Source organism: Prionailurus bengalensis, chromosome B4 (assembly GCF_016509475.1).
Source record: "Prionailurus bengalensis isolate Pbe53 chromosome B4, Fcat_Pben_1.1_paternal_pri, whole genome shotgun sequence".
NCBI lineage: Eukaryota > Metazoa > Chordata > Mammalia > Carnivora > Felidae > Prionailurus > Prionailurus bengalensis.
The window spans coordinates 94,772,780-95,016,572 of record NC_057358.1 but is presented as its reverse complement, the minus strand read 5'-3'; the positions used below and the strand labels follow the sequence as shown (position 1 = coordinate 95,016,572).

General features: G+C 37.4%; 2 protein-coding genes across 6 annotated transcripts; both read right to left on the bottom strand.

Moving 5' to 3' along the window:
- Positions 1 to 12,884: 12,884 nt before the first annotated feature.
- Positions 12,885 to 75,805, bottom strand: KCNMB4 (potassium calcium-activated channel subfamily M regulatory beta subunit 4). The gene is made up of 3 exons (XM_043565024.1): positions 75,261 to 75,805; positions 46,924 to 47,051; positions 12,885 to 13,412 (listed from the first exon to the last, which is right to left on the bottom strand). Exons 1-3 carry the CDS (start codon positions 75,594 to 75,596, stop codon positions 13,244 to 13,246), a joined length of 633 nt encoding a protein of 210 aa, XP_043420959.1. The 5' UTR covers positions 75,597 to 75,805; the 3' UTR covers positions 12,885 to 13,243.
- A 12,979-nt stretch (positions 75,806 to 88,784) lies between these two features.
- CNOT2 (CCR4-NOT transcription complex subunit 2) lies at positions 88,785 to 224,041 on the bottom strand. Of its 5 annotated transcripts, none has more exons than XM_043565019.1 (16): positions 223,943 to 224,041; positions 170,212 to 170,354; positions 135,112 to 135,234; positions 123,889 to 123,955; positions 113,167 to 113,314; positions 112,251 to 112,433; positions 109,858 to 109,937; positions 106,891 to 107,016; positions 104,963 to 105,087; positions 103,893 to 104,013; positions 103,645 to 103,801; positions 101,040 to 101,101; positions 100,901 to 100,950; positions 98,894 to 98,994; positions 96,898 to 97,042; positions 88,785 to 89,930 (listed from the first exon to the last, which is right to left on the bottom strand). In XM_043565019.1, the coding sequence occupies exons 2-16, from the start codon at positions 170,257 to 170,259 to the stop codon at positions 89,844 to 89,846; spliced, it is 1,623 nt and encodes a 540-aa protein (XP_043420954.1). In that variant the 5' UTR covers positions 170,260 to 170,354; positions 223,943 to 224,041; the 3' UTR covers positions 88,785 to 89,843. The 5 variants fall into 5 exon arrangements, with proteins under 5 accessions (XP_043420954.1, XP_043420953.1, XP_043420956.1 ...); XM_043565018.1 differs by having other exon boundaries at positions 170,212 to 170,284; positions 223,943 to 224,036; XM_043565021.1 differs by lacking the exon at positions 112,251 to 112,433.
- Positions 224,042 to 243,793: the final 19,752 nt, after the last annotated feature.

Below are 243,793 nucleotides of genomic sequence, written 5' to 3'. Positions count from 1 at the left end.
CATGACCTGAGCCGAAGTCAGACACTTAACTGACTGAGCATCTAGACACCTCCAGTGGGAAACAAATATACCCCCATTTTTCCAGATAAGGGATCCAAGGTCTAGAGAGTTTATATAATTTGTCCAAGGTCATACAAGTAGTACACGATGAAGCCAAAATTGGAACTCAAGTCTCTATAATATAGAGCCTCTATTCCTACTAACCATAATAATTTGTAAAACAAGTTCTAGTCCCTCTTCTACATGACAGTGATTCACATATTTGTAAGTAGATATCATGTCCTATAGTCTTGCCTGGTAAAAGCAGTTTCATTAGCGAATCCTCAGGTGACAGTTTCAAGTCCTCTAACTATCTTGGAAAATATGGCAACCATCTTGGAAAATATGGCAGCCAAGTTGAACACAGTGCTACTAATGCTCCCACACCACCTTTGTTCATTTCAATCCACCTTTGCCAAAATGGGATTTATAAAGCACAAAATTTAAGCAATACTTTTCGAGTTTTTAAAAACATGAAGTGATAGTTTTTCTTATATCGACAAATTGGCCGTGAACCTAATGTTCCTTCAAAATGAGTCATTTGAATTGGAACATTAATTTATGAGCAGCCGGGTCCACGTTAGTCTGAGAAAAGTGCCACTGCTCTGGCCTTGCACAGATCATCTCTAAAAAGTCCCTACACTTGGCTATAGTACTAATAGCTCAGGCTTCTTTCTTGCCTTCCCACCCCAGCTCTCAGATCCTGGAGGTGATCATGCCCCTTTGGAAAAGTGTGCAGTGTGACAGGTACCTGGCCAGCCTTGCCCTGCCTGGAGAGAGAAACCATTGCCCTAAACTGAGATTTAATGGGATCACATGCTTTGTTTTGGAGACAGGGTCTTCAAAGTAAGCTGGGCAGGAGGTTACATCTTCAGGTGTGAAATAACCACATGACCCACAAGAACTACAGATCCATCATAATTAGGGAAGCAGAAGTGAAAGTATACACTCAGGTCTCACAGCGTTTTGGTCCTGGCCAATGAGAGCCAAATGTTAACTCTTCTGGACCGGTTGTCAAACACAGCCATTATTGCAAAGTAAATTATATAAACTTACAACTTCATCGATTATATTTTGAAAAAGGCATTCAATACCCAGCATTCATCACTTCCTAATTATTTCCCCACATTTGACTATTATCTCTGCCCTTGAAGTTATTTTTGTCTACTATATCTGTGTGACCTGAATACGGTACAATGGCCTGCCACTGCACATCTCTTCCCAACTCCGAGTTTAGCAATGTCACGTTGACAGTTCGCCATCAACCAGGTGGGTAGATTGAATCAGCAAACTCTATGAACGAGGGCATCCCTCTCACCCCCGGCTGGGTGTGAAACATTTACCTGTGCACCACTTCCCATCAGTAAGCCTCCCCACCTCGTGTCCCCAAACACACACAAACGCTACACCCCGCTCCCCGAATCCAGGAGTGAAGTCGTCAACCTCATCATTTCATCCAATAATTATAAAGGGCAAAGTAAACATCTCTGCAGGGTTTTTTTTTTTTTTTTCTTTTAAACATTTTTTTTCTGGCTTGGAAGATTTTATTCACACATTTATACTTCATCCGTTTCCCCTTTAAATTTCAGAGTAGATTTGAATTTTATAATAACAGAGAGTTGGCATTTAGGATATGCTGTCTCAGAAAGGAGAATTTTAAGAACTAATGCAAATACTGCAGTGTTTTTAGTGTCTTCTGGTCTCCGATGTACAGGACATTATGGAAAACTTCCCTGGGCACCCCTCTTCCTAGGTGACCTTTTATGTTCATGGTCCGGAAGCTCTGTAAGGAAAGATATACCAAGGTTTCCTCTAGACTCCTAATTTCGTTAACCGTATAACTTCATCAAGATTCCCCTCGTTAGCCACGACCCCATCCAGCATGCTTTTGAGAAATTGTTGGGTTTCTTCATTTATTTGGGGAAAGTGCGAGAAAAGGAAATGGGCTCAATTATCAGGGGCAAGATAGTTTTCACGTTTCATTGTTAAAATTGAATGTCACTGAGCAGAAACCCAGCACTCAGTCCCCCCCAAGAGAGTTGCCTTAAGGGATAAGGAGGGCAAACAAATTGAATTCCTCCCTCAGCTTGCTGGTGGGACTGAAGTGGAATGGAGTCAAAATAACGGAAGGAAGGAAGGAGGAAGAACATGTGGTCCCCGCCAATCACGCCAGATGAGAAACCTGTGTTGACCCATGAATCAGAACTCTGAATTCAGAGACAATTAACCTGGAGTTTGCAGTGTGCTCAGAGGTCCCAGTAAGGAAGGACTGGGGAATTAGGGGATTATGAAGTAGCTAATGTTCATTGAACACCCATGTTGTGCCAGGAACTCAATTTGGCATTAAGCATTTTGTATATATTATCTTTCCATACATTTTCTTACCAATGACCTTAACTAAATGCCCCAGAAGAGTAAATACTCCTAGTGCCTTTACACACTTCCAGTGAAGAGATTTAAACAATATGGTTAATAATGGAAAACAAGCTTTAAAGAAACCAAATACTGCTTAATGGTTCCAACAAGATGAATTTTTCTACTCCACAGAAAAAGCTGTGAAGCAAACAGAGCTGAATTTATTAAACTTACACCAGCAAGGGAGACTCCCTGACAAAGCCTTGGTCGTACTAAAAAAGAGAAAGAAAGGCAAGTGTATTTATAGGAACTCAGGTGGTTTAAGGCAGTTCTTTTAAGGTTTTTTAAGGATTTATTGGTACCGAGGCAAGTTCGTATGGTAATAGTTGAGGATTGATGAGGCAATGAGATGAGGGCCGTGAGATAAGTCTTGATGTAACTATTGTCCTTAATGGGTGAACTTTTTTTTTTTTTTTTTCTGATTTTGGAGGGAATCCCTCATATTTTTAAATAGGTTTGGCCTTCTAGGACATTATGGAAACAGGTTCTTGGAAGGAGTTGCCTTTCTGTCATAATGGCCAGGTAGGGCATTTCCTTTAACCTTCACATAATCCCCCTTCCCCCTTTTTTTTAATGGAACCCACATCCTTAAGAACCATCAGAACACTTAAAGAGTTCCTTAATCATTAGACCATTTTCCTTTACTTTTCTTTCATGCAGAGATCTACCTCTTTAGTTACTTCCAAAACATTCCCTACTTCTTGCCATAGATATTAACTTCCTTGTATCTAGTCAGTTGACAAGTTCTGGTCCTGGTGAATACAATGCATACAGCCTTTAGGTTACTTTGCCTCCAGTAAAGGGTCATTGTTCTAAGAGTGAATTTGTAACCAAACTAATAGGAGTTCTCTCCTTGGTAAGTCACAGATAGAAACTACATCAGGTAGAGTTGTCGCACAAAGTAAACTTTATCTGTAGCAAATAAGGAGATCATGAGGAATAATTCCCAAAGCTGTGACCCCCCAAGCAAGGATGAATGGATTCCTTTTATTTAGGGTTAGGATGAATATTTAGATAGGGAAGGCAAAAAAAATGTGTGTGTGGGGGGGGGGGTAGATTTGTCATCGTATGTAGAGGTGGGCACAAGATCGCGCATGAGCCTGAAGGAAACGTGCCTGTACATGTATTGTATGTTATGTAAATGAGGCTTGTGCTCCTCCTTGGCAGAAATTTTAGTATTCTAATGAGGTAAAAGTAACTATCAGTCACTCCATGGTCCATCTGAGCAGGCCAGAGTCAGGTGTTGAGTTCAAACTGGTCTGGGTGGCCTGGGCCACTGGAGTTATTGCTTGAGGGGTAGTTTACATTTCCATCACAGAATATTATGCCCATTGGGTCTTTTGCCTGAGTTAAGAAATGAACTGGAAAGAAGAGCTTAGGCAAAAATATACTCAGTGAGTACAAGTAAGTGGGCAGCAGAGGTCAGGTCTTAGGGTCTAGATGGTGACAAACTGAGGTCTTTTTTGACATTTCCAGCCTGATAATTTATTGTTTTTGTCTTATGATATGACCTGGTAACAAACAAGGTTAACTCTAGATTTTCTAGAGGAGTTTCTAACATATTTGTTCAGGGCATGGACTGTTCTCAGACAGAGGTTAGGCAGTCATGAGTTACCCGTCTGGTAAAAGAGGAAAGGAAAAAAAAAAAAAAAGGGGGAAAGCAGTATTATTACCAGGGAAGGAAATGTGCGAAGGAGAAAGTAATAGAATTTCATGACAGGTAAGCCTACCTGCTAAGAAATATAGTGTCTTTTTAGTAAGCAACAAAGATTGTACACCATGAGGGTCCACAAGACTGAGGGAGACCCTAGTTAGCAGTTAGCAGTTAGTTTTCACTAACGTATTTGCTGGTACTGTTACCCTGAGACTAGTGTGATGGGAGAAGATAGGATTCAGTAGGCAGAGAGGAAAAGATTAGGACCTGAGGTCTGAGGGTGGGGAAAAACACCTATTTTGGAAAAATGCTGGGAGTGTCTGACCACAGTAGACCTAAGGTTCCTCTTAAGAGTGTGACAGACCCCACCTACTCCCCTCAGGAATTTGACAGAAGACTTAAGTATGGCCATAGACCACCCCTCATACAATAGGAACTAGACAAGCAGGAATGGTCAACCCGGCACCTAGAGCTATCAAGCCAATAAGGGTAGAACCTGAGAAGGAACAAGGGGGAAGGCAAGACGGGGGTAACCAGAACCTTACAAAACAAGGACCCTTGCCTATAGTCCTCAGGCATTCACTTTCACATGCCCTCTTTCTGTAAAGAGAACTTTCCTCCTACTCTTCCTTTCTAATCTTATATTCTAATAAACTTTTGCCTGCTGCTCATTTTGTGTCCACTTCTTCATTCTTCAAAGCAGTGAGACAATGAATCCCAGGAAATGTGGTAAAAAATCCTGCCACACTAGGAAGGTGGGCTCTTGCCACTGGGTCAAGAGAAAAGCCGTAGCAAGCTTTTCTCTGATAAATACGGAAAGAGGACTTCAACTACCTCCATTTTGACCTCAGCCTGTACTTTCTAATTGATTAGGTTCTTTCCAGCTTATCTCTTAACTCAGGCAAAAGATCTGCCCAGACGGCAAAACATCTCAAGAGGGGAACTGAAACTATCCCTCAAGCAATAGGGGATGCCCTGACACCGGCAAGACCCTGCGTGATTGAACCCAAGATGATGATTGACTTGACCTTTCTGGCCCCCCTGCATGTACCTACAGATTTGTCTCATATTTTCCTTATAGAAGCCTGCAAGTATTGTCAGCACTTTGGAGACAGTCTCTGAAGATGCTAGTCCTCTGTCTTCCTGGTGTTGGCTTCACAGAAATAAATCCCTTTCTGGTTTCCCCACTGCTCCTCCCTCTGCCTTTGGATTTTATCAGTGGCAGGAGTGGCCCAATCTGGTCTGTTTGGGACCCCAGAGCCAGGTGCTCTCACACCCTTGGACCCAGTTACAATACCATACAAGTGAGTTAAAAAAACAAAGCTTTGTCCAGATTGTTTATTCATTAATATGTAGACAGGTTGAAGACACTTAAATTGACCTAGGGTAAGAAGATGTTAAAAAGCTAGTTTTAAAACACAAAATGTCAGGGCGCCTGGGTGGCTTAGTCAGTTAAGTGTCTGACTCGGGTTCAGCTCAGGTCATGATCTCACATCTCGTGAGATCTGAGGTGGAGCCCAGTGTTAACAGTGCTGAGCACGCTTGGGATTTTCTCTCTGCCTGCCCCTCACCCGTTCGCTCCCTCTCAAAAAAATAATAAATGAACTTTAAAAAAAATCACAAAATGTCAGCTCAAGTGTAGGTTCCCAAGGAAGAGTTTTGACTACTAATAACTTGGTTAAATCACAGAGGTGTGCTAATTCTAAAACAGCTTGAAACTAATTGCCCACAGTAGCTCTAAGACCCAGGCACCCTCTCAACAGACTGAGTTAAGTATGAATGACTGGCCCGGGAAAGTTTTGAATGACTTTGAGTCTGTATAAAGTGAGATTTACCTCCTTGGCAATAATCTTGTTCTAGGTGATATAATTTGTTTTGACAAAATTATAACATTCTTTCTAACATAAAATCTTTTCTGAGTTAAAACTGTTAAGATGGTAAAACAAGAATTGCAGGGAAACTTAAGGCCCACAATTCCTTGTGAGAAAAAAGTAGGAGGGGGGTATCTGGCTGGCTCAGTCAGTGGAGCATGTGACTCTTGATCTCCGGGTTGTGAGTTCAAGTCCTGCATTGGGTGTAGAGATTACTTAAAAATAAAATCTTTAAAAAAAAAGAAAAGAAAAAAAGTAGAAGGGCACCTCGTTAAATTACTGAAGGGTAACTGACATGGCATATTGTTGACTCGCAGGAAAGCTTGAGCAAGTTTACCTACCCCAATCTCACTTAAGGAACTACTAAAGAAAGGATAGCACAGATGGAAGAGTCTAGACTATATAACCCCATAAAATAGTATTTGGGCTTACTACCACAGGGAAGTAAGGAATGGCTATTTTATTTATGATCCTGAAGTCCCGAACAAATCTAATCTTTACCCATTGAGTTTCTTGACAAGGAGGACACATTGTACAAGGACCAATACAATTTATGATGAGTCTTTTGGTAGGTTTCAACTCTTGGTTTCAGTCCTTTGCTTATTGTTTTTTTTTAGAAGCTATTATGCAAGTGTGGATAACATTTGAATATTGAATCTTGATAGATTCAGCCCTCAAAATTCTATCAGTTTAGGTAGAATTTTTAATGCATAAGGAGTCCAGAACTTCACGAAGACCTTCAATTTGGATTTGATTTAGACAGAAGGATACCAGTAAGTTAGTTTCCAAATTAGCTTTGACTTGAGTCTGAATAGGGAAGGGCTTGTGGATCTCAAGGAAGAGGTCTTCAGAGGAACACTTAATTCTGCAGATCCTTTTGCATAATGGAGTCTTACTTAATTAGCAGGTTAGTGTCACAAAGGATAACGGAATGTTCCTTGATTGAAGTCCAAGGGTAAAAGTTATGGGCTGGGACATAGAGTGCCCAGGATCATTCGGGCTACCCACTACTGGAGAAGTTTGTTGACCCTGAGGGAGTGGTGATATAATAATGCCAGGGTTTAAGGTTGGTATTGTAGCACCCACTACGAAAGAAAGAAAGAAGGAAAGAAAGAAAGAAAGGAAGGAAGGAAGAAAGAAAGAAAGAAAGAAAGAAAGAAAGAAAGAAAGAAAGAAAAAGAAAACATTTGCAAAGTTGTCATTTAACATTTAAAGAAATTTCAATGGAGAATTCAAGAGTAAATTGCTGATTACTTGGCTCTCCCTCAGAGCACCTTTATTGTTCACTCACTGTATTCTTTTTTCCTTCAGTTTGTTCACTGGCACAATTGTTTCCCAATACTTTTTCTCCTAACAACACCTACAGGCATCTCTATCCAGAGTTTCTCTCCCATGATGTGTCTAGGAGTTTAATCTGTAAAGACATTAGTTTATTCCAATTCCTAGGTCTCTAGGGCTCTTTCAAACATTTCCCTGAGGTATTAAAGATCTGGCAATGGGACTATTCCCAATTTCAGTCTTTGTTTGCAAGTTAACTCCCCCGTGTCTGACTTAAGGTTATTCACAAAAAGTGAGGAAGGAGCAAGAGTCACATATGCTTCACTGTCTACTCTTGAAAGTGATCTAAAGTTACTGTAAAGTCTATTCCTCAAGCCTTCAAAGACTCTTTTGGAAGCCTCTTCATGTCTGTCAAAAAAGACAGACAATTGGACTTTGCTCACTTTCTATTTTAAAATGGTTATCAAATGAATAATGTGTTCTTATCAAAATTTCCCTACTATAGGGGCATCTGGGTGGCTCAGTCTGTTAAGACACCAACTCTTGATTTCGGCTTGGGTCATGGTTTCACGGTTCGAAAGATCGAGCTCTGCGCTGACAGTGCAGAGCCTTCTTGGGATTCTCTCTCTTCCTCTCTCTCTCTCTCTGCCCTCCCCCTGCCCCCACACTCTCCTTCTCTCTCTCTCAAATAAATAAACATTTAAAAAAAATTTTCCTTACTGTAATTCTACTGGACTCTTGCTTCTTATGTTTATTCCATATAACTCCTCTAACTCATGCACTTATCTTCCTAATTGGCAATATTTCACTAAGAATAATTTAGAATTACAGCTAAGCCACTTCCTGATACCTGATGTTCAGAAACAGTATGAAAGAATAAACGTTTGCAGTTAATAAGTGTTAGTTGGAGGTCATTATTATTATCATTATGGACAAAATAAATCAATATGTTTCTCATCTCAAAAGGTGAGGAGGTAAGGAAGAGTCAGAGATTAATAGCCATACAATACATGATAAAATATTACAATACATGCTAAAGTCTTAGAATAATAGAGGTATGTACAAACTGGTATGGGATCACAGAGAGGGAAGTGATTAATTTTGTAGGTAAGATGCACGGAAGAGGTTGGGCCTTGACGGTAAGGTAATACTTCCCAAGACAGGAAAGGATATAAGAAACAATATGTACAAAGAACATAATGGATCCTGGGAGCAGTCATTCATTCATTCATTCATTCATTCATTCATCCATCTAATAAATATTTATTGAGCACCTTATTGTGTTGGGCACCATGCAGTGATGAAAAAAAAAATCCTATCATTATTCTACCTTCTTGTGGAGCTTATCATCTAATGGGAGAGATAACAGACAAGTAAACAAATAAATATATAAACAAAAACAATAGGAACTACAAAGGAAGAAAGCAAGAGGAAGAGGATGACCAGAGAAGCCTACTTACATAGGGTGGTTAGGGAAGGCATCTAGGAAGGGCCAATATTTAAGCTCAGACCTAATGGATGAGAAGAAACAGATATGCAAATATGGTGAGAAGAGGGGTTCAGGCCACAGCACAGGACCCCATATGTACAGACCCTGAGAGGACCACAGTGCATCTGGACTGTAGGCTATGTGATGCCAATGCTGAGCTATTAGGAAAAGGATTTTATATGGTTTGATATATTTCAGTTCATTTTTCAAAAGGATAAATTATCTGAGCCAGGTAAATGATTCTCCACCCATGTTGTCTGATCGTATTTTGTCCCATTATTCATTCTGTCATTGTATTGTCTGCCCATCACTGAGCTTGTGACAAAGACCTAAGAATGCATCAGACCTATTGCAATGTCCATTCAGACCCCGGGACAGGTGAGGGCAGGAGGTAATAGATGAGGACGTCTCGCCAGATGAGACCATTTAGAGAAAAGCAAGGTGAATTATCTCCCATCATAACAAAATTCGAAAATACGTGGCTTTGGCATTGTTGCCAGGCAGCTGGCAGCGAGGAAACAGACTGCAGGGTGGAAAACTGGAGATTCTTGTTATGCTCTGACCAATCATTAAGTACAAAATCATCACCAGCACCAACTCAGAAGGCAGGCCGGTAGCAAAGGGGAGAGCGATTAGGAAAAAGCGGTGATGATGCGGATTGGCTGCTCTTTGCTGTTTTTTAGTAAAATACCATGGAAAATAGTTGAGTGAGACAAGAACTAGTCTATAAATAGGGTAACACAGCTCTGTTACAGGACTTGTGCCTTTGCCCTGCAGCCCACTGCTTCTTTACCCCAAACAGCGGGAAATTATGCAGAATCTTTCTCCAGAGTCTCCATTAAGTAATGCTGGCCAGACAACGGGAGTAGCTCAGCAGAAAAAATCAGATAAATGTTGTTGCATTCCCACTTAAACTTGTTCCAGAAAGCTTCCAGGTGCCTGCCATTAAGTTGAGGATTGGAGGTACAAGCAGAGACTGAGTAAAATGCTGCTGGTTTAACAACTATAACAAAAGGAGACTTTTGGCAGTGGTCACTTTGACACGAACTAACTGGAAGCAAATAGAAACCTTTTGGATGAAATTTTATCACCTATGTTGTGGGCACCCCTCAGATGCACTCCCTAACCCCAAATTTGGTTTGGATGTCAATACTATTAACCACTCACACATCAAGAGGGTACAAAGTTTGTTATTCACATCATGAGACTTTATGGGGAGAGCAGGACAGTTCCCACACAGGTCCAAAAATGAGTAGACTGGTCTGGCTTTTTTTTGTTCTTAGCGTATAATCCTGCTTGCAGGCCAGCCTTGTGTGGTTTGAATTTCCCACTTGGAAGGAGGCACCCAGCCTTTCTAACCAGTTTGCCCAGATGTCAAGCATAGGGGGAAAGGGGAATAGGGAGGAGGCATGAAAGCTGTCAGCAGTCAAATACAAAAAATGGAGTCAGCCTCTTTATCACAGCCAAATAAACTATAATCTTGGCCTACAAAAGCCTGTTTGTTCAATCCCTAAAGAAATCTAGGTCTACAAATGTGCACTAGGAACATGCAAAAGCTGTGATAAACCCCAAAAGTTTCTGATGTGTCTATGGGTTTAATGAGCAAGAATTTCCTAGAGATCAAACCAGGGGTCACATAGAACAATGGACAAGTTTCTCCAAGACAGCAGATTGAAGGTTTAACCAAGAATCTTATTTCCTGGGGGGCAGAGGATCTTTGTAATTGTTCAGAATTTCATCATGGCATAGGGCATTGACAGCTATCCATCATTCCCATCCTTTAGTGGTCTTTCTCTCCCCTTTCCTTTTAGAACTAGAACCCTTCCCCTGGAGTTTTAGTAGAACATAGGTCCATCTAGCTGAAGAAAACATGTTCCAGCCTTCCTTGAAGCTAGGCATAGCTAGGTAGGTAGTAAGTATTTACAAATAACTGTGAGCAAAAGTGATGGGTAAAATTTCCTTTAAAAGAAAGAGCTAGCTCCTAACTTCCTTGCTTTTCCAGGTTGCAAAGCAGGTGTGATTCTTTGAGTCAATTTTGACCATGGAATGAACACTGTTCTTGGTAATGAAAGAACAACAAGGTAGAGGAATCCTGGGTCCTTCCATTACCATATGAATCAGAACTGCCCTGGACTTCTCTGCTACCTCTGAACTGCTGTGTGAGGAAGAAATAACTTCTCATGTGGGCCATGGTATTTTGGGTTCTCTGTTATAGCAGCTTTGACCATTTTCTCACTTCTATTAAGAAGCTAAGCTTCTCTACCTTTTGATAATCGTAAAAACGCACCCCCCCTTTCTCTGGATTTTAGTTTTAACAACAAGTGTAAGGAGCCTCAAATTTAACTGGCTATAAGCAAGTAAGACCTTAAAACTACATGTGACTTCATGAATTCAGTGTGCTCCTCCTCTTTTCAAAAAATCGACCTACAGGGGCGCCTGGGTGGCTCAATCAGTTGAGCATCTGACTTCAACTCAGGTCATGATCTCACAGTTCGTGAGTTCAAGCCCCGCATCAGGCTCTCTGCTGTCAGTACAGAGCCTGCTTCAGCTCCTCTGTCTCCCTCTCCCTCTCCCCCTCACTCACTTGCTCTCTCTCAAAAATAAATAAACATTAAAAAAATATTTTAAAAATCAACCTATAGAATACAGTCATGTATACTCTTTGGGTCTAAATGGAGGCATTAACACAAATGTATGAGTATCAAACTGATAAATGAAAACTCAGGTCAATAAATATCAATTTTCCTTTTTCCCTACACATCACATATGTCCATGTGCTATTTTTATCTATTCTCTGTAATTGATTAATCATAGATTATTGCATTAAGATTAAATGGATAAAGCAGACTTCCTCTCCCACTATGTAACACAAAGATGGTGATTTTCTCGGCTTTCCACTCGAGTAACTGTGTTTCAGATCGGTTCACGCTGTTGCTAAGACAACAGGGATGCTGTAACAGAAAACTGGCTCTGAAGTCTCAAAGGATGGAGCTGCCTCAAAGGATATCATCGATGGTGTGTTCAAGGCCTTTTTCACAATGAAACTTGTAACACTGGATTCGAAAAAGGTGGTCACACTCATCCAACACCCTTCCATAGAAGACTATGGCTCTGTCAATGACTTGTATTCTAAGATTAAGGAAAGAGCAGTCTGTGAACTAAAACTCAGAGGCCTATCATTTCACTAACATGTATCTTTCTTAGAACCCTAAGCGAGTACTGTCCTTAAATTCCAGTTTGCCTTTATTCTCATAGAAGCATGTTTGAAGAATAATGGAAGAGAGCAAGAAGGAACCATATCATCCGATTGTTCCTTCACTAAAAATGTACATCTCATCGACACAAAGGTTTGATTCTGTCTGGTAACTACCTGGGTAAATAGGATATTCACCGATACCTGTGACTGGTATTTGGAATCTGCATTTGTCAACAGATGCAAAGAAGCACAGTCTCCTCAATGCCCTCGTGATAAAGGCCCAGGAAGCTCAGCGGCAGCAGTGATGAACCCTGGGTTGCATCTCCAGGTTTGTCCAAGCAAACACCTGCAGCGGCATTCGTGTAGTACTGAAAACATCAAGGCAAAGACAAAGAAAATAAAAACAAAATACTTGAGCTGATTCTGAATATTTTTTTTTTTCTGAGCTAAAAGAGAAAAGGAACGAAAACAGCAGTTAACTAAGCTGACACGTGTCCTTCACATCATGTCCATTCTATTGCACAGAGATGAAATCCGTCGAATGTAACATGGACGCGTGAATGAAGGAGCTCAGTGCTCTTAGAGCTAGGACACACCTTGTTCAGAACCGTCTCCCTCTCTTAAGAGATAATCTGGTGAAAAATAGTGGAGAGGCAAAGGGAAGTGTTGGAGGATATGTTTTCCCAATCTTTGAGGGTCCCTTGATGAAGAGTCACAGAAATGACTGAAGACTGAGGGAACAGTGCAGTTTTCCTTTTTCAAGCAGGAGTCAAAAGGTATTCTTCAATAATGGAAACTGGGGATCATACTGTGAGGTCAAGACTTGTGCAGGGGTCCTTATCTCTAAGTGCAAGTTTCATCTCGCGGAATCAAATGAAACCAAGACCCTTTTTTAAAACCGTGGTGTTCTAAACGTAAAAAAAAAAAAGAAATAGAAAAGAACACAGACCACTCTCTTTTAATGTTTTTAAGTAGCAGAAATCATAATGGTTTGTATACTACACTGTACAATTATATACTGTTACTTTCCAAAGAAAATTAACTTCTTATAGGATTTTCTGAAATGGTTACTCCATACGGTTAAGAGCTTGACCCTTCAGCCATCGCTACGACACATGGCATACAATCTATGAGGTTCCAAGTCTTCCAGTTGTGCCGGTCTCTGCTGCCATTGAGGGAGGAGCCTCTCAGAGACCTCTCATAGCCCCTTCCATCTCCTGCACCAGGAAACAGCCTCCGCAGGTAGATGTGTGCCGATGAGCGCAGTTTCTGTGCTTTGCTTGCCACAAGCCTACTCCCCTTTAAGAGAACTTGCGCTTCTTCATGGCTTCTGCTTTGACTGCCAGGCTCTTGGCACAGATGGTCAGGACCACAATGAGAACGCCCACCACAAATGTCACCAGGGGCCAGAGAAAGCAATGCAGGAGGACAATCTCATCATGCGTGCGATGAAGGAGCACATCATCTGGTCTGCAAGACAGTGGAGATGGGAAAGAAAGAGTGGTCAACTGCCTTGGCATGGCATAAATCTACACCCTGGAGCTCAGCTTGCTTTCTAGCCCAAAGGGAATAATCATTGAAAGTGAAGACCATGCTCTGGCTATAAATACTATATTTTGAGGTTCAAATCCATTACCAAAAGTTCTGAGGTCTTGAATCAAGTAATTGGTACAAATTTGCATATTATCTATAATATAATTTACACGTTGCGAAATGTCAAAGTGTAGCCATCTTTTACATTACTATTTTCCTGCATTTTAAGTTGTCTAACATATTCCATTTTCTCACTCACCCTTTAATGAATGCTGGTCAAAGTGGCATGAATCAGTCTAAAAAATTACTTGTAGGTTGACATTCTCAAACCCAAAGTAGACCTCAGCACTTAGGTGGGACCCAAATGATCTTAATTCATAAAAATAATAAAGTCGCTGTTTGAATTTAGTCAGAAAGATCTGTGGTGTAGTCTTCAGGTCAACTCAGCTCCATTATGTGAAGGTTTTTTATTAATGAACAGATGAGTGAAATGGTTAGATTTAGTGCATTTTTCCATGCTTCTGGGTGGGATCAGTCATCAGTTTAAACTACTGACTACTTTCTTGATAAATTTTGCAAAGTCTTAGCAATATATTTCTATCTTACCAACACAGGACCCCGCTTTCAATTCCAGCACTGGTCTCATTCTCAAGAAGTAAAAATGAGATGTGTTCCACAAGCCATGATTTCTCATCTCTGGCCATTAGAGAGAGAGCTTGGGACTTTAGCTTTCATACAAGAGGTTTACATTTTGTGAGATATTTCCATTTCATCCCCAGGAAGGTTTGTTCTATTTAAAAAATTTTTTTTAAATGTTTATTTATTTTTGAGAGAGAGAGAGAGAGAGAGAGAGAGAGGGAGAGAGCGCACACACAGGTGGGGGAGGGGCAGAGAGAGATGGGGTGACATAGGATCTGAAGCGGGCTCCATGTCAACAGCAGCGAGCCTGATGCAGGGCTCAAACTCATGAATTGTAAGATCATGACCTCAGTTAAAGTCAGATGCTCAACAGACAGAGCCACCCGGGCGCCCCAGGTTTGTTCTATTATCCTAGAGTAGCAGTGCTTCCTCCAGACAAGGAAGAAAATGATGCAGAACAATTAATTCAATTGCCCTCAAGAACATCAGAAGCTTTAGAGTACAAGGGCAGTGCATTTAACAAAGAAATGCCTTCTTGAGGAGCTCTCACTGATCACAGCTTTCATAATTCAAGATCAATTTTTCTAGAAGATTGACAAAGAATGTTGGGTATTTCTCTTCTACCTATAATGCAACCATCATGCAGCATTAACAGTTTTGCAGCTTAGCTTTGAAATTACATAATCCTTGCCCCTTTTTTGTGCATAATATCATTTAAGATTTTGCACATTGAGATTTTTATTGACATTTTATTTCATATTATTTCAGTTAAAATTTGTACTAGATAAATGCAGAGTCATTGTAACAATTAAGCAAAAAGCATTCCAGCTTGCAGAAGTTACTCTTTTTTCTGAATTCCTGTAGCAACACATTGTCTTCAAGACTTGTGCTATCATTAACTTATGATACATGTTAATGTACATATCCTTTTCTCCTGGAAGGCCCTTGACTTTGTCATTGTCTGTTACTCTACACATAGATGTTGCTAAATAACCACTTGCTACTGATGACCGGGAAACTGTCTCTGTTTCAACATGTTATCCATGCAAAATTTCAAGAACCTTAAGCCTTGAGTGTAGACAGTAGAGGCCTAGGTCCAAATACAGTCAGGGCACAATATAATTAAGTCCTATGTTACAGTCTTTAAAACCCCAACCCCCAGCACTGCCACCATTATTTTCCCAGCCACAAGAACTCACAGCTGTCAGCTACCCCCACCAGAGTGTGCAAAGGAAGTAAAAGCTCTCTCGGTTTCAGATCTCACATTGAGGTCTTTAATCCGTCTTGGGTTTATTTTTGTGTATGGTGTGAGAAAGTGGTCCAGTTTCATTCTTTTGCATGTAGCTGTCCAGGTTTCCCAGAACCATTAATTGAAGATACTGTCTTTTTCTCATTGTATATTCTTGCCTCCTTTGTCATAGATTGACCATATAAGCATGGGTTTACTTCTAGGTTCTCAATTCTCTTTCGTTGATCTATGTGTCTATTTTTGTGCCAGTACCATACTGTTTTGATTGCTACAGCTTTGTAGTATAGTGCATCTTGAAATCTGGAATTGTGATACCTCCAGCTTTATTCTTTTTCTCAAGATTGCCTTGGCCATATCACAATAAAAAGCTTTTGCAAAGCAAAGGAAACCATCAACAAAACAAAAAAAGCAAATTACTAAATAGGAGAAGATATTTGCAAATGACATATTCAATAAGGGATTAATATCCAAAATATAAAGAGAACTTATACAACTCAACACCAAAAAAATTAAATTAATTACATAATCTGACTAAAAATGGGCAGAAGACCCAAACATTTTTCCAAAAAAGAAATAACACGGCCAACAGACACCTGAAAAGATGCTCAACATCACTCCTCATCAGGGAAATGCAAACCAGAACCTCAATGAAATATCACTTTACACCTGTAAAAATGGCTAAAATCAAAAAGACAAGAAATAACAATGATTGGCAAGGATGTGGAGAAAAAGGAACCCTTGTGAACTGCCGGTAGGAATGTATATTGGTGCAGCCATTGTGGAAAATAGTATGGAGGTTCCTCAAATAATTAAAAGTAGAGATATTATATGATCCAATATGGGTATTTACCCAATGGGGGGAAAAACACTAATTGAAAAAGATATATGCACTCTTATGTTTACTGCAACTTTATTTACAGTAGCCACGATATGGAAGCAGCCTAAGTGTCCACTGATAGACAAATGGATAAGGAAGATGTGGTGGAAATATATAAATTATTATACAGCCATAAAAAAAGAATGAGACCTTACCACTTGCAACAACATGGATGGACCTAGAGGGTTTTATGCTAAGTGAAATAAGTAGGACAGAGAAAGACGAATACCACATGATTTCACTTATATGTGGAATCTAAAAAACAAAACAAAAGCATAAACAACCATAAAGTAGAGTCAGACTTATAAATATAGAAAGCAAACTGATGGTTGCCAGGGAGAAGGTGTTTGGGGCAGGGGGGATGGGCAGAATGGGTAGAGGGAAGTAGGAGGTATAGGCTTGCAGTTATGGAATGAAGAAGTCATGGGAATGAAAGGCAGAGCCTAGGCAATATAGTCAATGGTACTGTAATAGTGTTGTACGGTGGCAAATGGTAGCTATATGTGTGGTGAGCATAGCAGAACATATAGACTTTGAATCACTGTGTTGTACACCTGAAGTTAATGTAACATTGTATGTCAATTATACTCAAAAAATAAAATAAGATAAACTGCAGTATTACTGATTTTTTTTTTTTTTTTAATCTGTCTTGGGATGGCCTTCCTCCCTCACTTCCTTCCCACCTTCTTTTCCCCTTCGCTCTCTTCCCCTTCTTTCTTGGACAGTTCTATTCCTCCAGAATCTATTGGTGCAAAGATGAACTATATTCTTCACCAAAAGGGTGAGAGTGCATAAAAATGTAAATGCACTTAATACACAGAACTGTATGCTTACAAACGGTGAAAATGGCAAAAAAGGGGGGGGGTAAGGACTTGTATTTTTAACACTATTTTAAGTAATTTGCATGTAATTTCCATAAGTGTTTTGCGGTTAATTTTTCAGTAAAATGCTTCATTGAGTATCGTCTTTTGTGTTCCTTCTCGAATCACTATTAATGATACTAAATCCTTTACCACAATATTGTACAATTGAACCAGGAAAATAGCCACAGATGAAGGTGGTTGGAACCACTATACATATTTCCTGGAACATTTAATAAAAAAAGAATGTGAGTAAAAAGGAAAGGAGGAGTGAAAATAAGAACTGAAAATGCTGGACCCGGATATTTGTTTTATTTAGAAACTTCTTGGCATTCCAACTGCTATAAGAGCCCTTGGGGCAAAATTTTATTTTAATATTTCAAGTGACAAAACATCATTCACTGGAGATAGCTATGTTGAATCCGTAGCAGCTTCAAAGCAGTCTTTGAGGCAGAAATATTATATAAAAATGTTCATATTTCTTTAAAAATAATTAATGTCTGTTTCCATTTCATACAGTTCTAAGATGCCCCATAGTATCCTTCAACGGGAAGGAAGGGTAGCAGAATATGCCACTTTGGCATAAGGTTATTTTGAGCTGGAGCTAATTGAAAAGAGACAGAGATAAGAAAAGCTCTCTGCCCTCCTCTTATTTGCCTAAAAGCAAGACATACATTTATAAAGGTGCCTTTCTTCCTCTCTCTTCCAGGAAGGACAAAAGTTAATCATTGGAGACAATTCTAGACCTTTATCAGCCCAAAAATGGCACCAGAGTAAATTATATAACAAATTTTCCTAACTAGCTCTTACTTTCCATCAGTTTCCCCATATATTTACCTTTCTACATTTTGCTGCCCTAGAAATTCAAAGTCCTTTTCCTTTGTCATATCACTTCTCTAAATATGTATTGCCTTTTTCTTTAAAAAAATTTTTTTTTAATGTTTATTTATTTTTGAGAGAGAGAGAGAGAGAGAGAGAGAGAGCACAAGCAGGGGAGAGGCAGAGAGAGAGGGAGACACAGAATCCAAAGCAGGCTCCAGGCTCCAAGCTGTCAGCATACAGCCCCATGTGGGGCCTGAACCCACAGACTGTGAGATCATGACCTGAGCTGAAGTCAGACGCTTAGCTGACTGAGCCACCCAGGCGCCCCTGTATTGCCTTTTACTTAAAGATGCTATATAAGCCCAAGTTCTAACCACCTCTTTGAGCTATGCACCACTGAGTGCTTCCACATGTACACATGATGCACATGTTAATAAACTTCTGTTTTTCTCTTCTTAATCTGTCTTTTGTCAGTCTAATTTACAGAGCCCTAGCCTATGAATCTAAGAAGGGTAGAGGGAAAAGTTTTTCCTCCCCTATAGGAAAAAATGATTTCTCAGCACAGTAATGCTTAAGTTCATCATTCAGTTAATAGGATTTACTGAAATTATCTTTAAATTGATCCTGTGATGTAATTAAAGTCTGGTTCATTTAACTGGGACTTTAGTGTCTTAATCTAAAGCACTCCACTACCTCAGTTCCCTCCAATTTTAGGAGGCAGCTTTGGGTTTAGAATTCAGTTTTCCATAAATCTATAATGGTAGGACTGAAGGGGAACTTTTTTTAAAAAAATTACCATTTTCAATATTTGGCAAACTGGATAAATGGCCTGATGAGATCTGAATACGATGTAGTATAATCAGGATAGTGATGAGGATGTAGGCAATATGAAAAAAAAAAAAAAAGGGATGATTACTCTGAATTTGAGGACTTCAAAAAAGTAAACAAGGTATTTTGTTTCGGGTGTGTAAAAATACTAATAGCAAGCACTTTTAGATCGTAAGAGGGGGTGGGTACAAGTGTCATAAAACAAGAGAAGTGCTACCGAGTACCCTTAGAAATACCTTCCTAAAGGTTGGACTTACCCTGAATAGAGCCTTGAAAGTATATTGTGAGTACATTCTTAAATAGTTAGCATTTGTTAAGTATTTACTACCCTTCAGGTGCTCGGATAGAGTGTTTAATCTCACTTGATCCTTAAAATAACCCTGTGATGGCCAAATTTTTCATTGTCATTTTAAAATAAGAGAAACTAAGGCAAAGAAAGATTAGTTTACTCAAGATTACACAACTTAAAATAATGACACAGTGATTCGGAAACCCTATCTGTATGACTTTCAAACCTGTACTATTTATTTACCCCTCAGCCGGCTTTTCTCGAATTCAAGCCACCTCTGGTATTTGCTGAAATGCAACTTCCTGAATCTCAACTCCTGGCTGACTACATCAGAATAGGGGTTGTAGGACCCAGATACCTGCATTTTTGAGAAGCTCCTGGGTGATTCTAATACATAATCAAGTTTAGGAAGCGCTGTGTAAAGCTCTAATAGTTTAAAAGAAAAAAAAATTGGTGTGAAACATAGAGCTACTTATCTGGCTGTTTCTGAAACTGTCTTAACTGATTCTTATGTCCGGGTTATTGTCATGGCCGTCACATGCTCTTGTGCAGAGTGTTTGGTGCATGAAGATGTCCTGGAATGAGACTGGAGGAGAGAAGGGGTGAGGTGAGGGATAATGGAGGTAACATGGGAGGCAGAAATCCAGCCCTGATACTAGATTTGCTCGGAGGGAGCTTTTGTCCTAATTGGCAAAAAGGTACCCTATCAGCTAGCAGTAGACCTAGTTGTACCAGATAAAAAAGACAAAAATTTGGTATACGTCATCCTAAATATAAAAAATATATTCTCTTTGACTTTGCCTCACCAAATGAGATTTCTTCTAATTCTCAATACCTGTTCTGTTCACTGACAGTGAGAGAAAATGGTGACCTCTTTTTTTTTTTTTTTAGGCTGGAAAATTAAACTTTAACTTATCTCAACCAGTTCATGTAAAAATCTGAACTGCATAATAAGTTACTAGTGTCCCGTGATGGCAACTGTACCAGTGAAGAGAAAAGATGATGATCCATGAGATCCTACAGGAAGTAGAAATCTTTTTAGATTTATTACTTAAGAACTTTCCTTTTCATGTTCATGTAGACTGCTAGAAAGTTCAAGTTTTGGCCTGCCTTAGCAAGATCATACAACTTTTTTTTTGCCAGTCAGACCCCTCATGCTTTGTCTTATTTTCTGCACATGTTGCTAATTTATTTTATCTTGCTAAATTCTGTCAATCTTTAGAGCACTCATTAAACCCTTCTTAGAGTAGGTATATATCAATGATCTACATTTGCATATCAGGTACTCAATAAACCTTAAAAACTTTTTTAGTTGTCAGCTTTATCCATATTTCCATGAGAAACAATACACTACATCATTACAGGAACTTGCACTTATGTATGTATTTTGTTGCAATCTTAAAGTCAATAAATGCTTCATTATATCACAACCATAACATAATTCTTTAGGCATAATGTCAGTCCAACATGCCAGGCCTCTGGCATAGAAGCACAGCCAAATGACATGAAAAATGTAATGATTTCATCCTCCAAATCTTCTGAATAGGTCCTCTCTATTCTTGCTCTAAGCCTTGCTTATTATTTATAACATGACCTACTTTTTGAAAGAATCTTAAAGAGGTAACAATAAAAACAAGACCTAAGTACAATAAAACCCTTAAACTGACAGTAAAGAGCAAATACAATGTAATTAGGATGAGAGAAAGAAAAAAAAAAAAAAAAAAAGGAAGTCCAGGCTAAGAAAAGCTCCTGCTTTAAGCATAAGTGGAACTTAACCTCTGAGCATCCCAGTACCCAAGGGAAAAAGAACAGAGATGAATTACACAGCTGCCATTAGATTGAAAAAAAAAAAAAAGGAAGCATGACAATTCATCAGAACAAACGCTTTGCTAGGGCTACACTTAATAAATGAGATGGTGTGTATTTTTACATAAAGTAATCTGTGTAACACATTTGAAAGGCTAAGACCAGCTTTGCAAAGCTAGCTAATGAAATTATGTGAGGAATTTTTGCAATACTAATTCCAAGGTCTCAGATCTACTGAATCAGATTGAGGTTTTAAACAGCTTTCCAGGTGATGCCAATGATTACTCACATCTGGAAATAAGTGACTTAATGCTTTTTAAATATCAAATGTATCAGCTTGGTTTTTGACAATAACTTAAGAGCAAATCGTTCAAGACTGGAATCACTGACAAGCATTCTATGTGGCTGGTTGAAGGGAGCGTCTTCTGTCAGGTTAGAGTCCTGACATGGAAGTGACAAAATGATACTTTATAACAAAAACCGAAAACCTGACATGCATTCATTCCCAGATTATTTTGTCTATTGGAGCTAGGTTTCAGACAGCCTTTGAAAGTTTTCTCTAAAGTCTCAAATGTATCAACAGATATTTTTTTTCAATATATGATGTTTATTGTCAAATTGGTTTCCATACAACACCCAGTGCTCATCCCAAAAGGTGTCCTCCTCAATACCCATCACCCACCCTCCCCTCCCTCCCACCCCCCATCAACCCTCAGTTTGTTCTCAGTTTTTAAGAGTCTCTTATGCTTTGGCTCTCTCCCACTCTAACCTCTTTTTTTTTTTTTCCTTCCCCTCCCCCATGGGTTTCTGTTAAGTTTCTCAGGATCCACATAAGACTGAAAACATATGGTATCTTTCTCTGTATGGCTTATTTCACCTAGCATAACACTCTCCAGTTCCATCCATGTTGCTACAAAGGGCCATATTTCATTCTTTCTCATTGCCACGTAGTACTCCGTTGTGTATATAAACCACAATTTCTTTATCCATTCATCAGTTGATGGACATTTAGGCTCTTTCCATAATTTGGCTATTGTTGAGAGTGCTGCTATAAACATTGAGGTACAAGTGCCCCTATGCATCAACACTCCTGTATCCCTTGGGTAAATTCCTAGCAGTGCTATTGCTGGGTCATAGGGTAGGTCTATTTTTAATTTTTTGAGGAACCTCCACACTGTTTTCCAGAGTGGCTGCACCAATTTGCATTCCCACCAACAGTGCAAGAGGGTTCCCGTTTCTCCACATCCTCTCCAGCATCTATAGTCTCCTGATTTGTTCATTTTGGCTACTCTGACTGGTGTGAGGTGATATCTGAGTGTGGTTTTGATTTGTATTTCAAATCAAAATGATGATGAGGAGTGACGTTGAGCATCTTTTCATGTGCCTGTATCAACAGATATTTAATTGAGATGCCACAAGAGGAGACTATGTCATAGAAGGTTTTCAGGCAGGAATTGCTGACCACTGATTTCTAAGCTGGAAAACCTTGATGTGGGTATGAATAAATGTTTTCAATTTTAGCAATACTCTATGCTATGAGCTTTCTAGGAGACTGAATTAAAATGCATCCCATGAAAATACTGACTTGACCTATTGATTGTTGATTTTTAAAAGACCTCAAAAGATATTTTTTCTACCAAAAGACATTGAAGATTAAATGATAAAAACATTGAATTTGGTTTTGGCATAAAGCTGTCCTTATTGAGAGTAATTAGCCAATATGTTTAGTTGCTGTTTGAAGCAATTATAAAACCTTGGCAACAGAAAAGTATGCTTGTCTTCTTAAATGACCACAGGAAGGCACTTGAACAGCTAATCTGAAAGCTGTATCAAGTTATGGTATAAATTACAGTGGGAATACGGAGACCGGAACACGGAGATCCTTTGCAGTATTCTTTACGATGATTTGTTCTATCATGAGTGCATTTTTGCCAACTTGATTTCAGCAATGATATTGTGATAAGGGCTTTTAAAAGTTTGAGAAGTATTATATCAACATCACAGCTTTGGTCTGCAGATGGTTCTTATCAATGGATGAAAGGCTGTTTATAGATGTAAAAATGTTATAAATATTTACATTTTCTTAACTATCTTCTCCAATTAGGTGAACTTACAGCTGTAATATTTAATTGTATAATATTTAATTGTATAATATTTAATTTAATAGGTCAAGCCTGACTATTCTTCATGGAGGAAATTAAATCAAGCCCCAGAACTGCAGTTTCTAGAAAGAAAAATTTACATTTGCCTTTGGCCAGATATACAGCAAACTGGCAGGTGTGTTATTTTGGAGCAATGAAGGGTTGAATTAATTTTAAATAGGAAAGATTGTGCCTTAAGTCCACCCTGATGGTAAGTCCTAAGTAGCCTTGCAAGTGTAGGGGAGTATTTCAGAACATGATCTTTAGTTAAACCTGGGTTTAAATATGGGCTTTACAACTTGTTAACATGATTTTAGGAAAAATACTGAAGGAAGGAAGGAAGGAGGGAAGGAAGGAAGGAAGGAAGGAAAGAAAGAAAGAAAGAAAGAGAAAGGGAAAGAAATACTTAATCCCTCCCTGTCTTAATTCTGTCATCTATAAAGTGGGAATAATAATATCTACCTTCCAGGATAGTCCTGAAGAGTAAATGAGACAATGTCTGCCAAGTGTTTAAGCAGATGACTGCCTAATAGTGAGTATTTAATATTCAGTAAGGGGTGGTAATAATGATTATCATTACAAATTTGGGGCTCACAACTCAGAAGATGATTTTAAAATGTTGCCAGTAATGTATCATTTGCAAATATCTTCTACAGTCTACGACTGTCTGGTTGAAGTCACAGGAAATTCCTTTAATCAAATTATAATTTCTTTTGGTATAGATGTCTTCATTCCCCCTGGGCCTCCTATACCTTTGTAGTCTGCTTTCTGGTTCTATAACAGGCGGCTTAAAGGAAGAAACAGAATAGGTCTAACCAGCAAATGATTCCTTTCAATTCTAATACGTGCATCAGGAAAAAAATTCAACAACACTAATCTCTTGATTAGAACCACAAATAGAAGTTACCCCTAAATTTTTCTCTCAAGCCATCATTTAACATCATTAAATTACCCAATTGGAGATTGGGTTTAGCAACTGTTTTCCGATGGTTAAGATGGCTGTCCTTACAAGTACAAGGTCTTAGGTCTTATAAAGCAGAGGCCCGGCGAAACCATTGAAGCCCTGAGCTCCCAGAGGAACACACTTCTTTTAAAGTTTTATTCACACTGTGTGGTAATTACTTTTTATATCTGTCTGTTTTCCCAACCTAATTCGAAGAACCCTGAGGTAAGGAGCCTATTAGGGATATTGCCTGCCTGAGAAGACGTCTCCTGAGTGCTCAGAAAGAAAGAGGGGTTACTGGCAAGGCCTGCAAACCAAGAAGATGCTTATGACTTGTTGTCTTAAAAAAAAAAAAAAAAAAAAAAAAAAGCAAACCAATGATCCATCTTATTCTGAGGCAGAGCAGGTTGGTATAAGAAGGTTTTAATTAGACAACATTTGTTGTTCTTCTATCAGGAAAAAAAAATGGAAAGAGAATTTTTAAATTATCTAGATATTCTCGGAGATGAGGCAAGAAATGGCATTAAATTTATATTAAATCCCCTTCCTCTCCCACCTGCCCCCGCAAGCTGCTTAGGAAGAGTCACCTGCGTCAGTGACCGGGAATGCTGGATGGAGAGCATGACTTTCAGTTGGCTGATTTCATCAGAGAAGTGAAGGATTTTGTAAACCAGATGACGGTTTTGGTCCAGCAATTCCTGTGAGCTTTTCTTAAGAAATGTATTACTGTTCTTCATGGCAGCTTGGTCTGTGGCGTCTCTGAGTTACCAGGTAAATTATTTATTTCACATAGGGCCACAGGTATTCTTTGGCCAAACTGCTTAAATTTAGAGTTTAAGCAGATATACTGGAGAAAAGAAGAAACCTACATTCTTCTATTTGAGACAAAGATAATTCTTATAATAGTTCTCACCTTGTGTATGTACTTTGTAGTTTCAATTTTATTTATTTAAAAAAAATTTTTTTAAATTTATTTTTGAAAGAGAGAGATACAGAGCATGAGCAGGGAGGGGCAGAGAGAGAGGGAGACACAGAATCCAAAGCAGGCTCCAGGCTCCGAGCTGTCAGCACAGAGCACAACACGGGGCTCCAACTCACAAACCATGAGATTACAACCTGAGCCAAAGTCTGATGCTTCACCGACTGAACCACCCAGGTGTCCCTGTGGTTTCAATTTTAAAGTGAAAATCCAATACTATTTTAAATCAGTGTGAAAAAGATGGATTATTCAATACATTGTGTTGGGACAATACTGGTCATTTGAAGAAAAAAACACATTTGCTCCCCATCTTCTTCTTTCCAAAAAAACCAGAGAAAGAAAAAAAAAAAAAAAGAAAGAAAATCCAGACATATCAAAAACTTAGTTGTACAAAACATACCATGAATGCTCTAGAAGAACACCTGAGTTATAGAAAATAACTTTGGAATGAGAAAAAAAATGGGTTTCGATTTTTTTTTTTGTATTAGTACGTTCCAAGTATTCTATTGTACTTACTTATACTAAGAAATTATTCACTGTTAATCAGAAATTAAAATTTCACTGGTGTCTTATATTTTAATTTGCTAAATTTGGCAAATTTCTGATTACCCTACTTTCTAAGTAAGACATAAAATGCAAAAGCCATTAAGAAAAGACAGATGATCCAACAAGAGAAACGTAAACATTTCTGTAAGCCAAAAACACTCCAGGGGCGCCTGGGTGGCTCAGTCGGTTGAGTGTCTGACACTTGATTTCAGCTCAGATCACAATCTCACAGTTCATGGGTTCGAGCCCCATGTCAGGCTCTGTGCTGACAGCGTGGAGCCTGCTTGGGATTCTCTCTCTCCCTCTCTCTGGCCCTAAACATTAAAAAAATTAAAGAGAGATGGAAGGGAGGGTGCAGAACCAAGGGTGAATAAACAACAGTGACACGAAGCTACAGGCACACAGCCAGGAAGACAAAATCGGAACAAGAGGAAGCCAGGGAGAAATGCTGCAGACAATGAAAAAGGTAATTAGAGCTGGGTTTAAAGGAAGAATCAGAACAAAAACAGACAGGCTCCCTTCTTAGGACAAATGACACAGTGTTCACAGAGAGAACCCACAACTAATCAGCTCTCATTTTTCTTCTCTTCTCCATGGACGACAAATACTTTTCTATTCTATTTCATCTTTAAAATATTATTAGTCAAAATAAAACATTTTATTTTAATAACAAATTTTGTTATTATTAAAATACATTATGACCCAAACCAGGACAGCTGAAACCCAGGACAGCCGGGAGATGGTAAGAGATGACACGTCTAAGGGACTTCTACTGGCTACAGGGGAACCACAGGCAAGAGTGTTTCTACTTCCAAAACAGGACTGATTTCCCACCTTTCCTTTTCTCATTAAAGTGGAAAGAATAGGGCTCTATGAAATTTTCATCACATCATCACTGCTTCCTCAACACAATGAGGTCTCCAGACAGAGACGCACAGGTCTAATGGGGGAGCTGCGGGTCCCCAGAGATAACACTAGATTTGGATTTTCCTAACACAGCGGGTAGGAGTTCTGAGTCTCCACTGACTTAGGGCCCATCACTCATCTCTCTCTACACCTCAGCTGCCTCATTTGTAAAATGGGAAATAAAACCCTTCTCAGGAGAGAAAATGAGGGTATTTCCGTGGAAAGCATTTTTCTATAAAACCATGTACAACATAGACAGCCTCTGTGAGATGTAAGACACATATGAATTGGTCTTGGCCGCTGGTTCCTGAACTCAGCTCCTAAAACCCTACAAAATTCCTAAGTGATAAGAGAATTAGGAACATCTTTTGTTCTAATGAGGAGACTTTAGGAGGGCACCTGAAGGGCTGCTGGATTGCGGCTGGGCTGGTCTCCACAAAGACCAAGCCATGGTTAGAAGCTTGTAACTTTCAGCCCCACTGCCCTCCCTCTATCTCCCATCTCTCTAGAGAGGTGTTGGAAACAGAGTTCATAATTGATCATGGCTTCATGATAAAGCCTCCATAAGTATCCCAACAGTACAGGGTTCAGTGAGCTCGTCTGGTGAACACATGCACACCAGAAGGGTGACGCACACCATCTCCACAAAGACATAAGCTCTTACACTGGGAGCCCTCCCAGCCCTCACTCTATCTCTTTATCTGGCTATTCATAGGTATCCTTTGTCATGTCTTTCAACAAACTAGTAAATGTGCGTGTTTCCCGAATTCTGTGAGCCACTCTAGAAAATTAATCCAAACTGAGGAGGAAGTCATGGGAACCTCTAATCTATAGCCACGTTGGACAAAAGTTGTGGGCAACCTAGGGACCCGATACTTACAACTGGAGTTTGAAGTCGGGGGGCAGTCTTGTGGGACTGAACCGTTTACCTGTGGGATCTGATTACTATCTTCCTGTAGATAGGGTCAGAACTGATTTACATTGTAGAACACCCGGCTGGTTATTATGGAGAATCCCTTGGTATGGGGGAAAAAAAATCCTACACATTTGGTGATGAGAAGTGTTAGAAGTGAAGTGTTCTCTGCTAGGAATTGGCCCAAGGGATACAGGAGTGCTGATGCAGAGGGGCACTTGTACCCCAATGTTTATAGCAGCACTCTCAACAATAGCCAAATTATGGAAAGAGCCTAAATGTCCATCAACTGATGAATGGATAAAGAAATTGTGGTTTATATACACAATGGAGTACTACGTGGCAATGAGAAAGAATGAAATATGGCCCTTTGTAGCAACGTGATGGAACTGGTGCTAAGTGAAATAAGTCATACAGAGAAAGACAGATACCATATGTTTTCAGTCTTATGTGGATCCTGAGAAACTTAACAGAAGTTTATGGGGGAGGGGAAGAAAAAAAAAAAAAAAGAGGTTAGAGAGGGAGAGAGCCAAAGCATAAGAGACTCTTAAAAACTGAGAACAAACTGAGGGTTGATGGGGGGTGGGAGGGAGGGGACGGTGAGTGATGGGTATTGAGGAGGGCACCTTTTGGGATGAGCACCGGGTGTTGTATGGAAACCAATTTGACAATAAATTTCATGGTAAAAAAAAAAGTGAAGTGTTCTGTATGAGGAGTAAAGACACACAGTGGGGAGAGAAATGAGTTTTTTTCATTATAGCCTTAAATAAAGCCCATATCCAAGTTTCCTAACCTGGGAGAGATGAATTTGTCTACCCACAGAATGTAACACGGAACCAGAGATTTTGAAAATTTGTGGCATTTTCAAAGCTTAAGAGTTGAAGGAAAGCTCACATTCATTGTAAAAGTCAGCTACGCTGAGACCTCTCTATAAATTACTACCTGTTAGACCTCTCTATAAATTACTGCCTGTATATTTTCACTCCTGCTGTAACAAATTTAGTGGCTTAAACCAATGCAAATTTCTTCTCTTACTTTTCTGGAGGTCAGAAGTCTGAAATCTGAAGCTATTGGCAGGACTGTTCTTTCTGGATGCTCTAGAAGAGAATCTATTTCCTTGCCTTTTCCAGTTTCTAGAAGTTTCCTATATTCCTTGGTTCATGGCCCCTTCTTGGAATCACTCTTGCTACCATCATCACATCCACTAGCCCTCCTCTCTTCCTCTTATAAAGACCTTGAGATTACATTTAGGGTGTAACTTTCCATAACAAGACTCTTTACTTAATCACATCTGCAGTCTTTTTTTACCATATATAGTGTTGTAAGGTAATAAGGTATGTTGACACAAATCCATGGGGATTAGGATGTGGACATCTTCGGGAGCTAGTATTTAGACAACCACACTACCATAACCTGCTATCTTATATTATAAATAGTTTTTTACTAACACAAGTCTTCTACCCCTGGCGCTAATTGGTCATTCACAATTAAATCATCAACAGAAACATCCCCCCAAAAAAGCACTAGATGATAAACTCCTTTCTATTATCCCCACCTGAGTTATAAAAAAAAATACTAAGAGGTCCAAACTCCCAGTTATGCAATAAATAAGTCACAAGGATGAGAAAGCACAGCACAAGAAATACAGTCAATAATGTCGTAATAACTTTGTATGGCAACGAATGGTAAGGACACTTACTGTGCTGAGCATTTCAATACGTATAGAATTGTGGGAACACTATGTTGTGCCCTGAAAGTAATATAATATTGTGTGTCAACTCTACTTCAATTAAAGACACAAATCAAGGCTAAAGAGTGTTTACCTTTTTGATCTTTTCCCAACATCTGTCCTTTTATTATGATAAAGGCATTCACTATAAAACACACCTGCCCAGAGATATTAACACTTTTCTTTTTTTCATCTGCAGCATTTTCCTTCCGTTGTGCCTTTGCCTGCTTAGAGCTCCACTACTTCCTTTACCACCTGCTGCCCCTGATCGAATCAGTCATGGAACTTTGAAACTTTTAATACAATACATCACTGGAATCCTCCCTAAGGAATGGACACCCTGTTTACTACAGGATTTACTTTTTGTCTTAGTAGTACATCTTTGCAATTCCCTTTTAAATTTTATTCCTTACCAAGTGTTCAAAGATTCTTGATTCTTTTTTACTCAGATCTTTCACGAAACAATATGTGACTAATGGTTCTCCGTATTAACTTTAACCACAATCATATGCTACGTCGTAAGTTTGACCTTCCCAAACTTTCTCTCCATTAGCTATCCTTCAGATCTTTTTTTTTTAATTCTGAATTTAAAAAGTGAGGTAGAATTTCCACATGTGGAAAGAGAAGTAATAAGTATATAGTTTAGCCAGATCTTCATGTCATTTTAATACTGTTGATTCCTGATCTTTTTATTTCTATTTTATAAAAACAGTTTTATAATTTCTTTAATCCATTTTACTATTTAAAAACTCACATTATCCCGTACAATTATTTTTTCTCATATTTGAAGATTGAAAATGTATTATTAAATCAGATTTTAGCAAGAAGTGGGGAAGCTTAAGGGTGGGCCATTATGTTCCCAAAGGAAGTCTTTCAGAGCCCATTTTCCATCTCAGCAATACCTATTCCTGGAGAAACATCCTCAGAAAATGGAAAATGTTTGATTCATGACGTTAATGCTCAAAATGCCCTTCTGTTTTTCAATTCCTTATTTAGAGGAACTAATTCTTAAACATCAAGGAAACACACTGTAATCTAGCATGTCTGAGAATATGGTGATACAGAAGGGACTTCCTCAACAAGCTAGGGCTGAAAGAGACTGGAAACAACAGCACTAATTAAATCATGACATCCCAACATTCTCCTCACTGTTCAAGACAAAACAACAGGGCCTCTTATTCACTTTGTGAAGCCAAAACCAAAGTAGAAGAGAGAAGCTCTAATTATAGAAAAGCCTGCACACAATGAAAGGCTAGTCACCGAGCAAAGTAATTATGTGTTTTTTTCTCAAAATCTTCAAACAGGGTAGAGGCTCCCCTTTGAAATTACATAAGATGATACCCAAGGGCTCAAAATGTTGAGCCAGTGTCTTCTATATCCATTCAATAACCATGATCCTAAGATCCTGATGTTCAAAGCTACTCCACTGTTTCAGGAGAAGGAAGTCATGGGTTGCACCCAACATAGTAACTGCACACATATAAAAAGACTTGTCTGAAAGATCACTTTAACAGCCACATTTTCTATCATCTCTCTAAGCTAAATCATGTTCTCAGCCCTTGCTCCAGGCAAAGAGGACACTGCAAACTAGCAGAGGATATAATCACAGATCACACACTTGCAACGTGGGCGTGAGAAACCGTTTCCAGGGAGAAATGACAAACATACTGATGCACCCAAAATATGCATATGAGCAGGGATTCCATTGGGTGTTTGTAAAGTTGGCAAGAGCTTCAGAATTTGGTTCTCAAGGAAATAAGGCGGGTAAGGAATCCCCCCAAATGTCAACGTGTCTTCTTACCATCTGAACAATACTGGGCACATTGTGTGCAGTTGAAATGTGGCATTTAAAAAAGGAGGTTGAGAAACATGTTCCCCGTGATTTTGACGTAAAATCAAGATGGCAGGCCCTCCTTAACTAGTAAAATATCAGTAGGGTCGGAACAATAAGGGCCCCCTCACCCACTCATGACTCAAATGCAAATACCCCCACAAAGAATCGTGGTCTCAGTGGGTCTGCCCAACTCCACAAAGCCTGGATTTTTTACCCAGTGGTTCCCCACACCTAGAAGAGCAGCACACTGTGCTAAGCTCAAAGTGAAAACTCCATAAATGTTAGTGTAACAAGAAGGGAATGGGGCGCCTGGGTGGCTTGGTTGGTTGAGAGTCTGACTTTGGCTCAGGTCATGATCTTACAGTTTTTGGGTTTGAGCCCCGCATCAGGCTCTGCACTCGCAGTGCAGAACCTGCTTGGGATTCTCCCTCTCCCTCTCTCTCTGCTCCTCCCCCTCTCTCTTTCAAAATAAATAAAGAAACTTTAAAAGAAAATAAGAAGGGAATGAAAATCCAAAGCCACAGAGTTTTAGTTAAGCAAATCTGGGGGAGGAGGGGGGGGGGGAAAGGAAGATCTTAGACTTCATAGGAATTCTTTCAAAGTCTACATATACTTGTTTGAAATTGTAAACACCATAGAGTTATTTGCATCAACAGTCATATGTATCTGCTTGTATTCTTACAGATCGTGACAACTATTTTCAGAACATTTCTAAGAGAAAGTGACCATGTTCACTATTCTTTGTCATTTTAAACTTTCTTTTCTTCCTGCTTAGTTATTTAAATATCTATCGCTAGCCTGTCCAATCAGCTCCTGTGCACCTAACTACTGTCACTGGTGGTTCCTCCTTCAATTCACCTGCCCCACCCCCACTTAGATGCTTTTCCCTGCTGCTCCCACACATAGCGCTGTCCCATATTGAGCACACTAGCAAAGGTAGCCAGTGCCTAGTGAAGTCAATACCAAACAGCCCAGGCAGGTGAAGAGACCTTCTGTATTCCCCAAACCTCTGAAAAAGATCTTGTATCCCATCCCACAACATAGTCCTAGGATATCATCATTAATGTCTGATTTGGTGAAGACCAATTCCTTATAATTAGATCTTCAATGAAGAAAATTAGCCAGTTACCACAATCTATTTTCTTTCATACACCTCTCCTAGCAGCATGGCTCCATTATTTTGGCAGCTCCGAAGAGAAGATCTGAAAAATGTATCCTGGGTGGCGGAAAAGTGAATTGCGTTTCTTCTTTATTTATATAAAGCTCAAAGGAAAGCTCAAGGGAAAAGCTCAAAGGAAACAGGGCTACCTCCTAGTACAATATCATCATTCTATAAGTTTCCCAATTGTTAAGAACCCACTTTATTAAAATGTATTATGCACCAAATTATTGGTTTTTAATTAGAAAATTAGCATATATATACTTTGTTGCTGCATGTAGGAAGATAGAAATATGTTAGCAATGAATCATCCATCCTAACTCCTAAAATGTATAGTAAAGAGTACATGAAAAATAGCTCTATATTCTTTTTTGTTATAATCTGTTAAGCAGTTATTTCTCTTGGTAAAAGCACATTGAACATATACTGAAATACGTCTACACAGTAAAAGTAGTCAAATTAATTGCGAAGTTCTTTTCCTAATTGATAAATCACTATTTAGGAAACAGAAGTTGTATGGAGAAATATGTGTAACACAATGATGACTTACAGTACAATTGAATTTTTAAAATTTGAGTAATTAAAAAGACCCTGTCAGTCAATGTCAAAGTTTCGCTTGGATGTGCCAGTAACTTGACTTTACTGTGGTAACATGCAATATTCAAAACTCAAGAAAATACATGTAAATAGCCATCAGATTGTTGGACTAAACATGATAAATAGTTTGAAAATCACTAAAAATTATAGGCATGGGTATTCCTATGGAAATTTGTTTTCTTTTCCTCTCCCATGAGACTAATATTAATGTCCCAGAGAGGGGCCAATCCTTTAGGCCTTCAAGGTCCTGAAGCATGGAGCAAAGCTGCTAATAACCCAAGACAGACAGATAGCTCGTTGTTATGAGCTACACACATTTTCATGTTGTTACCACAGCATAATTTAGCCTAAGCTGACCAAAACACCAAGATAAAGGCCAGAGACCCTACAATTTCATTAAGTAAACAGCCATGATGGTCGAAATGAGTCCTCTCTTGGTGTGCCTGGGTGGCTCAGTCGGTTGAGCGTTTGACTCTTGATTTTGGCTCAGGTCATGATCTTACGAGGTTCTTGAGTTCAAGCCCTGGGTCAGCCTCTGCGCTGATAGCACAGAGCCTGCTTGGGATTCTCTCTCTTCCTCTTTCTCTGCTCCTCCCCTGATGTACTCTATCCCTCTCAAAATAAAATAAAATAAAATAAAATAAAATAAAATAAACATTTAAAAAAAAAAGTCCTCTCTTAATCTAAAGCACAAGAGCAGTTTAAAGATGCACATTTGAGCATCTTACAAGATCTTCCTGGTTCTTATTCTCTTCCAGTTAGCCATTCCACAACACTTGCAGAACACCTACAACGTGGCAGGCACCAGGGCTATGCTTATGCGGTGGCTCTCGCTGGCTGGCTATAGGCTGGACGGCAGGAACACTGTCTGCTAATGTCTGAAGTCCCATTACCCAGCACAACGTCAGGCACGCATGCTAGGTGCTCTGTAAACGTTTGTCGTTTGCTTATCGTTGAAACGCACTTCAAAATGTAATGAACATTTGTACATAAGGCACAGGTAATAAAAGGGGAGTACTTAAGCGTGCCTGGGAAATAAAAAGACCTATCTTTTGAGAAGACATGAAAGAACAGGAGTTTAGAATCTAAGTTTCTTGGGAGAAGACAGTGTATACAAAGGCCCAAATCCTTTGGCATTGGGTATTATTTTGCCACCAACGGTACATTCAAAGAATCTTATAGTAGTTTCATTGATCAGAATTGATCGAGTCCCTTATATTTTCCTATCCCATATGGACTGGAATGCTGGGCTGATATCGGCAGCAGTACAGCAGAGTGTTTAAGAATATGGACTCTGGAAGTACAGTGCATAGGTCTGAATCTTGCTTCTGCCTCTTGCCAGCCATGTGACTTGGGCAAGTTGATTAACAACTCTGTGCTTCATTCCCTCATGTTTAAAGTGAGGATTATGGCAGTAATGTCTTTTAGGGGTGTTGTATGGACTCAACGAGATTCAGTGTATAAAGCATTTAAACAGTTTCTGGAACAGAGTAAACACTCTATGAAGGTGTTGGTCACTACTGAGTAAAGCCAGGGGAAGACTAGCAGCTAAACAGTCAGGTGTCTGTCTGTGACCCAGTCTTTTCCGGTATTTTTACCAGTAACTTGGATAAGGGACTCGAAGTCATTTTGATTTACAATTACGATAACACTTTATGATGAAAGAAATAATAAATATGGTATGTGCCAGAATCAAGATTCAAAATAACCACAAGAGAGTGAGTGGAACAATCAGAAAAAGCAACAATATATATTTAAATAGGGATAGATTTTAAATTCTTGCATTTAAATCCACAACACCATTCTCACAAGTTTAGAAATGGCAGGGGTAGGGGGAACCTGTTTTAAGAACAGCATGTATAGGGGCGCCTAGGTGGCTCAGTCAGTTGAGCGTCCGACTTCAACTCAGGTCATGATCTCATCGTTCGTGAGTTCAAGCCCCGTGATTGGCTCTGTGCTGACAGCTCAGAGCCTGGAGTCTGCTTCGGATTCTGTCTCTCCCTCTCTTTCTGCCCCTCCTCTGCTCATGCTCTATCTCTCAAACATAAATAAACATTCAACATTAAAAAAAAAAAAGAATAGCATATATAAAACAGATGTGGGAGGAGTAAGTTTGATTAATTATAAGCTCTGCATGAATCAACAATGTGTTGTGGCTGCCAAAACAATGCTATGTCAGGCCCCATTAACTGACTTTAGTCTCTAGATTTAACAATCGTAGCAAAAATGTTCTAGCCTCCCCTGTATAGGCCAGCTTCAAACACAGTAAGAAGAGCATCGTAAACAATGACAACAGTGATGGCAGTGTAGACCGGAGAGTATCTACTGTCTGAGGGTCAGGGTCTCGGTTCAGATCTTAGCCTGCTCCTCCCTGGCCATGTGACCTTAAAGACTGTTTCTTCTGCTGTAAAACTCAGATAATATGCTCTATGTTCCAACTGAGACCGTAGCACTACCCAAGATGAAATTTTTTTCATCTTGGTAATGTGGTAAAATATATATGATATAAAATTTGCCATTTTAAATATATAATTTAGTAGCATTAATTACATTCATGATGTTGTGCAACTGTCACCATTAATGATTTCCAAAACTTTTTCATCCTTCCAAAAGGAAATTCTATGGCCATTAGTCAGTAACTCCCATTTCCCCCTTCCCCCAGTCCCTGACAACCTCTAATCTGTTTTCTGTCGCTGTGAAGGTGCCTATGCTAGATATTTCCCAAATGAGTTGTTGACAATTAAAATTGTTTGCAGGGCTTCCTGGGTGGCTCAGTTGGTAAAGCATCCAACTCTTGATTTTGGCTCAGGTCATGATCTCACGGTTTGTGAGTTCAAGCCCCACATTGAATGCTGACAGTGGACCCTGCTTGGGATTCTCTCGCCCTCTCCCCCCACTCTCTCTCTCTCTCTCTCACTCTCTCTCATGAAAAATAAATACATAAACTTAAAAAAAATAAAAATGTTTGGAATTAGAATGGGCTTCTTTAGGGAGAGGTGATGTCCATGGTCACCATGTTCAAGTAGAAAATGGAAAATCCTTTCAAAAAAATGTTGTGGCAGGGATTCACTTTGAGTTGGAGCGAATGACTAGATTGTCACCCAGGTTTGGATACCCTCTACCTGTGCTAGAAGCTAGTTCTGGCCCCATCTTATCTTAGACGAAACTGAGGCACAAGCTTTGTCAGTAAGTAGCCCAAGGTCACACACACGGTCACGAAGAGAGCTATGGTTAGAACTGAAGTCTCCTGACGCACAGCCCTGCCCTGCATTCCACCCTCTGACGGCACTGCGCTCTGTGACCTACTTGTCCTACGGTTCTTGTAGTTTTCCTGCTAGATTCCCCCGGAGCTTTGTTTGATGGCTGCATCCACAGTCTTAAATGAAGAGTGACTTAATAACATCAGATTCTTCGCTTTATTGCCACATGATAAAAGCTGTTAGAAGATTAATCTGCAAGTATAAAAATACTTTGAATGACCATCGGAAAACAGACCCTCAGGTTTATAAGTCATGGACAGCCTCTGGGATGTCAGACTTTGAAAAAATTCTGCGATGAATTCTATGCGTATCCCGTGGCGTACTTGGAGAAGCCACAGCAATCACTGCTTTTTTTTTAAAAAAGTACAAATTTTGAGACTAGAGAGAGTTTTCAATTCTGATGTAATCCCCCTTAATATGTAACTAGACACAAATGTATATGGAAAAGATTCAATTTGGGTAAGATTCCAGATTCACTGTTTTGTTCTTTAAGACTCAAGCTATATCACTGGATTCAATGTCTAAAGAGAAAGCCAATATGTTCTTTTAAAATTTTACTACAGAACCAGTCTCTTCTTTAATGGTACATTATAAGAAATACTTTTCAGAGTAAGTAGTAACCCAAAGTAAAAAGCTCTATTAAAAATTGCATTTTTACCAAATATCAAGTCTAGTATTTAGTAATTCATCCACAACTCAATAAAATTTCCCTATGGAATTTGTTCAAATTATCAGTTCCTATCTTTATATACACATTTTCCCCCCCATCTGTATCCCAAGAGATCTGCCAGTAAAGACGAGGCTTTTTCTTTTAGTAATTTGTCCTATAAAAAACCAAAGGAAAACTTAGAAGCCAATGAAACAAATTCGTCATATAAATATATTAAAAGAAATCTGGTTTTAGGGCCTCAGAAGTCAAAAACAAATGCAAAGACATTGCAAGACTCACTTACAATTGACCAATTGTTTTTTACCATATTGGTTATAAATATACGTAGAGGCATGTATACATGCATGTAAGTGGTGTCTGTCTCACGTAACAAGAAATCCAGAGGTCAGCAGGCCAGGGAAGGGGCAGCTGCTCAATGATGGTGCCGGAAGGCTGACTCTTTCTATCTTTTTGCTCTACTCTCCTCAACACATGGACGTCCTTCCTCATGCTTATCACCTCAAAGCTGCCCAATGGTTTCTGCACTCCTGGCATCAAGCCACGTCTCTCTACTTTTCTGCCAGAACAAAGGGAGTGGAAAAAGGAGGCAGTAGTACTTATATCAGGAAAGAAGAAGCTTTCCCAGAAACCCCCAGTTGATGTTGCCTCCAACAGTCACCCAGGACAGAAAGCCAGAGTCATCCAATTCCCTCCTCTTCTTAACCTGCAGCCCTACCATGCATCATGCGCATCTGTAAGTTGGTGGATTCCACTTCCTTAAAGTCTTGTGTCCATTCCCTCCCTTCTTTCCTCCGTTAATTTCACCTTTGCCCAAGCTCTTTTCACCCCTTGTCCAGGCTGGTACAAAACCATCTTCCACACAGCCACCAAATTGGTCTTTCTGAAACACAAATGCGATTGTCCACATTCTTCCACCACACATCAAGTCTCAAACCCTTAGCATATATGATTCAACCTCTTCAGGTTCATCTATACTTTTCCCCTAAATGTACTTTCCAAGCATATGAAGCTCCTTATATACTCTTCCAGTTGCCCGTGGTACTGTAAATCTTAATGCTTTTGAACATGCTATCATTTTCCCTGAAATTGCTTTCCCTGGTCTTCATTCATCTCGAAAAGTTTTACTCATTCTTTAAAATTCAACCCAAACTTTTCATAAGATAGATGATAGAGATAGAGATAGATATCTCCCCATTATTATAGAACTTACTACACTGTATTCCAATGACTTATTTACATAAATGTCTTTCCTACTAGTCAGTGAGTTCCTATAAAGTATTATTATCTTATCTTCGACCACCTCTGCCTGGTACATAGCAGGTGATTAATAAATGCCTGTTGAATAAATGAAAGAGTAAATGACTGAAGTGGTGGTAATTTGATGGATGAAATCTAGGACACTGAAAAGGGTAAAATCATGATATAAGAATGATGAACTATTTTGTAGCAAGAAGATCTTTGTTGCCCCTAAAATGATATTGTTTATTTCTACGGGAGAGAAAGTAAATACTCACGTAAGTGAGTTTTCCAAATAACTGAAGTTTAACCTTTTAAGTTGAATAAAAACTAACAACAGTGCTAAAATATTATTGGTAAAAATATTTCCAAAAATGCATTACACATTTCCTTACCTTTTAAGGAGAGTACACTGAACCAAATTTAACCTTTTTCAATGACTCAGTGTCATAATTATGAAACTCAATTATTGTGGAGGTAGGAAGACGGTCTCCTCCCCCATTAAATGGCTCCAGACAGTTAACCACTTAGTCCTTTGCTAATTTTCTTTCTCTTTCACCATTTGGATTCTATCTAGCATCTTAAACTGTTGTAATTGTACAAGCCCTCAAAATCAGAGAATCACAAAACCATAAAATTCAAGAGCTTAAGGGAATCTTAGAGATCATTTAATCTATCAGTCTATCAAATTTTATAGATAAGAACACGAAGCCCTAAGTAAGTGAGCAGTCCTAGTCTAATTGGTTGCTTTTAATCTTCTATATTAATGGCTTTCAAACTGTGTTCTAAAGAGCACTCTCCTCAATTTCAGGTCAGGCCATAATGTCCATCTTCCTCTAAAATGCTAAGGGTAAACTTAATTTAAACATATATACTATAGGATGAACATACTTTCAATGATCTCTTAAAAATTAGGATCTATCTGTCCAGTATCAGAAGTTCGAGATATTTATTTTATTTAACAATAAAATCTCTTCTTGTGAGTTGTTTTGTGTGTGTGTTCTATACTGCTTTACTCATTAATAAAATCCTTATTGTTTATTCATTCCATGCCTCACAGCTGAATGCAGTGAATAACCAGACAACTCACTGAATAGTTGCTTCTACCCTGGTAGTTAGAAATTTGCAGGGCAAGGAAAAAGAAACACATACATTTACTAAGTACTCACTGTTGTGCAGACATGACCTTGACCCCCCAAAATCCTTCAGATGGATAATGTTGTCCTCACTTCATAGATAAGGAAACTAAGATCAAAAAGTTGTACAATTTACCCAAGGTCACACAGGTAATAACTGGTAGAGGAGAAATGTAAACCCAGATGCCTGATGCCACATCATGGCTGTCCTTAAGGGATTAGTAATCTATAGAGGGAGAAAGGCACATATTCAACTAAGTCCATAACAGTGCGATAAAAGCCACCATAGTGGTGTGGAAGCACAGAAGAGGAAGTAATTAATTAGACTCGAAAAGGTAAGAGAAGGTTACACAGTGACATTTGAGGAAAATCTTATTTATAGCAGTGAAAATAATGATAGCAAATGCTCTTACAGGAAAGGCCCATGGCCTTTCATTACTAACCTCACAGTAACTTTATTATTTCCTCCTTCTACAAAGGGAAGTGAGGCACAGATAGGTTAAAGTAACATAGTCAAGACCACACACACTAGGAAGTGGCTAAGTCCAGGGTTCCTTCCACATAGCTGCGCTCTGCTGAATCCTAGAAATGGAAAAAATGATGAAGGTGTCCCCAGGTGAGGGAAGAGGGAAGGGACTGGGGCAGAGGCATTAGCGTGCATGGGAAACAAAAAGTTCTCTGAGGTAAATGGAGCAGCTGAATAGAAGTGGAAACATTTAAATCAGATCACATCACCACTTCCCTCCAAACCCATCACTGGCTACTCACTGCATTTAAGAGAAACCTAAACTCTGTCTACTCTCTCTCCAGTGTCAACACTCACCACGCTCCCTCTCACTCACAGCCTCCCTGCCATGATGGCTTTCAGTTCCTAAAACTCACCAACCTCTTTCTTGCCTCAGAACCTTTACAAATGGTGGTGTCTCATTCTGAAATAGTGTTCCCCCCACTTTTACCTAGCTAACTCTTGAACATCCGCTGGTCTCCAACTAGCTATGGGTTAATCATACAGGCCTCGGAAACTCCCCACCTTGTGACAATATCTCACAGTAGCACCTTCACTTTTCCTTTGGAGCATCTACCCTACTTTGTCATTATCTGTCTGATGCTGTGGCCACAGACTCTAAGCTCCATGAAGGTATGGCTCGTGGCTGGCTTTTCTTCCCCTTGCTGTTCTGTTTTTGTTTCCCCACAACTGGCATATAATTAAATAGCAGAAGTTGAAGCTGTAATGGGGAGGGCACAATCTTTATCCTATGACAATAAGAAGGCAGACAAATATAATCGAGAATTATGACAAGAGCCAACAGAGGTTTAAATAAAGCAAAACAAAACTTTGTGAAGTGTGGGTGAGGATGTGAGAAAGGCCAAGAGCTGAAAGGATAGTTGAGGATCACTTCAGCAATCCGGATGAGAAAGAGTGAGGGCCTGAACCAAGAGAATGAATTCAAGACTTTGAGGTGGTGTGGCTGGACGGGTTTGATGTGTGTGTGTGTGTGTGTGTGTGTGTGTGTGTGTGTGTGCCTCCTCTGTGCACTCTGTAAATACTATCCGCTTAGGAGGGTAAAGTAAAATATCAAAAAGTAAACTGGCAAGAAAAAGAAACCATTCTGCTCCCCCTAAAAGGAAAAGTTCAAAAAATAAAGACCGATCACTCCTCCTGGCCCTTTGACCCAGAGGAAATTGAGGAAAGAGTAACGGTTTTCCAAGGACAGGCTCTCTTCAACGTGAAGCCAATCAAGCGAAGATGAAGTAAGAGAATTCTATGGCAAGACTGGGACTGCAGAGAAGTTTCCAGTCAATGGAATGAGGATTTCAAAGCATACTCGGTAAGAGGGTGTGAGTTGGGTTCCCCTGAGAAAGGATAAACCAGGGAAAGACTGAGAGTCCAAAAAAAAGGTATAAGCAGGGTAAATGTGACCTTATCTATGTAAAAATGGTGTAAAAAGAAAATCCACACACTGGAATGAGATCATGAGCCCCAAGACTGAGGGAAGCAATGGGCTGAAAGATTATATGGGAAGACCATGAATGGAAGCAGCCAGTGCCATCCCCCAAGCGCCTCTATGGCCTCCTTCCTGGGGGGAAGAAGAGAGGTGAGCCTGGGCCTGGCCTCCCATTACAGGCAGGGTTCCTGGTGGCTGCTCTGGCCACTGCAGATTCTACTCCTGAGTGGAACTCTCCTAACTAAGACAAACAGTGAAAGCTGAGACTCCAATCATCTTTGTCTTCGATTTTTAAAATACTGTACCATCCTTTTCTTAAAAATGGAAACTTCTTGGTAACTATTCTCCCTAATTTCCTGCATTCGAGCGAAATCTAAAGGTTACTTTAAATATAAAGTTCATCTTATCGACAGCATCTGGGAGTCTCTACAGTAAATCTATTTTTATTTCATGTTGAGCAGTAGTAAAAAGTGTACTGAGAGTAGACGGCACCGGGGAGCTGCCATTTTCACACCTCCAACCATCGCTCGTTTCCTCTTGCATATGTCGTGGTGCAAGAGCCAAACTCCCAACTTCTGATTTCCCAGAGTCGTTTAAAATCATGTCTCGAGTGCTTCTGGGTTGTGATAGACTGCCCCCACTTCTATCGACACCCTGACAGCTTGGGAATGGGACAGGGAGGCGAGGATAGGGAATGGGTACCGTTCCAGAGGAGGTATGAAGGGCTAAGCTAACATTTCCTGTTGCTCAAGTTAACAGTTAGCATAGGATGTAAGGCTGGGTCCCTCGGGTAGTTCTCAACATTCCGGAAGATAGTCCTTCCTGGTGGGGACTTGAAGATATTCAGAATTCATGCCCACAGGAGGCAACTGTGTTTGGGGGAGGCAGCCTTTAGAGATACCTGAGAGGAGGGGCACCTGGGTGGCTCAGTCGGTTAAGAACCCAACTCTTGGTTTCGGCTCGGGTCATGATCTCCCTGCTTCATGGGTTCAAGCCACATCGGGCTCCATGCTGATAGTGCAGAGCCTGCTTGGGATTCTCTCTCTCTCCCTCTCTCTCTACCCCTCCCCTGCTCTCTCTCTCTCTCTCTCTCTCTCAAAATAAATAAACTTTAAAAAAAATTTTAGAAATGCCTGAGAAGGGAAGTTTGTTAAGACAACCACCAGCTGCTCAAGACAGCCATGGGAGGGGCCACCCCTGCCCACCTCCAACTTCAGGCACAAGCTCCTGACCTCTGAGACTACTTCCTCACCCAGGGCAGGAAGCTTAAAGGATCACTTGATTCATTCAGTAGTGGGTTCAGAATCAAACCATCTTGACTGCTGGTGCCTATTCTCTGTTACAGGGCCTCAACCTCACAGAAAAAAATACCACTACTCCCTTAATCTTTTCTATTTCATCCTGTCTCATTTTCTTCAGGGTGCGTTCCACTTTCACCTCATTACTATGTTCAACAGGACAGCGTCTCTTTCTCAGTTTTAGTCTATAGCGGTCTCATTTCTCTGAATCCATTCCTGCTTCCCTTGAATCACTTCTTCACCAAACTCTTTGTACAGACATGGCAAACTTCTGGAAAGAGGACTGTGCACTTATTAATGCCTTTACATTCTTCCCTCAGGCCAATATAAAATGATGTCTAACCTGGTGCTCTGAAACGACACCTAAACTATTTTCACAAAGATCACCAACAGACTTAAAAAAAATTTTTTTTTAATGTTTATTTATTTTTGAGACAGAGTGTGAGCAGGGGAGGGGCAGAGAGAGAGAGAGGGAGACACAGAATCTGAAACAGGCTCCAGGCTCTGAGCTGTCAGCACAGAGCCCGATGCGGGGCTCGAACCCACGAACCGCGAGATCATGACCTGAGCCAAACTCGAAGCTTAACTGACTGAACCAGCCAGGTGCTCCCCCAACAGGCTTGTGATTGCCAAAAACAGTGAGTTCTCAGTGGTCCTTTTTTTTTGGAAATGTTTATTTTTGAGAGAGGGAGAGAGGAAGAGAGAGAGAGAGAGAGAGAGAGAGAGAGAGAGAGAGAGACTGCACGTCAAAGAGAGAGAGAGAGAAAGGGAGACAAGAATCTGCAGCAGGCTCCAAGCTGTCAGCACAGAGCCTGACATGAGGCTCAAACTCACAAACTGTGAGATCATGACCTGGGCCAAAGTCAACTGCCTAACCGACTGAGCCACCCAGGTGCTCCACTCAGTAGTCCTTTTTGATTACCTCTTCCAAGACAGTGTGCTCTTTTGACTCTCCTCTCACCATCTGGCCATTGCCTCCACCTTCCTTCTCCCTACAGCTTCAGTGTAGATGATCTCAAGACTGTCAACCTTCCTCTTCTCTATGTGCCCCTATTATGTGCATTCTCTCACTTGGCTTCCACTAATAGCTTTTGTGCCAGTGACTCCCAAACCTAACACTGGCTCTGACCTCCTACTCCTGAACTAAAAGTCTGCATTTCTAACTCTTTCAAGCACCTTCTGGATATATGAGTCCCTCAAATTCAGCACAAAGCTGGACTGTCCTTTCTCACACCCAGGCAAATGTGACACCTTCCTGTTCCTCAGCACTTACATTAAGTTCTATTGCTTGTAACTATCACACATCTTCCTGATGTACCCTTCTGTGAGCTGTTTCCATGTCCACTGCCCTTATCTGGGCCCTCCAGAATCTTCATGAGGACCAGCAGAAAGATAATAGGAGGAGCTTTGGAAATCAGACGAACTGGATTCCAGTTTTTTGGGTTTTTTTTTTTCACTTAATAGCTGTGTACATCGGACAAGTTATTTAACTTCTTTAAGTCTTAGTTCCCTCATATGTTAAATGGAGCTAGTACTTAGAACTATTATAAGAAATTTGGTGAGGTAAATGCAATGCTATTCACAGTGGCTGGCACGCAGTAGCCACTCATAAAGGTTATTTTTTTTCATTCACTATTCTCTTTACTTCCCCAACCCCCTGCCTGTCTCTGAGCTAGAGTACTCTGCCTTTAACTCTCCATCATTCTCTTCCGATACACATTCAACACTCAAACCGGTTTCTTTCTTTTTCTTTCTTTCTTTCTTTCTTTCTTTCTTTCTTTCTTTCTTTCTTTCTTTCAACTTTCTAAATCAGATTACTTTCTAAATCAGGTTACTTTCTAAATCAGATATCCACTCAAGTCAATCTCTGATTAAAAAAAGAAAAAAAAAGTCACAAATTGTCATTGCCCATATAACAGACGACCTCCTTAGTATGGGATTTATGACCCTTTAGAAATCTAACTTCAAGCTACCTGTCCACCTTACAAATTCACCACTCCTTATTTTTTTAAGTTTTTATTTCTTTTGAGGGAGGGTGAGCAGGGGAGGAGCAGAGAGAAAGAGGAAGAGAGAGGATCCCAAGCACGCTCAGTGCAGAGCCTGACACGGGACTTACACCCCATTTGTTAGAACTGCTCACCACTACTTATTATATAACCTACACACCTTATGTATCTATATTGTCAAGCCTTGGTTTCTTTAGTGTAGCCATCCCATCTTCAAGGTCGTCCCCGCTTTCATTTCTAGCTGATGAAATCAAATTTCTATTTGCATAAGAACAAGTTTCTCCCCCCAAAATTCCTTCTTATTAATCTGGCACATTGCATTCATTCATTCATTAATTCACCAAACTTTTATTAACTGAGAGCCAGGCATTGCGCTAAGTCCCGGGGATATGAAGCCAAAGAGGATGTGCTACACCATTAACCAGTATACAGTCTCGTGGGGGAGATGGGTATATAGACGATTCCAGTAGAGAGTGATAAGTGAAAGGATAATGCAGTGGCTCTCAATCTAGTGGTATATTAGAATCCCTAAAGTCAATTTTTTTAAAATGCTAATGCCTAGGTTCAACCACCAGATATTCTAATTTCATTGGTTTGTGGTGCCTTTTTTTTTTTTTTCTAAGCTCCTCTGACATAGTCGTGTGAAATGAGGGTTGCAAACCCCAGGATAGAGCTGTGTAAACAGAACATGGAAAACACACCTTGTAACTGGCACTTTTGGCTGCTCCACAACACATGGTCCCTTCTTCTTCATTCCTGTCTGCTCAGGCATGCACCCTTTCTCCATCCAGCTTGGGAGATATTGCCCGGTCCCCAACTCAGTGGTACATTCTGATTGTTCTTTCTTGTGACTGGTTTATGAGTAGGCAAGAGAACTCATTCTAAACAAGGATACCTAAGGGGAGGTCGGCTATTGGAAATTGAGAAAAGCTTTCCTAATTCCAAGAAAAACATACCAAAAGAGATAGTCTTCTTTTGGCCTTTGGACACTGCTATGCCTGCATATCGTAAACATGAGTGGATCTGAGATCCAGAAAGGACCTGGGTTCTTGAGGCCACTGTTAGGTTACTGCATCAAACAACCCTAATGTTGATCTACCTGTGCATTTCTTAATGTATGCAATAATAAATCTCCCAATTGTTTATGATACTTTGAGTCCGTTTTCTGTCTGCATGCAGTAGATGGCATCCTAAGTCTATACAACCAAACCAAACTTGGAGATCACGGAAAACAGCTCAGAAAAGGGGTCTTCATCAAGGCAGTCGGGAAGCAGGAGAAACAAATAAAGAGACATGGATATAAACACATAAGATATTCTGGGAACTGCACATAGTTCAGAGTGGCATAAAGATGAGGCTGGAAAGATGGTATTCTGGGGCAAGAACTTGAGGAGCCTATGCTGTGGTGGATTAAATATGGCCACAAAATCTTTGCAGCTTCTTTCAAGAAGCAGAGTTGATTTTCACACCTCATGAATCTGGCTGGCCTCATACTTGCTTTGACCAATAGAATGTGTCAGAAGTGATGCTCTGTAAGTTCCAGAGCCGGGGCCTGGCTCTCTTGAAATGCTGCCCTGAAGCTACCATACTGTAAGGAAGGCGACCTAACCTACTGAAGGATGAGAAGCCAGTGGAAGAGAAGTGAGGCACGTCAGCCACACCGGTACCAAGTGCTGGGCCTGCGAGGCCATCTTGGCCCACGCAGCTATTCCAGCCATCATCTGACTGCACGTGAACCTCCCAGCCAACCCACAGAATTGTAAGAAATAGTAAGTCATTGTGGTAGGGAGCCACTAGATTTTGGGTGGCTTGTTATGCAACCATAGGTACCTGATGCATGTGCCATGCCAAGATGTTCGGACTTTACTTTGAAAACCATGAGGAGTAACCGGATTAAATTCACGTTTTAGAAAAATTGCCTTGGCAGCAGCATGAGGAATGGGCTTGGAGTGGGGGCAGGTGGGAGGTGGAAGGACTGGTTAAAAGACTTTTGTGTTGTTGGAGCTGAGAAATCATGTGGACCTGAAGTAAGACAGTGGCAGAGGGAAGGCAGACAAGAGTCACTGTGCATGACGGCAAATAAAAGTTATAGTGTGTAAAAGAGAAATGCAAATTAGGAATTACTCACCGTTCTCAGGACTAAGTAAACAAGTCGATGGGAGTGCCCTTCACTAAGAGGGACTCTGGGAGGAAAAGAAAGCTTAATGTAACTGCGGAACATCTAAGAGGAGAGTACTGCAAGGAGCTGTGAACATTCAATGTTTAATGAATAAATTAGTATGATTAATCGGGGTGGGTACCATAGTGTTCTAGTCCAGCGATCTGTGGTCATATGGCATAATGTGAGTTGTCTCTAAGTCAAGTAAGTTTTCATGGTGTGAACTCATTTTCGTGATACTTCATCGGAATAGAAAGGAAAAGGAAAGGTAAGATTTGATGCGCCCCCAAATGCTCGCAAATCCACATGTGGTTCAGTTGATGTGCATTAATCTGTAATTCTCAGGAAATACCACTAGTATCTAGTGTTCCAATCTGAAAGCGCATTCTGAGGGTATCCAGAGGGTAGCGCCATGACACAAGTTCTCTCTCTTTGTCCTGCAGATTCTTCACTTACCTCCCCACCTGTAGAGTAAGGGGCTTCCCTAACTCCATGCTAGAAAGAGTTGAGACTATCTCCAGGCCAGATATTTTGTCAAGTGAGCACAATCCACGATTTATTTTGTAATAAACTACAAAGGCTACAAACCATTTTAATATGCACATGTAAATACCGGCTTACCTTTGAAATTGATTAAAATAGCAAGTAAATGGCTGGGAACCAATCTCATCTTTCCAGTACTGTTGCCAATTCATGACACTTTCCAAGTTCTTCTGATTTTCTCTCTTACAGGGAGGAATATAGGAGCACTAACAAAACAGAACACAGAAAATAAAACTATTAGTCTACAAAATGTTGAGAGGTAGTCCTTTTTTTTAATAGAGAGATGGTATTATGCACATGGTAAATCTAATTCTGATCCACCTAATTTTTAATACAACCAAAGTGAAATTGTTAAACCATGTATCAAATTTTCAATTTGGAACAATTACAGAAAATATTCCAATAACAAAAATGTAGCAAAAAATAATCTTCAGTAATTACAGTATGAGAATAGATTACAAATAATTAGATACAATGTAATAGCAAATTAAAAGCATAATATACTCTCTTTTTTCTGTGGGCCTGCCAAGCAAAAAAAAAGAAAAAAAAAAAAGAAAAAGTTAATTTTTATCCCAAGTTGCTATCTATGGACCTTGATATTTTCCTCTTCCACTTTTAACTCCCAAATCAAGCACTTGGCTCTCCTCAGATGCTGCTCTCAACTGCTGAAACTCAAGTTTTCTTTTCTTACATTCTCTTGGACAATAAAATCAGCAGAAAAGTTCCTCCCCCAAGTACATAATCAATGCATTTTGCTAACCAATGCCTTTTCCTAGCGCTGCCTCTAACAAAGTAGTTCTCTCTGAAGGGACCCAATTACTCTAAGCAATTCAGAATCAGCAGATTTGGAAAATTATTCTTAACTCTAGATGTTAAAATTAACCATTAGCATTCTAATCCATTTTCTCTGATTCAGGTTTTTTTTAAGTTTTTGTTTTTGTTTTTGTTTTTTTTAAGTAATCTCCACACCCAGCATGGGACAAAAACTCATGACCCTGAAATCAAGAATTGGACTCTCCACTGACTAAGCAAGCTAGATGCCCCTCCAATTCAGATTTTTATAATAATGATGATCACAGTGCAAATTTACCCTTATCGAGTGTTTACAATATGCCAGCCACTGTAATAAATACTTAGCGGGCTTTAACCATGTGCTTCTTACAACAACCCTAAAATGATCTCTTATTTTACAGATGAGGAAACTGAGACTTCTGTCCGCTCTACAGCTGGATGCTGGTGATTTTATCACATTCAACTCCCAGATGTTCTATCAAAGTTTCAGATGTTGAGAAGAAGAAAAACAAAACAAAACAAAACCAGTGACTTTATAGTAGAATTTGATTCGCATTATTTTACAGCATATAACTTGTCAACACCTTCCCACTATTTTCTGGTTAAAATAAAAACTTTTCAGTATGATGTACAACCCTCTTCAAGATCTGCCCTCCCCCTCCTGTGGGATGCAGCCATTTAGAAGCACACAGTCCCCAGATCTTCCACGTGCTGTCACACCTACTGGCTGGTACATGCTCTTCTCTCTTCTTTTAATGCCCTTTTCCTTTTAGTCCCCTTCTTTCAAGATGCAACTCTGGGGCTTCTGTCTGGAGGAACCTTCTCTTCCTCACGTGACAGTTAAGTCCACCTCATTTGTCCTGCCACAGGCATCATACCCCATGCAGCCACAGCTGTAATCACCGGATCCCACTGGTTTGTTTTCTATCAGCTTCCTCAATTTGCTGGCAAGTTGGAAGAGGGCTTTTTTTTTTCCCCCTGCATCTTCACACTTAGGGCCATGCATGGTAATAGTGAAATCTCAAAAATGCTGGTAGAATTAATAATAACACACTTACATAAGTTTTTTTTTTTATTCAAGATGTTGAAGCCATTTTCATAGTAGTTAAATTTCTTTAAATTAATACAGAAATATTTTCAAATTTTAGTAAATTTGGTTACTTTCTGTTATATGTAACAAATCCACAACATGTTATGCAAATCTTATTTTAATGATTGGATAACTGGATATTTACCTTCTGTACATACAGTTAGTGTTCTCTTAATAACAGTGTACGGATTTCAAGCGGTATTACAAAGCTGTAATCATCAAGACAGTATGGTACTGGCACAAGAACAGACACTCAGATCAATGGAACAGAATAGAGAACCCAGAAATGGACCCACAAACGTATGGCCAACTAATCTTTGACAAAGCAGGAAAGAATATCCAATGGAATAAAGACAGTCTCTTCAGCACATGGTGCTGGGAAAACTGGACAATGACATGCAGAAGAATGAACCTGGACCACTTTTTTATACCATACACAAAAATAAACTCAAAATGGATGAAAGACTTAAATGTAAGACAGGAAGCCATCAAAATCCTTGAGGAGAAAGCAGCCAAAAAGCTTTTTGAACTTGGCCATAGCAACTTCTTACTCAACACGTCTCTGGCGGCAAGGGAAACAAAAGCAAAAATGAACTACTGGGACCTCATCAAAGTAAAAAGCTTCTGCACAGCAGAGGAAACAATCAGCAAAACTAAAAGGCAACCAACAGAATGAGAGAAGATATTTGCAAATGACGTATCAGATAAAGGGTTAGTATCCAAAATCTACAAAGAACTTATCAAACTCAACACCCAAAAAACAAATAATCCAGTGAAGAAATGGGCAGAAGACATGAATAGACACTTCTCCAAAGAAGATATCCAGATGGCCAACCGACACATGAAAAAATGCTCAACATCACCCATCATCAGGGAAATACAAATCAAAACCACACTGAGATACCACCTCGCGCCTGTGAGAATGGCTAACATTAACTCAGGCAACAACAGATGTTGGTGAGGATGTGGAGAAAGAGGATCTCTTTTGCACTGTTGGTAGGAATGCAAGCTGGTGCAGCCACACTGGAAAACAGTATGGAGGTTCCTCAAAAAAATTAAAAATAGAGGGGCGCCTGGGTGGCTCAGTCAGTTAGTGTCCAACTTCAGCTCAGGTCATGATCTCATGATTCATGGGTTCGAGCCCCGTGTCGGGCTCTGTGCTGACAGCTCAGAGCCTGGAGCCTGCTTCAGATTCTGTGTCTCCCTCTTTCTCTGCCCCTGCCCACTCACTCTGTCTCTCTCTGTCTCTCACAAATGAATAAACATTAAAAAAAAAATTAAAAATAGAACTACCCTACAACCCACCAATTGCACTACTAGGTATTTATCCAAGGGATACAGGTATGCTGTTTCGAAGGGGCACACGTACCCCAATGTTTATAGCAGTACTATCAACTATAGCCAAAGTATGGAAAGAGCCCAAATGTCCATCGACGGATGAATGGATAAAGATGTGGTATATACATACAATGGGGTATTACTCAGCAATGAAAAACAATGAAATCTGGCCATTTGCAACTATGTGGATGGAACTAGAGGGTATTACGCTAAGCGAAAGTAGTCAATCAGAGAAAAACAAATACATGACTTCACTCATATGAGGACTTTAAAACACAAATGAACACAAGGGAAGAGAAGCAAAAATAATATAAAAACAGGGAGGGGGACAAAACAGAAGAGACTCTTAAATATGGAGAACAAACTGAGGGTTACTGGAGGGCTTGTGGGAGGGGGGATGGGCTAAATGGGTAAGGGGAATCAAGAAATCTACTCCTGAAATCATTGTTGCACTATGTGCTAACTAACTCGGATGTAAATTTAAAAATAAGTAAGTAAATAACAATGTGACATATAAAGCTAAAGCTTTCTGTGAAAGCCTGAATTTTGAGTTCTGCCAAAGCAGCTGTTAGGCTTAGAAGCCACGGAGGCCAGTAGATAGGGCTCCAGTCCTACTATCTCTTGGGTGTTTGGACTGGAACAAATTACTTCTGTTCTCTGGACTTCATTTTTTCTCATCTGTAAAATCTCCCAAATAATGTCTAGTTCTATATTTCTTTCTATGATTCTCTTCTTGGAAGTACATCAAGATAGGACCCAGCAGAAGACAGGACTACACTGTTGCAGTATTTTTCCCAGAAGAGATCCTGAGCACTGGGGAAGTGGCTGGGAAGCCTGACTGAGCCAACCATTCCAGCCAGCAAAATGGACAGTTGTGGTAGGTCCTTTCTTGGAGACCTGTACTTAGCTTAGTGTTCATAAGCAGCCTCTGCCATGTTTTTATTACTTCCCACAATGTGCTGGACATTTCCTTGACTTCTATTAAAACATTTTTTTTTTCTATACCATGGTCAGTGACTGTATCAAGTGAGAGTAGGTGGCACCTGATTGTGCTCTTTGAAGGGAAGAAGTGTGAAACAAAAATCCACTGGAGTGTTTTTTGCAATGGCTACGCTCAACACAAGGGGTTTACTAAACATTTTAGGGACTAACAACAAGCACCAAATGTAATTAAGGCAGATTTTTAAATTTTGCAAATTAACTCAGTTTGAAGCCTTGCTATTTTTTTTTTTTTTCGGGGGTGGGGGGGGGTGGGGGTGGGATGGGTTTAAAAGAAATACCTCCACCAAATGACAATTCTATGATTTGACCAGAAGTCACATCCACATGTTTCTGGAAAGGTCAGATAAAAACTTTCAGTGAGTGAGTAGAGTGTGTATTAGGTATGTTGTGGTTTCATATGGGAAAAAAGAAATATTCCTTGCCTTTAGGATACTTTTCTAAGTTTATTTATTTTTAAGAGAGAGAGAGCACGCATGTGCGGGGAAGGGGCAGAGAGTTCCAGGCAGGCTCCAGGCTATCAGTGAGGAGCCCACCTTGGGGCTCAATCCCACAAACTGTGAGATCATGACCTGAGCTGAAATCAAGAGTCAGACGCTTAACCTACTGGGCCACCCAGGCATCCTGCCTTTAGGATACTTTGAGACAGTGTTGGTGGATTTTTAGAAGCAAAGTCTTTTTTTTTTTTTTTTTTTACATTGGGAAAAATGCCTGTAATCAAAATTCAAGTATTTTTTTTTTCATGCATCACATTCTTTCCAGGAGTATCATAGATGAAATAATGAGCTTAGGGGTGCCTAAGTGACTCAGTTGGTTAAGCAATTGATTCTTGGTTTCAGCTTAGGTCATGATCTCATGGTTCATGAGTTTGAGCCCCATGTTGGTCTCTGTGCTGACAGCATGGAGACTGCTTAGGATTCTCTCCTTCTTTCTCTGCCCTTCCCCTGCATGTGCTTTCTCTCTCTCTCTCTCTCTCTCTTTCTCTCTCTCTCTCTCTCAAAGTAAACAAACATTAAAAAAAAACCCAAAACTATTAAAATATGAGTTTATAATACTCTAGTAACTTCTAAAGCTCACATCGCCTTAAAAGGAAAATTTTTACTTTTTTTATATAGAGAGAGACTGTGAGAGGGGTAGGAGAGCAGAGGGAGAGAGTGAGAATCTTAAGCAGGCTCCATGCTCAACAGCGAGCCTGACTCAGGACTCTTGATTTCAGCTCAGGTCATGATCTCATGGTTGGATCTCATGCAGGATCGAGCCCTGCACCAGCTATTAGCAAGGAGCCTGTTTGAGATTCTCTCTCTCCTCTCTCTCTCTCCCCCTCCCCCACTCATGCTGCCTCTCTCTCTCTCTCTCTGTCAAAACAAACAATCATTCAAAAACAACAATATCAAAAAAGTGACACAAACCTTAAGTTCTTAAAACTCATTATTGTTCATTTTCTTGTACTTTGATTCTCCCATTAATTTGTCTTTTAAAATTTCTGTGAAGCCTAACTCAGATTCTCCCTAGATCCCTTCTCAATTCAGGTGGATCAGCATAGATTAAGAATTTTAAAGTAAGTAATAAATACCAATCCAAAGCAGTGTTCCAGGGGGGGGGAAATTGGAAATTCAGTCAGAGACTCCTTTCCTCTCTGGACTGTTCAGACCTGATGGGTTTCCAGGCACTATAACAGCTCCACCATGAATAGCTCACCATTGGGGGAGGGGCACAAATGATAATGTAGACCACCATATCATCAGCAACATCACTTTCATCATCATGACTAACATTTATTGATTATATGTGAAGCATCTCATCATGGCAAATCTACTTTAATCCAAGTGAGCAAATATTATAATCACCTATGTTTTACAGAAGAAAATGAGGTTTAAGAAAACTTTCCCTCAGTCACAATGGCAAATGGGAAAGCTGGGATTCAGATTGCAGAGTGTCCTTAACCACTGCCCCACACTGCGCCGTGTCTCTATCTCTAGGGCTTCCCACTTTTCTCTCTTTGGAGCTCCCTGCTTTGGGGGGAAGGAAGATGCCTTGACTTTTGCCTCCCTCTCTCAGAGAACCAGTGTAATGATTCTCTGGGAATGGAATTGGTGTAGCCCTCCCGAAGACTGATGGGTCAAGGCAGGCTGGGGCAAAGCTTTGTTTTCCCGGTATCTTCTCAGAGAAGTGCATTGTAAGTCTTTGCCTGTTCCCTCCTCTCTCCATTTGGCTCCAGGGGTGGTTTTTGGTGCCATGGATGTAATTTCACTTAGGTGAATTTACAGACACGATGTCTTTGGTCATAGAGGACAATGAGCGTTCCCTGGGAGAAACTTCTTCATTCAATTCTGACCTTTTTTGTTTCTCATTTGCAAAGGCAGCATTTCCCAATTTCTAATATTATCACCCAAATAACCTTCACTATTGTCTGTGTCATTTGCTGCCTAAACTTGCATGAAATCATTTTCTTTAAAAAGTGAAGACAAAAAGAAGAATGTGATAAAATATATTTGTTTGATGCCTACCTGGTAGAAAAAAATTTTTTGACTTTTGCATTTACGCACCAAGTTGACAGAATCGAGTGGGCTAAGACTTCAGTGAGTTTATTAAGGGAAGATACAATCATCATTTGATGTGGAATATTTGATTATGTACTTATTATGACTTATTTTTCCATTATCTTATTTTAGGGTTTATCAAGATTTATAATAGCATTCTTTGCAGCCTATCACAATGGATTTATATTTTAATAGTACCCTCTTGAGTGTGTTCTTTTGTGTCTTCAGGATTGCATTTCAATCATGTGGGCAGAGTAGGCAGAATTCACTTTCTTCCTTTACTGAATCATTTAAAAAACCATTGCACAATACATGTGATCCATTTAAACATCGGGGAGCGAGTCTATGTTAGACATTATCTAAGAAACAGAAATGGAGAAACTTTTTTTCTTCCAGTTTCTTTACTGACTTCAGTTGGTTAGGGAGGGTAGTATTGAAAGACATAATACTAGAATGGATTTAGCTGATTAAATAATTTCTGAAGTAAACTTGATTAGAAAATGAATTCTTGGGGCTCCTGGCTGGCTCAGTCAGTAGAGCCTACAACATTTTCCTTTTTTTTTTTTTTTTACATTTTTTTTAAACGTGTTTTATTTATTTTTGAGACAGGGAGAGACAGAGCATGAACAGGGGAGGGTCAGAGAGAGGGAGACACAGAATCTGAAACAGGCTCCAGGCTCTGAGCTCTCAGCACAGAGCCCGACGCGGGGCTCAAACTCACGGACTGCAAGATCATGACCTGAGCTGAAGTCGGCTGCTTAACTGACTGAGCTACCCAGGCGCCCCCCCCACCTTTTTTTTTTTTTTTTTTTTTTTGAGAGAGAGGGCAAAAGTGAGCAAGGGGCAGAGACAGAGAGAGAGAGAGAGAGAGAGAGAGAGAGAGAGAAGTGGGGCTCATCCGAAGCAGGGCTCAAGCACATAGGATGCAGGGCTTGAGTTCACAAACCACAAGATCATGACCTAAGCAAAAGTCAGATGCTTAACCAACTAAGCCACTCAGGTGCCCCTAGAGTATGCAACTTTTCTGATCTTGGGGTCGTGAGTTTGAGCCCCACGTTGGAGAGATTCCTTTAAAAAAATTTTTTTAATTAAAAAAAAAAAGAAAATGAATTATTGAAACATTATCTACTGGAACACGGGTCTAATTATATTTTATCCTATAATTCCCCATTTTCTGAAATCCTGTAAGATATATGTGTCAGCTATGATGTGTAACTTGAATGACAGCTTTGGACAATATAAATGTATAATCAGGAAAACACTGTGGAATAAAAAGTGTAACTGAGCCATTTATAAACTCCATAATGTTTCATATGCCTCGACTTCATTAATTGTGTATACGCACACACCTTATGAATGCACGTTAACTTAACAAACACATACAAAATTACATGTCAGCTAAAAAAAAAAAATTAAATTCTAGGGCAGGTGGCTCCAGAATCTGTATCCATACCTGAAAGCTAAATGAAAATAATCTTGTGGAAGAACTTGAAGATCAAACAAATGGCTTAGAAAACAAAAAGCAAGGCTGACTAAGAATAGGAGAAGCTACAGTAAGTTCTTCGGAGAGAACATGGTGCCCAGCCTACAGCATGTTTGTCAAAGTCTGTTCCAAAGACCACCTGGATTGTTCATCAAAAAGGGCCACCCTCCCGAGAGTCTGATTCAGTCAGACCAGGAATCTGTATTATTAACAGCTCTCCTTCACCCTTGGAATGACACATTTTTAGGACTGATAATTTAAGCAACAAGCCATTCTTGACTGCTGAGTACAGGACAGTGTGCAAAGAGGAGATATTACTCACCCTTTATTTGTCTCTTCCCTTCCTTCCCAGGAGGGTGCCTTGTAGTAGTAGCATGAGTAGTAGCTTATTCACAAAGTGCTTTGTGATTACAAAAGAGGAAGTGGAGATCTTGGCTTTGGGGGTATGACAGAGGCTTCGCAAAAGAGATGGTTTTGATTTGTGTTTTTTAGGTTGAACAGGAGTTTGCTTCTCAGAGAATGGGTGGGGAAGGTGATATTCTGAGAAGAAAAAATGGAATGTGCAATGACTTTGTGTATAAATGTTCCAGAAAGACTGAGTCATCTAATGTGCTTGGAGGATAGAGGGCATGGGGGATGGCGTTGAGAAATGCCCAATTATCTGAACTACTACTCACTAAAAATTGCTTCTCTCTCCTTAAATGCTTCAATGAGAAACTGCTTGCTACCTCCTGCAGAGTATTCCCACCCACCCACAAATTTATTGTCATGTGTTGATACTATCTGCATTCTGTAATTCAGTAATATTCATTTAACTTTCAGATTCAAGCAGACTGTTAAGGTTGGTGGTACTATTAAAACCGAGAAAAGTTTCAAATAACACTCCACTTTCAAGAGAAAATAGTTCATTCATCTTTAGAGTTAGAAAATAAAAATACCGTGTCTACTAAAAATAGAGGTTAAGTCTAAATAGAAAAAGTCAAACCAAAACAAGAAGTTTTAACCCGGAAAAAGCTCAATAGTTACTATTTATAACAAGCATGACAGTACATGTAAAAATGTGTTCAATGGCATATGACTGTAACTTAAAATCTTTGAGATGACCAATCCTCATGACCATACAGAACACTGAAATGAAATAAAACTTTCTTAAATTTCATGCACGCATTCAGATATGCTCATCGATGGCATTATTTATGTATTGTATGTATGCTGTAAAGAGCACACATTTTAATGTGTGTATACATATTTAATGAAATATGACAACCACCATTTGTTTGAAAAAGACCAGCAAGCCCTATCCATGCTAAGTCCCCTTTAACCAGGATTGATTGTGTTGATAAGAACTTGATGTTTCTGGGGCGCCTGGGTGGCACAGTCGGTTAAACATCTGACTCTTGATCTTGGCTCAGGTCATGATCTCACAGTTTCTGAATTTGAGTCCCACATACAGCTCTGCACTGATAGTATGGAGCCTGCTTGGGATTCTGTCTCTCCTTTTCTGTGCCCCTTCCCCACTTGTGTGCGTGTTCTCTCTCTCTCTCTCTTAAAATAAATAAAGTTAATTAAAAAATAAAAAATAAAAAAAACTTGATGTTTCCTACTTGTGGCAGAACGAGTTTTCCAAAGATGGCTGCACCAATATGTATCCCATTTCCTAAGCCATTTCATAAGTCAATGTGACATTGACACTATTCTCAGTGTACAGCTTTATCTTTCCTTCTTTAGAACATGATGAGTCTATGATCCTGTGTGACTTCCAAGGCTAACTCAGAAAAGGTGACATAGCTTCTGCCCGTAACTCTCTCTTGGGAATGTCTGCCTTTGGAATCCAGACACTATTCTGTGAGGAAGCCAAAACTGCCCTGTGCAGAGAGATCACACTATAGGCTGGTGTGGAGAGGAACCGAGACCCCCCACCCAATAGCCAGCATCAACTACCTGATATATGAGTAAATGAACCTTCAGATGATTCCAGTGTCCAGCCTTTGGGTATTCCACTGGGACCTCAGACGTCATGAAGCATAGATAAGCTGTCCCCTTTGTGTCCTAAATCTCTGACCCACAGAATTTGTGAGCATAGTAGAAATGATTTAATCCACAGGAATCTTTGACAGTGGCTAACAGATCATAGGACCCCTAGGACTAAAAAGGTGAACACCCTTTAAGGTTCTCCTTGATCTACATACCCGAAAACACCTGAGGTTTGGTGAAATGTAGTTTAATGGGTCACTGTGACATAAGACAGGGCTCCTCATCCAATCCTCAGGCCAAAAGTTCCTTGAATGAAGGGAAGGCTGGGAAGGCCCTGGGAAGGCCCTCTGAAGTAGCACCTACCGAAAATCTAACCTTTCCCCAGAGAACATGCAGACATTTACCAGAGTAGCCGTGCAGTGAGGAAAGGGTAGACACTTATTTTATTTTTCAAGATTTTAATTCCAGTGTAGTTAACATACAGGTGTCCAATATAGTGATTGAGCAATCACCTGGCAACCATCGTTTGTCTTCCCTAGTTCAATGTTTGGTTTTTGGCTTGTCTACAAGGGGCAGACATTTAGAGTGTTATAGGACTAGCTCTGCACTAACCTTAATGCCTGAGGGCCCTAGTCTGACTGTGCTCCCAATGGGGGCTCATAGCATCAAGAGAAAAGGGAGGATGAGCGCTGGGTGTTGTATGGAAACTAATTTGACAATAAATTTCATATGATAAAAAAAATAAAAATAAAAAATAAAAATGGACAGATAGAAAAAAAAAAAAAAGAGAGAGAGAAAAGGGAGTTTTGGCCCAGGTATCACAATGGGCCCAGTGAGTCCATGAACTCTCTTATGGTTATTCCTACAGATCCCAAAGGTATAGATATAATACACATACTTAACTCTAGTCCTAAATTCCTCCCTTGACCCCCTTACTCATAGACAGAACTCTGAAACTACCTGTTCTTTCTCCAAATAGTAAACTGATAAGCCAAGACTGTCACCCTAGGAAGTCACAGAGATCACAGGAGTGAGGATTCCTACCACGTCCCTATTTAACTTGCTTATTTGGCTCCTGAAGAAGGCAGATGAGTCTTGGAGAATGGCTGTACTGCTAAATGAATCAGTGGTGGCCCCAATTTCAGCTGCCATTTCAGATATAGTCTATTTACTGCAGCAAATAAACTTACCACTGGAACCTATCCTCTGGTGACTGATCTGGCAAATGCTATTTTCTCCATTTTTGTGGACAAAGAACACCAGAGACCGCTACACTTTTACCTGGTCGAGATGGTGTAGACTTTCCAGACTTATTCAGGATTGTCCTACTCAGCACTACCTCAACTTTCTTTGGTTCTTATGCTCTGCTCTGCAGTAGAACAGAACAGAACAGTATACATTGATGATACCAGGCTGATGACTGGACCTGGAAGCAGGGAGAACATGGTGCCCTAGATTCCTTGGTAGAGAACAGATGTGCCAGTGATTGGGAAGTTCGGGACCTGCCACCTCAGCTATGCTTCCGGGAGGCTAGTGGTCTAGGGAATGTCTGGATACCCCTTCCAAAGTAAAAGACAAACTGCTGCATCTTTCACTCCTTAAAAATAAGAGTCACAATGTTTGGTGGACTTCCTTATATTTTGGTGGACACATATATATCCACTTTAGAGATCGCTACTCTGACCCCTTTACTGAGTAACCCCCAATACCACCAGCTTTCCGTGGCAGCCAGGGCAGGAGAACCCACTCCAGCTGCTCCAGGCTACAGAAAGCCCTGTCAATTCACCTCTTTGGCCCAGGGCCTCCAACAGTCTATGAGGTCTCTGCCAGATTGGGGGGTACATGGAGCCTACCAAGAGCCCTGATAACATAAAGCAAACCTATGCTTTCTTTGGAGAATATTTCCTTCTAAGAGACCACTGACTTACTGCTGAGTGCCAGTAGGATCTGGATGCCTGAACACGGAACATCATTACCATGCTACCCACTGGACACTGGGCTTTTTGACCCACTGAAACATAACGGTGGGGTTTACAGGGCTGAGGCAGGTAGTGCTGGGAAACAAGTTTCATAAGCAAATGGCTCACACTCCCAATGCACCCTCTCTTTTTTCTACTATCACCTTTCCCAACCTGTCCTAATAAACAGTTAATTACGAGGCCTGTTTTTCTACTACTGGGATATACGTACCCCCAGGAGTACTCTGCAGTGTGCTGGTGGGTATTTAAAGCCTTTGACCAGTTTGGGCAGATGAAGAAATCTGGCCTCAGGGAGCATAACTCTGAGGAGAACTTCCGATTGTTTCTCTCATGAGAAATGAAGTTGAAGGTACAGACCTACACTGATTTATGCACACTGCCAAATAAATCACAAACTGCGTTTTGATTAAAGGAATGAGACTGCGTTTAAATCATCAGAAACAGAACTCTGATCAAAACATGAAATCTAGAAGTTGTATTTCCCATGCCTTCCTTCTCAGGAAGCTGCTTGAGGACGTATCCACCAAAACAACAGTATAAACCAAGAAAAGAGGACCACACTGGGTCAAGGAAACAGAGTACTCAACATGGGAGAAACACAGCAGGCCTAAGGCGTAACCAGTTCAATTTGGGGCAGTAGTAGGCTGAAGGAATCCAGAATGGTATCCCAGGAAATTTCTTTAAAAAGAAAAACGTGTAACTAAATGGTCACCTATTATGAATAACCATATGAAAAACGGTGTACAAAGTGGCTTTACAATTCTTTGGGAAAATTAAGAGAAAGGGTCATAGGAAAGTAAGAAATTACGAGAAGAGGATTATCAGCTCAAGGAAAATAAACAGTTATAGAAATGAGCAATAATTTACAGTTAAAATATGTTAATGCCCAATATTAATGTAGCCAAAAATTAGGATAGAACCGTATTTAAAGAATGAAGGGCAGAAAACTAGGGTGGGATGGGATGGTGTAAGAAAGCTAAATCCTCACATTCCATCATAGGGTCAATAGTATCTAAAATATACACATCAGAGACTACTATTGGGAAACATGGAGATAAATATGAGAGAAAAAACAAACTAAAACTATTTAGTTGTGTCTGCATTGCAAAAGGGATCGAGACAAAGGAATCTCAATAAAGAAATACCCCGTACTAACAAAGTTATAGCACAATTTGATTTTTAAACCTATGTTCATAATAATAATAGCAAATTTTCATCAAAGGCTTACCATGTGTGAAGCACTATTCTAGATGTTTCACACATATTAACTTACCTAATCCTGATAACTTGATGAGATAGGTACTATTATAGTCTTCATTTTATAGATGAAAACACTGAGGCAGACATGTTAAGTAATTTCCAAGGTCATACTGCTATTTTGATTAAGATTTAATTTTAAAAAAGCATAATAGATACACAAGGTAAAAATGCAAATACTGGGAAAGGGTACAAGCTGAAATGTCTTTCTCTGACTTTGATCCTGACCCCCAGACAAACATGCTTAACAGTTGTACATTCTTCCGATGTTTCCTACATTTTATTTTAACATAAATGTGAGCACACTCTTCTCTGTTTTGCCCTTTGTCTTTCATTTAACAATGTATCTTGGTGCTGCCATATCTGCATATAGAGATCTATCTCATTCTTTTTTGAATTTTACTACATGGATATGCAAGAATTATTAATTAAAGGTGTTTCCAGTCTTTTGCAATTCCAAAAAAAGCAACAAACTTCCTTTTACAGGCATCTACACATACATGAGAACAGGAAAAATCAAAGTGTGTCTACATTCAAAACTTATGACTACAGGGGCGCCTGGGTGGCTCAGTCGGTTAAGTGTCTGACCTCAAGTCTTGATCTCACAGTTCCTGAGTTACAGCCCCACTTTGGGCTCTGTACTGACAGCTCAGAGCCTGGAGCCAGCCTTGGATTCGGTGTCTCCTTCCACCCTGCACCCCCCTCGCTCTATCAGGAATAAACATTTAAAAATTAACAAAACAAAAACAAAAACAAAAACAGGGGCGTCTGGGTGGTTCAGTCGGTTGAGCGCCTGACTTCGGCTCAGGTCATGATTTCACAGTCTGTGGGTTCGAGCCCCACGTCGGCCTCTGTGCTGACAGCTCAGAGCCTGGAGCCTGCTTCCAACCCTGTGTTTCCCTCTCTCTCTGCCTCTCCCTCACTCTCACTTTGACTCACTCTGTCTCTCAAAAATAAATAAATGTAAAAAAAAATTTTTTTTAATTAAAAAAACAAAAACAAAAACAAAGAACACTTATGACTATAGTGTTGCAAAGCGATTGTGCCAACTGCATTTCTGCTAGCAGTTTATGAGAGTACCTATTCCCATGTCCTTAAAAAAATAAAAAATAATCTGGTACAATTAAACATTCTGATAGGTGAAATATGGGACTTCTTGTGTGAATTTGCATTTTTTTTTCAACTTTTTTTTTTTTTTTTTTTTTTTTTTTTTTTTTGGGACAGAGAGAGACAGAGCATGAACGGGGGAGGGGCAGAGAGAGAGGGAGACACAGAATCGGAAGCAGGCTCCAGGCTCTGAGCCATCAGCCCAGAGCCCGACGCGGGGCTCGAACTCACGGACCGCGAGATCGTGACCTGGCTGAAGTCGGATGCTTAACCGACTGCGCCACCCAGGCGCCCCTGAATTTGCATTTTTAAATAGAGGTAATGATTTTTCCATATTTTTAAAACTATTTGTATTTATTTTCTGCAAACTGACTATCCATGACTTCTGCCCATTTTGGTTATTTTCTAAGAGTCTTTACATGGAAGAAAATTAATCTTCATCACACATTGCCAATTTCCTTCCTCGTTTTGTCTCTTTTGACCTAATTTGTGGTATGTTTGCTATATAGCCATATGTAACTTTTAAGAGCGCAATCTGTGAAAATTGATGCAATTAGACCCACATCAATGACAAACTCATTACCACTGTTATCTCACTTAGGATTTTACATAAATATTCTTAAGCAAAGCTGTCCCATAATTTCCATCTGTACATGTATGTTATCATAGGTGGGTTTTTTTTTAAGTTTATTCATCTATTCTGAGAAAGACAGAAAGCGCAAGCAGGGGAGGGGCAGAGAGAGAGAGAGAGAGAGAGACAGGGAGAGAGAGAATCCCAAGCAGCCTCCACACTGTCAGCTGTCAGCGAAGAGCCTGATGCGAGAGGCTTGAACTCACGAAGCATGAGATCATGACCTGAGCTGCAGTCAGTCGCTCAACCGAGTCACCCAGGCACTCCCGTAGGTGTTTGTTTCAATGTAATCCTAAAATTATTTTAAAAATTTCAGAAGTTTTCCTTGTTTCTGTGTGCTTTGGCAGAGTTTAAAATAGGATTAACGTTATCTGTTTTCATACAATTGAACTGGAAGCATTTGCAATTGGGAGTTTCTTTGTAAGATTAGTGAGATTACACTAATTACAACTAAATTGTAATTCTTCACTGAACTGCTTGCTCATGCTTGCCTTGTGTGTTAGTCAGGGCTCTCTAGAAAAACAGGACCAATAGAATATATGTTGACATATAATAAGAGATTTACTATGAGGCATTGGCTCATGTGATAAGGGAAGCTGAGAAGTGCCACAATCTACTGCCCACAAGATGGAGACCCAGGAAAGTGGGTGGTGTAATTCAGTGGAAGTCCAAAGGCCCCAGGTCACAGCAATACCAATGTCATGTTCCAGCTCCAGCAGAGAGCAAATTTGCCCTTGCTCTGCTTTTTTTGTTCTATTTAAGCCCTCAACAGATCAGATGATTGATGTCCACTTGCATTGGTGAGGATGAATCTTCCTTATGGAGACTACTGATTCAAATGCTCTTCTCTTCCAGAAACACGCTCACAGATGCACCTAGAAACAATATTTTACCAGCTCTCTGGGCATTCTATTAGCCCAGTGAAGTTGGCACATAAAATCAACTATCAAACCTTGTGTTCTACTGAAGAGATGGTCATTTATTGCTAAAAGCTCTTCACTTGTTGTTTTGAATCATTTCTCGACCAGTGTGAATATTCTCTCAAATCTGTCATTTTTCTTTAGATTGTTATGTTGATTTTTTTGGGTTTCACGCTGAGCACGGAACCTGCTTAGGATTCTCTCTCCCTCTTTCTCTGCCCCTCTCCTTGCCAGTACTCTCTCTCTCTCTCAAAATAAATAAATAAACATGCATTTAAAAAAATAAATTGTAATGTTGGTTTATTTAAAGCTTTTCTTTATTATGTCATTAAACAAATCAGTGCATTCCTGCAGAAATTTATGATTTCTGCCCTTAGTGTCATGTTTAGAAAGGTCTGTACTGCCCCCCCAAATTATGTAAATATTTACCTATATTTATTATAATTACCTATTACCTATATTTATTATAACAATAATATGTATTTATTATATATTATTTTCAAAGACCAAAATTTTGTTCCATCAAAATTATGTTATTTAAATTAAATTTATATTTTATTTTTATTAAGCATTTTTCCATATAACTTTTGAGTTGGGAGTTTCTTTGTAAGATTAGTGAGATTACACTAATTACAACTAAATTGTAATTCTTCACTGAACTGCCTGCTCATGCTTGCCTTGTGTGTTAGCCAGGGTTCTCTAGAAAATTTATTTGGAAAATTAGTATTTTTAAATATATATTTTTCTAAATAATAGGGAAGCTTTAACATCATTTATTGAAGATGTCCCTTTATGAGTTACTTGAAATGCCAAAATTTGCAAAGCAAATCTCCTTTTAACATTCTTTTCTGGTAACAGCTTTATTGAAATATAATTCACATACCAGTCAATTCACCCATCTAAAATGTATAACTCAAAAAAACTTAAAAGAATAAAATGTATAATTCAGTGGTTTTTAGTAGAGTCACAGAAGTGTGCAATCACTGCCACAAAAGTTTTAGAATGCTTTCATCACCCCAAGAAGACACCCTGTACACATCTGAACATATTTTTATGTGCTTATTGGCCATCTGTATACTTCTTTAGAAAAATATCTACTCACACCTCTTGCCTATCTTTCAATTGGGTTATCTGCTTCCCTCTTTTTAAAAAAATTTTTTGAACGTTTATTTATGTTTGAGAGACAGAGAGAGATACAGCAAGAGTGGGGGAGGAGGAGAGAGAGGGAAACACAGAATCCAAAGCAGGCTCCAGGCTCTGAGCTGTCAGCACAGAGCCTGACATGGGGCTCGAACCCACGAACTGCGAGATCATGACCTGAGCTGAAGTTGGATGCTTAACCAACTGAACCATCCAGGCACCCCTAGTTATCTGCCTTTTTAATTGTTATTGTTGAGTTATAGAAGTTCTTTATACATTCTGGATATTCAATCTTTATCAGATATGTGATGGGCAAATATTTTCTCTCATTCTGTGGTTGTCTTTTTACCTTTTTGATGTTGTCCTCTGAAACTCAAGTGTTTAATTGTGTTTGAGTCCAATTATCAATTTTTCCTTTGGTTGCTTGTGTTATTCATGTCATATTTAAAAAAATGCCTAATTCAAAGTCATAAAGATTTACACTTACATTTTCCTCTAAGAGCTTTACAGTTTTAGCTCTTACATTTAGGTTTCTGATCCATTTTAAGTTAGTTTTTATAAATGGTGTGAGGTAGGAGTCCAGCTTCATTCTTTTGCACGCATACAGTTGTTCCAGTGCCATTGGTTGAAAAGACTGTTCTTTCCTTGTTGAATGCTCTTGACACAATTTCCAAAAATCAATTACTCTTAAATGTACTCATTTACTTCTGGACTTTCAATTCTACTCCATAGATTGGTATGTCTATCCTTATGCCAATACCATATGTCTTGATTATTGTAGATTTCTAGTAAGTTTTAAAATTGGAAAGTATGAGTCTTCCACCATTAGTCTCTCTCTTTTTTTTTTTTAAGATCATTTTGGCTACCCTGAATCCCTTAAATTTCCATATGAACTTTAGGATCAGTTGGTCAATTTCTGCAAACAAAAATCCAGTTGAATTTTTGATAGGGATTATAATCAATCTGTAGATGAATTTGGGAAGTGTTGCCATATTTACAATATTAAGTCTTCCAATCCACAAAAGATATCTTTCCATTTATTTAGGTCTTCTTTAATTTCTCTTGATAGTGTTTTATAGCTTTCAAGGTACAAGTCTTTTGCTCTTTTGTTAGAAATACTCTTTTGTGAAATAAATTCCTAAGTAATTTATCACTTTAATAATATTGTAAATAGAATTGTGTTCTTAATTTCATTTTTAGATTGTTCATTGTTAGTGTATAAAAATACAATTGATTTTTGTATATTGATCTTGTATTCTGTAACCTTGCTGAATTTATTATGTCTGACAGATGGGTTTTTTGTTTGCTTTGTTTTTGGTGGATTCTTTAGGAGTTTCTTTATACAAGATCACATGATTTGTAAAGAGTTTTATGTCTTCTTTTCCAATCTGGCTGTCTTTTTACATTTTTTCCTTACCTAACCGTCCTAGATAGAACTTCCAACATCAAACAGGGGTGGCAAGAGCAGACATCCTTGTCTTATTTCTGATCTTAGGGGGAAAGCTTTCAGTCTTTCACCATTTATTAGCTATTCGTAGTAGCCCTTTATCAAGTTGAGGAAGTTCTCAGCTATTCCTAGTTTTTTTTTTTTTAATCATGAGAAGATTTTGTTAAATTTTTTTTTCTGCGTATACTGTAATAATCATGTGATTTCCATCCTTTAGTCTATTTAATATGATGTATTAATTACATTAGTTGATTTTAGCATGTTGAACCAACCTTCATTCCTGGAATAAATCCCAATTGATCATGGTATATAATCACAAACTCTTTCAAACAATAGAAGAGGGAATACTTCCCAACTAATTCTATTACCATGATACCAAAGTCAGACAAAGACATCACAAGAAAACTACAGACCAATATACCTGATAAATACAGATGCAAAAATCCTCAACTAAATGCTAGTAAACCAAATAAATCTAGGAACATATAAAAAAAGGATTAAATACCATGACCAAGTTAGGAGAAAGGCGAATGAGTACTAATGTGTACGGGATTCCTTATGGGAGTGATGAAAATATTCTAAAAAAGATAGTGATAATGATTGCACAGTTTTGTGAATATACTAAAAACTGTACCTGTTGAAAGGGCAAATATCATTTTATGTGAATTACATGCCATTAAAAAAAAAGAAAGAAAGCTGCTTTCCATCTATTTTCTCTTTTTCCCCTTTCCTACTGCCTAAAAGACAGACATGATCAAGCTAGTAAAAGCATCCTAAGAGATTGTAGAGCAACAAGACAGTAGGAACCTGGGTCTTTGGATGACCTTCCACATCCAAAGTCTGGCACAGCCCCTTGGATTATATACAGGCTCAGACATTTACAACAGAAGAAAAGAAAAGAAAAGAAAAAAAAGAAAAAAAAGAAAAGAAAAGAAAAGAAAAGAAAAGAAAAGAAAAGAAAAGAAAAGAAAAGAAAAGAAAACTAGTACTTACTTTGTTTAGGTCACTGTGATTAGGTTCCTGTTAAAGCATCCCATCCAATATCCTAATTCTATTAGGTTGTTTCTACATTGCACTACTGCACACAATTCTGCAATGAAATACCCCATATATATACATTTCCTTGGATATGTGTTAGAGTTCTTTAGAGTAAATACCCTGAAGTGAAATTGTCGGGTTTTCAGATATGCACAGCTTCAGTTACACTTAATATGTTTGATTATTTCCCTAAGTGGTTGAACCAATTTCCTAGCAATGGGTAAAACTTACCATTTTCTTCAATCCTCACCAACATTTGGTCATATGAAGCATATTAAGTTTTTCCAAAATGATGGGTGTGAAATGGTGTCCTGTTATTGTTGTCATCTGAATTTCCCTGAGATTAGTGGAATTGAGCATCTTTTCACATTTATTGATCTTTGAGTTTCTTTTATGGATTGCTTATACATATCTTTTGCTCATTTTCCCATTATATCATACACCATTGTCTTAATGATTTGTAGACATTTTCATTTTTGTTTATTACTGTTTTGCCATTATCTTGCACTAATATTTAGCTTTACTTCTGCTTAGTTTACAATAATTTTAGTCATATAGAAATTGTTATTTTAATGTGCTCAAATGTGTCACTCTTTTCCTCTTATTTGTTTAGTCTCATTTAAGAAAATATTTAAGCCTCTGTCATAAAGATATTTTCCCAAGCTTCCTCCTGAAAGTTTTATAGTTTTCTTTTCATATTTAGTTTTTCTTCCATTTGGAACTGGATTTTATGAGTGTGAAGTATGTGTCAGATTGTCTTTTTCATGTACAGCTAATTGACTCATTCTTTCCCTGAAGAATTTTCCACATCTTCTATGTTTTTCAGTAAAATTTAATAATTGCTAATTTAATTTCTCTAAGGATACACTCTTTACCATTTCACTTTTAAAATTTGTCAAGGTTTATTTTATGACCCTGAATATAACGTTTTTGTAAATATTACATGAGCACTTAAAATAGTGTACACCTTGCTACAACTTAATATACTATTCTATATATCAGTTGTCAGTCGTTAAACATGTTATTTAAATCTATCATATATGGGTCAATATTACTTTTGTCTGATTGTTTATTAGTCACAGAGGTGTGTTAAAATCTCTCACTCTCATGATAGACTTGTGTATTTCTCCATTGAGGTGTTTTATTTTTTTTAAGTATTTTGAGGCTGTATTTTTAGGTATATCCCAATATAGAATTGCTATATTACATTGATTTTTTTTTATAATTACAAAGTGTCCCTCCTTTTTATCTAGTAACAAATTTTTGCCTCAAAGTCTACTATGTTTCATATAATACAGATACTCCAGCTTTTCTTTTCCTGTTTTGGTTGATGTTTGCATGTATATTTTCCCATCTTTTAACTTTCAACCTTTCTGTGTCCTTATATTCTATGTGTGACTCTTGAAAACAGCATATATTTGGGTTTGTTTGTTTTTTTCCAGTCTACAACCTCTGTCTTTTAAATGGAAGTTAATCCACTTACATTTAATATAATTACTTATAAATTGGCATTTAAATCTATCTTATTATTTTTTTGTTGGTGTTCTACTTGTCTACATTTTTTTTTTCTCTTTCTCCTTGCCTTCTTTTGGACTGTTTGCTGTATATTATTTCATCTTCCCCACCTATTTATACATTCTTTTACTTTACAAATTCTTGAACTTCAACATAGAACTACTAAGTCAGAAACTGGGGTGGAGTTTATGATTCAGTGGGCCTAAGATGAGACTTGAGAATGTGAATTTCTAGCAAATTCACAGTGCTCAGCATGGAGCCCGATGCAAGGCTTGAGATCATGACCTGAGCCAAAATCAAGAGTCAGATGTTCAACCAACTGAGCCACCCAAGCACCCCAAAATACTGAATCGTGATTACTCACCTACTCAAAAACTTTCCTTGGCTTCTGTGTTAGATTTCTGTTGTTGTAACACAAACTTAATGGCTTAAACAACACAAATTTATTATCTTAAAATTCTAGTGGTCAGAATTCTCAAATGGGTCTCACCAAACTGGGCCTGTATTCTCTTCTAGATTCTCTAAGGGATAATCTATTTTCTTGCCTTTCCCCGCTTCCTTGGAAAAGAAGGCTGCCTACATTCCTTGACTCCACTTCTGTACTCAAAGTTAGCAATGCCTGGTTGAGTCTTTCTCATATTGCATCACTCTGACTGCCTCTTTCACATTAAAGGAGGCTTGTGATTACCCTAGGCCCACCAGAATAATCTCCATATATTAATGTCAACTGATAAACTACCTTATTTCCATCTGGAGCTTTAATTCCCCCTTGCCAGGTAACATAAGATACTCACAGATTCTGGGGATTAAGATGTGGACATCTTGGGGGCACCTGGGTGGCTCAGTTGGTTTAGCATTTGACTTCGGCTCAGGTCATGATCTCATGGGTTCATGAGTTTGAGACCCAGGTTGGGCTCTGTGCTGACAGCTCAGAGCCTGGAACCTGCTTCATGTCTGTGTCTCCCTCTCTCTCTGCTCCTTCCTCACTCACCCTCTGTCTCCCTCAAAGATAAATAAACATTAAAAAAAATATATTAAAAAAAAAAGATGTGGATATCTTGGTGGGGGGAGGGGAGCATTATTCTTCCTATCATGGTTTCCCAATGTCACCAAACCCAATTCCACATTATTGATCCCAGTTTACTCTCCCACCTTAGCCCTAAGACTCTCTTCTTTGTAACTGTGTTCCAACCACATGATCTATCTGATGATTCCCCAACATAGCCTGCACTCACACAGCTTTGCTTCTGGCATTTTCTCTTCCTTGATGTTCTCTTCATTCCTCCCTACTTTTTCTCCCAAGATGAAAATCCTATTCATTCTCAAATTTTCATAGCAAATGTTTCGTTTCCCATGAAGCTTTTCTCCTAATCTTTCCTCTCTTGTGTTTGTACTTTCCTGTAGAACTTACATTACACTTCCTTTGATAGTTATTTGTGTTATTTCCTCTGCTGGAGAATGAACTCATTGAGGGCAGAAACGTATGGATTCATCCTCACTTGTATGTCTGTTAGACATATCTAAGACTAAACCCTTGTTTTCCATTCACACTCCTCCCAAACTACTCTTCTCTAGTTTTCCCATCTAGTAAAATCACCTCCCTTCACCCAGTTGGGCTTACCACAAACTGCTGAGTCATCTTTGACCAGTCCATCAGTGAACTTCACCAATGCTCACCCCTGATCTAAGTCACCATCATCATTTGCCTGCCCTACTAGACTCCTCGTTTTCAATCCTGCCCTTGCATCTCTCACCTTGCACAAGTGAGCATGTGCACATGCATGTACACACACAAATACACACAAATTCTATTCTCAATCCAGCATCCAGAAGGATCATCTACATTTTTTAGAAGTTTAAGTCTGATTATATCTCAGTCCTGCTTAATGTCAGACAGCTTACCATCATACACAGAACAGAATCCAAAGGTCTAACAGTGTTCTGTAAGGTCTAACTTCACCTCCCACTGTTTCACGTCTTGCTCACTGTAGTCTGGCCTTATTGTCATCCTTACTGTTCCTCACATTAGCCTGGCAGCCACTTGCCCTGGGGCCTCTGCACTTACTGTGCCCTCAGCCTGTGAAACACTGTTTCTCAAGACAGCTATATGATTGACTCTTTTCTGTCCTCTATGCCTCTATTCATCCCCTCATGCTCTTTGGTCTCTGTACAAATGTCACTTAACCACTGTGTGCAAAAGGGCAGCCCTTCATTTCTTCCACCACTCTGTACCCTTATGCTGCCTGAATTTTCTTTACACCTTTACCATTACATGACATTACATTATAAGTCTATTTCTTGTCTGTCAGCATCTACCAAAACATAAACTTCAGACTTTATTTTGATCTCTATTCTAGTCTCAGAACCTGGAAGCATGCATTGCACAGAGGAGGCATTTAACAAATATTTGTTAAATGAATAAACTTATCTTTGTATGTCCTTGTTTCTTCTTTTTTTTTTTTTAGTTTATTTATTTATTTTTGAGAGAGAGAGGTGAGTGTGTGTGTGCAAGCATTGGAGCAGGGCAGTAAGAGAGGACAAAGAGAATCCCAAGCACAGAGCCTGATATGGGGCTCAAACTCTCAAATCATAAGATTACAACGTGAGGTGAAACCAAGAGTTGGACGCTTAACCAACTGAGCCACTCAGGCGCCCCTGTATGTCCTTATTTCCTGCCCAGTCCTTTGATCATAAGATGCTAAGACGTACTCCTGTTTCTTGCTCCATCCTTTGATCACAGAGGCTAAGCAAGTATTGGAGGAATTGGATTTTACGTACTTGCCAAGTTATTTAATATAATCACCAGAGGAAAAAAACCACAGCAAGCCATCCTTATCATAGAGAAATAAAGATTGTAGAGAAATCGTCACAATCCAGTTTAGCCCTTGATTACTTAGTTTTGATGTGATGGACCTCCCTAGAGCACAAAGTGTATCATACTGAACATTTATTTCTAGGATGCAGTTCAGAAATCAACCCCAGGAGACCACACTGTCTACACAGGATGTGTGACTGGGGGGCAGGGGACGGGGCTTTGGGACATACCAGTGTGGTTGTGAAGGATACCAAGGGAACCGTAAGCTGCGAGGAACACAGTTAGGGACATTCAGTTTCAGAGGATACACTCAAAAGTCTAAAGTTTTGGGGCGCCTAGGTGGCGCAGTCGGTTAAGCGTCCGACTTCAGCCAGGTCACGATCTCGCGGTCCGGGAGTTCAAGCCCCGCGTCAGGCTCTGGGCTGATGGCTCAGAGCCTGGAGCCTGTTTCCAATTCTGTGTCTCCCTCTCTCTCTGCCCCTCCCCCGTTCATGCTCTGTCTCTCTCTGTCCCAAAAATAAATAAACGTTGAAAAAAAAAATTAAAAAAAAAAAAAAAAAGTCTAAAGTTTTTCTTCTCTTCAGTGAATTTCTCTCACTTTCACAGTACTATTCTTAGGAATAGACTTTTTCCCTTTGTGTCTAGGTTTTTCAGACCAGAGAACAACAACAACAACAAAAAACCTCAAGACAAAAATAAAACACATAGCTTCTAATCACTCACTCTCTCTTATTGCACAAACAAGAGATAGTTTTTAAAATTCATCTTTTCTCTGCCATCCGATGTATATATTGATGTGAGAGCAAATGTCTGGAACTGCATTAAGTTCATTTAAGCTAAACCAATTTTAAATGACCATTTCGACACTAATGTTAAATGATCCTCTTCTTTTCCTTCAGAATTTCCTTGAGTCCGTCCTTTTATGCCAGTTCCCTATATTCAGTAGGATCAGTAACATCTTTTAACCTAAAAACACAAGTATTAATCACAATGGATCCTTTCTGTTCTTATTTTACTTTTTTTGCACAACAGATGAGTATGTTTTCTAACCAGTAATTTTTGACTCTGTCTACACATTAGAGTCACTTGCAGAACTTTTTAAAAAACACCAACTCTCAGGACTCTCCCAAGACCAAGTCCAAATCTCTAAGGGTGGGACCCAAGCATAAGAATTTCTTTGTAAAGTTTCCCTAGTGATTTTTTTTTTTTTTTGAGAAAGAGAGACAGAGAGAGAGAGAGAGAGAGAGAGAGAGAGAGAGAGCCCACGATCAGGGCTGGGGCAGAGGGAGAGAGAGAGAATCTTAAGCAGGTTACATGCCCAGCGCAGAACCCAATGTGGGGCTTGATCTCGAGACTGTGAGATCATGACCTGAGCTTAAATCAAGAGTCCAATGCTTAAGGGACTGAGCTACCCTGGAGCCCCTCCCCCAGTGATTTTAATGTGCAGCCAAGGTTAAGAACCAAAGCTCTTAGCACACACAACTGGTAGCCCTTCAGAAACAATGCAGTGATGGGAATAGCACCCAGAGGGAGCATATCCCACATTTAGATTTCACTATGGTTAAATCACAGAGCAGGTCATTGCCCTATGTGTAACTAGTAGACTTGAATACTATATTATATGACCGGATAGAGTGATTACCCTTGACAATATGGATATGATTCAAACCATAAATAAGCTGAAGAACACTTAAAGATATCTTAGACAGGACTAGTCAAAGGTCACATGTGTTCATACTATCTTCTTTGGTAGTCTATGGCTAAAGAAGTTATACATGTGCAATATTCTTTCCCTTTCCCTGCCTTTTACTATAATTAATGCAGCAAACTCAAGGGAGGGGTGGGGGAAAGTCCTTGTTCTTTTTCTTTCTAAGAAGTGATTTCCTAAAAATGGTTTCTTGTGGGGAGTGGGTCCTGAAGAAGAGAAGGTTGAAGGTGATTAGGATCCTTGGCACTGAAGGGAATCCAGACATTCTACAGAGGGAATGGGTGGGGAACCCAGGCCTTCGATAATCAGGTGATGCAAGGCAAAGAAAAGACCTAGGCACCCAAGAGGCGTCAGGAATGAGCAAAGGGGCCTGCCTACTTCTAAGGGCACTGTGGACACATTCTGCTTAGGTACCGGGTTCTGGCACAATATCAGTTATGTTGAATTTTTCCATCACTAATCACTTACAAGAATTGTACTTTAATTGTCCAAAAGTAGAAAGGTGACTGCAAAAGAACAAACTTATGTTCTATAAATGCCATAATGTAATCATAATTTGGATAAAGATGTGTACTGGTCTGGCTAAGGAAGCCTTGACTAAATTCACTGGGCTGTTGCTCATCATTTGTGTGTGTGTGTGTGTGTGTGTGTGTGACATAAATATCTTTCTCCAGTTCTGTCATTTCTTGAATACTTTATAAAACGTCATTTTGTTCAGACACTTCTTCAAAACAATTGTTGCTGGAATCTGAACTGGCACTGGAAGAAAAGAGATTATTTGCAACAAAGAGAGAGAGAGAGAGAGATAAAATTGTAGTATTACATAAAGCATTATGACTGCTTCCAACTGATTTAAAAATCTATGTCCTAATGATCCCAATTTACTTTTTCTGCCAGGTCCTTCAAAATTGCCTGGAAATTACAAGCAGGCTTTTTGCAGTAAATTCTAACTTCTCAATGTCTTGATCAGATATTAGCCATTTATTGGTATATGTGTATATAATTTATTATTAGTGCCTGAACCACTATCTTAAACTAATTAGCAGTGTTTCACCAATTATAGCAATGCCTCCTAAATGGTGAACTACCATATAATTTCTAAATCACTATTACTGCTTGGCACCTTCTTTTATATTAATGGTTTAATCCTGAAGAAAAAAAAAAAAGTGATGTTTCTAAAACCCTAAGGTTTCTTTTGAAGTTACTGAGCTTTAAGCAGATTAACTTATATTTGTTTTCCAGAGTGTGCTTCTTCAGGACACTGATTATACCTTATCTAAATCTGTACTTTTATATTTATTTATATTCACTTCTTATATATTATCTTCATTTTTAAGGTAAATGAATACACGTTTGTCAGCAGGAGCATCTTTTTTAAAGAGAAGTCATTTTGTAAAGGAATTCCTTTTTTTTTTAATTTCCCCAATTCAAGAATTTACTGTTCGTTTAAGGAAACAAGACCCTGAGTTTTACTGCAGAGATAATGGTACGTTTGTTTTAAGTACTCTTAAAATGCTAATATAATTGTTTTTCCCTTTCGGATTAATATATCTTGTCACATTTAACAGAAAGTTTTCCTGTGTACACAAGACTCATTCCCTTTTGTTTTTCTGCTGGATTTTCGAGCAGAGCCCTTACCAAGAGGGAAAATGACAGTAACGTTAAAGAAGAAACACACTTTCACTCGATAGTTAAGCGACAAGCATGGTAAAAACAGACCAAGAGAAGATAAGAAAGAAAATCCTTCTTGCAGAACCAGGCGCACTACAAAGCTCAATTAGTTCACAGACTGAGGACACTGCTTTTTATAAGTTTTTTCTCTCCACTGGGAACAGTTTTCTGAGTCTCCCTCTCTCGGCTATCCATCCCTCGAGTCCTAACCAGGTTTTTTCTTTATTGCTTGAGAGAAAGTTGCCAGGGAAGGAATATTCGGTACATATCACGAAGGGTTTTCTATTTTCAGTAAGTTTTACCGTTCTCCAGATGGCTCCCGATCGTCCCTAGACACACAGAGTCACTAGGCTTCCTCCCGACCCTTTTGAGAATCTGTTTCGTGAAAACCAGGAGCTCTCTGTAAACCCCGGAAACAGACTTGTTCGGAATTTCGCATGTGATTTCCACGTCGTCTGTTGACCCTCATCTTTGCAGCCCAAGTTAAAAACGTCTGTTTAGAGTTAAAGGGCAAGGAACCCTCTAACATCTCCCAAGGGGCCCAAAGATCTCGAGCTCCCAAAGCCAGTGCTTGACGCGGCCCGTGGGAGCTCAGACCTTGACCGAGCGCCCGAGTAGGTGGATCCCTGCTACCCACTGGCTTTAACAGGAGGAAAAGTAACTTTCCGCTCCTTGCACGTCTCCAAAGTCCGACCTGTAGGCGCCGGACTGAGCTGGGCCAAGGTCTCAAAATCTGAGACGAGACAAGAGAGATGTGTAAAGAAAGCCTCAGGGCATTACCGGTCGCCGCGCACGAACCCCGGGCCCCGGGATTCCCGGCTGTGCTCACTGCGGGTCCAACGCCCCGTCGCCTCCTAGGGACGCGAGCAAAAAGACACTCCGAGCCCGCCCCGCGCGGCGTCTGACACCGAGGCTCCCCCAAGCTTCAAGACCTCCGCAGGAGCCAGGCATCCCTCGCGGGGCGTCCTTACCTTGGGGTTGGTCAGGAGCTGGTGCTCGTCGCTGTGCAGCAGCGCCCTGGAGTTGGACTCGGAGTTGTTCACGTAGACCTGGACGCAGGGGTACTGCGAGGTGCCCCTGCAGTCGGCGCCACAGGTGAAGGTGCACTCAAAGACCTCGCCGATCTGCTGCACCGACAGCACCGTGCAGTTGGCCGCCGTGGCTTGCAGATCCTGCAGCGCGGGACTGAGCCAGCAGAAGCCGAAGATAAAGAGCGACACGACGCCAGAGATGATGAGAAACAAGCCGAGCCGGATGCTCTTGTCCTCGGCTTCCGTGTACTCGTAAGCCACCCGGAGCTTCGCCATCGCCCCCCACTCCCGGCGGCTGGCGCGCTCCCCCCGCCCCCTCCCGCCCCCGGCGCCCAGCCCGACTGCCTCGGGCGGGAGGAGCCGCCGCCGCCGCCGCCGCCGCGCGACAGCAGGGGAGTGGGCGGCGAGGGGGAGCGCGCGAGAACAAAGGGGCCGAGGCCGGCGACGCCCCCGGCGGCGGCAGCGCCCCCCGCCCCACCCCCCCCAGCCCCGCCGCCAGCCGGGCCCCAGAGGCTCGCGGAGCGACCGCTGCTTCAGAGCCTCCTGCACCCTCGGGCGCGAGGAGCGCACGGGCGGCTCCTGCCTCCAGCGCCCCCTGCCAGCCTCCGCCCCCGCGCTCTCCCCGCCTCCCCCACCCCGCCTCCTCTCGCCCGGTGTCTCCCCGTCTCCATCGCCTGCTGGCCGCCGCCCCGCCGGCTCTCCGGGCAGCTGCCCCGAGGGCAGGCGCGGCTGGGCTGGGCCGAGCCCCGGGGCTCCCCCGAGCGGGAGGCGGCTCCGCCCGGCCCCACCCGCCGCCGACCCTGGCCTTCCCGCCCCGCCCGCCGCGGGGGCGTCTCCCGTGGGCGAGGGGCGGGCGAGCACCGCGGTGGGGGGCGGCGGCGGGCGCTTGAGATCCTCTTTAAATCCCCCTTGGAGGGACGTCTGAGATGAAAGCTGAGGATCGATCGAGCTTCACCCGAGTGAAAGTTAAAAACAGAAACGGAAAACAGGGAGCGAGGGCGTAGTGCAAGTGGAGCGGCGGGAATCTTGAACTCCGAACGGGGATTGGTCAGCCAGCAGGGAGAGCGAGCCAGCGACCAGGCGGCCGGCGCTCCGGGGAAACGCGCAGCCCGGCCAGGCTGGTGGGGAGGAGGTCCCCGGGCGAGGGGCGTGCGCTGGGTGCCCCCCGGGGAGACCGGGCCACACGTTCCCGGGCCGGGGCGGGCGCGCGGACCCGCAGTCGGCGGGGCGGGGGACGCCCTCCCCTTCCACGCCCAGCGAGCGCTGAAACTGTCCGGCCGAAGAGTCCTAGCTCTCCCAACCGCCTCGGCGCGGGCCCGCGCACCCCCCGCCCCCCAGCACGCCCCGAGGGCGCCAGGATAGGAGTGGAACGGGCAAATTCAGGGGTTTGCTGTGGAGGCATCGCGCGTGGGACAGCAGCCTGCGACTGGCGAGGCCAAGGAAACTCGCTGCCGGGGTCCTGGCTGGACCTAGCGGAAACTTAGGTCTGCGGCAGCCAGGTGAACCCCAACTCGATTTGCCCCGAGGCTGGGGCTGAGTAGGGACCGAAGGAAACAGCCTTGCAGCCCTGGATGGAGACACCACTTTCCCCATCAGGACGGTCCCCTCGCTCCCGGACTCCCGAGAACAGAATCCTTTCTGTTGTTTCCTTCCTTAGGAACCTTGCCACCCTTGGCCCACCCCGGAATTTGTAGAGGAACTAACTACCCAGGAGCGGTGTATGAGGCGACAGCGGCGTGCAGACCCGCTTTGGGACAGGTACCGTTTCTAGAGCTGCATTCTGCTGTCTTCATTCTTGCAGTTGCTCCTTCTACCCCCTCCTCTTCTGTGCATACTTTCGGCTTCTATTCTTTTCATGACCTTTTTTTTTTTTTTAAAGATTATCTTTTTCCAAGCCACGCTTCTATCATATCAAACTTGAGAACTATCTCGACCTAATTTTGAAGAATCAAAATGTTCACTTCTTTGCAAAGCATGTAAACATATCTTTCTCTTGATTTGCAAGTCCCAAATGGGTATACTCTTAATTAAATTCAGTTATGTTTCTGATGAATGTGGAAACACCAAATCATGGAATTCTTGACTTCTCTTTCTTGGATTTCAAATGTTAGCTACTTAACTGGTATTAAGTATCTTTCAACTGCAGTTCTGATATGTTACTTTGAAGTACTCATTCCTTTATGTGGTGGGTAACAGTATTTCCAAGCAAGGAGAAAAACAAGCTTAAATTACAGGAAGACCCTGAGTGTTTTTCTGAAAAAATTAAGACGATACAGGGTTTGGAAGATTTCCAAATCAGGAAGACACCTTGTACTTAATACCTTTCAAGTTTTGAGAGAATAGGTTTCCTTCTTTCTTACCTAAGAAGTATGTGATTTTCTGCCCTTTCTGTTGGCATGAAGACAATTGTTGGTGATTACATTATCCGAAAGGGAAAATGAGTTTAATCATTGAAGCAACTTAACCTGAGATCACAGATCTTTGGCCTCAATCTTTTTCCTACTGCAGGTTATAAACATCTTCCTTTTCAAGAACGCTCAAGCCAGTCTAAGATCTGAGGCACCGGTGAGGAGATAACAACAGCCAATTATCCTACCTTGGTATGCTGAGCAACTTAACCTTGAAGCAGAATTAACTCTTATCAGTGGTCTTATTAGTGGCCTTAAAACACAGGGATGGGAATGCCCAAAGATAATTTAGTAAGTATGATTAATTTTTCAATGATTCCAGAGCTCAAAGAGTTCTGTAAGTGAACCCTCTGCCCCAAAACTGAAGTAAGATGGTTTTCATGTATCAGAAAATTCTGCCTTAATTTAACCTAAATTCTTAAGGGCTTTTAAACCCATTTTCCTCCCAAGTTCTGCATTAAGTCACTCTCCTTCCTTATAATTAAAATGTTTGAAGAAACTGTTGCCATCTAGCCTTCTGTTCTTTAAACATTTACTTTTCTCCCTTATTTCCTATTTTTAAGTCAGCTTTGCTGTTCTTCTGAACCCTTTCATTATCTTCATGTCTTTCTTACTGAAAGTCAAACATATCAAAAGACTTCCCACATTAAATAAATTTCTGTTTTATCCTTAATGGAACACTGTGTTTGTTATTAGTTTCATTGACTTGGAGCTGCCGCATCTCATTTCTAACATTCAGTAAGGCAGGCCCTCAGTTTCAGAAAATGAGTCACCATCGACTCTCTAAGTTAGAGTAGTGGTAACAACCCTTGGGAAAAAGATGCTAAGCTCTGAAGTGACTTGGCATCTTGTTTCTGTGGAGGGCAGAGGCAGCACAGATTTTAATAAAAGCTAGTTCTTTGCCTGGTTCGCCACCAATTAAAAGACTACAAATGTGACACACAGAACCAGACCAACTTATTTGCTGTACATCATTGTCTGCAGCAATGTTTTCAGGAGAATCATGGTCAAGCCTTGATGTTCTTTTCAAAAGAAAAATAAAACCTATTTAAGCAAGAACATTAAAACCATTGTTATTCATAATTTGTTCTCTTCAGTATTCACAGAAGAAGTCCTGTGACTAATGTTAAAGCTGCAATATACAATTCCACATGTATACATACCTTTATTAAAAGATTTCAAAAAGAATTATCATAAGGAGAGCTTTGGTATCCTAGAGTAGAGAGGAATTTAGAGCATGTTGGGAAAATGTTTATACACTGTTTTAAAAATTGGCACATTGTGAAGTTTTTCAACAACAAACTGCTACAATACATTTCTTAAATAACTAAAGTACATAGAACAGAAAATTAATATTGTATCATCACCTTTCTTCATTAAAATTCACCTTTTGGATGGGTTTTAGATGTTTGCAACTAGAATAATTAGGTAAGTAATAAACAAATGAAAGCATGAATGATCCAACAAAGAACACTATATAGAAAATTTTATCTTTTCATTCAGTTTATGCAATTGACAATTTTGTTGTAGAAAACTGTTTCTGCTTTATTTAGTCTTGACTTAAATGACTTACAGTTGAACTAAGTAAGTCATTTTCAGCTTGCCGATATCAAGAAACTAACTTTCTTGCCATGCTTCATGGTGAATGTTAAATATTAGTCTCAGAATTTTGAATTCAAAATTTCCTGGGAAGCCACTATTTTTCTAATTATTGTTTTTTCCTGTCCATAAATTTTACTTATTATATTGAACATATAATTTTTGAGAACACTACTTACTATTTTCTATATTTATAATCATATTAAAACAGGAAGGGATCTTAAGTATCACCTAATTCAACATTAAGCAGGAAAGGATGCTCCCAAAGACTGTATTTTGTTTGAAGTAGCAGAGAATGATTATTAAAGTATTTTTTAAGTTCAGATTTGTTTGCATATAGCCTTTATGTTTGCCATTGAGAAAGGGAAGCAAAAAGCACAATCACTTCATATTAGTACATTCGTAACACAGAAGTGTAGCTAGATTTCCTAAATTCTTATCATCTGTTATCTTTCATGTTAATGGGAGTGAACTTCTATGGGAGATAATATATACACATATGTAGTAAAAAGGAAAGAAGCTTTGGAACTAGAAAGCAAGAAGCTAAGCGGTTTTGGTCCCAACATTTAATAGTAAATAATTTGACATAAATAATTCATGTCCTTAGATTGTTTCCTCCTCCTCTTGTGAAAGGGTTGGACTAGAAGATTCTTGATTTTGATTTTTATTCCAAATTGACTTTGTTCTTGCCTTGTTCTTCAGAAACTTGGCTATTGCTATCTAACAGTACATAGTCAAGTCAAAAGGTCTTTTAATAATTCCAAAACATGGAGAGCATCTCCTAGCACAGTGGCTAACAGAGACAGCATTTGTCTTCGGAAAAATGGGCCTACATCTACTGAGTACCTAATATAAACAAATGCCCTAATTTAATCTTCCCATGAGATGAAGAGGGAACGAGGGATCCAGTAAAGCTACACATATACTGACAGTGCCAGATTACAAGGCCCATTTTCTGCTATCCTCTGAAACATCTAAGAAATTTCTGTATTTAGTAAAAAATGTAGGTAATACCAATGGATTTAAAATGTGCATACTTACATTTGAGTAGAGTTAGGCTTGATCAAATCCCTCCTGTGAAACCTATGAAGGGAGACGTGGGTAGCGGATGGAGGATCTAGTGATTTAACCAGCTCCTCCAATTTAATCTCGCTCTGAATCACTTGCGTTGAAAATAGCTCTTTTTTAGATGCATAGCAAATATAAGTAGTACGGCTTTATGTGGAAGAGGAAGATTAAGTGTAATATTTAGGTTTCAGATAAGCTTGTTAGTAATTGAAGCTAGATTCAAAGTGGAAGTAAAACACAAGGAACAACTGGATGTTAATAAAACACTAGTTCTAGGGTAGAAGAGCCTGCCCTCCTCTTACTGCAGGAAATCATCTAATATTTCCAATAGCTTTCTTGCCTTTGCTTGGACATTTCCAGTGATGAAACATTCATGAACTCCTAATGCTGCCCATTTGATCTTTGGACCTTTAAAAATATATATGAAGTAGCACTTTCTTGCAAATTGAAATCTGCCTTGCCATAATATCCATGTAAAGGTTTTATATTTGCCCTCGGGTGTTATGTAAGTAAGATAAAGATAATCTGCTTTATTTTTTTAATTTTTTTTAACGTTTATTTTATTTTTGAGACAGAGAGAGAGAGAGCATGAACAGGGGAGGGTCAGAGAAAGAGGGAGACACAGAATCTGAAACAGGCTCCAGGCTCTGAGCAGTCAGCACAGATCCCGACGCGGGACTCAAACTCACGGACCGCGAGATCATGACCTGAGCCAAAGTCGGACGCTTAACCGACTGAGCCACCCAGGCGCCCCAAAGATAATCTGCTTTATGAAAAATTTCATTCAGAGGCACCTGGCTGGTTCAGTTGGTAGAGCATGCTACTTCTGATCTCAGGATCAGGATCCTGAGTTCAGGCCCCACTACTGGGCATAGAGTTTACTTTAAAACCAAAACAAAAAAACCCAAATGATCTCACTTCAGATGTGGGAAGACAACTATCCTCTTTCCTTCTAGGCCTTTTCTTCTTTGCTAATCTTCAGTTTCTTCGGTATTTCCTTTGGTTAATGGTTTAGAAGACTAGGACTGTGTCCTTACCTCAAATGCTAAAGAAAGGGAAAAAAAAAAATTCAAAGTTGGAAAGGATACCTAGTTTTAACATTCTCTAAAACAAAAGTCTACATCTTTCTTTTCCATGCTATCCAACCTACAAACACTTCTAGGATGATAGATTTTGTTGTTCGTTAATTAACAACATCATTGCAAATGCAGAGAGAAGCTGGGAAAATGATTTTGGTTCATCTTAATTAGACAGAATCTGGATTCCCAATAGTGATGTGCAAGTCAACTAATATTCAAATGTTAAATCATTTAGAGTAAAATGAAAAATATTATATAAATTATACAAAATATATATAAAATTATATACAATTATATAAATTTTATATAATTTTTCCATTCCTTTTCCCATTTAAAAAGGAAATCTGGAAATAACTTTTTTTAAGAGAGAGACTGCATGCAAGCTGGGGAGGGGCAAAGGGAGAGAGGGAATGTTAAGCAGTCTCCACACTAAACACAGAGCCCAGTGGGGGTGCTTGATCTCACCACCTAGAGATCATGACCTGACCTGAAATCAAGAGTGGGATGCTCAACAGACTAAGCCACCCAGGCACCCCAGGAAATAACACTTTTTTGAGCAGAAGAGTGACATGTGATCTGCATTTTAAAAACAGGTATATTTTGGGGCACCCGGGTGGCTCAGTTGGTTAAGCAATGGACTCAATTTAGGCTCAGATCATGATCTCATGGTTCATGGGATCCAGCCCCATCATCGGGCTCTGCACGGACAGCTCCCGCTCTGCTTGGGATTCTCTCTCTCCCTCTCTGCCCCTCCCCTGCTTTCTCAAAATAAATAAATTAGTAAATAAAAACAGGCATATTCTCATTCGACCGGTTTTATATTTAAAGAATATTAACCATTTGAAGACAATAAGTTACTTAAAACATTTAAAATAAAACATCAAAACATGTCTGACTCTCTTAAGAGGGAAATATTTAATAGCTCACATTTTCTTCTAAAATAGCCCAGTTTTGGGGTACCTGGCTGGCTCAGTCTGTATAGCATGTGACTCTTGACCTTGGGGTTGTAAGTTCGAGCCCCACACTCTGTGTAGAGATTACTTAAAAATAGAATCTTAAAAAAAAAAAAAGACAGCCCAGTTTTCATGCAACTGCTACATATGATAATTAAAACTACATCTTAAAATAGATGTTCAGTATGTAACAGATTTAAAGGTAGCTTCCAAACATTCTGGCTGCCCCAAATCTTTATTTTTATACAAAAGATGAAACTATTCATGGCATTCCCACATGTAACTTCTCATTGAGCTGTATATTTTTGAAGAATAATCAATGTTTACTCTTTAAAATGTATTTTCATTATAAATGAGTATCCATAGAGATGATCCTAAGAAGAATCAAGCAAATCAGCCATTTGTTGACATCATACCACTCTTGAAACTTGGTAGCTTTCTTCCAAAATGTTTAGAGGAACCTCATGTGTTACAACAACAATTACCTTTGGTATATACTAGAGAATTGATTGGCTTGGTGGAAAAAAAAAAAAAAAATCACCTGTTCAAAGTTTTGTAAATTATGTGGTTAAAATGTTACTTAGGCAAATACAAATTACTAGACTATTACTTTTCAGGATATGCTTATGAAAATTAGAGACTAGCTGATTCAGTGAAAAATTGTTTTTCTTACCTACTTTTCTCTATTGTGTGAAGGAACTACCTACCACTTTTTGGCGTAAGTAGGGCCAGTTTTATTTCACCTTCTCTTAACAAAATGTCAAAACACATCTGTAAGTGTGGTAGAGGCCTATCAGGCCTTGGAAATAAAAACTAAGATAAATCACATCATGAATGAAAAATGAGTTTTGCTATATAGAAGTAGTCTTAGAGGTGCTTGGCTGGCTCAGTTGGTACAGCATGTGACTCTTGATCTTGGGGTCATGAGTTTAAACCCCACACTGGGTGAAAGATTACCAAAAATAAAATGCTTTTTAAAAAGGTAAATAGTAGCTAAACTATTTTGGCATGTGTCAAATGGTGAGCATAAACTATGAGACTATGCAGTGTGAGTTTTCAACAGAGACAGGAAATTTATTACAATGAAGAAGACTTACCATTGTGAATTTTATTAATTTCATGAATTCATTTAAGTGACTGGACTAAAGAAAAAACTTTCAGTTGATGGACACAGAACTGATAATGCATAGTTGCCCTTAGCAGTTTTTATGCATACAAACTGAAGCTGAAACCCAACATCTAGCAAAAATATCCCCAGGAAATAGTAACGGTTTTTAAAAGAAAAAAAAAAAAAAAACAAAACCACACAATCCTTGCTGTTTTATACTCAGGAACAGACTTAGTTTTCCTTGTATTCTGCTCTATTACTACTGTAATAATGTGGTTTCTGCACTAGAACTTGAATGATACAGGGAAAAATGAATGGCCCCACAACAGAGGAATACATTATCCCAGTTATTAACTTAGTTGGATTTCACCTAAACTTTAAGATTTTAGATTTTATTCCAGTTAGTACCTGCACAATAGGCAAAGTATAGCTGAAGTGTAAATTCTAGTTCATTAGCTTCGGAAATGACTTGTATTTACTACAGTATGTATTTCTGGCCTCTCCCTAGATATCTGAGTCAGAGTATCTAAATAGGAGACCTAGGAGCACCTGGGTGTTTCCTCAGTCAGTTAAATGTCCAACTCTTGATTTCATCTCAGGTCATGTGTAGGCTCCATGAGTGTGGAGCCTGCTTGATATCCTCTCCCTCTGCCCCTCCCCTGCTCTGAATGAATGAATGAATGAATGAATGAATGAATGAATGAATGAAGTAGGAGGCCTATAACTAATATTTTGAACATGCTCCTCAGGTGCACATAAAGTTTGAAAATTACCTAGAGGATAACTTTGCCTCTGCTGAGCTCCTGGAGCTAACTCCATCCAAACTGAGATTTTTTTACAAATCAAATTTAATGATCGGTTTTCTCTTTACATAAGAAACAGGATTACTACTTAAGTTTTGTGATCACTACTGTAGCAGAAAATATGAGATTGAACACTAATGCAATGTACAATTTCAGACTAAATATTTACCTCAAAACTTATCAAAAAAATGGTCTCTTCCCTCCTTTAATGTAGCACTAGAATATATAAGTAAATCTGGTGAACATACACATGCATATGATTTACTATTTGTGTGCTTTTACAACTGTTTCATACATAGCCTTATTCCTAAAGTAAAAACAAAAAAAGTTGAATAAAGTTGCACTCTGTAATTCTTTATTATTATTATTATTATTATTATTATTATTTAAATCTTTCCAAAGATATAGCAGTAATGTAAGTAAACCTTCTCTAGGACTCACAAAAGAGCACATTTGGACTAGGTCAATGCTTTAAGTATTTAGCACTTCAATACTAAGTATTTAACTTTCCAGCCCTTGAATACATCATATTCCTCAAATTCAGGTCAAAACACGGTATCAGCATCTTCTAAAGAGCTGAAAGAGGCCTAGAAATTGTCAAATTCAAATTTTTACTCAAAAAAGGCAGTCCTCTCAATAGCAATTGACAGTCATCCAGTTTGTTTGGACATTTTTGTTGATGGAGTCCTTCATGTAACAGTATTGTGGGCCAGCACCTTGTTATACAGAACCCAAATGTGACTCATCCAACTTCCACCTGCTGGGTTGAGACTTGCCCTCTTAGGTCCCTCCTACATTTGAGGCAGCTGTCATGTCTCCCCTTAAGTTGTCCAGTAATTATCTCTTCTTCGAGGTCCACATCTCATCAATTCTAAGATGCACATTCTTCCCATGTATGACATCCTTGAAATTGGTATGCCATTTATGTAATGCATGGTTTATCATAGTTTAATTGAGCTCCTTCTTTCTTCCTTAGTAGTACGCAGAATGGTGTACTTTACAATGGTTGGCAATTAGTTTTGCTAAAATACAGTAATTATCCCACTTCAACACTTTTTCAGTAAACGGAACATTCATGGTTATCCGGTCCAACTCCTTACCTTATGCACAGAACACTGTCCAGAGTCTCTTCTTGGTTATGTTCTGAGGTTGAATCTAATGCCTTACAAAGCACCTCATTCCCAAATCTTAATTACCTCACTTCTAATACTATACCAAAATCTTTTTCTCTCATCAGTCTGAGTTCTGTTCTTCAGTCACACAGGATCTTTACTTACAACTCTTGAATTTGAAACCTGAAGACAGATACCATGTTTCTAGAGTTTATTCTCTAATGTAAACATTCTTACTTCATGGTTTTGGTTTTTGGTTTTTTTTTTTTTTTTTTTTGGTACATTTTAAATTTAATGTAAAATGAAGTACTTCATGACGCTATGCTAAAGACCAGATACAATAATGCATGTCAAACATGTAGTATATTGCTTGGCGGCTAGACGGCATGCCACATTCTATTCTCCTGCCTTCCTCACTGATAGCAGCTCTTAAAATACAGCAGACTTCCTACCTTGTTCTGAGCACTACACTTTAAAAAATTTTTTTAATGTTTTATTTTAGAGAGAGAGAGAGAGAGAGGGAGGGAGGGAAGGAGGGAGGGAGGGAGAGAGAAGCAGAGAGAGAGGGTGACACAGAATCCAAAGCAGGCTCCACGCTCTGAGCTATCAGCCCAGAGCCCGACACGGGGCTCAAACTCGAACTCCGAGATCATGACCTGAGTTGAAGCTGGATGCTTAAGGGATGGAGCCACCCAGGCACCCTATGAGCACTATTCTTAAAGTAGCTGAAAATTGCATCAGTATTTTTGGAACCAGTTACAATTTACATTGATCTACATACATATGAACCACTTTTAAGATATGTTGCATTCCGCCATCCTTTACTTTTTTTTAGCAACCAAAGTGCAAAAGCAATTATCTTGACTCAATGTATCCTATTTTACGCAATTTAACACACAAAATTACTGGGTTAGATTTAGATCCCAATTTTGACTTGCATTGTGTTTATTTGCTTCATCTCCTAGATCTGTCATGTATTCATAATGTGATCCAATTCACTGGCAATGCTAGTGGCAAGGAAACAGCCTTTTCACATGCTATTAGGACCTAGCTTTTAAAAAGGCATTGAGAGAAGTCTGGCTTTTTATCCACAGACTGTCTTAATGGAACCAATTAGGCAGTATTTCTAGGTCTTCTTTTTTAACTACACAAACTTAGTTAAGAGAACATTAAATATGAACATACCTTTTATGTATGTATGTGCACATTTAGGTTTTTAGCAACTTTCTGCAAAATTGATACTAATAAGCCAATCTAAGTTAAATACATGTGCCCTTCTTTGCAGGCATGCTCAGATGCCACATATTTTACAAACACGAGGTGTAACAGGATGCAAGATCTGCTTCTGAATGAAGGATTGAGAGGAAGGGTCAATTAGAAAGAGTGCAGAGGGAAAAATTTGAAAGTTTTGGAAGTTAATTGAAAATGCTTTAAAAAGAATTCTTTTGAAAATGAAATTACAGCAAAAAGATAGTAAATTATTTCAAAGCCCAATGCTTTAATTTGTACATTTTATTTTCAAACTGAAATATCAATTTATACCATTCAACCAACATGTATTTATCAAGCACCTGTGGTGTCCCAAGTTCAGTGGCAAAACGGAAAAGACAAGTAAGTGGTTGGCTTAATCTTATACTGTAAGAATTCAAATATACTTTCAGTTCTTAAAATTTTTTATATCTAAGGAAAACTTTCTGCAGTGAAAAAAGTCCCTGAAAATGGAGTTTTGTCATATAAATTATAGTAGGACCACAAGAAGCATAGAATAGATATATGAAACTAAATAGGTGAAAGAATTTTCTTTTGCAACTAAATAGCTTTTTTCTCCCAGAGCCAATTATAGTATAATTACAAAAATGATTTAACAACGTACACATCTATGTCACTAGTTATATAGGGAAAATTTAACAGAATTAAACCTATGAAAGAAAATGTGAAATATTAGTTCAGGCCAACTTCTGTACATGTATAACCACAAGTTATAAAACCAAAGAATGTAACAGTGTGTTATGTTAAAGAGTTTAATATAGTACTTTAAAGATTTCAAATAGATTTTTAAAACTTGGATTTGAAGTCAAGAGCACGGTAATTTCAGATATTAACAAGTTATAAAAAGTTGGTTTACATGCAAGAGTTTTCTTATTTTGATGATTTAGGGTAAAAAGAGCTTAGAAAACTGGCAAAGTGCGCACGTAAAACTTTCTATACGGCCAAGACAACAAACCACTTGATAGGAGCGGTCTTGCTTTTCTGAGGCATTCACAAAAGTCCCAATCATGATCACAGGGACACGCTACACTGTTATGTTTATACTCACAGAAATAAAGATCCCCTACCCTCCACTCCCCCCCACCCTTTGTTTTTAACCTGTTTCTCATGGTTATGTAGGAAAAGTTACATTTTACAAAGTCAATTATTATGAAAAAATGTAATGCCTTTTTGAAATAAGAAATCAATTTCTAGGATTTGACTCCGGTTTATGTCAAATATGATTTGAGAAGGTTTTGTGCACAACAGTTAAAACTACAGTGATGTAAGTGCCGTCTTTCCTACAGAGGAGATGCTTTGGTTTAAATCTGAAAGATTAAAAAATCCTGGTATTTTTACGTCAGTTTCTCCATATCTCAAAATACATAGAAAAAGGTAAATCTTAAGTCATTTTATATTCCTGATACACAAACACAGCAATGTCATAAATGTTTCATTTTCAAACATGATTTGGTAAATGACAATAAACTTTCACTCTTCATAGAAAAATAGGTTAAAAATGAAAATTTAGAGAATCAAAATTCACTGCCTTTTTTACTATCTCTAGTGTCTGTAGCTGCAGTCTTCAGACATTTTTAAAAACAGTATTTGTCTTTAGATGGAAAAGAATCCATCAATTTGTAAATGTGAAATATCCAAACTGAAGGTAAAGTCTACCTCACTCCCTTTTGGCTTACCTTAATTTGCATATTACTTCTTAAAGGTAAATCTCAAAGGCCTATCAAGACATTTCTCCTAAATTTCTCCCAAAAGTATTTTGCCTGGTCCCACAAGTGTCCAGGAAACTTTATCTCTAATGCAGCCGTTAACTCTTTTAAAAAATAGTTTCTGTTTTGAACTTGGTTAATAACTACAAATACATCTGCATTTTTAAGCTACAAGTAAAATGGTATATGGTGCCATCAAATTACTTGTCAAAAGCTGAAAAAAAAAGACTACATTTTAAATTGTTTAGTCACGCCATTCAGTTAGATATTTGTAAAACTTGAGGGTTTTGGGGGCAGGGGGTCTATTTTTCATGTTGAAGAAATAATTTCACAATTTCAAATCAAAGTCAACACTGCAGTGAGGAGAGCTTTTCTACTTTATTACAAAGAGAAGAAGCCTTTATGTGGTCAGAAAATACAAGATTGATCTTTTTTTCTCTTCCTATGAAACGCTGCTGTTCAAACAGCCAGAGTGAATTGTCTCAGTTCACTTCGTTAAGTCCCATCACATTCACTTGGGTATGGATGTCCTTGGCTGCTGAAAATCTGGCCCTTTAGTGCACAGGGCGACAAAGTCCCCTGACCAGCAGTTCCAGAATGTCCCATTTTCATATATTGCATCCATGCACACCTCCTAAAAATGAGGTACAGCAGGGCAAACATTTTCCAAAATAGATGTCATATATATAATATATACACATTCGTACATACATACCTTTATTCATGTGATGTCCAAAAATTTAAAAAAAATGTACACATTTATTACAAAATCGTAACAAAGACTGGACAGTGTTTTGCTCATTCTGGAAAGATGAAGCTCAGTAATAACACAACCCTGGAAACCATCCAGAGATTGTGGCAATATCTTTCTTCTAAACAGTCAGATATTCTTGCGTTAAGCTTGGCGAAACTGCCTTTCAAAAACAGAAGGGGAAGTAAAATGAAGGAAGCAGACCTTGCTCATCTTTCCAAATGAAATACGAGAAGGATCTTCACATAAAAATGCACAAACATTTGTTATTTTATTACCAATAGTGCTACAATGAACAATGCAAATTTTGTGGTCTAATTTTGTGGAGTCTTTTGTGGGTTTTTTTTTTTTACATTTTAGAAACTAAATGGTAAACTTCTGTCAGTGTACTTGCTTGTCTTTACAGACCCAAGTCTGTCTGCTGGCAAAAAAGAAAATAAATGAAAAAAATTCAGACCCTGCTCGAACTAGAGAAAAACAAAGTATAAATTTAGTTGTTGGGCAGCACATAATTAGTAAGGCAGGACCTCAAATGGTGACCCTTTGCATAAGCCAATTGCCAGATCCTCAAGGAATTAAAACCAGGGTGCCTGAGCCACATCAGTTCTGCAGTTATGTCGAGTATTGTGCTGAGACAGCCATACCCCAAGAAAAGGGAAGTCTTTGTTTAGAAGGCTTGCTGAGCAGGGTTGTAGTTGAAGGTGGATGGCAGGTGAGGCCGCTCTTCTAATTTGTCGTATTCCAGATGAAACTCCTATAAAACCAAATTCAAGAATTTAGATGATTTCCTCTCCCTCTGATCTCAGATTTTTGTCAAAATATATTTTACTAGATAAAATACCTACATGTATGAGAATGAACACAGACACAGATGTGCCAACTCTTTTTTCCTACTGAGTAAAATAGAGCTTGAAGAAAAAGTAATGTGCTGTAGTTTCTATCTGATAAGTACAAAAATACAGCCTTTCTGTGTGAAAGGCTACTCATGAACATCTATTTTATAACCACTGAAACTCCAAGCATTTTTTTGTTGAAAAATAAAAGCTTGAGCAGCAATTACTGTGTGGCCAATAAAAAGCACTGAAAATTACTGGATATTTAAAATAAAGCCAACCTTCAATGAAGTATAAAACTGAAAAATTTGTTTTTCCTTGAGAAAAGAAATGATTTTCCAATTTGTAATTATTATACTTTAGGAAAAAAAAAAACAAACATAAAGTTATTCTAACCTCATTAAAATCTGGGGAAAACAATGAACTTGTAACTTGCACATCTCTAGACTTCCCATTTCAAACCCAAAGCACTGATAAGATGTAGGTGCCATTGAAAACTATACCACGATTTTGATGTAGGCACATCTCAAGACAAACTATATAGCTCATTTTAATTAAACTTTCTTTTTATTTTATTTTATTTTATTTTATTTTATTATTTTTTAATTAAACTTTCAAAATACATTAACTTCATGAATTTTAAAATTTAAGAATGATGAAGTAATTCCATGACACTTCCTAAGATTAAGAGAGATGCAGAAAATAATTGTGTATATTAAAAAAAACAAAACATACCTTTGCAAATCCAAAAAGCAAGAGGTTCTAAAAGTACTAATTCTATAATTTGAGTTCAATTATAGCACAAACTAAATCAATCCCATTTTAAAAATTATGAACCTTAATATATCTTATGTATTAAAGAAAGCCAGCGAGTAAAGTTAGCACTATGGGTTAACATATTTTACCATACCTATCTTGTTTCAAATGGATTCTAAAATGGATGTTTCCATTATTAAATTAAAATGAAAACCTAGACCATAATGATTAAACTCTAAGATACCAAACCATGTATTTACAATTTAAGAATATTAAATTAACAATTGAAAGCTTAGTATGTGCCCAAACCAGAGACACAGCTAAGTTTACTGTAATCTTTCTGATAACTCTATAAATATCATTATCTTCACTTTGCACCCTGAAGAAATGAGGCTCACAAGCAACCTGACCAAATCACATAGGAAGTGGCAGATCTAGGATTCTAATCCAGACCATGACTTTCTGGTGTTAACACATTATTTTTAATAGTTTTAGCCCAAGATCCAAATAGATTTACTTCATTACACCCCCCAGTGCAGAAATGTTGAAAACATTCAGCCTACTGACAGAAGTTTATAAAGAAGGGACCCTGCAATGACTTTAAACTAAAATGGTTCACCTATAAATAATAGGTGACCTGTAATAAATACGTAGGTTTATGGTAAACCTATAAATAGGGACTGACAGAGTAACTAAGACACACAGGCTGCCTGCTTATCATTAAAACTAGCAAACTTCAGAGCCACCATTGCAATCACCACAGCCCCCTGATGTGTAAGCACCTCTCCCTCCCTCCCCCTCTCTCTCCCTCTCCGGATGTTTTAAAAACAAATTTACTGGGGCGCCTGGGTGGCGCAGTCGGTTAAGCGTCCGACTTCAGCCAGGTCACCAGCCAGGTCACGATCTCGCGGTCCGTGAGTTCGAGCCCTGAGTCAGGCTCTGGGCTGATGGCTCAGAGCCTGGCGCCTGTTTCCGATTCTGTGTCTCCCTCTCTCTCTGCCCCTCCCCCGTTCATGCTCTGTCTCTCTCTGTCCCAAAAATAAATAAACGTTGGAAAAAAAATTTAAAAAAAAAAAAACAAAAAAAAAACAAAAAAAAACCAAATTTACTGCCTGGCTTAAGAAGAATACCAAATTAGTGAAGAAAATGTCTTCTTGTATCATTCTTTAGAAATTAAAATCGGCAATTTAGTTCCAAAATACACGTAGTTGCAGGGTAAAAAGTCTATTTGTAACTGTAACAAATCATAAAGTTACAGAAGTTAAACCTCGTTCAGTCGTCCTGTCCTTGTCATTGTACACTGGTGAACTACAAAGTATTATTAGAATTTAAGCTGTAACTTCCACCAATGCACCTATTTTCCACCCTATGTATTAAAAGGTCAGTTTAAACTCAGGGAGCACAAACACTTTAATGGAATTTAAAAACTCATATAGCAGAGATTCAGAAATTAAACAGGTCAAATTTTGCCTTTTTTTTTTTTAATCTTTGTTTTGGTCTTCTATGTATTTTTATTCCGAAAATACAAGTCTTACAATATATACTGGTGTCTCTTTGTTCCCCAACTTTAATTGTTGGTAACATCTCTTTCATACTGTTGCTCCATGTACACACACAACACATACCCACGTGGGTGTCTAACCAGCAGGGACAGGGCTGTTGTGCACACCACCACCTACCGCCTAGGATGCCCCTGGCAGGTGTGTAATGAATGGCTGATATGAAAACACAAGTTTTTTTTCATTTGTTTTAGGAATAAAACACTTAATTTTTGACATATTCAAAGATTATGTATTATTAGAACTATGTATTTGCCTTAAACGAAAAGAAGGTGTTTAAATTAGTTTAATGATTTAAAAAGCTAGACAGACTTATCTAGATACTTTAAAACAACTTAGTTAAATCTGAGTTTTTCTATTAATAAAATCAGGCTACATATTCTCAAAAGGTTATTGTAAAGTAGAATGGAAATATATGCACTGGATTCAGACCATCAAATGAAATTATTACAAACGCATTAATGTCATCACTGATCGAATTACATAGAGAAACATACACTGCAGGAATGTTTTCTCAAATTCTCAAAAATGTCAGCTTGTCTTAACTAAGATAAATCCTCTACTTAAATTTAGGAAGTTGCCAACTATCTTAAGTACACATATTAGAAATAATCTTTACTACTTTGAAGGAAAAGTATGTATTTCCGATTAAAATATAAAGATGATATACTAATACTAATGTGTACCAGTGAAGTTAATGAAAAAAAAAATCACATGTTATATCAGGCTATGGTATGATAACTTCTAGGCATTAGAATCCTATTCAGTGTTGGACCCACAAGGTGAAGTCAGGCTGAAAGAATCCTTCAATTAAAAAAAAATTTTTTTTAATGTTTATTCATTTTTGAGAGAGACAGAGCACAAGTGGGTGAGGGGCAGAGAGAGGGAGACACAGAATCTGAGGCAGGCTCCAGGCTCTGAGCTGTCAGCACAGAGCCCAATGTGGGGCTCGAACTCACGAAACAAGAGATCATGACCTGAGCCAAAGTTGGATGCCCAACCGACTGAGCCACCGAGGCACCCCTTCAATTTTTAAATCTTTAGTTTGAGAAAGGTGTTAATAATGGAGCAGCCTCTATCACCTAAAGATTCAGTGGATGAAATTATTTAAAAAATTCTACTCATTTAGATTATATATACTATCTGAATGACCACTATTTTTAAATTAGTGAGATACTAAATAATTCTAGTTAAATTACATAGGACAAACCACAAAGCCTGCTGTCAAGATTACTTAAAAGGGGAGAATATACACAGTATCAAAAATTTGTATGTAACATTATTGACATACAACAAATACTTTAAATAAATAATGGGTTGGATCCTAGAACTCAGAGTCACAGAATTTTTAGGGGTAAGAAATACTTCTGATTTAAATCATCAATTCTTTCAATTCTTACAATTCTTCAATTCCCTGGAAATATGATTTGCAAAAAGAGAAAGAACTGCATACAAGACCTATCAATACTTTTCAAAATATGGTAACATCAAGCTATCACTTATAATACTAATTCATACTGCAGGTTTCTTAACAATGAGTTGAAGTTGTTTAATAATGCATGTTCTTTACCTGTTAGTAGTAAACCATACCCACGTTTATAGGTGGCGACTTTGAGGTTAACTTGGGATATGGCATTTTAAGAGATTTTCTATGGTTGATAAACTCTCATAAATGGAACTAAATGTCTTAATTCCTAAACATTTTCTGAGAAAACATTGAAAGCTTCTTTAAAACAAAAAACCAAAAGCCATTGTGAAAAGTTTATTCTGTGAATACAACTTAAAACTGTTTTAAGTTCATGATTCTGTATTTTATTTTTTATTTAAATTTTTTTTTTCAACGTTTATTTTTATTTTTGGGACAGAGAGAGACAGAGCATGAACGGGGGAGGGGCAGAGAGAGAGGGAGACACAGAATCGGAAACAGGCTCCAGGCTCTGAGCCATCAGCCCAGAGCCCGACGCGGGGCTCGAACTCACGGACCGCGAGATCGTGACCTGGCTGAAGTCGGACGCTTAACCGACTGCGCCACCCAGGCGCCCCCATGATTCTGTATTTTAATATGACAGAAGAAGTGAGCTATGTATTAATACTTAGTAGAAACCAGTATTTCTGCTTGCTTTCATCACTATGGAAATAGTTTTGTTGAAAAGTGTCCATGCCAGTGGCCAGCAATCACCTCAAGAGAGATTTTTTAAAGGAAGTTTAATGATACTTCTCAAATTTTATTTTCCAACTTCAGAGCTAAAATTTTTAAAGGTAAAGGTTAAGACTAAAGCTCAACTGTAGAAGTCAGATAAAGCTGGGTAAAATTGTTATTTTATATAGGCACACTACACACGTCTCTCTCTCTCTCTCTCTCTCTCTCTCTCTCTCACACACACACACACACACACACACACACACACACACTTTCTTTAAAATGGCATTTACCTGACTGGGGAATTAATTGTTTTATGGGAAAATAAAAGGGGCCTGTTAATGTTTAAGTTGCTTCTGACTAATTTTGTGGAAAGTGCTTAGTTCTGCAAGCTGAACTTTTACACATAAGTTGATCTGTCATATATACTGAACTAAAATTTAAGTAAAATGACATATCCATCTACTGCAAACATCCATTCCTTTTTGTATATTTGTCTGGAATAACTTACAATGGTACTGAACAAAAAGCTTCAAATGGAATAGAGAAAACTTCAGGTATTTACTAATGGAATCTTTCCCCCCTCTAAAGATACATTTCTCTCTTCTGTAGAATCAACTGACAGAGAAGTTCTCAAAGTACAGCTTCAGACAAAGACCAGCAAAATCATGGGCATCACCTGGGAACTTGTTAGAAATGCAAATCCTCAGGTCCCATCTACAGACTTACCAAATCGGAAACAATGGAGGTATTGGCTCAGTAACTTGTGAATAAGGCTGCCAAGTAATTGTGATGCAAGCTAAAGTTTGAGAATCACTTACCTGACCTAACAACAGTTACTATTTTTCCATCTTTGGAAGAATAGTAATAAGCTGTAAGAACAATGATGATAAAAACTGTAACAAACTACCACAGGTAGTCCCATATATCTCATGTCCAATATACGCCAAGCATTGTCCTTAGTGTGTGTGTGTGTGTGTGTGTGTGTGTGTGTGTGCGCGCGCGCGTAATCTCATTTAATCTTCATGACACTCTAGAAGCAAATATGATTTCAATTTAAAAGATAAGGAATCAGGCATGGAAAAGAAACTTGTATATGGTCAAAGCATAACTAGCAGAAATAGGAGTCAAATTCAAATCTATGATACAAAGGATCTAGCTTTCTACTATACTGTACTTCTTAACAAGTAACATATACAATGTCTCTTGTATTTTGTAATGAAGGTCATTATTGCTACTTAAAAGGTTAGGTCACGGATCTTCCTTTTGAATCAAGATATGCATATCAATTAGAACTGTTAAAATAACTTGAATACAGTGTATGGTGATATATGGACTTGGTCTGAGAAGTAATAACACTCACCACTGACAAACACCCAAAATTAATAATAATAAAAAAAGATTTAACCTCTCATATGTGTGTCTTGTTTGGTGTTTTAAGTTGGGCTCATCTTGTTTCTTTTGTCAAGATTTGTATGAAATCTTGCGAAGTAAAACTCTTGTGATAAATATCTGGTAAGCATTTTACACTGTCTTCTTAAAATGTCTTACCTTCTTATCAATTTAGTGAGGCTGACTCAAAAGAAAAAAAAGCCCAAACCAACAACTAAAGAATCCTCCAATGAACTGTCAAGAAATACTTTTCTTCTGTTTAAATTTATTGAGAAAAAACAAAACTAAAGAGTTAGTTTTTAATCCTATGAATCATCAGTGGAAAAGGCATTCAAGAAATCCTGGAGTTATGAAATCAGATAATGTCAGTTATATTCTCTACTAGGTAGACTAAGTACATACATGAGACACTCCATACATGTGAAATATGCTATGACACTGATGAAAATTTTGCACATGGAACAGTCAGAAAGGTGTTTTTGTGAGGAAAAGTTGCAAACCAAAACAACCAACTTTTTCCACAGCCCTCTTCCCTCCAACACTCAGCACTCTAGTCATAGGAACAATCTGGTTAATGCTTACAATTTTCTTTCTTTATATCATTTGTAAATAAAAACTCAAGCATCTTTCCTGCAATGAGTGTAAGTGTTTTAAAAAGCCTATTATCTGTTTATAGACCAGTTTTAGGAAAATCTCCTACCTGCTCAAAGTAATAATAATATAAGAATACATGACTGGGACTGCAAGAGGGTTATCTTTATTTTACAACTGAGTAGACACAAAAATATCTCAAATGTTATCACGGCTTGTGAAAAATTACAAAATTGTAAAGCAATCCTTTTCCTAACTATGGGTGAAAGGAGTTGTTTCCAGACACTTGCCTAGTTTAAATCAAGCCAAGAAGGTGAAGATGACAAAGACTTATTTAGCAAGCATGTGGCACATTATTGGAATGGATGTCTTGGTACATATAAACAGATAAAAGAGGATACTTCTTTTTAAAATCTAGATTTATACATTTACACATGGAAAAAAATATACCTTAGCTACTTTCCTCCAGTTAAGACAGTCAAAGAAGTAATATGTTCCCCTCTCATATGTATTGGTTTTCATTGTTGGCTCCATGCCTGGTGCCCTGGTAATCCATACTCGTTCTTCTTTGTGGTATCTCCAATCACGGTTAAAACTTCAATTTTTAAGAGAAAAAGACAATTAATTCTTTCCTGTGGCTCACATCAAACATTTTCTACATTTTGTAAAATTTTGCTCAGAAAATAGTTTCACCTAAAATACATAAATATAGATGCTTCTTTATCCTGACTTTGTTATTAAATACAACCCTAGTGAAATATAGGAAAATAATTTTAATTTGTCCAGAAAACACACTCTTTAATTAACATACACATCTTTATTTAACTAAAGAAATTTTTTCATGCAAACAAAATGAGATCTTAAAAGCTCTATGAGCAATGTGATAAAAACTTAGACCAAATAAAGATACATTGTGTTCCAGGAACTTCACTCCTTTCTTGTTCTTCTTAACATTCAACAGAACTTAAGACATCCATTAAAACAAAGAAAAATCCCAACTACTGTATTATTTTGTAAGGAACTAAATACAGTCTATTTAACTATCCAAATTCACATAATTTTGTAACTATGTTGGAAACAGAATATCCATTCAAAAAACTCTTCATGAATGTATTACTTTTATTTTTTATTTAAATTTCATTGATCCTAAATTCTCAAAAGCCAAAAGGATATCCACTAGAATTCATGCAAGAATCAATGAGGATTTATATCACTTGTAAACTGGGGAAGTAACATCCAAAGGAGGTAAATGAGCCACAAAAAACATCTCTGGTAGAACAAACCTCCATATAAACAAATACCTTCCTACTAATACAGTGAGGTAATTTTTCAACATAAAAGAGGTATGAGACAGAACTGCCAGTAATGGATATATGAATGACTAAATGAATTTATTTACTTATGAATAAATTAAAAGGTAACAGGTAACAATTTCTATGTTACAAAAAATGAGGGGAAAACATGGGAGAAAACAAATTCTCAATAGAAAAATAAAAAAACAATTTATTATCAACACAGTGAATTTTACATTTTAAGTATCTGATCCAAGGTCATTTATAGAAATGTTATTAGGAATATTATAAAATACTTAAATCTGTAAAAAATTAGGTCTCTCAATCACAACATCCTGATTTTCTTTTTGTAATCTCTATCCCCAACGTGGGGCTTGAACTCAGGACCCTGAGATCAAGAGTCACTTGCTCCATCGACTGAGCCAGCCAGGTGCCCCATAACATCATGAATTTTAACTAACAATTCACTCAAGTAAACATGATTATTATAATAGTCCATTGGTAACAAAATGTTACCAATTGGACATATGAGAAATGACACAAAATTTTTATTCTTAGAGCATCGGGCAAAAACAGAAATGCTCAGGAAAAAAGATGTATCCAATGGGCCAACTACTTAACATTAATTTATTTAAGTTGGCCAACAAGCTTCTGATAATGAATGTGGACTTTATCAATACTTCAGAACACACAAGAAATATGCACAGTGCCTTGCCCATATTATACTCAACAGATAAATGATGAAATTCATTGTCAAATGAAATTCCATTGTCATTCAATTCATTGTCTTATGTGGTTCCATAAGAAGATGAGCCACAGTTAGGAAGCGACCAGATCTTATACTTCACATATTTATAAAAATCAGATTCACCAAATTCATGAATGAAGTCAATCCTGTCTTCTTACAAATTTAGGATTATTTAAATCTGAAATAATTCCTTTTATGTATACAATGACTATGAAACCATAGCAATATAAACTTTCAATCTAAATTAACTTTATTTTACTAAATGTAAAAACAAATTATTTCTTGATGGAAATATTTCTGCTTTAAAAACAAAAGACAGACTATAGCCATCATTAAAAAAAAAAAGTTTTCAGAATAAACAAGATCCACTATAATACAAAAGTGTTTGAAAATACTTTGAACATACAGCTCTACTGCAGCTAAAAGTTGTAATACGTCTCCTCCATTCATGTAATAGAGATAGAAGAGAAGGTCTTCTCCGTATCGGCCAAGTTTTATTGCAGCCAGCTGGAAAACAGAAATCAATTATTCTGAAGTGTAAAATAAGTTTGAAAACCCTAACATTGCTATCACGATAGTAAAAATAACAAGATAAACAAACCCTCTTCTCTGTAGTAGATAACTGTTATTACGTGATTTCATAGGTAGTTATAACCCTAAGGGGGAGTTTTATCATTTAAATAACTAGAGTCATTTAACAACTATTTCTGGTACATCTGTTTATATAATAATAAAATAAAAACCTATATAAAAACTTCTCAGCAAGACCAAATGCTGTTTTACACGAGGGTTTATTAATACCCAACACAGTAACAATAGTGGAACATGATGCTCAGAGATGCAGGAGTTATATTCAAGTCCTGGTTCCACTATTTACTAATATGACCCATGTCCAAGTTATTTAAGGTCTCTGAACTTCCACATAAAATGGAGAAATGAGACCTACAAGGTTACTAAGAATGTAAGTAAAAATTGATAAAGTGCCTGTATACGAATGCACCTTAAAGAGGACCTGATACATAGGAAACCTGTAAGAAATGTTAGCTCAGTCTGTATCTGACAGTGATTCACAAATTGGTTATGTATTTTTACCAAATCCCATATGGTAAATACAAAAATCATAAAGTGATAGCTCTTTATTTTGTTTAAATGGATGACTAAAAGATGACTGCTTCACATGTCCCTCCATAAAGCAGAAACATTAACCACCAACCAAACTCTAATAAAACACTGAGTTTAATAGACTCCAACTCTTGTGTTAGGAAAAGCCTTTATTCTCACCAAAATGAAAAAACTTTCCTCTCTTCACCTAATCCTGCATCTAAATGTTTATTTAACTGTTATACATTCTTAAAATATAATTTTTCTCTCCATATTATCCCTATTCAAGCAGCAGTTTTTAATGTGACAAATTCTCTCAAATCAGTATTTCTTAAATTGCTGTAAGAAAAGGCTTTGGAACCCTTAGGTAATTGGAGCAAAAAAGCCCTATGATAGATGTAGCAGAAAAATCACACGATCCACAAACAGAAAAAATAAGCTCTATCCCATACTTCTTGTCTTCCATCTATTCAAGTATTGAGACATATTGAGAAATATCTCTTTACTTGCCTGTCCACAAAATCAACATCCATTTGACCATGCAATTGCATGGTACAGACACAGAACACCTGTGTGTGTGTGTGTGTGTGTGTGTGTGTGTGTGTGTGTACACACACACATATATAATATTTTATATTTATGTATAAATATATAATGCAATACATATTTATATACATATGTGTAACACGTAAGTTTTAATAAATCGTATCTTTCCTCAACGCCAAAATCTAGGGATACAATTTCTAACAGAAACGAACATTTTAGTTCTTTCCCCTCAACAAGAGTATCTACCATTTTCTTTTTTTGATTAAAAAAAAAGTTAAAACTTCAATCTGTTAATAGTTATTTTATAGCTAGAATTTTAGGTAATTAAAAAAAATTTTAAAGCCAATGCCATAGCTTTTAAATGTACACACTGTTCCACTGAAAACACTGTAATATTTGTAAAAATATATTTCTTATTGATACAAGGGCATAAAATGAGAATATCAGAAAGAAATTCATCAAATTTTCCAAAATAGTTGATTCTCATCAACCATGGTTATAACCTGTTATTAAGAACTCTGAGCAATATTTGACCAGACCTACCACTGTTTTGTTTTTAAAACATATTCTTTAAATATAACCCAGGATTCTCATCAAAACATTAAAATAGAAATAAAACTGTTATAATTGAATTGGCAACATGAAAGCATACCCCTGAGACCACTGCTAATTATTTCAAAAGACTTTATGCTGTCTAAACTGAAAAACAGTGCCTGGAAAATAGATACATTCATGCTGACTGAGGAGAATAATAAACTACACTCACCTTATCCCTAATGTGAATGTTCGTTAAGTACTCAGATGGAACATGGAAGTCTGGATAATAAAATGAAAAAAGCCTTATTAACTGATTCTCAGTTTAAAAAATATTTTTAAAAGGTCTGAACACAAATAGATTCTCCTACCTATGTCTTGAGGTCGACAAGGTGAAGATGCCCAGGGTGATGCAAATTTGGGGTAAAGATTTCTGAATAAGAGGGAAAAAAAAAAACCACTCTGAAATCCAAAGTAGAATCAAAGATTTCTAATTTTATTCAGGAAATCAAGAAAAATGACTTCAAAAGTAAAATGAGTATCTTTACTTCTAATTTCGTTTCATGTGTTTACTACAACTTACACAGCAGAAAAATGAAACACGGTTAAATAGCTGTATATATACTCAGTGTCTATATTAAGTTACAAGTTATATATTCACATATATACGTAACTTCAACTCAGAATGCTTTAAATTCATTAATACCATGCCCCCAGTAAAATTACTTTCCCATTTACATGGCCAGAAAAAATCAGTAATTATTAAAAGCAAAAGTTCAAATTCACCAAATATTTACTAAGTGCCTATTACATGCCTGACACTGTTGCAGGTGCTTGAGATACATCAGCGAACAAAACAAAGATAACTGACAACATAAAATTTACTTTCTGGTTAGGATGGTGGATTAGGAGGAGGCGCATAATAAATAATATTCCGTGTTGGTGGAGGGGTAAGGAGGGGTATCAGTTGCATTAAATTAGGTAGCCAGCTTAGGTTCCATTTGGAAGACAGGATAGGATTTGAACAAAAATTCGAAAGATGTGAGGGGGGTCAGCCATATTCATGACCTGGCAGAAGACTATTCTAGTCTGAGGGAACTGCTAGAGCAAATTAAGCAACTTAGCAAAACTAAGGTGGGCATATGACTGACATGTCTGAGGTACAGCCAAGCCAGTGAAGGCCAATGAAACTGGAACAGAGTGAACAAAGGGAGAAGCTGTTGAGGTGGTGGCAGGAGAGAGACAGATCATGCCTGTGGAGATGAGTAGGCCTGTAAAGATTTTAGGTTTTTAATCATAAGGAAACCACAGACCTTTACCGGGCACTGAGCAAAGGATTAACTTATTCAGAAAGGATTGTCCTGGCTGCTACATAAAGAAGAGATTGTGAGGGGCACAACAGAGCATCAGGGACACCTGGGGACTGTCTGATGGTATAATCTAGGAAAGAAAGGATGGTGATTCAAACCAGGGTGCTGGCAGTTAAAAGCAATGAGAAGCATGAAGCAATGAATCCATTATGTCAAACGTTGCTGACAGGTCAAGTTTCTACAAGAGACCACTGAATTTGATGACCTCAATGAGAGCAGGTTTAGTGAAGGGGTGAGGGAGCAAAATCCTAAGTGAAATGGGTTTAACAGAGAATGGGAGAAGACAAATGGAAGATAAAAAATGGCTTTTTAAAAGAGTTTTGCTCTTCAAAAAGTAAGAATAAAGAAATAAAGGCAGTAATTCATGGAAGAGATTAGACAAAAAGAATGTACTTTATTAACATAGAGGAAGTAATAGCATTACTTGTACGCTGACGGAAATGATCCAACAATGTGCAAAAATTGTTAGAGCTATGTCCTTGAGTTTTCAAGAGAGACTTTAAGTAGAAAGCATGGATCAGCAGGGTGAAAGACAAGAATAAGGTGGGTGCAGATAGTAGCAGATAGTTAGATCTGGTGGAAGGACTATGCTGACATTCTCTTCTGATTACTTCCAGCTTTCTTAGGAAAGTAGAAATTAAAAAAGCAAGGTCTTACTATTACACCTGAAACTAGTATTACACTGTAAGTTAACTAACTGGAATTTAAATAAAAACTCAGAAAAGAAAAAAAAAAAGCAAGGTCTCCATCTGAGAGTAAGGACTGGGAAAAAGGTAATTAGATGTTAGGAGAAACGAGTGTGGAATAGTTGCATAGGAGAGCAAAAGAATGAAGGGACCAGGCATGCCACTTATAATTATGGGTGGCAGAATTATGAGCCCACTTTTGAGGTTCCTAGAAGTGAGGACTAGGCAGTGAAGTTGTGTGCTTTTCTTTAACCAGTTCAATAGCACAGATCAAGAATGGAATAACTGAAGTATAACCAGGGTTGTAGTTTTTGCCATGAAATCATGACAAAGTAAGAGAGGGGCAAAGTAGTCAAGCGTGTATGTAAAAAGCCATTACAAAAGACTAAAGAATTTAACTGGGTAAGAAGAAAGTGAAATCTTCTCAGGAGAAGAGAAGGATGTTGAAGAACAGTAAAAGGTAGAAGAATCAGTAGACTGAAGATCCCAAGGAGTCAAATGATTATTGGAGTCAGTGCTAGAGGGAGAAAGACGGAAAACCAGAAGTGGCATGGGAGCAGAGACTTAAAATTACAGGGAAACTGAAGTTACTGATAATGCCAAGGTCAAAGGGATAACTTTGTAAGTAGCTGAGATATGGTGGAGGGTTAAGACTTTTGGAGGTGAGAAACTCAAGGAGCCAAGATCTCAGGATTCTGGAAGGATCAAATATGTGTATTTTGAAACTGCCAAATTATAAGGGAATGATACTGTCAAATGACAGTGATCCAGGAGCTAACATGAGAGGGAATGACCCAAACAGTCAAGAGAGAACAGCAACGAGTGGCTGCAGGTAATACACTGTGATCACATGAAATTAAAAACTGGAAATCCACAAGGAAGTATTATGCACAAATGTGGAAGAAAAGAAAAAAACTTACTCAGGAGAGTTCAGATTGAGGCCTAATGTTGTTAAGTCACTTCCTAATGCAAGATGTACCATTCCTGGGTCTGTCTCTGCTGCCCTGATAAATGTTAACAGGCCAATCATTCCAAATTGGTCCGTCACCATCCCTTGAGGAATGTTAGTAACCCGACCTGGATAAGAAGAACATAGTAATTTTATCTTTAAGGAAAAAGTAAAGAAACGAATTCTGTAATATCTTTGACATATTTTATAGAGTCCCACCATCAGGTAACACCTGGATCCCTTTTTTCTGCTGGTTATTATTTTGCGTTGTTGAACTTTTATCTCCAGGGAATTTGGGTCCATCTGTACTTGAAGTTGTCTTGCCAGATGTATTCAAATTCTAACATGGAAAAAATTAAATGTGACATTAAAATTTGTTAAGTGCAAAAATTGAGTACACGTATTAGTTACCTTTCTATTCATTCTTTATTATATTTAAATTGGTAGTATATTATTACCTGTTTTTCAAGTTCTACATGAAACTTTTTGTTTCCACAACTGTCCCATGGTTTACAAATAAATCCTGTATTTTACACATTTGGGTATTTAAAGGACAAAAATATATGAAAGATATTCTTATTATATCTCAGATCTTCAGTCACAGAAAAATAATCTTTATCTCAGAACTATATGCTTTGGGATATACTTCAAGTTTCACTCTTCAACATTTTAATTTAGAAGAGAAATATTACAGTACATTGCCTATGATATCACCATAAAAACCTCCAGGATAAGTTAGAATATATAAACTTTTAAAATTCATATTTAATTCTTACCCAGTAATCTTCTTTATCAACTATTTTAACAATACATACAAACTCCCATCACAAAAAAAAAAAGCTATTTTCAGTGAAATGTGGAAGAAATAAAACACATTCGTTAAGTCAGAAAGAGGAAGCTGAGTTGGCTGAATCAACACAGGAATAAAAATGTGTATAAAGATTCTTCAAGGAGAAAACTTACTCAAGAAAAACACAGCTCCTTAGAAGGCTATAATATCAAACTTCATGGGATCCAGCTGACAGGGACTACAATAAAAGTCTAAATTAACTCTGAGAAGTTCAACAGAAATTTGCAAACCTATACGAAATAGGAAAAAAATAGGCTATCTTCTAAGTTATAAAGGTTTTCCACATTCTTCAGAAGTTAGATTATTACAGATATTCAAGATAAACAACTTTGTAACAGTACTTAGTAAGTCCTTAATACAGTCTATAAAACTGTTAATACAAGAGAAGTCTGAAGGGAAAAAACTACATTACTCACACACATCATTCTCAGTTACTTACAGATTTACTGTCATCATTACTTGACGTTGGATCTTTATAGCTGGAACCAGGTAATGCTGGAAAATCTTCATTGTGTATTGAGAAGTCCTGGGATTGCTCATTTGCTGGTTTTGTTACCATTCCCACTATGTAATGAAAATAATCCAGAAAATTCTAATTCATATTTATGCTATTTTACTACAAATTATAAAAAAACTAAAGTTTCCTCATACTAACATACCAAAAGGATTTTTTATTACACTATGAAAGCACACTTCAAAAAATTAGTATTCAGGATAATAATGAAGAACTATATTTTTATATACTTGATTAATAACTCAATATACAAAATAATACAAGGGAAGTAAGTGGTAATCCTATAATTCTAAATCTAATGTCATATATAGATGCTTAAAAACAATTTGATATTGGTAATAGTTATTAAAATTTTTGGTTTAAAGCTTGACTTAAATATTTGACTAGCTATTATAAACACCAGTTAATTGTCAAATACAAATGAACAAAATAAATTTTAAAAGAACATGTCAGTATTCTACTTGAAAGTGACTTACAGAGTGAGCAAATTGCAATCAATTATAAAACAACTCCATATTATTTCAGATTTTCTTGGACTCCATGTAATAGATGTAAAACATGCAAGAACTGGGAAGTAATCCTCCCACTATACTTGGCATTAGTCAGGCCCTTATTGGAGAACAATATCCAGTTTGGGGCTCCACAATTCAAGAACGATATGGAGAAACTAGAGTTGGTCCAAGGAGAGCAACGGGAATGATTAAAGGGATGAAAAAATGGACCTATGAGGAAAGGTTAAAAACATTAGAGTCTGAACTGAGAATCAAGTAGCTAGGTACTCAACTTCCAGGGCAGATCATTTTTTTTGTTATTTTTGGAAGACTAATTTGGAAACTTTAGAATACTAACAATATATACTCTCCCTTCTCCACACACTGTTATTTATATTCATATTCTGAAAGGTACAGAAATCCTTCTTGGATGAAAATGGGAGAAACCATTATCTTAAAAAAGTTATGAACTGATGCTTCTAAGTTCATTGTTTCTGCTACTGATCTCTATCAGATTCTCCCAAAAGGAAACAACTATGTGCAATGGGTAAAGAGAATATGGCTACATTGTTGTTACATAATTTTCACGTCTAAGTTGTTATTGCACACATTTCATGCCCTTCCTTTTCATTTAGCCAAATCTCTTAATTATTAGAGACAGTGAGAAAGGACTTTAATTGTGACCAAGAGTCTACATGAACTATCCATGACCCTATGAGCAGTTTTCAACAGAAGGCAATTGTTTCTCCCATGGGACATGTGTCAATGTCTAGAGACACCTATGGTTGTCAAAACGATGGTGGGGAGAGGTACTATTGGCATCAAGTTGGCAGAGGCCAGGGATGTTGCTATAACATTCTCTAATGCACAGAACAGCCCTCCACCACCCCCCATTTACAAAGAATTATCTGACCCAAATGTCAGTAGTGTGGAGGTTGAGAAACTGGCTTAGGAAAAATATTCCATGTAAGGTCAGTCATTACTAATCACCAGGAATGTAGGAATGTATTCTTCAAAAATGTGTGATGAATTAAGAAGAGAAAAGGCACCTTAATTCATTATGGTACACTTAAGGCAGAAATGCCAGAAGAAAACCTCTGAATACCAATGAACATTTCCTTTCGGGTTTCTGTACAAACTGTTTCCCATCTAACTTTGCTATCATGGTATTCTGGAAGGAAAATGCACTTTGCATATATCAGCTTTGACAAAATTATGCTTCTCTGATTAGAAAACATATTGTGTGTGTGTGTGTGTGTGTGTGTACAGACATGAACATGCATATGTACACAAATGTGTATGTCTGTGTGTGTGTGCACAATGGAAAAGTTTCCATTAGCCATTATTAGAAAGCTTAATTACCATAAGGAGCTCTTCCAGCCAAGGGGTTTATTAATGGAGTTGGGTTACCACTTCCTTCTCTTCTGTTTCGGTCTGCTAACGCTGGAAAATCTGAAAGGTCCAATCCTGTCACATTTTCGCTTCCATCTAAATAATGAGAAAGAACATTATTGGTTCTACAAACATTTTATTTTATTTTAAATAAGCTCTCGGCCCAATATGGGGCTTGCACTCACAACCCAGAGATCAAGAGCCACATACTCTGACTGAGCCAGCCAGGCATTCTGTACAAACATTTTAAAGGGATTATTAAACACCAACCATCGTATAATTTGAAATGACAGTACCTTCTTCCTAAAGACACAGCACTGTACTAAGTATGTATAAGTGTACATTAAACACTTGTGGACTTATTTCATGCAAAAGAATTTCATGAATAATTCAGCAAACAATATGTAGCTAGCATAATAAAAACCCCAAATCCTAGAGACTTAAGATAGACAATAAGGAGTTAATGTGGTACATTATTTCCCCTGTGAAGGAGGGTACTCTAAAGTTATAGCTCTCTTGTTAGCTAACAAGAGAGAGACCGTTGTGATGTAACTGTTCTTTTCATTATATCCAAAAGCAGAGGTAGTATCTGGATGCTTGGAGCTTTAGTTACACACAGGTGTGATAATGACAGTGCCTCTTGCAAATGACCAGAATCATATCTGAAACACAGGCAGTGGGAGCAGAAACTCTAAGGACTTCTGTCCTGTGATCTACTTGTCCCATACACACGTATGTGTGTGCAAGTGTGTGTGTGTCTGTTTCTGCAGTTGGGGTAGACACAATATAAATAGGGTTCCCATGTCTGGCAAGAGTTTGGGAAGCATGGAATATGATGCAAAGCCCAGAAGATTATATTACCTATTGCACAGTAGGCGCTCAATAAATATATTAAATGAATAAAATTAATTTTTGTCCATTTTAAATGAAAAAGATCAGCCTGAAATTTAACCTAATATTTCTACTTTGCCTATTTTTTAAAGATTTTATTTTTAAGTAATCTCTACACCCAACATGGGGCTCAAACTCATAACCCCAAGATCAAGACTTGCATGCTCTACTAACTGAGCCAGGCAGGGGCCCCTCTATGTTGCCAATTTTAATCATCCCCTTAATTTCTTCTCAACTTTTATTATTCTATTATTCTTACAATCTTATATGCTTAATTTTTGAAGAATTTAATTTTCTACCTTAGTTTTAGCCTGAACTATAGGGTTTTTTTAAAAACTTTGTTTCATCTGATGTTTTCATGTTTTATAGCATTTTTAATTTATGTGGCCTTTCAGTTAATTTTGAATTTTTCTCCAAGTTTCATAATTAGAAAAATCTCAGAAACTAATTACCTCAAGATTACTTTGTTGACAGAAAAACAACACACTCTCATAACCCACTCAGGTTATAATTTAAAATTATGAAGAGTAAATGATAAAATCATATCTACTGTTTCTAAACAAACAGCAATTTATTAATTTTTAATTTAAAAAAGATACTACTACATAAAAAGACCAACAGGACAAATTAATAGTGTTTTCAATCTACAAAAGTTATCTTTCTTGAATTATTCTTTATAGTTAGTTATATAGTTATAAATTAACCAAAAACTTTGAATATGTATTAACTTTCAATACACATCTTCAGGTCCTCTAAGATGGAATTTAAAATTGCCATGCTATCTGAGGATTTTAACCTAAAAAATACTTAATAAACCCCCAAATTTGAATTTTTAGGTAAAGACTTGGAGACAATTTTCCTAAAAATAGTTAAAGTTTAGTTAAAACGGAATTTTAAAAATAATTTTAAAATTTATGGAAGTGTGGAAAAGCGTAATTCAGAATATAAGATGGCATTGTCAGACACACTGTTACTTTATGGTCCATTTAGGAAAAAAAAATAACTTGCCAATTAAACTATGATACATAGTCTGATTTCAGAGATAATAAAATATGAAAAAATTGGAACATTTCAGAAACAGTGGGAATATGGTACTTCATATCATTTTTAACACCTTGAACATAAAACTATAAGTTTTAAATGCTACAATTTGGAATTTTAAAGTCTAATTTGATCAATCTACGCTGCTACACATATAATACCACATAAAATTAAAAGTTCATAGTCACAAATGACATTTCATTACTAAATCTTGTCTGATGCTTCCACATATGCTTCATTTCACTGATCATTCTTTCCCTTCCACTTCCTTCACATATATTTCTCTCTGAATGATCAATTCGTTTTTGCTCCTATGACCGTAACAACGTCCTTTATTTCTTTTCTCTGGAAAGGGTCTGGAGGCAAGGATGGAAGAGGGTGAAATCTGAAGCAAAATAGCAATTAAGCCTCCTGTTCTCTTCTCTCTGAAGCAGTTGATAAAAGAAAGAAACCAATGGACTGCAGGAATTCAAAATCAGATTTCTCTGTAATTAAATTCTGAACTTTACATATAAAACTGGATAAAAAATCCAAGGGTTAAATGTCAAAATTAGTATTATTAAAATTATTAAGAAAAAGTTAAGTGCTCCAATAAAATTTTAAAGGTTTCTTCAATCTGGCTCCCTATAAGCAGAATGCTGTAACACTCAACCTAAATTAGACTGTAGTGACAGGACTGAGGATAGGAAACGCTCTTGAAGCAAAAAAAATTCTGAAGCATAAATACAGACTAGGGTAATGTTCAGGGGCTTTCTCTAGGTATTAAGGAAATAATTCTGAAGTAATAACACTATGCTTTTACCACATCAAGTGAAAAAATATATTTAAATATCTCTCAACTATTCACTTGAATTAAACCCTATTCCTGTCAAATTCTCACTAAATTAAATTCTACCAGTTTAACACAAAAATCTAGTAATATTTTAAGACCAGTATGTTGAATTGCTTCATATTTCAAAGATCTACCATATTTTTTATAGGGTACTACCTCCAGAATAAGCTTACCTGTTCCATTAAAAATGTTACTTGATAAGGAGTTATTCATTCCAAATGCCTGATTCCTGTTCATTCCAAATCCAGACATACTGGGTACATAGAAAATAATTTTAGATATACAGTAAGAGAACACTAACTTCCAGATGAAGAAAAACAGAAGCGTATACTTTTGACCTCCTCATATAAAACAACAATATGTTTAAAAACACACACTACTTTCATTTTTCTGAGTTTAACCTTTATTTGAAAATGTTCCTGAAGTCCCTCCATGAATAACTGAGAACCATAATGTCTTAAACAGATGAATTAAAAAACAAAAAGCAAAGAATGTACACATAAGTCTGGAGGAAAACAGAGATTAAGGGCACTATTTGATGTGCTTGGAGAACCAACTTACTGGATACACTGGTAGAAGTAACTGATCTCAAAAACATGTAGTTTAGTGTAAAACTATTGTTCCTGAACACTTGTTCTCCTTCCACTACTGGTAAAGTGTGCCATTACTGCTTTCCATAAAAGATCTTCTTTCATACAACACAGTCTTTCCCAACTAGAATATAAACTCCTCAGATACAGGGTCTGTGTCATAGTCATCTTCGCATCCTCTGCCTTTAGTCTTCAGGAGGATACACAACAGGCACTCAATAAAGGTTTAGTTTACCTGAATTAAGCGATGTTTTTCTTTAACTGAATTTAGTGCTCTAAAACACATCATTCTTATCTAAATATAGTTTATCTTTCAGCTACTTAAAAGAAAAACCAAATCTCTCCATAGTGCCCTCCATTCTAAAGCAGTGCACAATTGGTACGTGGTAAATAGTTACAAACGCCTCCCTTTTTTGCACAAGCCTAAACATGAGAAAACAAAAACAAGTCTGAACTTAAGGCAAGGCCAGAAGTAATTAAGAATGTCAAAAAGAGCTGTTAATGCAAATTCTACAATGAAAGTAGGCATCTTTACCATCAAATAATCTGATAAAAGAGTGTATCAGTGTTATGAGTAGGGTTAAAGTGTTTGAAGATGACAGGGTTTTTTGTTTTTGTTTTTTCACCTAAATCTGTAAAACTAACTATGGCCAGTGTTTTCACAAAATCTGGAGCTGATCAAACAATACTCTAGAGAAGAGAAGGAAAGCCATTAAAAATACTTGTTCCATAGCAAGTGAGCAATGTTGGTGACCTAAGTACCTTCACACATTGAAAAAGTACTAAGGGATGAAAACATTCTGTAACAAATACAATTTACCAAAACTAGTAAGCAGGGTTTTAGAAACCCATGTTTCATTGACAATTTATAAGCAATGTATTTTTAAAAAACAATTAAAATGTGAAAAAATATGGAAAGGCAAAAATATAAACATACATTCAATGAACAATACCGTAAGAAAAGATGTGATAAAGCCCAAGAAGTGTATGATTAGGAAGCTATCAAGGAGATAAGAATTTTGATAACCCTTTATGATAATAATTTTTTTAAAAAAGTAAAAGCAGTAAAATTATTAAGAGAAATACTCATAAATCTAAATAAAAGAACTGGAGTTTATGGGATGAAGATCAAACAGGAAATGTGTTAATAACCTATTTGAATCCAGATTTTACAAGTAACAGATAAAGTGAATTAAATGGGTAAGATGATAGCAAATAGGTCAAGATCCTTTTTCCTCCCACAGTTCCCCATTTTTTTAAAAAAACGGCAGACTTAAATGCTATTTTTGCAAGATACAAAGCCTTGTACTGTAGTCATCACTCTCATATAAATTATCTGAACAGCTTAAAAATCTTAACAAGATGGACAACTGGTCTTCATAATGTCATTATTATCTGCATAGTAAACATGCAAATGGACAGTACAAAAAGGTGTATAAAGCACACAGCTCATCTTGTTTTAAACCCCAGGACATGACACTATTTTCAAATATTGTAGATGTAGTCTTAAAAAGTCTCTGGTTACTAAGTCTCCAAACCACCAAACTGAGTTTTAGTTGAAAAGGTACTGAACCAAAGCATAAGTGAAGCAAGGCAGTAATAGTCAAACATATCCCTGGTACTATTCATAAGTCTGGAACTCTTACCACATTAAGTGGCCAGCCTCATTTAACAGAGGAAGGACCTATCAATAAAAATTTGCCTGGTGGCAACTTAAGAACAATTCTTTTCTAACAACAACAAAAAGCTTTAATGTGCTTTCTACAATCAAACTGATTTTCAAAAGAACATGCCTTTAGTTTGGGGAGGTTAAAGTTGTAATGTGTAACAGAAAGAGAATCTTTGGTCATAAAAATACGATGAAACATACTTATGAGACAGAAGCCAAGACTCAAGAAACAGAATGTTGAATACGAAAAGGCAAATCTGAAAACACCCAGAAAGACAATTATACACATTATCAATAAACATCTTACCTGTTCACAGTAAAAGGCTGTCGAGAAGGCTGCTGCTTTGGCATACATATTATGCTTGGCGAGCTTCTGTTGGGGCTACCTAACCCTGAACTGCTCATGCTATTTGTCCTGCTAGGAATTCCAATGCCCTGACCAACCTGGGAGTGGTTCATCATATTCCTAGGATTCATAGGCAAAATACCCCTGAAAAAGAAGTCCATTATACTAAATAAGCTCTCTACAATCACTCATTAAAATTCTCTGTAAATAATCAATCAGCCTGACCCCAGAACCTCAAATACACTTTCAAATTACACTGCTAATTTTCATTACTTATTTTGTCTGGTCATTCTAGCTCTTTGAAAAGAAAAGTAAAACCAACAAGAAATTGGGTAAATTACGGCAGAACTAATGTAAGGTGATATTTAAGAGGAGAAAATTATTGCTGTGACTATGATATAAAATAATACAAATGTATTTCACACATATATTTAAAATAAGTTCATTCGAAATGTATGCCATTCTATCTTCTTCATGCTAATATGCATCATCTATGTAATCTTGTTTTGTTTTACTCACTAGAACAATGAATGTGTGTTGAGGGAGCAATAATCAGAATTATCTGAGGAATGATTTTAAATTACACATCCTCTTTTGAGGAAGAGAGCTGGCTTCTGATAAAGGTCCCCAGGTGGTGATTAACCCTTGATACCCACCCAGCTGACAAGCAGTATGCTAGATGCAGGATAAGAACATCTTACACTATACTTATCAATTTGCAATGAAATAAAAGGAGCATAGGGTACTAACTTTCTTTTCCTCAGTGAAAGGCACTGAACCAGAAAAATCAAATAATTAGTTATCTTATTAAAAACTAGAAAGTTGCTTACTCTACAAAGATACATTTTGAGAAATATTCTGGTCCATCAATAAATACCTGCTTGGAGATGGAGGCGTGTGAAGTGACATTGTTGGTACCCCTGTTGTTGGCGTGACGTGGCTCGGTAACTGAGTGCCTTGTGATAAGCTGCGATTTAACTGAGGGGTATTGTTGCTCATCCCCCTCATTGGAAGGCCTAGTGCACCTATTAAAAAAATTCAGAAGAAGGAAATTCATTGCCATCAGGAATGAAATTGTTATCCATCTTCTGGAGTTGGCAATTTAAAACATTTTTAAATGACCTAACATGTAATATAATATGCAAGTTTTAAATGGATATATTCAATTCACTCCAAATGGAATCTGATTTTAACAAAAAGGTTCTAGTCTGAAATTTAATATTATGAATGGATATCGCCTTCATATTTGTATCTTTCATATTTCTATTTTACAATAGACTATGTCTGCCAAAGGTTTTAACAAATTAGATGACTTATGTCTCAATAAAAACATTTTGTACAAATATGGCTTTAAGAAATTTGCAGTTTTATGTTTTTATGTTTTAAATCAAAACTGAGGAACACAGACATTTAACCCCACCTTGCTGATGTAGCTTTAATTTTTATATGAGCCTTTTAAAACACATTTAAGAAATCTCTACTATTTATACATACATACTTCTCAACATTACAATTTTTACAAATCTAACATAAAATGTCAGCAACTGTTAAAAAAAAAAAAAACTCAAGCTGATATAAGAGACAAGAATTTAAAACATTTAAAAGTTTCCAAAGTACAATGACCCTGTATATAATTATCTCGTACTTCTGGGGCCAGATGCAAGGATGCATGTATTCCAACAGATACATTTTACAGACTACTGAAGTTTTAGCATTCAGCTACAAAACAGAAAAAATTAACTGGGATAAACTTATTTCAGAAACGTCTGACAGGTTTCCTAACTTCTGTTAATGTGAAATATAAATTATTAATTTCTTAATGATTCAGAAGTTATCAGGGATATCTGATATTCTAGGTGTTTAGATTCTCTGCCCTTTCCCCATTCAGATTAAGGATGTCCTGCTGTCACCAGTTATCACATCTGCCTATGAATGCTTCCATCTTCCTGACCCACACTTTTTGGTGCTTTCTATTTCTAGTCAGCTGTGAAATTGCCTGTCAGTCAACTAAACTTACTCTGAACTGGAAGTTAAATAAAAGTGATAAGATGGAGAGAGCTAATGAATACACAGATTGCTTTAGTGCTAGGGATTTAAAGTGACTCTTTTCTTCCCTTTTTGGTCTAACTTCAGGAGCCAGAATTTCAAGGACCTGAATATTTTGAAACTATAACCTCCAAAAAATTAGAGTAAATATATTTTCTGAATGTTTTACCTCAAGAACTTTTGCAAAATTTATCTTTGGCATAACAACGTACTATCTTCTATCCCAAGGATACCAGTGGATCACAAAGATTTCACGGGAATCTGGGGGCCTCAGTACTTGGCTTCCCAAGTGAATGAAGCCAATAAACCAACTCAATATATTCTATGTGTACTCTTTTCAGACAGGTTCCATGAGGAACAGAGGCTGGTTCTGTTTTTCTTTAGGTGACATGAAGGGAACTAACTGGCTTAGATTATATGTTGGTGTAGTTCACCATATGTATGTATGGTCACTAAAAGTTTTGTGACCATTAATATACCGCTAGCTGCAGACACTTTCTCTGAATCAGGACAAAATAAGGAAAAACAAGAGATTAAAAATCAGCCATATAAGATTTCTTCAGAAGAAATCAGTCTTTTCCTTCTCTTCATCCACTCTAGTTTCCCTCTAGGCCCTCTAGATGCTCCCATAAGGAACCACCAAAGTGATACTTTTCATATCACTCATTCAACAAACATTTATTGAGTGCCTCCTATGTGCCAACTACTGTGCTAGCTGCTGGGGATACAGCAGTGAACAAGACAGAAAAGGCTCCTACCCTTAGGGAGTTTACATCCTTCTCCCCAAATATGCTGTCCTAAAATCAGCAATAGCTGTGAATTAACAACAGGAATGTGTTTCACACAATTACTGACCACCAAGAAATATTACACAATTTTAGAGCCAGAAGGGACCTTAAAGATCACCTAGTCCAATGTTCGCATTTTACAGGTGAGGAATCTGAGCTCAGATGAGTTAACTGACTTTTCCAAGGTGACACAAAGAACCAAGACTAGAATTTAGATCTCTTAACTCCTAGTGTTCTTCATGGAAACCCTATGCAAGCCCAATATAACACTAAGTGAACACTCTTTGTGAGTGTCTACCAATTTGAGACACCTCTATTTTTTTTTCTTTTGCCTTACCCCCCCCAAATATTTACCTCTCTTCAAAATTTTTCTAAACCTCCATCCCTTCATCTTTTCCCTCCATCTTCTTTCTTCCTGTCTTTATACCTGTCAAGTTTTAGTTCTAATTTTACTTTCCCTTTCTTTTTCACTCTTATACTTTCAGCACTATAAATAAACATACACTTTCTAAAAAAATCAAGTATCCTTTGGCTCTTTTCTAATAATCAGTATACCTTACTAAAGACTTATTAAGATTTGTTTACTTCAATCCTTCATATACATATTCTATGCTGTATTATGAAAATTTAGAATTCAGAAATATCTTAGAGACTACAGATTATCTGAACATTAGCAAAAAACTTTTGGAGACAGAAACAAGAATGGCTATGGTTATTTATTTAGTCGACTGGCTACTGGCACACGAGTTGATTTATAGTGCTGAGAATGGAGGAAGACAGTATGACATAAACTCAAAGATCAGTGTTTACTTTTATTTTTCCTTTAACACTCTTGAATTTCATAAAACAGGTAAGTTCAATCAGTCTGAGTTGCATTTTTTTGAACGAGGTAGTTATGAAAAATAAGAGGAGTGCATCATTTTCAAACTGGATCATCAAGCTTTGAATAACTTACTAATCAAGCTATTTCAAATTCAATTAAAAACTGAATTCTTTTAAAATAGAGAGAGTATCACTGAATAAGAACATACAAAGACTTATTTTTAGGAAACAAAATATACTAAATCATTAAATTTGAGTAACATGAGTCAATTATAACTGGGTAAGGTCAAAGAGGGAAAACTACTCTTTTAATGATATAATTAGAAACAATCACACACACAAAAAAACTTCTCCAAAATACTATACCAAGAAGAAGATGTGTAATCTAAAAGAAAAAGTGGGGGAAAAAAGATCTCATAAAAAATTTGGCATAAAATAACTACAACAGGTAAAAAATATTATGAGGTATAAAAGAATGAACAAAAAGTTAAAAAGTAGTTAAAAACTTTATAGTTCTGAATCAAATTTTTCTTTCAATGTGACAAATTGCTAATAAAGAATAATACAGTATTAGTAGAAATATATGAACATACTCCAAGTAGATTCCTACCTCTAATTTGGCAGGGTGCTAAACAGAGAATGAATTCAATTTTTTATTGATCATTTTTCAGAAATCCAAGAGAATATGATCTAAGAAATGTTTCTATGAATTATTTCCACTGCACAACTGGTTAAGAGCACATCCGTTAAGTACTTTATGGCAAAATATGCCATCCTTTATTCAATATTTTGCTAAAAACAAATATTAATAATACAAGTTACAAGAAAAAAAAACTAGTCATAGCAACCAAACCCTTGAACACTCACACTTAAATGAAGTCTCCTGAAATCTTTATTAAGGAAGGGGTAGAAAATCTATGAATTGGTGCAAGAGGGCTTAATGTGCCCCCTTTTCCATTTCCAAAGCAACTAGCTTCTCCTAGGAACTCACTGTCCTGCCCACACTAACAATGAATAACCACCTTCTAACCTCCAATTTGTCCTCATATCTTCTTACCTCCAATCTGCCCTGCACTTAGCTGATTAATCTTCCCTGCAACATAATTTTGTTATACATTTTCCTTCATTAAAATCAAAGGATTTTAGAAATAGGAAAGTCTCCACAGAGATCATCCAACAAAGTTACAGATAAAGAACATTAGGAATTAAGTTACCTACCCAAGATCACAAATAATGAAGAATATAATGATTCAATTTCTTGACTTTTACTTTCAACCAATTATTTTCCACTTCTTATAGTAGTTGCTAACGCTTACATCACCTGGGGAACTTTAAAATCTGGATCCCCTACCCAGAAATTGTCACTTAGTCTGAATCCAGGCAATTCATGGCCAGTGGGATTTTAAAAATTCTCGAGGTGTTTTTAGGGGTACAGCCAGAGTTGAGAATCACTGTCCTATAGTATTAAATCCAATCACAGTTTAGTCTTTTAAAATTCTCTGTCATGACCCAAAAGATTCTTCTAATCTTTGCTTCCCCCCACAGCTTCATTGAACAATTTTCCTTTTTTCCCTGGTCCTCTCTCCAAATCTGTCCCTGATCTTTTATTCATATCCATCTCCCAACCTAGAATACTTTCCCTTCTCTTATTCTGTTGAAGTATAGATTTTTTTTTTAAATGCCACAAAACAGGTGTTTACACTATACACAGTGTGCCCTGATGTATATGGGAGGGACCACTAACTCAGATATGAAAGTAAAATGGATTTGGAATCAGAAAATATTTCTGGAGGAGATAGAACATGAATTAAAATAATGAAAGAGATCTAGTCAGGTATTTGATGGTGGCGATGATGAGTCAGGTGGGTAAAAACATTGTAACAATTCAGTATGAGAAAACAATAAGATGTATGAAAATGAGAACAAGTGATATATAGTGTGGAGGAGGAATGGGCTTGCTTCTGGGTACTAAGGATGTATGGAACAAGAAAGAAACACGGATGGAGTTAACTGGCTTCGCCATTCTCAACTATGAAAAGCTGCTGCTATATTGGAACCAGCTGAGAGTACCTGACAACATTTGGCTTACTCCTCCTCAACCTAAGTTCCCACTCTAGATTCATGACACCCATTCACAAAGTAATGCGGGTCTCAAACTTTAGAAATCTTTGGTCTGTCTCTTTCACATCCTACATCACCAAATCATATTAGCTCTATCTCCAAAATATCCCAAATCTGACCGCTTCCTAACACCTCCATCCCCGGCCCAAGCCTATTTTCCTGCCTGGAATGCTGCAGCAGTAGCACTGTCTTTCTCTTCTTATCATTTGGCCCTCACCACTCAGTCCCTTTGCTACAGAGCAAAGTGATCTTTTAAAAATGAAACTGTATCTTAAAATCCTTCCATTAAACTTAGAATAAATCCAAAGTCTTTATAAAATCTCTATAAGACTCCATGATCTGACACCTGCTACCCCATTAATCTTCTACTTTCTTTGTTCATTACACTGGCCCTCTCACTCTTCCTTTAACTCATTAAGTTCATTCTTACATTCTGATGAGGATCCATTTGCTGTCGTCTGTACCTGATCTTTCCAAAGATCCCCCAGATCTTTCCAAAGATGTCCCTTTTTCAACATTCAAGTTTCCATTCAAATATCACCTCCTCAGAGATAACTTCTTTGACTGCTCCATGTGAAATACTAATTCCATCCACTCATCCCTTAACCTGACTTAATTATTATAGTGCTTACTACCAGAATCATGTTATTTCCTAGTTGTCTGCACAATTATTTTTTCCCCATTAAAATATAAGCTCCATGAAAACAAGATCTTTATTATTTGCCATACTCTTACATCCTGGAATAATATTTCACCCATGGTAGAAGTGGCCAACTAAATACTACCACCATGCCCTGGTCAGAAAACTCTTTAATTCTGTGGATTTAACATTTGTTGTTTCTATTATGTGCTAACAGCCCACTATCTAGGGTCATGACATTCAGTAAGTAATATGTAACGTCCAGGATTCAAAGAAACTTCTGTTCTCAACTGATGTTCACACAGTTACACTTACTAAGTAATAGAATCCTGGCTCTAGTACTTACTGCCTGTAAAACCTTGGGCAAATCCCTTAACCTCTCTTGGGACAGTTGTGAAGATGAAATGAGTTAATTCCTATAAAGTACTTAAAATAGCACCATACACATAGTAAATATGCAGTAAGTATTAACTTTCTGGGGGTGGGTGAGGTGGGATGTGAAACACACCTATGCAAAAAAAAAAAAAAAAAAAAAAAAAAAAAAAAAAGTCAACAGGTGGTCCTAAAGGTGAAAATAAACTTACAGTCTAATGAAGTAATGGTTTTCACAAAATCGTTGTTTTCTGCAGGAAAACTGTATGCTTGTGTTCTTGACCTTGAAAAATGGTAAAGATCTTGAGATATATCCCACAGAACTATAAAGATCATACTTCTTGAATGAAACCAATGTAATAGCCTAAGAGGTTTCCCTTGCCTTGATAAACTAGACTGCCCCCAAATTACCCCATGCTGTAGGTGTTACTCCCACCACTAGAACAACCTTACCCCACAGTCTGTTTAAGGCCAATGTTAAACATGACTTCATTTGTAAATGCTTTCCTGATCATTCTCCAAGATACGTGATTACTCCCACCTCTGAAATAGCCAGAAAACTCAGTCCTTCCTCCTCTGCTTTGTAATAAAATACCTTGTGTACTTATCTACCAGATTAACTATAGCTTGCTCAACATGCATTCTATAAACATTTACTGAGTGCCTGAGATGTACAGAATACAGAGGATACAAAGGCAGTAAAGACATGTAATAAATAAAGGCAGTAACATCACAGCAGTAGGTACACTGTACATACAGTGTATACACAGCAGAATGACCTCTTCTACCACACATCTGCACTAGGCAACATTATGCCATTCATTTTATGGTAGGCACTCAGTAAGTTCCAATTAAACTCAATTCCTATCTTCTTTTTGAAGCTTACTGTGCTTTTTTCTCTCTAAACCCTAAATCTGTCCATACCATTCAACACAATACTTTTTAACCTATGTATTAGCATTGTAGGCTGTTATGTAACATTTTACATATAAATGTCTTGACCTCCCCAACTATAACATGTGCTTGAGAACAAGAACTCCCAGAGCATTCAGTATTAATTCAAGTATCTGTTAAATGGTCCTATAATTTTCTGAAACGTGTCATCTGCCTAAATACACTGTCAACAGCACCCACCTGTGCTCTGGTTCTCCACAAAACAAAACAGCCTTCATCTAGGTGTTCTTAAAACAGGAGGATATTGTTCAAAGCATGAGAATGTGCCAACTGCTCTCAAGTTAGGAGTCCAGATCCCAGAAAGACAAATTTATTTCTTTCCCCAGCAAATGACCCAGGTCCTCAGAGAATTCAGATACAAATATTTATCATGGATTCATCCTGAGAGCTAGTTAACCTATGTGCCTATAAGATAATAGGCATATAGGAAGCACTCAGTAAATAGTAGTTTCCCTTCTGTCCAATTCTCCAAAGCTCTAAATCTTTTTGGTAAGAAAGAAGAAGTCACTCCAATTTTACTACCATTTAATTTCAATGCACTGAATATTGCGGAGAGATTAATTCCTGTCCTTGTTAATTCCAAACTAGTTGGTAGCTTTGGGAAGCCCAAGGGGGTCTCTAAACCTACAAGGCATACCCAAAATCTTACACATGCAAAGATGACAAGTAGAGAACATTATGCAACTTGAACACAAGATTCCATTCAATAGCTTCTATAGCTATCATTTAATGCACAGTATTCACATGAACTCGTAGATGAAAAGTAAGTTACATATTTGGATACAGTCAGACTATACCGGAACCTGTGATCATACAAGCCCCTAGTCCAGCATCTTCTAGGTACCCTTATGTACTACACAATTACTTCCACACAAATCAGGCAAAATGTAGGCTTCACCAGGCCCATATCCATTCCAAGAGGAACGTCCTCCCTTGTTTAATCTCTGTGAGTGTCAGTTTTGGAGGCTACTCTTCCTTCTCCACCTCTAACCTCTGTAATCATCAAGAACACAAAACACGGGGTGCCTGGGTAGCTCAGTCAGTTAAATGTCCGACTTCAGCTCAGGTCATGATCTCATGGCTCATGAGTTCAAGCCCCACATTGGGCTTTCTGCTGACAGCCCAGAATCTGGAGCCTGCTTCAGATTCTGCATCTCCCTCTCTCTCTGCTCTTCCCCTGCTCACGCTCTGTCTCTGTCAGAAATGAATAAATGTTAAAGAAATAAAAATTAAAAAAAGAACACAAAACAGATGGTAGACCTCCATTTTAATGGTACAAATTCCTGCTGAACTTTGCCAATCTGAATACAGAGTGAATGGTAGTATTTAATACACTTTGGAGGCAAGTTATATCAAGCCTAATGCACAATTAGAATTAGTTACCATAAGAAGAACGTCACTAATCTATCCCACCTACTATTCCTTCTATCTCACTATCCTTTATTGAGGTTAGCTTCTCAAGTATTAACATTCTGACTAATTTATACTACTGAAACCCAGAGCCTCAAGTCCCACAGGGTAGCTGGTGTTCTCTCTGACAAGGTGTGTGTTCAGACTACTTAGCAGCTAAATGACATATTTGGCCCTTTCGGGTCTATCCTAATGAACAGAGACTGGGAATCTAGCCCCTGTCTTTTTTTCACTAGTTGTACCTTCTAGATCTGTACCCTGGAAAGGAATAACTGTACCCTGACTTGAGACATTTCAGTTCCAGTTGACCTAAGGGTCAATTTTTCTGTAGACTAATACCTACAACGTCTTAGTTAAAAGACTGAGCCATGCATTGAAAATGCTGGTTCGCCAATGCTACAGGAGGAATACAGCCATTTACTATACTAAATTCCAACAGGAAATATCTGTCATATGTGATTTCTTTTTAAATGACCAAGTACAAAATACTTTATCTAATGAAAACAACTTTGTTCATTCATTAATCTTTGTATACTCTTAATAATTAACACAACCATTTTACACACATAAAGAAGTTAATTAAGTGTCTGATACCAATAAAAAACTGTATTTCAAACATTAACCCATTCCATATCTTAACCCAATTACAATTTCACATTTGCAGGGTAAAAAATTACAGCAGATTTTAAAAGTCCATATAGCTGATTATACTGTAAAATAATTGCCATTCTCCTTCATAAATAACCTTAGCTTCTCAAGTATCATTTTTCTCCATTCCATATCTACTTTCTGCTGTGATAAATTGTGGGCTTTAAAAAGAAAACAAAGTAAGTTCTTTGCAGTTACTCTATAGAGATAAGGTTCGCTTTAAAATAACTAGATATTTTCACGGTAAAGACTGCCAGAACAGTGAAAGTTGTAGGTTTCATACTAAAACACAGGCTAAATGAAACAAATTACTAGCTAGTAACATCCCTTCAACAATTAGAATGAACATTTGTGGATCAATAAGCAACACCTCTTTTATGCAATGTAAAGCTTTTTAAAAAATATTTTCTACATGACTACAGGAAAAGTGCTAATATCTATATGCAATTAATAATTTTATTTACTAATTCTGTATTAACAAAATTGCACCCCACAGCAAAAGAGGAAGGAAGAATAAAGTAGATGGAAACTATATTTGTCTAACAAAGTAAGTTCCTCCCTCTGCTAACCTTCAAAATAAATTTGAACAATAAAGTGGTCTGACGAACTATTCTGATACCTATCAAAATTTTGCTTTTTATTATACTGGGAAAGGGTCCCAAATCAAATAACTGATTTTTTAAAAAAAAAAATTTTTTTTTCAATGTTTATTTATTTTTGGGACAGAGAGAGACAGAGCATGAACGGGGTAGGGGCAGAGAGAGAGGGAGACACAGAATCGGAAACAGGCTCCAGGCTCTGAGCCATCAGCCCAGAGCCCGACGCGGGGCTCGAACTCACGGACCGCGAGATCGTGACCTGGCTGAAGTCGGACACCTAACCGACTGCGCCACCCAGGCACCCCTCAAATAACTGATTTTTATTTGAAGCTGCTTAAGATCCTCAGTGAGCATACTGTCTCCTCCAGTTACTTTATTTCTGTAATCTTTGGTGGGAATTTATATCCCTTTTAACACTCCCCTTCTATTAACAGAGATGAGACATCAGTCTCTGACATTAATCAGATAATAAAATCTTAGAAAATTAGAGATAATAAAATCTTATTAATATTTAACAGTGTGGACAATTAATTTGAAAAAAATTGGAAGATTTTATTACTTAGTTTTATAAAAATTTCATGTGATAATCATAGCTAACATTTATTGAGCGCTTACTATGCGCCAGGCACTGTGCTAAGTGCTATAAAAGCATTACCGTACTTAAAAAGAAATTCAATCTTATATTTGGAAAAAGCATTGAACTGTGAGTCAAAAACATATGTTCTATATCCAGACTGAGCTAAAGTGAAAGAAGAAATACGTGCTAAACAAAGAGAACATTTCACAAATTGTTATGGTCTTTCATTAATAAAAAAGCCAAAAAACACAAACAAAACAATCCACTCAACTGACCAAACAAAAAATGTTTTAACTTCCTCTAACTGAAAACACAGAGAATGTCTATTATTTATTTGCTCAGCAAATTTTTCTTCAAAAAACACTGTACTAACAAAGGAATGTACAGATACAAAAGATGTAAAAATAAATTTCAATCTATCCTATATCCAGATAACAACAAATTTTGAATTAGGTCTGAAATAATAAGTTTTGCTATGTGAGTGAAATAAGGAAAACTGAAAACTAAAAATCTTTTCTTTTAAATCCTAGAACTGACCCACAAGGGCAGCACTGATTGTTCTTTACTTGGTAGTTATTTTTGTGTTAAATCAAGTATCCCAGAATAAATACAAAATTCTTACTTTGTTGCCCGTATAAACTTGCCCCAAACTGAGACAGCTGACCTGACGTAGATGGTGATGCCAGCATCTAGAAACAAATTAATTATATTAGAGCGTAAAGAAAGTACACAGAGCAATGCATTTACACTTTACAAATCTGTACAATATATCATAATGGGAGAGTCAACACACATTTCTCATTCTTCAAAACATCACAAAACAAGTATTACATAATGAATTCCATGTTTCTAGAGGAAATATCACAATTGGATGAAATCAAAATGTACCTATAAAACTAATTTCTGATTACTACAAGTTTTGTTTCAAGTTACTCCAAATAAAACTACAGCAGCATCATTATTTCACTTAAAACAAAAACAAAAAACTAGGCTAACAAAACCATGAAGGCAGCATCTCAAAAAGTCAGCCTCTATACATGTGTCAGTGAAATTACTTGATTCTTAGATAATATACTAAGCTAAATTCTAAATTCAGTTTATTAAAAGTTGAAAGTAAAATTACCTAAGTAGGAAAGTTTTATATTTTGTAAGAATATTTCCTAACATTTATATTTGCAAATAGTTGATGTGTATCAAATGGGTAGAAAAATGTAACAAACATGCATACAATCATATAGTAAGTGGGCAGAGGGCCCAATACCAAAGGACAAGTCAAAATTACTTACATATACTTGTAAGTATATGTAACTTGTAAGTTACATATACAAAATACTTACATATACATATACATATACATATACATATACATATACATATACTACATATACTATATATAGACATAGCATATAATGTATACGGTGAGTGAGTGATGTGACTTGGGCACTTATCAACGTCTTTCAATTTATTGCATCAGTGTCTTTTTTTCTTAGTAGAATATAAATTCTTTGAAGGCATGTTATATTCATGGAACATGTTATATATATTCATATTTTACTTCCTCACAGAGACTGGGCACTGCATGTGGCAGTGTTATACACAAAGTAGATAAAATAAGTAAATAAAAATGTGTACAGTTAAGTGTATGTTTGTGTATTCTCTTATATTAAGCAACCACCAAAATAATTTAACTATATAAGCCTTGGGCCATATCATCTTAAGAGTTACACTCTAGTAGAAGAGAATGAATTATACACCTAATTATACTCTAAGGTACAATGCAGTAAATGCTCTGAAGTATCACCAGAGGAAGATAACTCTAAATGAGGGTGAGGTAACAGGAATATTTTATAGAGCAGTAACATCTGATGTGGGTACAGATGAAGGATCTTCCAGGCTGAGAATACGCAGTGAGCAAAAGTATGATGAAAGTTAGTGACAGGATTAGAATACAAACAAAATAAAAAACACCAGTGATTTCATAACATGTAATTAGTGAAGGGAGGTGGGGCTTATACGCCTATGCACATTTGGGCATACACAAAAGAATGGAAAATAAAAGAATATGCTGGGGCCAGATGACTACCACCTATGGCAACAAAGAGAAAAAATAATATTAAACAAGGAAGTGACTTGATCAAACTGTGCCCTAGGATGATAATTCCAACAGCAAAAATGTATGCAGACATAAGTTACTAAGCCAGAACAGCAGAAGTGGGACTATAAAAGAGAGGCACTCTGGGGGCAGAAGCAACTTTCTTTGATGTCCTGCTGAAATGGTTGAGGTTTAGAGAAAAGGAAGAGGGTAAAGAGTCACCAGACAGGGAACTATCAGGCCACTCTGGTATCCAGTGAAGAACTGTGCTGATATCGACTACATTAGGGAAATCAGAAGTAGCAATACTTACATAGAGAATTTACAATGCACATTTCATGCTATTTTCATGTCAAAATTCTGAGGTGTTCAAATTATTCAAAAATTCACAAAAACTTTCATACAATAGTTTTAAACTAATGATATACACTCTCCTGAGGTAGGGCTGAGTAACACACTACTCAGAAAATAGTATTTAAATATAGAAAAAAATTTTTTTAAAAAGCCTCAAACCTTATAAATATTCCTTCTCAAATCCAGAGGGTACACCATCTAACCAATCAAACTAAAAGAATACGCATTTTATGCCTGATCAAGTTCTTTTGTTAGATACAATCATCATTACTGTTGCCAACTAACTGGAAATATTTTAAGCACCTTAAAAGGCTCATTTCCAAATTACAAAAAAAAAAAAAATCAAAGAAAATGTGTAACATATAATAAAGCTTTAGTTGGTGACAGAAGATAAAAGGCTTATATAAAATACTTAAAATCATGATTTTGTTATCAATGTACAAATAAAAGTAAAAGAGTAAAAGTAAAAAAGTAAAAGCTTCAAATATAAGAGATCGGAAAATATGAATACATGTCTCAGAATGATCCACAATGTGAACATTTTAGAAGGACCTCTTAAAAATTTTACTTTTCCCAGAAATTTATGTTTACTAAATATAAAAGTATGTTTACTAAATACATAACTCCAAAGAGATATTTTCGTCCACTTTCTCACAAAATTTACATACCCACAGAAATTACAGATGTGCCAAGATATCAGCCCTCACAACAGCAGGAGGCTGAGGGAGGGAGGCACAGCATGAAGGTAGAGAGGGGCATGGCTCCCTGAGTCAAGTACTGGAGACCAAGAGCAGTAGGGTGACCCATTTACCAGTGTGACATAATAAATATTACCATTTTCTCTATGTGTGAGAGAACATGAAGAAAGTTAGTACTAACGATACTCTACAGGAATAGGAAAGTAGTTTTATTAAACTTAAGAGTTTATAACCTTCAAAACATCCATGTAAAATAAGCATTAATTAGCTATGCAAACAGATATTAAAATGACTGCCTCAAAACGTCAAAAATACAAATGTATGATTTCTTATAAAACTAGTCCCTAATGGTATGTATTTTTAAACTCTGAGAGCATGCTTCATGAAATATGTCAGTGCTAAAAATGTATTAACACACATTAAAGGAACGTGAATGGATAGAAATGCTATTTATTAGGGCAAAGAAAATGTGTAAGAAATGTACCATGGCACAGCAAGAACTACAATTAACAGACAACAGAAAACTTACATATATTTTAAATGCTGAAAGTTAATAATATAAATTTCTTAGAAAAATGTGAAACTTTAGATCAATAGGCACATTACAGTAGGGAATGCAACATAAGCCCAGCTTTGGAGTCAGAAAAAAAAATCTAGGTTTGAATCCTGGTTCTGCCACTTACCTACGGGAGAGCCGGGCCTTTGTTTCTTTCCTGTAAGATGGAAGTAACACTACCTACCTCATAGAGTTGAAGTGAAGATTAAATGAGATAAGATATGGCACATAGTAAGTGCTCAGTAAATGGTAGCAACTGATGCTAATAATCTAATTTTCCTCCCAATGCAGGACTCCCTTTAACAGCAGGCAGAGGGTCATTCAGCCTTTGGGGAACTTATTGAAAAGTACCCTACATTTATATTAATTTTTGTCTAAGAAGCTAAAGAAAGAAGTTCATCATCACAAATTCCAGGCAAAATAAGAACTTATGTTCACAGATGGGGGAAATGGTAGAAAAAAATTAAATGTCACACAATCAGTAGAATGCTGAAACCAACAAGGTTACCATGTTCCCAGTCCAAAACCATTTCAATCAGTCTTTCTCATTTTTCGAACAGTCTATAAAACACACTGCAGTCAACCAACAACAAAAACCAGGAAGCAGCTAGAAGAAATAGTAATGTGATTTAATTATTTCTGTGACCCAACAAAAAGCCCATTTAATCCTTTATTATATACAGTGTTAAGAAAATCGATAAATTAGACACTGTATTTAAAAGATACAGTTGTATTTACTAGATACAACTCTGAAATCCATGACCAAAAAAAGTCTAAAAATTTTTTGTTTTAAAAATATATATGAAAATAGATAGATAGTTAAAAATTTAATAATAAACAAATGTGGCTCCTGCCAGCAATCCATAACAACACAAAGGTGTTAATTATTCTCTGCTTGTCAACAGTGACCACCTCTCCATTATTCCCTTCAATAAATGTACCTTCACTCACAAAACATTTTAAACACTAAAATCAGTTTTGTCAAGAATTTATTTTCTAATAACAAATGTCTTCAAAATGCAAGAAATTTTGGTTAAATAAAAATTCCCTGATCACAAAAGCAATTAAAAATTGAAACAAGTTTTTAAATATCCTTAAAAAAAATTCACTGTATAATATACGTAAAGGTATGGACAGAACAGTTCCTAACATGCTATTAATCCAGCACAAAAGTAACAAAGAAGTATAACTTTGACTATATATCTACAAACAGGAAAAAAACATAACAGAAAAGAAGTTCTCAACCTATGACAGAATCTGAAGAACATTTTAAAATTAAAAACAGTACAGTTTAAAAAATGAAACCACTGAAGTCAGAACGAAATCTAGCAAACAGACACAAAAACTGTAAGATAACACAAAAGACCAAAATAAGAAGGAAGAAGAGAGGGAATAATCAGAAAAACTTAAAATAGCCAATAAGTCACAGGACCTTGTACCTTATGAATCAGATAAAAACAAGTTATGGGTTTACTGGTTATTTCAAATAATTTTGACTAAAACATTAAGTTTTACAAAGCACTGTTGGGGGTGCCCGGGTGGCTCAGTTGGTTGAGTGTCCGACTCTTGACTGCAGCTCAGTTCATGATCCCAGGGTCATGGGATCGAGCCCTACATTGGGCTCTGTGCTGAGTGTGGAGCCTACTTTGGATTCTCTCTCTCACTCCCTTTGCCTGTCCCCTGCTTGCATGCTCTTTCTCAAATAAAAAAAATATTAAAAAGAGCATTTACAAAAAGTATAATGCATGCTACAAGAGTCAATGTAAATTCCTACAGAACATTTAATATTCAAATTCAAAGTATGGCAATGAACATCTTAATATTATCTGAATTTTAGCCAAATATATAGGAAGGCATATGACTAATTCAAAAAACGTTCACATTTCTAAAAGGTTTTTTTTAATATCCATTTCTAAATAGTTTTCTATGAAGTTTGAATTAATTATATAGTTCTACAGCAATTACTTCAATACTCCCTCAGAGACTGGCTATTCTTCCATGAAAAACAAAGCTTCCTTACTAGTATGTAGAAATAAAATATCATTTTCTAACTATGAATTTTTTTAATATTAAAAAAATATTTTTTAATGTTTATTTATTTTTGAGAGAGAGAAAGAGAGCACAAGCAGGGGAGGGGCAGAGAGAGAGGGAGATATAGGGTCTGGAGCAGGCCTGAAGCAGGCTGATAGCACAGAGCCTGATGCAGGGCTCAAATCCATAAACTGTGAGATCATGACCTGAGCTGAAGTCAGATGCCTAACAAACTGAGCCATCCAGACACCCCTCCATGAATTTTTATTATTATTATTTCAACGTTTATTTATTTTTGGGACAGAGAGAGACAGAGCATGAACGGGGGAGGGGCAGAGAGAGAGGGAGACACAGAATCGGAAACAGGCTCCAGGCTCTGAGCCATCAGCCCAGAGCCTGACGCGGGGCTCGAACTCACGGACTGCGAGATCGTGACCTGGCTGAAGTCGGACGCTTAACCGACTGCGCCACCCAGGCGCCCCATATTATTATTGAGATGAAACATTTTGTGATTCTTTTTGTACATATATCACAATTTGATATATCTTATATCATTTTAACCCCCCCCTTAATAATAAGCTTTTATCTTTAAAATATGGAGTTTGAAGATTATGTGACTGCCCATGAATGTAAAGGGTTTTAGAGCGTTCCCTTCAAATGGTTTGATATTTAATTCCAGTTTCTTTAGAGTACAGTCTGATTTATTTATTATTTACATTTAACTCTATCAGGTTATCACTGTCATAAAAATTTCACACATTTATACACATTCACATTTTCAATTAAAGTTTTAAAGGCGATTTTTGAGTTTTTTTAGGTAATAATATCTGCAAATAATCTTAACTGTTATTTTTCAATATCAACTCCTTTCCCTCCCTTTCTTTAACAAAAACTCACTGACAGCCTACTAACTCATATGCATTATTACATATGTGTTTTAAGAACACAGCAGTAAACTAGACCTAAATTCTAACGGAGTAGAGAGGATAATAAACAATTAATGAAGATGTATTTCAGATACAGAGATGCTATGATTATGAAAGTGCAAGAAAGAATCTTGAAGGATACAGTGGGAGTAGTACTGATAGTATACACAAAGCTACTTAGGCAAAGAGAGACGGCTTCTTCTCAGGGAAGGCATTTTAGTAGATATAGTGAGAGATAATAGTGAGAACCATGTGAAGATCCGAAAAACAAACAAAACAAAACAAAAAAAAGGACACCAAGGTCTTCAGGTAGAAAGGAATGTGAGTGTAATTAATGAACTGGACAGTCAGCCAAGCAGGACTCCAACATGTAGTTAATACTAATGATGATGATAACAATAATTTATTTTATAATAATACAAGTTTATAAATAGGTTTTAATGAAATACTTGTTATTAATTGGTCTGAAAGAAATCCTAGCAGCCATAATTACTGTAGGCTAACACAAGTACAAAAGCTAGGTATGAGTTCAAAATGGTTGCTGTTTGTCAAAATAAGAAAGTGGCCTACTCTTATCAGTTTTAACAGCTTTTTAAAAAGGAACAGGTGTCACATTTCGTGTCTTTACAGCATATATTAAAGCAAGGGAAAAGGAGTTCCCGTGAGTTTGTGTTTCTAAAATGATTATGCTTAAGAATTATCAATTGAGTGCACAGACTCACATGACTAGAAAATAGACTAGCAATATACAAATATATTTAAATACAATACAAATATATTTACAAATACAAATATATTTAAACAACAATAACTCTAAGCTGTTTAGATTATATTATCCCCAAAGAGCTGTCTATTGACATCTTATATGAATGTTTTTCATCTTCCATAATGTCCCCAAATAGAAAATAATTTAAAAAAAAAGAAAATAATTATAATAAAAAAGAAATCAAGCCCATATCTACCTCTGATTTATTTAATCTTGCGAAAACGCTTAAATAACATATCTGTAATATTTATAAAATGGTGTTTATACATCAAAATAGCAAATTCAGCATTCTATACAAAGACATATCCATACACAAGCATCTCTTGAAATAAAAGGCCTTGGAAAATAAGTAGTCCTGAAGAACTACTTAGCAATTAGTACACAATCACATAAAGAACAGCTTCCCAAATACTTCTACAACCATGCATATGATACTTACATTTTATACTATATGGATAGGGTACATTAGGACTTTTTAAAAAAAAAAAATTTTAACATTTATTTATTCCCGAGAGACAGAGCATGAGCAGGGGAGGGGCAGAGAGAGAGGGAGACACAGAATCTGAAGCAGGCCCCAGGTTCCAAGCCATCAGCACAGAGCCCTACACGAGGCTCGAACTCACAAACCGTGAGATCGTGACCTGAGCTGAAGTCGGCACTGGATCAACTTAGCCACCCAGCCGCCCCAGGACTTTTTTAAATAAATGGCATACAGATTCACTCAATCACTGGTCAGTTTTTCTTTATCATAAATAAGAATTTGAAATTATTTTCTCACTGTTCCCAGACAGAAAAAAATTACAAAATTATCTCATCTATTTGTTACGTTTCAAAGCTTTCTCCTCAATAGTTTTATAGTAAAATAATTGTTATTTGCAGATGATATACATAACTATGTAAAAAACCCAAGACAATCAAATGGAATAATAATATTATTATTGTTCATATTAGTAGCAAAATTTATTTAATATTTACTATCTGGTCTTCTGAAAGTTTTGCATATGTTTATTCATTCAATCCTTATAACCACCTATGAATCATATACTGTTATCTTATAGATGAAAAAACTGAGACACAAAGAGACTAACTTGCCCAAGGACACCTGGTTAGTAAATCACGTGAGTGAGATATAAAATCATACAGTAGGACTTGCAGAGCCCCTGTTCCCAATCAACAAAAACTAGTAAGAGTTTTGTAAGGTAGTTGGTTATAAAATAAATACAAACTATTCTATCAGTAAAAACCAATGAGAAAAATGTAACAAAAATGGCAACCATAAAACCCTACTTATTAAAAAATGGCATCAGAACAACAGAAGACAGACACCAGACTTCTAAAAGAAGGTAACCATAGGTATAAATGTGCAATAGTCAAAAATATTTTATAAAGAAGGATGTGAAAGACCTTACCTGACTAAGATGTGAAAATTGTCTATAAAGCTACAGCAATTCAACTATGTTGCAGTTCTGCCACAGAATCAGCATGAGAAACAGAACAAGAGTTTAGAAACAGGCCCAATCAGACATTAATACATATGCAGGGAGGATTTCAATTAGCCTTAAATGAATGGTCTAACTCAGGGCTGGGCAGATTCCTGCCTGCAGGCCAAATCCAGCACAAAGCTTATATCTGTAGGGTGTGTGAACTAAAAAAAAAATTTTTTTTTACTTTTTAAATGGTTATACAAATACCTACATAATATTCTTTATTTAGCCTCTTGGCCTATAAACCCTAAAATATTTACTATCTGGTCCTTTATGGGAAAGTTTTCTAACCTGTGATCTAAATTATAAATGGTGCTGGGACAACTGGATATTGGATAACCTGAAAGGGTGGGAGGAGTGCCGGGTGGAGATCCAGGCACCACTATTCGCACTTCAAACTAAAATATATTTCTAAGGGAGCTAAGTTACATGTGAATAATGAAGCACAAAAATGCCAGAAAAAAAATAGCTGGAAAAAGTCTAAGTATGATCTCAAAAACATAAAAGCATAAAAAATAAAACACTGAGGAGTCAAATTCAGTAAGAATGATAGGTATTTTTACATTTAAAAACCATTCCCTAAACTGTAAGCAAAAAAAACTGGGAAAGTATTTGTAATGGAGCACAAGGGTCTATTAATCTTAATTTATGGAGAACACTAACAAATAAACAAGACTTACCATCTCAATAGAGAAATAGAAAATGGGACAAAAATAGGTAATCCACAAAGGAAGAAATACAAATGGCCAGTAACTACATGGAAAAGACATGTGTGTTTGAGTGTGTGCATGCCTATGTGTGTAAATTTAACAATGTCTTAATATATTTTAAGACAGTAAGTTTCTTCTGTATACTGCAAAGACTTAGAGGTAACTAACAGCTGGTATTTTTGAGGGCATGGAAAGTGTTGCTCAGAGTAAAAACTGGTACAAACTTTCTAGTGGAAAATATGTTAATATGTTCTAGATTTACATAACATTTTTAAAGTAAAAATATTTAATGTATTAAATCAAAATTTTAGCAGAAAATTATTCCTGATCAGCAAAATTATGGGTAATTTTTCTTCTCCCTTCTCATGCATGTTTTTAAAAATCTGTATAATACCTCTGGTACTATTTTGTTATTTAAAAAAGTACCAGCAACAGTAGAAATTTGTCCCAGCTTAAAGGAGAAAAAAACAGAGGCTTGGAGAAGTCCTTGGTAACAGGCAAAGCCAAGATCCAAACACATATAAGTGTTAGGCTTTAGAGCCTAATTTCTTATGTCTTATTACTTTCTTAATTAAAAAAAAAAGTTTTCTAAAGCAAACATTGTGTTATTTTTGTGACAAACGACTGAACAGGAATGGTAACCAACATATGTGAGTGTATTTAATAATGGTGACTAAAAACCTCGGATATATAGCATTTCTGTTCTCTAGAAGACCTACATCTCTGTCATTCTCTGTACGTATTTTATTCCAGATTTGTTTGAAAGCTTCATATCTTCCTAATCAGAATGAGTGCTTTTCTTCAATAAGTAATATTCTACTACCATTTTTTTTTCATCACTTAACTTTCCCTATACAATCATAGTAATATACACGTGGATTAGTGTTACAGTTTTTGCAACCAACATTAGCCAGAAGATATTCCAAATTCTTCAACTACAAGACCAAGACGTAAACATAGAAACTTAAGTAAAACGTAACTCAATTATAATTTATATCCAAGAGCAAACAGTTAGAAGAGCAGTAAGGTAACAGAAAATTAATGAGATCACACTATTCTATCAGCTGTTAAACTGCACACTAATTATGAAGTCACCACATATTTTGAAAAGAGTCCTAATAACACAACTGACACACTGTTGCCAAAATGACACAATTTTCAAACAAAAATAAAGGGGACGCATCAAAATAGGAGGAGGTAAAAACTGATTGTAAGACACAGGAATTAATTTACTAATGGTCGACTTTAATGAAAAATGAGAGCATTTCTTACAGATCTTAGAATTTTATCAGTGCTTTAAATATCAGTAACAATCCCATTAGGTTATTAACTAGAATAGATTGTTATATAGATAGGGAAATTAGGAATAGCCAAGTTTATAAAGGGTTGAAAAGAGAAAAAGGGTGGGTGGGTACAAATACAAAAATGCAACTGGTTTGACTACTGTAGTGTATAGTGTATAATTTAAAGAGGCTTACTAGAATTTGAAAACAACAATTAATTGATTTAAAAATATTTTATCAATTTGCTAATTATGACTTGGCTGTGTAAAATCCTTTCATTCCAAACAGGATTACTGAACTACTAGCCTTCCAAAGCACTTAATTCACACCTCTATAACATAACATCTATGTTTGAATACAGTTCTTCCAAAATTTTTCTGTAGTAGCATCTCTACAGATGAACAGAGGAGATACTCTTACTAACTGAAGCTTAGGGTTACACCCTGAAGATTAAAGAGCAAAGGTAAGGTTTCACTAAATCTTGCCATTACATCTTTAAATCTGTGCAAATCTGCTTTCTACTCTATGTGTATATTTTAATATTAAAACAAGTTACTTCACAAGTTAAAAAACTGATAATCTAGAATACCATGTTTACCAGAGGATTTTGAGTACTTCCTACCACAGTATTACCATATCCCAACTTAAGAATTATAGGACACTTTATCTCCCATTAGAATGTAAGCTCCCAGTCTACGGCCATACCACCCTGAACGCGCCCGATCTCGTCTGATCTCGGAAGCTAAGCAGGGTCGGGCCTGGTTAGTACTTGGATGGGAGAATGTAAGCTCCCATAGGCCATTGTATCCCCAGGGTGTAGCACTGGGCCTAAAATACAGTCACTCGATTAAAGACGGTATTTTGCAATTCATATACTATTTTTCAGGAAGCAGAAGGACACAGACATACACTGCTAAGTAAACACAATATAACTGATTAACTTACATCTTTTTCTGACCGATGTGGAAACATAGAAGACTGGCTGTAGTACATGTTTTCATCATGGTAGTCACTGTCGACCCCCTCTACAAACTTCTTTCTTGAAGCACCAAACATGCTGTTTGTCACCTAAACAAAAATATTGCTTTTATCAAGAGTAATATTTTAGAAAATGTCATGCTTTACCAAACTCCTATAAGGAAAAAAGAAAATGAAGGAAGCAATGCTAAGATAAAGAAACAGATTGACTACGGAAGGGCTAACAGGGCATATGAAAAAGTCAGAAATCTGACTATAAAATTACAGTATTAAATTTTTGCTTCCAGGCACATAAAATAAGAGGAGAAATTTAATAAAGCCAATCTTATGCAATAATTCCACTTACTTTAAAAGAAATAAACATCACTTATTCTTGAAAAATTACAACCCAATATATACTTTCCCATACAAAGATTGTTTTTAAATTCAACTTTGGGCTTAGTTATTAAAAATCTTCACATCCATCTTCAATATTATTGTCTCTGTCATCACTGTATCCACTGTGTAAATGATCTGTTTTCCAGAGCATATTATCTTCACTCACAATCTAAATTTATTGAGATACAGCACTATTTAAGTCAGTATGTAATGGCAAACTGGAAACTTTATCTCAAGCCACAAGTACCCACTCTTGTAACAGTAAGATAATTGTTTCAGTCATCATCCTGGTGTAAATTTATGATTTTTGTTATATAATCTGATTATTATTATATTATTACTCTTTTGCTTTTTAAATCTTGATCACCTCCAACGCTAGTAATTTTGAGCCCATGCCAATATAAATAATTACTAAATCTGTGCTAATTCTTTTTTTTTTTTAAGTTTTGTAATCTCTATACCCAACACAGGGCTCAAACTCACGAACCTAATATCAAGACCCACATGCTCTACTGACTGAGCAAGGCAGGCACCCTTGTGTTAATTCTTTTTTTGAAGGCAGCACTAGACAATAGTCTTCACAATTCATTCTTTTTGTTACTATTATTATTTTTAAAAAAATTTTTGATGTTCATTCATTTTTGAGAGACAGAGAGCCAGAACGTGTGCAGGGGAGGGGCAGAGAGAGAGGGAGACACAGAATCTGAAGCAGGTTCCAGGCTCTGAGCTGTCAGCACAGAGCCTGACGTGGGGTTTGAACTCATAAGCCAGGAGATCATGACCTAAGCTGAAGGTGGACACTCAACCAACTGAGCTACCCCGGCGCCCCCATTCTTTATTTTTTAAGTTATCTCTCCACCCAACATAGGGCTTAAAATCACAATTCTGAGATCAAGCATCAATTCCCATGCTCTACTGACTGAGCCAGGCAGACGCCCCCCATGCTAATTTTGTTTCCTTAGGATGACCTCTATGGAGTTTCCACAGCTATCAACTAACTAGGTTATTTAAGGTCAATGTGTCTTCCCCCAGTGGTACTTTGTAGTCCAAAGTAAACTGAAATGTCATGATGGAAGACATTTGTGAAGACTTGAATACATGGTGACTACATCTTTTTGCAAAAATTTTGGGGAAAGACATCAAATTTGACATCTGTCTTGTATACTCATTACAAATAAGGGTATTTTCTTCAATTATAAATAAGAAATAAACAATTTCTTTTACTTCTCATTTCAAACTGAAATACTGTAGTTACTACTGTTTATCAGCAGACAAAGAGTAAACTGATATGCTGCAATCTTTAATAACCAAATTTATTTAATAATTGCTTTATATCTGAGGTTCCCTGTTAAATTTTTAAGAAACTCAACTATTTAACCATTCTTCCTTTTGAGGTCTGAGAAAAAGCTATTTAGTTAAAAACGAACAACACTCTGATGACAGCTTTACTGTTTTGCTATATGTTTTGGGACTATTCATCTCTGTAGGTGTGAAATACAGAAAGATATTTTTTTTTTTTTTAAATTTTTTTTTCAACGTTTTTATTTATTTTTGGGACAGAGAGAGACAGAGCATGAACGGGGAGGGGCAGAGAGAGAGGGAGACACAGAATCGGAAACAGGCTCCAGGCTCCGAGCCATCAGCCCAGAGCCCGATGCGGGGCTCGAACTCACGGACCGCGAGATCGTGACCTGGCTGAAGTCGGACGCTTAACCGACTACGCCACCCAGGCGCTCCCAGAAAGATATTTTTAAAGGTTTATTATTTTGTTAGAACATAGTTAATCTTCTTTAGTAATGTACTCCCTGGTGGATCTCATAAAAGCTATTCTGTAATTCTGAATGTAATTTCAGGGACTAGAACCTCACATGCCTATCCACCAAACCCCTAAGTAGTCTTTAACAGGAAGAAGTGGTTTTTTGGGGGGGAGTTTTATAATAGAAAAGTAATTGTGGAAGAAAGCACTTTAGTCTGCAAATTATGACTCCACAGATGAAATTTTTAAAGTTTGTTTTACAAAAGTTAAGAAGAATACATTTAATTCTCTTTAAAGGACCATTACTACTGAATTCCAACTCTAAGAAAGGATAAACATGGGCAAATGGCATGAAACCTAGACAATACAATAAAATTTCAGGAGAAAATAATCAGATAACCAGACACAACCAGGGTTACCTCTCATCGAATTACACACAAATAAATCAACTCAATGGATACAAAGCGAAGTCTAATTTTGACATGTTTTGTATAACATTTATCATTAAAACCAATTACAAACTCCTAAAATTCCAAAACTGAAATTAGCTGTACAGAATAAAAAATATGCTAATATTGTTTAAGAGGCTTTACTGTTTGAAAGCAAAACTAAATATATGAAATGCCTCAAAGGAAAACAGAAATGCACTCATTAATACAAGATTTTCCCACACTCAATGTGTGTGTGTGTGTGTGTGTGTGTGTGTGTGTGTGTCAGTCAGAGAAAGAGAGGAGAAAACATGAATATGTAGAATTTCATTTTTGTTTTGTGTGCTTCAACACAGAAATTACACATCAGTGAAAATACTAATTATTCTTACATGACTTAAGCAAAAGAAGAAAGGTAAGAGTGTTAATAGTCTGCTCTCCAAATGCAGCACCAGTCTGGGAATGGGTACTATGATGAAACAAAAAATTATCTGATCCAGGGCAGGAGAAAAGCAAAAGCAAACGCAAACACAAATGCAAAAGCAAAAGGGACAGGGTCAGGGTCAGGGAAAGAAAAGGAAGGGAAGGGAAGGAAAGGAAAAGGAAGGGAAGGGAAGGGACAGGAAGGAAAAGGAAAGGAAAGGAAAGGAAAGGAAAGGAAAGGAAAGGAAAGGAAAGGAAAGGAAAGGAAAGGAAAGGAAAGGAAAGGAAAGGAAAGGGAAAGGAGGGAGGAGGAAAGAAAGAAAAAGAGGAAAGGAAAGAATAACATAGTAACTTTCTCATAAAAGCTAGTTTTATTTCATTTTTAAGGGCCTGTCCTTTATTCCACATAGAATGATGCAATAGGGTAGGAAAACTATTTTAGAATAGCCAGGAAAGATGAAACTAGGAAGATTACAATCAGGCATAGAAATAAGAGAACCATCTAGGCAAAGACCTGTAGAAAGAGCATTCAACAGAGGGAACAGCAAGATCCTCAGTAGTGTGACTCAAGCAGTAGGAACACAGAAGAGAACACAGAAACCAAAGTCCAAGATACCAGTGGACCCAAATCATGCTGTGCCTTGCAGGCTCTGAGGGACTTTGGATTTTATTCCATGTGAGACAGAAGTCAAAAGGGCTTGGGAGTAATTTAAGAGTAACATAATTTGGCATATATATTTTTCAATTACAGTTATTTTGTAAGGCATAAACAAAAGAGGAAACAGAAGTGAAGAAGGGAAGCAGGTGGGGAGAGAGGACGGTGGCTCCCACTACAGGCGTAGTGGCAGAAGTGGAGAGGCATGGTCAGATAAAGGATATATTTTGAGAGAAACCTGACACTAATGGATGAATGAATGGATGATATCAAAGGGTAAGGTATTCACATTATCTCCTGGAAGAGAGTAAGTATCAATCAAAGTAATCCAGAAACCAATTTTTATCAATTTCAAAGAGGATATGTTAACACTCCATTGCAGTTATTAGTAATCAATATTAGAGTTGATTTGGCAAATGGAAATAAAAACATAATGTAAAATAAAATCATACTACAATTTACATTATATAACATTTGTTAGAATCTTTGGTATATACAATTTGTCAGTTTTGAAGTAAACATATCGCAGACTTACATCTACTTTCTTTTCTCCTGACTTTCATACCAGATGTTACAGCAAAGGAGAAGTAAAAAGTGAGATTTTACCAACAAAGAATATGATATGACATATGTATTCAGCAAAAGCAGTTTATTAAGCCTTTTTTGAACACACATCTAAAACATTTAATTATTTTATCTTTTCCTTTGATTCCACAAGAACTAATCAGAAAGTATATACAGAATAGCTTACACTAATCCTTTCTATCAGCCTAACACCCCCCCTCCCACCCACCCCCACCCCTCAAAAGAGTTGGTCTCAAAATGCAGGAGTAGAGAGAGGGGGATTAAAGTGACAGGCAAAATGGAAGCACCAGGTTGGCTAGATTTTCCCAGTATACTTCATAATTTACTTTGGACTAGCTCTGAAGTCCTAAGGTATGACACTCTCAACATTTAAATACGGTACTTCAAAGTCAAATGCAGTAAAAATCAGAATAATCACAAAAAAGGAATTCACAAAACCCCAAACTTGAGATAATCTAAAACAGTAACTTTAAAGGCTAGGAAAGTGGACCCAGGTGGGATGAATGACAATTAAAGATAGAAGGAATAAGAAGAAAGGCCTGTAGCTTCTTTAAAAGTCAGGGAAACAAAACTAGGACACTTTATAAATGAAAACTTGAAAATAAATGTGTGTATGTATGTGTATATGCATATACAAGAAAAAAACATTGGAAAGGGTGAAAAATAGACTCTGATCATATCCCAGGCAGGATGGTATTTAATCTTACACAAATTTCCTTCAGCAAGGCCTCTGGAGAGGAACTTACTCTGAAATCATTTATTGTTTCTATAATGGTGGGAAATGTTGGCCCAGGCATGAAATCCTATTCCCAGGGACAGAAACCCATTCATGGCAGAGCGGTCCTTTTCTTGACAGCAAACAAATGTAGGTTGATTTCAAAATCTATCTTCAGGATTAACTCAAGGTTCTAGCAGCCAATTTTAAAGTAACCCTAGACATTTCTCCCTGAGTACAATTAATCAACTAAATCAGTAATACTTAAAACTGATTTTCCAAGTCAGTTTCTCTTGCTTTGTTCTGTACATCCAAATTCTAGCCTTCCTTCAGAGTGGATTTCACATTCTTCCTATCAGCATCTTGGTTTAAGTTCCAGACTAGTTCATTTTAACCTCCTGACTGGTCTGCTTTCACATTTCAACAAACACGCTGAGGGAATACTATACGAATTATACCAAAAATTGTGCAAATGAACACAAAAGCTGAATAAGTAATAGTTCCAAATCTTAAACAAGCTCATAGTCTAGATGGGAGACATACCTGTAAATAAACAATTACAATATGAAAATCTGCACAGGTACTTTGGGAACACAAGGGGATATCTAACTGTCTGAGGGAAACAAAGATTTCATTATAGAAGAACTAATGTTGGAACAAAGACTTGATTAAAAAATTTTTAAAGTTGAAGTGTGTGGAGTGGGAGGTAGAAGCAAACTTTGGCATAGGAGACAGCATGTGCAAGTGCTCAGAAGTGAGACAAAGCCCAGGAAACAAAATTTTCAATATAGCCAACACAGAAGAGGTCTGGAAGGATAGTGATAGGTAGCAACAAAAAGTAGGCTGGACTTCAATGCCAGGTTAAGAGGGCAAGAGCGTGGGGCACCTTGGTGGCTCAGTCGGTGAAGCGGCCGACTTCGGCTTAGGTCATGATCTCGCGGTCCGTGAGTTCGAGCCCCGCGTCGGGCCCTGTGCTGACAGCTCAGAGCCTGGAGCCTGTTTCGGATTCTGTGTCTCCCTTTCTCTGACCCTCCCCCGTTCATGCTCTGTCTCTCTCGGTCTCAAAAATAAACATTAAAAAAAAAATTAAAAAAAAAAAAAAAAGAGGGCAAGAGCGTACACAGGAAAACCAGGTATAAAAATCTAAGTGATGAACTAAGCTAGACTTCTCTAGACTAACACTTTATTATGGTATCATACTAATAACCAGTATGTTGACTGCCACTCTCCTGTTCTCATCTCTCATTAATTTCCCCTACCTAGAGGACAGAGACCAAGATTCCTGAGATCATGATCTTAACGTAACTTTGCAGCAGTAATGATCTCAAAAGCCTAAACTAAACTTACACCTCAGGCTAATTTGAGTCATTCAGTTGTTCCCACTCATGTTCACCTCTGAAAACTACCATCTGTAACTTCTATGATCCTCAACAATTAAAACTCAAGCTGATTAGACTAACTTTATTTTTTTCTAATTTTTTTTTAATGTTTGTTTATTTTTGAGAGACAGAGAGAGAGACAGACAGACAGAGCATGAGTAGGGAACAGGGGTGCAGAGAGAGGGGGAGATACAGAATCTGAAGCAGGCTCCAGGCTCTGAGCTGTCAGCACAGATCCTGACGCGGGGCTTGAACCCACGAGCTGTGAGATCACGACCTGAGCCAAAGTCAGACACTTAACCGACTGAGCCACCCAGGCGCCCCATGATTAGACTAACTTTTAAATATTTATTAAAATTATCCATATCTTTCCTAGCACAAGCATCTCTAATGTCCTCCAAACAGATCTTTATTAATCCACTTATTTCCTCTAATCTAGTCTCCCACGTCAGCCAAAGTGAATTTTTATTTATTTTTCCAAGTGGGGTTTTAAAATAAAAACTTAATTGTTGTAGCCCTACTAACTGAAATGTCTCAACAGCTTCCTAAAATAATAACAGTAAGGTCTTATGTAACCTCCCTGACATTAACTCTCTCTACAGGTCCCGGTCACCACTAAACTGCTGCCACACCTTCACTTACTCAAACACAAGATGTTTTCCAACTCAGCATCTTTGTATATGCTGATACCTCTATTTAGAACGTTTTTCTCCCGTCTGAAACTTTCACACTAAGTTAGATCTAACTCCTGATATGCGGTCATTGAAAACACTTTACCATAACTATAATCATACAATAATAAAAAGAACTTTTATTGACTGCTTACTATGTGCCAGGCAATATATTCTAAATGCTATAAAATGTATCTACTTATGTAATCAAGTATTTACTTGAGTAGTCCTCATTTTTAGATGAGAAAAGTGACAAGTGGAGAAGTTGGATAATATGCCCAAGGTCACATATCTGATGTTCCTGAGGTTCCATTTCTGATAAGTGACAGAGATGGGATATGAATCCAGGCATTCTCCTAGAGTTTCCTCTTTTAACCACTATAGTACAATGATATTCACATATACAACTAATAGTTTAATGTGAGTATTCTCCTCAAACTGTAAGCTTCATCACGGGGAAAGGAGTAAGGGGCAAAAAGGGGAGGGTGCTTATTTTGCAGAGAACAATATAAGTGGAGGATGCCACAATTAAATATTTGTGCATGTCAAAAAGATCTCTTTAGCAGAAAAATGAGGATGAACTGACTGGGGGTACATGAAACAAAAGCCAGTCACTACCAAACTGACTGCACCTATTTTAGAGAAAAGTTCAATTAATTTTAAAATAAAATTATGCTTAAAAGAACACTATTACACCAATTAAAAAGTAATCAGTTTCCATATTCCAAATGAACCAATATTTTTAAGTACTTTCTAAATCAGTGAACCCTTCAAGGAAATAGGATTATATCTCTAAATTTCACTATAAACTACTGAAATAGATACTGTAGCATTAAATGTGTAGAAAACATGTATAAAATGGGTTAAAATAAAAATAAATCCCTAAGGGCAACTTTTTCTTGTGGATTCTCTCTCTAATGTAGCCAGGAGTTTTGCTTAACATGCTGATCCATGTGTCTCATCACAGAATCAACTATTTCACAACATTAAAGTCTGGTGACTTTTCCATAGCCATGAATTTTTTTTTTTTTTTTATTTCTAGCAACAGAATTTGTTCCTACCTTGTATTATAAAGGATAATGAGTGCCAAATGTAAGTCATACAGTGCCGTGGTGGGGAGGGTTGGGGAGAGAGTGGGACAGACTGTTCCTTTCTTATAGTTTCCCTAATGGAGATTTTACTAATTCACTGATTGCTGAATACAGAATTTGACTTCTTTACATTTCCCTCCCAATTCTGTATTCACTAGCATCAAACACTTCACATACATATACACACAAATTCTCTGTTGTCTACAAAGTGAGCAGAAATTAATGAAAATCACAATTTCCATTAATATTTACCTACTTTATCAAGATGTAGTCAATCAATATTTGAAACCAATCATGAGGGGCGCCTGGGTGGCGCAGTCGGTTAAGCGTCCAGGTCACGATCTCGCGGTCCGGGAGTTCGAGCCCCGCGTCAGGCTCTGGGCTGATGGCTCAGAGCCTGGAGCCTGTTTCCAATTCTGTGTCTCCCTCTCTCTCTGCCCCTCCCCCGTTCATGCTCTGTCTCTATCTGTCCCAAAAATAAATAAATAAACGTTGAAAAAAAAATTAAAAAAAAAAAAAAAAAGAAACCAATCATGAGAAGCCATAATATCTGAAAATAATCTGGTATTTTTACTATCACCCATTTGAGAGAAAAGCTTATTAGTCAAATCTCACTGAGAGACTGCTTAAATTTTATGAAATTAGAATATTCCTATATCAAATATTACAGGTGAAAACCTACAAATATTTATAACCCAAGGAATTTTCATTTTAGGAATATTTTTTGGTAACAGGATTGTGAGCTTCCAATCCTGCTTCACAACTACTATAAATAATCTTTATTTCATTCCTGAAAGACACTAAAAAAAGAAATGGGCTTAAATAAAGGAGAAAAGGATATACACTGGAAAAAAAATCTATCTTCTCAAGAAACAAAGACATTAGTATCTGAATATCTTTAGGAAAAGAACAAATATCTTTTTCTTCTCATATAAGAAACATTATTCGGGACACCTGGGTGGCTCAGTTGAGCATCAGACTTCAGCTCAGGTCATGATCTCACAGTTTGTGAATTCGAGCCTCATGTTGGCTCTGTGCTGACAGCTCAGAACCTGGAGCCTGCTTCAGATTCTGTGTCTCATTTTCTCTCTCTCAAAAGTAAACATTAAAAAAAATAATAAAAATAAAGAAACATATTACTCATGAATTCCTACTAGTTTTAGAAAACTGTGGCTTGGGGTGCCTGGGTGGCTCAGTCGGTTAAGCAACGACATCAGCTTAGGTCATGATCTCACGGTTCACAAGTTCGAGCCCTGCGTTGGGCTCTGAGCTGTCAGCACAGAGCCTGGAGCCTGCTTCGGATACTGTGTCTTCATCTGTCTCTGACCACTGCCCCCTCACCCCCCACTCACACTCTGTCTCTCTCAAAAATAAATAAACATTAAAAAATTAAAAAAAAACTTTTTTAGAATGCTGTGGCTTGGTATTTACAATATGACAAATATATAATGAATAGTTTATGAATCTGCTTAGGATGGATCTAAGTAAAGGCTTAGATACATTTCAAAGGTAGAATTTCTAAATTCATCAACTTGAACCAAGAACATGGAAATAAATAAAAGCAATTCATTTGTTTCAGCAAATGCAGAATGCCCAATAAATGAACAGTAAGAGTCTTAACGAATACTGAAAAGGCAGTTCACAGGTAGATGCACAGGGTACATATGACCCTGGCTGGAAATGTGATACAGCAAAAAACCAGGGGCCTATATGAATGTATCCACAATCATTATTTTGGAGACTAAGTAAATATTCTGGCACAGAGTCCTTCCAGGGTTTACAGGAATATTTTGTAAGAGGTCTCATCCAAAAAAGGAAAGAAAAAAACACGATTAAAAAAAAAACAAAAAACAGGGTAAGCTCATATCCAAAAAAACAATGGAGAGGGCATGCAAAGAGAGAGAAAAGAACACATCACTCTTCTTAAACCAAAACCTATCTAATGAAATCTGGAGTCTGAAGCTGCTTTACTCAGGTATTACCAAAACCCATGTTAACACCATCTCCTACAATGTACCCCCCAAATCCTACAAATTCTCTAAAGAGTGTTACCAAAAGTCTATAAATGCTTCTATCAGTTTGACTTTGATCTAGGGAGAATATGTTGTGCATGCATCAAACTGAAAAAACAGATTTTGTGGTTTTCCAAAATCTTAAAATCACCTATTATCAATATGCCTTATACAGACTGAAAACTGAACCACTAACATAAAGTGCATCATCGTAAAACAAAACTTTAATAACTCAAAAAGTGCTAATCCACAGAAGAAACAATAGGTCCTAAAATTAAAATAAGCAGTATTTTATCCTCAAATATTAGGATGTAAATTTATCATGTACAAGTGAAAGGGCATACAACAGTAAAAATCTTTACATTTAGGATACAAAACAAATCCTCTAAGCATAAAGGAAACTTTTGAATGAGAATGATTATCTTAAACCAATCTTAAACCTTAAGAGGGAGGATCAGTCAAATAAAGAAGGTAGGAAGGGAAATCAGGAAGTAACTGGATGTATGGTCAGCTCTGCTAAGGGACTCTATTTCTACAAGGTTCCCAATAAATTTAAGAAAAAACCAAAACAAACAACTCTAGAATTTAAGGAAAGAAAAGAGGAGATAAATTGCTGGGGGTTCTGTATTTTGAGGACCTGAAGTACCAAATAGTTGGGTGTCTCAATCTCTGTAAGCCTGACACACTTTCTCTGAAGAACTGTTAGTAACCATAGGCCATATTAAGTCTCTTTTTCCTGGATATAATTTTGAATATCTTGTTTACGTGCAAAAGAATGTACAAATCACTTGAATAAGACTTATACAGGACTGATCTGGGGGAATAAAAGAAACAATTTTTGTAAGCTTTCTGAGAAGAGCCTAAAAGGATATAAGTATTAATAAGCAGAGTAGTATAGACCTAGGGTTACATTGCTATAACATTATTTCTAATAATCATACATTAAGAGGAAAAAATCTGTAATGTTAGATCATTATTTTCAGTACAATGCAGGCAGAAAAAGTGTTAGAATTTCACACACACACACACATACACACACACACACACAAAATATGGTGAACTTATTCATTCAACAAATCTTTGCTGAACTTTTGTAGCATACTATGCCTTTAATGCTCCTATACTCATTTGTGTTAATCTCAAACTTATAGATAGTAGAAATGTTCCAGTCTTCCTGTCTAAATTTCAGAGAATAAGATATTTGAAGTTTCTATTCCTACAGATATTAAAAATACAGCTACTTGCCTAAAATCTTGACAATCAGAAGAACAGCATGTCTAAAGCTAGGGAAAGGAAACTAAAACCTGCCTTATTCTGAGACCAAATTACATGTAGCAAAAATTTAAGTCTATGAATTTATGCCTCCCCCACTTAGCTTCTTTTCTGAAAATAAATTTTCTGGTTCTACTATACACTATGGAAATTATGAAGTTTCTAAAAAAAAATCTAATAACTTCCTCTATATTATCATATTAATAGTTTATTCAATCTAAGGTTTTCTCTATTTCACATGTAACTAGCAAAAAGCAAACTCATTTCTTAGGATATTAGACTTTTAATAATTTATAAAAACATCAAATTTTTAAACTAACAAAAATGATTCACTGGTGAAATGGCCCAATCTCTACCCTCAAAATACTGATGACAGTACCATTTTCCCTCCAGACTTGCTCACCACATACTTACCTGTGCAACTTCTTTCAACATTTGCTACTCTGGGCATTGGAAAGCTCAGAGCTGAAGTGAAGAAGGAAAGGTTGGAGGGTGAACCATGACACCAGCCCCACACTAGGAGCTCCCCTGAGATACTACAGCAGGGTTGACACCATAGCTCTGAAGTTCAATCTCCAGCAAACGATAAGAAAGGAGTCCAACCAGAACATGATAAACAATGGGATTCTTCTGCTCTTTGAAAAATTAGGAAATCCTGCTATAAGTATCTGAATGTCCAGTTTCAACATTATGACTCCCTGGTTCACATCTTCATTATTCCCAACCCCAGAATCATCTCTGAGACTGATTCAAAGTATGAATCAACAAAAGGACAGGGGGCAAAAAAGCTTTCTATAAATTTACACACATTTTCAGAAAATGAAAGGACAGGGCTCACCTGATGATCATGAAACCATCTAAGACACTATGTGAAAATACTTTGCCTATTCATTCCTCGTACACTTTTTCTTGTTCTCCTAAGCACTCAACATTAAATCTTAGACTATCATACACATTAACACCATCAACCAGCAGAATGACAGCTAGATTACATGAACGTATTTAAATTCCTAAAAGTGGATCAGTGAACTTTTTAAAAACCAGAGATACCTTTTGGTAGAAGTATATTCCTTGGGAAGAAATGATTCAGAACATTCCATCCTAAAACACCAGAATACACATTCTTTTCAAATGTACATGGAACATTCTCCAGAAGAGAGCACATATATTAGGCCACAAAATAAGTCTCAACAAATTCAAATTTCTTAAAAATGCCCCCCTCTGATAAAAACAAGTAAGGAAACTTCAACCTGAAACAAACTAGACAAAGAGAAAAACTTAAAGACTTAAAGAAATCAATCTAAATAGAGGACTTAAAAGAAATATGATTTATTCACAATAAATAAACTCATTTATTCACATTAAAAATGTGAATCTTTGTTTTATAATAAGTGAATTATTGATTCAGAAAAGGCTAGATTCTATTATGAATACTAAGGCTAATAAAAATAGATGCTTAAGTTATTTAAAGATAACACCTATTCAATAATATTACTGAAGATGACAAATATTTTGAAATTGTAAGCTAACTATAAAGAAGTATCAGAAAAATGATGTTATATGAAGCAGTTAAAAATGAAAAAGTATTCCTTCAGCAAGGGAACATAAGACCTTTAAAATACTTCTAAAATACCTTGCCCTATAAATTAATTCAATAAACATGCAGTAAGCATCTACTATGTGCTAGATATCACATTTCTACTCTTATATACTTTATCCATTTGATGCTCAGAATAAAGGAACATCAGAAATCAAAGGGAATGGAGGTGGAAAGACATTTAAAATGGCTTTCTGCACCATTACTATGGTTTCCAAAGCCTTAGTTAACTCATCCTTACTTCTAAATCTATTATCATTTCCCCTTCTCTTGTGGTGTTCCTGCCACACTACTCCCCACTCCTGTCTCCAGCCCTTTGCATTTCTATCCTCTAGCAATGCTTTTCCCCTAGATATGTATCTATATGGTTTCCTACCCACCCCAACTTCAGGTATTGAGTCATCTAGTGAGGACTTCCCTGTCTATTTAAAATTGTACTACCGGGGCACCTGGGTGGTTCAGTCGGTTGGGTGTCTGACTTCAGCTCAGGTCATGATCTCATAGCTTGTGAGTTCGAACCCGCGTCGGGCTTTGTGCTGACAGCTCGGAGACTGGAGCCTGCTTCGGATTCTGTGTCTCCTTCCCTCTCTCTCTCTGCCCCTCCCCTACTCGCTCGCTCTCTCGCTCTCTCTCTCTCTCAAAAATAAATAAAAACATTAAAAAAAAAAAAAACCTCTGGGGTGCCTGGGTGGCTCAGTCGGTTGGGCGTCCAACTTCAACTCAGGTCACAATCTCACGGTCCGTGAGTTAGAGCCCCGCGTCGGGCTCTGGGCTGATGGCTCGGAGCCTGGAGCCTGCTTCCGATTCTGTGTCTCCCTCTCTCTCCACCCCTCCCCTGTTCATGCTCGATCTCTCTCAGTCTCAAAAATAAATAAACGTTACAAAAATTTTTGAAAAAAGAAAAAAAAAAACCTCTAAGTAAAAAAAAATTGCACTACCCTTTTCCCCAACTTAAGCACTCTCTATCTCCCTTCTTATTCTTTCTCCATAACATTATCAACAAATAATATATAACGTATTTTATTTATTTTGTTTAATGTCTTCCTATGTTCTAAAACGTCAGCTCCATCAGAACAGAAATTTTTGTCTGTTCATTTGTCTCAAGATCTGGAATTGTGCCTTACACATGAATACAAAGAACATGAAGATGTCCTCATCTTATTCCATGCATGCCATTACCTGAGTGTTATTTGACACTAACAGACCAATGTAGTGCTTACAGCACAGGGCAAAAATTTTATGAACACAACAATTACTTTTAAAAGTAACAGGATTATGTTGAAAAACTGTTAAAACTTACATTTATGAAACATGAATGAAATTGTTTTTATGGCTTTTCACAATGAAATTGACAACTACCTCCAAAATATCTAACAGACTACCAGAAACCTTCAGTGGTTAGAGTGCCATACGATGAGAAGTACTAGATAAGGACTGGGAGATTAAAAACACTTTTTTTCCATTTCCTCATTTTTTTTTCTCAAGTTAGATTACCTTTTTTTAAAAGCTGTTTTGAGAGTATTTGAGACTTACAGTTTAGTATCAAGAGATAAGGCATGTCTCTTTTGTATCACAGAATCGCACTGGAAGAATTATACTACTTAGAGCCACTGGGTTGCACTGTAGTCCGTGGGAATATAACTCCTTGGAGTCAGCCAAACAGTGCATTGCCTGAACAGTCTACTACAGTGGACTGTTATCGCAGTTATCATGAAGAGTACCCAGGCCTTGCAACTCCAATAAGCTACCAAAGGTTTGTTCTCCCGAAAAAACCCAAGTGGATAGGCTCTAAATTTTGATACTTAGCCAAAGTGCAGGTAAAAGGTGAGACATGGACCTGAAAATTGAAGGATGAAGTAAAGACTTACGTTTTGTAACTGTAAGTTTAATCCTCAGCTTTCTTTCCTTAACCTGTTTACAGAACACTACCAATCAAATGTAAGAACAGCCCTCTACCCCACCTTCAAACTTGTATTTTCTGTGGAAAAATGAAACTGCTCAACAGAAAAGAATGTCACACACTATCAAAATGAGGTCCCCACCTATCAACAAAAAGACTAACAACTACATGTTAACGAGCTCTGTTCACAAACACTGTCACCATTTTTTATTTTTATTTTTATTTTATTTTATTTAAAAAAAAATTTTTTTTTTCAACGTTTATTTATTTTTGGGACAGAGAGAGACAGAGCATGAACGGGGGAGGGGCAGAGAGAGAGGGAGACACAGAATCGGAAACAGGCTCCAGGCTCTGAGCCATCAGCCCAGAGCCCGACGCGGGGCTCGAACTCCCGGACCGCGAGATCGTGACCTGGCTGAAGTCGGACGCTTAACCGACTGCGCCACCCAGGCGCCCCAGTCACCATTTTTTAAAAACCTGTTATTTGGAAATAATTTTAGACTTACACATCAGTTGCAAAAATAGTACCAAGTTCCCATATGCCCCACTCTCCCCAGTGGCAACATCTTATTTGACCACAGTATCAAAACTAAGAAATTAACTATTAACTAAACAACTTTATACAGATTTCACCAGTTTTTCCACTGATGTCTTTTCTTCTATCCCAGGATCCACATTACATTTAGGTTTCCTCAGTCTTCAACCTTGGACTTTACCTCAGTTTTTCCTTGCCTTTCACTACACTGATGTCATTAGTTACATTAATGTTAATTAAGTACATCATAGAGTGTTCTGCATTGTGGGTATGTCTTGTTTTCTCATGACTAGATAGAGGTTATACATATTTAAAGCCACCTCACTGCAGAGATAATGTGTCCTTCTCAAGTGTATCCTATATGATGGATATATACATGAGTGCATATGATGGTAATATGTTTTATTATAGGTGATTAACTCTGATCTTGATTAAGCTGGTGCATCCACCAGTCTTCTCATCTGTAAATTACTATTTTCCCATTTTAAACAATGAATGTTTTGAAAGAAATTCTTTGAGAGCATGCAAGTATCTGTTCATCCTTAAATTTCTGCCTACTAATTATACCATTCATCCATGGATATTGCTCGCATCTATTATTGTGATGCTCTAATGGTGATTTGTTATTTTCATTCTTCTATACTGTTTGTTAACTGAAATGTTTCTATAAGGAAACCATTCAACTTTTAAAGATTTCACTCTTAAATATCAAGAGTGTCAAAGACTTTACCTAACTGGTTGAAAGTAATACAGGTAGAAAGTGAAGAACAATGTCTCAAAATTGTTCCTCTAACAATCACATTCTTTCAGCTTTATTACATTGCCTTTATTCCACTAGAAAAGGTTTAAAATTTCATATGTCCCAGTCTCTCTTGGCATCTCTGGCCCTAAATGAGAAAGATCTTTTTTTTCTTTTATCTTTGAAAAAATAATTTCCTAGTTTTCACTAGCATATGTATGTACTATTTTGTCTTTAGTTTACTGAGCCAGGTTAAACAATAAAGAGATAATACTACAGAACACATATTTTACTAGAAATACCAGTGAAATTATTACCTCACCTGAGAAGAGAAATGGCTGCTGTATTTACGGGTCTATCAGATTCTAGGAAATCTTCAGTAAGGGAATTCAAGAGAAATCATGCAATTGTTTGCTTCAGGTTAAAGAGAATCACAGCTATGATGACTCCATATGTGAGCTGTAATATATTTACTGACATGTCATGTTTTATGTGTCTTTCCAAGTGGCCTTAACTGCTGAGAAAAGGTCTAGTTTTTCTGTGTATATACTACACAGTACTTACACAACAGAAAGTATTCAATCCTTAACTAAACACTGACACAGAAGCTTGTTCTCTTTGTCAGAAAAGACTTCGCATCTGTCTTTTCAACGAAAATATAATTTTTAAATATGAAATCTTGGGGGCGCCTGGGTGGCTCAGCCGGTTAAGCGGCCGACTTTAGCTCAGGTCATGATTTCGCGCTCCGTGACTTTGAGCCCCGCGTCGGGCTCTGTGCTGACAGCTCAGAGCCTGGAGCCTGTTTCCGATTCTGTGTCTCCCTCTCTCTCTGCCCCTCCCCCGTTCATGCTCTGTCTCTCTCTGTCTCAAAAATAAATAAATGTTAAAAAAATACAAGGATAAATAGAAAATTCTGAAAGCAGCAAGGGATAAACGTGCCCTCACATAAAAAGGGAGACCTATAAGACTCGTGACTGATCTCTCTTTTGAAACTTGGCAGGCCAGAAAGGATTGGCACGAGATCTTCAATGTGCTGAACAGGAAAAATATGCAGCCGAGAATCCTTTATCCAGCAAGTCTGTCATTTAGGATAGAAGGAGAGATAAAGGTCTTCCCAAACAAACAAAAACTGAAGGAATTTGTCACCACTAAACCAGCCCTACAAGAGATCCTAAGGGGGACCCTGTGAGACAAAGTACCAGAGACATTGCTACAAGCATAAAACACACAGACATCACAATGACTCTAAACCCGTATCTTTCTATAATAACACTGAATGTAAATGGATTAAGTGCGCCAACCAAAAGACATAGGGTATCAGAATGGATAAAAAAACAAGACCCATCTATTTGCTGTCTACAAGAGACTCATTTTAGATCTGAGGACACCTTTAGATTGAGAGTGAGGGGATGGAGAACTATTTATCATGCGACTGGAAGCCAAAAGAAAGCTGGAGTAGCCATACTTATATCAGACAAACTAGACTTTAAATTAAAGGCTGTAACAAGAGATGAAGAAGGGCATTATACAATAATTACAGGGTCTATCCATCAGGAAGAGCTAACAATTATAAATGTCTATGCGCCGAATATCGGAGCCCCCAAATATATAAAACAATTACTCATAAACATAAGCAACCTTATTGATAAGAATGTGGTAATTGCAGGGGACTTTAACACTCTACTTACAGAAATGGATAGATCATCTAGACACACGGTCAATAAAGAAACAAGGGCCCTGAATGAGACATTGGATCAGATGGACTTGGCAGATATATTTAGAACTCTGCATCCCAAAGCAACAGAATATACTTTCTTCTCGAATGCACTGGAACATTCTCCAAGATAGATCATATACTGGATCACAAAACAGCCCTTCATAAGTATACAAGAATTGAAATTATATCATGCATACTTTCAGACCACAATGCTATGAAGCTTGAAATCAACCACAGGAAAAAGTCTGGAAAACCTCCAAAAGCATGGAGGTTAAAGAACACCCTACTAAAGAATGAGTGGGTCAACCAGGCAATTAGAGAAGAAATTAAAAAATATATGGAAACAAACGAAAATGAAAATACAACAATCCAAACGCTTTGGGACGCAGCAAAGGCAGTCCTGAGAGGAAAATACATTGCAATCCAGGCCTATCTCAAGAAACAAGAAAAATCCCAAATACAAAATCTAACAGCACACCTAAAGGAAATAGAAGCAGAACGGCAAAGGCAGCCTAAACCCAACAGAAGAAGAGAAATAATAAAGATCAGAGCAGAAATAAACAATATAGAATCTAAAAAAAAAACTGTAGAGCAGATCAATGAAACCAAGAGTTGGTTTTTTGAAAAAATAAACAAAATTGACAAATCTCTAGCCAGGCTTCTCAAAAAGAAAAGGGAGATGACCCAAATAGATAAAATCATGAATGAAAATGGAATTATTACAACCAATCCCTCAGAGATACAAACAATTATCAGGGAATACTATGAAAAATTATATGCCAACAAACTGGATAACCTGGAAGAAATGGACAAATTCCTAAACACCCACACTCTTCCAAAACTCAATCAGGAGGAAACAGAAAGCTTGAACAGACCCATAACCAGCGAAGAAATTGAATCGGTTATCAAAAATCTCCCAACAAATAAGATTCCAGGACCAGATGGCTTCCCAGGGGAGTTCTACCAGATGTTTAAAGCAGAGATAATACCTATCCTTCTCAAGCTATTCCAAGAAATAGAAAGGGAAGGAAAACTTCCAGACTCATTCTATGAAGCCAGGATTACTTTGATTCCTAAACCAGACAGAGACCCAGTAAAAAAAGAGAACTACAGGCCAATATCTCTGATGAATATGGATGCAAAAATTCTCAGTAAGATACTAGCAAAACGAATTCAACAGCATATACAAAGAATTATTCACCATGATCAAGTGGGATTCATTCCTGGGATGCAGGGCTGGTTCAACATTCGCAAATCAATCAACGTGATACATCACATTAATAAAAGAAAAGATAAGAACCATATGATCTTGTCAATCGATGCAGAAAAGGCCTTTGACAAAATCCAGCACCCTTTCTTAAAAACCCTTGAGAAAGTCGGGATAGAAGGAACATACTTAAACATCATAAAAGCCATTTATGAAAAGCCCACAGCTAACATCATCCTCAATGGGGAAAAATTGAGAGCTTCTTCCCTGAGATCAGGAACACGACAGGGATGCCCACTCTCACCGCTGTTGTTTAACACAGTGTTGGAAGTTCTAGCATCAGCAATCAGACAACAAAAGGAAATCAAAGGCATCAAAATTGGCAAAGATGAAGTCAAGCTTTCGCTTTTTGCAGATGACATATTATACATGGAAAATCTGATAGACTCCACCAAAGTCTGCTAGAAATGATACAGGAATTCAGCAAAGTTGCAGGATACAAAATCAATGTACAGAAATCAGTTGCATTCTTATACACTAACAATGAAGCAACAGAAAGACAAATAAAGAAACTGATCCCATTCACAATTGCACCAAGAAGCATAAAATACCTAGGAATAAATCTAACCAAAGATGTAAAAGATCTGTATGCTGAAAACTATAGAAAACTTATGAAGGTAATTGAAGAACATTTAAAGAAATGGAAAGACATTCCCTGCTCATGGATTGGAAGAATAGATATTGTCAAAATGTCAATACTACCCAAAGCTATCTACACATTCGATGCAATCCCAATCAAAATTGCACCAGCATTCTTCTCGGAACTAGAACAAGCAATCCTAAAATTCATATGAAACCACAAAAGGCCCCGAATAGCCAAAGTAATTTTGAAGAAGAAGACCAAAGTAGGAGGCATCACAATCCCAGACTTTAGCCTCTACTACAAAGCTGTCATCATCAAGACAGCATGGTATTGGCACAAAAACAGACACATAGACCAATAGAATAGAATAGAAACACCAGAACTAGACCCACAAACGTATGGCCAACTCATCTTTGACAAAGCAGGAAAGAACATCCAATGGAAAAAAGTCTCTTTAACAAACGGTGCTGGGAGAACTGGACAGCAACATGCAGAAGGTTGAAACTAGACCACTTTATCACACCATTCACAAAAATAAACTCAAAATGGATAAAGGACCTGAATGTGAGACAGGAAACCATCAAAACCTTAGAGGAGAAAGCAGGAAAAGACCTCTCTGACCTCAGACCTCTCTGACCTCAGTCGTAGCAATCTCTTACTCGACACATCCCCAAAGGCAAGGGAATTAAAAGCAAAAATGAATTACTGGGACCTTATGAAGATAAAAAGCTTCTGCACAGCAAAGGAAACAACCAACAAAACTAAAAGGCAACCAACGGAATGGGAAAAGATATCTGCAAATGACATATCGGACAAAGGGCTAGTATCCAAAATCTATAAAGAGCTCACCAAACTCCACACCCGAAAAACAAATAACCCAGTGAAGAAATGGGCAGAAAACATGAATAGACACTTCTCTAAAGAAGACATCCGGATGGCCAACAGGCACATGAAAAAGATGTTCAACGTCGCTCCTTATCAGGGAAATACAAATCAAAACCACACTCAGATATCACCTCACGCCAGTCAGAGTGGCCAAAATGAACAAATCAGGAGACTATAGATGCTGGAGAGGATGTGGAGAAACGGGAACCCTCTTGCACTATTGGTGGGAATGCAAATTGGTGCAGCCACTCTGGAAAACAGTGTGGAGGTTCCTCAGAAAATTAAAAACAGACCTACCCTATGACCCAGCAATAGCACTGCTAGGAATTTACCCAAGGGATACAGGAGTGTTGATGCATAGGGGCACTTGTACCCCAATGTTTATAGCAGCACTCTCAACAATAGCCAAATTATGGAAAGAGCCTAAATGTCCATCAACTGATGAATGGATAAAGAAATTGTCGTTTATATACATAATGGAGTACTACATGGCATTGAGAAAGAACGAAATATGGCCCTTTGTAGCAACATGGATGGAACTGGAGAGTGTGATGCTAAGTGAAATAAGCCATACAGAGAAAGACAGATACCATATGTTTTCACTTTTATGTGGATCCTGAGAAACTTAACAGAAACCCATGGGGGAAGGGAAGAAAAAAAAAAAAAAAAGAGGTCAGAGTGGGAGAGAGCCAAAGCATAAGAGACTCTTAAAAACTGAGAACAAACTGAGGGTTGATGGGGGGTGGGAGGGAGGGGAGGGTGGGTGATGGGTATTGAGGAGGGCACCTTTTGGGATGAGCACTGGGTGTTGTATGGAAACAAATTTGACAATAAATTTCATATATTGAAAAAAAAAATTTTTTTAAGTAAAAAAAAAAAAAAAATGAAATCTTGTAATCTGTACTTCTAACCAAAATGTAGTAGTAGGAACATGGTCTTCTCCTGCCTCACCTGAAACAAATTTTAAAAAAGGATAAAATATATTAACCAATGGTTTTTAGACATAGAACATAAGGCAGCTCAAGACAACCCCTGAAAGAAGAGAAAAGAGTAAATTGAGGCTTACAAACAGCCTTGCTTATAGACTGGAGGAGTTTCTGGGCTCCAGTGCAGTGAGAGGGAGCCCTGGTGGAACTCAGAAATGTCCACCGCGAATTGAGTAAGTGTAGCTGAGTCTAGGTGGGTCAAGGCAGCTGGTGTGAAAAGGCTAGAGAGTACCAGACAGAAGAGAGCTGCAAAGAAAATGAGTTCTAAAGACCCAAACAAGGTGTCTCTGGAAGCTTCAGCTAAGCACTGATCAACATATGCATGGAGCAAAGAGGCTAGAAAAAGAGTGGTAACAACCTCCAGGGCTCACACAGGGCTGTTCCCACAGGTCAGAGTATTAAAATATAATTCACAAGGCATTGTACAGTATACTCAGAAGAGTACAGTTGGGAAAAATTAGACCTAGACTAAAGGCTACTGGGTTTCTGTGTAAAACACCTTAAAATTAAAAGAAAAAAAAAAGGAAGTATCAAAGAGCCCAAACAGCTTCTAAGTAACTACATTCTGTCATCAAGAAAGCTCAAGAATATTAGCAAAAATACAAATATATAGCACCAAAAAGGTAAAATTTCCAAGGGCTGGCATCCAAACAAAAACTACCAGGCAACAGCGCACCTGGGTAGCTCAGTCAGTTGAATGTCCAACTTCAGCTCAGGTCATGATCTCGCGGTTCACGAATTCAAGCCCCTCATCAGGCCCTCTGCTGTCAGAGTGAAGCCTGCTTCGGATCTCTGTCCACCTCTCTCTGCCCCTCCCCTACTTGTGCTCTCTCAAAATTAGATAAAACACTAAAAAAAAAACACACAGAGGAAAGAAAAAATTTAAAACATCAGTAAGCTGTGGGACAACTTCAAGTTATCTACTATACGTATAATCGGAGTCGCCAAAGTAAAACAGGGAGAGAACATTTAAAGAAATGATGGATAAAAAATTCCCAAATTTGATAAAATCTCTAAGCACAAATTCAAGGGGCTCAATAAATTTCAAACACATGAGTCATGAAGAAAATTATACCAAGACACAGCATAATCAAAATCTGTAAAACCGGTGATAAAAAAAAAAAAATTAATACTGGGGCACCTGGGTGGCTCAGTCAGTTAAGCATCCAACTCTTGATGGCTGACAGCATTGAGCCTGCTTGGGATTTTCTCTCCCTCTCTTGCTGTCCTCCCCAGCAACCTCCCTCTCTCTCTCTCTCTCAAAATAAATAAACATTAAAAAAAAAACTTAATACTAACCAGAAAGAAAAAGTTATGTTATGTAAAGAGGATTATGTAAAAGCCCCCCCACAAGGGGGTGAGTGGCTCAGTTGGTTAAAAGCATCTGACCCTTGATTTCAGTGCAGGTCCTGATCTCACAGTTCCTGGGTTCAAGCCCTGCATCAGGCTCTGTGCTGACAGTGTGGAGCCTGCTTGGGATTCTCTCTCTCCCTCCTCTCTGCCCTTCTGCTACTTGCACATACACTCTCTCTCTCTCAAAATAAATAAATAAACTTAAAACAAAATGACAGATTTTTTTTTGTCAGAAATTATCTAAGCCAGAAAACATTAGAGCAAAATCTTTAAAATACTAAAAACAAAACAAAAAACCTGTCAATCTTTAATTCCATACCCAGCAAAAAATCCTTCAAAAATGAAGATCAAATAAAGACTATTACAGACATAAAAAATGTGAAAGAATCCATCACTATCAGAAAGGCATCACAAAAATGTTAAAAAAAAAATTTTTTTTAACGTTTATTTATTTTTGAGGCAGAGAGAGACAGAGCATGAACGGGGGAGGGTGAGAGAGAGAGGGAGACACAGAATCTGAAACGGGCTCCAGGCTCTGAGCGGTCAGCACAGAGCCCAACGGGGGGCTCAAACTCATGGACCGTGAGATCATGACCTGAGCCGAAGTCGGACGCTTAACCGACTGAGCCACCCTGGCGCCCCACAAAAATGTTTTTTAGTTAAGGTCTTTCCTGATAGCTCTTTATCCTGTAGACTCACATTGTCAGAAATAATTCAAAGAGTAAAAATGCGGTTTGCTATAAGCACAGAACTAACTACTTGTTAGATATGTAGGAAAGAGGTACTTGACAGAGATACTATAAAAGACCTAACAGTCAATTTTAAAAAATTGTTTTCTTTAATGTTTATTCATTTTTGAGAGACAGAGACAAAACATGAGAGGGAAAGGGGCAGAGAGAGAGAGAGACAGACAGACAGACAGACACAGAATCCGAAGCAGGCTCCAGGCTCTGAGCTGTAAGCACAGACCCCGATGCAGGGCTTGAACCCACAAACTGTGAAATCAGGACCTAAGCCAAAGTCGTACGCTTAACCGACTTAGCCACCCAGGTCCCCCAATTTTTTTTTTAATCTTAGTAATTGGTATATCTAGAAAGATGTAAGATCTTTATATCTATATCTAGAAAGATATAAAGATCTGTACTATTCTAGGGTGTGATAGTTTAGGAGTAAATACAATTTGAACTTATGCATGTGTACAGGATGTCTGAAATTGAGAACCAGAAATATCCATTTACTCTGACTCTAAATGTGGCCCTAAAATAAACTGCTTGATGAAATTGGGTCCCAACGATTATAGGTTGGAAGTTTTTGTAGTATGTCATGCGGATATTCATATTCAAGTAGCGATCAAAGAAGCCCAACTAAAAGAACTGTGGACTAACGGACATGACAATTGTGGGTTAAGCAAAAGTTCTTTTTAAAAGAGCTATCTTTAAGATTATAAACTTTGGAAGAATCAAGATGATAGGCTGTGTAGGGAACCACAACATGTGTCATTCCTTAAATAAAAATTTAATTACTTTCAATAATTTTGCCTAGGTTACACATAATAAAAAAAAAACTTTAAAAGTTCTCCAAGTGAAAGGAAAATGACAATATAAAGAAAGGTAAGGAGGGGGGCGCCTGGGTGGCTCAGTCGGCTAAGCGTCCGAGCTCGCGGTCCGTGAGTTCGAGCCCCGCATCGGGCTCTGGGCTGATGGCTCAGAGCCTGGAGCCTGCTTCCGATTCTGTGCCTCCCTCTCTCTTTGCCCCTCCCCCGTTCATGCTCTGTCTCTCTCTGTCTCAAAAATAAACATTAAAAAAAAAGAAAAAAAAAAAGAAAGGTAAGGAGGGAAAAGGAAAGGGAACTGAAGGAGGCAGGCAAGAAAGGGAAGAAAAAAAGTTGTAAGAGGAGAAAAAAGGGAAAAGATAGGATGGAAAGAGAAAAGAAAGAATGGGAAGGGATGTTTTCAATTATGGATGATGATAAAAAGCAGAAATAATAAGCCCCCTCAAATTACAATGAACAATGAGAATATATAATAGAAGCAAGAAATGCTTCCCGTAAGAAGTGAAATTTCACTTGAGACCTAGAAAATGATTAAGATCATGTTTCTGGTACTAGGATATACTATACACAAAAACCAAAATGCTCCACTCAAAACCAACTTAAAAATGTTCCATGAAGTATTGGTTCAGCCAATCAACAAATATTCACTAAGCATATGCCAGACCTTATTCACAAATGCAGATACAGTGTGAACAAAATATCAGTGAAAACTAACACAGAGATTACATCTTTATTTTTAAATGAATTGTTAAGGGAGAAAGGGAAATTCAGCACCTCAAAACAAAGTAAAAGCTAGAGTTCAGAGAAGACACAAGCTTATATCCCCAAAGGAGAATTTGCCCAAGGTAGGAAAGCTGTTAAAAGACCTTCTCAAAAAGCAAGTACCTTAAAAGGGTATACCATAATTGTAATAACCTCTTAGTGAAGAAAGCACTTGAATGTCATGATTTTGATGCTAGGCAGAAAGAGGTAAAGGAAAGCTCTTCTGAGAATCAACAGCCATAAACCAGCCTGAATTCACACTACCTATATGGACTGCAACCTAAGGTAACATTTTATTTTTAACCGGTCCTGGACTGGTAGACTCTTAGGCACCGGCAAAAGCAAATGCAAATCAAATCCCCTTGGGGGATGTCCTTCCACCTAGTCCTCAACAAATTCCCACAGCTAAGAAACATGAAATGGTGCAACACACACACAAGGAAACAAGGTACCACAAGTGAAAACCAGCAGAAACAAAAGACATTAAGAATGATCTGCCAGATGGGCGCCTGGGTGGTTCAATTGGCTGGACAACCGACTTCGGCTCAGGTCATGACCTCACAAGTTCATGAGTTTATGAGTTCAGGCCCCACATCAGGCTCTGTGTTGACAATTCAGAGCCTAGAGCCTGGAGCCTGCTTCAGATTCTGTGTCTCCTGCTTGCTCTCTGCCCCTCCCCCACTCATGCACGCACACTCTTTTTCTCTCAGAAATAAACATTAAAAATAAATTAAAAAAAAAAGAATGATCTGTAGCAATTTCCAATTGCTGGATTTATCACACATGAAACACAAGAATGTATATAATAATTAAAGAAAAAATATGATAGAATCCAGATCTAAACAAAGGAATGAATAACGATAATATGTGAATAATAATGGGCAAATATGTGGGTAAAGAAGACACAGACACCAAGATTAACAGATATGATCTAATGGGAAAAACAGCAATACACCCACCAATCGATCAATACACATTTTGTTCCAAGTTCATAAACAGGTAAGTGGTATCATACTAACTACACTCTCTAGCTACAGTTAAACTGCATGAGAAATCAGCAACAGCTAGAAAACTAGAAAAATCTCATAGGTTTGAAAAATTTTAAATGACAAATCTGTAGCAAGGCTGACAAAGAGAAAAGGGACATAGTCAACAATCTTAAATATGAAAAAGGGGCTACAGAAAAAAATCTCTTTATCCTGATAGAGTATATCCACGCCAAAAAATTACTGCAGAAAATATCATACTGGTGACAACTTAAAGCTTTTAAGACAAGAAATAAGACAAAAGATTTCTATTAACACTTCAACAATGTATCAGAAATATTAGTGAGTTCAGAAATCAAGTTATAAATAATAAAAGTATCAAAACTGCAATTTCCAGATGATATGCTTATCCACATGAAAACTCCTTAGGAACCTGCAGATAAATTATAAGAATAAAAAGTTTAGCAACATTAATGGATACAATAATCAATCTAAAAAAAATTGAGTGTAGGGGCACCAGGGTCGCTCAGCCCATCTGGTGAGTGTCAACTTCGGCTCAGGTTATGATCTCACCATTAGTGAGTTCAGGCCCTCCTGACAGTTCAGAGCCTAGAGTCTGGAGCCTGCTTCGGATTATGTGTCTCCCTCTCTCTCTGTCCCTCCCCTGCTCAGGGTCTGTCTGTCTCTCTCTCTCAAAAATTAAAAAAAAAAAAAATTAAAAAATTTTTTAAAGATATGGGAAAATATCTTCACTTACTTGATTTCAATATGGAAATGTCTTACACAGCCTCCATAAATTCTTTAAAAAAACTTTGACGTCGGGACGCCTGGGTGGCGCAGTCGGTTAAGCGTCCGACTTCAGCCAGGTCACAATCTCACGGTCCGGGAGTTCGAGCCCCGCGTCAGGCTCTGGGCTGATGGCTCGGAGCCTGGAGCCTGTTTCTGATTCTGTGTCTCCCCCTCTCTCTGCCCCTCCCCCGTTCATGCTCTGTCTCTCTCTGTCCCAAAAATAAATAAACGTTGAAAAAAAAAATTAAAAAAAAAAACAAAAACAAAAAAACTTTGACGTCAAATGTCGTTATCAGTATGAACACTGTCGAGGTACTCAAAATTATTAAAAACACTCCTAAAAATATTCTTGAAAGGGCTTTTGTGAATTTAAGTTTCCTGAATTTTGAGAACATGGCTTGGTTCAAAATACTCTTCTAACTTCATCAAGCTCCCTCTTCGGTTGCTTTTTTTTTTTTTTTTTTTTTTTTAATTTTTTTAACGTTTTATTTTTGAGACAGAGAGAGACAAAGCATGAACGGGGGAGGGTCAGAGAGAGGGAGACACAGAATCCGAAACAGGCTCCAGGCTCTGAGCTGTCAGCACAGAGCCCGACGCGGGGCTTGAATCCACGGACCGCAAGATCATGACCTGAGCCGAACTCGGCCGCTCAACCGACCGAGCCACCCAGGCGCCCCTCTCTTCGGTTGTTTTCATGTAACGTTTAAAAATACTGGGTTGAGGGGCGCTTGGGTGGCGCAGTCGGTTAAGCGTCCGACTTCAGCCAGGTCACGATCTCACGGTCCGGGAGTTCGAGCCCCGCGTCGGGCTCTGGGCTGATGGCTCAGAGCCTGGAGCCTGTTTCCGATTCTGTGTCTCCCTCTCTCTGCCCCTCCCCCGTTCATGCTCTGTCTCTCTCTGTCCCAAAAATAAATAAACGTTGAAAAAAAAAATTAAAAAAAAAAAATACTGGGTTGAGCATCAGACTCCTGATTTTGACTCAGGTCATGATCTCAGGGTCATGGGATGGAGCCCCACGCTGGGGTCCGTGCTCAGCATGGAGCCTGCTTAGGATGCTCTCTCTCTGTCTCTCTCTCCCTTCTCCCACTGCCCCTCTCCCCTGTTCAAGATCTCTTAAATATATACATATATACCCACGTATATACACATATATATACATATACACACGTGTGTGTGTGTATGTGTGTGTGTGTGTGTGTGTGTGTGTGTGTTTATCTGGCTGTTTTCTGAGATTTTCTGGCTCTGTCCTCCTCTCTCATTTTTATCTAGAGGTTCTCTTTCCTCTGTCTCTGTTGTCTCTATCCTGCTCAATCATGATTCTATTCCCAGAAACTTCTCAGCAGAATCCTGGAAGGGAGCACTGGTAGGCCAATCTTGAGAGATGACAGAGCAAGGCTGCTCACATTAGGCCTCACTACAGGTCCTTTACACAGATCTAATATACAGGTGGGCAACATCTCTCCCAGTTTCAAACTGGATAATCACTTTCAAATTGGTTGTTCACCACTCCGAGGTGCTTCTATTCTCAGGCAAGATACCCCAATGCTTTTCTCTACCTTCTTATGTACTGAAACAGATACACGTAGGTTTTTTGGTTATTTCTCATCTGCTTACATTTGGGAGGGCTCATGGGGATACCTCATCACCAAGTTTTGTTATAAATGTTTTCACGGTTTGGGTTTTGCTACCCAGTTGATCTATTTTTATGTGGGAATTCAGAAAGATTTTAAAAACTAAGCTGCCCTCATCCCAGAATCTAAGCAAGGCCTTAGAGTATATTTTGAAAATTAATTTTGCTTACTTCTGTATTTTTTCTGATTCATAGAATTATCTGCACTCATGTTTTAATTTTCCTAATGATGAATAACTTAATATGAACACATACTAATATTTATGAATGAAGCAAATTACTTAAATGAAGATTTTTTTTTTTTCCCAAAAGAGAATATATTTCCCAACAGGAGCACTACAGTGAATACAGATACTGCCAGATATTTTAAATGTTGGGGAAACACAGCAGTTATCTGTCAAGATACTATGCTAACTACTGTTAAGTGGCTTAGACCTAATTACTCAACAGAGCTGTTCAGTTACTTCTTTTGGCCTAGGGGCACTGTGAAAACATTATCAAGACACTAACGGTACCCTATACCATGTATCTTGATGAAACTTGCTTTCTGGAAAAAATCACCTCATTTGATGATTTCAGAAGATGGAAAAGAAGTATCAGAAGATATAATGCAATGAAAGTAGGCTAACATTGTTAGCGTCCTGTAATTATGAGCCAACGATGAGTGCCTTGGGAATTCATTTAACTTTATGTTCTTGGCCAGGGGAAGAAAAATAAGGAGGAAATAAAAATTAAAAAAATAAATGTCAAACTTTATTAAAAAAATATTCAAGTCATGGAGTCAACAGGATTTCTGTTGTTGATAATGTGATCATGACATAAGCAGAAGCATCACATTCAAAAGTGTAATTATAGGCACTAACCTCATTGTGTAACTGCAAGTGAATTTAATAGTCATCCATTTTGAATGTCTTCTATACCCTTGCTTCATCTCTGGCCACAAACAATAGGGTACAGCCATTTGTTCACAAGAGTTTCAAAAGAAAGGAAGAATAAACTGTGAACCAGCTCATTGGTTTCAGACATCGATTTCTGAACCAATTCCTTCCTCAGCTAACTCCTGTTTACCTTAATGCAGTGCCAAACAGCAACATTGATGAAAGCCTCCATCTTTCTGCTCTAGGTACCAGATCTACTCTGACGACTCTTGAATTGCTACGTACCCATTTGAAAGAAAATTTTTGTTCACTTTATTAAGTGTTCTTTATATTCATTATGCATTTTTAACATACTTTAACATATTACAGATTCTTTTTTTTTTTTTTCAATGTTTATTTATTTTTGGGACAGAGAGAGACAGAGCATGAACGGGGGAGGGGCAGAGAGAGAGGGAGACACAGAATCAGAAACAGGCTCCAGGCTCTGAGCCATCAGCCCAGAGCCCCACGCGGGGCTCGAACTCACGGACCGCGAGATCGTGACCTGGCTGAAGTCGGACGCTTAACCGACTGCGCCACCCAGGCGCCCCCATATTACAGATTCTAAGATGCTTTGATGTTGGTGCTGTTTTCAATCATACTAGAAGGTATCAATGAATGGTTACAAGCTACTATGTTACAACTATGATTCTAAGATACCATGTTGTAAGATGTATCCTGACAGCAGAAAAATATAAATTTTCAATAAAATGTAACTCAGAATAAAAGAAACAGGGTACATCATTCCTTATTTACATTACATTTTTATTGCAGTATAAAAAATAAAAATGTAATTTGTATATTGTGCTGTATAACTGTCTTGCACCCCAAAAGGAAACATATCTACTGATGTATTTGTGTTAAAATAATTAAGCAACTAGTATTTTAAATGCTTTCTATTATGCAGAAATACTTGAGTGAATAGTCAGATAAGTATTTAGTGTTTCGGCCATATCTGGGAAATTGTTCTGGTTGGGCTAGAAATACGTTTTTCCTATTTGAAGTAATGAAATATATGGGCAAAGTCACCTCACAATACATAAAGATGCACCTGTACACACCGAAACACACATGTTACAAAACTGTAAAAACAAAAAGAATGAAACAGAAAATTCAAACTAGTGATTACTTCTGAGAAGGAGGCAAGGGATGGGTGCCACACGGAAACTTCTCCATTAAGTGTAATATGCAAGCTGCAGAAAAATGCTAATTTGTTAGAAACAAAGACAACAAATTACATTTGCACTTACATCGTTATTTGAAAAGATCTGAAAAGATATACACTAAACAGTTAAGGTAAACTTTCAGTCTATTTTATATTTCCATTATTCTTCAAAGTTTTTGCAATGCATACCTGTAACTTCTGTGATTTAAAATATAAAAAGGAAATAAAATATTTAATGATGGGGGAGGGAGAAGGAAATGACAATACAATCACTGCCATAATTCTGTGGCATGTTATATCCCACAAAGTTAATGCAGCAGTTTCAACTGTGAGGTATTCTTCAGGAACATACGGATTAGGATGCATTAGATTCAGTTTATAGGTAACATTGAACTAACCAACATGACATTATCAATGACCTCATATTATAAAAAGTTCCATTCAGAGTAACATCTAAAAATCTTGGAAATATCAGTAGTTATGTTACCCAGCACACTCTACAATTTCTTTCTTTCACTTAATTCGTTTTATTTAACGTTACTGAAACATTCATTAAACAACTATTATTTACCCAAAACCATGGTAGGTATTGGCAGTTCCAAGATGAACAAATATAGCTCTAGCTCATACAGTAGTACCATCCAAGACAATATTCTGAAATGACCTAAAATTTCTACATCTGCACCGTCTGATATGGTAGCCATTAAAGGAAAGTAGCTGTTAGGCATTTGAAATGTGGCTAATACAACTGGAAAACTAAAATTTTTAAATTTTAATTCAAATACATTTAAATCTAAATAGCCACTTGTGGTTAGTGCCTACAGTATTAGCACAGGTCTACAGGAAGACAAGGACAAATAGATAGCTTACAATGTATTTGGTCAACACTAAACTATAAGTATCTACAAAGGTTATGAGAGCAAAGAAAAGGCACACTGAGCTTATGTAAGTGTACTTCTGGAAGTACTAATAATACCTAATTCTTGAACCATGTGAAACAAAGGTGCGGCATTACATGAAGAGGAAACAAGTAAAGGCTTAAGTGTAAAAGCGTATGGTAGGGAGATTAAAATCAGTTTTGTATTCCTAACTGAAAAAAATGCATACTAGGAAGTCAGAGGAGAGACAATGGAAGGGTAAATAAATGCAGATTGGGGTCAGAATATGGAAATACTGTATAAAGTTTAAGAGTTTGGTTTTATTACATACGAGATGGAAAGCCAGTGATGAGTTAAATTAGTAATTAGCATGGTTGGATTTGTACATACTTATCATTGAAATAAATTAGTAGAAATTAAAGGAAGATAAGTAAATACTGGCAAAACTGGGGGATTATATTTTCCTGAAAAAAGCTTGGCAATCCTTTCAAAACTGAATGAACTATGAACCATTTAAATAATTAAATTCTCACATGAACTAATAATATAGCAGTCTAAGCAAATAAAATTCAACTACTTGATTCAAACTCCAAAAACTTAACTGGGTTTAAATTTATAGAAAGAAATGAAACAAAGTAAATACCAGTATAAAAATCAGTACTTCAACCAACACCCATTTGAAAGTCATTAGTTTTTAGCACAAAGGTGAAGGAATACATTTTCTTAAGCTAAATTCCTAAGGCTTTTTATCAGGTCTACAAGGAAATGAGAATTAGAGATCTTTCTTATTAAACTCTGGAATATTAGCCTACTATTATCAGGATGCCTAAATATCACTATAAATCATCAAGTGCCCTTCAAAAACAAAACCCCACGAAAGATGAACTGAGTGCAAACACTGGTACAAAGAAATCCTATTTTATCCATGAAAAAAACAAAATTCCTCAAAATGGAATTTTAAAAAAAATCCAAATCATTTCGTGTCAGCATATATAAACTTTTAGTGCTACCCATACAAATACAAGTGATTTATTTGATATTATTTTGAATTTCCCATGTGCTTTTAATATATTCATCATCACATCAGAAAGGGAAATTATATTTCTATATATGTCCTTTCCAAGAGAGGCTTCAAAAATAAAATAATTATGCAATGGAGATTTAAACAATTGTTTCCAACAATATTTCAACATGTATTAAGTGTTACTAAGTAACAATAAAAAAGGAGAAATATTTTCAGACAGAAAAACTCTAACGAAGAATTTTTTCAAAGAAGCTAAAGAACCTGGATTATTGGTAAATAATGTAACTGGAACAATATAGTATTTTTAGAGTAGAGTGAGCAGGAATTAGAAAATCTCTTCAATACAATGTCATTTTGTTCCTTTCTTAATGAAAATTTTGGAATTCTATATTAAAATGATTCCATGAAGTAAATTACCATACTGTATAACCATACAAAAGTTCTATACTTACACTTTACCAACCTGATTATGAGCACCAAAAAGCCACATAGCCTAGAATCACAATACTCTTAAAATAATTTAGGGGCGCCTGGGTGGCGTAGTCGGTTAAGCGTCCGACTTCAGCCAGGTCACGATCTCGCGGTCCGTGAGTTCGAGCCCCGCGTCGGGCTCTGGGCTGATGGCTCAGAGCCTGGAGCCTGTTTCCGATTCTGTGTCTCCCTCTCTCTCTGCCCCTCCCCCGTTCATGCTCTGTCTCTCTCTGTCCCAAAAATAAATAAACGTTGAAAAAAAAAAATTAAAAAAAAAAAAATAATAATTTAGCAGAACCTATCAAAAGATGCAACAGCCCAAGCAGTGTGACCACTTAAACTCTTATGAGTCAAGGTACTTGGAAGTGGTTGTGAGGCCGGAGGAGCTAGAGCAAGCAGGAAAATGAGCAAAGGCCATGTTGGTCAAGTCTGTAAGAACCCTGAATAGATAGAAAAGGTTACAGGGAGAACTGTGTCTGCAGAGCCACAACTACGGCTTATTAAAATCATAAAGATCTGGCAAGAAACTTCAGACAGCAAGTGAAAGGAAGAACAACTGGACACTATTTTTATTAGGCACAGTGCCCAAATGAGAACCTAAAACAAGTAAATCTAAATCTTGTAATCAAAGGATCTTTGCTATAAACACCATGAAGACCCATTCACAATTTTTTCCACTATTTACCTTTCCAATTTGAGGGAAGAAAAGATTAACTGAGCTAAAATAAATGATTAGCAGAGAAATGGTTAGTGAATCAAAGCTGCTGCTATAACACTAAGTTGCCTTCAACAGCCTAGAGGGAACAAAACTGGTAGGTGGCAGGGTGTGAGGGAAGCTGAACATGTATGTATCCATGCAGAAAGCCTACAGCTTATCCTTACCTGAGCTTTGAACTATTCTGTACTCTGAATTACTGCATAATTTGGTAATGTTATTATTAAAAAAGGAGAGTTTCTTTGAAAAATGAAATTCAAAAAAAATTTTTTAATCACTATTTCATACCACTATCTTTAAAATTCACCTTCCTTTGAAACCTCAGAAAGAGGAATATTACACTTCAACCACCTTTTAGCATCTTTACATGCTACATGTAGGGAATGGATACTATTAACCAGCTTAATAAATGACAAAACAAGGGGCGCCTGAGTGGCTCAGTTGGTTAAGCGACCGACTTCGGCTCAGATCATGATCTTGCGGTTTGTGAGTTCGAGCCCCGCATCGGGCTCTGTGCTGACAGCTCAGAGCCTGGAGCCTGCTTCGGATTCTATGTCTCCCCACCCCCTCTCCTGCTCCCTCAAGCTTCGGATTCTATGTCTCCCTCCCCTGCTCACACTCTGTGTCTCTCTGTATCTCAATAATAAATAAATGTTAAAAAAAAAATAAAAAAAAAATAAATGACAAAACAAGAATCTAGCATTATAAGGATAGCAAGCTAATGAGAAATTCAATAGAATTTGGGTCTCTGAGCACCCTGGGATGTTGCATTTCTATTTCTTTTATATTCTAACCAATTTTGTCTACACATCTGTGATGCTCTATTAACCCTGAATATAGCCTAAGAATTCAGGTTTATTCCTCCAGGAATAATAATATGTACATATGTGTGTGTGTGTGTGTACATATATATGTACACACACACACACACACTCAGCACTTTGTTTTACGGAATACTAGCTCTGAACCCAGCCATGGAGTCATAAATTGTGTACCAGATAATCTAAGATTTGACATATACATAAAGAATTACGTTGACACTAACAAAATATACATTTATCATAAGCATGATTTAAATGTTCCCAACTATTTCAGCTGTCAAAGCCAACACATGCATTTTAAATTACAAGCCAAAGTTTTCATATTGGAGTATATCCAATTTGCTGGTTTCAATTAAATGTAACATATTAAACAGTTCAATGTAACAATATGATCAAAAGAAAAAAGGGGGGAAAAAAAAACTGATCTTACCTGGTAGTTTCTTTTCTCAGATAATGTATGTCCATCAGTCCTCACCATAGAGTCGTGTCCTTTCCTCACAGTACTGGAGGCAATCAAATAGAACTGTCACTCAAGGGTCGTGTCACAGGAAGGACCGCCCACCAGTTCTCCCTCTAGAGTGGAATTATCCAAAAGCCGTCAAAATTACTAACATGTAAACATATGAACAGCAGCAAAAATATCCAATATGATACATATAAAACAGAAACAAAAAGTACTATTTTAATATCATAATGCATCTTTCTCTTAACCATCTAGGGAGGGCTAGACTGGTAGATACTTTAAAAAATTATTAAATATAAAAAACTCTTATACTCTCTCCAATTAAAACTGTACACCAGACCTCACACACAAAGAGGACACTTATGGTCAATAAAACAGTGGACAAAAAAAGTTCAGCCCTCAACTGATATATTTTTTCTTTTAAATACTCTATTAGTGGGGTGCCTGGGTGGCGCAGTCGGTTAAGCGTCCGACTTCAGCCAGGTCACGATCTCGCGGTCTGTGATTTCGAGCCCGCGTCAGGCTCTGGGCTGATGGCTCAGAGCCTGGAGCCTGTTTCCGATTCTGTGTCTCCCTCTCTCTCTGCCCCTCCCCCGTTCATGCTCTGTCTCTCTGTCCCAAAAATAAAATAAACGTTGAAAAAAAAATTTTTAAAAATAAATACTCTATTAGTCTCAGAAATACCCAATTAATTCAGATTCAGTTGTGTAATTTCAAATCATTCTCCTCCTAAGGCTTGTTTATCAGAACTGTTATTCATTCAGTTTATGAGGTTTATTTCTATGCCGTAAGACTGGAATATATCATATATTCTCAGGATGATTAATAGATGCAAACTTAACTCAATATTCTATTTAAAATTTACTCCAAGGAAGAGTAGCAACATATGCCAACTTTCTGGATGCCTTTGTCCTTCAATACTCTAATTTCATAATGCTCTATTTATTTATTTTTTACATTAAAGCAGAGAAATAATAGAGCTTATTTCTTAACTTGGACAGAGATAAATAAATCCAAAATGATGAGGCACTATGCACCTCAGGTACCCCCCCTCCCCAAAAAAAGTCACTGAAGCAGAGGTGAGAGTCCCTAGAGATGTAAACTCAAAAATGTAAACTGTAAACTGAAAACTGAAAGACCAAAAACTCAAAAGTGGAATCTACAAAGAAGTTGTAAACATTATCTTTTCAAGACAAATGTCTCTCACCTGTTTCAGTAAAATGTTTACCCTAGGGAAATGGTAAATATCCTACTGAATTAATATATAATAGTTGCTAACCACTAAAAGTTCAAATTTAGAACAATTATTTAACATCACACGAAATATGCTTTGGGATAGGCTAATAAAAACCTTTAATTTAAATTCATAGTAAGCATGAATCAATTTTATTAAAACCAACCAACACACACAAACACCCCCCTATGGATTACCTCCAAAAAGCAATCTAATAAGGACAGAAAACATTTTCAAGGAAAATAAATCACTAAAAATTAGTATTATTACATAAAAGAATTCACATAATGAAAACCTACATTCCATCTTTGGTTTTATGTCTAATCACAAATACAAAGCTAGTGGGTGCTATACTTTTACTTAATGTGGACTACCTTACATTGTATGTTTGGCTGAAATACTTTAAGACGCCTGACTCTAGGCCAAAAATGTTAATTGCTCATTACCAATTTATATGTACCAGTGATATTAAGTATGTCTCTCAAACATAACAAATGAGAAAGATTTTTTAAACTGTAGGTATATTTACTGCCATAAATGTAATCCTTATCATCTAGCAAGGAATTAGGTTAATCATAAAATAAAATTGTCAAGTGAACTGATGCACAAGAATAGTTAAGTGACACACATTCAGCTCCAATTTAAATGTTCATGATTGTTACAAAATGGGAGCAAAACTATTTATTATGTATTTTTACCCCCCCACCAAAAAAAAACCTAATCCTGTTTTAATGTGTTCTTTAATATTTATTTATTTTTGAGAGAGGGAGAGCAGGCATGAGTGAGGGAGGGGCAGAGAGAGGGGGAGACAGAGGATCTGAAGCGGGCTCTGTGCTGACAGCAGAGAGCCAGCTGAAGGGCTCAAACCCACTAACTGTGAGATCATGACCTGAGACGAAGCTGAATGCTCAACCAACTGAGCCACCCAGGAGCACCTAATGTTAGTGTTTTATAAAAATAATAATTTAAAACAGCACTTGCCAAAACTATTAATCTACTCATGGCAACTCTGAATTCAATGGATAATAATGTAAAATTTCAGTTTTTTCTTACAAGGCAAATTTTATTTTTCCTTATTAAATTAGCTATGTTTACATTAAAGCCCATACATTACCATCACATTATACTAGTTTCATCAAAAGATGTTAGCAATCTAAAATCAGGCAAGGCAATTTTCAAAGTAATGTAATGTACGTTAACATAACCTAACTATGTAAAAAACTATTATGAGAACTTTATATGCTAAATAAATAAACCTTAATTAAAGGTAAAAGTTATTATTTAATCTGTAAACTTACCAGTTAAAAGACAAATATTAACTTTGGAATACTATGGATTTTAGCACAAAGGGAAAACTTGTTTCTGTTCATTTCTTTTGTTTCTCCCTCTTGGGATAACTTCAAATATTTCATGTCTTAGGGTTTCAGTCAACAGCCACTATCTGCTCTAAGCAATGTATGAATCAATATTCTATATTGATCAATAACTAACAATCATCATCTCCTTTTGACAAACAAAGGGAAAAAGGAACGAAGGCACTCTATTTTCTTCTGGGTAACCACGAAAAAGCAAACATTTGTCACCATTATCTTATATTAAGCAAAAATGTTCACTAATAGATTGTGTTGATACTCACTGGGAATGAAAAGATGCATAATAGATGAAAAAGAATGTAAGTATATATGTAAGACAGAGTATGTGAAAAGGAGAAAGTATAAGAAAACATGCACTCTAGCTGCCTATATATATAAAAAGTTTATACACTGGTTTTCCTACAAAGTCCTAAACATTCAAAAAGTCAGAAAAGACAAATATTTATAAAACTACCATGAAATTTTCTATAAGGCAGAATGCCTTCCAAGATGGGAACACAGAGACTATACTTACTCTCCTACCTTAAATAACTAGAAAGTTAGATAAAATATATAAAACAATGATTTTCATCTCAGGACAGAGATCATCAAGAAAAAAGAACAAATGAAGTAAGCCCTACTGCAGCCTGTAGAGGTATGAGGCTAAAACATGGGAGGGGGAGGCGGAACCCAATCAAAACCTAATGGTCTCAGTGAGCTAAGGGAAACGAAAAGAATCCAAAGTTAGGGGAGACACCAAGCCAGCTACAATTTGTAGGGCAAATGAAAAGAAGGAAGCTGCAGAGAAAAAGAGCTTCAAAGATCTGAAGACAGATCACCCTCAGGGTTTAGCTGAGTAATTATCTGTGCACACATGTGAAAAACTACTTATTCTAGAGACAAAGCCTCTAAAAAGTAATCAACCCAATCCCCAGAACTTATGTTCCCATCAACTACAGTAGGATGGCTTTAACACAGCGCGGTATTGAATAGAGTTCAGAAGGTAATGAACGCCTAAACAATGAAACCAAAGAAGCCTTAGACTAAGGATGTTATGGACCAGCACTAACAAAGTTAAAACCAAGCCTCAAAAGGATGAAGCTATTTCTGCCATAACTGAAACCCAAAACAAAACCCAACAATATTTAAAATAATACAACACACTCCAGTATTAAATAATATAAAATTAAATATCTGGCATCCAATTGAAAATTACCAGTCATGCAAAGATGCAAGAAATACACCCCAAACAAAGTAAAATAGAACATAGAAGGATCCAGCAATGATCCAGGCGATACAATCATTAGACAAGGAGGTTAAAACAGGTATCGTAAACATATCCCCCAAATTCAAGAAGATAAAGAAAACTATGAATATGGTAACAGAAATGCAAGGGCATGGAAAAGACGTTAAGTTGGCAACACAGAGGAATTTATGGTGACAGAAAAGTTCTGTATCTTGCTTGTGGTGGTGGTTATATGATTCTACATGTTTGATACAACATCACAGAATGATAAAGACATACCAAAAAAAAGTGAGAGCTTGTGCCAATTTCTGGTTTCGATAATGTGCTGTAGTTATGTTAAGATGACGTCATTGGAGGAAGATAGGTGATGTGTATATGGGACTTCTCTGTACTATTTTTGCATCTTCTTACAAGTTTATAATTAGTTGAAAGTTAAAAAGCTTTTTTAAAAGGCTCAAACTGGGGGCACCTGGGTGGCTCAGTCCGTTAAGCTCATGTGGGATCCAGCCACTCACTGGGCTCCATGCTGGGCATGGAGCATACCTGAGATTCATTCATTTCCTTCCTTCCTTCCTTCCTTCCTTCCTTCCTTCCTTCCTTCCTTCCTTCCTTCCTCCCTCCCTCCCTCCCTCCCTCCCTCCCTCCCTCCCTCTTTCTTTCTTTCTTTCTTTCTTTCTTTCTTTCTTTCTTTCTTTCTTTCTTTCTTTCTTTCTCTTTCTTTCTTTCTTTCTTCCTCCTTTCCTTCCCTTTCCTTTCTCTCCCTCCACCGCCCCCCCCCAGGCTCATGCACACATACACTCTCTCAAAATAAAATAAAAGACTCAAACTGATCTTCCAGAAATAAAAATTCAACATCTGTAATTAAACATGCATTGGATAAGATTAACAGCAGTCTTTTCTAAACTTCGAAGAAAAGTTTAGTGAATTGAAGACACAGCTGGCAATTAAAAAAATAAAAAATTAAACAGTGAGAAAACAGACGAGAAAAAAAAGAACTGTGAGACCGTACCAAGTGAGACAGTGAACTACTGGGCAATATCAAACAGCTAACTTTAATGTAGTTAGTGTCCCAGAAAGAGTGAAAGAGCGAGAAGGAAAGAAAATGGTCAAATTTTTCCTAAATTTTATGAAAACTATACAGAGTCAATAACTCAACCACCAAAGATAACAACAACAAAAACCTCACGATGATTTTAAAATCAAGTTGATGAAAAACAGCAAAACAGAATCTTAAAGGAGATGGAAGAGGGAAAGTATATATAAATTGAAACAGAGGGGGAAAAAAACCAGGAATGACAGTCGACTTCTCATTGAGAAACAGTGCAAAACAGGTTCAACATTTTTAAACTACAGAAGGAAAAAAACCCATCAACTGAGAGTTCCAAATCCAGCAAAAATACCTTTCAAAAATGAAGATAAATACAGCCACTTTGGAAGAGTTCAGTTTCTCATAAAGTTAAACATACACTTAAGCATACAACCCAGCAACTGTGCCCCTGGGTATTTACCAAAGCAAACTAAAAACATGTTCATTTGAAAACCTGTTCACGAATGTTTATACCAATGAAGATGTCCTTTCAAACAGATGAAGGGATGAACAAAATGGTACATCTATATAGTAGGATTTCACTCAACAATAAAAAAAGATCAAGCTATTATTCCATGCAACACAAAGAAAAGAATATAGATCAAAAAGGCTATATATTACATGTTTCTAGTCATATGACATTCTGGAAAGACAAAACTACAGGGAAATAAAATAAATGAGTGGCTTCCAGGGGCCTGGAAAGGGGTGGAATAAGTGACTGACTACAAAGGAGGACACATGGAAACTTTTAGAGAGATGGAACTATTCCATATCGCACTGGAGTGGTGGATACATGATGCTATTATGCATGTGTTAAAATCCACAGAACTTCACAACACAGAGAGTGAACAGGAATGGATGCAAATTTTAAAAATCAACCAAGCGGTTAGAAATACAGACCTGGAAAAAGACTAATAGTATTTTAAATGTATGATCCAGCCACGCTGAAAGGAGTATGGGAAATGTGCTGACCTAAGTAACTTTGGAAAGTGATGTTTTAACTGCTAACTGTAAGAAGGGAGAAAAACTCTACATAAATAATGTATTCTAGTTGGCAAAATGATTCATCACAGAGCTATGGGTTAATAATTCTGAAATTGCTATGTATGTATAGTGGAGATAAACAATAAGTAAAATAGATGATGGTTGGCAGGAGCCAGGTTTCTCCCTATGAGAAACTATGTAGTACTGGATTAAAGTCAGAGCCATCTTCTATTGATATCAATTTGTTCTTTATTATAAAACACTTTAAATATTAATCATTCAGATTTTTACAGAATAGATCATTTCACTGGTATATGTCAATTGAAAATAAAAGTTGATAAAATGTCAAGTGATTAACAGGTATGTCAAAATTATACTTTGAAAGATAAGCTTGATATAAGGGTATTTAAAAGATTTTTTCAACAAGGTAAACAAAGCTAATTTCTAAAAGGCTCAAAATTTTATTTAATATTTAAGTTAAATAAGTTTATCTCTAATATCTCTTAATTTGCAATTAAGCTAAATAAGTTTATCTCTTTTTAACAGACTGGTAACACTCAAATGTCAGGAATCTAGAGAAAAATCTCTAGAAAATACTTTATTGGAGAGTGAAAATAGTTATTAGCTTTATTCTGAGTGCTATTAAATTTTGGATGCGACATCATCATATAAAAATATATATCCTGAATGGACCAAGAACCAGAAAATCTGAATTCTAGTACTAGCTTAATCAATTTCTCTCTGGCTTCAGCTTCCTAAGGAGTTTGGCAATTGTATCTAAAACATCTGTAATTTGGCAGTCATTACCAACTCAACTTCTAAGCTACAATGTGAATTTGGCCAAGTTAAGACAGTTGAACCAGTTGGATAAGCTTTACTCTTTTTTTTTTTTTTTTTAAAGAGGACATTACAAGGAGGGCACCTGTTGGGAGGAGCACTGGGTGTTGTATGGAAACCAATTTGATAATAAATAAATAAAATAAATAGAAAGAAAGAAAGAAAGAAAGAAAGAAAGAAAGAAAGAAAGAAAGAAAGAAAGAAAGGAAAGGAAGGAAAGAAAGAAAAGGGAAGAAAGAAAGAAAGAAAGAAAGAAAGAAAGAAAGAAAGAAAGAAAGAAAGAGAAAGAAAAAGGAGGACATTACATTCCAGGTTGAGTATTAGAACAGACTACCAGATAGGACCAATTTCACTGGAGCTTAATAAAAGCTGAAGTAAGTGCACTTAGCCATTATCTTTAAAACTCAAGGTTACTCAAATTCCAGAACTATGTCAAGCAACTTCTTGTAAATAGGTAGATTGTAGTTACAAAACGTTATGAACTTATTTTCTTTATTATTTATTTATTTATTTATTTATTTATTTATTTATTTATTTGAGAGAGAGAAAGAGACAGACAGAGCATGAGAGGGGAAGGGGAAGAGAGAGGGAGACAGACTGAAGCAGACTCCAGGCTCTGAGCTGTCAGCACAGAGCCCAACGCAGGGCTCAAACCCACAAACTGTAAGATCGTGACCTGAACCAAAGTCAGATGCTTAGCCAACTGAGTCACCCAGGCGCCCCCGAACCTATTTTCTGAACAATTTTTGGTTCAATCACATGGATAAATGTTTCAAAATGTCTGAGTTGATGACTTGTACATACAAGAAATGTGAGCAGATGAAACAGATGTAAGTAAAACTCAGAGGAGTTTCAGTTTCATAACAAATGGAATGTGGGAAAATTGCCACATTAATTAAAATAGTGTTTCTGAATGTTTTAATATTCCATGCTTCATGGGTCTAGAATTACCATGTAAAGTGAAAAGCTGCCCATATTTACAAAGGAAAACAAATAAAAATAAATTGACATATTCTCTTTAAATCAATATATTCTATGGTTGTCATCATTTCATATTTTGTAACTTAATTTGGTGTATCTCCTATTTTCTGTAGTGGTAGCCTTCCTGATGCACTACTTCTAATATACCTGTGTAGTTCCTCTCACATATATGCCAAAGAGGATTCTGGGTAACAGATACATAGAACTTACTAAGAGTAGAAAACCAGTACAACTGTCTAAAACATCCAGCATCTCAACACAGAAATATCCTACTACCAAGTCTTAAAAGTCCCAAATAAAATGAAATACAATAAAGACAGCCCCAATGAATTTATTAAATGACAGAAGTTCAATAATTTCTGAACCACAGGCTTGGGAATTAAAATCTGTTATTTTAGGCTTAAATGAAATTAAAATTCCAACTCAGGACAATCAAGGGCGTTCTAAGCTTCCTGCTACCTAAAAACTTACATATGTCTATACAAGTTGTTAGCCTCCACGTGATTCAATTTCTTCATACAAGATCAATGCAATGTAGCTCATGACTAGGATCAACTAAATTTATAAACCAGATTTATGATACATAAACTTCATTTAAGTAACTGTGTTGTTTGAATTAACTGATCAACAAAATGTGTCAAAGGCCAAATTTTTAGTACTTACTAATTTTATGTTAATTAAGAGCTAAAGAAAGTATTAAAATTAATAAATGTTTTAGAACGTTTAGCTAAAAATACACAAAGGCTTCCAAGGACTGAAGTAGCTATTGCCAAAGCAGTCCCTCTAAAACAAGACCATATCAGGGCACCTCGGTGGCTCAGTCAGTTAAGCGCCCAACTCCGGCTAGGTCAAGATCTTGGATTCACAAGTTCAAGCCCTGTGTCAGGCTCTGTGCTGACAGCTCATTTGGATTCTGTGTCTTCCTCCTCTGTGCCCCTCCCCAGCTTGCTTGCTCTCTCTCGAAAATAAACAAACATTTTAAAAGAATGTTTTTTAAATAAGACCAAGTCATATTAGCCTCATAATCTACTGTGGAATGGACAGTTCTATTAATTTAACAAAAGAACTTGCTAAAATTATAATCTCTAATTAAAACTCCTTAAAATATGTAACAACTCCCTTGTTACTCTCCTTGCAGAATGGCTGTAAGGTCATTAAATATTGTTATTTCATATCAGCAATTAAAAAATACCACACATGAACCAGAAATCTGAAAAAATATAAAAATTTTTATAGGCAATATGTTTTTTTCTCATAATAATTTATACAAGCTGTTGATACTAGTGATAAGGTGATAACAAAAACTGACTAGTCCATACCCACTGTCATAACTGATTAGGCTTACCAAAATTATCTCTGAAAAAATGATAATCAAGTGATAAAGGGAAATTATGTGGCTTCTTACTAAAAGTAATTAAAAAGTTGCTTTTGACATAAATCTAACAAGTCAATTATATATATATTTTTAACTTAAAATTAATTATTTTTCCAATTTTCATAACAGTATTAAATACAGCTTAAGTAAAAAAAAAAAAAGGCAGAAAATAATTACAGCTGCCCTTTAAAGAAGATAACATAAGAGTGGGTTATCGTGGGTGAACACTAAAAATGAACATTTTCCAAACCCCTCAAAGTTTTGTCTTCATATGAAAGAGTTAAATGTTACATTATTTTTTGTATGATGGACAAGGGAATGGCCAGAGGTACTAGGCAGAGCCCTGGTACAAGACTGTCTAGGACACCATCAGAAAAAGAAGCGGGCATATTTAGAGAGGACAGAGATAGGCTAAAGGATTTATAGTTTTTTATCACAGGATGCAAACAGAATCATCTAGGGATTTTTTTTAAAAACACTGATGTCCCTTCCCTTGCCCCTACTTTCATTAACTGGGCAGGCATGGAACCCCCTCATCAGGTGCTTTTTAAAGTGCTCCAGATGATTCTAATGTGCAGCCAAGGTTAATAAGACTTTTGGGGCTAAGACTGTACAGGAAAGTGAAAATCAAAAGTTTTCATTTCAGCCTAAGTATTGAGCAAAAACAAACACTATAAACTGAAGGTAATGTAAGAGCATTATTTGTTTCTTTTGCATGCCCACGTGCCCTTTCCTTGCCAGGTCTTATTCCTACCTCTGAAAACTAATGCTAGGTCTTAAACATTACTTCTTAAAATGTTTTACAAGCACAAGATTTCTTTGGTTGAAATACATGGATTATTAAGTTCAGAAGTGGGTAATACAAAAAAGTAGATGCAAACATTACAATAAACCTTGTTAGAAGAAATTTTTAATAAAGTTCCTCTTTACATGGATTATTAAGTTCAGAAGTGGGTAATACAAAAAAGTAGATGCAAACATTACAATAAACCTTGTTAGAAGAAATTTTTAATAAAGTTCCTCTTATACAGTCAGTACAGGTTTCCCCCATATCTGAAAGTTTGCATTACACCACTTCACTTTTACAAAACACCTACATTAGTATCTGTTTTCCTAACTGAAAGAAATCCAAAGAGGATTTTTATTTTTAGGAAAAGGTAACTGTTTCTTCACTTTATGTCATTGTGGCTTAAGTAAGGTTCCATAGGAATGCTCTACTTCAGACAGCAGGGAAAACCTGCGCTTTTGTTGTTTGTTTTGTTTTGGGGAAAGTGTAAGCAGGGGAGGGGCAAAGAGGGACAAAGGATCTGAAAGTGGGCTCTGCCCTAACAGCAAGCCCTATGTGGGGCTTGAACCACACAGGTGCCTCTGTACTTAGGTTTTAAAAATATGTCCACAATCTTAACATTCCTCCCTAGAAATGTAATATTATCTATAATTTGCCAAGTATTAGGTACTGTGCACTAAATACCTTACTTGTGCAATTTCCTTCAATCCCCCAAATAATTCAATAAGGTAAATATTACTATCACTTTCATCCAGATGAGAAAACAACTGAGAATAAGGAAATTACACAAGGTCAAGAGCTAGGAGTAAGTTAACTTGAAGTAGCAAGGCCAAAATTTGAGCTCATGTCCACTTGACTTGAATCCAAGTCTTAGCTACTATGCTTTACTACTTCTCATATATATTTTCGTGAAAAAGTATTTTTTTCCATGAAACCATTCCAAGAAAGTCTAGCTGTTAAATAATACTTCCATTCAAAAGTCTCAGTCTTCTGCTACAATAAAGAAATTAGCAATGGGGGGGGGGGGGGGCGGAAGTAACAGACATTAGTCAACTGGAGATTCAAAGTTCAGGAAGACTCTGATCAGGAAGTACCCGCAATACCATTTCAGATACAACTTCAGAACCTAAGCAGAGAAAAAACAGGCCCTGTACCAAAAGACAAACAGCTAAATTGTTTTAAGACTGGCAGATTATTTTTGTCAACTAAGGTCTTTGTGTCTGTCTCAGTCATAGAAATGAATACATCCAATGTAGCTTACCTTTACACAATTCTTTTTGAAGGGGACTTCAAAATTCCTCCAGAAATCCTTTTTTTTTTAATTTTTAAAAATGTTTGTTTATTTTTGAGAGAGAGAAGAGAAGAGAAGAGAAGAGAAGAGAAGAGAAGAGAAGAGAAGAGAAGAGAAAAGGGGGGAGGGACAGAGAGCAGGAGACACAGAATCGGAAGCAGGCTCCAGGCTCTGAGCTGTCAGCACAGAGCCTGCCATGAGGCTAGAACTAACAAACCAGGAGATCATGACCTGAGCAGAAGTCAGACGCTTAATCAACTGAGCTACCCAGGCACCCTCAGAAATCCACTGTCTTACATCTCTATTACCACCACTATAGTTCAAGCCACAATTGTATCTTGCCTAATTGGTCTCCCTCGATTATTTCCTCTAAGAACCATCTAACAGCCAATTTGGTCTAGGTATCACTGCATTTTGACATCCAGCAGTCAGATGAGATGCAACAAGCAAAGGAAATGGAGAAGCAGCAGTGAGGGAGATGAAAACCAAGGAGTATGTATAAATATGCTGGAAGTTTACAGGGGAAAAGTGGTTCAAGGAAGAGCATAGAGAATTGTTTCAAACTCTACTTGATAAAAATAAAATAAGATGGAAATTAATCTTTGGATTTAACTGCATGAAAGTCACTGGGTAATCACAAGAATAATTCTGGTGGAATGGTGGAAATAAAAGCACTGACTGGATCAGGTTCAGAAAGAATAGAAAAACTGGAAACAAAATACAGACATCTTTTTCAAGGAGTTATGCCATAAAAGTGATGAGGGAAGTGGGAACTAGCTGAAGGAAAACGTGGAGGCAAGAGAAGCCTTTTGTAACATAGGAAAACTTACAACACAAGATAGAGGGAGTAGTCCTACTAGACTAATGACTAGAATGACAGGTATGGTATGGATGGAATCTGTAAGAGATACTGACCTTAGATAGGCAAAAGAACATAACATCAATATCATCAGAGTGAAGATAGTAAATGGGTACAGATTCAGGTCTGTGGTAAACCTCTCACTAAGCATGGAATTTCTCATCTGGTGGCTTTTGTTTTCCATTTTCTTAGTAAAATAAGAAAGGTCATCAACTCAACGTGAGGATATAGAAAGAAGTATTACATGCTTGAGGAAGGAGAAAAAGGTATGAAATAGTCTTCTAAGAAAGTGGGAGAGTGAAGAGATCAGAGGTAACACTGCCGAGCAGAACCACCAAGTAGCACTAAGGGCCCACTTGACATGGGCGTCCCTCGCTGTGCTCTTCTCCAGCCACATGCAGCTGCAGAGAGTGCACGAAGAGTGGTTGGTAGAGGTTAATTTAACCAAAGCTAGGGAGTACAATGAAGCATAAGAAAAGAAAGGAGATTAAGGGTACAGGGAAAACAGTGATCATAATGATAGGTAAAAAAAAGAGGTGAGGGTATATCTTACCATTTGCCTAAATTCTAGCCATACAGACTTTCTTTGTGATTCTCAACACACCAAGTCAGTTCTCATCTTAGGGCCTTAACTTTTGTTGCTCCTTTTCAGTGATCTTCCCCCTAAATCTTCACACGCCAGTTTCTTGACACTCACATCTCTGCTTAACTTTCTTCAGAGAGACCTTCTCTGAGCATTCACTATCTGAATTTTGTTCTCATTTGTCTCCACACTTTAGAATGTAAGTAAGCGCCTTAAACAGAAGAACCCTGTCTATTCTGCTTACTATTTAGTACCTAAAATAGTGTCACTTTTTCATAGATACTTTACCGAATAAATAGATACTTTATATCTATAAGTAAATATAGATATATCTATATTTATAAGTAAATATATCTATAAAATAAATATATCTATAAGTAAATATATCTATAAAATAGATACTTTACCGAATAAATCAACCACAAAAATATACTAAATCCTTTAGTAAGTTTAATTTTATGAAGACATTTTTCCTTAAAAGAACTACAGTAAAAGCATCACAAGACCAGTAACCAGAGATGAATTTTAAGTTAGTTGCTACAAATATCACCCAAAAAATTACATACTTTTCAAATATAATATATATTTATTCCCCTTAATATTCTGATGCAGGACTAGGTCTTTTAAGTTTAGGATTACTAATTAGATTGTCATATGATCTTTTTGTATAAACTACATCTATAACGCATGTCTTAAGATTTCCAGTTTTTAATCTGGTGTAAAGTTGAACAAGATCTTAGAGGTTCTTAAGTAACAGAATCTTTCTGAATTTTTATAATATTTTCTAGTTTCTTAGTAATTGTCTCACTATAGCACTCCTGCTTGACTCCCTAACAGTCCTCCTCCCTTGTGACAGCCATACTTGTTTAAATGTCCAACCTTTCCCATTTGTATTAGGGGAAAATGCTGATTAGTCTAAGCCAATATAACAAGGCTACCCATGTCTCAGTAAATGATTTATGGAAGATATTATGAACCAATTCTGGCCACAGAGACAAGAAGGGTAGGATGTTAAGAAGGCGGGGGGGGGGGGGGGTGTCCTTCTTTTCCTCCTGGATGTTGTCATGTCAGAATACCACCTCTAAAACTACTTATTATAGCCATCTTGTAAACATGATTAGAGTTAGCTCAAGGAGAAGGCATTTTAACAATAGCGAACAGTAAGATGGAAAGAAATTGGCCCAGGTGTTAATCACATAGCTGCTGCATTAACCAATACAAAAACTGCCATTCCTCCAAAGAGGAGAAAAAGTTAATTTTCTTTCCTGTTTAGGTAGTTGAACCAAAAGCTTCCTAAACCTTTAGGCTTACCTAAACCTAATCCTTTAGTAATTTTTAAAGCACTAAAAAGTAAAAAGTCTTTCCAAAGCACCCACCTTACTTTTCATTAAAACAATTCTTTCTACACTTACGTTTTCAGCAGCTTAGATCATATTTAAACTAAAAATTACATTAACATGGGCATAAAATCAACAGATTCTTAGGCATATAACTAACCCGACAAGAGATAAAGGTACAAGAATAAACTAGAGTAGATCAATTGCTGTAAGTGCTCAGAATACTCTGGACTAGAGGAATTAGAAGCAATGGTTTTAAAAGAATATGCCAGGGGTGCCTGGGTGGCTTGGGCAGTTAAGCGTCCAACTCCTAATTTTGGCTTAGGTCATGATCCTACAGTTGTGGGATCGAGCCCCATGTCAGGCTCCATGTGGAGCATGAAGCCTGCTTAGGATATTCTCTCCCTCTCTCCCTAACCCTCTCCCCAACTTGTGCTCTCTCGCAAATTAAATAAACATTTTTAAAAAATAGTAATAAAATAAAAGAGCATACCAGTTAAGTGGAGTTTTGTTAAAGACATTGGACACAAACACATTTCTGTATATAAAGGAACGGTATGTAGCAAACAGATATTCTCTCTGGGGAGGGGAACAGCTAAGAAATCCTATAAAAACTTGGGACATATGTTTCCAGGAGAGAAATTAAAAGTAGAGTAAATCTAGAGTCAAAGAAGAATATGAGTCTATTTATTGTCAACTCCATCAACCAGCACAGTAGTAAGAGAACACAGAAACTATACAGAACCTTTACCCCAATACATAGTTTTACTGCTAATGAATCGAGCATACTGACAAAATACTGCAACTCAAATCTTTCGGGCAATACAGACAAAATGTTCTATTTGCTTTATGTGCTTAAGAGCCAAGTTCATTTTATCATGTATTATGTTAAGAATAACTATAGCAGTTTGCCATTTATAAGGGATATGTGTATTCCCTTTTAAGACATACTAACCAAACTATTTCAAATAGAAATTTACTACTTTGAAACAATTATTCAGCATTATAACAGTCAAGATCCTTGATACTGATAATAATCATACTCAGAATTCTAACTTCCTTCCAAAAATAATTACTGAGTTCTATAATATGCCAGGTAGTAAACAAACAGCAACAGTAAAAAAGAACTGAATGAGAAATACCCATAAGAAATACGAATACTAGAGAATTTATTTCTGTAATAAAACTCCACTTGTAAATATCCTGGGGTCAGAAACCATGTTTCCAAATTATTCTCCATGGAGTAATAAAGCAATGAGTAACACAAAGTTACAACTGGCAATAATATTCACGTCTTAGTAGTAATATTCCTTGATTAAGTAATATACTTAATATGTATTAAACATAATTTGTGTTTACCTAACACAGTAAAAAATAACTTAAATGTCCTGGTAGCTAATAGCAGGAATTCTTTTTTTTTTTTTTTTAAATATATGGAATTTATTGTCAAATTGGTTTCCATACAACACCCAGTGCTCATCCCAAAAGGTGCCCTCCTCAATACCCATCACCCATCCTCTCCTCCCTCCCACCCCCCATTAACCCTCAGTTTGTTCTCAGTTTTTAACAGTCTCTTATAATAGCAGGAATTCTTAACCTGGGTTCTACAAATCCTCAGAGTTCGCTGATGAAATGTAGAGGGTGCATAAACTTGAATGAGAAAAAAAATTACATCTTTATTTTACTAACGTCTAACTGCAAGGCAGTATTTCCTTTATTAAAAATATAAGCAACAAGCTGTAACAGTATTAGTTACACCTTTGTTACCATCAGAAACGACAGATATTTTCCCATTACTTTGTTTCAAATCTCAGGTTATCATTTATACTCATTAGGTTAAAATTTATTGCATACCACTAGAATTTGTTGATAAGCACATTACTGAATTTCTTTGATATTAAAAAGACATACTCTAATACATAATTGGTATCCTCATAAGCATACACATTTAATTTTGCATGATTAAGCTATTACTCTGGGAAGGGGTCCACATGTATCACAGAGAGCAAAGGGGTTCATGGCCCAAAATGGGAAAATAACACCTAGATTAGAATATCAGAATATGGATTAGATTGCAGAGAGTAACGCCAAAGAACTTTAAGAAATGAAAAAAGCCTCATGAGCATATTTAATTGAACTCCTCATTTCAGAGATCAAGAAATTATGACCTGGTGAAACTTAAGTGCCTTCTTCTGGTCACACATACAGCTATTTTGTGACAGAGCCAGAGAAAACAGAATCTATGTTTTCTGGTTCACAAACTAAGGTTAAACCAACTTTGATGTGACTGGGCTATAAGTAAGCAAGACAAGGTAAAGACAACTCTGTAAATACATGACAAAAAGTTTTAGGAAAGAAATGAATTATATAGGAATAAAAGCTAGTGTGAAAAAGAAAATGATGGTATGAGGTACTAAAGCATTTTACTTATTTAATTTTTTTTAATGTTTATTTTTGGGAGGGGGAGGGGGAGGGGGGAGGGGGGAGGGGGAGGGGGGAGGGGGGAGGGGGAGGGGGGAGGGGGAGGGGGAGGGGGAGGGGGAGGGGGAGAGCAAGCTGGGGAGGGGCAGAGAGGGAGATACAGAATCTGAAGCAGCCTCCAGGCTCTGAGCTGTCAGCAGGCTCGAAGAACTCATGAACCTAACTGTGAGATCATGACCTGAGCTGAAGTCGGACGCTTAACTGACTGAGCCACCCCGGTGTCCCAGTACTAAAGCATTTTAAAAATAATTCTACAGCATGACATGCCTTGACTCGAATGTTGAAAAAAAGTAGTCAGAAAATAAATAGGTAAGACCCCCTCTGCATACTGAATGCATAGAAATATTCTGAACACCTGACTATTCTAAACATTAAAATACACTGTCTCTCCCACTTTTCCTGAGACAGGAACTTCTCATTCTGTTTTGCCACTTTATAGAGAGAGCTGGGTAGAGTGAAAATTTTACTTCCTTTCTGATCTATGGTAAAAATTACAACAGCAAAAGCACAACAGCAAATATCAACTAACAGTTGGAATCAGTGTCAGAGAAACAGAAAGCAGGAACTATAGCAAACAGGGGTCTATAAACCTGCCTAAAGAAGGTAGTCACTACTGCTCAACTCTAGCTAAATGCTACAAAAACTGCCAACCCAGAATTCTAAATGGAACAAAGTTTCCTTCAAATATGAAAGTGAAATACATTTTCAGATGAAAGAAAACAAAGATAATTCATCATAATCAGACCTGCGAGAAATAACGCCAGAATTTCATGAACAACAAAAATGGCAAATATGTGAGTATATAAAATAGACCAAGAGTTGCTGGCAAACTTTTTCTGTAAAAGGGTCAGCCAGAGAGTAACTATTTTAGGATTTGCAGGCCAAATGTCTCTGTTGTAACTAATCAATTCTGCATTGTAGAGCAAGAAAAACCAAAGACAATACATTAACAGGTATGGCAGTATCCCAATACAATTTACAGAAGCAGGTAGCAGGCTGGATTTGGCCTGCAGTAACAGTCTGCTAATCCCAGTGATATACTATGCTCTTCTTCTCCTCAAATTCTTTTTTTTTTTTTTTCAACGTTTATTTATTTTTGGGACAGAGAGAGACAGAGCATGAACGGGAGAGGGCAGAGAGAGAGGGAGACACAGAATCCGAAACAGGCTCCAGGCTCTGAGCCATCAGCCCAGAGCCTGACGCGGGGCTCGAACTCCCGGACCGTGAGATTGTGACCTGGCTGAAGTCGGACGCTTAACCGACTGCGCCACCCAGGCGCCCCTCCTCAAATTCTTTAAAATATAAGAGATAATTGAAAACAAAATTTACATCACTGTCTGAAGGGGTATTTGAACCACACAGATGTAATACAACACAGAAGGGCAAGGAAAGGAAACTACACGGTGACAAAATTTCCACATTCTAATTAAAGTACTAAAATACTACTTTTAAATGTAGTGAGTTAACTGTGTACCTAGTTAAGATATATTCAACACCTAACCCCTGGTACCCCTAAAATATAACCATATTTGACATAAGGTCTTTCTGGATGCAATCATGTTAAAAAGAGGTCATACTAGGGGTGCCTGGGTGGCTCAGTAGGTTAAGCATCTGACTCTTGATTTCAGCTCAGGTCATGATCTCACAGCTGTGAGACTAAGCCCCGCATAACCTGCTTGGTCTCTCTTCCTCTCTCTTTCTCTCTCAAAATAAACATTAAGAAAAAAAAAAAAAAAAAAAGAGGTCCTACTAGATTTGGATGGGCCCAAATCTGATGACTGGTATCTTCAGAAGAAAAGGGAGGTAGACACAAAGACAAACACAGAGGAAAATGTGTAAGTGAAGACAAGGCAGAAATTGACAGAGTTATAAGCCAAAAAATACCAACGACTGGTGACAGCCACCAGAAGCTAGAAGAGGCAACAAAGGATTCTTCTCTAGAGCCAGCAAAAGGAACATGATCCTCTTAATTTCAGACTTCTAACCTCCAAAATTAACACACAATAGAATTATATTCACTGAAAAAACCTGAATTCACAGTTAAAATCCTCCAGGCCCAGATAGTTTAACCAGTGAATTCTATCAAACATTTAAAGAATACCAATTCAAGACAACATCTTCCAGAAAACTGAATATGAGGGATTACTTCCAAAGTCATTTTTACGAGGCTAACATTACAACTGATACCAAAATCAAAGATAATACAAGCAAAGAAAAACCTTAAACACCAATATTCTTCACGATCATAGATGCAAAAATCCCAAAATATTATCCAATTAAATTTTAAAAATATTCAAATATGAATAAGTAAAGCTTATTCTAGGAATATACTTGCTCTCCTTTATTCTGTTTCTTTAAATAACAGGAAATCATATGAAACAATAACAATATATTGTTGGGCTTGTAAAATATAGATCTGTAATATGTATAACAACAGCACGAAAAAAGAGAAGAAAAAAAGTAAGCTACACAGGAACAAGATATCTACACTTCACCAGACTTAAATTAGTGTCAGTCTAAGGTAGATTCTGATAAGGTAAGATGTATATGGTAAGCCCTAGTGCAACAACTAAGAAAACAAAAGAATATAGTGACAATACTATAAAAGGAATTAAAGGTTACACTAAGTGGAAAACACAACCAACACATGACAAAAGAAAGCAGTAAAGGAGAGATACAAAAGACATGAAAACAAAACAAAATAGCAGATACACGTTACACTACATCAATAACAATATTAAATATAAAGAATCTAATGAAAGGCAGTGTCAGACTGCAACAAATCAGAAAAAACCTACATGCTATCTACAAGAGACATGCTTTACATTTAAAAGTGCAAATAGGGGCGCCTGGGTGGCGCAGTCGGTTAAGCGTCCGACTTCAGCCAGGTCACGATCTCGCGGTCCGTGAGTTCGAGCCCCGCGTCGGGCTCTGGGCTGATGGCTCAGAGCCTGGAGCCTGTTTCGGATTCTGTGTCTCCCTCTCTCTCTGTCCCTCCCCGTTCATGCTCTGTCTCTCTCTGTCCCAAAAATAAATAAACGTTGAAAAAAAAAAATTTAAAAAAAAAAGTGCAAATAAACTGAAAGTATAGGGGTAGAAAAGATATACCATGAAACGTTTCCACAGCCGACGTCAAAGAAATCGCTGCCTGTTTTCTTCTAGGAGTTTTGGGGTTTCAGACCTCACATTTAAATAGGTCTTTAAGGGGCACCTGGGTGGCTCAGTCGGTTAAGCGTCCAACTTCGGCTCAGGTCATGATCTCGCAGTCCGTGAGTTTGAGCCCCACGTTGGGCTCTGTGCAGACAGCCCAGAGCCTGGAGCTTGTTTCAGATTGTCTCCCTCTCTCTCTGACCCTCCCCCGTTCATGCTCTGTCTCTCCCTGTCTCAAAAATAAATAAACGTTAAAAAAAAATTTTTTTAATAAATAAATAGGTCTTTAATACATTTTGAGTTTATTTTTGTGTCTGGTGTAAGAAAGTGGTCTATTTTCTTTCTTTTGCACATAGCTGTCCAATTTCCCCAACATATTTGCTGAAGAAACAGTCTTTTTCTACACTACATATTCTTGCCTTTGTCATAGATTAATTGACCATGGAAGTGTGGGTCTATTTCTGGACTTTCTATTCTGTCCCGCTGATCTATGTGTTTACTTTCATGCCACTACCATACTGTTTTGATCACTACACATTTGTAATATCTCTTGAAACCTGGGATTGTGATACCTCCAGCTTTATCCTTCTTTCTCGAGATATATTGTATACATAGTGTATATTACACTATACACTTTATTAGTGTATAGAATTGCAACAGCTTTCTGTATATTAATTTTGGGTCCTGCAACTGTACTGAAATCATTTATCAGTTCTAAGTGTTTTCTGGTGCAATGTTTAGGGTTTCCATTTACAGTATCAAGTCACCTGCTGATAATTAAAGTTTTATTTCTTTCTTACTGATTTGGATGCTTTTTATTCCTTTTTTTAAAATTTTTTTGTCTGATTGTTGTAGCTAGGATTTCCAGTATTGTGTTGCACAAAAGTGGTGTGAATAGACATCCTCATGTCTATTTCATTTACTTATGCTCCAATCTTTATGACTTCCTTCCTTCTACTGACTTTGGGCTTTGTTTTTTGTGTTCTGTTTTATTTTGGTTTTTAGCTCCTTTATGTGTAAGATTAGGTTATTTTTTCTTGTTTCTTGAGGTAGGCCTATGACTATAATCTTCCCTCCTAGCACAGCTTCTGCTGTGTCTCAAAGATTCTGGACCATTTTGTTTTCATCTTCACTTGTCTCCATGATTTTTTGATTTTCTCAATGATTTTTTGGTTGACCCATTCATTCTTTAGTAACATGTTATTTGGCCTCCATGCATTGTGTTCTTTCCAGATTTTTGGTGGTGTTATTTCTAGTTCCACTGTGGTTGGAAAAGATGTTACGATTTCAACCTTTTTGAACTCACTGAGACTTGTTTTGTGGCCTATCATGTGATCTATTGTACAGAATGTTCCCTGTGTATTTAAAAATAACGTATATTCTGCTGTTTTGGATGGAATATACTGAATGAATATATCTGTTAAGTACACCTGGTCTAAGAGGTCATTCAAAGCCACTATTTTCTGGTTGACTTTGTTTGGATGATCCATTGATGTAACTAAAACATTAAAGTTCCCTACAATTACTATATTACTGTCAATTTCTTCCTTTATGTCTGTTAATGGCTGCTTTATGAATTTAGGTGTTCCCACATTGGGTGCAAAGATATTTACAACTGTTACATCCAAGAGGATTGCTGGATTGTTCCTTTTATCATTAGGTAGTGCCTTTATCTCTTGTTATAGTTTTTACTTCAAAGTCTATTTTGTCCAATATGAGTATTGCTACCCCAGCTCTCTTTTCACTTACATTTGCATGATAAATGATTTTCCATCCCTTAACTTCATTTTTTTAAACTGTTTTTTAAAGTTTATTTATTTCGAGAGAGAGAGCATGTGGCAAGTGGGTAGCGTGTGGAGAGGGAAAGAGAATGCCAAGCAGGCTCTGCACCCATAAGTGCAGAGTCCAATGCAGGGCTTGAACCCATGAACCATGAGATCATGACCTGAGCCAAAGTCATGTTTAACCGACTGAGTCACCCAGGCACCCCACCATCCCTTTACTTTCAATCTGCATGTGTCTTTTGGTCTAAATAGAGTCTCCTGTAGGCAGCATATGGATGGGTCCTACTTTTTTATCCATTCAGTCATCCAGTGTCTTTTGATTGGAACATTTAGTCCTTTGATATTCAAAGTAATTACTGTTACATATGTACTTATTGCCATTCTGTTACTTGTACAATTGTTTTTGTGGCTCTTCTCTGTTCTTACTCTCTTTCCTTGTGGTTAGAAACATTTCTTCTTCTAGGTATCTCTCCTCATGCAAGGAATATAAAATAGAAATAAAAGCAGAATTAAACTACTGGGACTAAGCCAAATTAAAGTTTTCACACAGCAAAGGAAATCATCAAGAAAACCAAAAAGCAACCCACTGAATGGGAGAAGATACTTGCAAATGATATATCTGATAAGAAGTTAATATCCAAAATACATTAAAAAATTTATACAACTCAACACCAAAATAACACAAATAACCTGATTAAAAAATGGGCAGAGAACCTGAATAATCATACAGGTTTCAACTAGTCAAAGAAATGCAAATCAAAACAACAATGAAATATTACCTCACACCTGTTAGAGTGGTTAAAATAAAAAACACAGTAACAAGTGTTGGAGAGGATGTGAAAAAGGAACTCTCCTGCACCGCCAGTGGGAATGTAAATTGGTACAGCTACTGTGGGATACAGTATGGAGTTTCCTCAAAAACAGAATTACCGTATGATCCAATAATTCCAGTATGTACCCAAAGAAAACAAAAACATTACTTCAAAAAGATATATACACCCCTATGTTTATTGCAGCATTATTTACAACAGCCAAGATATGGAAGCAACCCAAGTGTCCAGTGACAGATAAATGTATAAAGATGTGGTGTATATATACACAATGGAATACCACTCAGCTATAAAAAAAGAACACCAGGGGGGCGCCTGGGTGGCGCAGTCGGTTAAGCGTCCGACTTCAGCCAGGTCACGATCTCGCGGTCCGTGAGTTCGAGCCCCACATCGGGCTCTGGGCTGATGGCTCAGAGCCTGGAGCCTGTTTCCGATTCTGTGTCTCCCTCTCTCTCTGCCCCTCCCCCGTTCATGCTCTGTCTCTCTCTGTCCCAAAAATAAATAAACGTTGAAAAAAAAAATTAAAAAAAAAAAAAAAAAAAAAAGAACACCATACCATTTGCAACAACATGGATGGATCTAGAGAGTACAATGCTAAGTGAAATAAGTCACAGAAAGACAAACACCATAGGATTTCACGCGTGTAATTTAAGAAACAAATGAACAGAGAAAAAAGAGACCAAAAAAAATCAGACTCTTAAATACAGAAAACTGGTGGTGGTTGCCAGTGGGGAGACTGGTGGAGAAATAGGTGAAATAGAGGAAATTAAGAGTACACTTAACCTGATGAGCAGTGAGTAACATAAGAAAAAAGTATTTTTGTCTTCAAAAACTTTTAACCCCTTTTCTATGGTTACAGGCCAACAAAATCTGCAGGATTTTAAGGGATTTAAGATTTCTCTAGTTAATTCTCTTACCACATTTGAGTCTGCAAGAAAGGACTCTAGAAAATGATGACTCTTCATTAAGCAATTATAGAAAAAAATTTTCTAGAGTTCCCCAATTAACCAATCTGGGAAAACATAGTTACCGTCAATAAACTCTTACTCCTGTGTATCTAAAAGACAGAGGCTCTTTTTTAGTATTCACTGAAAAAAAATATTACTATATTTTATGTCTCTAAAATTACTTTAACCGTATTCATTAGCTATTGCCCAAAATATGCTGCCTGATAAACAATTCTAAATCTCAGTGAGTGATATAACAAAAGTATTAGTTTCTTGCTTTGGCACTTGTGAGTTGTTAGACTGACCTCAGCTAGAATGGCATCAAGTTGCCGATTGGATTAGAGCTATTCCATTTGTGTCTCATTCTCTTCAAATCAGCGGTTTCCTAATGGTCTTCTGGTGGGAAAAAGTGAGAGCACAAAAAACATGCCCACCTCTATCCCAATGGATTTAAATAAAGTCTATGCTCACTCTGTGGGTGAACTGTTTTTGTTTTCTGTTTTTAAAGACTTATTTTAAATGAAAAAATAAAAGCCATGTTCACTTGCCATCCACTAGCATTCCTTTCGTCAAAGCAAATCACATGGCCAAACTCAACACCAAGAGAGCCAAAAAATAAACTCTATCTTTCATGGTAGGTACTGTACACTCACACGTCAAAAGGTGTGGAATGGAGGGCAGGTGGAAAAATAATGTGATCTATCAACCTACTCTTCTCTCTTTTGAACTAAAGCAATAGTCCAAAGCTCTCTTAGAAACCTTAGAAGACCCCAAAGAATCTGACAAAACTTTTAGATTTGAATGCTGGCTTTTCCACTAGCTGGGGAAATTGGGGGAGATTATTCATCTTCTCCAGACCCCAGTTCCTGAATCTATAGACTAGGAGAGTAAATAAATAACTTCCTATGACTGTTGAGACAACTAAATGAGATAGTACTCATATAATGCTTAGCATAATGTATTGCTCACAGTAAACTAAGCTCAGTAAATAGCAGCTGTCACTATGGGGTCATTCAATAGACATTAAAAAAAAAATCTATCATGAAATAGCATAAGGTTGCTATTTCATATATGAATTCTGGAGTAACTACTCCAGAATTCACAAAATATGTCACATATAACAGACTTAATAAACTGTATCACATAAAATAGACCTAAAAATATTTTAGAGATAAAGAGAAATATTTTCCTATCATAAATGGGTCAATCACCAAGAAAATATAAACATATGAGCCTAACAGGACCCCCAAATAAATGAAGCAAAAACTGAAAGAACAAAAGACAAGTAGTCGATTCAACAACAGTAGCTGGGAGACTTTAATACCCTACTTTCAGTAATGAAGAAATGAAGCAAGGTCAACAACCCAGTAACAGACTTGAAAACTAGATATAACAAATACAGATAGAATACGGAGCAACAGCAAAATAGATGTTCTTCTCAAGTACTGATGGACCATTCTCCAGGATAACCATATACCAGATATAAAACAAATCTTAATAGATATTCAAAGATTGAAATTATGCATCTAAAATATGTTCCCCACCCAAAATGTAATGCATTAGAAATAACGACAAAATGAGGGGCGCCTGGGTGGCTCAGTCAGTTAAGCGTCCAACTTCGGCTCACGTCATGATCTCATGGTTCTTGAATTCAAGCCCCGCATCAGGCTCTGTGCTGACAGCTCAGGGCCTGGAGCCTGCTTCTGATTCTATGTCTCCCTCTCTCTCAGCTCCTCCCCTGCTCACACTCTGTCTCTCTCTCAAAATAAATAAAGACTAAAAAAAATTTTTTTTAAAAATTGCGACAAAATGAAATTTGGGAAATTTACAACATGTGGAAATTAATTTTTTTAAATTAGGTTTCACACCCAGTACAGAGCCCAACAAGGGGCTTGAACTCACAACCCTGAGATCAAGACCTGAGCTGAGATCAAGAGTCAGACACTTAACCAATAGAGCCACCCAGCAACCCTAAACAACACTTTAAGTAAACAGTGAGCATAGAATAAAAAAAAAAAAAAAAAAAAAAAAAAAAATCACAAGGAAAACTAGAAAATATTTTGGGAAGAATGAGAACAAAAGTAAGAGATACCAAAATTTATAGAGTGGACTGAAAGCAATAAAGGGAAATTTATAGCTCTGATATAAAAACACCTACATTTAAAAAGAGGTTAAATCAATAACTTAACCTTCTACTTTAACAAATTTTTAGCAAGTGAATAAACTAAACCAAAAGCAAACAGAAGAAAGAAAAAAATACAGATGGGTTGAGAAATAAGTGAAATAGAGAAAAGAAAGACAAAAGAGAAAAACCGGAAGAACCAAAGTTGATTTTCTAAAAAGATAAACAAAACTGACAAACAGCTAAACCGAGCAAGAAAAAGAGAAGTACTAAACTCAAGAATGGAAAAGGGCACAATACTAAACTCCCAGATATAGAAAAGATTATAAAGGTAAACATCAACTATGTGCTAACAAATTAAATAACTAGAGGAAATGGACATAGTTCTAGAAAGTCACAAACTACCAAAATCGTCTCAAGAAATCTGAATAGACCTATAAGAAGTGAAGAGACTGAATTAGTAATTTTAAAACTTCCCACAGAGAAAACCCCAGGCCCAAATGGCTTGTAAATTCTACCAAACATTTAAAGAAAAATTAACAACAATTCTTCACAAAATCCTCTAAAGCATAAAATAAAAGCACATCAGAAGACTTCCCAATTCATCCTATAGGACTATTATTTATTCTGTTAATACCAAAAACATCACAAGAAATGAAAACTACGTACTAATATCTCTTATGGAAAAAATACACCGACAGAATACTAGGAAATCAAATCCAGCAATATATAAAAGGAATTACACACAATGACCAAGGAGGATTTATCCCAGGAATTTAAGATTTGTTCAACATCATACATCAAATGATGCGATGATGTGATACACTATATTATTAGAAGATAAAAAACACATGATCACTTCAATAGATGTAGAAAAATCATTGGAAAAAAACCCCAATAACCTTTCATGATAAAAATACTCAACTAAAACTAGAAAGAAACTTCCTCAAACTAGTATGTAAGAAAAACTACAGTAAGGCTGTCGACTCTTGATACTTCTCTTCAACACTGTATTTACTAAAGGTTGTAGCCAGAGTAATTAGGTAAGAAAATGAAATAAAAAGCATCCAGTCAGAAAGGAAGAAAACTATTTCTACCTGCAGATGTCATGATCTTGTACATAGAAAATCCTAAAAAGGCTACTAAAAAAACTATTTTACACTAAATAATAAGTTAGATTTTAATAACATTTTATATTAGCTTAATAACAGTTTAGCAAGGTTGCAGGGCACAAAATAAATATGCAAAAAAAATTGCACTTCTATATACTAACAATGAACAATCAAAAATGAAATCAAGACCTCTGGGACACAGCAAGGGCAGTCATAAGAGTAAGTATACAGCAATCCAGGCCTTCCTAAAGGAAGAAAGGTCTCAGATACACAACTAACCTTACACCTTAAAGAGCTAGAAAAGAACAGCAAATAAAACCCAAAACCAGCAGAAGACAAGAAATAATAAAGATTAGAGCAGAAATCAAAGCTATCGAAACCAAAAAAAACAGTACAACAGATCACTGAAACCAGTAGCTGGTTCTTTGAAAGAATTTAAAGAATTGATAAACCACTAGCCAGTATGACCAAAAAGAAAAAGGAAAGGGCCCAAATAAATAAAACCAAGAATGAACAAGGACAGATCACAACCAACACAGCAGAAATAAAAATAATAAGAGAATAGTATGAGCAATTACACGCCAAGAAAATGGGCAATCTGGAAGGAATGGACAAATTCCTAGAAACATATAAACTACCAAAACTGAAACAGGAGGAAATAGAAAATTTGAACAGACCCATAAACAGTAAAGAAATCGAATTAGTAATCAAAAATCTCCCAACAAACAAGAGCCCAGGGCCAGATGACTTTCCAGGGTAATTCTACGAAACATTTAAGGAAGAGTTAACACCTATCCTCTTGAAGCTGTTCCCAAAAAACAGAAATGGAAGGAAAACTTTCAAATTCTTTCTATCAAGCCAGCATTACCCTTGATTCCAAAACCAGACAAAGACCCCACTAAAAAGGAGAACTACAGACCAATTTCCCTGATGAACACGGACACAAAAATCCTCAACAAGACATTAGCCAACTGGATCCAACAATACATTAAAATATTCACCACGACCATGTGGGATTTATACCTGGAATGCAGGGCTGGTTCAATATCCGCAAAACAATGTGATTCACCACATCAATAAAAAGACAAGAAACACATGATCCTCTCAAGTAGATGCAGAGAAAGGATTTGACAAAATATAGCATCCTTTCTTGATAAAAACCCTCAAGAAAGCAGGGACAGGAGGATCATACCTCGAGATCATAAAAGCCATATATGAAAGACCCAACACTAATACCATCCTCAATGGGGAAAAACTGAGACCTTTCCCCCTTAGGTCAGGAACAAGACAGGGATGTCCACTCTCTCCACTGTTATTCAACATAGTATTGGAAGTCTTAGCCTCAGCAATCAGACAACACATAGAAATAAAAGGCATCCAAATCGGTGAGGCGGAGGTCAAACTTTCACTCTTCGCAGATGACATGATACTCTGTCTGGAAACCCCAAAAGATACCACCAAAAAACTGCTAGAAGTGATCCATGAATTCAGCAAAGTTGCAGGATATAAAATCAATGCACAGAAATTGGTTGCATTCCTATACATCAATAATGAAGGAACAGAAAGAGAAATCAAGGAATTGATCCCATTTACAATTGCACCAAAACCATAAAATACCTAAGAATAAATCTAACCAAAGAGGTGAAAAATCTAATCACTGAAAACTACAGCAAGTTTATGAAAGAAATTGAAGACACCAAAAAAATGGAAAAATATTCCATGCTCCTGGATACGAAGAACAAATATTGTTAAAATGCCGATACTCCCCAAAGCAATCTACATATTCAATGTAATACCTATCAAAATAGCACAAGCATTCTTCATAGAACTAGAACAAACAATCCTAAAATCTGTATGGAACCAAGAAAGACCCCGAATAGCCACAGCAATCATGAAAGAGAAAACCAAAGCATCACAATCCTGGACTTCAAGCTGCATTACAAAGCTATCATCAAGACAGTAATGATACTGGCACAAAAACAGACACTCAGATCAATGGAACAGAATAGAGAACCCTCAAACGTATGGCCAACTAATCTTTGACAAAGCAGGAAAGAATATCCAATGGAATAGACAGTCTCTTCAGCAAGTGGTGCTGGGAAAACTGGACAGCGACACGCAGAAGAATGAACCTGGGCCACTTTCTTACTTACAACATACACAAAAATGAACTCAAAATGGATGAAAGACCTAAATATGACAGAAAGCCATCAAAATGCTCGAGGAGAAAGCAAGCAAAATCCTTTTTGACCTCAGCCGCAGCAACTTCTTATTCAACACATCTCCAGAGGCAAGGGAAATAAAAGCAAAAATGAACTATTGTGACCTCATCAAAATAAAAAGCTTGTGCATGGCAAAGGAAACAATCAGCAAAACTAAAAGGCACCCAATGAATGGGAGGAGATATCTGTAAATGACATATCAGATAAAGGGTTAGTATCCAAAGTCTATAAAGACCTTACCAAACTCAACACCCAAAAAAACAAATAATCCACTAAAGAAATGGGCAAAAGACATGAATAGAAGCTTTTCCAAAGAAGACATCCAGGTGGCTAACAGATACATGAAAAAAATGCTCAACATCACTCATCATCAGGGAAATACAAATCAAAACCACAATGAGATACCACCTCACACCTGTCAGAATGGCTAACATTAACAACTCAGGCAACAACAGATGTTGGCGAGGATGCAGAGAAAGAGGAACCCTTTTACACTGCTGGTGAGAAAGCAAACTGGTGCAGTCACTCTGTAAAACAGTATGAAGTTCCTCAAAAAATTAAAAATAGAACTACACTACAACCCAGCAATTGCACTACTAGGTATTTATCCAAGGGATACAGGTGTGTTGTTTCAAAGGGACTCTTAAATACAGAGAACAAACTGAGGGTTGCCAGAGGGGTTGTGGGTGAGGGGATGGGCTAAATGGGTAAGGGGCATTAAGAAAGACACTTGTTGGGATAAGCACTGGGTGTAATACTTAGGGGATGGATCACTGGAATCTACTCCTGGGATCATTACTGCATTATATGCTAACTTGGATGTAAATTTAAAAATAAATGATAAACAAGAATTGGCATCTAAAATATATTAAAAAATCTTAGAACTCATTAATAAAAAGACAAACTAAAAACAGACACAGGATAAGGATCTGATCAGGTTACTTCTCCAAAGAAGTGACCAAATATGTACACTCAAAAAATGTTAAGGGGGGTGCCTGAGTGGCTCAGTCGGTTAGGCGTCCAACTTCGGCTCAGGTCATGATCTCACAGTTCGTGAGTTCAAGTCCCGCATCGGGCTCTGGGCTGACAGTGAGGAGCCTGGAGCCCGCTTCAGATTCTGTGTGTCCCTCTATCTGCCCCTCTGCTGCTTTCACTCTCTCACCTGGTCTCAAATAAACATTAAAAATATTTTTTAAATGTTAAGGTAATTAACCACCAGGATAATGTAAATGAAAACCACAATGAGATACCACATCATACACAACATGATGGCTATAATAAAAACAACAAAACAAGAACAACAGTTGGCCAGGATCTGGAGAAACTGAAATTCTCATATTCTGCTGGTGAAGATGTAAAATGGTAGGGCTGCTCTCCACAACAGTGAACAATTCAAGAGGTTAAATAAACCTAGTGTTATCATATGACCACACAATTACACAATGTATGTAACCAAGGGAAATGAAAATATACAGCCACACAAAAAGTTGTACAGAAATGTTCATAGCATCATATTCAAAACAGCCAAAAAGTAGAAACAACCCAGATGTCCATCAACTCATAAATGCATATAAATAAAATGTATATCCACACGATGGAATATTCCTCAGCAATAGGAATAAAATACAGATAAATGCTTCAACTTGTACAATTTTTTTTTAAATTTTTTTTTTCAACGTTTATTTATTTTTGGGACAGAGAGACACAGAGCATGAACGGGGGAGGGGCAGAGAGAGAGGGAGACACAGAATCAGAAACAGGCTCCAGGCTCTGAGCCATCAGCCCAGAGCCTGACGTGGGGCTCGAACTCACAGACCGCGAGATCGTGACCTGGCTGAAGTCGGACGCTTAACCGACTGCGCCACCCAGGCGCCCCCAACTTGTACAATTTTTAAAAACATTATGCCAAGTGAAAGAAGCCACTCATGAAAAAGCACATATTCCACTTACATGAAATGTTCAGGACAAACAAAAGTAAAGAAAGAGTAGATCCATGGTTGCTTAAGGCTGGGTGAGGGTGGGGATCGGAAGGAAATAAGAAAGCCTGCTAAAGGGTGTAATATTTTTTTCTGGGGTGATAAAAAATTTTCTCAAATTGACTTGGTAATGGTTGTGAAGCTCTGTGAATATACCAAGAACCACTGAATTTCACATCTTAAATGGGTGAGTTTATACAGTATGGTATGTGAATTTTAACAATAAAGCTATTACAATATTAAAGAGTTTCAACCAATAAAATCTACCATAGAACCAAGTGATCATATCAACTGACAGAAAAATTATTTTGCAAAATTGAACATCCATTCGTCCTGAAAACTTTCTGTGAACCAGGAACAGAACAGAATTTCCTTAATTTGACAAACTTACATCATTATACTTAATGGTGAAAAACTGAATTCTTGCTAATAAGGCAACTGAATTCTTGCTAATAATATCCTTGCTAATAAGGCAAGGATAACCCAGGCAATGCAATGATGCAAGAAAACAAACAAAAGGCATAGATTGGAAAGACAAGAAATCTTCCCTATTTGAGGAATGGATTACCTGAGTAAAATATGCAAAACAATCTACAAAAAAGCACTACTATACTTTACAAGGTCACAAACAAGATCAATGTATGAAAAAAAAAAATCCCACTACTATATGCTCGTAAGAGACATTATAGCTCCAAGTAATTCCTCCAAATGTGATATTAAGTATAAATATGAGATATGTTATTTATAAATCTAACAAAATATGTGCAGGATCTGTACACTAAAACAAAAACACTGATGAGTCAAATCAAAGATAAATGGGGAGACATACTGTGTCTAAGGATTGGAAAACCCAATATAATTAAGATGTTAACTCTCCTCAAATTTATTGTATTGATCAATTAATACAATGCCAATCAAAATCCCAATGGGATTTTTTTTAACAATGAGAAACATTTCCATTAGTCATTAGGGAAACCCAAATTAAAACCACAATGAGATCAAACTCACTAGAACTGGCAACATTCACAAAAAACATAGTAATAAGTATTGGAGAGGAAGCAGAAAAACTAGATCATACCTGGCTGGTGCAAATGTTAACACTTCTAGGTAGACAGATACACAGACAAGATACTACAAAAAAAATAAGGCAGGCAAAGTACCTGCTCTCATGGAATTTTCACCTACCTAACAAATAATTAACACAAATGATCTGTGATACTGAAAAATGCTAAGCCAGATGGTAATATGATACTGCAGTGAAGAATGGCAAAATGTATAGAACCAGATAAAAGTAATCGGGAATGACGTTTCTGAGATTAAAATTGATATGCCAGTGGAAGGATGAGATGTTATTTCAGTTATATATTCATATATATAAAGGTTTACATGTTCAACAAGAGCTCAAAAATATTTTTCTATTTATGCTTTTATTAAATAAAATGGGGTTTCTACCTTTATAGACACATGTAACTACCAACAAGGGATTCTACAGATGATTGCTATTACCAAAAATTGATGTTTTTTTATGAAAATCCAAAAACAGTAATTATAATTAGACTATTCAGTCTCAAAGTAAATTAAAGTGTTTCATTGGATTTGCTTTCTTTGAAATACTGAAATAACAAATGCACCCCTATCTTCAATGACCCCTTGGGGTGTAAAGCGCTCAGGATTAAGAACCACAAGCCTAAACGAAATGTTTCTAGGGGCACCTGGGTGGCTCACATGATTCTTGGTTTTGACTTGGGTCATGGTCCCAGGGTGGTGGGATCAAACCCCATGTCAGGGCTGAGTGTGGAACTTGCATAAGATTCTCTCTCCCTCTGACCCTCTCATCTGTTCACACAGGCATGAGTGGTCCCTCTCTCTCTCTCTTTAAAATATAAATCAATCAATCAATCTTAGAAAAATGTTTCTAGTCTGTCTGCCTAAAAACTGAGTATCAGTTTTTAAGTGTACTTATTGTGAGACAGAGACAGCGCAAGTGGGGGGTGGGACAGAGAGAGAGAGAGAGACTGATTGAGAAAGGGGGAGGGAAAGAGAGAGAGAGACTGATTGAGAAAGGGGGAGGGAAAGAGAGAGAGAGAGAGAGAGAGAGAGAGAGTGTGTGTGTGTGTGTGTGTGTGAGAGAGAGAGAGAGAGAGAGAGAGAGAAAATATCCCCAGCAGGCTCAATACAGTCAGCACAGAGCCCGATATAGGGCTCAAACCCGCAAAACTGCAAAATCATGACCTGAGCAGAAACCAAGAGTCAGATGCTCAACCAACTGAGTCACCCAGGTGCCCCTAAATACTAGTTTTTAAGGATCTTATTCAACTCATTTTTTTTAACTTCAAAAGCACAATTTACTACCTGTCTCACTTTATCATCACTTACAATGTCATTTAATCACCCCTTTCTACTTGTCCTACTAAGTTCTATCTTCCTTTTCTTCTATATTATAAATTTTCAGAATAAGCCATTCTTTCTTCTGTTTTCATCTAGTAACTTTTCTTACTGAATGTGTGGTTACAACAGCATGTTTGGTTTAACCAGCTATCAATAAGACAATAAATCAATTAGACTTAACCTGTAAAATTTAAGAAAAAATGTAACACACTGGCATACAGTAAGTTTCTGTAGTGAAAAATAAACTGCCAAAAGATACCCTTAAAAATTTATTATCCTTATTCTAAATTTTCTGTATATACCATACACAAGCATAAAGCCTACTATTGTTCCCCCAGCATTTAATTTTTTCTTTCAAGTCTAATTTGAAAGTCAAGTCTAATTTGATACAAGCATAATCAGAAGTCACTTAAGCCGTATCAGTATTTATGGTCAAAATATAAACTTTAATAACCTTTTAGTTATTTAGGTAAGTTAAAAATCTCCTGGTCGCAAGCACACATTACGGATTTAATCTCCTAAAAACCACATTAATTCTCTTCTACTCCAAGGCCAAATAAAAGTATTAATGCATTCAACAAATATACAAACATTTATGTAGTACTTAAATACCAGTCACAGCCTGACTAGGGGATTAAAAAAAAAAAAGCATTAATTTTAAAAGCCCACAATGAGGCTTGTCCTAATACCTAGTAGGCATTAAATTAAAGTTTGCTGAATCAATAAATGGTATGTGGAAAACAACTACTACAGAACCTGACTCAAAAAGATGTTAGTTTCCTGGTTGCTTTCTCCCCATCATTCTACTCTTTGAAATAATTAGCCACCAATAATGAAGAATTAGAATTACTGCTGTCTTTTCACCTTTATATTTCACTTAGGCCTTTCAATCTGTAAAAAAAGTTTATGAATTATCTTTTTTTTTTTAATTTTTTTTTTCAACATTTATTTATTTTTGGGACAGAGAGAGACAGAGCATGAATGGGGGAGGGGCAGAGAGAGAGGGAGACACAGAATCGGAAACAGGCTCCAGGCTCCGAGCCATCAGCCCAGAGCCTGACGCGGGGCTCGAACTCACGGACCGCGAGATCGTGACCTGGCTGAAGTCGGACGCTTAACTGACTGCGCCACCCAGGCGCCCCATGAATTATCTTTAATTATAATTTTAATTAGCTGAAACCTACAATTTTGTGACCTAAAAGTAAACTAATCAAGACCTAAAAGTGATCAATTTTACTAGATGAGATTTTTAATAGGCATAAACATGTGTTTCTTCAAACCACTAATGAATATTAATAAATAACTGCAACCCTACAGGTAGGCATGATTTTGTCAGTAGATAAAAAGCAGACACTAGCCACTAGCACTCAAAAAAAATCACTATTAAATTACATTACCATTTTTATAGGCCTAATATATTTGCTTTACACACAATATTTACATACTTCTTTAATACTTCAACAACTACATGTAAATATAATTGCTTTCATTTTAGAAAAGAGAAAACTAAGCTTCATAAAAATTAAGTAACTTGCCCATAACATACAGGGTGACAAAACAAGGACTCATGCCAGCGTCATTTAGCTCTAAATCTTGAATATTTTTCACTATTAAATCATCCCTTTACATATGTACACACAAAGTTAAGTCTAGCAACATATGCACACAGTCTAGAAGAGATTTTAACATCCTCATTATAAAGAAAAGCAGCAAAATTCTGGAGGGAGGGATATTACTGTGCCAAACATGCATTTATTCAACAAACATGTTTTAGGCACCTGTTACAATAGCACAACAAAATACTACCCAAAAGAAATGAATGATTGACACATGAAACAATATTGATTAATTTAAAATGTTATGCTGAGCGAAAGATGTCAGACACAAAAAAATGCACACTGTATAATTCCATTTGTTTGAACCTCTAAAAAAATAATTCTAAGCTCTAGTGATAGCAGACTGGTGGTTGCCTATGGCCATGAATGAGGACTGCCTGGAACAGTGAACTTTGGATGTGATGCGAATGTCTGTATTTGAATTGTGGTGATTGATTTTTACTCAGGTATATAAATTTGTCAAAACTCATTGCAAAGGACACTTAAATGGATGTCTTGTTTAATATGTAAGTTTCCTTAACAAAGTTGACTTAAAAATTAAAATAGTAATAAGGCACTTAAAAAACGGTACTTATTCCTGTAGATATCAAATGATCATGGGCCTTGCTCAGAGAAAATCTTAATAGAAGATATACGTATTTTTAAAAACTTCCTAAAAAATTTGAGTAACATATGAAATTGCTTTAAAAAAAAAAGTATTGGGGCACCTGGCTGGTTCAGTCAGTAGAGCATGAGACTCCTGATCTTGGGGTTGTGAGTTTCAAGCCCCACGTTGGGTATAGAAATTACTTTAAAATTTTTTTAATTTTTTTCAACGTTTATTTATTTTTTGGGACAGAGAGAGACAGAGCATGAACGGGGGAGGGGCAGAGAGAGAGGGAGACACAGAATCGGAAACAGGCTCCAGGCTCCGAGCCATCAGCCCAGAGCCTGACGTGGGGCTCGAACTCACGGACCGCGAGATCGTGACCTGGCTGAAGTCGGACGCTTAACCGACTGTGCCACCCAGGCGCCCTAGAAATTACTTTAAAAATAAATAAATAAAAATCTCAAGCATAAATAAGTAAACAAGTAAAGAAACTTAGTATAATAAACATTCAACAGAAATCAGTAATAATAGTAATAGCAGCATTAGCTTGTTAGTCTTAATTGCCCTGTCTTCATAATACAAGATTTATTAATTCAGTCGTAAGTTTCCTAAATTGTAGTTTTTTCAGCAAGAAAATTTAAATCATACATGAATTTTCCAATGTTACACATGTTTTTACAATATACTAATTGCAGTACATCTTGCTTCCTAACCCAAGAGCTACTTCTATGGATATAAGGATTTTTCTTAAGGGATCAAAGCAGCCACTCAGCATAATTCAGAGCCTTGGATAAATCTGGAACTTCTGGCATTTTAAGAAAACAGTGTGGTGATTTTCAGACTATGGACTCCCAACAGTGGGCCATGAAATCAATACAGAGCATTTTAAAACTAGCATGTTTAAAGTCATCGTTTACAACATAATACAAAGAATCTGAATATATTTTGCAGTAAGGGAACTGTTTTCTGAGTCACACATGCATGGACACTCACCCTGGTTTCACTATAAATCCTGGCTTAAGGGGAAAAAAAAAGTGAAAGCGTCTAGAAGTATGCTAGGGCAAGAATGATAGTGTAATGAAATAGCCATAAACTTTGAAGTCAAAGACCTAAGTTCGTATCTTAGTTCTGCCACTCATTAGCTATAAAACCTTGAAGAAGTTAACTACAGGCTACCCTACAGAACCTTTATTTATTCAACTGTACAATGGGTAGAATTCAATCAACTGTGTAATAATTATGAAGATTATACAGAGGATCATTTTACTCAGAGTAAAAGCCAAAGTCCTTTTGATGGCTTACAAAATCTTTCCTGACTTGCCTCTCTCCCCCTATCTTCTCTGCACCCACCTGCCTACCATTCTCCCCCTTTCCCACTGTATTCCAGCCACACAGACTTCCTTGCAACTTTTCAATCATAAGACATCCCTTCTAGGGGCGCCTGGGTGGCTCAGGTCATGATCTCACATTTCGTGGGTGTGAGCCCTGCATCAGACTCTGCGCTAACAGCTCAGAGCCTGGAGTTTGCTTAGGATTCTGTGTCTCCCTCTCTCTCTGCCCCTTCCCAACTCATGCTCTGTCTCTCTCGCTTTCAAATACAAATACACATTTAAAAAAATTTTTTTTAAATAAGACATCCTTTCTCAGGGCATTTGCTCTTGGTTGTTGTCCCTTCTGGAACTTCTTTCTCTTGGATATGCAGAGAACTGCTCCCTCACCACAGGGTTGTCACCTTCTAGGGGAGGATTTCTGTGACCTGACAATTTAAATCTGCATCCCATACAAACTTCATACTCCCTTGGTCTCTTTTTCTCCACACCCCTACCACCATCTGGCACATCATGCTTTATCTCTTATTTTGTACCCTGTATCTTTTTTGTTTTCAGTTTATTTATTTTGAGAGAGAAAGAGTGTGTGAGCGGGGGAGGGGCAAAGAGAGAGGGAGAGAGAATCCCAAGCAGTCTCCGTACTGTCAACACAGAGCACGGAGCTCAATCCCATGAACCATGAGACCATGACCGGAGCCAAAATCAAGAGGCAGACGCTAACAGACTGAGCCACCCAGGCACCCTTCTCTCATTCTTTTTTTAAGGAGGCTTCATTGCCAGCACAGAGCCCAACATGGAACTTGAACTCAGACCCTGAGATCTTAACTGAATAAGCCACCCAGGCGCTTCCACTCTATATTCTCTTAGAACAGCGCCTGGTACATAAGAGATAAATAAATATTTGCCAGATGAATAAATAGAATGAGTAGCATACAGAAAATATCTAATGCAGTACTTAAATGTTACTTTGCCTAACCCCCACTACCAAACCACTTGTTCTTTTCAAATTCACCCATGGATATCAAATTGAAGCCCTCCGGACAAAATAAGCTTAATGGTAAAAACACAATCTTATTTTTTGCATTTAACATAACATCTTAGCCACATTTTTACTGTTGATACAGCATATTAAATTAGGCAAAACTCCTCTTAAACTTTTACATTATTAGTATATCCAGTTTAATAAACCACTTTGTGGTCAATTTTGGTACAGAACTTCAATACGTTAACTTCTCTTCATATTTGTGTGGTATTAAATATGATTTGCTTTTCTCCCAGGATATATAAAATGATGCTTGGGAGAGGACCAAAAACAGGATTATAACCCTTTATTATTTTACTCTTATTTTTATTCTTAGTATTGAGAATGAAAGTTATGTAAAGCACTTTGGAAAAAAAATACAAATTTCTAAAACTCTAAGTTTATACCTTCAAATTTTAGGACAATATTTTTTTTCACAACCACACTCAGTGTCATTAACAAAAAAATAAAGAAGACAATTCACACATAGCTGGTAAGAATGTAAACTGACACAAGGTTGTTCTAAGAAAAAAAGTAAATATTAAAAGCTTTGGAAAATAGCTTCTCAAACATTCAACAATTTATCTGTCAGGCCCTACGCAAGGTTTCAAATACACATCAGAGAGCAAAGCTGACTCAATCCTTACTCAAGATCTAGTGGTAGAATGAAAGACAAAATTGTTAAAATAATGACTATATGGTAAATGCTACAGGAAGAGGAGTCTACATATGAAAGTCGTACTGTCATTCACTCCTAACAATTCTATAAGGTTAAGTATCAATATTACACCTACTTCACAGGAGAGGATAATGAAGCTTAAAAAGTAAATTTCAAGTATTGGAGCTACCTCTAATACTTTAAAAATAATAATTGTACTTCTATAAACATTTTCTAAAGAAATATTAAAATGTGCAAACAGGGGTGCCTGGCTGGCTCAACTGGTTAAGTGTCCAAATCTTGATTTTAGCTCAGGTCATGACCTCACAGTTCCTGGGTTTGAGCTGCTCCTCAGGCTCTGCACTAACAGGGAACCTGTTTGGGATTCTCTCTCTCTCAAAATAAGTAAACATTTTAAAAACTGCAATAAAATGTACAAACAAAAATTCAGGTAAAAAAATGTTCACCACAGTGCTATTTATAAAAGTGAAAAATCAAAATAAAATTAAATGTTCAATAATAAGGAATTAAGTCAGTTACGCTCTGGCCATAAGGAATCATGTTGTTGTTGTTTTTTTAATTTTTTAATGTTTATTCATTTTTGAGAGAGAGAGAGAAGAGAGAGAGAGAGAGAGAGAGACAGAGAGCATGATGGGGGAGGGAGGGGCAGAGAGAGAGGGAGACACAGAATCTGAAGCCGACTCCAGGCTCTGAGCTGTCAGCACAGAGCCCGATGTGGGGCTTGAAACCACAAACCATGAGATCATGACCTGAGCCGAAGTTGGACACTTAACCGACTGAGCCACTCAGGCACCCCAGGAATCATGTTTTGGATAAATACTGAATGATGCTGAAAAATGCTTTTTCAGCTTTTGTTTTTAAAGACACGAGTTATAAATCAGTAAGTATAGCCCAATTTCTCTATTCCAAAAAAAGAACAGTGGTTGTCCCTAGACATTCTTCTTCTTTCATACTTTCCAGCATTTTCTACATTTTCCACATCACCCTGTATCACTTTGGTAATCAAAGTGATTACATACACATACTCTGCCCCGGTTAACAGTTCTCTGGTGTGCAAGATTACCAACTTTTGTTTTCTTCTTTTTCTCATCTTTATTTTCCACTTTCCTGTAAGTATTGCTATTTTAGTTTTTACCACAGGCCTTAGCACATGACCTCATATTCTATTTGCTTCACATCAAAATTTAAAATAATAGTATTACTTCCTGGGTATGCTGCAATAATGAACACCTATATTCAAGAATCCAAACTTATAAAACAAGTAAGTTATAAGGAAATCATTTTGGGCACTTGGATGGCTCAGTCGGTTGAGCATCTGACTTCGGCTCAGACAGGATCTCACTGTTTTTGAGTTCGAGCCCTGCAGGGGCTCGCTGCTGTCAGCCTGCCAGAGCAGAGCCCACTTCAGATCCTCTGTCCCCCATCTCTTTCTGTCTCTCCCTGCTCACACTCTCTCAAAACTAAACATTAAAAACTTTAAGGAAAGTCATTTCTATTACAAAAGGCTTCTCTTTAAAAACCGTTCAACTTCTCAAAGGTGCCTGGGTGGCTCAGTCGCCAAGCATCTGACTTCAGTGCAGGTCATGATCTCAGTTTGTGAGTTCCACTCCCACACAGGGTGAGCTTGAGCCCCGCTTTGGGTGAGCCTGAGCCCCGCTTTGGGTGAGCCTGCTTCTCTCTCTCCCCTCCCCTCCCCTCCCCTCTGTCCCTCCTGGGATTCCCTCTCTCTCTCTGCCCCTTGCTCACCTGCACCTTCTCTCTCTCAAAATAAAATTAAATAAAGTTCAATTTCTTAATATGTTAATTGGAATAATGTTAGAAATCAAGAGAATTTAACTGCTCTTTTTCTGAGCAAATTGATAAATCAGAAGTAAAGATAACTATTTCTGAAATAGTGTTAAAACTGAAAGTTTAATTTTGTAGAATCAAAAACACGTATCTTTGCCATATCTTGAAATTTCAGCATGTACTGTTTGCCAAGGCTGGCATATATGATTAAAAATAAAAGCCATTTAACTATACACTTTAGGATATAGACTATTGTGAAAAATGAATTTTCTAGCTACTCTTAGTTAACTCCAATTTTACAAGGGTGACAGTAAAAGCAATGCCTTTCCCTTCAATGAACAACAATCATTTTCCAAATTTCATTACTCTGTGATTCACTTTCCTTACTCTGCTACTGCAACTACTTAGTACTGCTTTCCTTATATGGTATTTAATGCTTCAAAGGGCTCAGTACCCAAGAGATCTTACAGATTTAAGGATTAAAAAAAAAAAAACAGTAAAAGTTATTCATATACATTACATAAAGAATATACAATAGTTTCAAACTATTGCACTGACATTCTCAATTCTCTAACTGTAAATTACAAATGAATTTCATTTGCAAGGAAAATAGGCACGATGATCATAAAAATGTTTGACTAACAATAATAAAGGACACAAATACAGTTACAAACAATGGGAATAACCCAAAGAACATTCACCATCTTTCATCTTTAATGAAGAGGAAATGAACATGAGGTAGACTCCCTGCCATATATACTTAGAGAAAGAAAGAATCAGGACTTCCACATGCAAAAATATCCAAGTATTAATTTGCCTACTATGATGAACACTCTCCATGCTCCCTCCTCCCCAAAATCCAATAAGCCAGATATTCAATCACATAAAAATAAAGGGAAAACCATATGAATGCAGTAGCACCACATGGTAAAATAAAATGAATGAATGAATCACACAACTTAAAACTACTAGTTGCATCACAACCATTAATAATCAGGAATCATCACCATAACACTTTAACATTACTTTACAATTAACCAAACGTTCTCTTTATCTCAATTATCATCAGGAACATGAGAAAGTATAAATGACTAAAAAACTAAGGCTCTTCAATATTAATTGATTTATCCAAGCACATGGCTAATAAATTCATGGAACCTAGACTGGAACCATTTTCTGAATCCAAGTATGGTAGTCTTTCCAATACCATGTATTATCTCTCTGTTAAAGGTGAGCACATACTCAAAGGTAAATAAATGACCTGACTTTCTCAACTTTCAAAAAATAAATTGTAACTTCTGTGTTAAGTATTCCCTCTGAATTTCCTCCAAGATTCTGGAATATTTACTCTGCAAAAAAGGAAAGAGATATAAACCAATACCTTTATAAATCTGTCAGATGTTCTACGTGATTCTAATACACTTGATTCATTTTAAAGATATAGAAACTGAGGCAAAGAGAAGAAACTTGCTATAGGTAACTTGACATAATTCAGGTTGTAAGTGGTAGACACAAGTCTGAGCCCTAAACTAACATTCTATTAGATCTACCCGTTTATCAAAGGAATTACCAAATGCCTACCTATTATATGCCATATACCACGCCAAGAGCTTCAGATAGAGCAATGTTAAGATGTATTTATGTTACTCAAAATACTACATAAAATACTTAACACATCTAAGCAAAATTCCTGGCAGGAAAAACATAGACTCTTAGGAACAAAAGTGCATCTTCCTTGTTTACATTTACAAATTTGATACAGAAAAGAGCATAATGCACCCTGAAAAAACTGTGGTTAATTCTCATTTGCCACAGGATCTCATCTTTACATAGCAACCCCCTACAAAAAACAAAAGCAAAAACAAAAAAACCCACAAGAGCCTTTATCCCTTACATCTAATCTACCTATCCACATTTTTTCAAATGAGAAAACTGAAGTTTAGGGAGGATAAGTTACAGAACTAATTAAAAGAGATAGAATGGTGATCATGTAAAATTCCAGCACAATTTAATAGGAGTTATAATCAGTTCCATCTTATTCAGCCAAAAATGAACTCAACAGACAATTAGGCAACTTGGGCAGCTACAAGTCACAATGGAAATCCATTAACTTCCCCTACGAAAAAATGACATATGATGCATACTATCAAAGTATTAATTTGCTCAAATGCATTCTTAAGGAATTAATTCTTTCTATTTGAAAACACACATTTGGGCTTTTGTCCCCCCTGCATTTCAGAATTAGTAAATAATGCCAACAATCTAAAGTAAGTGCATAACTGTCACATGTAATATTCTGAATTACACAAACACACATCTAAGCATTGTAAAATAAGCACTTGTAGTAACATAACACAGGTTTCTCCACTGTTCAAAAGTAAAGCATTTCTATGAAACCGTTTAGTAAAACGAAGCAATTACCATTGGCTTATATGGAAAAATTTCTTTTAATGTTTATTTCTTTTTGAGAGAGTGAGCGAGAGCACATGCATGCACTCAAAAGGGGGAGAGGCAGAGAGAGAAGGGGACAGAGGATGCAAAGTGAGCTCTGCATTGACAGCCTGATGTGGGGCCTGAACTCACAAACCGTGAGATCATGACGTGAGCAGAAGTCGGATGCTTAACCAACTCGAGCCACCCAGGTGCCCCAATATGGAAAATGTTTTGAACATTCCCACAGACTCCCAAAAAACTTTTCTCAGGCTTTGCTGAAACCTTAGGACACCTCTTGCTAACCAATGCAGAAAATAAATTTAAGATAAAGCACAGATGCCCACAGACACAGTTCAAAACTACAGCAGCTTGATGCTGAGATGCTAAGTGTAGTTCCCAAGAAGGAACTATACTTCTTGCGGTTCCTCTTGCTGCTCCAGTACACACTGAGAGACTCATTATAAAACAAACACTAAATGCGACTTTCATTTTCTACCTTTTTTCATAGAGCAAAAACCCTCATCTTTCTGTTAGGGAAAACAGGTACTAACATAAGTATCTCATAAAAGCAAAGAGGCATAACGTGAACTTTTGAAAAGCAGGCGATACTTGTATAGGTATCTGCTCCTATGAATAATTATATCACTAATTCAGAAGTTTTGGTTTATTCTAATTTATCTATGTTAAATCTCATGCCTGCAAATAATGTCAAATAACATTTAAACTTTGCCCTAAAACACATATAACAAATTTCATCCACTAAAACTTTTAACTTTTGGCTTATATGTATTGGCTTATATACATAAAAAGTTCTCTGGTAGAAACTTAAAAGAGTTTCATACAGTTTTGTTTCGTTTTTCTGGTGTGTTGTTGTTTTGTTTTTTTTTTTTAGTTTAGGTTAGAGAGGGTGTGTGCAAGCTGGGGAGAGGAGCAGAGGGAAAGACAGAGAGAATCTTAGGTAGGCTCCATGCCCAGTGTGGAGCCCCAGGCAGGGCTCAATCTCACAGCTGCGAGATCATGACCTGAGCCGAAGAAATGAAGAATCAGATGCCCAACAGACTGAGCCACCCAGGCACCCCATTCAGTCATATGGTTCCTAATAAAAAATCCTGCCAGTATGAATTCAAAATACTCAATTCTTCTACTGAAGAAAATATATTCCTTCAAAAATTTCACACCATCAAATCGTAATTTTAATTATAAATTGACTGTGAAACCTACAATGCCCCCCTGAAGCACAAATCTGATTATCAAGAGCATTGTTTTAAAAAAATGGTAAATTATTCCCCATCATGTAAAAAGTTCATTCCTTCATCCAACTTCTCCTGAGGTTACTGTGCCATTCTCCAAATCCTCATATTCTCCCAGGCTTTCTGTATTCGCAATGCTGTGTACCCTATCCCACCTAGAGAACCCCAAATCACCCTTCAGAACCCAAATCAAATTATCTCCTCTTTGATTAATTCCCTCAAATAATGTTACTCTATTCTAACTTGTATCCACAACATGCACCATAAAAAATGAACTTGAATTACTCAGTAGCACTTATAACAGTGCATGGCAGTGTACTGAACCGTACAAGAAAATCTGATTAAACATGAAAACCATTACTAATGAATTTCTAAGAAAAATATACTAGGTACAACCTTGCAAAACTGAAAACTCTTAAAGCATTTTTCTATGCTAATACAGTTTAAAATTTCTTCCCCTTTATAATTTTCCACTAATATAGACAGACTCCCAATTCCACCTAATCCAGAAAACATTACCATGGCCTCTTAATAAAAAATAACCCCTCTTTTCCTATAGCTTGCTATAAAATTTAATACAAATTATTGGGTCCACCACAACATTTTCATGGTTGAAAAACAAAGACCATCTTAATCATCTTTTTCCTTTTAGGGTTTATCCCTATTTATGCTGAAGGCACTAAGTAACTGTTTATGAAATTTCTGGTTATCAGGAAACAAGCAAAACTTGACCCCATCTTGGGCCCTCTGTTCTTTCTGCCTGGGAAACCAATCACTTAAATTTTTTAATGGCTTTCCCTTATTTTTAGTTACTGTTCAAATGTTACCTCCAGACAAAAAGACCTTCCTTCATCACCCTACTTAAATTGGTCCCCTTCTTTCATCCCTAATCAATTGCTATACCCTTATCTAACCTCTTTATTCTCTTTATCACAATTACTACTATCTGAAATTATTTACCTTTTTATTTTCTGTCTCCCCCTCTAAGATGTTAGCTCCATTAAGGCAGAAACTTGTCTTGTTCACTACCATACATACCCAGAGCTACAGCAATGTCTAGAAGAGAATAAACACTCAAATTATTAAAGAATTTATCTACAAAATATCTATGATGCTAACATTCAATCACTAGAACCTGAAATTTAAACTTAAATAATTTTTATCCAAATGTTACTCAAAAACAAGTAAATTCTATGAATTCCGTATCTGCAAAGAGATAAAAATTCTTGACTTTCTAAGAATGCTGAATTTTGGGGCGCCTGGGTGGCGCAGTCAGTTAAGCGTCCGACTTCAGCCAGGTCACGATCTCGCGGTCTGCGAGTTCGAGCCCCGCGTCAGGCTCTGGGCTGATGGCTCCGAGCCTGGAGCCTGTTTCTGATTCTGTGTCTCCCTCTCTCTCTGCCCCTCCCCCGTTCATGCTCTGCCTCTCTCTCTGTCCCAAAAATAAATAAACGTTGAAAAAAAAAATTAAAAAAAAAAAGAATGCTGAATTTTAGGTTGGAAGTGACTTTAGAGATCAAGTCCAGTGGTTTTCAAACTATGCTCTGAAATACTTAAAGAGTAGGCAAAGGTCAGATTCCCTGAAGCACTGGACTACAATTGTTTTATAGACATATATACACACACACACACACACACACACACACATATATTTATATATGTGTGTGTGTCTATTTAGGATACGTGATATATACACACAAAGAATACAAAAGTACATTTGAAGGGGCTCCTGGGTGGCTCAGTTGGTTAAGCATCTGACTCTGGCTCAGGTCATGATCTCATGGTTCATGGGCTCATGGTTCATGGGCTCGAGCTCAATGTCAGGCTCTGTGCTAACAGCTTGGAGCCAGGAGCCTGCTTCAGATTCTGTTGTCTCCCTCTCTCTACCCCTCTCCTGCTTGCCCCTCCTAACCCCCCTCCCCGCCCCTGCCCCCGGCACAAATAAATAAAATTAAAAAAAAATGGGGCCCTTGGGTGGCTCAGCCCATTAAGCGTCTGACTCTTGATTTCAGCTCAGGTCATGATCTCACAGTTCTTGAGTCCGAGTCCCTCTTGGAGTTCTGACAGTGTGGAGCCTGCTTGGGATTCTCTCTTTCCCTCTCTCTCTGCCCCTCACCGGCTCGTATTCTCTCTCCCAAAATAAACAAACTTAAAAAGAAAAAGTACATCTTACATCGAATTTAAACACTTTGGAGGCTGTTTCTGCTGCCAGATTTAATGGTTTTGCTATAGACATCAAAGCTTGGGTTGAAAGGTCTACGAATATATCCACATTTCTCGTAAGTGGACACAAATTAGAAAAAAGGTTATAGGTCTAATTTTTTTCTACTCTTAAGGACAGACATGCTCACTCAAATAAAATTATAAAAACTCCCCCTGGGGTGCCTGGGTGGCTCAGTAGGTTGAGAGTCTGACTCTTGACTTCAGCTCACGTCATAACCTCCTGGTTTGTGGGTTTGAGCCCTGCATCCAGCTCCGCGCCTACAGCACAGAGCCTGGCTGGGATTCTCTCTCTGTCTCTCCCTCTCCTGCCCCTCCCTTGCTTGTGTTCTCTCTCTCAAAGTAAACAGACATTAAAAAAAAAAAACACTACACCCCAAAGCACTATTTTTTGCCCTAGTAAATCAAGGCAAAGCTCAAGACATATCTGCTCAGCACATTATGTCCTTGCAAAATAAATGTGCAATAAATAAATTTATAAAATGTGGCATCAGTGTGATACAAAATTACCTACTCTTATTACACAGTATTATTTAAAGCTTTGGCATTTCTTGATAAATATGATTATAATGCTTAAAAATGTGAGCTGTTTTATTTTGCCAAAGTCAAGCTTAAAACAAAAAATTTCCTACTTCTCTTTCAAATTCCTGTATTACCCTAAATCTGCAAGATGACCAATTAAAAACAAAACTAAACCTTCCACTTATACATACTTAATTTGATAAATTAAGCTAGAGTAACATTGAGAAATATATTAGATGCTGTGTCCAGTCTAAGAATAAAATGGTCTTTATAATTCCCAATTACTAATTTTAATACTAATCAAAACAGCTTGATTGTTCTATCTTTATATTAATATTAAAATATAACCTTATTTAAGGGGCACCTGGGTGGCTCAGTCAGTTGGCCTTCTAGACCCTATTTTGGCTCAGGTAATGCTCTCCAGGTCATGGGATCAGTTGTGGGATTGAGGAGCCCTGCTTCAGGCTTCAGGCTCCAATCTGGGTGTGGAGCCTGCTTAAGATTCTCTCTCCCCAGGGGGCGCGCCTGGGTGGCTCAGACTCAGTCGGTTGGGCTTGGGCAGTCAACTTCGGCTCAGATTATGATCTCATGATTCATGGGTTCAACCCCTGCATCAGGCTCTGTGCTGACCGCTCGGGGCCTGGAGCCTGCTTCAGATTCTGTGTCTCCCTCTCTCTCTCTGCCCTGCCCCCCACTATTTGCACTTTGTGTCTCTCTCAAAAATGAATAAACATTAAAAAAATATGAAAAAAAAAATTCTCTCTCCCTCATCCTCTGTACATCACCCACTCACTCTCTCAAAAAAAAAAAAAAAAAAAAAGGTTAACCAATATATATATATCTTATTTTAAGTAAACATCAAAATGACAACCATGTAAAATTGAGATAATGGGGTCGCCTGGCTGGTTCAGTTGGAAGCGCACACAACTCTTGATCTTGGGGTTGTGAATCTGAGCCCCACAATGGGTATAGAGATTATAAACACATACATACGTATATATACATATATACATATATATATAATATATATACGTACGTATATATACAACTGTATACGTATACGTATATATACAACTGTATATGTATATATACATATGTATATATACATATGTATATATGCATATACAAACTTGAGATAATGTATATGAAAGTGCTTTGCAAGCTGTAAACCACTTTTTAAAATATTAAGCAATAAAATTAAGTCAAAAGGAATCAGGTCCTTTGAATGGTATTAATTATTGAATACTGTTATGATACCAATCTCACAAAAACTTTTACAAAGAGAAAATTAAATACAAAATTTGAAGGATAAACATAATTTACAATGTAAAAAGTAACACAAAAACACATTCCTGCCAAATATGACACAAAACCAAATGTTCCTCTCCCAAACACATTGTATTACATAATCAATCATTACATTCTGTCAGGATGTGGATACAAAATGGAGTTATGTTTCAACATCCAAATACATAAATGGAAAAATGGCATATTGATATGTTTGGAAAAAAGCAAGTCTACTCATTGTTACCTAAACTGCCAGGACATATAATTTTAATTTTCTCTTGCTTATTTTATCATTCCTTGGCAGAGTAAAAAATTACTAAGTGTGACTCTCATCTACTTTCAATATAAGGAAAGACATTTCAATTCAGTAAAAGCAGAGAAAGGACTGCTGTCCTAAGTACTGGATCAAATTATCTTTTAAAAAATATATACCCTCTCTCTGTATCTTCAGTTTTCAATCATTAAAAACTCTGTGGCAAATATACAGCAAATGAAACATAAAAAAAGATTTCTAAAATTTTAAGTCAAATGTTAGCACCTCCACTAAATGTAATTCAAGAGCACAATTTACTCTGCTTTGATTTTTACATCTCAAAAAATGGACACAAAACAAGTGTATAATCTCTTATTCAAACCCTCTAAGGCTGTTTCTCAGAATTGGAATTTTTCAGGTTTTAAAAAGATAAAACAGTACATGTATCATTTATGACCAAATACCTCCCAGAGTGGCATAGACAGCATAAATAATCAAATACATTAACATTTCTGCTGCAAAATGTTGGAAAACAAGATAGACCAATAAAGACCACGGTTAGTTCCCAATTTCAACTGGAATTAGTCACCATGAAAAATTAGTTTCAGAACTAAAGGTTTTAGACTACATTAAGTCATCTTAACTAATTTTCATAAGGAGAATGGTATTTGAACTGAAGAACTCCTAAGCTTTGGGACAAGCATTAGGAGTAAAAAAAGGTTGGGGGAAGGGTGTGGGGGGGGGGGTGGAGCAGGGTGACAGAATCTAACTGCAAAAAGCCCAAATCCAATAGGAGTTCCTGGTTAAGCAATGGTTAAGTATATATTACTGTGTAAATAAAAATACAGATCCTCTTCAACTAATGATGGTGTTACATCCTGATAAACCCATCCTAAGCTGAAAATATCGTTACGCTGAAAATGTATTTAATATATATAACCTACTGAATGCTGTAGCTTAGTCTAGCCTAAGTTAAATGTGCTCAGAACACGATATTAGCCTACACTTGGACAAAATACCACAAAGCCTCTTTTAAATGTACTGAAAATCTCATGCAATCTATTGAATATTGTACTGAAAGTGAAAAAAAATGGTTATATGGAGACAGAATGGTTTCAGGTGTACTGTTTATTCACCCTTATGATAGCATGGCTAACTGGGAGCTGTGAGTGGCTGCCTCTGCCCAGTATCACGACAGAGTATTGTACAGAAAATTGCTGGCCTAGAGAAAAAAATATCAAAATTTGAAGTACAGTTTCTGTTGAATGAGTATCACTTTTGTATCATCATAACATCAAAAAATTGTAAAATTAACCATCATAGGTCTGGGACTGTCTACTCAAAATATCTTTCAACCAGTGACCTTAGCCATACAAAATACAGCAAAAAATACGGAAACACGTCACCAGAGGCACTTTATTACTATCCTTCCCTTTCCTACACTTACTCTACATACATTTCTCTAAGAAGCTAGTTATCTAGCCTCCCATAGGTAATTAGGATGCAAAACTATAGGAAAAAAAATTCAAGGAAGCAAAATAATACAGGATGTTCTTCTTCCCATCCCCTTTTCCAATACAGTATTTCTGGTCTATGGACCGGGAAACAGTACCTTGAAAGCATGGAGTCAAATGACAATCTGGCACCAGTTCAGTTTGATGATAACCTTTACTGACAACCTACTAAGTACTATGCACTACAGAAGGTACTAGAAATGCAAACATAAAGACATAACCCTACCTCTTAGGTAGGAAGGTGCTTAAGGTCCACTGGAGGTTATGGTAGATGGTAGGGATGGATAGTAGGTTACAATGCAGCATGACACTTTTAATTATATAAGCTTAAAGACTAAAAGCAGCACAACAAAAGGATTTGGGGGCTCAGGAAAAGTTTCATTTAAAAAATGACACTACAGTAGAGTTTTGACGAATAAGAAGTTTGTCAAACAGAGACGTGGTAGTAAAAGTACCCCTACCCACTCACATAAACATATATGAAAGCAAAAAAACAAAAACAAAAGCTTTCAGGGTAAGTAGCAAAAACAGTTGTCCAAAATATCTACCTACATCTAAATAGATCCCAAGTGTAAGCATATACATCAAATATGTCCAGAACAGGGAAATTTTTTCCTACATAACTTATTTTATATTTCCATATTATAATAAGCTATATTATCAAAAAAAACCCACTTAAGCCATTTTATTACTTCATAATTGAGTGTACCTCCAAGTGATATGCCAAGAGATGTGCATCTACATCTCAGAGAACAAGCTGTTAGAAAAACATAATAGGAACTATTTTTCCAGGTTATCCCTAACAGTATAGACAAAGTAAATAAATGAACAAGCCATATGAGCATGACCTGTCATAGACAGGAATTTTAAGAGTTCAAAAAAGGATGCCAAACAGAAAAACTAAAGCAAGAAGAAAAAATATATACAGTATTTAGAATGTGGAAAGGTTAAAATCAGGTAAAAATTGAAATTTCTCTTTGTAAAATCAAGGTAAAAATCAAGGTAAAAATTGTAATTTTAAAAAGTGAAAACCCTAATGTCCATTTTATTTCTTTTCAAAGGCAGACTCTCTATAACAGACATCAATGTTAAAGCTTATTCAAAATATCTAGTGAAAGTCACAATGAAATTCCTGTTTAAGCATCACAGGTAGAAATTAACCTTAGTAAGGAGGAACCATCACCTGTATCATCAACCAAAATGATTCCTATCATAGCACTAGATCCCTTCCTTGATATCAATATTGTATGTAATTGTATTCAAAAATTATAGTGCAGCTCACATTAACTCTGTAAAACTGCCCTACCTAGTACCTTGGTTTCTTTTGCTTCTTTGTGTTACAAAATCTACCAGAGGTCTAGGCAACAAACAAAATCTTATTTAGTAGTATCTTTTCCTAAGACTGTATCACTATTTGCATAAGCTGTCCTCAATGCCTATTCAAGCAAGCACAGGGAAAGTTTTGTTTTTAAATATGTAATAATAGAACAAACCTTGTACCGGTAAAAATTTCAGGTTAATTTAAAAATACTATTTATCACTGCTCTTAAGGAGTAAAAAACAAATGAACTTATTTTTACTAGTCTATTGAGGTCTATTCATATTTCATATATAGAAGTAAAGTATGCCTCTACTTTTCTACAGTATAAGAAAATTCTATGAAGTAAATTTGTCACTATACAGAGCAAAACTGTAATTTCCCATAGGTTGTGAAAAATTCTCTAAGAGTCTTTCAAGATACAAGTACCTTTAATACCATTATCTATTGAAGAAATAAAAACCAAAACTAGGTTAGAAGCACTTGTAATGAAATCTACTCATAAATCTGAAGTACTTATTTACTTTTGAACAAAGAAAAATTTCAGGTTAAAACTAAGTGTAAAGCATCTCCAGAAAATGAAAAAGTAAATTAAACACCCAAAATTATTAAGTAAAAACATAGGTAATTAGCTCTCTTGGGGAAGAGTATCATTCTGAGTTTTATTTTATCTTCAAGATCAAGTACTTCTCAAACGAAGGAGATATAAATACACTCTTGCATTCTGTCCTGTTTTTTTCCACCACACAAATTTACTTTAAAACGGAAGTATTACAGAAACTGAAAATTTTTTAAAGGCTGTATTTGAAGGCTGTTGCTTGCTTAGCCATACAGGCAATTCTCATTCCCCAAGAGCATCAGATTAGGTTACAGATATCTCTATGCAGTATACTTAGAATAAAAGGGTTCTGCTTACAATAATTTATTTTTATTGATACAACATTAATCAGGATGTAGAAAGTGTGAGTTTCTCGATTCCTGTCTAAATTACAAAGTATGCACAGAAGTAACTGCAATTCAAGCCCCTAGGGAAAAAATGAAAAAAATACCTTTTTAAAATTAAATGAGAATTTTACAAAGTGAACAGTTTTGTCTTTTTTACGTATGTATTGTTATTTTTCCTTTTAAATTAATATAAGAATTACAAACTAAAGAGGAGTTCAACATACAAAGCTTATTAACGATCTTGGTCCACTAAGTAGTGTTTCAACTAAAATATCTGAATGTAGACATCTTTAGATGTTTTAGCCATTTCAGTCCTCTGTGATTCTGAATCAACCCTTTAACTCTGAGATAAAGTTATCTTGCAAAATTGCAAAAGATGTGTTCACTGACGTTTGAGAAATAACTTGTCAAATATACTAATTATTTCTAAACAATTCAACTTATACCCATGTAAACAGATACTTTGAAATTTCTATTCAACGCCCCCATACTTTATATTTCCACTTATGTTATTCCTAAAGGCAAATCAAAAGTAACACTTAAACGATTCTAGAGGTTTAGAAATGCCCAATGCCAAGACTAACAGGAAGAAATGTGTTCAATTGTTAACTCTAAATTCAAGTATGGCCTCCCTCGTGAACAGATTTTAACTCAGTACTTTCTATTATTTCGCCAAGAATGTAAGGGTTGATATGAATGTACTTAATTATTATAAACGGTCCAGAAGATTAAGAAAGGTGTTAAGATTCTCTGACCAAGAGTTCTATGAAAATGAAACAGAATGAATTGCATTCGGTCTTATGGATGTTGAAAAGTGAAGGCCTCCTCTTAGGATTCAAGGGAAGTTGATGTTTAGGTTCCTTCCGAGAGGGTGGTACCCGTATGTAAGACTTTTGTGGTGGTAATGCCATATCCACAGGCTATGGTATAAATGCAAATTCTAAAACCTTGGAAGTGTTTTTATAAACGAAAACTAGAATTCGCATTCGCTGAAGACAGGAGTTTGAGGCTTTCTCTTCTAGATGGACAGCAGAGCCTCAACGAAAAACTAGGTGGGCCTCTTCCAACCCCACTCATTTCTTCCGTGAAACTTTTAAGTTAGACCCAAGACAGCACAAGGTGGAGAGGCCCCGGCGGAAGTAGAAACCTAGAACTGGCAACTTCACAAACAGAAGCGTCTCAGGTTCCTCCGCCGCCCCAGGACTATCCCGTCTCACTCTCTATCACACCACTGAAGGTTCACCCTCCCGGTGCGGTGGCAGAGGAAGCATCACAGTTGCACTCCTCCTTCCACCAACCATACCCTTTGGTATCCCAAGGCCTGGGGGCTCCTGAGGCCCGTTAGCCAGTCCAATGTCCCGCCCCCGGCCCCCATCTATTACACACACACACACACACACACACACACACACACACACACACACAAGTTGCAGGTGATGTGGGTGTACTCAGAAAATGTGAACAGCCAGAGACCGCGGCAGCTGCTGGGAACGCGGCAGCCCCATCTAAAGCGGACCCGGGCTCCTTGGCCACCACCGCAGCCGCCTTCTCTTCTTCCCCAGGAAGCAGCGCGGCGGCGGTGGCTCCTCCGCGCTGGCGGGAGCTCGGCGGAGCGGAGTCTAAGGGAAGCCTCAGCGCCCGCCGAAGGGACCGGGCCTAGCTAGGATCCAGGGCTGCCGCTGCAGCCACCCAAGTACAGCGACGCTTTACGTCCCGTCCACCACCCTCCCCATACACACCCCCTCCCTCCTCCACCGCCGCCACCCCCCCTCCCCGCCCGCTCCGCTCTCCCTCTCTCGATTGGAGCCGAGACAAAAGCAACGGGAAGCGGCGGGCCAGGACGCTGCCCGCGGACCCCGGACGCGGCCGGACCGGCCCCGAGGCATTCCCCGGCCTTGAGGGGGCCCCGAATCCGCCGCCCCCGCCGCGCACCCCGCTGCCAGACTTCCGAAAATTTGCCAAAAACTCACCGCATGAATTTTCTTGTCCCGCGGATCCAAGATGGCGACGTATCCACCGCGGAGGCTGCTGGGAGCAAGACCTTTACCCTCTGACCCCCGCCGTGACCCCCGTCGTTCCGGCTTCACTCAAAGCGGCGGCGGAAGGTGGGAGCGGCGATTGCCGACCGGACAGGGTTGGGGGTGGGTAGGCGGCTTCCCGCGCGTTCGAGAAAGGGTGGGGAGAGGCGCTTCACTCCCTCACCTTCTTCCCCGAGGCTTTCAGCATGTCTTCCACCGACTCACGGGGAGGCTCGTCGCTTCTTCGCGGCCGTTATAGCGAGCAGGGCCTCTGCGCCCGCTGCAGGTCCCCTGAGACCGGGTCGCGCTGCACTGGGCACAGGCCCTGGGTCCGAGGCGGGCCCCGGGGTCCAGGGGCGGGGAATGGTGAGGTGGCGTCAGCCCGCCCTGCCTGGGGACGCGGAGCGTGTTTGTGTTTGTGTTCGTGTCGGACACCACGCCCCTCCCACGTCCGTCCGCCTGGAACGGCCCCCACACCCACCCCACCCCCGACTCCCACCACCTGAAGCAAAACTGATCGTTGTCTTGTTTTCCTCCCTCAGCCCCCGCAAACTGCGGTGTTCGTGCACGCACTTCCAGGGACCAGCAGCACGTCACCATCACCTCCTGAGAAGTGAGTTCCCCGCCGCCGAAACCGTTGGTATTTTCTACTCATCACTCTTCCTTTTTCTGTCTTTTTTTTTTTTTTAACTTGATGGGAGGGAGCATATTGGGGAGCAAGTTTTTAAAGCTCTATTGAATGAGCTTGCGCTAGCCGAGTTAGATTTATAGCACTTTCTTTCGCTCCTGCTCCCCCCAGTCCCCATGTAAGCATGAGTGACCGGCTGGGCTGTGAGCAATACCGTTTGAAATTACGGTGGCTTTGATGGGAACTTCAGGAGAGTGAGGTCTTTGTTTTTCAGAAAAGTAACTGTCACTCAGAGGTAAATTGGTGTTCTTCGAAATAACCTCTATTCCTTTGTGTGTCGATAAATGCTTTCTTTCCCTTTTGTTACTGTTCGACATTTTTGGACTTGAAAAAGAGCTTCTGCATGTGTATTTTGGAATCGTGTAGTTTCATAAAGTGAATTGTTATTCTTTTGTGTTTGAGTGATAGACTTTATTAATGTAAAGTACGAGTCATTGGCAGTAAATAAAATTTCTACTTCCCTTGTTTGTTTCTTCTATAAAAATCACCTTTTCTTTACAAAAAAAAAAAAAAAAAAAAAAAAACCACCTGTAATCCAACTTAAAACTTATCAGTGAAGGGCAGAGGGTGTCTATCTTAAATAGCAAGAAAGATAAGGATGTTATAAATAAAAGGTGACTTTGTTATGTTTGCAGAATGCAAGGTGTTTTGACATACTGGTAAACGTCCTGTGGTTTAAGTTAAACTCCGAGCGGTGCTGACGTTCCCTGTAGAAAATGTGTTGCCTGATTATTCATTTCGTTAAACATTCTACTTCCTTGTTGTTGTTTACTTCAGGTAAATTCAAGGAGGAGCAACCCCTCTTTCAGTCCTTTCCTCCCCAGCCCCCAGCAGTTCCTTCCTGCCTCTTCAGCATTCTCGTCCGTGTAAGATGGTGTGTTCTAGGCCTGGATATGCCTCTGAGTGCATGTAATCCAACTTCGTCCCGTCCTCACCCTTCTCGTTGCTTCCTCTCTGTTTGTGTCACGTACCAAGCTCTTTCCAGTCTGTAGCAGAGACTGTTAGTTGTCCCCTAAAATTTCTCCCTGTTTTTCATACTAACAGACATGGACACATGGCTGTCCGGAATGAAGGCTGTTTTCCGGCCCCTCTGTAGCCATGTGGTAGTTCTGGCCAATGGCGTATGAGCGAAAAGGTCATGTGGCGTCCCTTCACAGCCATCCTTAAAATACAGTTGGTGTACACATCCGGTCCTCTGTCTCTTTTCCTCTTAATATCCTGCACCCTGGAAAATGGATGTGACGGCCTGGAAGTCTAGCCGCCAATGTGTGCTGCAGGCGAAATCTTAAACTGGTGGGAGCTTGGGTTCTTGAGACCTTTGTGGAGCACCGCACCAGCCCTGCACTCTTTACGTTCAGTTTTGTTTTGGTTTGGTTTTTTGTTTTGGGGGGGGGGGGGTTAAGAGCGAGAGAGAGCACCTTTTTTTTTTTTTCTTAGTTTGAGCAAGTGAGCACCAGTGGAAGAGAGGGGCAGAGGAAGAGAGAATCCCACGCAGGCTCCAAAGACGCAGGGCTCGGTCCCACAACCCTGGGATCATGACCTGAATGGAAATCAAAGATTCAGATACTCAACCGACTGAGCCAGCCAGGCGCCCCTACATTTAGATTTGGATAGGAGAAAATAAATTTCTATTTTATATAAAACTCTATTTAGGGTCTCTTCTCAACTGTATTTAATTTTAACTGATACTCCATCTCAGGACCTTTGTACTTTTGCACTATTATTTTTTTCTGTCTGGGATGTACTTTCTCAGTGTTTATGTGGCTAACTCATTCTCATCCTTCAGGTCTTAACTCAGAAATCAAGGCACACGGGTGGCTCAGTATGTTAAGCATCCAACTCTTGATTTTGGGCTCAGGTCATGATGTCATGGTTCCTGAGTTCGAGCCCTGTATCAGGCTCTGCACTGTCAGTGCTTAGGACTCTTTCTGCGCCTCCCCTGTACGCTCTCATTCTCTCTCCCTCTCAAATAAGAACTTTAAAAAAACGAAGAATCTCTGACAGGCCTTCCTTCACCACCGTGTTTAAAGTATCTCCTTTTCCCATTTATTTTTAAATAGCATTTATAATTTATCATTATCTTTATTGTTTGTTATCTGTTTCCCTTTACCCCACTAAAAATTTAAGTTCCATGGGGGCAGGGGCTACATCTATTTTGATCACTGCTTTATCCCCCACACATAGTATACATTAGGTAAGTACTGTTGAATGAATGAAACACTGAATAAATAAACCATTGAATGAATGAAATAGATTCTTATCCAAAATTAGGTAAGCTTTTTTTTTTTTTTTTTAATGTCTTGAAAGGTTTCCTTCACATAATATGTAAACTCCTGGGCACCTGGGTGGCTCGGTCGGTTGAGCATCCCACTTCAGCTCAGGTCAGGAACTCAACGGTTCATGAATTGGAGCCCTGTGTTGGGCTCTGTGCTGGCAACTCCGAGCCTGGAGCCTGCTTCTTATTCTGTGTCTCCCTCTCCCTCTGCCCCTCCCCAGCTCTGCCTTCACTCTCTCAAAAGTGAATAAACGTTAAAAAAAAAAAAATTTTTTTTTAGTAAGTAAATAAAATCCAAGCTGGGAAGCAGCTAGGAAAAATTGTGCTAAACTAATGGAATGTACTAGCTTTCATCCCTGGATAATGAAGATGTATACCTTTTTGGGGGAAATTGACAAGGCTATTATAGGAAAAACAACTTAATTGGTAAGGCTGACTGGCAAATCAGAAAGAATACTCAATATCGTATATGGGGCAGAAATTTCCATTATGTAGTGGTCTGATTTATTATGTAACTTATTGGATCTCAGATTCTTCATCTAAAATGTAGGTAAGAATCTTAAGCTTTGAATGGTAATATAAAAGTTTAATAGTCCATCTTGGGAGTGAGTGACAGAACACATGTTACACATTAATTTGGTTTTCAGGTGTTATTTTAACAAGTGATTATGTCTTGTTAGTACTGGCAAGGGTTCAGAGAAATAGGGCTTCTTAAACTTCCGAGTATATAAATGGCACACACTTCTAGAGTGCAGTTTGACAGTATGTATCAGAAGCCTTGAGCATGTGCATTTGACCCTGAAGTTCCTTTTCTAGAAATGTATCATAAGGAAATAAGAATATGTGTAACAATTTGATTGCAAGAGTATTCATTCCTGCATTGTTTGTTAAGATATTCCTTAAATGGGGGCGCCTGGCTGGCTCAACAGTTGAGCGTCTGACTGCGGCTCAGGTCATGATCTCACGATTCACAATTCGAGCCCCAAGTGGGGCTCTGTGCTGACAGTTCGGAGCCTGGAGCCTGCCTCGGGTTCTGCGTCTCCCTCTGTCTCTGCCACTCCCCGGCTCACACTGTCTCTCTCTCAAAAATAAACATTAAAAACTTTTTTTAAAAGATATTCCTTAAATAAATTAAGCTACATGCATAGAACAGTATTCAGCCATTAAAAATGATGTGGAAAAATGTTATTGACCTGATATATTAAGTGTAAAGAGGAAGTTTTAAAATGTACAGTTGATCCTTGAACAATGCAGGGGTTGGGATGCCCAACTTCCTTCCTCACATAGTCAAAAACTGCTAATAGTGTACCATTGACCAGAAGCCTTACCAATAATATAAACAGTCAACATATTTTGAATGTTATATGCATTGTATGCTGTATTTTTACAACAAAGGAAGCTAGAGAAAAAAAAAATATTAAGAAAATTACAAGGAAAATACATTTACAGTATTGTACTATATTTATCGAAAAAAAAAAAAATCTGTGTGTAAGTGGACCCATGCAGTCCAAACCTGTGTTGTCAACTGTAATTCCAATTTTGTAGAGATCTGTAGTCTCACAGAGATCTAACAGGGTATGTGCAAAGGGTTAATTCAACCTTGCAAAAGTATTTTTATTTACAGCTATTTTTATATCATTATTTCTATTTCATTTTTTAATTTTCATAGAATAAAAATTTTGTATAATAGTAATAAAAAACGCTATTTCTCTCTTTATAAAACCGAGTGAATGATTTGGAACAATAGTATCACATACTCAGTTGCCAAGCCTGATATCTTTTATCCTTCTTCCCTATGCCTCACAAATAGTTATCAATTATTGTGTATTTTATCTTCCAATGAAGACATAGTAATAGCAGCAACAGATGTAGCAAACACTTAAGATTCACTACATGCCAGGCATTGTTGTAAGCATTTTACGTATATTAACTCCTGAAATCCTTACATCTACCATATTTTGTGCTAGGATCTGCTAAAATCTGTAGTTCGGACTAAATTCTCTGTTAGGGCAGAAAAAAAGAGGACTGTTGTGTCAGGGATAATTTCACCAAGTAGCTGTTTAATTTCCATGTTGAATGACTGGATAGCTGGGGATGAAAGGAAGGGACATTTTCACAGTGAGGGGAATAACATGCGCAAAGGCAGATTGTACATGCTGGGGCTGCCACAGGCAAAGCACCACAGATTGGGCGACTTAAACAACAAATGCATTTTTGCTCACAGCTGTGGAGGCTAGAAGTCTGAGACGGTTGGTTTCTTCCCAGAGCCTTGTTCTTGGCTTCTAGATGGCCCTTTTCATGTTTATGTGGTTTTCTCCCTGTAAGTGAATTTGTTTCCAAATTTCCCCTTTTTATAAGAACACCAGTCATATTGGATTAGGACATACCCATATGACCTCATTTAACATTAATTACCTTTTTAAAGTTCCTATATCCAAATGTAATAACATTTTGAGGTAAGGGGATTAGCACCTCATAAATTTTGGGGGGACACAACACAATCTGGGTCAGCTTAGAAGCAGAAATGAGCATGGGCCAGCAACTAGAACCAGACTCAGATAAGCAGAAGGGGGCTAGTGGAAATTATGTAGAATAAGGAGGCAGGAGTTTGGAGTGTTTTAAAATGCAGAGCAAAAGAGACAATAGATGGTTTTTAAGAAGTCACTGCTAATCAACCCATTTCCAAAGTTTAGTCAGCACCAAAAAGGAAAACAAAATAAGTAGAACCGTTTATAGTATATCTTTCATCATGTCCACTTTTATCACCTAACATCACTGCCCTCATCTTGCAAAGATAATTACTTTAAATTGTGGATCAAAAAAATTATGAATCCTCTCAAAATTAATGTTTTTACCTATTCAGATCACTTTCATACAAGTTTTTTTCCCACATCAGGCAAAAGAATCAACAAAATACTTTTTTACTTTGCTTTCTCGACTACGTTAACTGTTGAATGTTTTAATGCATGGTTAAGATATTTTCTTAATGCCAATTCTATCCCACATATGAATTATAAAGTATCTTCCACTTAAATAAGTAAAAATCCCTCCCCCAACAGTTTCCAGAATCAATGAATATAGAAGTAAATCAATCTAAAACACAAGAAATGGGATGCTTGGGTGGCTTAGTCGGTTAGGTGTCTGATCTCAGCTCTGGTCATGAACTCACAGTTTGTGAGTTCGAGCCCCGTGTCAGGCTCTGTACTTGACAGCTCAGAGCCTGGAGCCTGCTTCAGATTCTGTGTCTCCATCTCTTTCTGTTCCTCCCTGGCTCGCGCTCTGTCTCTCTCTCAAAAATAAAGATTAAAAAAAAAATTTTAGGGGTGCCTGGGTGACTCAGTTGGTTAAGCGTCTGACTGGTTCGGTTTGTGGTCTCGCAGTTCCTGAGCTTGAGCCCTAAATTGGGCTCTATACTGACAGCTCAGAGCCTGGAGCCTGTTTCAGATTCTGTTTCTCCCTTGCACCCCCCAACTCTGTCTCTCTCAAAAATAAAAATAAACATTAAAAAAATGTTTTTTAATTTTTTTTAATAAAACCTGAGAAATCAGCCAATACATTTCTGTTTAAAGAAAAACGGATTAAACACTGACATGATAGCAGGAATAAAAGCAATTTATGTACACAATAGATTGAAAAAAGAATTATCTGTGCTTTTTAAATACTAATGGCCTTAGTCATAGACATTCAAATGCTGAATATTAACCTGTTTTGTAACTGAGGAACTTAAAGTGAAAATACATTCAGTATAAAAGAAAATGAAGATTACAAAGACAATGAAACAGTAAAGGTTATGAAATCTGTAGATCTTAAGAAAGCCTTGGTCCTGGAAGAAACACCCCTACTTGAACTGATCCCATCCTATTCAATAATTCTTACTCTCAGGAGCTGTTTATGTTTTATGTTTTTTTGGTTTGTTTTTTTAAGTTTACTTATTTTGAGAAAGAGACCACATGAGTAGGAGAGGGGCAGACAGAGAGGGAGAGGGAGAGAATCTCAACCAGGCTCTGCACTGTCAGCACACAGTCCAATGCGGGGCTCGAACCCAGGAAACCGTGAGTTCATGACCTGAGCCGAAACTAAGAGTTGGACGCTTAACCACCCAAGCAACCCAGGTGCCCCAGAACTGTTTTATGTTTAACCTAAAAGTTTTACATTGCTTTTTTGTGTTTGGATTTTATTTTTATTCCTTGAAAGTGCTCACACTGCAAATTGTTCATGGATGAAATATAGAGCTTAGCACATTTTTTCCCTACAAAATTATGGCATAAATTTGCTCAGTTTTCTATCTGATTGCTAATAAATGTTATGCCACAGAGTTTGTAAAAGAAACCCCTTAAGGACTAAATGTGTAGAGCATGCTGCAAAGTGCAAGAAGTAAACTAAAAATGAATCTATAAACCTACATCTGGACCACCACAGTACTGAATGCTGACAAACATAATGCAGGGGTAAAGTTTTGTAAAGAGATATAATTCAGGACACCTGGCTGACTCAGTCCATGAGCATGCGACTCTTGATTTCCAGGTGATGAGTTCATGCCCTAGTTGGATGTAGAGATTACTTAAAACACACCAATTTTTTTTTTAAATAAGTAGATATAGTTCAGTCCTAAAAGGGTAAGTAGAAACTAATATATTATTGTTTCTAACCATCCGTCACACATTACAGTGCTTGAAAACAGTCAAAAATCTGCCACAAAAAATTACACACGTTCTGTATACATCAGAAACAGTCATCTTTGAAATCAAAAGTAACTTAATAGTTTAAAAACTTTGTTTCAAAAAAAACTGTCAATTACCTGGTTAAACATGAATAGTTAATTCACTTCTCAAAACCCGCATTGGAAATTTTCTGTGAGTACACATTATACCAGTTTCATTTAAACAAAATTGTTATCATAGAGAAGTCTGTTCAGTAAGAGGGACAAATATTTAATTAATACATATACCAGGATGCCTTAAGTTGCAAAGTTTAAGAAAAGTCAGCAACAGGTTAAATATACCAGTGTTCAACTTTGACATCTTTCAAAATAGGAAGAGAATAAAGCCTTTAGCTCACCTTTCCAGTCTGTAACAAATTCAGTAGAACTAATAAAATCTATTACTGGATCACTAGCTTAGCTTCTATGCATGTTTGTAAAAATTGCATAAAATTGTAAGAGTATAAGATCTAAAAAAAAAAAAAAAAAAGCCAGGACATACTGTACTTCAAGCATTCACCATTCTAAAATGAGTCATTGTCATTTATGATAAATGACCAGCATCTCTAATAAGGCCATAATTTGAGGAGGGGGAATATGGTTTTTTTTTTGTACATATTCTTTTTCTTTTAAAAAAAAATGTTTGTTTATTTTTGAGAGAGACAGAGCAGAGAGTGAGGGGGAGACAGAGAATCCCAAGCAGATTCCATGCTGTGAGCGTGGAGCCCAATGCAGGGCTCAAACTCACAAGTCATGAGATCATGACTTGAGCTGAAATCAAGAGTCTGACACTTAACTGATTGAGCCACCCAGGCACCATTTGTACATATTCTTCTTAAGATTGCTTCTTAATATATTCTACTCATATTGAAGTTACTATTTATTTATAAAAGCATTTTATAGTACTTGTGAATCTTAAACATCAGCATTTTGTGAAATCTCATTACAATGTCTATAGTGACACTATATCAAACACATAGAAAAATTTTTATCTTCAACCCCTCACCTATACATTTCATGCAATATTTGATGCTTAAAAATACCAAAATGAAAAAAATGCCAAAATAATAATGAAAATAAGTAAAAGAATTTGAACAGTTCCTTAGAAATGCTTATGTAATGATTTCTCTTACAATTATGTTTCCAAAGTTTTGCATTATTTTTATGACATTCTTTCTGAACTCTTCATAAATTTTCTACAGCCTCATAGAATTGGTTTCCAGATATAAACATAAAAGGATGCTTTTAATATAACCAGTTTTGGCAATAAAAGAATAAATGCTTTCTCATCTGAATACAATGTTCTGTTCTGATGTGGTATCCATTTATCATTCATTATTCAAATGTGATTGACTCAGTTATGTGCCACACGTCTTTTATTGTCATGTAATTCTCAAAGAAACTATCTGATATAATAGTATAATTTCCTCCATGTTCTTGTTTGTAGCAGATCTCCAGTTTAAACTTGTGACCCATATTTTGCCCTTCAAATATCCTTATCTTTGTATTGAATTACTATTTATTGCTCATCAGCTTTCATATTGATCACAGCAATATTAAAGCTGCTTAGTATTCTGACCTGAACATTATAGATGTTATTACTCGCCGGTGCTTTTGTGGATCACTATCATCTGTAAAAATAGGTAGCCTAAAAAGAAAAAACAAATAAGGTAACCAGTGAGAAAAATATAAGATCCATGGAACTAGAAAGTAGTTGTAACAAACCAATCAGCACAAGAAAACCTCAAACAGTAATTAGAGATAAAATATGAGATCAATATTGGCCTGATAATAATTATAGCTACCACTTAATTTGGCATCTACTAAATTGCAAGCACCATAATTACATGATTTCATTCAGCTGCATAACATGAGATAAGTAGTATTCACACTGTACAGATGAGGAAATGGAGGCTCTAAGAAAGGTTGCCTTCAATAATATAAATTATTTCCAACTTCACAGCCAGTTCTCTTTTTTTTAATAATGTATGTAGTTTATAATATTGTGATATATATCTGTGTGTGTGTGTGCGTGGGGGGGGGGGGGGGGCTTTTGGGGGAAAGAGTCCATAGATTCCATGAGATTCTCTTAAGTGTTCCCTAGTGAAAAAGTCTAAGATAAACACTAAAACCTACTGTAGGTTCAGTGCATTTATTATGAGAAAGAAACTCCAAGGTAGTTTGGCTGAATCAATCAAATGAATAAATATGGAGAACCTAGATAGATCATTAAAATTCTGGCTCAACTATTATTGAGTTCCTATTATGCACCAGCCATACAAATTATGTAGTACTGTTCCTCAATCTTGAATAATATAGGAATACCCTATAAGAATTATTGTGTGTACCCAATATGATAAATATTTTAAAGTTACCCTAATATGTGCTATGTGCACATAGAAAATTTGGTGTAAACCTGTATTGATAGCTCCTTTTTAACTATTAAACCAGAAATAATAGAAATTAAACTAAAATATTTGAAATTAATAACATCAATTTTAAAGCAACAAAGACTATTGTTTTGCTGAGCTGGAAGTCATTGGAAATTAATACAGCACATGTTTGTTGTAATTTGGAATGCCTACATTACTATATGATAATTCAATTTTCCCATTAGTTTTCTCTGTTAACAATTTTTTTTAAAAAAATCTTTGTTCCAGAACAAAGCAGGAACAATATTTGACCTTTGCCTGTCATGTATGCATCATTCATTTGTTTGTTTTTATTCTCTACTGTAGCCCAGGGCAATTTAAGTTTTATAGCTTGGCACTAACTCAGTTATAAACACAAAAACCTGGTATTCAAATCAGGTGAAAAGTGTGTATTTATATAATGGTCTTCCCTGTGATCCAAAGTATAGTTACATTTTTAAGTTATTTTTGAAATGAAACCTCAAAACTAAAGGTTTTTGAGGAGAAATCACAAACGTTCAAGAATATATTACTGAATCACCAGGGATTGGAGAAGCAAAGGTTAAGAACTTGGGGTTTTAGAATAGCTCAGACCTGAAATTTTATCCAACTAAAATACACACAAGCTGAGGTCCCTTAGGCAAGATGCTTAACCTCTCCAAGCCTCAGTTTTGTTACCTTAAAATTGTACATAGAAAGATTACCATGTCTTTCAGGGTTGTTAACATTTTATGAGATGATCTTTGTAAACCTTAGCATAATGTAGAATAAAGCAAACAATCACAAAATACTAGTTGCTATAATGATAGTATTTTTATGTGAAATACTACATGTAATCTAAGAATTTTGAATAGAGAAGCTAATTATTAAGGGAGCATCTGAGAGGGAAAAATACAAGAAAATAATAGATGTAATATAAAAGCCATTTAAAAATGACAGCAAACACAAGTGTGCTCACTGGCTGTTACATGTTTTCTGTTGAGAAATAAAAAGTCAGGTAAGGCAGGAAAGTGAAACATATTCTTAAATTATTACATTTTTATAGCATCAAGTAGTGATTATGTTGTACTTTGTACTGTAAGAATACTTTTTTTAAATAAAATAAACATTAGCTAATCTTTTTCAGTTGCTGGGATGACATCCCTTCTACAATTGCTCACAGGATTTTTAAGGCCTATGACTTTTTAAAGACATTGTTTACAAGAAGATAGTTACTAAACATTTATAATAATTCTCAAGTAACTTTCTGTTTTTAATAAGGTGTCCAACTCTATATGAAGTAGCTAGAACTTATCATTTCAGGTGTTTTTAAAAGACTGCCTGGGGCACCTGTCTGGCTCAATAGGTAGAGCATGCAACCCTTGATCTTGGGGTTGTGAGTTCGAGCCCCGCGTTGGGTGGAGAGATTACTTAAAAAATGAAATGGTATTTAAGAAAAGAAAATAAAAGACCACCTAGACTAGAGGTATACACCGTATATTTTAAAACACTTGTATGTCATCAATATAAATAATATTAGTTGCTATTAGTTTCTGGATTTTAAAAGTTGCTCCATCTGCTATACCTTTGACTGGTGATGGTGATGGTCTTGGAGAAATATCTCCAAATCTTCTCTTTTCCTTTTAATGAAGCAGCCTACAATTAGGAAATCACTGTTCGTAAGCATAACCCACGTAACTGGGCATAGAAACAGTTAAGTGGCAAAATTCAGAAAAGCAGCCATTGACTTACAAGCTCAGCAGCTGCCACTGAGGAGATATTTGATAATGTAGAATAAAAAGAAATCATAACACATAAGACTTTTAATTAGGAGGGAAGACCTTTTCTGGTAGCCTCATCTCAAAAGGCAATTGTTCCAGGGAATTTTTAAAAGCCAGGGAATTTTTTTCTCTCTTCTTTTTTCTTTCTTTCTTTTTTCTTTCTTTCTTTCTTTCTTTCTTTCTTTCTTTCTTTCTTTCTTTCTTTCTTTTTTTCTTAAAAACCTCTTACTATAGTAGCAGAGGGAGGAGGAAGCCTCTATTTTGAATGAACCAACAACAGACATACTATACTGCTTTAATTTAAGGAACTTGCACAGATCTGTGTAGTTCCTTGTGGACTCAAAAATTACAAAAAGAAGAGAGGGAGGGAGGATACCAACTGGGTTCCTCAGACTAATTTCACGAGATACTGGTAAGTATTCTGTGGGGGGGGGGGGGAAAAAGGATTCCATTGTAAATTAAGCACAGGGAATGCTGAGTTAAACAAAGTAAAAGAAGTTTCATTATTGCAACATTTACTGGAATTTTTAATATGTATATTTTTAATATATACACACATGTCTCTAAGTGCCTTCATTGTTTTTATTTAAGATTGAATACCTCACAAAACCATGAACTATCTAACTACATTTAAGAAAATACTGTAATTGGGGGGGTGGCGCCTGGGTGGCTCAGTCAGTTAAGCGTCTGACTTCGGCTCAGGTCATGATCTCTCAGTCCATGAGTTCGAGCCCCATGTTGGGCTCTGTGCTGACAGCTCAGAGCCTGGAGCCTGTTTCGGATTCTGTGTCTCCCTCTTTCTCTGCCCCTCTCCCGTTCATGCTCTGTTTCTCTCTGTCTCAAAAATAAATAAACGTTAAAATTAAAAAAAAAAAAAAAAGAAAATACTGTATTTGGGGCACCTGTGTGGCTCAGTCAGTTAAGCATCCAACCCTTGGTTTCTGCTTAGGTCGTGATCCCAGGGTCATGGGATTGAGCTCTAGTGTCAGGCTCCACATTGAGCGTGGAGCCTGCTTGAGATTCTCTCTTTCTCTCTCTCTCCCATGCTCGCGCTCTCTCTCTAAAAAAGAAAAAAGAAAAAAAAAACCTGTACTTGAATGGCATAAATTTTGGATTCCTGTAGACTAAGACTGAGGCTTTGTCATCACTATAAGGAATTGGCATGGGGTTGAATTGAATATTACAGATATTTTGAACAGGAGGATCAAATAAGAGCTATTTCTCTTATCCACGCAAGACTAAGGTTTACCGATATATTAAACAAGTATTGGCTGATACTTAATACCACATATTAATATGTGGTAATCACGGCAATATTATAGTGATAGCCAAATATTTTTACACACACATTTACAACAGCATTCTACAACGTAGGTTAAAATAACTTTAGGGGTGCCTGGGTGGCTTTGTCTGTTAAGCATCCGACTCCTGATTTCAGCTGAGATCATGGTCTCACCGCTTCTGAGATTGAGCCCCACAGTGGGCTCTGCACCGAGATCATGAAGCCTGTTTGGGATTCTTTCTCCCTCCCTCCCCTTTCTCTCTGCCCCTCCCCACCCTGCGTGCACTCGCTCTCTGTCTTACAAAATAAATAAACTTAAAAAATTAAAATTAAAAACCCAGAGCATTAACTGAGTAGTGTCACAGCCAGCCCTATCACCACCACCACTCCTATGCACTCTTAATCAAAAAGAGAGAGAGAAAGAGAGGGAGAAAGGAGGCCTTTTGGAGAAAGCAGTGTTTGTGGACAAGCTGTTCCCCAATATGTGGTTGGGGCGAAGATTGCTTGAAGAGAATTGCTTCTAAAGATTGGGTTTATAAAACATAGGGAAACACATCTTTTCTCTGTTGGCCATTTGCTTAGCCACCCAGATCTGTTCATCTCAAAACATCTCCTAGAGGTTTTGAACAATAATAGACAGCTGTGCCCATCAGTTAGTGTGGCAAGAATAATGAAGTTTCCTGTAGGTGGTGTGAATGTCAGGAAAGGTTAAGTGGCTTGAGCCATTTTGTCAGAATAAGGACAGACTGCAGCAAGAGTGAACGATTGCAGCAAGAGAAATGGAAGAGATCCCAGTAATTGGAACCCAGTTTTTGGACACTGGCACATAGAGGTTATCAGTATCTAGTCAGTGAAGATTGCATTCTTACCCAGTCAAGTAGAGAAACATTTGCCCTTTTGTCTTTCATGTAAGGAAGCCTTTGCCCTTTTCTTTGTCCCTTCTTTCTGCCATGAACGAGGGCACTAAGTCTGGGAAGGGAGGAAAAACAGGTATCTGTGAGCCAGGATGTTCCCCTACTGCCTCCAAGTCACTAGAGCTTTACCTGTACTAAGGTGGGTGGTAGGCAGGAGAAGGAGGGCAGAAGAGTTTTGAATTGAGCTAGAGATTGAAGCTTTCAAGTTAACAAGACTGATTATTTAATCTTAGGTTGTTATGTTTTAATAAAGTGTCTGAAAATCACAGAATATATATGTAATGTATCATTAAAGGAGCCACCCCTCTGGAAACAAGGAAATTCTACCTGATGTTGTTGTGGATAGTTACTGAAAATAATAAAGACATTTCTTGTTTATTCTCTCAAGGGTTTGAAACATTTTGCTAAGGAAAACAAACACTTTAAAACATTTATCCTTAAGTTTTATAAAAATTGTGATTTCTATAATTCTTCATCAATCTCTTTTGTGAACTTTCTGAATTTCTGAAGTTTAAAGCATCCTTACAAGTACTTTAGAGGTGTATCCACAACTGACAGTTTTGGTGAAGATTCTAGGGGTCCAGGTAACAAAGTAAACAACACCATTTACACAATGTATTTTTTTAAGCCCTGCTTTTTATTTTACATTTGCCCTCATTACAAAGACAAGCAGCTATGTCATTCAATCCCGATATTGTCACCCACACGCCGCAGTGTCATTCAATCCTGCTATTGTCACCCAGGCCAGATTTTAAACCAAAAGTAGAATTAAAGAGCCAAGGGGTCTCAGGGCGCCTGGGTGGCTTAGTGGGTTGAGCGGCTGACTCTTGATCTCATGGTTAGTGAGATCGAGCCCTGTGTCAAAATCAAGCCCTGCATCAGGCTTTGCACGGACTGTGCTGAGCCTACTTGGGATTCTCTTCCCTTCTTGGTCCCTCCCCTGCTTATGCTCTTTTTCTCTTTCTCTCTCTCTCTCAAAATAAATAAAACTTTTTAAAAAAGAAAAGAGCAAGAGGTCTAAAGTACCTCTTTACTTTTTACATTGGCCTTAAGTTTTTTAATCAAATGAAATTTCACAAAATTTTAGATCAGTGTCTTTACTTCCAATTCAATAAAATTAATACAGTTTCACCCAGAAAAGAGCAAAGAGTAGATCTAAAACTTTTATTTAATATGATTTAAGATGTAGGGGCGCCTGGGTGGCTCAGTCAGTTAAGCGGCCGACTTTGGCTCAGGTCATGATCTCACAGTCCATGAGTTCTAGCCCCGCGTCGGGCTCTGTGCTGACAGCTCAGAGCCTGGAGCCTGCTTCAGATTCTGTGTCTCCCTCTCTCTGACCCTCCCCTGTTCATGCTCTGTCTCTCCCTGTCTCAAAAATAAATAAACGTTAAAAAAAATTTTTTTTTAAATATGATTTAAGATGTAATCTTCCAGGTCAGTAGTGAATTTCATTGATGTTTCAGGAATAATATCTAGCATGACCTGTTCAAACCTTTTAACCATCTACTTCAATACGATATGAAGCATGAAGAATTATTCTTTGTTTGTTTGTTTATTAGTGAGGGAATAATACAATACAACTGATTGCTTAGCAACTTCAGATCTGGGGACAAACAATTGAATCATTCTCATGTGAAGAACAACATGAGGGCATGCAAATCCTCAGTGCATTCATGCTGACAAATATTTACTATGTGCCAGGCACTGATCCAAACACAGGGAAATAGTGCAGTAAGGAAGGCAGATAAGTTCCCTGTTTTCCTGGAAGAGATAGACAATAAACAAATATTTATCATAATATTATGCAGTGATAAGAATTATGAAGGAAATGAAGCAAGATAAGGGCTAGAGAGTGACTACGGGATTGGGTGCTCTTTTAGATAAGGTAGTCAGTGAAGACTTCCCTAAGGAGGTAACATTTGAGCAAGTGATCTGCAGGAAATGAGGTTTCATCAAGTTCAGTTGAAAGACACATGATTTTGGTGTCAGCTATGTTAGCTATGAATTTAATATCCCTTATAGACTCTCTCTCTCTATAGACTGATAGGGAGGGACGGCAGTGAGGGAGAGATAGAGATATCTATGTATGTAAAATCGACAGCCCCATCCAAGAAACACAGTTAACTTGTCTTTACAAAAAGTAGCATATTGCTATGGATAGTTATATCTTCATAGAAACTGATTTTTTGTTGCTTCTGGTCTCATTCATTTCATTCTGTTTTAATTGAGCAGATCTTTATTAAGTGATTGCTATGTCCCAGGCCTTATTCTAGGCTCTTGCCACATGTCAGTAAATAAAACAGATGACAATCTGACTATGTGGAGATTACAGTCTAGCAGGAAAAGCTAGACAATGAGTAATAAACATGATAAATTATATACGATGTTAGAGAGTGATTTATGCGGGGCGCCTGGGTGGCTCAATCAGTTGAGTGTCAAACTTCAGCCCAGGTCATGATCTCGTGGTCCGTGAGTTTGAGTCCCATGTCAGGCTCTGTGCTGACAGCTCAGAGCCTGGAACGTGCTTTGGATTCTCTCTCTCTCCCTCTCCCTCTCCCTCTCCCTCTCCCTCTCCCTCTCCCTCTCCCTCTCCCTCTGTCTCTCTGTCTCAGTCTCTCTCAAAAATAAACATTAAAAACATTTTTTTAAGTTATTTATGCTATATAAGAAAAATTAGGCCAGAGAAATGGAGATTGTAAATACGAAGAAAATGGTAGGTCTCATTAGTAAATAGGCATTCGGGGTGAATCTCACTGTGGTTAGACCAGAGCAGACAACTGAAGAGATGAGGGAGTTAGCCAAGTGCCTCTCTGAGGAAACAGCTCTCATTGAACATACCTGCAAACACACATACATGCTTTTGCCATCAAAGAAGTTACTATCTTTTTTTCAAGACTCATTATTATTGTAGCTTATTAAAAAATAGAATGGATATACCATTACTATAACTGCTTGATGGTTTGAATCTGTTATCTTTTATTTACTTAAATGATAGCCATGATAGATAGATAGATAGATAGATAGATAGATAGATAGATAGATAGAATTTTTAACATGAGATTATGAAGCACTGTCTTAGTTTTTTTTGAAGCACTGCCATTTTAAAAGGTGCTAAAAATAACATGATTAGAAACACATTTTTATATACTGGCATGTGTAGGTCACACAGTAAATATATTCTTTCTTTCTTGTTCATAGGTAATGGTATTCAAAGTTATGTTAGAAATCCAAAATAATTTAAGATAAATTGAAGAGGTGCCTGGGTGGCTCAATCAGTTAAGTATCCGACTCTTGACCTCTGCTCAGGTCATAATCTCACAGTGAAATCATGCCTCGAATTCTGCTCTGACACCACAGAGCCAGCTTGGGATTCTCTTTCTCCCTCTCTCTCTCTGTCCCTCCCCTGCTCTCTATCAAAATAAATAAAGTTTAAAAAAAGATAAATTGAAAAACATGGTAGCTTTCTTACTTCATTCTATAAATTGAATGCAGGTTTAACAAACATATGGATTTGTTAGTATGAGCAGTTAGAAAAATAGACTGTTCTGAGTTCCTTTAATAAAATAATTTAGATTCTTTCATGTTATTTTTGCTTCATTTTATCTGCTTTCCAGATATCATTAACTTTATTATAAGTTTAATAAAATCAACCTTCATCAATTTACATGCAATGTCTGTTATTTTGTAAAGTAAAATCTAATCTTTATGTTCTGAAGACATGACTTTTTTTTTTTAATTTTTTTTTTAACGTTTATTTATTTTTGGGACAGAGAGAGACAGAGCATGAACGGGGGAGGGGCAGAGAGAGAGGGAGACAGAGGATCTGAAGCAGGCTCTGTTCTGACAACAAACAGCCCAATGCAGGGCTCAAACTCAGGAACTGTGAGATTATGACCTAAGCTGAAGTTGGATGCTTAACCCACCAAGCCACCCAGGAAGGCACCCTGTGATATTGTCATTTATAATAATATATATTTGGTTTCTATCCCCATTCCTAACAGAGTTCCTAAAACCCTTGGCATTTCCCAAGTGATAAGAAAGATAAAGATGTCTTGTTGTTCATAACAATCCCCTGTAAACCACACCAGAGTTATGTTAATGAGGTGACTTTTGGAAAGCTGCCAGGGGAACCAACAACATCATTAGAGGAATAGGACTTTCAGGCCCACCCTCCACCCCCAACCTCCAGGAAGAGGAGAGGGGCTGGAGGGTGACTCAATTATCAATGGCCAATGATTAAATCAATCATGTCTATGGTAATGGAGCCTCCACAAAATGGGTTCAAAGGACTTTCAGGTTGGTAAACATATGGTGGTGCTGGGAGGGTGGTACACACCCCTTTCCCCATACCTTGCTCTATGTATCTCTTCTATCTGGCTGTTCCTGAGTTGTATATCCTTTTATAATAAACTGGTGATCCATTAAACAAACTGTTTTCCTGAGTTCTGTCCCCAAGGAAGGGACTGTGGGAACCTCCAATTTGTGGCGAGTTGTTCAAAGCATAGATAACAACCTGGACTTGGGATTGACATATGAAGTGGGGGCACTTTTGTAGGACTGAGACCTTAAACAGTGGAATTTGATGCTGTTTCCATATCGATATTGTCAGAATTAAATTGACTTGTAGGGACACCCAGCCAGTATCCACAGAGAATTGGAGAATTGCTTGGTGTGGGGGAAAAAAACCCCCACACATTTGGTAACTAGAAGTGTCAGAGGTGAAATGTGAGTGTTGTGTGTATGTATATGTGTATATGTATATATATGTTACATACTATAGTACACAAAGTTATACTGTACTCTTGAGTTTGAAAACTGTTTATATAGCATGCCTCCTTTAGCTAGGGAAGGAGAAGAGTCAAGCTTTCCATCGTTCCTCCTTTCTCTGTGGCAATTGGAGTTCTGCCTGAAAAATTGTGTTGCCAGACTGGCAGTTACCAGCTTTTAGATATAAAAAGTTGGTCATGAAGACTGTTAAGTTTAACCCCAAAATGTTTTTATATTGACACCAAAATATTTTTGCTTATTTTTTTTTTTGCTTTTTTTTTTTTTTAAGTAATCTCTAAGCCCAATATGGGACTCAAACTCATGACCCTGAGATCAAGAGTCACATGCTGTACCAACTGAGCCAGGCAGGTGCCCTGTTTTTGCTTTTATATCAACAGTCTGAAGATTCAAAAGATAAGTAAATGGAAGGACAGCATTCTCATTTTTCCCTTTAATCTGCACAAATGTTGAATATAGCAGAAGAAATATTCTATTAAAATATGAATAGCGTTGTATTTTAAAAGCAGCCATGAGAACTCTGCTGTCTGATAGACTTAATCTTTGAATGATGAAGGTAACATAGTCCTTGGTTATATCCAACTACACATGCCCTCAACTACTGATACTAAACTAGATCAGTTTAGTTTAGTTTGACATATGATCAAACTAATGTCAAAATTCGTTGTATCTAAGAAGTCCTTAGGATAACAAGTTAATCTTTGACACCTACCCCTTAATTGTTGTAGGTCCTCATCCCTGATAAGTACTTCTTTCTTTTAAAGTTTATTTATTTATTTTTGAGAGAGAGAGAGACTGAGGAAGGAGCAGAGAGAGGGAGAGAGAGAGAATCCCAACAAGGCTCCGCATCACCAGCGTGGAGCCCAATGCGGGGCTCAAACTCAGGAACTGTGAGATCATGACCTGAGCCAAAGTCGGATGTTTAACCGACTGAGCCACCCAGGCGGCCCCACTTTCTTTCCTGCAGGAGCGCTCTAATTCCACAGGAG

Excerpts from the sequence above, each read along its gene's own strand:
- KCNMB4 (XM_043565024.1), bottom strand. The coding sequence starts at position 75,596 with ATGGCGAAGCTCCGGGTGGCTTACGAGTACACGGAAGCCGAGGACAAG. Across the intron at positions 47,052-75,260 it reads AGCTCCTGACCAACCCCAAG|TGCTCCTATATTCCTCCCTG; the intron begins GTAAGGACGCCC and ends CTGTTTTGTTAG. Across the intron at positions 13,413-46,923 it reads TATTTTAATCAATTTCAAAG|ACCAGATGATGTGCTCCTTC; the intron begins GTAAGCCGGTAT and ends ACTGTCTTGCAG.
- CNOT2 (XM_043565018.1), bottom strand. Across the intron at positions 112,434-113,166 it reads ACGCCTCCATCTCCAAGCAG|GGGTATTTTGCCTATGAATC; the intron begins GTATTTATTGAT and ends CTTCTTTTTCAG. Across the intron at positions 107,017-109,857 it reads TAACATTTTTAATGGAACAG|ATGGAAGCGAAAATGTGACA; the intron begins GTAAGCTTATTC and ends CTCATTATTTAG.